Source organism: Malaclemys terrapin, chromosome 8, assembly GCF_027887155.1.
Source record: "Malaclemys terrapin pileata isolate rMalTer1 chromosome 8, rMalTer1.hap1, whole genome shotgun sequence".
Taxonomy (NCBI): domain Eukaryota; kingdom Metazoa; phylum Chordata; order Testudines; family Emydidae; genus Malaclemys; species Malaclemys terrapin.
This window is the reverse complement of record NC_071512.1, coordinates 77,565,162-77,835,081: the sequence shown is the minus strand read 5'-3', so window position 1 is coordinate 77,835,081 and position 269,920 is coordinate 77,565,162. Positions and strand designations below refer to the sequence as shown.

The 269,920-nt window shown below is 41.7% G+C and overlaps 2 protein-coding genes across 5 annotated transcripts; both read right to left on the bottom strand.

Moving 5' to 3' along the window:
* Positions 1-19,375: 19,375 nt before the first annotated feature.
* LOC128841450 (GRB10-interacting GYF protein 2-like) lies at positions 19,376-21,499 on the bottom strand. Its single transcript, XM_054036470.1, has 2 exons — positions 21,141-21,499; positions 19,376-19,960 (listed from the first exon to the last, which is right to left on the bottom strand). Exons 1-2 carry the CDS (start codon positions 21,154-21,156, stop codon positions 19,533-19,535), a joined length of 444 nt encoding a protein of 147 aa, XP_053892445.1. The 5' UTR covers positions 21,157-21,499; the 3' UTR covers positions 19,376-19,532.
* A 40,652-nt stretch (positions 21,500-62,151) lies between these two features.
* TGFBR3 (transforming growth factor beta receptor 3) lies at positions 62,152-236,484 on the bottom strand. Of its 4 annotated transcripts, XM_054036520.1 has the most exons (18): positions 236,215-236,484; positions 211,052-211,231; positions 153,125-153,309; positions 127,287-127,424; positions 110,001-110,184; positions 103,584-103,752; positions 100,844-100,991; positions 95,307-95,496; positions 91,909-92,231; positions 90,209-90,361; positions 87,652-87,792; positions 87,358-87,531; positions 81,956-82,255; positions 80,397-80,517; positions 74,056-74,097; positions 71,623-71,730; positions 65,580-65,616; positions 62,152-64,351 (listed from the first exon to the last, which is right to left on the bottom strand). In XM_054036520.1, the coding sequence occupies exons 2-18, from the start codon at positions 211,110-211,112 to the stop codon at positions 64,231-64,233; spliced, it is 2,595 nt and encodes an 864-aa protein (XP_053892495.1). In that variant the 5' UTR covers positions 211,113-211,231; positions 236,215-236,484; the 3' UTR covers positions 62,152-64,230. The 4 variants fall into 4 exon arrangements, with proteins under 4 accessions (XP_053892495.1, XP_053892494.1, XP_053892492.1 ...); XM_054036519.1 differs by lacking the exon at positions 65,580-65,616 and having other exon boundaries at positions 62,152-64,349; positions 71,623-71,727; XM_054036517.1 differs by lacking the exon at positions 65,580-65,616 and having other exon boundaries at positions 62,152-64,349; positions 236,215-236,483.
* Between the last annotated feature and the right edge of the window lie 33,436 nt (positions 236,485-269,920).

Below are 269,920 nucleotides of genomic sequence, written 5' to 3'. Positions count from 1 at the left end.
CTGAACATCACCTGGTTATCTTTAAAAAAAAGTGCTTTGGCATTGAACACAGCTTTTTCCCAATTACGTGTATAATAAGCTTATTACTTAGACTCCCTCAAGTCAGAGATTAAAGTCCTGCCAAGTTGAACACAGCCTTTCAACCTTCCAAGATAGAAAGAGAGAGTGCCATGCATTTTATGTAATTTCCATGTAATTTGGGGTAAAACCTAAGGGGACAATGGAGTGGACCAGCTACTGGCATGTTGAAAAGGAAACATTCTTCCATAAGGAGATATCTCCAGAAAGAAAACAGCAACCATCTTTCCCCACAACCCCAAAAGAGGGTCTAGTGACTTAAACCTATGGAGTCATGAGTCAATGAGCCACGTTTAGTCTGCAGAAGAGAAGAATGAGGGGGGATTTGATAGCTGCTTTCAACTACCTGAAAGGGGGTTCCAAAGAGGATGGATCTAGACTGTTCTCAGTGGTACCTGATGACAGAACAAGGAGTAATGGTCTCAAGTTGCAGTTGGGGAGGTTTAGGTTGGATATTAGGAAAAACTTTTTCATTAGGAGGGTGGTGAAGCACTGGAATAGGTTACCTAGGGAGGTGGTGGAATCTCCTTCCTTAGAGATTTTTAAGGTCAGGCTTGACAAAGCCTTGGCTGGGATAATTTAGTTGGGAATTGGTCCTGCTCTGAGCAGGGAGTTGGACTAGATGACCTCCTGAGGTCCCTGCCAACCCTGATATTCTATTATTCTATGTAAGGAGAGGAGTTTAGGAGAAATTCTCACCTTTTTGGTAGCTAGCGAGCTGAGCCTTAATTAGTGGAAACAGTGAATAGAATAACAAATTTCTGTAGTGTACACAAGGTCATAAAAGCAGCTATATTTCTAAAAGTACAGCAAAAGCCATAAGCAACGAGGTGTCAGGAATGTACTGTATCTACAGTACCTGCAAATAAATATATGCTTTACAAATACTTGAGTTTCTTGCCTGTTGTTTGAAACATTGTGTCCTTTTTCTGGACTGCAATTTATTTGTTCTTTCAAAGGGGTTGAATTCACTTTAGAAGCTAATTCCATTTAAAAAAAAAAAAAGTTATTCTCTCTTTGCCCAGTACTTGGCAAAAAGAGGCCTGCAGTTAGGCACGTTCCCTACCCCATGGAAACTGAACTAAACAAAAAACAAACCCACAAAATAACTCAATGAACTGCACCCAGTCCCACCCCGACACCCTGTAGGCCAAGTTCCAGGATATGGTGGCTTGCAATTAGGGTAACCAGATGAGGGGAAGAAAATATCGGGACACATGGGGGGGGGAGGAGGTGCCCGCTGGCAGAGCAAAAAAAAAAAAAAAGGTGAGTCCTGTTGGTTGAGAGAAAAACAAACAAACGGGTCCTGCCGGCTGAGAGAGAACAAACAAACAAACAAACAGGTCCTGCCGGCTGAACGCAAAAAAAAAACAAAAACAAAAACAAAAAACAGTGCTGCCAGCGGATATCGGGACAAATTGCATCCTGACCAAGGATCGATCGGGACACAGAACGGATTTTATCGGGACATCTGGTTACCCTACTTGCAATGCAACTGCAGAGATAAGTTTCCAACACACTGGTGTTCATTATAGAAAATCATCTCAACAGCATACTTAATATAGGATTCTGTGCATTTATATTTGAGTAGGGTGTGTGTAGTGCATGTTTTGCCAAAGTCTGCACATAAACAGGTTGTGCTCCTATATTCTCTGTAGAAAACAGTACACCAATTACAATTGGCAAAATATACAAACAGGATGTGGTGAAATGGATTGGCATAGCCACTGTACTAACAAACATAAAACTCTGCCTCAGGTAACCCTGGAGTTAGCAGGCACAAAGGGTCTTTCACCAGCCCTCTGCACCAAGTTATTCAGGTACAGTGTAATAATGTATTTGCTAATAAAAAGTATGTAGGGATTGGGAATTCAATATATTTTCAACTTGTTTTTATGGACATAAGGGACTGATCTCTGTGACTGTACCATACAAAAAAACCTGCTTGGGTCTAACAGCATCTTCAGAAAGTGTTCTTGATTTCCCTTTGTGTCTGATGAGCACTTACAGCAACCAGGATAACGATCCATTTAAGTAGTGCCCATTTATCTGTGCCTTTCCCTTAAGGTGAAATGAATCTACTGCTTACATGTGCATATAAGGAATTGTAGCAAAATGTGCACTAAGTTTTCTGAAATAGATAAACACTGAGCATAATTACCCAATCCTCCATCTGCGCAGGGCATAATCATCATGCATCAATACAAGAGATTAGAACAGGCCTCTACATCTATTTAAAAACAAAACAACCCCACATATTCACTCTGGTCTCTTCCCTTGTCTCCTCTTCCTGTCCATCGAAGCATGAAATTTAATGTTTACGCTAGTTATTTTTTTCCTTTAAGCAACCTCATAGAGAAAGGATGTATTGTGTAACAACTACATAAAATGCTTATTATATTGGAGAATTTTTGTTGAAAAGATTTTCCTAAAATTATATTCAGAGATAAATACATTTCCAGCCAGTCAGTGGCCTTCATAGCATATTGCAGCTTTTATACTTGTACTTTTAGTGCTCAGACTGAGAGAAGGAAAAGACTGAGTGTGATGTAGGAGAGTTAGGGCTATCAGGGCCAGCTCCAGGCACCAGCTTAACAAGCAGGTGCTTGGGGCGGCCAAGGGAGAGGGGCAGCACCTGTGGCAATTCGGGGGCGGCAGGTCTCTCACTCCCTCTAGGAGCGAAGGACCTGCCACCGAACTGCCGACACCGATCGCGGCTTTTTTTTTTTCTTTTTTGCTTAGGGCAGCAGAAATGCTGGAGCCGGCCCTGAGAGCTATGCCTCGTTATCATTTAGATGTAAATATGCAACATGGTGCATTTTTAATCATACTGGAAAATATTTTGTTTTCAGCTACTATACTTATAGTCTTAAGGTAGACTTTAAAAATTTGGTTGTTTGTGTTTTCATTCACAAGAAAGCCTTAAGAGAGGAAGTAATCAGAATTACTTCTATTAACCATATCCTATGCATTTTTAAAAACATCAGATTATAAGTTTTTACAAGACAAAGTAACGTATTGCTCCGATTACTGTGCCAACTCTGCTGTGTCTGTTAAATCTAAGAAGTGTGGAAGACCCAAGCCATGTTTGGCATTTCATAAAACCTCTACAACTTTTCAAAAAGTTGTAGATAACTCTCACACCTTTTCTGTTGTTACTTAGCTGGTGATAGTTTTCTGCAAGCCTAGTTTGGTATCAGAAATCCATATTCAGTTTTGTAGGGAAGACTCCAGTATATTTGCAATAGACCATATTAGAAAATTCATTTTTAGCTCAGAAGAGGCACATTTAGGACAATGGAATTCTTCAGTGACTGGTTAACTGCCCCTTCACAGTACCAGTGAATTCACCTCTGACAGGATACAATCAGTTGCCACTGACACTGTACATATCTTTTACATAATTTAGAAGCTCTAACAAATTTGTTGATGAAACATAGTTCACAGTGATTCCAACAAGAACTTAGGGAGGCCAATAAACTATAAACTCCAATCCACTAATTCTTCTTCTAGTGCTTGCTCATGTCCATTCTATATTAGGTATGTGTGCTCGCCACATGCACCGGTGCTGGAAGTTTTTCCCTCAGCAGTATCCATAGGGGACCGGCTCTGGCGTGGTATAAGAGGTGCCGCCGACTCCCCCCATCCTCAGTTCCTTCTTGCCACCAGTGATACTGCTGGAACGTCTGCTGCTTCGGCTAGAATTGATTCCTTCTCTGATCATGAGAACTTTGAAATCCTGTAAAATAGGTATACATAGTTACTAGTTTTCTTAGTTACCCTTAGTAGTAGTTCTCAAACTCTTTGTTAGTCCTGGACCAGCTGGGAGTTGGGGCATGCCCTGGTCCCCAGGCTTTAAGCCCTGCAATCACTGCAAATGGCCTATGCCCATCAGCAATCCACATACCAGCTGCCTAAGGTGCTTAGGCGAAGGGCACATAAGTGACAAGTGTCACATCTGCATGTCCTTTAAACCTAGGATGAAGGAGGAGCACGATATCCATTTGAAAGCGCTTCTGATGGAGTCAGCACTCATTCCGGCACCAGAGCAGCGGTCTGACTCCGCACCAAGCACCGTGGCCGCCGTGCGCAGTGCTCCCCCAGCGCCATCCAGAAGCTGGCACCGGTCTCCCTCCATGGCTCAAGAAGCCAAAAACGACTGTGAGGGGACGATCTCCTACCTCTTGCGAGGGAAAGGAAAGGGCAGGGGGAGAGCCCAAACCCTGTTGGGCAGCTCAACGTTCCCCTCGGGAAGTCAGGCCCCAGCTCAAGTAAAGTGGTGCAGCCCATCCCATGTGTTGTCTGCGACTCCAGATAGTGGTGCTGGCCCCAGCCAGCTACAGGTGCAACTGACACCCGAAGCCCTTCAAGCAGCTCAGGTAATCCTGACACTCCCAGTGCCGCCCTCTACGGCTCCCGCAGTTCCTCGGTCTCGGGGAAAACCCACGTTGGGACCTATGTGCATGTTCCCACATTAGCGGTACCGTTCCCCAGCCAGCGTTCGCCCGCCTGCAGCCGCCATGCCTGAGGATGGGAAAGGAAGGCTCAGCAGAGCCCTCCTTCAGTCCCCGCACCGGGGGCACCAATCGAGGGACTTGAGGCATACTTCGCCAGTAGATTGGCACAGATCCTCTGAGGCACGTGCCACTCGGCAGGAACTCCAGGACCAGCCCTGACAGTCTTCAAGGGCCCGGTACCGATCGGAAACCAGAGACCGATGATCTCCAAGAGCCTGACCAAGACAGTCTCGCTTGGACAGGTCAGCTTCGGGAGGCAGCAACCAGCACCAGTCAGACAAGAGCCACCACCCAGCTCGATCCTGGTCACCAACTACCAACTACTCCGCTGGTAGCTCCGGCTCGGAGTGAGGTTCTCTGACTGCGGGACAAGCTCCAGTATCGGCGGTGCCGACTACATTATCAGCACCAAAACCTGTCCCATGGCCCCAAGCGCAGTGGCTGGTGCCATGGAACCCTTGAGAGTTCACTCAACCTCCCCAGGCTGCCTGATCGGTGTTGGGAGCCCCAGAGAGGCCACTGGCCTCAGTATCTCGTTCCCTCAGGCTTCCAAGAAGGAGTTCCGAGCGATCCTTGATGGGGCATGACTGTGGCCAGCGTGGCCCTCCAGGTGGCGTCAGATGCTGCTGTCCACACCATGGCTTCCGCTATCTCCATGCGGTGAGCCTCTTGGCTGCTCCTCTCTGGATTGTCCACCGAGGCCCAACAATCTATGCAGGACCTGCCCTTCAATGGCCGGGCCCTATTTGCAGAGCAAACAGACAGCAAATTGCATGGCCTCAAGGACTCCCGCACCACCCTGAAGACCATGGGTCTCTACGTCCCAGCCCCGGCGCATAAGCAGTTCAAACTGCAGCAGCCGCAGGGCCAGGGGAGTCAGCCTCAGCAGGACCAGCCCCATAACGAGGCAAGGGCTACAAGTGCCATCTGAGCCCCTTGCCTCCACATCCTCTGCCCACTCAGACTCAACCCAGAATAAGCAGGGGGCCAAACAGTCATTTTAAGGGTGTGCTCGAGAGCGACCTACCACACTATTCCCTGGATCCATCTTTCCCAGTGTTCTCCAAACACCTTTCCCTCTTCCTTCCTGCCTGGACAGCTATAACCTCAGACCAATGGGTCCTCAGCACAGCGGAATAAGGTTAAACCCTCCAGTTCCTTTCTACCCCTCCTTCCCATCCGCCTTCCTTGTCCCTCTTCAGGAACCCCTCTCACGAGAGTCTCCTCACGCAGGAGGTAAAGGGATTCTACAGCTGGGTTCAGTGGAAGAAGTTCCTCTTGAATACAGGAACAAGGGGGTCTATTCCTGGTACTTTTTAATCTCAAAGGCCAAGGGCGGTCTACGGCCAATCCTGGACCTGCAAGACCTCAACAAATACCTAAAGAAGCTCAAGTTCCGCATGGTTTCCCTGGCTTCTATTATCCCCTCCCTGGATCCGGGAGACTGGTATGCCGCCCTCAACTTGAAGAACGCATACTTCCACATAGTGATCTTTCAAGGACACAGACACTTCCTCCGGTTATGGTGGGGCCCCACCACTACCAGTTTGCAGTCCTCCCATTTGGCCTGGCAACAGCACCGAGAGTGTTTACCAAGTGCACGTCGGTGGTAGCCAGGATATCCAGATCTACCCGTACCTCGACAACTGGCTTGTCAAGGGCAGCTCCAGGTCTCAAGTCCAAAGGGATGTCGCGATGCTTCAAGCTACATGCCGCTCTCTAGGTCTACTCGTAAACAACAGAAAGTTGAAGTTAGTGCCAGTGCAGAGGATAGAGTTTATCAGAGTGGTCCTTGACTCAACCTGCGCCAGTGCGTTCCTGCTGCTGGAAAGGTTCCATACATTGACAAACCTCATTGGGGAAGTCTCCGAGTTCCCTCTGACTAGAGTCAGGGTCTCTCTGCACCTGCTGCGCCACATGGAAGCATCCACTTACGTGGTCCGCCATGCCAGGCTCCGGATGCGGCCTCTGCAACAATGGCTTGGGATGGTCTATTCCCAGTCCCAAGACTCCCTGCAAAAGATCGTTACCTTTTCCCAGGCGATACTTACCTCACTATGGTAGTGGACTGACTGCAGAACAGTCCTGGAGGGGGTTCCATTTGACAACCCTCCACACTCCATCGAGTTGGTGTTGGATGCCTCGGACCTCAGCTGTGGGGGTGCATATTGGCGTCCTCCAGACTCAGGGGATGTGGTCCCCGGACGAAGCATGGTTGCACATAAACATCAAAGAGCTCCGAGCAGTCCGGGTGGCCTCCAGAGTCTTCCTGCCCCACCTGTCGGGAAAGGTGGTACGAATCCTGTCGGAAACACAGCTTCCATGTTCTACATCAACAGGCAAGGGGGAGCGCGCTCGTCAGCTCTCTGTCAGGAGGTGCTCCGTCTATGGGACTTCTGCATCAGCCATGAAATCCACCTGGAAGCTTGTCACCATCCCAGCGTCAAGAATACGCTGGCGAACCAGCTCAGCAGGGACTTCTCTTCTCACCATGAGTGGTCGCTCCATCCAGAGATAGCCTGCATGAGCTTCCAAAGGTGGGAAACTCCCCAAGTGGACCTGTTCTCTACCAGACAGAACAGGAAATGCCACCAGTTTTGCTCTCAGCAAGGTCTGAGCAAGGGCTCCCTCTCCAATGCCTTCCTTCTGTCATGGTCAGGGAGCCTGATGTATGTGTTCCCTCCGATTCCGCTTATCAGCAGGCAAAGATCAAGAGAGACAAAGCACAGGTTGTCATGATCGCCCCGACATGGCCTTACCAGCACTGGTTCAGCACGCTCATGAGCCTGTCAGCGGCCCCTCCCTGGCCCCTGCTGAACCGACCGGACCTGCTGTCACAGAACCACAATTGACTCCTACACCCCAACCTCGGGTCCCTCCACCTCTCGGCGTGGATGCTGCGTGGCTGAACCTGGAGAAGCAAACCTGTTCGGAAGGAGTCCAACAGGTCCTCCTGGAAAGTAGGAAGTCCTCAACTAGACTGACTTACCTGGCTAAGTGGACTAGATTTTCCCACTGGGCATCTGAACGTGGCATCTCTCCCCCCCGTTCCTCCATACAGGCTGTCCTGGACTACCTGCTCCATTTGAGGAACCAGGGCCTAGCACACTCTTCCATTAGAGTGCAGCTCGCAGCCATCTCCGCTTTTCACCCACCAATCCAAGGACTGATGGTGTTTTCCCATAACATGATGGTCAGATTCCTGAGGGGGCTTGAGAGACTCTTCCCGCAGGTATGGGCCCCTGTCCCACAGATGGATCTTAACTTGGTCCTCTCTAGGCTCACCGGCCCGTCCTTTGAGACATTGGGTTCCTGCTCCCTTTCCCACCTGTCATGGAAGGTCACGTTCCTAGTGGCGGTGACATCGGCGAGACGAAATTAAAACCTTGACCTCAGAACCTCCGTCCATGGTCTTCTACAAAGATAAGGTTCAGTTGCGGTCCACCTGGCCTTCCTGCCAAAGGTGGTCTCCATCTTCCATATGAACTAAGACATCTTCCGCCCAGTGTTCTGTCCCAAACAGCACAAGACCAGTGAAGAGAGGCGTCTTCACGCCCTGGATGTCCGGAGGGCCTTGGCCTTCTACTTAGAACGTACCAAGCATTTCTGTAGATCAACTCAACTCATCATTGCTACAGCGGATAGGATGAAGGGTCACCTGGTGTCCTTGCAGAGGATTTCCAATTGGATTACCTCGTGCATAAAGACCTGGTGGGGGTTCTGCTGCTGCTGATTGTCAGAGCCCACTAGACAAGAGCACAGGTGTCTTCGGCGGCCTTCCTTGTGCACGTCCCTATCCAGGACATCTGTAGAGCCTCAATGTGGTCCTCTGTTCACACTTTACCTCTCATTATGCCATCGCTCAGCAGGCCAGGGACGACGCTGGGTTTGGCAGAGCTGTGTTGCAATCGACACATCCGTGAACTCCTACCTACTTCCAAGGGTACTGCTTGGGAGTCTCCTAATATGGAATGGACATGAGCAAGTACTTGAAGAAGAAAAGACAGTTACCTTTTCCGTAACTGGTGTTCTTCGAGATGTGTTGCTCATGTCCATTCCATATTAGGAGACTCCTGGCAAGAAGGAACTATGGGCGGGGGGAGTTGGCGGCGTCCCTTATACTGCGCCATCTGGGCGCCACTCCAGAGGGCGCCAGAGCTGGTCACCTACAGATACTGCTGAGGGAAAAACTTCTGGCACCGGTGCATGTGGTGAGCACACACACCTAATATGGAATGGACATGAGCAATACATCTCGAAGTTATGGAAAAGGTAACTGTCTTTTCCTGTGCAACAAATTCTACATGACCAAAATTCTGCTTCATTACTAGCATACACAGCCTTCATGATACAATCTCTCTGTTTAAAAGTTTTTTGGTCCGCAGTTGCCACTATTATAGAACTGTAATAAAAAAACACACCACTAAAAAACCCTTTAGTAAGATTCTTGCTTAAGATGCTGATGATCAAGGTACGTCATTTTAAAAACAACAAAACAAAGTTTTGTTCATCTTTCAAGAATGTATTTTTCTGATGACAAATACAACCTCTGAGTAACTTGTGAAATAACCAGCTCCCACAGCAGCATTAAATGCATTCCTTTTCTGTGAAGTATACAGGAACTGTTTATTTCTTCATGTCCTCAGAGGCAATCTGGATTTTCATTTAGCTAGTGCTGTGGCAAAGTGAAATGAGAGCTACAGCATCCTGGTAGATTAATTAGGGGGAGTTATATTGTTTTATACTTGATCCCAATTTTGCAATGGCACATGAGATAAAAAAATCCATAGTGATATTTTTCTGAACAATCTATTTTTTATTTAACATTGAGAAGCATAACTTATCCATCAACAATTCAGCTGTTTAGGGTGGCAAAAACTGCAGTTTCTACATATGGTGCTACTAGGATTAGTGTTTTGAATTCACTATACCATCAAATCTTTCCTTTTTGAATTGCAACAACATTTTGAGCAATATATTTGTGTTAGGGCACAGATTTATTATTTTAATGTTGTTTTAGTAGTGTTACTTTTTAAATTATCAGATAAAATATGGCCATTGTATTACTGCTAAACTCTAATCTTGGCCTTAGTTAGGGTCAGACTGCTTACTCTGTAAAGTGCCCTGCATTGGGAGCAGGCTGTAGAATCAGAGACTCGGATGGGGCTCCAGGAGAGATTGTGCTTTATGTGACATAATCCATTTTAAAGCTATCCAGCTTGCAGGGAAATGTGCTTGCTGTACCATGTTATAGTATGGTACAGCCTGCTTCCCACCATGCACCCAGCCAGCCCTACTATCTGGATACGGAGGGGGTGAGAGCATAGTCCTTGTCTGCCATTCGGGGTGTCCTGTCCCCTGGGGATATTAAGAGGGAGCAGTCCTTGTGCTCCCCAGAGTGCTGACATTGTGAGTGTCACCAACACTTATACAGGGGGTAGGAAGGGCAAGCGAAGCATCCTCCTTGAACTTACTCTTTCATTGTGTGCCCTGTAGAAGGGGCCAAGGATGAAATAGACCTTAAGATTCATAAAGGGCCTGATCCTGCTCAGATTTAAATCAATTTCCAATGGCTTTCATATGAGCTAGATCAGGCCAAAAATAGTTTGACAGTCAAAAGTGCTACACTTAGACATTAAATATGATTTATGCCATAAAACTAATTTAAGATGCTATCCTGCAGTCTGTAACAGGGAATACTCTTACTGAACTCAAATAAGCAGTGCAGGATCCTGCCCCTAATTGTCACCATCTCCCTTCAGCTTGTATTTATACAACTAAACTAGCCATCATCTTCTTGGTCACTCTTCAAGAAGAAATGCAGCTGTCTTGATACTTTTCTTTCTCTCTCAGAAAAGAACAGTTATTAGCCCAGCTGTTAAGGTAATTTAAACCCATGCTGTCAAATAAATTGACCATGCAGTTTCTGAGGTTTGCTTCATTTAAACTTTTAAAGACTAGCCTTAGGGACTTCTGAGTTACTGTTTAAACTAAAATTTCACTGTTTTGACTTATTTTAAACATCATATTGACTTCTTTCATTTTGTTTGGACATTGTACACAAGGTAGTTACTACCATATCACAGCAGTTCATTTTTGTTTTCTCTATATAACAAATCTCAAAGCCTAGTGCATTTCTGCTATGCAACTTTCTGCTACACACAATATAGCACAATAATTTTCTATGCTGAATAACGGACTGATGTTTTGCTTGCAGACTTGGCAAGTCCGTATTTTACTTCCTGTAAAACTGGAAGCTAGAGTAGCTAACTGAACTTTGGCTCTGGGTGTGCGATGAATGGTAATTAGTCTGTGAAACAGTTGGTCTGGGAAAAGAGAATAAGGAGGGCATCAAAGCAAACATGCTGCCTGTTTAGTGGAGCAGGACTCAGCTGGAATCAAGTATGGCAATGTAGGTCAGGCTTGAGTACATCGTTTTGTAAGTATGAATTACAAGTCATTGTGGTCAAATTACTTGTGGGACAATTGGGCTAATGTTTATATATTAGTGCAGAATGCACAATAGGAGGATTCCAACCAATTGTATCCTACAAGAATCAAATATCATTTTACAAAGACACTGAAGTACAGATTAAGTACACGCCCAATCACATCACTTTTTACATACAGGCTGCTCAGTCAAATAAATATTCACTTTTTAGAACAATTGTTTTTGATCAATGGAAAATTGCAAAAGGCAGCAGCAACACTGAACTTGCCATCATGGTGGTAGACCACACTTAGAATAATGACAAAACCCATTTATTCCCTCATTGTCCTCTATTCTTTACATTATTCCTTAAATTTGACTTGTGTCATGTGCCTGGAATGATTTATCAATATCTTTATGAAGCCCAGGATTAGGAACATCTCTAGATTCTCAGCCCTGTCAATATCTTCCTGTTTGCAATGTTGATCCCCTGTTAGTCCCAGGATATTATAGAAACAATGTGGGTAAGGTAATATTTTTTATTGGACCAAATTCCGTTGGTGAAAGAGACAAGCTTTTGAATTTACACAAAGCTTTTCTTCAGGTCTAGGGAAAAGACCACCCCCCTGAGCGACGAAAGTTACATCGACTTAAAGCAGTGTCCACACCACGCTATGTCAGTGGGAGATGCTGTCCCGTCGACATAGCTTCTGTCTCTTGTTGAGGTGGAGTAATTACATCAATGGTAGAGTGCTCTCCCGTCAACACTGCATGTCTTCACCAGACGCACAACCAGCGTGGTAGTGCAGACAAGCCTTTTGTGTATGAGATCATTCAAGATCAATTGGCCAGTTAACACCTCTGCAGTCATAGGACAAAAAAGGGGGGTTAGTGAGTTACAGATTGTTGTAATAAGCCATAAATCCAATGACGTAAATTTGTAATTTTTATCATCTGCCAAAGTTATGAATTTAAGCTCCCAGGCTCTTTCCTCATAGATTTCCACCACAACTTCAACCACCACATCTTACTCATCAAACTTTTTTTTAGAACACTCCCACACCAGCATTAACGTCTTGGACACCACAATCAGCTTCAACAATGGAACCCTACAGATAGCTATATAAAAGAAACCCATGGATCATCACACTTACCTTCATAGATCCAGTAACCACCCCAAACACACTGTTATCTACAGCAGGCACTCAGATACCACAGAATATACTCATGGAGAAAGTCTGGGATATACACTGTACCACTCTTAAAAGCACCTTCATCAAATAAGGATGGGACAGGCCACCCAAATATTCCACGAGAACTTGCTTCAATATTGGGGGAAAACCACACCTTGTTGACCACACATCCTTAGTTGTCACCTACCACCCCGCACTGGAACACATACGGGGTATCATTAAAGCTAAGATTTAGTCATGGGAATTTTTAGTAAAAGTCATGGACAGGTCATGGGCAATAAACAAAAATTCACTGCCCCATGACCTGTCCATGACTTGTACTATATACCCGACTAAATCTTTGGTGTTCAGGGGGGCTCTGGGCATGCAGATGCTGCTCCGGAGGAGGGGCTATGGGGTGCTCGGGGTGGAGACTCCGGGGCACCTGCTGATGCTTGGGGTGGGGGCTGCTGTGCACCCACTGGTGCTGGGGGGGGGCTGCAGGGCGCCCGCTGGTGCTCAGGGGGCAGCACGGGACCGTCGGCCTGGGACCTCCACCGACGCTGCTGGCGGCGGGGTGGGTCAGGACATCAGCAGTTACTGCTGGCAGGGGGGATCCCAGGACCGTTGCCACTGTTGCTGGTGGGGGATGGACCTACTAGCCTGGGACCGCCGCAGCCGCTGCTGGCAGGGGGAAACCCCGCCAGTCCGGGATTGCCGCACTGCTGCTGGCAGGGGGCGACCCAGGATTGCCACTGTTGTGGGGGGAGGCTGTGTGGCTGGCCCCGGGGCCGCCCGAGCTGCTCAGGCAGCCATGGGCTCAGTCACACCTACTGGCTGCAGAAGTCACAGAGGTCCCGGAAAATCACGAAATCCGTGACTTCCGTGACCTCCATGACAGCCTCACAGCCTTAGGTATCATTAAACAGTTACAGCCCTTACTCGATCGGGACCATATCCAAAAGGAAATCTTTCCCGAATCCCCTCTTCTGGCTTTCAAAACAATCCTCCAACCTCACCAAGCTCATCAGAAGCAAGCGACCCACAGTCCAGGTCTCATGAAGTCAAAGCAGCACCAGACCCTGCCAGAACAACAGATGTAAAACCTGTAGACACAGTTCCACTGCTACAATGATCAATACCACCTGCAACACACCTTTCAAGATCCATGGGTCCTACACATGCCTATCACAACATGTGATGTACCTCAACCAGTGCACTAAATGCTCCAGTAACAACTATGTGGGTGAAATGGGACGATTGCTATGCTCTTGAATGAATGTACAGAGAACAATGATAAAAGACAAAAACACCACGTCACCCTGGGTGAACATTTTTCACAAAGTAATCACTCCATATCTGACATCTCAGTCTTTGTCCTCAAAGGAAACCTGCACAACAACTTCAAAGACGAGCCTGGGAGCTGAAATTAATGACTTTGCTAGACACTAAAAATCATGGATTTAATATAGACTTTGGATTTATGGCTTATTACAACTATCTATAACCTCTAACCCCTCTTTTTTTGCCCTATGACTGAGGAGTTGTTAACTGGCCACTTCACCTTGACTGGTCTCTTACAATCAGTGGTGAGCTGGAGCCGGTTCATGGGAACCGGTTGTTACATTTAGAAGCCAGTTTAGAACTGTTTGTAAAGGGGTGGGCAAACTATGTGGCCCACGGAACCGTCCTGTCCGGCCCGCCTGAGCTCCCGGCTGGAGAGGCTCCCCCAGCCCCTCCCCCGCCTTCCCCCGTCTTGCAGAGCCTCAGCGTGCCTCCTGCCACTTTGAGTGGCATGGTAAGGGGGTGGGGCTGCGAGCTCCAGCGGGCTGCGTGGCATCGATACATCCTGCCCTGAGCAGCATGGTAAGGGGGCTGGGCCGGGACTGGGAGGAGGGGTTGAATAAGGGGCAGGGAGCAGTTGGAGGGGGCAGAGGTTCAGGGGGGGCGGTCAGGAAACGGGGGGGGGTTCGGTAGGCATGGGAGTTCCAGGGGTCTGTCGGGGTGGTGATGGATGGGGTCGGGGCAGTCAGGGGACAGGGAGCAAGGCGAGTTGAGTAGGGGGTGGGGCAGTCGGAGGCAGGACGTGGGGGGGAGAGGCACATGGGACTTGTACTCACCGGGCGGTTCTCTACCGGGTCTTTGGTGGCAGTTGGAATGGGGGCGGGGGGAGAGAAGCACGTGGGGCTTGTACTCACCGGGTGGTTCCCTACCGGGTCTTTGGTGGCAGTTCGGATGGGGAGGGGGGCAGCAATCTCACATTTATACCTTCTTTGCATTTTGTCAAATCTGCAGTGAAAGTGTTCGTAAAATAAACATGTGCTGGGTCATCATCCGATTCTGCTATAACATGAAATATATGGCAGAATGTGGGTAAAACAGAAAAGGAGTTCAGTCACAAATTTAATTAACGCATTATTTTTGTAACGAGCATCATCAGCATGGAAGCATGTCCTCCGGAATGGTGGCTGAAGCATGAAGGGGCATATGAATGTTTATCATATCTGGCACGTAAATACCCTGCAATGCCGACTACAAAAGTACCATGTGAACGCCTGGTCTCATTTTCAGGTGACATGGTAAATAAGAAGCAGGCAGCAGTATCTCCCGTAAATATAAACAAACTTGTTTGTCTTAGCGATTGGCTGAAGAAGAAGTAGGACTAAGTGGACATGTAGGCTCTAAAGTTTTACATTGTTTTGTTTTTGAGTGCAGTTATGTAACAAACAAACAAAATCTACATTTGTAAGTTACACTTTCATGCTAGAGACTGCACTACAGTAATTGTATGAGATGAACTGAAAAATACTATTTCTTTTATCATTTTTACAGTGCAAATATTTGTAATAACAATAAATATAAAGTGAGCATTGTACACTTTGTATTCTGCATTGTAATAGAAATCAATATATTTGAAAATGTAGAAAAACATCTGAAAATATTTAATAAATTTCAATTGATATTCTATTGTTTAACAGTACGATTAATCACGATTAGTTTTTTTAATTCCAGTTAATTTTTTTGAGTTAATTGTGTGAGTTAACTGCGATTAATCGACAGCCCTAATTATAATCTTTTGCTTTCAGGCTGCGTGGTGTCTGGTTGGTAAGGGGAAGGGTAGATGGTCTTTTGATTTCCATTTGAAGCTCCTCGGGGTCATGGAGAATCCAAATCTACAGTTCAAAACTGATGGATAGAGCTACTCCACAGGACCAGGACCAGGACCTTCCTTCTTACTGGTGTTAGTACTAACAGATCATTTAAAATTCAAGAATTATTTAAAGAGTGTAGTTTATTTCTCATGCTCTTTTTATAACTCAGCCTAGTTTTTATCAAAGAAGCACTTACAGGGACCAGTTAACTAGAGAAGAAGCTCCCAAGGTTAGCCATGGTTTTAAAACCTTGGTTTTAATCAGATACCTTATTATCTACTACTATAAACAGGCTCCAAACATACCTTGGTGTATCTGTTTTCTCATCAGCCCCCATGGAAACAAGGGTTCTTCCCTCCCAGTCCCAGTGACTATGTTTCTTTGGGCCATACCCAGTATATGGAGTGTTATCTGTATGGTGTACAACAAAATCCAGGACTACTAACCTCTTTGCAGAGATCACATACAACCAAGAGGGCTTCTCAAGATGTGGGGAACTATGGACCCATTGCACAAGCCTAAGATCATCTATCTCAGTCCCTGCATTCAGATGATTCCGGCTACAAGAAGTCCGGGACATGCTGAGAGAAATGCAATGCACCACGTCGGGTTGCCCTTCTTGGCTGACAAAGGAGAATCATAATCAGCTAAGCTGACTGAGATGATAAATGCCTCATTCAAAGGAAAAATTCTACTTCCCACCTTAAAGGATGGAATAGTCTGGCTGCCTTGAAGGAAGCTTCCCCGGACACAGCAGATCTTGCCAGCTACTACTGTGTTTCTAATTTTGCAGAGCCTAAGAGCCCAGAATCTTTGTTCCCAAACTCAGTGCAAAAAACAGAGGGGCTGGGTGCAAAAGTGTCTTTAATTTCCCATATTTTAGTCACAAGCTGGGCCTCGCTGCCCCATCTCTGCTCTAAATTGTGCCAGTTTATAACAGCTTCCTTTGGACATTATGCTGGTTTACAATAGTGAGTGCCATGTACTCTGGTGATAGCCTTTACCAACCCTGGCACCCCCTGTATTGGGGGCTGCACATGGAAGTTGGCATAGATCAAATGTGGTAGTGCTACACCACTCAAGGAAATACCCTTTTATGCTGTGGGTATTCCAGCAAACAGTTCTGACTCTTTATGCCCATTTTACGCTGCTGGAGAAGCATAAATGAGCTAGGATGAACTGCAGAACCTGGCCCACTGTCTTTAATTAAAGGCAATTATGATGCAGCTTCCTTTCAACAAGGTTTCTTCCTTTGCTGTAAGTCTCTGTGGTGCGTTATTGGCTGATGTATCCATCCTGCTGTTGCTGTTATTAATATGTTGATATGTCTGTGCAGTTTCATATTTTATAGTCCTGCTCCTGGTGATATTCTACACTGCATGAGAGACACTGCTCTGTCTATAACAAGTTTACATTCACAGTGTATCTTTGTGTTGAGTTATAAAGTCTCGTCAGCCACATGCTGCTGGTGAAGGTACAGTTTCAAATCCTTTTATTTATTAACTTGAGTGACAATCATTATATCCCTGAAAGAATTTCATTTAACCCTGTGACTAGATTGCATTCAAGGGCTTATGATCCATTCCCTCAGTCACTTTTAGGGTCTGTTTTTAAAATAATTAGGTGAGCAATAGTTGTATGATTAATCAATAGCTATATGACAATAGTGCCCAAAAGCCCCAATCAAGGGTACACAAATATTTCCTGTCTCAAGAAGCTTACAATCCAAGACAAGTGACATACAAAAGCTGTGAAAGAGTCAATAAAAATTGTGCACACAATAACTATGTATATATCCAATGCACAGTCCAATAGCTCCAGCTCTGTTCAGTATCTTTCAGGTATACCTTGTTGGAGTCAGTTCTTTTCTATTGTTGTAATTCTGGGATTGCTACATCATCCTGTGAGAACGCTGGTGAGAGTCTGATTAGCAGTTCTGCGTTACAGTCATTTAACAATGCTGCTTGCTTAGTGGTTTTCAAAGCAGCCCGTTTTTTTATCATGTTTTGTACATTCCCACCATTGAAAGGATTGCAAAATTGTTTAAGCTAAAAGGCCTCTAATGAATTTGCTGGGGAAATATGTTTTACCATTACACATTGGGCATCTTTTGAATTCTGGGGTTTGGGCATTTCTTTCACTGGTCTCATTTTTTGTCTCATTGTCTTAGGGTATGTCTACACTACGGGATTAATCCGAATTTATATAATTCGGATTTGAAAAACAGGTTGTATAAAGTCGAAATGTATGCGGCCACACTAAGCACATTAATTCGGTGGTGTGCGTCCAAGTACCGGGGCTAGCGTCGATTTCTGCACCGTTGCACTGTGGGTAGCTATCCCATAGCTATCCCATAGTTCCCGCAGTCTCCCGCGCCCATTGGGATTGTGGGTTAAGATCCCAGTGCCTGATGGGACAAAAAACATTGTCGCAGGTGGTTCTGGGTACAGCCTCACCTCCTCCCTCCCTCCTCCCTCCCTGCATGAAAGCAACGGACGGCAGACAACCATTTTCACGCCTTTTTTCCTGGGTGAGTGAACACTGCAGACTCCATACCACGGCAAGCATGGAGCCCGCTGAGCTCAAGACAGCAGTCATGAACATTGTAAACACCTCGCGCGTTCTCGTGGAGTTTATGCTCAGCCAGGACCAGAAAAACGAGGCGAGGAGGCAGCGGCGGCGGCAACGCAGCGACAAGCATGATGAGGACATGGACATAGACACGGACACGGATACAGAATTCTGTGAAACCACGGGCCCCGGTGCTTTGGAGATCATGTTGTTAATGGGGCAGATTCTATCCATGGAACGCCGATTCTGGGCAAGGGAAACAAGCACAGACTGGTGGGACCGCATAGTGTTGCAGGTCTGGGACGATTCCCAGTGGCTGCGGAACTTTCGCATGCGTAAGGGCACTTTCATGGAACTTTGTGACTTGCTGTCCCCTGCCCTGAAACGCCAGGGTACCAAGATGAGAGCAGCCCTCACAGTTGAGAAGCGCATGGCGATAGCCCTGTGGAAGCTTGCAACGCCAGACAGCTACCGGTCAGTCGGGAATCAATTTGGAGTGGGCAAATCTACGGTGGGGGCTGCTGTGATGCAAGTAGCCAAAGCAATCACTCAGGTGCTGCTACGAAAGTTAGTGACTCTGGGAAATGTGCAGGCTATAGTGGATGGTTTTGCTGCAATGGGATTCCCTAACTGTGGTGGGGCGATAGACGGAACCCACATCCCTATCTTGGCACCGGAGCACCAAGCCACCGAGTACATAAACCGCAAGGGGTACTTTTCAATGGTGCTGCAAGCACTTGTGGATCACAAGGGACGTTTCACTAACATCAACGCGGGCTGGGCGGGAAGGGTTCATGACGCTCGCGTTTTCAGGAACACTACTCTGTTTAAAGGGCTGCAGCAAGGGACTTACTTTCCGGACCAGAAAATAACCGTTGGGGATGTTGAAATGCCAATAGTTATTCTTGGGGACCCAGCCTACCTCTTAATGCCATGGCTTATGAAGCCGTACACAGGCAGCCTGGACAGGAGTCAGGAGCTGTTTAACTACAGGCTAAGCAAGTGCAGAATGGTGGTAGAATGTGCATTTGGCCGTCTAAAAGGTCGCTGGCGATCATTATTCGCTCTGACCTCAGCCAAAGAAATCTCCCCATTGTTATTTCTGCTTGCTGTGTGCTCCACAATCTCTGTGAAAGTAAGGGGGAGACCTTTATGGCGGGGTGGGAGGCTGAGGCAAATCGCCTGGCTGCTGATTACGTGCAGCCAGATACCAGGGCGATTAGAAGATCACACCAGGAAGCGCTGTGCATCAGAGAAGCTTTAAAAACCAGTTTCATGACTGGCCAGGCTACAGTGTGAAATATCTGTTTGTTTCTCCTTCATGAAAACCCGCCCCCTTTATTGACACATTTTCTGTAAGGAACCCACCCTCCCCCTTCCCCCAGCTTTCTTTCAAACCAAATAAAGTCACTATCATTTAAAAATCATTTATTCTTTATTAATAGATTAGAAAAAGAGGGAGGGAACCTGGGTGGTATTTGGGAGGAGGATTGCTGGGAAGGAAAAAGCCACAAAGAAAAGGTTAAAAAAATGACAGCCTTTTGCTTGGGCTGTCTACTGGGGTGGAATGGGAAGGTGTACGGAGCCTCCTCCCCCCCCCCCCCCCGTGTTCTTACACGTCTGGGTGAGGAGGATACGGAACATGGGGAGGGTGGAACAGGGGCTGAAGCGGCAGTCTGTTTTCCAGCAGCCGTTCCTGAAGCTCCACCAGACGCCGGAGCATGTCTGTTTGCTCACGCAGCAGCCCCAGAGTTGCATCCTGCCTCCTCTGGTCTTCCTGCCGCCACCTCTCATCTCGAGCGTCCCTCCTCTCCTCACGTTGGTCCCTCCTCTCCTCACGTTGGTCCCTCCTCTCCTCACGTTCACTGGCTTCTTTCCTATACTTTGAAACTGTTTCCTTCCACTCATTCAGATGAGCTCTGTCACTGCGGCTGGATTCCATAATTTCAGAAAACATCTCGTCTCGCGTTCTCTTCTTACGACGCCTTATCTGTGATAACCTTCGGGATGGAGGAGGGAGGCTTGAGGAATTTGCAGCTGCTGTAGGGAGGGGAAAAAAGAGAGAATTGTTTAAAAAGCTACATTTTGCAGAACAATGCTTATACTCTTTCACGGTGACCAACACTATTCACATTACATAGCACATGTGATTTCTGTGCAAGGTCGCATTTTGCCTCTTAATGCTGAGTGCCTGTGGCTTTGCTGCTAGAGATCACAGGTCTGGGCAACAGAATTCGGCTTGCATGAGGCCATGGTAAGCCATTGTCTTACAGCTTCTGCGCCCTCCTTTCCCACATACCAAGCATAGCCTGTAGAGTGCTGCGGTTTTTCTGTTAACATTCAGCAGCAGCAGCAGAAAACAAACTAACCACCCCCCCTCTCGCCATGAATTCTCTGGGATGATCGCTGTACCCCTCCCCCCCACCGCGTGGCTGGTATCAGGGAAGATCCCTGCAGGCACCAAACTAACCCCCCCCCCCGCCGCCGCCCCCCTCCCGCCATGAATTCTCTGGGATGATCGCTGTACCCCTCCCCCCCACCGCGTGGCTGGTATCAGGGAAGATCCCTGCAGGCACCAAACTAACCCCGCCCCCGCCCCCCTCCCGCCATGAATTCTCTGGGATGATCACGGTACCCCCCCCCCCCCCACCGCGTGGCTGGTAACAGGGAAGATCCCTGCTAGCCAAACGCGAAAAACTCAGGGCCAATTTCCCATCTGCGCTTGGCTAACTGCAGGGAAGGATTTATTTTCCGCCACAGGCAAACAGCCCAGTAGGAACGGCCACCTCTGTCCCCTTAATTAAGTTCCCGTATTTCAACCAGGTTACCAGGAGTGATATCACTCTCCTGAGGATTACACAACAAGACAAAGAACGGATGTTGCTTGAATGCCAGCAAACACCGGGACCATACGCTGCCAGGCTTTGTCAGGCAATGATACCAGATTACTTGCTGCAAGCATGGCGTGGTCAAGTGTCCTACCATGGAGGAGGGAATAAGGATGCACTGCCCAGAAACCTTCTGGCAAGGCTTTCGGAGTACCTCCAGGAGAGCTTCATGGAGATGTCCCTGGAGGATTTCCGCTCCATCCCCAGACACGTTAACAGACTTTTCCAGTAGCTGAACTGACCGCGAATGCATCCCAAGTCCTCAGGGCAAAGTAATCATTAAAAACTGTTTGCTTTTACAACAAGTTTTATATTTTAAAAGGTAAACTCACCTGAGGTCCCTTCCATGGGGTCAGAGTCTTGGGAGGCTTGGGAGGGTACTTCAGTCAGGGTGAGAAAAAGATCCTGGCTGTTGGGGAGAACGGAGTGCTGTGTGCTCTCTGCAAGCTCATCCTCATCCTCCTCCTCCTCCTCTCCCCCATCGGCAGAATCCTCAGGCGTCGCTGATGAGACTATCCCCGACCCAGAATCCACGATCACAGGTGGGGTAGTGATGGCAGCCCCCCCTAGAATTGCATGCAGCTCAGCGTAGAAGCGGCATGTCCGCGGCTCTGACCCGGAGCGACCGTTTGCCTCCTTTGTTTTTTGATAGGCTTGTCTGAGCTCCTTGACTTTCACGCGGCACTGCTCAGAGTCCCTATTGTGGCCTCTCTCCATCATGCCCTTGGAGATTTTTTCAAAAGTTTTTGCATTTCGTCTTTTAGAACGAAGTTCTGCAAGCACTGAATCCTCTCCCCATACAGCGATCAGATCCAGTACCTCCCTCACGGTCCATGCTGGTGCTCTTTTTCGATTATCAGCCTGCATGGTTACCTGTGCTGATGAGCTATCTGTGGTCACCTGTGCTCTCCACGCTGGGCAAACAGGAAATGAAATTCAAATGTTCGCGGGGCTTTTCCTGTCTACCTGGCCAGTGCATCCGAGTTTAGATTGCTGTCCAGAGCGGTCACAATGATGCACTGTGGGATAGCTCCCGGAGGCCAATACCATCGAATTGCGGCCACACTATCCCTAATTCGAAATGTTAAAATCGATTTTGGCGCTACTCCGCTCGTCGGGGTGGAGTACAGAAATCGATTTAAAGGGCCCTTTACATCGAAATAAACAGCGTCGTTGTGTGGACGGTTACAGGGTAAATTCGAATTAAAGCTGATAAATCCGAATTAAAGTCGTGGTGTAGACCAGGCCTACGATATTGTCATTCATTTAGTACTCAAATTATGTTTTGTAAGCACATTAGTTTGAGATCCAATGTGCAATTTGCATGTAATAAAGGTATTTTTGTATCGAGTACAAATTACTTTATTCAACTTTTAAAATGCTGTTTGTGGTTTCTTTCATTAAACAATCCCAGTGAAAATTTCTATTTTGAGTCTGTGGTGCATTTCATTTTCAGCAATATCTGTTCCCATTCTGCTAGCCCATATTTGCAAAGTAGTCTCGTATATTGCCTTATACTATTATGTATTTTCTCATAAGCAGGACATTGTCTCTGGAAATACAGTTTTTCTACAACTTTGGAACCACCTTCGTGCTTCATTATTCCATCCTTAACATTTGTTCAACTTTTCTTTCTTTTAGCTAATCTTGGTTTTTATTTTAGCCAGCAATGTTGATTGCTGCTATACTTTTGTCTCTTTCTTATGTGTTCCCACTTGAATTTGTTTCATTTTAGTGGCTTGACAAATTTGTATTGCTTTGTCTAGGATTAATCTTTTGTCCGTTAACAGCCTTTCACTTACTTAGTTACTATTAATAATCTCGTAATAATCTGATCATGAATCAAGGGAACTCCCAGATTTCCAAAATAACAACTGGATGTTAAGCCTAAAATCAGTTGCCAGTCAAATTCTTCACTGCTCTCATTTGTCCTATTGCATACTTGGCTTGAAAAAGTAGTATTCATAGTTTTAAGTCTTTGAAGAAATGCAAAATACTTAACATTTTTTCATTAGGGCAACAAAATCACGTTGTTTTCCATCTTGAACTGAAAGGAATTGTGTACCCAAGTTCTTGCTTACAATCAGACTTTCTTTTTCAATCAGTGGTGTATCAGACAGGCAGACTTGTAGGAAAGACATCTTAAGAAGTTTGCTGAGTGACCAGTGTTATGTGCTGGCGCCAGGGACCCCCGGGGGGGGGGGGGGAAGGCAAGTGGGGCAATTTGCCCCAGGCCCCGCAGGGGCCCCCACGAGAATGTAGTATTCTATAGTATTGCAACTTTTTTTATGGAAGGGGCCCCCAAAATTGCTTTGCCCCAGGCCCCCTGAATCCTCTGGGCAGCCCTGGCTGGCGCACTAACATCTGATAGTTGGCAGCCTGGACTCAGTGAGCCCCTCTGGAAAACACAAAACTAGGTCTCTCCTGAAACCTGACCATCTTTCTCCAGTTCCAATCATCATACTACATAGTTCAGAAGGATTTGTAATTATGGAGTGCCTTATCTCATCACCAAGAGAGAAATGAATGGACACAAGTCCATGATAGTCTCTCAATACAATATGCACATACTTCCTATAACTGCTTTGAGCAAAGATGAACAAACACAGGGAAAGCCTAAATGGACAAGCTCATACAATGGTGAGAGCTTGCTCACATTAACAGTCCCACTACAGCCAATGGGACTACTCATGTAAGTACTTACCAACATAAGTAAATGTTACTTTGTTTGTCCTTGGCTAGTTGTTCTTCAAATTCTCATTTAGCCCTCCTAAATTCCATCATACACTATACCAGCCATACTTTATTATCCTTTCTGCTGGGCTGGATTTCCAATACCTACGTCGTTCAAATAACCCCCGCAAATTTGCCATTTATCCACACTTTTTTGAAGCCTACAGTATACTGCATTAAAAAAGGAAGTTATGTTTTTGAAGCAGGTCAGTCTATTGTTAATATATGAGCTTTCCTATTCAAGTCCTTCAAACAATTACTATTCTTTCTATATACTTGCATACAGCATGACACCATTCTTCAGACTGGATGGTTAAGAAAGCACCTTTCAAACTTCATAAACACTGCTTCAGCCACAAGACTCACTGCACCTACCAAGACTGGATGTGCCATACATACAAGACCTCTGGCCTCTGCTAGGCGAGAGAATAAACTGAAAATATATTTATTTGTTTTGTTTTGTAACTGTGCAGTCAGTTATTATTCTGTCATGTATATATTTTCATGTATTCCATGTTTCTCGTCACAACACAATGTCCCTAGCATGCACAGAAAACTGATTTTGACAGGAGACTTTCAAGAGATAAAGCTTGTCGTTTTTCTCTCCTATATGTATTTACTTATTTTTCAAGGATACAAAACTTGTTGGTTATAATTTGTACAACTTTGGAGATGAAGTGGCATTGACCACTGTCAGAAGACAGGATACTGGGCTAGATGGACCTTTGGTCTGACCCAGTATGGCTGTTCTTATGTTCTTAAGACAAGTTGGCTGAGGCTTCTTCCAGATAAACGGTGAGATGAAGGAAACAAACTTAAAGAAGTGTTAGAGGTGCCATTAGCTCCCTCCGTTGGAGGAGATAGCTTGCCTTTTGTTACTCAGTTTTGCAACCTGGGGTATCCTGTTGTATCTCCAACTGCTTCTGCATGCCCAGCTAGAAGCAGTAGCTGAGAGTGCTCTTTACCAACACATGGGTCTAAACTGTTGTTGCTGTACATAAATAATCTTTTAAAAATTTACCCATCCAGCGTATAAAGTATATCAAGTAACTCTCATAAAATAGAAGAACGGAGTAAAAGAATCAACATTAGAAACAAATAGGTGGGCCAAATGTGAATAAAAAGCTCCAGCAAAGACTGAAAAGGCAACATTTGTGTGTTTATTGTGTTGTCAAGATTTACCAAACCTTTTCACTGTAATAGAGAACGGCAGCAAATATGATTTTAAAGAGACTGACTTGTGGGAAGGCATCTTCGGTACCGGGGCAGAGAGTCAGGAAAGATCAACAACATCTGAGAAGAAGGCAGGTTTCTTGAGGGAGAGTGGATTTCAGAGCTATCGAGAGACGTGTCTGTGGCTCCGGCTCCAAATGTATCCACCCCCCCCCCCAGCCTCCTCCTATGTCCTAATCTACAACCCCCAGAACCTTCCCTGAAAAAATAGTCTAAGAGATTTAGGAGACAGATGTCTGTAAATAGGACTAATGACACCCTCCTATAAGGATTGTTATGAGTGCTGGAGGTAGGAGTTCTATGTAATGGGATACAAGCAGTATGCCTCTGAAATAATTTCACAAATGCACTGAAACAAACAATGGTAGACTAAAATAGTACAACTCCTGAAGCACTAAGTTTTTAAAGGAAATCAGCAGAGCCAAATCAGTCTTTGTTTTTTCTGTGGGCACAAAATGAAAATACACTCTACTTCTCATTGTAGAAATTTGTGCTGAGGGCAAGATCAATATCAGAAAATTGATTCTTCAAATTCCTCTTAACCAAAGATCAGTCTGAAGAAAGCATGCTGAGAGAAGCCTGAAGTGCAAAGGTTGCTTCCCCCTTTAAAAAGACGTACTACAGCAATATGTAAAAACACTGCAGTAGTGCGGTTGTAAACTGGTAATGTTTTGGACCATTGCGAGAGTATTTTCCCCTAGGAGGATTACTTCCAAGAACATGGAATGAGTAGGTCATGTTGTTGCAGCAGTGCTTCATTTGGCTACCAATACATTAAATAGTTTAAAGTTTTATTAGGTTTACTGGACTACCTCATGGTCTCAGACTATTTGGAGATGAAATACCCATGCATCAGGGTTAATCAGAAACAGCTAATGCTAAATCTATGCAAATAGCAGAGCCTGTAACTCTTTTTAACATTAACAGGAGTTATGCCTCTGCATTGAGAGGAGATTATATTACCCAGGGAGGTTACTTTAACCCCAGAACTCTGCGGAAGGGAAGCCTATTAAGCAGTTGTAATCCATTTCTTAATGTTCCTGTTCTTTTGAAATACAACAGTCCGTAGGCACTAAGTAAATTTCCTGAAAAACAGAAAATTCTCTGCTTTCTTTTCTGATTGTCAGATATTTCTTTTGGAATCAGTCTAAGGACAAAATCCTGTAGTCTTTACTCAAGGCAGTGGTATCATTGCTTGAGTAGAGAACTGCAAAATTTGACCCTAAGGGCCCAATCCTGAGAGATGTTAAGCTCCTTACACAGAGAGCTACACTAGAAGTGCCCTGCAAATGGCAACAGGTTTATAAGTCCACTACAACCCAGGAACTCTTCTACATGTTGTTTAGCATTGGCACCTCAACTTTTTACATATGTATCGCATTCAGTGTCTGATCCAACATCCCTTGAAGTCAATGGAAAAAGGGGCTTTGAATCAGGCTTTTAAGAGCACTCCTGTAACAAAAGGAATTGTGATTGTCCATTCCCATTGGCTCCAGGGAGTTTAAATTATGAACCTGTTGACATTCAGGAGATTTCAGTGGTTTCCCGGGGAGCTGAGGATACTCAGCACTCAAAAGATCTCTGTCTACAGAGCCTGATGTTGATATTTTGAAATCAAATTTGTTTCCCTTTAGGGAACACTTTCTCCCATAACATAATTTTCTATTCTTAATTCACCGAGTGCAGCACCCTTGTTGCATACTGCTGTAATTTACAAAAAGTAGATATGGCAAAAGTTTCCCTTTGGGAAGAGATTTTTAGAAACAGCCTTAAACTGAACAGAGGAAAGTGAAAATTATTACTGATATTATTTGTTCGGGGTAGTACCAACGGGCCCCAGTCAGGGACCAGGACCCATTGGACTAGGCAGAATAGAAAAACGATAAGCCCTGCTCCAAAGAGTTTACAATCCAAACAAAAATACTTGATTTTAAAGCTTGTTTATTATCAATCTTGACAGTACACTGCTTCTGCTTTTGTCTGTGAGGTTAAAACACATTAATTCTAGATCAGAAATGAGGTTTTAATTAAAATTCTGGTCCTCTTTTTCTAAGCATAGATTTAAAGAGAAGCATAGAACAAAGATACAGTAAAATATGCCTAGTATGATCATACCAAAATAAGAATGAAATAACAATATGCTATAATAAGTGCCTTTCAGACACCTAAGCAACTTCCATTCGGACTGGAGGGCCCATCAGATCGAGCCTTAATATTGTGCTGATAATTCTCTCTATTCCTGGCACATGGGGTTAATTTGCTATCATGAAATACAATATAAAACGTGCTTCAAATCCACACAACTATTTACACTTAATAAATACTACTCTGTAATTATGCACCGCTCCTCACTGTCAATTGCACTCTGGAGCCTTAAGGAGCATCAAGTTGGCTCATAAAGAAGCATTCCCAGCAACTGTTAACAAAATGCCTTTACATAGGAAGAAAACCCACTGTTGTGAAAGCTAAAGAAAAGGAATTTTAGGGGTGGAAGGTGACTAGATAGCTCATCTATTTCCAGCTCCCACTTTGAATTAGAACATTTTTTCTTAAGAGAATCCTTCACTGTCTTAAGGTTTCTACTGTCAAGTGTATGCCCGTAGTTTTCCTATGAAATGCCACTGTTTTAATTTAGAAATTATTTCTTCAAATTTTTATAATTTGGGCATGTGCATCTCAAACAGTTATAAATCACGGTATGCATATATCCACCTCAAACCCCTAGCCTCTCCCACAGCCTCAGAAGAGAAGGGGAAAGATTGACTTTGCATCATGCCTGGAATCTTAACAACCTCAAACTCTGGCAGACCATTGGGGGTAAAAAGTTCCCAAGCATAGGACCTCTCACACAGAACATCTTGCCCACCTCTCCCTCTCATTCATACGGAGGGAGCTCCAGTTTGAGCTCCTCTACTGATCTCAGCTGTGGCAGTATACTGGGCAAAGAGAAAAAAATCTTTAAGATATCCAGGTCCCAAACCATTTGGGGCTTTACAGGATAAAACCTACACCATGAATTGAAGCCAGTGCAAATCATGGCACACTAGTGTAATGTGCTCTCCCAATGTACAGCTTTATTTAATAAGCACTCTGCACTAGCTTCAGCTTCCAAATGGTCCAAAGCTGTAGTCCCATCCAGAGGGCATTACAGTAATCGAATCTTAAGATGACAAAACCATGCTTAATTGTGGCAAAAAAAGGTTGCACGCTTTTTACCAAGCATATATTACTCCTGGGAGGATTTTCTGTACCAAAAAAATTAAAAATCCGTACTAAAAATTTTAAAAAAGTGTGCAAAATTCTGCAAATTTTATTTGTCAAAATAAAACTACAGAATCACGCCAGTTTCAATTATTTTGGTAATTTATTTAAAAATACCTGACAGCAAGCATGTCTGTAACAATACAAACACAGAGAAATATTCCCCCACAAGTAGAGAGTTAAAGAAACCTCTACGACAACCGAGTTCCTGTTTCTCTGCCCCTTTCCCCCTCCCTGCCAAAGGCTAGCCAGGCAGCCATACACCCACAAACCCTCCCCCCCAAGCGTAGCTGCAGGGGCTCCCGGCCCAGATACCTACACCCCCTCCCCTCCCCAGAGCTCAGCCACGGGGCCCCTCCTTGCCCAGACACGCCCTCCTCCCCCCCTAGAGCCCAGGGATTCAGAGGGAGAAACAGCCTGATGCTTGGTCCCAGGCTTGCACAGTTTCCTGTGCGCCGCCTTCTCCTTCCCTCAGGACATGCTGGGAACTGCAGCTGTGAGGAAACCACTAGCTCCCTCCCCTTTCCCCCCAGCAGTGGCTTCTATATGCAAGGTAGGCTCCACTGAGTCCAGCGGCCCCTAGTGGTGGCTAGCAGCACTGCAGCCCATCTCTGTAGGGGGAAAGGAAATTCTGCAAGCACAACATTAATTTCTGCAAAATTCTGCATTGCGCGGTGGTGCAGAATTCGCCCAGGAGTAATATATAGAAAAAAACACTCTTGGCCATATCTTCTATCTGAGCATCCAAGAACAGCCTAGGATCTAACATCATGCCCACCTGCTTTACAAATGGCAATCACATTCTGTATGTGAGGGGCCCCTAATATAAATTCTGTCAACCCTTTGGCTGCTGACCCTGGCCCAACATCATTCCATAGCACCTTTCATCTGAGGATCTCAAGTGCCTTACAAATATTGATTATCCCTCACTGTGAGGAGTAAGGGACCACTTCACCTGTCACTGAAATGCCACTAATGCTAGGGTGGAACACAACAATTAACAATTTGCAGTAATACTACACAAAACATGTATGACTATCCTGACTTGAAGGAGTTTGATCAGAGAACAGTGTTTGAAAGAGTACCACGGCTTCCCTGACTCTGCCATCAAACTGACCCCTGTAAAAACAAAATAAAACAGCATTTAACATTTTAACCTCATCATTTAACTTATTAACCTCATTTTGACCCATATGTTAACACCTTGCTTCTACCCATCGATTTGCTCAAGCTCTTTTGATTTCAGAAAGAGACTATTTGCTTATTGGAGGATACCCAGTGTATAGCTCACAATAGCAGGCACCTCTACTCCTTCCTGAAGTGTTGCTTAATTTTTCTTTTTCTTTTTTCCTGAATTACTCTGTTGAGCTCAAATAACAAAGATCCTCTTATAGGAGAATTTTTGTTTGGGGTTTCTCTTAATGTGGTAAGATCTTGCTCTTTGTTGCCCACACCCCCCCTCCCAAGTCCAGAAGGATACACTAATTATGACAAACACTAATTTCCTCCTTTTATTTATTTGTGCCCTAGTTGGGTGAATGCTGCATGTGCAAACTTAACAGTTCTGAGTTTGCACTAATGTATTCCTCTTCACAGTGCAAACTCAGGACCTTTAAGTTCATGCTTGCAGCTTGCACACAGGGGAGTTACTGTCCAGTACTTCAGTGTGCACTGCTATTCAGATCTCCTTAGTCCAAACTGCAAGGTACTGCAGACATGCCTTAGGCCACAAGCTAATTATCCCGGGGCAACTAATAACATTTCTCTGTTCCTGACTGAAGCCAGATTTCACAGAGTAGTTATTGTGCTTTGGTCAGCTGTTTACTTTTTCTGCAAATTGTTCTTGACCACTTTAGTTTGCTGTAAGTTATTTATCAGAGGGGTAGCCGTGTTAGTCTGTATCCACAAAAACAACGAGGAGCTGGACTGCTTGTTGTTTTTGTAAGTTATTTAAATATTCAACTACACCTTACATCCTAGCTAGCTCAGCAATCCAGTTTTCTACATCTGTTTCTCTTGTAGTACATGCTCTCTGGAGTAATGACAGCAAACTTTCCTTTCAGTAAGCTAGTCCTAAAAGAGACAGTGCTTCCTTCAAGGCTAGCTATCTGGATCAATCAACAGAGACTGTGAAAGCAAGTTCACACCAGACTATCAACATCATGGAGTAACCAACACCTCTTGCACTTGTACTGCTCCCCAGCACTGCGTATGGTTGAAAATATCTGGTAATATTAAAGGCTATAGGTAACAGCAACCAGACAATCAATTAGTATGTAAAACATTATTCACCCAACCAGGGAACAAATAAGTAAGAGGAAATTAGTGGCTGTCATAATTGGGGTCACATATTAAATTGTGCATTATGGTAGCGATAGGCCTTTGGCAATATACAGTATCACGGAGACTGCTTCTTCATCCCAAAATTACTTTTAAAAGGGAGCAGAGAAAGAATTCCTCTTCAGAAATCTTGATAATTTACAGAGCAATGTGCCCTCAGGAAAGCAGCTGAGCAGGAATCACACCCTACTTTGCTTTTTGTCAATGTAAAAGAGGGAAAAATTGACTGTGATTGAGAGAGTCAGTGTTGGCAACGACTGTATCATGAGTCTTGAATTTTGTCCTGGAGACATAGTTCATGAAAATCTTAGTTTGCATGTTAAAAAAAAAAAAAGTGTCTAGTCCTTGTGGTTGCAGAGAAAATCTTGAAAGTGTGAAGCCTAAAAGCATGAAACTCAGGCTAAATCTACACTACAGGGGGGAGTCGATTTAAGATACGCAAATTCAGCTACGTGAATAGCGTAGCTGAATTCGACGTATCGCAGCCGACTTACCCTGCTGTGAGGACGGTGGCAAAATCGACCTCTGCGGCTTCCTGTCGACAGCACTTACTCCCACCTCCACTGGTGGAGTAAGAGCGTCGATTCGGGGATAGATTGTTGCGTCCCAACGGGACGCGATAAATCGATCCCCGAGAGGTCGATTTCTACCCGCCGATTCAGGCGGGTAGTGTAGACCTAGCCTCAGAGGCTGTGATTTTAATATAGATCCTTTTCCCCAGTTCAGCATCAAACCGAGTCCAGACTGGTGTTGGCTATGTGCCATACCTTGTCCTTCTCAGACCAAGGAATGGGTGCCATGATGCAGGGCGTTGACGGGGGAGGGGCGACTGAGGTAGGTCAGCAGAAACCCTCCACCTCAAGAGCAAAAATGGGAAATGTCAATCAAAAAATGGCAGGCAAGGCTGAAGGAAAGACTGAAATGAGTGGGAGGGAACAAATGCATTTTACAAGAGTGGGATGGGAGAGAGAAATGCACAAAATACAAAGGAGAATGCAAGAGAAGAAAATTACCTGAACTGATTCATTTCACTGGGGACTCAGCCAGATAACATGTGAAGCTGTTTGTGTTTTGGTTACTGCACCCATTCAGTTAATAGTGACAGATTATTGGAGTGGTAGATGAGACTCAGAAATAAAAATCTATTCTCCAAGATATTAGAATTTCCTCCTTCCCCACAGATTCAAATGCTCCCCCCACCAGGAAAGAGAGAGTGTGCATATATACATACATACACACCCACAGCCTCTTCCACCCCTGCCCTTCCCCTCCACAACTCAGCTCTTACTAAATGCCCGTCAAAAAAACATGAGCTTTGAAGAATGCTATTTGGGCTATTTCAGGCCAAGTGAGAGTGAATGCCATAAAGAAAGGGCCCTCCCAAAGCCTCTTCAGTTTGAACACTGAGTACTGTATAAGGATAAATGCACCTCCACTATAGATATAATTGTTAAAACAAAATATTTAAATCCCAGCAGTCCTGCTATGTATCAGACCTACATTTCTAGCTGTGACAGATCAAGGAGTGAATGTCGGAGGGCAGGTCAACACTTAAAATGCTGCATCGGCACCGATGTAGTTGTGCTGCTGTAGCGCTTTAATGAAGATGCTCTATGCCGACAGAGTTCTTCAGTCGGCGTAGTTAATCCATCTCCCTGAAACGTGGTAGCTACGTCCCCCCAGATGGGAAGTTTTTTAAAAGGTCAAACTATAATATTACTTTGTAAAAAGCACAGGTCTAAGACTGCAGTGCTGAACAAAATGTACTTCTTTTAACATTTGATTCCAGTAGTTATCAGCTCAAGGATATTGAAGCGAGAGATTGTTGTTAATGACCTTCTGTATCTTATTTGATCTGAGCTGCCTTGTCCAAGGCCAGATAACAAAGTATACTAGTCCTTGATTTATTAGTGTGACTTGTATTAAATACACTCTTACTCACAATAGCACAGTAAGGATTTGAAAGTTCAATGTCTTATACTTTGTTCTTTCTAAGTAAAAAAATCATAAATCAGCACTGCAAACTCCCATTAAACCATAAATTACAAGTCTTTTAACATATAATGTAAAGCATGCTTCTGAGAACATACCCAGTGGCTTTAGAGTCAATATTCAGTGACACGCTAATTGTTAAAACAAAATCTTTAAATCCCAGCATTCCTGCTATGTTTCAGACCTACATTTCTAGCTGTGACAGATCAAGGGGTGAATGTCTGAGGGCAAGTCAACACTTAAAATGCTGCATCGGCACCGATGTAGTTGTGCTGCTGTAGCGCTTTAATGAAGATGCTCTATGCCGACAGAGTTCTTCAGTCGGCGTAGTTAATCCATCTCCCTGAAATGTGGTAGCTACGTCGACGGGAAAAACTGTCCCACTGACATAGCCCTGTCTATGCAGGGGGTTAGGTTGGTATAACTACATCTCTCAGGGGTGTGACTTTTTCACACCCCTGAGGGACATAGTTTTACTGATATAGGTCTGTAGTGTAGACCAGATCCAAGTCTCCCTTTAGCAGAGGTAATATGGAGAGCTCTCCCCTAGCTTTGTATAACTGCTTTGGTGTCCACATAATTGAGAGACCTTGTCAAAGAAGTACCATGTTCCCTAACGATCATCACTATAATATATTTTAAATATATTGTATTGCTTTCATTGATTGATTCATTATCTCAGTTGTAATCAAAAAGTATTACTTTTTTGTGAGATCAGTCACTGTTGCCATACACATTGATCATTGCTTAAGAACTAGGGAATCCTTTATAGTATTACCATTAGATACCTTTCATTGGTTTTTCACTTACTTACTAGTTTTTGTCAAACCAGTACCAGTGCAAGTTCATTGTGGGGCAGTCCACTGAAGTCACGGGAGATACCCCAGATATGAATTTGCCTGTACTTCCCCGCATTTTACTACCAGACCAATAGACAAGAAATTAGAACATTCATGTCATTTGAATACAAAGCTAAACCCACTGGAATTTGCCAGTATCACTTACATTGCATAGAACTATTGTTGCAAAAAGAACTTGTTGCCTCTTTATAATCTCTTGTATTAGTATTTTACAACCACAGCAAAGCTTTCTCACACTTCTTGAGTAAGGTCCATTTGGTAATATCCAACATGTCTGATCAGCTGAAACAAAGAACATGGATTTGCTTGCTCTGCTTGTCAATTAAAAGGAGACCAACAAAGAAAATTAAAAATGCCTCAGCCATTACAGCCAAGGCACATTTGTGGGGCTGGGGCTTGGGAGGATGTAGGCCACACACCCTGGGACATGCATGCTTGGTGGGCAGGCCCCTCTTTACACGGAAACCCCCATTGGGTGGTTCATGTCACCTGTAAGGGAAACAGAGATTGTCTGTCTATGGGCTGGAGCAGCCTGCAATAGGCCCTGCAGCCAGGAAGCTGCTCCGTGTCATCTTGCAAATTAGGCATAAACCTCTGCGAAGGCTGGAATTAAATAACCCCCCCAAGAACACAAACACAACATGTTTTATAGAAGACCTGTGACATGCCTCCTTTAGAGGCTCGACTATTGATTGGTATTTATGAGAGGCACTCAGATCCTGTGGTGATGGGACTATATGAGTATTTAGATAGATAAGAACCAGAGATAGATGGAAGTTCCACGTGTACCTTAGAACAGCGCCTCTCTCTAGATCCAGGCCAATTAAATTAAGGTTAAGTTACATACACCAGAAAGTCTTAATCATATAACTGAGAGTATAGACATTTTTACTGAGGCTAAAATATCATTGTTGTATAATTGAAATTTATTACACTGTTTTTTATCTCCCATTTTAGATCTTTGTCCTCTGTTTCTGGGACCCCATAGTGAATAAATAACCCATTAATGCTATACATTGCTCATGAAGATTCTAAAATAGAAAAAGCTAGCCCAACAGAAAACAGATAGGAATGATGTTTCTGTATGACATCAGAGTAATAATAGTAAGTTTCATTGTGGGCACTAACAACAAGAAGTCTGCACTGGCATTACAGACACACATAAACCTGAAAAAGTTTTCACCAGCTGGGACAATTATTTTTAAATAAACAAAGGCAAACCTTTTAACACCAAAACCAGAGATGGAGGCTGATTGGCACTAACATCAGATTTAAAATCAGGAAGAAACAGTCAAGAGTCCTTGGGTGCATTTTGTAACAATGAGTCAAGAGTGCATTTTGTATCAAACAATACCTGCCTGTGATACACACACAGAGGGAGTAGGAGGATAGAACAAAGGAACTGAGAATAAAAATCCTGCCAGTCAATCTCACCGCTTTTGGGAAACAGTACAACACTACATACCAAAATCCCTCAATTGTTTTTCTTCTCTTATTTCATTTCCATATGGTTTCATAATTTTCCTCCTTTGTCCATGGACTGGTTTCATATTATTAATTTACATTTATGGAGAATCTTTCAAAAGGTTTCCCCAAAGTACTTCATAAACTGATATAAAACCTATCTAATAATATGTATTCAATATACAATAATAATAAAATTCATGTAGCACTTAACTGTTTCTTCAGTCTCCCATCCAACAACTACTCCACCTTGCTTAGCTGGTGAAATATTATGGGATCACAGCACAAGGTGAAATGGCTATACCAATCTCTTCCAACCCTTTTGGTTTCAAAGATCAGAGAAAAAGTAAATAAACTACTACCTGCATAGGGCATTCAATAATCATTAAGCAAACATTGTATACAGCTTACTTTCTATCTTACAAACAAAAGTTTTACTGAAGTCAATATATTACACAACAGCATCTGTATAAAGAAAGAAAAGTTAGTTTTTCCAGACTTGGAACTGTACCAGAGACATTGCAGACACACAGCTGTTTTTTTCTGGCCCCAATCTTGAGGTGACTGAACATTGAGCAGGTGGTGATCTGATGCTCATTTGTAAGTAGAACTCAGTTAAAGGAGAGAGGAGATCAAGTTGTTACAATTACACCTCTACCCTGATATAACGCAACCCGATATAACATGAATTTGGATATAACGCCGTAAAGCAGTGCTCCGGGGGGGGGTGGGGGTGGAGCTGTGCACTCCAGTGGATCAAAGCAAGTTCGATATAACGCGGTTTCACCTATAACGCGGTAAGATTTTTTGGCTCCCGAGGACAGGGTTATATCGAGGTAGAGATGTATATGAAAGGTACCTCAATTTAATAGACTTAGTTACAGGCCTAATATAAAAGCATAGGTTTATTCATCTTAAAGGACTTTAAGGGCTGGTCTACACTGGGGGAGGGGGGTATCGATCCAAGATACACAACTTCAGCTATGCGAATAGCGTAGCTGAAGTCGAAGTATCTTGGATCGAATTACCTGGGGTCCAGACGCCGCAGGATCGACGGCTGCGGCTCCCCCGTCGACTACGCTACCGCCGCTCGCTCTGGTGGAGTTCCAGACTTGACGGTGAGCGTGTTCGGGGATCGATATATCGCGTCTTAAAGAGACGCGATATATCGATCCCTGATAAATCGATTGCTACCCGCCGTATCGGAGGGTAGTGAAGACATACCCTTAGCAATAAGTATAAAAATGGTACTCCAATGTCATTGGCTCCGTTTGACCTATTGATATCTATTGATATAAACATCAGAAAAAGTAAGAGCTAACAATGAGATTTTCTATACAGTGAGTTCAGGTAGGTCTTTCTGCCAATATTCTTCACCTATTCACCTGTGTTTCACTAAAAATGTAACTCATACTGTAAATTCACTTAATCTATGGTTTATTTGACTCACTCTTGGTCACTGTCCTCTTTATTGAGCCTGTATGTGCCAAATCCAACAAATCCTAGATGTTTCCTGAGCATTTCAGTACAGATCAGCATTGCTAATAGTAATTTAAATTTTAAAATTTATTTTGTTTTAGGTGTTATTAATGCAGTTTAGAAAACTAGTGCATTTTAATAAAATAACATGCAAAATTTAAAATGTAGCGTTATGGAAAAATCCCTTCGTAGTTGCCTTTACTAATAATCTTTCCTGTGTTTTCCTTTTCCCTTACAAACCAGACTCAGTAACTAGAGCTCATTAGATAAACAACCAGCAATATCCAAAAGAAACAACAATAAGATTCAGAGAAAATCCTTAGGTCAATAACATTTAAAATGTGACTGTTTCAAATCACCAATATTTCAAACAGTCTATGATTTCTTAGATCTTAGCATTAGCATCACTTACAGAATTTGTTTAAAGCTGCAAACTCACTTGGGAAAGAGTGTACTAGATTTTGTTGTCTATACATAAAGATCAGCTGCCTCTGTAAAAAGATTCAATTATTATTTATACTTCAAAAAGGAGCACTTTTAAAATAAAAAAGCCTCACAGGTCTGATCCTCCATCATTTGAAGTCAATGAGAGATTACTTATGTAGGACCCAATTCTACACCCCTGAAATCCATAGCAAAACTCCCATTGACTTGGTGAAGGATTAGATCACTAACTTTATTACTTTGATTATTGAAAAAGAACTGTGAACATTAGATGTATTGTTCCCCATTCATGCTGTTAGATTAATTTTGAATTTAATTCAGCCTGAACAATGACTCCAGACTAGCCAGTTCTCCCTTCTGGTTCTCAGGCACTAAGCATAATCCTGTTATGTTGGAGGCTGCAACATTTCTAGGAAATATTAGAATTAAAAAAAGGTATTTTCTTGAAATTTTTATATAATTTTCACTGAAAGTTAAAATACTCTAAAATACATGAAAGGCCAATTCCTCATGCCAGCCTCCAGCATGAGCAGCTGGGCTCAGCTCTGGGCAGATGCGTGCTCGGCTGAAGAGGGAAGAATCTAATTGGCTGAAGTTATTCTGTTTCTTCATTCCCCTGCCATGGTGGGGAAGGGAGGGTAGGGATGGGGGGAAATCAGAGGACATTGCTCAATGTTGTATCTTTGGCCCATTCCTACTTAGTCTGTCCCTATTGCCTCCACCCCCATGCATTAGCACACAGGGAGCCCCCAGGGGTCAGGACTCTGTGCAGTGTAATGGCCACCCTGTGCAGCCCCATCCATTCATCAACGGGACCCTTCCAGTTTTATTGCCAAGGGATCCTCTACAGCCAGGAGAGAGGATCAGCATTTGCTCCATAATATTCCCTGTCCCTCCCCAACTCCCTCACCAGACACAGAGAATGTGTGTCCTGAAAAACTCATTGAAATAAGCAGTTTGAGGGTTTATGAATCCATTTTGATGCTTTAACTGCAAACAAAACCAGACATGAGAAATGGATAGAAAAGCTCAGCCATAACCACACAGTCCGCTGGCCCCCATTCCTCCTCCCAGGAAAGTCAATGGGAGTTTTTCTGTTGACTCCAGTGAGAGCAGGACTGAGATCCTCATTTTACTTATCCCTCAAGTGCCTATGAACAATATTTTATGAAGAATTTTATATCAACAAATATTACAAGTAGTTTAATATGCACATTTATTCCCCAAAATAAGTCCCTCTCCACTCCATTGCTCCATAGTGAGGAAAAAAACAGAAAGCATATCTTTCCCCAACTCCTGAGTGACGCTTGAGCCATAAAATTCAAAATGAAGTAACATAAAATAACGTGCTACTGATCTGACATTCTAGTTAGTCTTATGCATCACCACTGTGCATGGTCCATAGCATTCTCCATATACTATTCCCTCCTAGCAGATGCAGCATCTCTCATACAAAGTCTTTGGGATCAGTCTTGCTATCCATTCAATCTTTGTCAGAGTTTATGCATGGTCTTTCTAGTGTCCGTCTTTGCTGCCATTAGAGTACAGCTGTACTCTAATAAAAGTGCATGGAAATAAGCATTGTGGGTTCTATATTCAGTGTGTCTTGGTGATTCTAGACCAGGGGTCGACAATGTTTGGCACGCGGCTCGCCAGGGTAAGCACCCTAGTGGGCTGGGCCAGTTTATTTACCTGCTGATGCGGCAGGTTCGGGCGATCGGTTCACCGTCCCGGGCCAATGGGGGCGGCGGGAAGCCGCGGCCAGAACATCCCTTGGCCGCGCCGCTTCCCGCCACCCCCATTGGCCCGGGACGGTGAACCGCGGCCAGCGGGGGCCGTGATCGGCCGAACCTGCCGCGTCAGCAGGTAAATAAACTGGCCCGGCCCGCTAGGGTGCTTACCCTGGTGAGCCGCGTGCCAAATGTTGCCGACCCCTGTTCTAGACCAAAGGAGATCAGTTAGTAAGCAAAAAGAAGGTTTCTTAAACTATCCTGTCTTGATTTTTCAAGTTCACAGTGGGCTCAGACAGTCAAAGCTGGGTTTTTCCCATCATCAGCTGTAAAGGATCTGCAGGCCAACTTAGTAACACCTTTGCAATCCCATTGCCTTCAGTGCACAAGTGTGACAGATAGACCCTGTAACTTGAATTTAGTAAATTGTTCCGTTGCTGTATAAGAATAGCTCAAGCCCTCTTAGGAACTACGTATCAGAGGGGTAGCCGTGTTAGTCTGGATCTGTAAAAAGCAACAGAGGGTCCTGTGGCACCTTTAAGACTAACAGATGTATTGGAGCATAAGCTTTCGTGGGTGAATGCCCACTTTGTCAGACGCAGGAACTACAGAATTCACAGGAGCAAAACGTAAAAAAATAAATACACAATCACTAAGAATAATTTTGGTAATAAAAATAACCCTGAATATACCTAGAAGACAGATCTAATGAGTAAGCAGAGTTATTATAACAATTTTAGAGAGTCTCTTTTCAGAGTATAATCACACCTTAAATCAACACACGATAAACTGATAATTATCTGAGTTTCTTCCTTGGAGATAGTTCCCTTCCTCACTACAGAAAACGGAATGGTTGACATAGGTGATTGGTCCTCATTAACAATAGTGAAAATATTCCTATTACTTTGCCAAAAAAAAAATTATTTTAGATGCACATCTCTTTACATAGAACATTACTAGTCAAAATACTAACCTTAACGTACACACAGTAAGAAAATGTAACTCAGAAAAGTAAAGAACCAGATGTTGTTGCGCTTATTGACTATTAAGAGATTTCAGTTACAATCATAGCTGGATGATTACATAATAAGAGATATTTCATACATCCCCCAACCACCCATAAATTTCACTGAATTATGCGTGTGGCTTTTGATTAAATCCTTATTTTGCTCTCCACTTCTCCCTGCCTCAGTATTTACTTTGCTCATCTCCCTCTTGACCTCCACTGCAGGCTGCATGGATAGTTGAGAAAGTGTCTTCCTCTGAAAGCTATGTCACGCTTAGTCTCAGAACAAGAGGGGAGTAGTTCAACTGAAATGGGAAAGCATAAGTTCCACAGGGAGTTTATTGAAAAACTCTGCAGTGATATAGCCAGCCTCTTCTGTTTCTCTCTGATCCCTATGCACCCCAGCAACAATGAATGAGTCATCTCCATGATACAGCCACTAGTTAGTGCACACAAATCCATCCCAACAAAATAATGTGGAAAGGGAATCTGTGCTAATGTAGATTAACATTGGGGGCGGGGGGATGACCTATTTCCCAGAAAAGTCCCAGGAGAAAGTCCTTCTTCCATTTTCTATTCCCTAATTTCACAGTGGCCAGGTTGGACAAAGTGCACTCACACCATAGAAGCATTTGCCTTACCGCTCCCATTTTTATCTGTTCTTTGTTTGTTTAGAACTTACCTGTTTCTGACTGTTCTCAACCCTAGAATCTGTGGGAGGAAGAAACCAACATGGAGGAGGACAGGCAATTGATAGAAGGAAGTATTTCTCTGGGCTGAACTATGCTAATTGGGAGGTGGGGCTATGGTTCTCTATATAGAGAGTTCTGTACAGAACTGTTTACAGCAGATAATTAAAGTAGTGCTAAAGAAGGGAGGACTGGTGAACTCTCAGCCCCTCGAAACCAGGATCCAAGCATAGATTCATAGCTGTTCACCCCAAAAGGGACCACCATTATGTTAATCTAATCTGATCTCCTGCATAACACATTTCACCAAGTAATTTCTTCATCAAGCCTATGACTTCTGGTTGAGTTAAAGCAATATATTATGTATATATTTATTATTTTTTCTTTCTGATTTGTACTGTTTTTATAACAAATACCCACAAGCACTGTGTGCTCAGCCTAGAAGTTTAGAAATATGTTATTATGAATCATTCTGCATTACATAATCTATGTGGTGTTAACATACAGGACAGTCCTACAAAGGAGGCCCTGAATCAAAGGCGAGGCTTCAAGAGCTCACCACCTCCATCAGCCACAAGCCATGCTGTGTGTATTCCATTCTGTACACAGGAATGGGGAGTAATGGAGACCAGAAAAGAGAGTCTCCCCTGGGGCGCACAGAAAATATATGAAGTAGTGCTCTGTAGTGTTCAGAATCACACACTGCTACCTGGGGTCCCCAAATCCATCTTTGTCCTTTCTAAGAAGAGCAGGGAGCACCACAGAGAAATGGCCACATTATTTAGGTTTTCTCACACACCGGCCTAGATATCCCTGCTAACACTAACTAAATTCTGCAGATGCATGTAGCTGAGCATTAGTTACTGAGGGGGAAAGACACAACAGAAGTCTAAGGCAGGGGTTCTCAACCTTTTTCTTTTTGAGGCCCCGCCAAACATGCTATAAAAACTCCACAGCCCACCTGTGCCACAACAACTGGTTTTCTGCTTATAAAAGCCAGGGCCGGCATTAAAGAGTAGCAAGCAGTGCAATTGCCTGGGGCAGCGTCAGCTCCAAGGTTTTGGCCTCCACAAGCAGCCAAAAAAAAAAAAAAGGCCATGATAGCGATCTGTGGCGGAAATTCGCGGAAGGTCCTTCGCTCCAAGCGGGAGTGAGGGACCGTCCGCCGAATTGCCACCAAATAGCTGGACCTGCCGCCCCTCTCCGGAGTGGCCGCCCCAAGCACCTGCTTGCCAAGCTGGTGTCTGGAGCCGGCCCTGGCCTGGGGCCCCCACAAAGCTAAGTTGCTCAGGCTTTGGCTTCAGCCCCCCGATGGCAGTGGGGCTTCAGCTTTCTGCCCTGGGCCCCAGTGAGTCTAAGACTGGCCTTGCTTGGCGGACCCCCCTGAAACCTTTTCAGGGCCCCCCAGGGGGCCTCAGACCCCAGTTGAGAACCACTGGTCTAACATTATATTAGTGAAGGCAAGGGGAATCCTCCATAACCAACTCCCTTTTGCTCATAGATGGCTGGGAAGGGAGGATCAGAGGAGAACCCAAATGTTCATGCCTGAAGGCTCTATCTATTTGGACCCAAATCCAGTCAGCCCTAAAGTTCAGGATAGTTCTAGTTTTGGCTCATTTCTAATTTAGAAGAAGAAGTGAGCAGATTGGCGCTGGCTAGGCATCTGGCATTAGAGTGTTCCTGCAGCAGTTGCAGGATAGGATCACAGAATCCTAAGATTGGAAGGGAGCTCGAGTGGTCATCTAATCCAGTCCCCTTCACTCATGGCAGGACTAAGTATTATCTAGGCCATCTCTGACACGTGTTTGTCTAACCTGCTCTTTAAACTATCCAATGATGGAGTTTCCACAACCTTTCTACGCAATTCCAGTGCTTAACCACCCTGACAGAAGATTTTTCTAACGTCCAACCTAAGCCTCCCATGCTGCAATTTAAACCCATTGCTTCTTATCCTATCCTCAGAGGTTAAGGAGAAAAATTTTCCTCCTTCCTCTTTGTAACAACCTTTTATGTCCTTGAAAACATATCATGTCCCCTTTCAGTCTTCTCTTCTCCAAACTAAACAAACCAATTTTTTCCCAATCTTCCCTCATAGGTCATGTTTTCTAGACTTTTAATCGTTTTTGTTGCTCTCCTCTGGACTTTCTTCAATTTGTCCACATCTTTCCTGAAATATGGTGCCCAGAAATGGACACAACACTCCAGTTGAGGTCTAATCAGTCCTGAATAGAGCAGCATTACTCCTCGTGTCTTGCTTACAACACACCTGCTAATATATCCCAGAATGATGTTTGCTTTTTTTGCAACAGTGTTACACTGTTGACTCATATTTAGCTTGTGATCCACTATGACCCCCAGATCCCTTTCCACAGTACTCCTTCCTCCGCAGTCATTTCCCATTCTGTATGTGTGCAACTGATTGTTCCTTCTTAAGTGGAGTACTTTGCATTTGTCCTTACTGAATTTCATCCTATTTACTTCAGACTATTTCTCCAGTTTGTCCAGATTAGGGATGTAAATATTGGATAAAAAAAGTTAACCAGTTAAATGATTAAAATTATATAGTTTAACTGAGGTCGCTCTGGCCGGCCAGCGCAGGGAGGCCAGCACTGGAGTCCTCCTGACTGGCGTGGCATGGGCTGGAGCCATGCTGGCCCGGCTAGCGCGGGGAGACCGGGACTGGGGTCGCTCCAGCTGGCCGGCACAGCACGGCTGGGTTCCCGCCACCCGGCTGGTGCTGGAGTCCTGCTGGCATGCTGGCTGGGCACGGCCGGGGCTGGGTTCCCTCTAGCTGGCCGGCCCAATGCAGCCGGGGTTGAGGTCCTTTTGACTAGTGCGGGGCCGCTGGGGTTAACGGTTAAGGTCAGTTAACGGTAAGCCTAATGGTTAATCAGTAATGCTTACTGATTAACCGGTTAACCATTTAACCTTTTACATCCCTAGTTCAGATCATTTTGAATTTTAATCCTATCCTCCAAAGCACTTGCAACCCATGCCAGCTTGGTATTGTCTGCAAACTTTATAAATGTACTCTCTATTCCATTTTGTAAATCATTGATAAAGATATTGAACAGAACCAGACCCAGATCTGATCCCCACGGGATGCCACTTGATATACCCTTCCAGCTTGACTGTGAACTACTCTCTAGAAACAGTTTTCCAGCCAGTAATGCACCCACTTTATAGTAGCTCCATGTAGGTTGTATTTCCCTAGTTTGTTTATGAGAAGACTGTGGGGTCCCATGCGGAGTGGATAAAGCACACGACCAATGTGGTTGCAAGCTGAATCAAATCCTGTTTATTACAAGCTTTCTTTTATAGTTTTTTCTCAACATTACATAACACAATTAGGCTATAATAACACATCTACGGATTGGACAAGAAGGAGAATCATGTGTTTATCACATGTATAGCCCCACACCGATTGGTTCAACTGTTCCTTACATAAGGCCATGATCATCTTATATAATCCTAGACCACCAGGGGGCCTTACATAAGGCCATGATTTGTTTACCTGGCAAGTGTCCCATCGTGACCCTTACCTCCTCATGGAACTTTTCATTAGGTTGGTGTATTGATGATACATCCTCACAGAAGATCATGTCAGATAGTATCAAAAGCCTTACTACAGTCAAGATATATCAAATCTACCACTTTTTCTCTATCACAAGACTTGTTACTCTGTCAAAGAAAGCTATTAGGTTGGTTTGACATGATTTGTTCTTGACAAATGCATGCTGACTGTTACATATCACCTTATTATCTCCCAAGTGTTTGCAAATTGATTGTTTAATTATTTGCTCCATTAAGTTTACAGGTACTGAAGTTAAACTGACTGGTCTGTAATTCCCCAAGTTGTCTTAATTTCCTTTTTTATAGATGGGCAATATATTTGCCCTTTTCCAGTCCTCTAGAATCTCTCCCCTCTTCCATGACTTTTTGAAGATAATCACTAATGGCTCAAAAATCTCTTCAGTCAGCTCCTTGAGCAGTCTAGAATGTATTTCATTAGGCTCGGGTGACCTGAAGACATCTAATTTGTCTAAATAATTTTTAACTTGTTCTCTCCCTATTTTATTTTAGGATGGCTCAGGCCAGGCCAGGGGATGTGCTGGTTGGTATGCTTTGCTATTTCTTTTTAGACCAGCAGCATGTGCTCCTGGCTAGCATGTGCTGGCCACAGCACATACACAAACTAACTAGGGCATTGGATATCTCCTCCGCTAACATCACCAATGTATTACATCAAAGTGTTAAGAGACACTTTAACTTTATTCCTTGGCCCCAATCACCTGAAGTGGATCCTAGATACAAAGTCTAATACCCCCATCGCATGGCAAAAGTCAATATTCACTGTAGTGGTTACAGATGCATTTGAGATATCCGACATGGCTTGAGTAGCTGTTCCCAATTCCCAATGTTATCTGAAGTGCCCTGGAGGGATCCTGCCCTGCTAACTGTGTATAAGGAGTGGTGTCTATACCTTCTCTGCACCACAAACCACCCATGTGGCACAGGCCAGGATTTTGTCCCTAATCTCCTTGAAATGCTATAGTTTAAAATTTGGAATACTGTGAAAAGTCTTGTGTAGGATTCAAGCTGCAGGAGTACTGCATGGTGCAGAAGCAAGGGGGCTGAAGAACACCTATTACTTATTTGTATTACAGTAGTACCTAGAGCTCCCAATCGAGGCAAGGGCCTTTTTGTGTGAATCACTGTACAAACACATAGGGAGAGGCAGTTCCTAAAACAAAAATATTTATTGTAAGTAAACAAAGGGTGAGAACAAAAACAGAGAGGAAAAGGCCCAGATCCTCAAAAGGTATTTAGGCACCTAACTCCTATTGGGCCAAAGTACTTGTCCAAGGTCACAGAGCAGGTTAGTGACAGAGCGAGGATTAGAACTCAGTCCTCAGTTCCCAATGCAGTGGCCTTATCTGCTAGATAACTACTGAGGTCTACAAATGAAGATACCATATACTAAATGCCTCAGTGTTCATGATGTGCACAGCCCTATTTTTACATCTAAGAGTACAGCATGAGCAATTTTAAGGTACACTAGCTTTGGTGGAAGTGATAGATCCAATTTATTTAAAAAACTTTTAAGCATTCATGATGATGAATTTTAAACCAATTCTTCTTATACTGACCTACAAATCAAGTGTATTAAGCGAAAATATTTCCTGTCCATCATCAACAGAACATTCTGCTTAAAAAAGTGAAAAGTTGCATTAAGTAAACAAGAGAGAGCCCTGCATTCATCTCTCAGAGCTGAAGTAGTCTCAGAACATGCAATTAGTTTTGAAAAATACAGTCAACAAAACACAGTTGTTTTAAGTTTACCTTGGATAAAGATATTTCCTCACCATGAGAAACCCTTTCTGGGGCCTCTTGTTCCTTGGAGTGTTTCGTTTACAGCATAACATTTAATACTTGTGCAGACTTACTCTTCCACAAGTTACATCTGTTGTGACATACACATGGTTCTGTATCCACACCAGATGCTAACCAAAAAAAAGACTAGATAACACTGAAGTTTCTCTCTCATACTCAAGGTATTGTCCTTTTATGTAGCTAAAGAATTTACGAGTACACAGAATTTCAAAACAGAAAGGCAGTTATATCAATCAGGAGATCACTTTCCCTTAAAATAGCAGCTCCTTGGTTCTAGTTCTTCATGCAACTACACTTAGATAACAATAAAACTGCCTCAGTTAATTCTAATTCATGGTGTTATTTACAGAGGAAAATACAATTAAATATTTCACTGAGCTTTACCTTTGCAGACAGTTTGGGCGAAAACAGATTCATGATTGAAATGAGAAAAGGCTCCAGAATTTAGTTTAAAATGTAATTAAAGCTTTCTTCACTTAACGCCTGAAAAAAATTCTAAGAACTCTGAAAAAAGGTGGAAAATTAAAATTTTAGTATGTGCAGCTGGCATAAAACATGAAATTGTTTAGTAAGGGAACCACTTATTGAAAACAGGTTTTTTAATAATCTTTTACATTTTGTTTTTGAAGCTAATTCACTTTAAATACTTTATGTAGAATTCCTTGAGAAATCAAAATATAATATCAAGAAGAAAAGAGTCCCAATACTTTAAACTTAGATAGTGTCTTGCATCTAGGGTTTCACACCCTTCTTTGTAAAGTGCTATTTCCACTTTACAGACAGGGAAACTGAGGCACAGAAAAATTAAGCAATTTGGCATTGTTATTGGCAGAGTGAGGAATGCAATCTAGTTCATGTGACTCAACAGGTTTGATTCTCCACTGGCTTGCACCTTGTGTAATTGTTTATACTTGCACAGAGTGGGTAAAAATGGTACTCTATCAGAATGGTATTTTGACCACATTCACTAGGGGAAACCCCTGCTTGTAGGGGCACGGGCTTTTTAATGACCATACAGGGTAGACAAGAGATGCTCCAAAAGTGCTGCAAAGAGTAAACTGCATGAATCTCAATTTATTTTCCATAAAGTACGAAGGACTGATTTTCTGGGATTTTATCTGTTTCTCCTGAGTCTGGGTGCCTGATTCTGATCTCCCTCTGCTGAGAATCAGGAGTAATGCCACTGAAGTCATTGGAGTTATCTTAGTGTGAAATTTGAATCAGACTCTCTTGGTGCTTTCAACCTAATAGGCAAGGTAATCTGACTTGGTGTCTTCCATATCTAATTTACCATCTATGAACCTTTTACTCCGAAGGTCAGTGCACAAGTATTGCGAAGCCTGGGGCACATGAAGGCAACAGGAGCCAACAAAAGGTAGGCTACTAAGAATTATCTGTCACTGTCAGGAATTGAAGGAGAGAAGTATGCAAGAGTAGCTTTTATTGAAAATGATCTCAAACTGTCAGAGGAGAGGATACATAAATAGAGATCAACAGTAAAGGGGCCTATTGTTCAACTGATCTGCAGGAGATTGAGATTTACATGGGAAATTCCCACAGGAGCTCAAAAGATTCATACACAAAGCCCCTGTACATTGATGGGAAAACAGATCCTTAATATTAGATTGCATTTATATACTAGAAGTCAGTGCAATTTTCAATTCCTTGGGATTTGGCTGTTCATATTGACCTCATGGAATATCAAAAGAACAACCTACTGCTATGAAAAGGCGCTACTAGAGGAACTGTTGTTCTTTATATTCACTGCTAAAAGCTTGTCAAGCTTTCTCCAATATGTATGCAGCACTAGGTTTACATTTTAGCTTTGACTAATCAGCTCTCTGCTCTGCTCTCCCCCCACATAGCAGACATCATTTTGTGACAAGGAGTGATTTCTTCACAATAGTATTTAAGAAGTCTCTCCAGTATTGTATTTTTACTGTTACAGTGACAACCCACATAAAGAAAATAAACAACCCAATATCTTCAAGAAATAACAAAGCAAATGTGCAACTAGTCGATTTCCTCAGCTGGCTGCATCTGTAATATCTATGCTGAACTCAGAGACAAAGGAATGTAATTGGATGATGTAACTTCATTAAGCAACTTAAAATAGGCTTAGGTTTTAACACTAGAAAGCATCAGATAAAACAAACAGTCCTAGAGAAAATAACCTTTTCCTGTGGAAGAGTTTGACAACTGTGTTTGAATCACACATTACATAAATGCTATCAGTCAAATATCACTTAACAGGAGTATCTAAGACAGATAAACCTAAACAAACCATGGAAAGATGAGAAATGCAGCAAGCATCACTACTATAACTTAGCTCTGTAAGAAGATGAATCACACTGGGTAGGTTGAAACCACATCTCATGTTGCATGAAGAGAGATTTATTTTCATTCATCTATGTTACAAAACAGCCACAGGATATCTTTATATCATTGCATGACAGTTACATGTATCTGTGGAAGATTTATAATTTGAGAATTGAAATTATGATTATATTTTATTTATAGAACAGGGCAAAAATTCACAATATCCAGTGTATTTGGTGAATGTAGTTCTTTTTCCTGTTTGCTCATAGTTTGAGAACAGAAAATGACTTACTATTTTGGTTGCTATTTGAATGTATTTGATGCATCTTGCGTGTGAACACATTTCAGATTATAGATTGGTCGCAGACTCTTCAAATTCAAAATAATTACGATATTTGACTGGTTACCTGAGTCACATGCTATTGTTTCTATTCTCTGACTGGATGATCTAACTTAAAAACTACTGTGCCCAGAAGGTGAATAGACTGTACATAGGTCAAAAGTGGAGAGAAGTTTTCCTCTGTCAAAATAGTATTATAGGATGGACTTTAGGTATAATTCTTAACCCTGGAGGGGCAAACCACTGAAGGGAACAAGAGCAAGAAAAGATCCTGTCTGTACTGGTCAAGGAACCATTGTTAGAATCCCACTAGCAACAATTGTGCTTAGTCACAGATAGTGTTAACTAGCATGGTCTCAGCTATAGCATGGACAAGGCTTTAAAATGGTTGCCAGTTACACACATCTGGAACCATGCTATCTGAAGAGAGAGCATAAATGGGTGGGATGGCTACAACTGACTCATGTGTGACTAATCCTAGCACGTTCCCTAGAGGCCTGACCACATGGATACAAATGTGGTGATGGGCCAGTGGGTGATGTCATGATTATCGGAAGTGATTCTGAGGTGGGTGAGTGTTCTACACATTGGGAAGTGATAACAGCTAAGGCAAGCAGATTCCATCTGAGGCATCTTTAGAAACGTTTCCTCCATCTGACAAGGGGACAATGGAAGTTTGCCTCAGAAAGCCACTGTGTCAAATAGCTTTCTCCCAAACTATATCTGTCTCACTTCAATTTAAGAGATAATTTTAAGCCAAAAAATGAAGGGAAAAGACATCAGGTGGATGTCCTTGGATAAAGTTGTTGTTGAAAATCTGATAAAGTAACTACCAAGGTCTTTCCAAGAACAGAAAGAACCTGTAAGCTTTGTTGTGAAATTGATATCTAAATGACTAATTAACATTATCCAGAACACCCACTAATATCTTCTTAGGGAGATTTGTACTAAGATCTGCATTGTTCATTGAGGTCAGAAGAGCCCTTTATGCAGGCACTTAGCATACCCTACTTTGGATTTTGTTTGTTTGCTTGTTTGAATCAAACCATTAAACTCTATTTGCTAATCCCAAAATGAAATCCCTCTGATATAAATACAAACACTGATGCCAACAATGTGTAAGTGAAACCCTTTTTTGAAAATGTGAGACTCTGAGTTGGTCTGGGAAGGATTAAGATTTTAGGAAAGAACTTTGGTGCTACAGATTTAAAATCAGGTGTACAGGGGGAATGCTGGAGTAAAATTAGAAGATGTATGATTTGAGAGACGGGAATAATTCCAGTTTTGAAGAAACTTAAGTAAAGGGGGAGGGAAAGAACTAGAATCTAGGGAATAATATTTGGATCTGAGTAAATATATTGGCCTGTATTCAAACTGTTTGTCAGATTTATATTTCTGGTATTCAGTGCAAAAGAACAGCTTGTACACTTAGGTCAGATGCTTAATTGGTGTAAACTGACATAACTCATTGACGTCAATAGAGTTAATTTACACCAACTGAGGATCTGCTCCAAACTTGAATTAATCATCCTGAATAATTCCTGAATGCTAATCAATCATTCTTCCTGGCACATAGCATTGTGGGGAGACACACACACACACACACACACAATTATGAATAAAGCTTGTTTATAAAACCTCCCAAGTAGTGAGCCAACAATAATCACTAAATCTTGAATTAACCTATCTGAGGAAGCAGGAAACTGCATACCCTTAGTCCAGTAACCTTCATTTTCCTTTCCCCCATTCCCACCCAGCTGTTTGTTATCCCCATTGATTAAGTCAGAACTACACTGATGTTGCAAGCTCTTTGTGGCAGGTACCATACCAGCCCATTTCTATGGTATAGCACTCAGCGCACACAAATGCTAAGAAAATAATAATTAATTCCAGTTACACCACAAGATATTTATGAACTTTTTGGATTAATGTTGCTGCCCCACACATAGAAATATTCCAATATTTCAGGTCAGAAAAGGCTTAGCTACTGTGGCAATAAGCACTACAGAAAATCCCAAGATAAATATTTCCAGCATTAATAGCAAAAGGTAATTAGAATAAATATTCCTCTGCATACTATGGATCTAATTGTCAGCATTTGCACATACACAATATGCATCCAATGTGAATACACGTCCCTGTTTTGAGCTCATCCGTGACTAAATATGACTGTGTCTCCATATGTTCATATGCAAAATCAACTGTCGGGGCAAAAATCCAGCTGCATGGTATGTATCTCTACATGCACAAATACATGCCTACTTAAGCATCGTATTATCTCACTTGTTTTAACACAACAGGAACAAGAAAAAAACACAAAGGCACAGAATAACATGGGTCCTGAATAACCATGTTTATTTCTCATACAGAAACAAACAAACATTCTACTGTTCAGACTGTTTTCTGGACACTTCTAAAACAGAGAACAAGGTTAGCACCACTAGCGGGCTCACAACTAGAGATACATAGTCTTTTGTCTGGCAAAAAAAATTTCCCTGGAACCTAACCCCTGCATTTACATTAATTCTTATGGGGAAATTGGATTCGCTTAACATTGTTTTGCTTAAAGTAGCATTTTTCAGGAACATAACTACAACGTTAAGCGAGGAGTTACTGTACTACCCTATTCCAAGACATTACACCAAACATAGGATATGTCTACACTGCAATTAAAAACCCGTGGCTGGACCATGTCAGCTGACTTTATTTAAGGTTTATTTTGTCTTGAAGAAAATCACTGGTCCCATTACTAGAAGAGTTTGCAAAGAGAAGCAGCAGTCTGATTTTTTTTAATTATCTCAGCATAACCCTAGGGCTACTTTCAAACTTCATTTTAAGCTACACAACTGAAGAATAAAAATAATTCTACATGGTATCATTCCAAAGCATATTTTCTCAAGTTCAAATTGTAAGTGTACAATCCTCAGCAAGGACATTTTACTGCCCGTTATCACCAGAATAATAAACCAGACTTGGAGAAATACAGCCTTCTATGCACACCTGATTATTATGGAAGTTCTTTAGAACAAGAATGACAGGCAAGTGTCCAGGCATCCAATACAGCAACAGTCTTTGTTTATTATAGATGCTGGATAGTAAGAGTGTAGTAAAGCTTGACCCAACTCAGAAAATGTATTAAGATTACAGTTTTTAGGAAATCAGAAAACAATTCAATGAAAGGCACCAGCAGAAACATGGAGTATTTACTCTGGCTTGGTAACGGCACAGGGAGGGTCAACAGTACAATATGACCTCCCTTCAGTCCACCTCAGTCCAAACAAGTGTGCTGATCTTGTTGTTCTCCCAGTCACAACATTAATCAGACTTTCCATATCAAATAACTTGAAGATGATCTGTGTGCTCAGATAACTACCCCTTCCCACCACAACTGAGGGCACCCCCTACCCCACCCTCAAACCTCAGGGTATTACTGGCTTCCTATTTCCTTCTACTTACAATCCACGCTCCATGTCCTTACCTTCAAAGTTCTTCACATTCCCATCTCCTCCCACATATCTGCTCTTATTTTATCTTACACTCACTCTCCTCCGTATCATCTTCCATATCCTCTGTTTCCTTCATTTCCCATTCACACCTTTGGCTTTGTGCCTCTTGTCATGTTACCCTTTACATTAGAGCTGGCTAGAGGATGACAATTTGGTTTTGTGGCATTTTTAAGGATTTGGAATTTGCTTTTGCTCCCCCTTGGAATCAAAACAAAACTTTGAGCATTTTTGCTAAAATGGAATTGTGTGAAAATGTTCATTTTCTGATCAAAACCTAAACATGTGCGCTCACCTTGATGGTTAGGGAACTAGCCTGGGGCATGGGAGACTCAGGGTCAAGGCCTCGCTCTGCCTAATCAGAGCTGAGTTTTTCATATCAGATCACTGTGAATCAAGTAGAGCAGGACCTTGACCCTCAGTCTCCAACATCCCAGTGATAGTGCTATAGAGCAGGAGTAACCAAACTGGCTCGCAAGCCATATGCGGCTCTTTTACCATTAAAGTGTGGCTCGCAAGCCCCCTCCACCCTCCCTCCCCATTCTCTGCCTACCAGACTGGGGGGAGGGGGGGAAAGAGCTCAGGGCCTCTGCCTTGCAATGAGGTGGTGGGGTAGCAGCTTCTGTCCAATGGGGAGGAGGGTCTTGGGACTTCAGCCCTGCGGGGCGCACCTGCCGGGGCTCAGGGCTTCAGCAAGAGTGGGGCTGAAGCCCTGAGCCCCAGCTCCTGGCAGGTGTGCTCCAGCTCTCGAACTACTGAAGACTGTCGTACGTGACTTGGAGGGCCAGTGAGTTTGGCCACCGCTGCTATAGAGCTTGAGCTCTCTCTCCCTCCCCATCTCCTTCTCCCCTTCATCAAAATTAATACATCTTTACAAAATATTTCATCTTTGATGCAATTTCATTGTCAAAAATGTTCCAACCAGCTCTTCTATACACGTTACATGCTCCCATTTCTTATATATCTAGCATCATCTCTGTCCTTTTTCAAATCTCTCCTTAAAACCCACTTCTTCTGAGAAGCCATTAACACTAGAATGATCTATACCTCACCAAGAGTACCACCCCGCACCATCACCCCATGCTGGAATTCTTGTCCTGTGTGTCATTTTGTCTGGGTCAGACTCTTTGGGACAGGAACCTGATTCTTGTTTATACAGAGGTTGTTTTACACCACTCCGCCTGTGTAAAGGGGCATTAAGGTGGGTGTAAATGTACTTTATGCTCACTTCAAGATCCTTTTACAATGCCAGAGAATTTTAAATCGGAATCTAGATCATGGTTTATATTAATTGCACTGCAGAAATAATGAGCAGTGACTAGTGCATGATGATAGTTAAATAAACAGTGCAACACATAACAAAAAGGAATTGGGAGGAACAAGCATATAGTTTTGAGCTGAGGGTCTAAATTCAGACCTTGTGTAAACATAAACATAACAGAATTGCATCTGCTTACACCAGCTCTGAATTTGACCATCTAAGATTAAAACTTTACTACTGTAAAAGTCAATAGTAGAGAATAAAACAATTAAGAAAAAACCCCAAAGCTTCTCTAACATGTTTAACACATCTCCAGTGCTATATATTTTTAAATAAAATAAGTTGTTTCTCATTCATGCTAGAACATGATGGTGCCAAATGTAGTGTATTTGAGACATAACCAGGTGAAAGTAAGATGATCTCATGATAAATAAGTAGCAAAAACTTTTCACTTCATTAACAGTTCTTTTCTCGGTCTTCTGTGAAGCACTTAGCTCACTACTGGATACTGCAATAATTAATACATTATACTGACTTGTATTGCACTAGCCAGCTGTATTTGAACATATTTTGTCAAACCTGAAATTGAGAACAGCCAAATTGATTCTTAACTAACAGGGGAAAGACAAGTGTGAAATCGTGCTCACTAACTGGTGTTCAATTCCATAAAGATTTCAGAATCCAGGCATTCAGCATATCAAAGGAAAACTTTGAAAGGCGTCTGAGAGCAGGTGCTATCACCATTCAGAATATTATAGATTCTGATTTATAAAACAAAATGTCCCCCGTTTCAGATCTCATAATGTCAAATATTCCCCTCCAAATGTAGCAGTGGCTTGTCTCACCTTGCATCCTGTTGGGGAAAAAAGTAAGAGTTACCTCAGCTTTCCTCTTTGGTGGGTGAGTTAGCTCTCTGACTAAGCCAAAAAATCTCCACCTTTCCAGTGTGAAGAAAGTCCACAAATAGAAGCCAAATGAAAGGCCAAATCATCATAGTTTCTCTGTCACAGCTCTCCCCAAATGACTTGTCCTTCTGCCCCCTTTCTGCAGTACAACAGCAATGCCCCTCTGTTAAAGGGAGCTCCAGCAGAGGGGCCCTAAACAGAGAGGCAGATGGCAGCTCTAAACCTGGCTTCTCTTTCCCTCAGAATTCCTTCCTGTCAGGAAGCAGGACCCACAGCAGAGCCAGGCTAGCAGCAAGGCCTGCAGCACAGCCAGTATCCAGGCCATGTAATGAGTGCAGCTGGCTTGCAGCAGGCTGCCTGATTAACCACTTCTCCTGGTGGTTGGAAAAGTCAGCAGATGGCTCTTAAGCCTAGCAACAGCAGTTCACTGGCTGCTCAAAGTGTTTGCCCATGGTTGTGATAGCCCCTGGGTGCCTGCTCCTTCCCGGCCCTTCTCCAGCCTCGGACCCAGTCTTGCCTCACTCCAGGTAACCAGGCTCGGATTGTGGGTGTCTGGCTTGAACAACTAGGCATCACTGCCCACATCCTGGTCATATGATACTTCCTCTGTTCTGCCCCACACAACACTTCTTCCAGGGCAATCTAAGGCTTTTCTAGGGTTACCATATCTCATAAATAAAAAAAGAGGACCCTCCACGGGCCATGGCCCCGCCCATTTCCCCACCCCTAGCCCCGCCCCAACTCCGCCCCTTCCCCCACCCTAACTCCGCCCCCTCCTCCCTCCCACTCCCAGCCAGGGGGAAAGGGCTGCCCCAGTGCTACCAGCATCACGGTTTCCCGGGCAGCCCCCAGACCCTGCGCCCCCAGCCGGCGCTTCCCCAGCGCAGCTGGTGCCCGGGAGGGGAAGCGCCCAGCTGGGGGCGCAGGGTCTGGAGGCTGCCCAGCAAACCGTGAAGCCGGTAGCGCTCGGGCTTTGGGCAGCCCCCATGCCTCCGGACCCTGTGCCCCCAGCCGGGCACTTCCCCTCCGGGGCTCCGGCGGCTCTGCGTAACTTACACTGTATAAGTTACACAGAGCCGAAGAGGAGCAGAGCCCCCGCAGCTGGAGGCTCTGCTCCTCTTAGGCTCTGTTTAAGAGCCGGGCTGCCCCAGCGCTACCGGCTTTGGGCAGCCCCCATGCCTCCGGACCCTGCGCCGCCGGAGCCCGGGAGGGGAAGTGCCCGGCTGGGGGCGCAGGGTCCGGAGGCAAGGGGGCTGCCCGAAGCCGGTAGCGCTCGGGCAGCCCTGCTCTTAAACAGAGCCTCCAGCGGCTGGGGCTCTGTGTAACTGACACTGTGTCAGTTACACACAGCCCCCGGGGCTGGAGGCTTTTCTCCTCTTTGGCTCTGTGTAACTGACACTGGGTCAGTTACACAGAGCCCCGGGGGCTGGAGGCTCCAGCCGCCCCCGCTCTGTTTAAGAGCTGGGCTGCCCAAGCGCTACCGGCTTCGGGCAACCCCGTGCCTCCAGACCCTGCGCCCCCAGCCGGGCACTTCCCCTCCCGGGCTCCGGCGGCGCAGGGTCTCCAGGCACCGGGCTGCCCGAAGCCGGTAGCGCTCGGGCAGCCCGGCTCTTAAATAGAGACGCGGGGACTGGAACCTCCAGCCGCCGGGGCTGTGTGTAACTGACACAGTGTCAGTTACACAGAGCCGGGCTGCCCGAGAGCTACCGGCTTCGGGCAGCCCCGTGCCTGGAGACCCTGCGCCGCCGGAGCCCGGGAGGGGAAGTGCCCGGCTGGGGGCGCAGGGTCTCCAGGCACGGGGCTGCCCGAAGCCGGTAGCGCTCGGGCAGCCCTGCTCTTAAACAGAGCCTCCAGCGGCTGGGGCTCTGTGTAACTGACACTGTGTCAGTTACACACAGCCCCGGCGGCTGGAGGCTCCAGTCCCCGCGGCTCTATTTAAGAGCCGGGCTGCCGGAGCGCTACCGGCTTCGGGCAGCCCCGTGCCTCCAGACCCTGCGCCCCCAGCCGGGCACTTCCCCTCCCGGGCTCCAGCGGCGCAGGGTCTCCAGGCACGGGGCTGCCCGAAGCCAGTAGCATTCAGGCAGCCGGGCTCTTAAACAGAGCCGCCATTTTCCCGGACATGTTCCGCTTTTTGGCAATTCCCCCCGGACGGGGGTTTGACTGCCGAAAAGCCGGACATGTCCGGGAAAAAGAGGACGTATGGTAACCCTAGCTTTTCCCTTTCAAGGTCCATCTCTGTTTGGAGGGAAAGGGTATCTTCAAGAACGCCTTCCCAGCATCCCTTACTGAGCGAGCCTCTAATGCCCGTAAGCCATGAGAACTAGAACTACAAAATTACCTTGTTCCTGATTGAATGGACCAGCATCATGCTGGGCCTGTAGCCTCTCTTAAAGGCCAGCACACTGTTACATCACTAACACAGCGGGGAACAAATGGATGTTAATCAAGTGAAAATGACCCAAAAGTTTAGAAAGAGGGGACATAAGGTCAACACATCAAGCCCCCTTCTATCCCACCCCAGAAAACCTTCCCTGCAGTTGCAGAGGAGACTACTCTAGGCCAGTGGTTCCCAAACTTGAACAACCTGTGAACCCCTTTCCCTAAAATGTCAAGTTTTGCAAACTCCCTCCTAAAAATGAATATTTCCAGGGATTTTCTCCTTTACCTGAGCATAAATTATAAAAGCAGCGATCTTGGAAATATAAAATGTGTTTTTATGACATGGTTATTACACACTATTTATTATTAATTATTTATCATTACAGTATTATTACATTATGAAAACGGCAACACTCTTCCAAGATCTCACTTTCATACTTGTATTACTTTGAATAAGCCTGTTATAAGACAAGGCTCCTATGTTTTATCAAAGAGTATCAGATGTGAAACAGCATGAAGGTATTTAAGAAGCCAACTCAAAGAGTTCCTCCTACACTGCATTCAGGTCTTGAGCAGTCCAGGCAAACAACTCACGTTACAACAAAGCTTAAACTCATTCTTCATAATAATTTTGAAAACAATACTAGCTGCCTATTTAATTTAAAAAACAGCAAAAAATACTTCTCTGTTTCTTATAAGGAGTCTTGAAGTTTAAATCTACTCAATGAGATAGATAGGCTTGCTTTGATCTGCTTAGCTCTTGGAAGTCCCAGGGGCTTTGGGCTGCTGGCCCCGTGCTGCCCAGGGTCCCTAGGGACAGCTCTGTCCGCCATTAGGAAATATTTTCACGAGAACCCCCTGTAACATTTCGCAAAGCCCCAGGGGTTCACAAACCCCAGTTTGGGAACTACTGCCCTAGGCAAAGGTGCTGCTGGAACTAGGGGTACAGGGGGTGCTGCAGGACCCTTGGCTTGAAGTGGTTTCCATTATATACAAGGTTTAGTTTGGTTCAATGGCTCTCAGCCCCCCCACTATACAAATTGTTCCAACAACCCTGGCCCTAGGAGCTGGCTCTAAAGGAGTTTCTCTACCCTGGAGAATCTCCAGCTGGGGAGATCTGTCTGCTTTCTCACCCATTTGCACAGTCACAGCTGCAGAAAGGTCCTGAACAGCAACCTGGCTCCTATTGCTTGGAGAGGACAGGGAAGAAGCTTATTTTCATACATTGGGAGGTCTCTTATCTTGAGTTTCTGAATGTGTTTATAATATTTGTGAAGTACCTACTGAACTCTGGATCAGTGGTTTAGAAGTGCTTTAATAAATAACATGAACGCATCCCATCTGAATATCATAAGTAATCGCACCTTAACTTGCCCTTTAATTCAGAGGTTTGTTATGGGTCCCTTTTAAATTTCACAGTGCTTTTTCAACTACTGTAAAAGCTGCAGAGTTGCTGTTACATGGAAGTTTATTTGCATAAGAACATAATTCTGCTACTATACTAATTGTGAGTCTCAGGCACCACATTCTGGAAAGTCAGTTTCACAGGCCTTGCCCCTGGGAAAAGGAACGATGTTGCTTAGGTGTAATTCTCTAATATTACTCATGATTTGTGAAAGTGAATTTCTAGAGGTATGCAACCTTGCCTTGTGGTATGGGGTCCTAACCTTAGATGCTGTTGGCATTGGTGTGGGGCAGGCTCTTACTATAAGGCACTTTTTTTATGTTGTGAAAGCTAGCCAAGACACTTAAGGTTCATGGCACATTTCACTTAAGTTTCATTTCCAGGTCCTTTATAACTGCTTCCTTGACATTTTATAGTTTCCTTGCAATGATTTATATTTTCTACCATGTTTCTGGCACTCATGAATTTTTTAAGAGGGTAAATATTATTAGTGTAAATGCTCTGTGTATATGGCAATTTTAATCCTGTTTGGTTTCTTCTTTTCATTTACCAGTTCAGTAATTACTGTGTTATTAACCACTTACTGTGAAATCATGCACTGCAGAGAAAGGCTTGTTAAGTGGAGTCTTTTCCCTGATCAAGTTCCTTATGACTCTAGAGAATACTTTTACTGAAACTAATGGGTAGTTTAAGAAGTTTTTGTTCTCTTACCAGTCCTTACAAGGAAAATCTGGAAGTTATATGCTCAGCATACCAGCAGCAAACTGCTCACCAGAGCAGCTGCCATTGACTTTAACCGGGACGCCTTCAAGAATTAGCGTAGCTTGCAAACTAGACTGAGCCACAGAAGGCATCTTTAAATTCAGCCACTCTTTGCTTCACCCTCAAATTAGTGACTTAACGAAACATCTAAATTATTTCAATATTATTTTAAAGTCCTTTGCTGGAACTGAGTCATGGGCAGTTTACAGGCTGGAATAAGTAAGAGCAGAGTGAAAGACTCCACCCAAACTGATTTTTTTTTAAACTGTCTTTCAGATATAGATGCCAAAATAACCATTAAAAAAAAAAAACGTTTTTCAGTTAAGTGTAACATCTTTTGCTCTCTTTGTTCGCATGACCCTCTGTTAATCTGTTTTGTTTTTCTAAGCATATAGCAAAACTATTGGACAAAATTGAATACTAGCTAAGGTAGACATACAGCCACATCCATTGCTGTGGAGAGGAGCAGACCAAAAGCCACTTCAGTGTCCAAAGCTTTCCCTACAGGTTGCAGAGAATCCCTTATAGTTTCTAGTAAATGAAGAAGTCCATAAAAATGTGATTTAAGCTGTGACCTTTTTTGGGTAGGTGAAGTGATGTCATTTAATCTTTTGTGTGTGTGTGGAATCCAGTCCACGTAAGTGAACACAAGTTCAGAATGTCTGAAGAACTGGGAATAAAGTATAAAAATGAAGGCAGCAAACTGACGTCAATCCTCATAAATATGTTTTACAACTACAAAATGACAACTATGAAAATCTATCAAAATATTGGACCCTTCTTCTTGTATATATTCTTGGAGGGAATGCTGCTACACATTTAATTCTGTTTAGAGTAGAAAAGGTCTGGACTATGTTTTTCTTGAAATAGGCCCATAGTAATATTTCTTCTCTCTCCAAAATGCTTATATCATTCACAAGTGCCTGGCAGAAACCAACACTTTATAAATGTGGATGATCACTTAATAATATTCAAGGATTTTATTTAACAAATTTTAAAAATAGTTATGTAATCAACACAAAACTTGATGGCTGTGATTTTTTTAATGAAAACTAAGTAAGACACAGATCATCTTTGTTCCATACATCGCTCAAAATATAAACCTTTTTAAGATAGTGGTGAAGCACAGACCCAACTTTTTTTTTTTTTTTTTTTAAACACTGAAAATTAGACCTGGACAGCTCTGTGCCAAAAGAAAAATTGCAGAAACTGAAATATGGTCACTATGAAGCTCTGTATCTATTGCACCTAGGGTGACCAGACAGCAAGTGTGAAAAATTGGGACGGTGGTGGGGGTAATAGGTGCTTATATAAGACAAAGCCCCAAATATCGGGACATCTGGTCACCCTAATTGCACCTCTGTGAATTATAACTCATGCATGCAATCTGCAAACTTATGACTGCATCTTATTAGTGAGGAATTTTGCAGTTTATGGGAGTCTTGGCATTTAAAAAAAAATCACTGAACATTTTGTATCCCTTTAATAGGAACTTAAGTTTGCAAATTAACTCGGACATTTGAGCAACTTTGAAGCTACGCTTGACTTGATCTTGCACAGTGCCGATGTGGAGAGTTGTGCACATAAGCAAGGTACAAAGGAAAGAGCAGGACAGTGATCACCAAAAATCCTGGCCTGCATAAGAGCTGATACATGGCTGCCAAGCTACTGGTGCCTAGTAGTTGAAATAAGACCTATGGGGAAAAATACATACAGTAGCTAAGCTACTCATTAACACAATGAAAATCATGCTTAGACCATGTCTCCTCAGACGTTCTCCTACTGTACCGTGGACACTAGCAATTAAGGGAGTGGGTGCAACAAGACTTGGGATTTCTATTGATCAGTGTGAAGGACTACTGGGTGGCTCCTTAATCTTACTTGTGCCTGGCATTTGTGCTGTAGTAAAACACCCTTATATATCTTGCTGTGTACTATGTAAGGACTTGCAGGATCAGGATTGGGATGAACAGAGGTGGAGGAATTCAATATTTCTGTGTCTGTTTACTGACTTTGGCTGCAAGCCATGGTAATGAGGAGCCCGCAAAAGGCCTGGGATGAAATGTGAAAGGGGACGGAAGGTGAGGAAGGACAAAGTAAATAAGAATGAGACAGGAACACAGACTGCTCTTGGACATGCAGCTCAGATTGAAGCTCATGGGAGGTGAATATGAGCTCTTAAGGCACAATATGGCCTAAACGTTTTGTCAGTGTTCAATAATGCCTGAAGTACTTCAGAAAATGAAGCAACACATTTATTAATAATTGATATATAACTTTATTATGCACAGACTAAGATGACATGACACTGTGGTTATCAAAACTGTACAATTAAGCATTTCCCCAAGTCTTCTGAAATACTGAACACAGAACTAAATACCAATGGGGTGTTCGGACTGGCCAGAGGGATTAATGGATTCATTTCTCCCATTGATTTTTTAAAAATACATCTGTGATGAAATTTTGCTAATTAAGAACTGATTAAAAAAAATCAAAGTACTGTGTTTGGCACCAGCTGAAAACATGATAGCTAATACCAATTAATTTCATGAACACCCCATGTCTGACTGACAAAAACAGAGCACAACAGTTACCTCACAGAAAGTGCTGTCAGCATAACCAGCAGTACAAGTCTTCTTGTGAAGGATGAGGTAGATACACATTACAGAAAAGACTGGTATATACATTACAGAAAACAATTAGAAGAGGAACAAAAAGAATTTACAATCATCTCTAGAGACATTATGCAAAACCCTCTTCCATCTGGTAAATGCAATGGAAAAGCCCAGTTCAGAATGTTTTGACTTCTTAAAACGAAAATGTAACAGCTACCCAACACCAAATATTTTTAAAGGTTAAAGCTAGTGATTAGACAATATATGAACACAATAAGCAGTCTGCCTTGGAGTTTAAGTATTTCACTAATGGCTTTTATCGTCAGAAGCTGTCTTTTTAAAAGCCCAATTCTGCCATCCTTCCACCAGATACCCCACTGGACTCAATAAGATGACTTGTGAAATTCACCTTGGCAGAGAAGGCCAGCACCAATTAAGTCTCATGAGCCCCATTTTGAGTAACTAGATGGGATGTAAATGGCACATAGGCCTTGTGCTGCTCCTCTGAACAAGATAAATATCTCATTTGAGTAATGATGGCAGGATCAGGCCTCTTGATAGATTCAAGGAACTGTGGCTTTGCAGTGAAACATTCAATGATATACAACACAATATAACTTTAAAGAAACTTGCAGTAAATATAAATGGCTGTTTTATAAAAGAAGAGTTTACATTTGTAGCAGTATTCTGAATTGCATAGTCAATGACTGCTGCAAGGTATGGTACATTCTTCTAATAAAGCTATTAATTGGGAAATGCCCTTGTTTTACTTCTCTTGCCTACAGAAGAGACTGTTCAATCCTATAAGAAACTACACTTGCATTTGATGACATCCATTATCCAATTAACATATTGGTAATTTTCCATTAACTCCGTTTGAAATACTCTTAACTCTAAACAGCTAAGTACATCAAGATGAGCCTATTAATTTAAATTGTATCCTGGATATAAGGCTAAAAAGTCAATTTTGTTTTTATGCACTGTATTTTTTGGTTTGTCAGTTTGGAAATATAAATCTGTAAGTTTTAAAATCAGAGTAAATTATTGATAAAAATCATTGATAATGCAGCATGTTTCTCTCAACAATATACAATTAGCTATCTTACACAAAGGGTTTTTAACCTGTCCATCACAACAACAGAATTTTCTAAGACTTCCTATGAGACTCTACTTTTTTTAATCTGAGAAGGAAAGGGTTAAAATGGTAATAAGAATTTACAAAAAATGTAAAATTCACAGTAACTGAAATTAAACATATATAGAGTAATTTAAATTTATCTAAAACACTTAAATATATCTTCATACACAAATTTAATGTAGTAAAATATAGCTATGATTGACTTAAAGACTTTAGTCTTCTTTGAAGACATCTTTAAAGATTTTATACATAGAATATGCTTACACAATACATTCTGCTGAAGGTTAGGCAAAGCGCATTATTTTCAAAGACACAGGTAGCATATTTGTTCTCCCCACATGAAGGACTCAATCCTGCAAACACTTATGTATGTGAGTCATTCTGTTGAACTCAATGGAATTATTCATTGGTCTGATCTTGCAAAGGATTTCACGTGCTTAACTTTACTCACTGTGAGCAGTTCCCATTGACACAGACTGATCACAGGGCATAAAGTTAAGTACATGGATAAGCCTTTGCAACATCAGGGTTGGTCTGTAAGTTTACCCATGTGCATAAACATTTGCAGGATCAGAGACAAATGTGTTTAAAAAATTAAGGGAAAAATTCTGCTATCTGATCCTGAGTACGTATCTCTATTGCACATTTTGATCTCATGATACAGGCTGAATATCCATTGACAATATGAGTTGTATACATGGCATAAGTGTAGAGTTAGCAATAGAAAAATTGAGTTCAGACTTAGGAGAATATCACCCTAATATAAAGAATCCTATTCTCCTGCTGTAGAATACAAGCAGCCTCTACTAAAGTCATTCATATCCTGTGACAAGAGAATAGCGTTCACTTAAAAAAACAACCCCAAACAAACCAAAAACAGAGGAATCAGAGCATATTACAGTTGCAAAGTGACACCATAATATTCAAAGTAATTCACATCTAATTTTTCCCTCCATTTGGGATTTATTGTAAGGTCAGGTTATGGCAAAAGCACTAAAATAATACTATGAAAATTAGTGCCTTATTGCCCATCTCACATTCTAACATTATTTTGGGAATATCCAACTGCAAAGTTCATATGACTAACTAGTAGTTTGACACAAACCGCTGTGGACTGTTATCTTAAAAGAACAGTTTAATTTTTATATGCAGTGTTTTATACAGATAGGCTCGGTTGTATATTCGTTGTGCACTCAAAATCACAGTGATGTCAACTGGAATTCGGGGCAGACAAAGAATGTACGACTGAGCCAAGTATATTTCAATATACTTTTTTCTATATTAATTTCAAAATATGCATATAAACTAAAGAGCCAATTATAAATATCTAACAACATCCTCGTGGGTGGGATATTAATATCATTTTCCCTGTCTAAAAAATAGACATGCTAGATTAAGTAAAATGGTGTATACTGTGGTATATACATTTGCATAAAGATATTTCATTAAGTATACACACATTAACATTAGTGCATATTATCTTTCTTTAATCTTTGTGTGTATAGTGGGTAAAAACCCCTAACTGAAGATAGTTTTGGCCCAGTGAACAAGAAAGGGAATGTTGCTTTAGTGAGCATTATAATTACCAAAGGCAAACATATTTTAAACACCTGAAACTGTATACAAAACAAGAAAGCAGGTAAGATGCTATAGCAGTCAAGCTCAAGAAAACAAGGCGCTATTTTGAAGTGGTTAAATATAGCTGAAGTAATAAAATGGTTTTTAACCAAGTAGATCTGAGCTTGAGACTTTCTTCTTCTGATGTGTAGGAATCCTTTGACCTAAGATCTCCTTTATTCTACTTATCTTGTTGAAATCCCTTTACGAACACCTTATCCGTGAAAAGGTTTAGGAACCAAAAATTTTTGTATAGACAAAGCAGCATTTTTCAAACTGGCATGTATTTCGCACTGAGAGCCCACACACCCTTTTAACAGGTTGCAGTACTGTAGAATTAATAGCTTTGTCTCATGTAGCAAAACATGCTGTAGAAAGGTCCAAAGACTGTATTTATCCAGAAGATCCGGTGATTTTTTTTTCTACAGTGAAATCCCTCCTTTCTCAAAAGAAACCAAATTAATCCTTCCAACTTTAGACAGCTAATGTCAACAAACTGTCTCTTTGAACCTCTGCCCTCCTATGATGCTCCTTGGACTTATTTCCCCTTGGGTTAGGCTGTACTGCTGCTAGAACAGGGGGTGCTTTGTGTGCTGCCGATACTGTGTGCGGCACTGCTGTTTTCAGAGGCTGGTGGGTATGTGGGGACCTGCTGTCTTCCTGCTGTTTCCCCTGGGGGAAGAAAAAAAAAAAAAAAAGGGAAACTGAAAATGTTATATGCTACAGCAAAAATATTTCTACCACCTTCCAATGTTCTTGTCATTTTTATTTCCATAAAAACTGTGCACTGGATATACATTTCAAATGGAAACATTTGTTAAAAATGTTACTTGATTTTGACACCTCTGGGTAGTATTTACATGGAAAAAATCTTTTCCAGCTGCTTTCTTAATTGTATAAAAGCAGCTGACAGTGAGCTCAGCTATGGATGCTGTGTGTATCCTACGGTCAGCTATTTATCAACTGAGGTTCAGTCACCATACTCCTGGGGGAATTCTGTGCAATGGGGGAGAAGGGTGCGGGAATCTGGGCCAGGGGGTCCCTGTGGCTGGGCTCTGGGGGAAGGGGTTCAGGTGTATTGGCTGGGGGGCCCCCGTGGCTGGGCTATGGGAGAGGGGTTGTGGGTAACTGGCCTCCCATCTGGGGGGGCGGGGGAGAAGGGGGCAGAGAAACAGGAACTGGTTTGTCATAGAGGTTTCTTTAACTCTCTACTCCTGGGGGAATTTTTGTGTGTGTCTGTATTGTTACAGACATACTTGTTGACAGGTCTTTTCAAATAAATTACCAAAATAATTGAAGGTGGCGTGATTATGTGGCGCTGTTTTGACAAATAAAATTTGCAGAATTTTAGAATATCATGCACAGAATTTTTAATTTTTTTGGCGCAGAATGCCCCCAGGAGTATCCCATAACTCAGATCAGGATCAGACCCTAGATTTTTTTGTGGGCTTTTCTGTTTGATGGAAAACAGCTAGAAAAGTGTAGAACATTTTGTCTTAATGCCAACACATGGAGCAGTGCATTTACTAAAACTAATGAGTTGGATCTGAAAGCACTCTCCTCCCCCTCCTCAGTCACAGGAGGATGGCACGTATCGTGAGACAGACCACCATTTGTTTTCAGAGTAGGAAAATGGCCTATCCTGTAATGCTGAGTTGATTTGCATATCCCACTCTAAATGTAATGTAGCAGGGTTACAGCAAGCTTCCACATAGCTACTACAGTATAAGCAGTAGTTACAGCACAGTATAAGGTACAATATTCTTGCAATTTCATGCTCAGAGTGTAAGTACACACACGCACTACTGTTAAAAGAATGTTATTTGGATTACAAAGTCAAGCACTAAAAAGTTAGAAAATGCCTGATTTTATTGATGCCTGTGCAATATTAATACTTCCCTTTTCTTGTCCATTTTGTGCACTGAATGAGGCAGAGGTCCTGTGGGGGGAAAAATAGTATGATTGTGTAATTAAAGATAGTATCACAATGCATATGGGGGAGAGGGGGATTAAGGTTGCACAGGCAACCATAAATCTGGCATTGCCTAACTTTGAAGTGCTTAACTTTGTAACCTTAATGTTCTTTTAATGTAGTCCTGTGATTTCCTAATGTTTTTTTTAAAGAAAAAGGTTACAAATTCTATTATTTGGATCTGTAGCCCTTTTCCCAATCATCAGCGGTGTTAGAACCCAGAGTCTTCAGCATTACAGCACAGCCCCTCCCTCCAGCCACCCGCCTGCCCCCCCTCCCCCGGGCTGGCCCCAGCCGGCTCCCCGCTAGAGGCTGTCGCTGGTTGCTCAAACCATGACCCCCCCACATCCACATTGTTCCTTCACACCGCACCACTTTTTTGACAAGTGGGCATTTGTCCCGTTTGCTCTTGCCAACTGATCCAACTTTTGCCAAGAAAGTCGGGATGGACAAGACAGAGCTTAAAATGGGACTGACTGTCCTGGCCAAAATGGGGCGCATGGTCACCTTAGGCCTAGCAGCAAGAGGGGAGACAGGATTGCTGATTCTGGAGAGTGTTCAGGGGAAGCCCAGGCCAGCCACAGCTGGGATAGCTACTGTCCCATGAGTTGCCCCCAGATGGGTGACTGACCCCTGGTACCATGTGCAGGGTCCATAGGGGCAGTTGAGGGGATGCCGACCTTTCTCTCCCTCCCTCCCCCACTCCTTCCCTGCCCAGGAGTTGTGAGAGCTCCTACCACACGTGGTGCCCCCAGTGGTAAATGGGCTACGGGGGGGGGAAGGGGTGGGGCATGTGCTGGATCTTAGGATTTCCAGGGGTGGAGCAGACTGGCTCACACTCCTCCTTGTCCCCTAAAAGCTGCTCTGGCAGCTCCCTGTTGTTCCCACTGCAGTGTGCGCTGCTGCGGCAGCAACATGAGCCCAGTCTTGGAACGGTTCAGAAATTTTGGCAGGTTGCCAAAATTTTCCGGAGGAACCCCAGTGACAGAAAGGAAATGGTGATTTTTAACACTTTGTAACTCACCCCATTTTTTTTAGTTAAAAACTTTATATTTTATGTAAAAACAATACAAATAAACATTTAACAAAACACACATAAGCAACATTAAATGTCACTATTTGTAAAACCTGGAAAAAACAAAATAAAAAAAAACTCTGACCCCATAGAGGTCAGGCAGGGCATCAAAGCTCACCCATATCTGAATGGAATATCATGGGCGAATGAAGAGGCACTTCTGCAGCACAAGGAGATTCCCACCTACTAAATATCAAAGCCCTGCTGCAAACAATGGAGGTACGAGAGCTTGTCAAGAGAAGAGGTCACAAGAGTCCTTCACAATGAAAAGTGCTAGGCAGCCTAAATATAGGGGTTGCTACCAGCTCATCCTACAATCACTGCCGTATGCCTAACTAGTAATACCTACTATCTAAAGAGTGCACAGCTTTTGTCTTGCACCCCACTATTTTCAAAAATAGGAAGAAAACTCCCCACAAACACTCTTCCTCAATTAAGTCAATGGCGCTGCATTGCTTTAACAGAGGTCAGAATTTTGCCCATGGATTCAACACTAAATAAGACATTTAATTTTGTGAGGCAGTTTCTGATCTGTACAAATCCAAAGTAATTCCACAAATTATAGACTTCTTTTATGTATAACTGAATCTAGCACAGCATTTCTTAAATAAAATGTTTCATTCCTATCTTTTCATTAGAAACAGCTTTGTATATAAACAAAGTAAACTATAGCAAGTAGTTTCTTGTTGTGTTATCTTATTATAAGCTTTTCATAAACCTCGTTTGGGCATTTTCTCCTTCATTATAAAATGTTCCTCTATCCATTAGTTGTTTTGGGTATAAGCCTCCCTTCCTGTCATGTTAAAGGACATATCTATAAGTCAGTGATAAGCAAACTCCCTTTCATAAAAAAAAAAAAAAAAAAATAGAAAAAGCTGTTACCACTGGAACACAGGAACTGCAGTTACTTCCATTCCCTTAATAGGGCCCCTCAAAATCTCTGCCAAGAAAGCAGTTCTGCAAAATGCAGAACTGGCCCATATTCCCTGCTGTTAGGTCTTATTACAGCTTCGCTGTCACCCATTTTACAAACCGCATGATTACACATAGTTTTGCATCAGCCACAGCATATCAAAACGATCTGTATAAACTCAACCATAACTTAGTTTATATGCTGAATACCTCTTCTTTTTTAGGAAAAATGACAAGCACAGCTGTCACAATCTCTTTAGAAGCCAAATAGCACTACACACTCCATTCCTCCGCTCTTCTGGAAAACTTCCTAGGACGCATCTTCCTTTAAAAGTTTGGGGGATGAGCACTTTGCCTCAGTGGCAAAGACACTGCTGTCATTTGATTTCCTCTTCACTGCTCCAAGTCTAGAAAATTATTGGCCGTTCTGACATATAACAATCTGTTTGTGTAACAGAGATACCAGCACAATTTGCACTGTCCTTTAATTGAAGTATCAAAATCTTAGTGAGACTATGAACAGAATCTACCAATATATTTAGACTGACTTTTGCTTAGTCTTATAGTTATTTTTCATCACCTTGATAAACTGTCAAATTATTTTGATTTTTTTATTGAGAGGATTTAAGTGAAGAGAAAAAATTTATTTAATATACCACCACCTACTGCAGCTTCTTGTGTCTAATGTTAGTGCTTGATCACTCCTCAAAATGGCCATGTCCTATCTATTGACAGTAAACAAGCTTTTACCCATCTGAATGTGACAACATGTACTTTATTATTCACACTTAGGAAAACTGCCAGTAGTACTCCCTGTCCAGGAAGTCTGAATGTTTGCTTTTCTATCTCCATTTGCCAAATATAATTGGTTGCTATGTCAGTTTATTTTAAATCAGATCCCATTTTAAAAACAAGAGAAGGGGAGACCTTTAACTTCCAGAGTTCTGGAAAATTTTATCTTGTTAACTTGAAGCATTGTCCGAATAAGAGAAAATCATACTTTCTAAGAGGATTAGGTGACTGATATGTGTGCCATACATAATGCAGGGTTTAAAATTGTTGGGTTTATGTTTAGCAAAGTCTAATAAGTTATCAAGCTGTTCCATGTCCCTTATTTATCCCTTAAGCATGACAGTTTATTCACTTAGAGCAGGATTCTCCAGTCATAGATAATTTCACAATTAACTCCTGAAGGGTTACTGCACACAAACAGGACTGCAGCAAGACTTTTACTTCTTCTAAAGAGGCTCAGGTAAAGGGTATTCAATACTAGCCAAGCTCCTCTGCCTTCCTTTGTTCTAGGATCCTCTCCAGACAGATATTCTATTATTGTGGAAAGGTTGGTAGCCACCTTTCAAGTTCTTTAACCAGTTGGAAAAAATAGACTAAAAGAGAGCGCTCTGGACTGAGAAGGAAGACAGAGCACCTCTCAATTGCCCTGCTCTCTTCTTTGCCTCTCCATCCTTTAGTACTCTCTGAACTCAAAGCCCTGTGTGCTCAATGGCAAACTGGACCCAAATTTTTCAGTAAAGCTCCAAGATTTTTGCTGACATTCTGGTGGAAACTTTGCAGCAGTTTCAGATAATTTTTTTAAATGTTATTTGAATGAAATAATAAAAATAAGTAATACAATCAATAACTAAGCTACTGAGTTGTTTGTTTCAATATTCAATTGCATTTATTTTATGTTGTTTCTACATTTTCAGTTATCTTTTGGTTTCAGCGTTAACAATCCATTAAGATGAATGGGGGAGTTCATCCATTTAGGGCCTGGTCTATATTAGAAAGTGTTTGCTGGTATATACTAGCAAGCCTTCCTAATGTTGACACAGCTAATACCAGCAAAGTAATTCTTTTCCTGATGTAGTTTATACCAATTCCCCAAACAAAATAAGATAAACTGGCAAAAATATTTCTTTTGTTGGTATAACTGCATCTACAGTCTGGCTTTTGCCAGTATCAACAGTAATTTAAAACCCCTCCCACCCTCCCCTCCCCCACCAAGCATCACTACTATGCCAGTAAAAGTTTTTAGTGTAGACCAGGCCTAAGAGAGATTGTTTCACGCTGCCTGCAAACCTAGAATGAAACCATGGCACCACTTTTGAAATATAATGTTATGTAAAATGAAAGTTGGATTATGCTCCGGAATCCCAATTACAAGGGGTGAATTATATAGCTGTAGTACACACAGGACCCCATCTAAGATATGGAGCTTAGCTATATATTTATTTATGTTTTAATCAAAAATGTCTTCAGCAGACCCCAAAGCCTTTCAGACGAGGCTGAATTATCTTGCCCCTGCAATTCTCCACCGAGGGGTTATGGTGGCCAGGGGAAGTCCCTGGTAGCAAATCTCTACTACAAATCCCAATTTGTAGATGCAAGTGACTGTGTGGGGGGGAAAATATGTGCACAGGAACAGCAGTCCATTTTGAGGCTCCTTTGAAAATCTGGCCCCCTATATCTAATTTCTAAAATTCTCTAATCCCAGGAATTAGAGAGCCTGCTTCCTGTCTTCCCTTTTATTCTTTCTTCTTACACTTTTTCCCACTTATTTTTGTCTCTCAGGCAATAAGGAAAGTCAGAACAGCTGCTCCACTTGCTATTTTACTTGGTAATTATGACTGATGTAGTTAGTCACTAATTATTTTAATAGGGTTGGTCCAAATTTCATTATGTTGAAGGATTTATTATGTCAACTTCCCATTTTTTTTGACAACGGGATTTTGTCAATTTTAATTACTCTCTCTTGTGTAATGCTGCTATTTATTAATACTGTAAAGTTTAACACACAACTTCTGACATACAACACATGTCCCTCTAGATATCTCTATAATTGAACAGAGATTCAATATCTATTGATAAAGGCTTAACAAAACATCAATTCATTCCAAAATTCTTTAAACTTGTTTTTGTTAAAGTGATCTAATTGGAGATTCTTTCCTTAACTTGTATGTTTTACCCACAGGAACTGTATCTCCCGTTCTTCCCCCATGTTCCAGCAATGGAACATTTATATTTATCACACCCTTTAAGGTACCCAAATTTGCTTTTGGCTTCCAAATCAGCTTCATACACAGCTAATGTATTCAGAAATATTAATTTTCTTATCAAAAGCTGTTGTATAATCAATTGGAAACAGATTTCTGCCAGTTAAATTCTGAGCTTATATTGTTTACAGAAGCTTTGACTATATAAGGCCAGATTCTGGCCCCAATACCCTGCTCCAGTGGCATGAAGCAGTTGCAACAAGTTAGGAGAGAAGTCCCTTGACCCAAGAGCAGCATAGGGTTGACACTTCACCGTTCTTCGCCCCGCGCCCCAACCCTGGATGGCCAGGAGTAGAAGTGGCCCAGAGCACAGACTACTCTGGGGATTCTGGGCTGGAGAGCAGCACATAGAAAGCGTAACTTTTTAAAAACTGAGAATTTTAATTAAACCAATGCAAGGTTTTGGGTAAACAAAGCCTATGAAACATTTTAAATTGCAGTTGTAGTCAGAAAAGGGCCTATGTAAATATGGCATCTTTTTAGTCATTTGATCTGCTCCTGGTATGTAGTCAAAGTCACATCTGCTTACTTTAGTAGCTAAAAAGATTTAATGGATTCTCTTCTGGCTCACACATCAGTAGAATTAACTAAATTCCAATTACAGAATCTTTATTGGTGATGGCACATGAGCTATAAAATCTCAGTTGGACTTTCAGATCCCAGGGTAAGTTTTCACAGTTAGCAGTCGAAAAATCTCCCAGTTTCTAAACAAAATATCAAAAGACATAATATCCCCCCATTACCTAGAGGGGCAGATACAGCTACCTGGTTAACACCTTCAGTCTGCTGTGAGGAGTTGCTGGAAAGCACCTTAGGGAGAACATGGAAAGCAGCAAAGAAGACCTAGTCTCCTGACTCATAAGTATTAGATCTCACTGCCTCCATTGCAATGTGCTATGCCAAATGGAATCTGGCGAAAACAACTGTACTAACCTGTGTGAGAATAGATAAACCACAGTGCTCCTGTCAGCAGTGCTCCAATCACAAATGCTGCAAAGGCGATGCCCACAACGGTCAGAGTGTCCAGTCCATAGAAAACTGCTATAAATAAAAATCAGTTTTTTCATTTTGAATGCTGAATAGTACTTTTAAAAATCCCTCCTCCCTTTTTCAGTTTTGTGACATTTTCATATTTAATTAACCATCATTTTAAACGCAAGAAAAGAAAGCCCCATGATACTTAGCAGATTACTGTGATTTGTGTCTAAGGAGGACAAGCAATGCACATGCTTGCAGAGGTGAGCATGAAGAATGTCTTTAGTTTAACAAACTGTTCTGAGTCACAAAGCAAAAACCCAGCTCAAAACATCCCAAATCTAGCAAAACCAGAATGAATTCAAAGTGTTCTCAGTTTCTTGTTAATTATTCTTTGTTTTCAGTTAAATGTCAGGTTTAACTGAAATATATATTTAAAAAGGCTGTGAAGTCTTGCTAAAAGAATACTTTTTATTCACATCCTACCATTCAAGCCAACTTTACTCTATATCCTCTGCAACTTCAGCCCTATATCTAGGTGGAGAACGGAAGCGCTGTTAAGTAAGAAGTGGTGCCAGCTCAAAAGTCAGCAAAAACATAAATAGGAGCAATTGTTTTTCATATTTGGCAATGTTCTTAATAACAAATTAATTCCAGATCACAAAAATAGAACAAAAAAGTCAGTTTCTAGGGGAGGGGACCTTTATGCAGTATAGTTTGTACGGTACTGCATCTGGTTCCTGAATGTATGTCTCCAAATGTTACTTACACAATTACAGCAACTTCCAGCCATTGTCTTGTATATTTCTTCTCTTTGATCAAAGACACCTTAATATGGTTTTCATACTGAATCAATTATTTTTGTAGTTTTTCTTACGACTAATTTCAGATGTAGTATTTCTAATGTCTCCCATAAACATATGAAATTATTTAAGCTAGTGAATAACTTGTTAGTAATTGAGTAAATAATGGAAAAGAACTGAACACACAGACTCCAATTCACCCCAGCCTCTGTGTTGGTGGGTGAGGGGGACACGGAGGAGGCTGGCCAGGGAATGCTTAGTAGATCTCCTCCAATTCAACTTCTTTCTATCTAGTTTCCTGCATCCAGAAGAATTCCCTCGAAAAGGCAGGCAGCAGCACCTCTACTTGCTTTCCCTCTGTCATTGATAGGTGCACTTGCATGGGTACTATACCTTTAAGGCCCCTACTTCCATTAAGGGAGCTCTTCAGAATCCCTTTCTGAGTATGTGCAGCCAGATTTGGGACAGAAAGAACAGCCTAGGTAGTGGCTCATTGGAGTTTTCTCCTATTTTTGACATTTCTGAGTCACTTGCTCATGTTTGGTTATTTGAAATCCAAACTATAATTGTGTTTGTTAAACAGAGATGCCTCATCTACAACTGCATCATCTCATCATCTTCTTGCCTTAAGATGCAGTTCACTGACAACTAGATCCCACTCATAGCAGGACACAGGTAGCCCAGCTGATGGAGGGAGGTAAGTTTTATCATTCCCTGTGTCACATTGTGTGAATCTAGTTCCAAGACCCAAAGCTCTTTCCCTTCATTTCTTTCACTCCTCACTTTCTAAATTCTCACCCTTCAGCTATCATTTTTCCTTCCCTCCCATCTGCAATGTATTTCTGGTGCTACCCACTCTCCTCAAGAGCTGACTGGGCCCTATAGCATGGTTGAGATTTTCAGCGTCAGGGGAGTTGTGGAAGCTAATGTTGAACTCAGAGTGAAAGTCAGAGCCACATTTTATCACATCTGTGGTAGTCTTGGATGTAGGAGTACTGCAGTCACCTATACAAATTACTGCTCTCCCCTCATGCATTCCTCTCTCAAAGTTAGTGGGAATGGCCCAGATCCTGGGAGTCATGTGCCTAACTATATTTGAGGATCTGGGATACTGTCCCCAGGGGCACTAAAACCAAAGACTTAATTCTGTTCTAAGTTTAAAAAGCTTTACGATAAATTCTCTTTGACTTAACCTTTTGTCTGGAAGTCATTAGATCAGTGGTTCTCAAACTGTGGATCAGGACTCCAAAGTGGGTCGCAACCCTGTTTTAATGGGGTTGCCAGAGCTGGCATTAGCCTTGCTGGGGTCTGAGGCTGAAGCTGAAGCCCAAGCCCCACTGCCCAGGACCAAAGCCCGACGGCTTCAGGTTATAGACCTCCTGCCTGGAGCTGAAGCTCTTGGGATTTCGCCTTTTCCGCCCCTCCCCCCCTTCCCTGCCCAAGGCGGCGGGACTGGGGCAGGCTTAGGCTTCAGTCCCCCTTCCTGGGGTTGTATAGCAATTTTTGTTGTCAGAAGGGGGTCACGGTACAATGAAGTTTGAGAACTTCTGTGTTAGGTCAACAAAGCAGACAGATATGCATAACTTACGTGGCTGCATCCCACTGCCTTTTGGCTTGTGAGTAGGTGGACCTGTTTTAAAAAAACAAACAAACAAACAAACAAAACCAAAAAACCCATTAATTGTATGATGCTCCATACAAATACTACACACTATATAAGCAATCTTCAGCATCTCACTGGGAGGAAAGTCTACATGCACATGTTTTGATTTGTACATTTCCACTGTGCTCTGTGATGTGCATAAATTACTTGGTATTCTATCTTATTTATACCGGAAGACAAAAATCATAGCTATGATGTTAAAGCTACTATTTTGAAATAATAATCAATCATCATCAACATGGAATGAAAAGAAATACAAAACTGTCTTTAAAAATGCATCATTAGCCCTACTCTCTCTCTTATTTGGTATCCCTTCTTCATATACATGCCTGGTATCTCCACAGAAGAACTATTAGATGTCAGGAGTCCCCTTCCTCTCAGGATACCCAGGCCAACTTGAGGAGCCAAAAACCCAGATTTGGATTCTAATTCAAACATTGTGTTTGGTAACCCATGTTGCAATCTCTAGATCACCAAGCTGCCCAAAGAATTTAAATTCTGACATGTTTGAGTGTACCAGATGCTTCCACTATGAGAAGATTTGGCAAGGTACTGTAATGATATATATTTTTATATCTTTTAACAATTGGAAAAAATTGCTTTGATCAAGGGGCAAGAGCAGTTCTAGAAGTTTCAAAATATATTGAAAGTTATTAGTTTTCTCTGAATTGTTTATCCAGCATGTATTTATATGCCAGGATTCATGTTTCAAACCTCTTCAGTAGCAACTGCATTAACTAACTTGAACTACACTGGGTACCATGTGGCCAAAATTCTATATCTGGTTCATTACATTTTCCTCTCAGAAACACATAGCTGTAATATCCAAACCATTTTTATTTACTCTGAGAACAAACTAAAGCAGTGTAGTTTACCAAGTGGCTATCTTTTTTTTTTTTATTAAATATATCATCCATGCAAGTGGACTAGACAAGCAAGTTAAAACAAGAATGGGGAAATTGGGACAATGTTAACGTTTTTTGAGTGACCTTAAGAATTTGTTTCCTGATATAAGTGTTTTTTTTAATTTATACATTTTGGAATATGTTATTGTTTTTAATATCTCAACCTTAGCTTTCTCAAAATGTAAGTTTTTTTGTTTGTGAATATACTAACAAGCTATCAAATGGAAGTCAAAGCAGAAGTATAAATGAATGTAATGTTTATGAAAGGCAATGGATTGAAACACTAGAAAGTGAAATAGTACAACATGGGTAGCAGCACTATAAGTTTGTCCATATATCCAGCTAGCATATCCCAACCTTGGACTAAACAGAGTGTCTCCAGTGGTGACAGGAATTAATTTTCCATGCTAATTCTGTCATTGGCTTCTCCACAGAATAGGAAGGTTGCCAAACAACAAACAACAACTACAACAACATTGCCAATTCACTGCATTAGTTATCCAGTTCCTTGGCATTAATGCGTGTTGCTTGCTGCAGCTTTGCGCCACACAAGAGGGGTGAGTGCGCCCAGGAAAAGTGTATAATTTTAAAATAATAGATGCCAGCTTTAAGTAACACACATGGTTTTCTATATCTTGGTTTAGGAAAAGTGCTTGTCAGTTGCTCATGACCTCTTTTCTGTGATCTTGCTCCCTTCACTGAAAAAAAACCCCAATATTTTCCACATCTTGCATAAATTGAACAAATAGTGAAATGGACATATATTCTTCTGTTGAAAAGTTCAATTTCATAGACTTTAAATAAATTTCTTTCTACACCTTTCATTTAAATTGTGCCAAAGAACAGATGTGACAAAGATGCCAGGATATGGATAATTTTTTTTTTAATTTTATTTGTTTGGCCATTTTTAGGAGGTTTCATGGGAATCTGATACAATAAGGTGAAGAAGCAAGCTTGTAAAAACCTATAAAGCAAAATGCAAACTAGAGGAGGGTGTTTTCCTCTAAATATACAGCCATGGTTTCCATTACAGTCGATGGAAGTCACGTGCATGATGTATGGAGAAGAAAACAGACACCTTTGCATTGAACAATTTGTGCTGGCTCCCAAAATGTCAAACGTACAAGCATCTTCATTTGGCTTACAGAGCAGATGTAACATAATAGTTCCAATAACATGGTTTATAACAATACCCATGAAAGCTGGCCTGTTCCACATCAAAGCAAATGATAATTGACATCTCTAAGATGCAAATACTCTTATTTTAGTAGTGCAATATAATTTGTTCTCAATCTTACAGATTCACTGTGCAGTCAATCACAGCAGTTACCCTTTAGAAAAGGGCCATTTGATTCATTGTGGAACAACTGCGTATCAAAGATGTTAAGGTGCTAATAGTTGTGCGTTATGCTCAAAATCTGCAATATGCTGGGAAGAGTTCCACCAAACATTTAGACAAGATCACCCATAATGCAACAATAGAGTCTATCAAGCAACTGTCTCCTAGTAAATCTGGTTTGACTTTTACACACTAAGGCCTGGTCTACACTGGGGAGGGGAGGATCGATCTAAGTTACGCAACTTAAGCTACGTGAATAATGTAGCTGAAGTCAACGTACTTAGATCGACTTACTGTGGTGTCTTCACCATGGTGAGTCGACTGCTGCCGCGCCCCCGTTGACTCTGCCTGCACCTCTTGCCGAGCTGGAGTACAGGAGTCGACAGGAGAGTGCTCGGGGGTCAATTTATCGCATCTAGACTAGATACGATAAATCGACCCCCACTGGATCAACCGATTGCTGCCCGCCGATCTGGCACATAGTGAAGACATACCCTTAGACCTTGTACTCTTTATACAGACATAACTCCAGTTGAAGTTATCCATGGAAGTTGCGGACACAGCCCCGCACATCCAAAAGGAGAATAGAGCTCTCGGTGTAAATCTGTTTGCTGAAGGATAAACATCAGTTACCCAGTTTAATGTGTTCTGTCAGGAATGGGTAATCACTGAGATCAGTGGGAGTTTTTAATGAGGAAAGAGTACAGAATCAGGCCCAAAAGCATCGTTTTAATTGTACTGCATTTACCAATCAAATACTTGCCTTTAATTCTTAGTGGATTTAATTTGCATTAAAAAGAATCGTGTAAAAACATGGGCTTCCTTGCAGAGTTAAAAAAACAGTTGTTGCTTATGTCCCCCAGCAATGTTCCATGTAATCCATATGCTATTTAAACACTAAAAAGCATGCACTGCAGCACTGAGGTTAAAGGATTTCTGATCCCCCATCCTTTGACTCTCTCTGGAAAGCATTCCAAAATTTCAAACAGACATTGTATGCAAATGGAAGATTTTGAGCTGCAAGTGAAGCTACTGAAACCCTCTAAACTGCAATGCTAGAGCTAAAAGAGAATTGCATTGTTCAATGTTTTATTAATGTTCAAAGGAGCAGAAACAGGGAACTAGGCACTGACTCAAACTGAATTGGTCTACGGGGTCTAACAGGGACACATGAGGTGCTGGCAGAAACTCAGGAATACTTGGCTTTCTGGAAATTAGCTGGTGATTGCCAAGTCAGTCTGCAGTAGAGATGATCTTTCCCTGCAATATATACTGCTTGAAATGAGTAGAGACAGGATTGTGTCCTTCAGAAGCACCTGAAACAGAAGCAACTGATACTGCCCTGATGTTTACATAGGCTATCATTACTTGGTTACCATAGTTACCATTTGCTGGTCCTGAATCACACACTCATAGGCTTGGAGAACTAGGGGATTGCCTAGAGCTCCAGGAGAGTAATACTTCTGCTTCACAAGCAACCACTCTCTCAGCCTGGGATGTGAGGTGCACACTCTGAAAGCCTGCCACCAGCAAGGGTGGCAAGGAGAAAGGGGGAGAAGTAAATAAAAGGCATACACATCATGCCAGAAAAGTCTGAATGATTGGGGGAGAAGGCAAATTCTCTTGCAATTGAATCAGTGTCTTTTTCCCAGCTGTCACCATAGAATGCAGCCCCACAAATGTAAGATGTTCTCCTGATGGAGAGGGTGAAAGAGGATGGTGGGGAAATGGCCACTCATAGGGGAAGGAAGGTTAGAAAAGTGGAAACAAGTTTCCTGTTTGTCATCATGGCCAACCACACTCAGAATATTCCAAGCTTTGAAAGAGAAAGCAGAGGAGGGACTATGCACTGAGAAAGGGAAGCTGCTTCTAGGAAACCAGCTTAAAAGGGTGAGAAGTGTCTAGCGTGCTGGGTAAAAAGGGTTCCTACATAACTTGGAATGTTTGTGTCAGTAAGCTTCTGGGGATTCTTCCTTAAAAGTGAGATTTTTTTCCCCCAAGTAAACTCATGTCTACATGGGGAGTTACTCGCAATTAGCTCCGTGTGTGGATGCTCTTATTCCAGAATAAACTAATTCGAAGAGAGTGGATGTTGAGATGGAGAAGAGGGTGTTAGTGCCCACCAAGGACATGGGAAATACCCAAGCTTGTCAGAGGCTTGTCAGAGGACAGGGAGCCTCTGTAGGGCAGGGATGATGTTGAGGTTAGAAGGGTGGAGAGAAAAGGCAACTTGAACCTCTGAAGAGGGTCCTGTTTAAAACTCTTATTCCTGGGCAGAGCTTTGGGGCTCTCCACACCAAAGATTGCCAGAGTACAAAGGTTCAGAATCACAAGCAGTTGAGCAGGATGTCAGGTAAGGGAGTCTAGAATGGTGTCAGGGTTCCAGAACTAAGTGAGTGCTGGACCTGAGTCATCTTCCTGGCTATTGCCCTGGAGCATTTCCTGCACCAGACAGGGACTGAGGAATCTGAGATGTCAGTAGAGGCAGGATTCTGGGTAGGGCACAGAGTGCAGGATGGCTCTGATGTTAGCTTTAAGTGAGCCTGAGAGAAGCCAGTTTGGGCAGGTGGATCCTCATATGAAGGGAATGATCATGGTACAGGGGATTGCTAGGAAGGAGGCTAGGCCCAGCTGTTTGAATGAGCCATGGAGGAAAAGCTAGACCATGGAATCAAAGTGGAAACACCAGAGAAGAGTTCCTGTGAAGTGCGAGTGGCACAGGCAGCAAAGGCATGTGCTGTAACCCAACAACAGGAGGGGGACGGATAGGAGTATCAAAGGTGCAATGCCTGAGCTGCTCATAGCCCCAAAGCAGCAGAAAAGTTGACCTATAGCTACAGAGTTGTGGGTGCTGGCAGGCATGTGAGGAGGGAGCAGAGTCCTTATCTCCCAAGAGCAAGCTGTAGTGGGGAGACAGCATCAGACAGGCTATTGGAGGCTGAAGGAGCTCCCTGGACAAAAGACAGTTGATTACAAGTGAATCAGTTCAGAAATCTGAAGGATGGATTTAAGTGAGGGTTTTGCTGACTCTGAACTGTTTTTTGGTTAGACTTTTTCCAGTCACCCTCACTCAGAGCATCTAGTACAAAACCAGAGTTTTCTATCTGCTACCAAGGTTCTTCTCCTTTCTTCCTGAACCTCCTCTCTTTAGTGTTTAGGCTTTTCTTTTCCTTTCTTAAAGGAAGAGAACTAAGTCAAATGCTTCATGTTTACAAGAACAAGGAGACAAAAGAATTGAAGAAATGTGGATGGGCTGTCATTTCCATACAGACCTTGTCAGCCCCTTTGCCTCCAGACTTCTTGGCAGGTAGAGCCATAATGCTGTCTGCTCTAACTGCCTCTGCTGGGAAGAAGGCAGAAATGGTCTATTTGACAAAGAATCATGTGCATTAGAAGCAGCCCAGCACCCAGGAATCGACAAATTTTCATGACTCTGTACTTGGAGTTTTTTGTAAAAATGCTAAATGAGTTAAACAAACCCCAAGAAAATCAATGAAATACTACAGTTTCATCTCTTCATCTTACTGATCTAATCTTCTAGTGAAGCTGGTTTCCCTGTGGCTACCCCTTTACTTTACAAACCCCTCAAGCTTTAATATTTCCAATACATTGAAATTTCAATGCAATTACCATGCTTAAATATTTTCAGCCACAAAGAAGAAATTATACAGAAGATAGTAAAGAATTGCTTTCAATTTCCAAACAAGAGTGAATTGCTAGAAGCAATTCTGCTATATTAATACTTATGAAACCTATATTGTTGTAAAGCATAGGAAGAGTATTCCTTTCTCAACAGTAGCTAAATTACATTTCCATAAAAAAGTAACTGCGGACATTCAGATAAGATGGTGGACTGTGCCACACAAATGTCTATAAATGAACACATTTTATAAAGAACAAGAGTACCTTTTAAAATATAAAATTGTATATGCCTAAAGCTATCTTTTTTTTGCAATACAAATGGTTATATGTTGTATAATGCAACAAAGTTTTGTTAAGAAGTTCAAAATGTACGTTGGTACCTTTTGGCTTTTCTTCATGGGTAATTACAGCAAGGGGCTTGGTGAAAGTTTTCTTATTGTGCATCATGGCCAAGATCATATCAACATTGAGCGAGGTGCAGGCTTCATCAGGAGGAATGCACTGTGGATGGAAACATCTGAGGTCAGGGATTCACTCAAAATAAAATACAGTATCAGCCAGAGCAGCTGCACAGCTGCCTCATTATCAGTGTTTGCTCAGTATTGTTTACTAAAGAGAAACAGGAGATCTGAACGTTATCAACCCTCCAAAAAAACAATCTATGTAATATACTGGCAAAGAAAACTTATTCTCAGCTAGAATGTTCAGATGTTCCAATATTAGGGGCTTTGCCTTATATAGAACCCTATTATTCTCCCTATTCCCACCCCCACATCCCAATTTTTCACACTTGCTCTCTGATCACCCTATTCTCAGCTGCATCTTAAGATGTAAACGTGCCTTAGTGCTACATTACTTAAAACTCTATGAAAGTTTTACTATTGAATTGTTGCTGTAATAGTTGCATATTAGGATATCAAAGGCTGATGTTAATTACATAGAGGGTCAATATCTTCAAAGAGCTCTCACCCCAGTTTCCAAAAGTACCTTCACTTGTCACAGTTAGCTTTTATACTCATTGAGTAGTTGATTTTTCATGTATAAATGCTGTGTGTATATTCAAATCCAGGCTTCTATACAAAAATTTGGACACAGATTTACAAGCACAAAAATAGAGTCCACTTTTGAAAATCCGGGGGCCAGTTCTGTAGCTCACTAGTGCATATATAGTGCATATATAGATCAATAATGTTTGAGTCTTTTCTTATGTTAAAGAATTACTACAAATAACTCAAATTTTAGAAGTTATGCAGGTAAGTCCCAAACGTCTGAATAAAGTCAGAATACCTAACAGTTCATTTTTTGACAAAAAGATGTATTTTTAGTTATATACTATTTTTAAAGTAATAGTTAGGCAGCAGTCTCACAATAATCAAACAGGAAATGTTAATTCTACTTAAATATATTGGAGTGAACATTCAATACAGAGAATTTACTATAAATCCAAAAAAGTAACCACACTGAACTCTGGAAAACAAATGATAATATTTACTTATTTCCCATCAAAGTCCTCCTGAGATAGGCCAACCTTACAATTCACATATGGATGTTCAAAAACAATTACAATATTATCTCAGCAGGCTCTGGAAAATTAATGTTAATTTTGTTTATCCTATTGCTATTTTATCTGAATAGAACAGATAAATCTGGACCACTCCCTTAATGAAAAGCAATCTCTGTTTACCACATGTAACCACTTACTTACATTTTCCACTTTAAAATGTCGACCATGTGATCAAGATTCAGCATAGCTCTGAGTAAAAAGAGCCTATAAAAATTATCAGGTCCACTGATAAAATGTTAATTACACTAATCTAAGTCTATAAAATCTTCAAATAGAAAAGTTAATCCCAGGAACTACTATGATCTGGAACTTATCTTGTAAAAATTCTCATTTTTTAATCTAAATCTGAAAGCTTAAGGAAGTTAAACTACTGACCTTCGGCAGTCCTTGAGTGTCTTTTTCTTTATTTGTACACAAAGTCAGCTCACAATGAAGAAAGAGCAATGAGATGTTGAATATAGGTTTAAACACAAAGCTAAACCTCTTTTTGTCCATCTGTGCATGTGGTATAGGAAAGTTCACCTTCTGGACATTGTAGAATTTAACAGATTCATCTTTAGGACAAATGTTTTCTATGATGGTGTAATCAGATATCATATCAGGGTTTGAATATGGTGAAACAAAACATGTTTGGATCGCAAAACCCAGGGCTCTGTCAGCTTTCGTCACAGAAACCTGCATATGAAAAACAATTTATTAAAAACTTAGCAGTGGCATTTTTGTTAGCAGCATTCACATTTTGGATGATTATGTGGTTTTCATATGCCAGTTCCAATCAAATATTTCAAGCCTAAATTATGAGGAGATACGGTCTAGGAGATACTTCAAGGATGGATGACAAGTTTTGTGGGTTCAAATCCAACTTAGTCATTGTCCTAGCATGTGATTTTTTTTGGAGGGTCAAGCCTCCCTGTACTTCAGCCAACTCACCTGAAATATCCAGTGAAAAGTAGGCCCACTCAATAGAATGAATGCTATATCTGAACTGAGTTTTTGGGAAAGGGGAGAACACTAAAACCACTCCCCCAGTAAGTTTACAAACCACAGTAGAAGGCTATGGGAGCTGATTACAAGTTCCTCACTGCTGTATCTGCATAAATCTTCACTTAAATATAAATACATGCACACACAGAGTGGAATGCAGAGGCAGAGTGGAGAGGTCATGGTTTGAAGCAAGGGTGGGGCTTTTGAGTTCTGTGGAGGAGCAGGCTAGCAAGAAGCTATGCAGCTGTAATATTTTCTGTGTGATCGCTACAAAGACAGTGACTCTATTCTTTTATGGGGGGCAGGGAGGGAACCCATTCCCAACCCACAGTGCACTGATATTATTCAGCCCAACTGGAATACGAATGCCACAAAGCAATTTGGAGGGGAAAACTATACAGGTACATTTACATTTCCATGCACATTAAGCATGTTATTTCTATAAAAAACTGGAGTGTTGCCCCTAATTATCAGAACAGCATGATGAAGAGTCTCACTAGCCTTAATATCCTACTCACAAAAATGTGCCATATGCATGCATGCGTTTTGCATACATCCAATGGAGAACCGGCCAAACTTTTCTACAGTCTAGAAAGAAATCTCAGACTGAAGCCAGTGGATTGCACAGAAAATTCTCCTTTTCCCTCTAAGTATGCAGAGCAAAATCACTAATTTAATTAGAGAAAGTGGTTGAAGCATCTAAACAATAGAAACAATCTGTTATTAAGAACAGGAAATAGAGGGTGCGGATCAGAAAGGCGAAATGGTTTGAATGAAAAGGACTTGCAGTAGGAAGGACAGATGTGGTTTATGCGTAGACAAGCCCCAAGGTCACTTCGCGTCTGAATGAGAGCATCCATGAGAGGTGGGGTGGAGGGTGTTCACACTCTTGGTTGATTTCCCTTAGTAACTTTCCTAGGTGAACCTGGGCAGACACTTCCTCAGGGAGATCCAAACAAGCTAGATGAATGCGTAACACTGCAGCAAATGAAATTTGGTGTTGATAAATCTACACCCTTCTGCAGCAGATAAGAGGCTCAGAGTGAACTGGCTCATTCATCTCATGGGATATTCTTACATTAAAAAGTATATTTAAAGGTGATAAATGAAGTCAGTAACAATACCTCTTAGATGTGATAACTGTTCTGTTCATAACAATGGATGTTCTCACTCCCTCCCGAATTCCTAGATGCCTGTATCATTTACTGAGCATGCCCATTTTTAATCCCTTCCCCCACAACCCAGTGGTATATACCCGCTGAAAGGACTGAGCATGCCTGTTCCCAGAGCCTGGTACAGATTCAGCGATGAAGTGAGAGCAGTAATTAGAAATAAAAAGCAATACGGTATATAACAGATAGGGAAAACAGTGCAAGCAACACGAATTAGAAGTTATGAAGTGCAGAAAATTGATAATGGAAGCTAAAGATACAAGGGGAAAATCCATGGCTGGCAGGGCTTAGCACATAACATTTTTTAAATATTATGAACTAAAGAAATGCCAGCAGTGGTACAGCCCCATTACCAGATGTAGTTGATAACACTTACTGATAAAGAAAGACAGAAGTGTGTAATAAATATTTCTGTATTTGGAAAGACGCAGGATGATGCACTTGTATCAGATGAGGATGATGAACAATTTTCTAACTAAAGAGGATGTTAAACATCATCTTATGGGACCAAACCTTTTTAAATCTGCAGACCCAGATAACTTGCACCCAAGAGTCCACAAAGATTTGGCTGAGAAGATTTCTGGGTCTCTGATGTTAATTTTTAATACATCTTGGAACATTGGGGAAAATACTAGAGGACTGGAGGAGTGCTAATGCTATGCCAATATTCAAAAAGGGCAAGTGGGGTGACCTGGGTAACTATAGGTCAGTAAGCCTGATGTCAATCCTGGGCAAAATAATGGAAAAGCTGATACGGGATTGCATCAATAAAGAATTAAAGGATGGGAATATAATTAATGCCAGTCAACATGGTTTTATGGAAAACAGATCTTGTCAAATAATTGTGATTTCATTTTTTGATAAGATATTATGTTTGGTTGATAAAGGTAACTGCATAGATGTAATAGACTTAGACTGTAGTAAGGTGTTTGACTTGCTACCACATGACAGTCTGATTAAAATTAGCACTATACAATAGCAATAAAGCACACATTAAATGGATTAAGAACTGGATGACAGATCTCAAAGTAGATGTCAGTGAGGGAATCCTCATATGTTTCTAGTGGGGATCCACAGGAATTGGTTCTGGGTTTGATACTGTTCAACATCTTTATCAATGATCTGAAAGTAAACATCAAATTTGTGGGTGACAAAAAGATTGGCGGAGCGGTAAATGATGGTGATGACAGAACACTCATACAGAGCAATCTGGATCCCTTGGTAAGCTGGGCCCATTCTAGCAAAATGCATTTTAATATCTCCAAATGCAAAGTTATACATCTAGGAAGAAGGAATGCAGGCCATACCTACAGAAGGGGGGACTGTATCCTGGAAAGCAGTGACTTGGAAGGGATTTGGGGATCATACTAGACAAACAACTCAACAGCTCCCAGTGTGATGCTGTAGCAAGAAGGGCTGGTGCAATCCTTGGAAGTATAAACAGGGGAATTACGCATTGGTAAAATTACCTCCCTATTCCTATCTGGATGGCACTGGTGAGACCACTGCTGAAGGGCAGCATCCAATTCTGGTGTTCACATTTTAAAAAGGATGTTGAGAAACTGGAGAGAGTGTAGAGAAGAGCTACAAAAATGATTGGGGGGGCTGGAGAAAATCCCTTTACGTGAGGAACAGAGCTCAATCTGTTTAGTCTATCAAAAAGAATGAGAGGTGACTTGATTAGTGTATAAATACCTTAACAGGGGGAAAATACCAGATAGTAGAGGGGTTTTTCCTCTAGTGGAGAAGGGCATAAAAAGAACCAATGGCTGGAAGCTGAAGGCAGACAATTTCAAATTAAAAGTGAGGCGTGGGTTTTTTGTTTATTTACAGTGAAGGTGATTAACCAGTGGAACAAACTTTCAAGGGAGGTGGTGGATTCTCCATCTCTTGATGTCTTCAGATCAAAACTGGATGCTTTTTTGGAAGATTGCTTTAGGCAAACTCAAGTTGTTGGGCCCAATACAGGGGTAACTGGGTGAAGTTTAATGGCCTGTAATATACAGGAGATCAGACTAGATGATCTAATGGTCCCTTCTGGCCTTAAACTCTATGAATTATAACATTCTGAATTTCATCCAGTAACACAAGTGGTTTTAGAAGAAAAGTAGGTGAGCAAGGATGAGCAAAAAGCCACCACATAAGAAAAGAGATAAACAAGATCTACAGAGACAGGATGTGAGATGATTATAGAATTAACATATTGATAAGAAAAAACAAAGCAGAGATAAAGGAAAAATGCACAAGTGATTACAATAAAGAAAATAATTCTTATAGAAACAGAATCTATGCAGGAGAGACAAATACCAGGTCCTTAGAGATTATGCATGAGTAATTTATTGACGAAAGAGACAGACATTTTTCAAACAAACAAAATACAATGTTTTTTCTATCAGTGGAGGATGGAGGAACAAATGCCTGAAACAGATATTAATTTTCCACTGTGCAGAAAGGAGAAACAGAGGGGAAAAAAATCAAGCTCATCCCAGGACAGGTGATAAAGAAATTAAAGTATGTATTTGAAGAAATAACTCCAAGACCAGACAAATCCAGAGCCAGAGGGATTCATCCCAGAATGCCGAAGGAAGTTGACAATCTTTGTCCAAGTGAAAAACTAATACCTTTTACTTAAAAACAAACAAAAAAACCCACCTTAATTAATTTTGATGCATTTTAACCTTGCTTCAATTTCTTTTAGCGTATTTTTCACTATAGAATTTTGAAGTATTTGAAAGAAAGTAATTTTTATAGGTAGAGGACTAACAGGCAACTAAACATTTACAGAGCACATAAAATGAACTGTTACACTAACTGAAAGTACCAAAAATCATATCTGAATATTGTTCCCAAATGTGTTTGTTAAATATCACTGGTAATTACTGCTAGAAAGATGTACTTCTGTTTAAAGAAGGTTTGCTTATATAGTGGACCTTATTTCTAAGGTCTTCTAGTTCCTGTGATATTCTCTTGTCATTCTACTTGGTTGGTATCTTACTAACAAAGATGCATATCCAATGGAAAGATTTTCACAGCATATATGTTAACCACCACTGAATGAAAACAATAATTTGTACAAGAGAGGAAGTTTGACACCTGTTTGGTATACCAAAATGTGATTGGAAGTGGCTTAAAGGTGAGATGGAATTGTGACGACAATGTTAAGACCCTTTCCTCCACCATGTAACCTGTTGGGGGGAAGGGGAAGCCGTAACTGTTTTGTACATAACTTCACCTGGAAAATGTAGCTAAAGCTATATTTCTGTATAAAATGAACTCATTCCTCACTGAAAATTCTTTGTACTGATGCTTGTAATTATCCAATAAAGGTCTGGAAGAGCTAAGAGACCAGATTCAAGTACTGTTCCATACTGCAGATCTGACCAGACTGACAGACTTCTTTTAGTTGGATTTACCCACTTTGAGAGGACTCTCTGGTCTTCACCACAAAGAATTGTCTTATTAACCTATGATGTCCCTTTTCTGAAATCACAGAAGTACACATCTCTCTGAGACAGGCAATCACACAATACCAGTTTACTGCAGGCAAGCACAAACTTGGCTCAGCTTACATGGCCTTGCCGAACATTTCGGTTAATCTGAAAGCCTTTCAAAGTTTGTTACCTCAACGTAAATCTGTCCATTCTCAGCAACAGAGAAGAGTCCTTGTAAGGGAGCGAAAAAGAGGTCTGTTTTATAAAGCTCCATGTTGAAGGTCACATTGCTGATGCGGGGTTCAGGAGGCGCAGGATTAGGTAAGCGTTTGCCACCCTCTGCCTGGTGGAGTGTGCAGTTAAACTAAAACAAACGAAATACAAATAAATCGCAGAACTTTTGCCCCATGGGACGGAAATGAGAGCAGAATTAGGCCCATAGCTAAAAACTTTAATTTCAAAATAAATATAAGGTATTACATACCACAACTATTTCAGGCCTGCTTGGAAAGGTAGCATCTGCTTCATCAGTGTCTCCTGGAAATCCATTATCACCCGATTCGACATCTTCATCATCAATTCCCCAACCACTACTTTCCACTGGTGAGGACAGCTGAATAACAATCTACATAAAGGAAGTGGGAAGTGAAAACTAAAAGCTTTTATACAAAGGTGATTGTGATTCTCTTTTCATGTTAATTGTTTCTTCCTTTCTTCAGAACAACATGAAGACCAAGAAGTTGTAGCAGCCAACTAGCTGGGGAAAGCACGCCATCCCTGCAGCCCAGCACTGAGCATTTTATGTATGTATACTATATATGCGGAATAACCATCAGTTTGTTCCCAGATGTCAAAACCAGTAGAGCCGTAAAACTGCTCTCTATGTTGGAAAAGCAGCCTGGGGATTGGTATGTAAATGAGCATACCAGCAGTCCCACTCTGCTTCTGGTATTTCTGTATCCAACACTGCTAAAAGAAATGGTTCTCTGAAATGGATTAACATACCTTCCAACATACAGTGACTGACTCCCGGAAGAATCACAAAAAGTTCTAGCAGGTAGCAGGATTTTCTCCTGTAAAATCTCTGTATCCTTCTCCCTCCCCCCACCCCACCGCTTTTTTTTTTAAACGACATAAGCCAGAAAACTTGCTATCCCTTTTCACATGTCTCTCTTCTCTGGACCCCTACCTGACCCCTCTTTTTCCCCTCCCCCACTGTTTTTTCTCTTTCCTCTGAGATACCTTCTCTTTGGTGCTCCACCCATCCTCTCTCTGCTTTTCTCTCTCTAACCTTCACCACTGAGCTGCTGTGTTTCCCCATCTGCTCCTCCACTGCTCTTTTGCTTCTCTCACAACTTCAGCTTTGTTGTCTCAGCTATAGTACAGCTTCTAACAAGTGACATTTTCTTCTGAACTGTTTGGACACCTCACCCTTTCTGCAGACTGCTGAATCACCTTTCAGTGGGAATTCTCCCAAACGCTGGGAAGCTCAGGACCTTGTACAGTGACCTGGAGCTCCAAATCATTTTTTTCACTGAGAGGTGCTTGGATCAGTTTTGGTTTGACCCTCTATACAGACTGGGTCCAGACACAAAGTTTAGATTGAGATGCATTTTCTCCACAATTTTGGGGTGTTTAGATTCAGGTTTTTGGTTTGCGCCCATCTCTAAGTCAAAAGCTACAAGGTCTTGCCAATACAGAATAGTTTTAGCCAGGCTAGGTCTGATCAAGTGGCTGTAGCTATCCTTGGGTTTCCTTTGTTTGCCAGGGATACTATAATGTGCTTAAAACCCGCAAAAGAGTAAAACAGGTTAGTGCATGTTGGCCTGGCGAATATCTATTCAAGTTCACAGTGCAAGTACTGTGCAAGTTCTTGTAGTAGAAAGCCTAGAAGCAAAGTGGGATTCTTTACGTGGTCACTTACATACCCATATCCAGATTACATTCCAAGTATGCAGCTGTATGAGAATTCTGAAACCAATTTTCAAACTGGGGGGCCCACATTGGGTGTTCAGATCAGCACTTAGCTATCTGGGTACCCACAGTGCCCATTCAAGTAGCTGTTGGGGAACTGAATTCTGTACTTGGATTCAAACTTGAAGTCGAGGCCTGTCTTGCACACAAATAGATGAGCACTGAATATTTATTTTAAAACATGTACTTGTAATGAGATTAATGCTCATGTGAAAAGTAACAAGTGACACAACAGCATACAATACTGCCTTCCTGTATTCAGAGAATAAACACACTTGAAAGCACATTTGAGGAGCTTATTGGTAGAGTCCACCAGCCTTTCATTGTGGAAGACTTGGGTTCAGGTATTATGTTAGTGGACACAGGTGAAAATGTGTGTTTTAGTGGGCACTTGTTGCATTGTAAAATAGCACCACACAATTTGCCATGACCAGCAATCTGTGCTCAGGAGAAGCTCAGGCCTTCACTGAATGACAAAAGAGCAAGATAGAAGCCTGCACAGATTGGACCACTCCCTCAATTTCAGGGGCATTTTTCATTCAAAGTTATAGAAGAGAAGTGTTCCCTACAGGATTTTTAATTTATATTTTCTTTTGTGATCATAAATCTTTGTTGCCATACCAGGTCAGGGCTAAGTTGTGCCAGTAGTGTGGGGGTACTGCAGAGTTGCTCTGGGGGAGCTCAGGGAAGACTTGTGCCTCCCTCTCCAAGCAGCATGGTGCATGAAGCAAGGCTGCATCATATTTTGGAACAGTGCAGCTAGTTCCCCACAGTGCACCTGGCTTGTTCCAATGCCTGGTACGGAAAAGGGGAACACACTCCCATCTCCTCCCACTCTCTTTTGGATGTCATGTACCCCCAGCAACACACTGAGGGAGCAGCCTCGCGCTTTCCTGAGTTCAGGGACTGTAACTGTGACTGGCCCTAGCCTGGGCATGAAAAGATTGAGAAGGGGGCACACCTCCTTAATACTCATACTAGGTCCAGTCACGATCTGGTCCTTATAGCCTTATTGTACCATAACAATACACAGCAAAGAAAAACATCTCTCCTTGTAAAATACTCACAGAGTTAAAATAAACTATGTTATCCAAGGCATAGTCTATCTGTTGAGTCCCACAGCTGTGCAATGAAGATTCCAAAATGAAATGGGTACCATTCATCTTCGCTTTACAGGCAGGATCTAGTAGTGAGAGTTCTGTTCCTGTGTAACCATTAGCCTAAACAATGACATTGCATAAGTGGCTGAAACCTCAGAGAAAATACAATTGCACGAGATACATACTTACAAGTTATACTCTTATGCAAAAATATACTATGCTCTACTTAAAATGACTATTAAGAAGACTGCCATTGAACTGCATGTCCTGTGACATTTACTACAAAATACTGTCACACAACGACATTAGTTGTTGGAACAACAGAGGAGACAACCATCACATGGAGTAAAAAAAAAGAAAATAGCTATACAGTAACTCCTCACTTAAAGTCGTCCCGGTTAACATTGTTTCGTTGTTGATCAATTAGGGAACATGCTCGTTTAAAGTTGTGTAATGCTCCCTTCTAACGTTGTTTGGCAGCCACCTGATTTGTCTACTGCTTGCAGGAAGAGCAGCCCCTTGCAGCTAGCTGGTGGGGGCTTGGAACCAGGGTGGACCGGCAGCCCCCCTATCAGCTGCCCTAAGTTCCCTGTGCAGCAGCTGCCCAGCAGACTAGCAATTGCAGCTGTCCCTCCCCCCACTGCCATGTGCTGCTCCTGCCCTCTGCCTTGGAGCTGCTCCCTGAGTCTCCTGCTTGCTGTGCGGTGGGGAGGGAAGGAAGGGGGGGGGGCGCTAATGTCAGAGTGTCCCCCTCCCCCCTGCACCTGCACCCCGCTTACCCCATATTCCATAGAGCAAGGGGGACACACCAGGGCTCAGGACGGAGGGAGCTTGCAGCAGCTGCAGTCTCAGCAAGCTCATCTAATTAACAAGGCAGTGTACTTAAAGGGGAAATGCGCATATCTCCCTTGTAGAGTGAGAGAGTTAACCCTTGAGGGCTCAGCCAATTGCTAGTTCATCATTTAGCAGTAAGGGAAATATCCCACCCTCTGACTCCTCCACCTCAACCAAGCTTCACAATCATCATCACTGTGTACCAGTATTAAAGTGTTTAAAACAGAGAGAGAGAGAGAGAGAGAGAGACACTTTTGTCTTGTGAAAAAAATTTCCCTGGAACCTAACCCCCTCATTTACATTAATTCTTATGGTGAAATTGGATTCGCTTAACATCGTTTCGCTTAAAGTCGCATTTTTCAGGAACATAACTACAACGTAAGTGAGGAGTTACTGTATTTTTCATTCTAGTATGAACTTCACTGTTTGGCCAAAACTGAACTTAAAAAAAGCCTTATTCTGTACAAGATTTCCATCCACAATGCAAATTATTCCTCCCTAAGGCACAAGCAACCTCTGTGTAGATGGTGGGTGGTAGGAGAGCTGTAAATGCCATTTTTTATGGATCATAGTGGATGTCCATCACAGTCCCAATCTCTAGTCTCTGGCATCCAACAATTGCCTCTTCACATTTCCGGTCATGAAGAGCCTGTAGAACCACCTGTCTACAAATTCTGGGACAGGTCAGAACCTAGAATTGGGGGAAAGAATTTTTGCCATATGTTTCCCCTTCAATCTGTGGGTTATCTGGAATGTTGCTATGGGTAACGGTTGGTCAGGATTGGGCCTTCTGTAAAGTGTTTCACAGTCTGGGATTAAGAGAGCAGACTAACCTGCAGGGAGTCTTTTTCTACTGCAACAGTCATCATTTTGTCATCACATTTTACTGAGAGGGCTACATCAATGCTTCCCTGCACCTCTTCAGGTTCTTCAGATTCTTGAAGCAGTTGCTCATAGAAACGACTCATTATTGTGTCTTCTGTATCCCTTGGTAAGGAAATTCCTTCTCCCACCTTATCGTGCCTTCCTCTGTTAATGTGAAAAGGAAAACCCAGGCCGTCGCTTAATGTGGGCTCCTTCAAAGCAGGCAGAGGGTTATCTGGCAGTTTGGTCAGCTCCGGGGGAAGAAAAGGGTGGTCTTCGTCATTCATCTCTTCTAGAAACAGGAAAAAAAAGAGTAAAATCAAATCATCATCATAGAATCATAGAAGATTAGGGTTGGAAGAGACTTCAGGAGGTAATCTAGTCCAACCCCCTGCTCAAAGTAGGGCCAACCCCAACTAAATCATCCAAGCCAGGGTTATGTCAAGCTTTAAAAACCTCTAAGGATGGAGATTACACCACTTCCTCAGATAACCCATTCCAGTGCTTCACCACCCTCCTAGTGAAATAGTGTTTCCTAATATCCAACCTAAACCTCCCCCACTTCAACTTGAGACCATTGTGCCTTGTTCTGTCATCTGCCACCACTGAGAACAGCCAAACTCCATCCTCTTCGGAACCCCCATTCAGGTTGTTGAAGGCTGCTATCAAATCCATCCCCACTCCTCTCTTCTGCAGACTAAATAAGCCCAGTTCCTTCAGCCTTTCCTCGTAAGTCATGTGCCCCAGCCCCCTGATCATTTTAGTTGCCCTCTGCCAGACTCTCTCCAATTTGTCCATCCTTTCTGTAGTTGGGAGCCCAAAACTGGATGCAATAGTCCAGATGTGGCCTCACCAGTGCCGAATAGAGGGGAATAATCACTTCCCTCAATCTGCTGGCAATGCTCCTACTAATACAGCCCAATATGCCATTAGCCTTCTTGGCAACAAGGGCACACTGTCTCATATCCAGCTTCTTGTCCACTGTAAACCCCAGGTCCTTTTCTGCAGAACTGCTGCTTAGCCAGTCAGTCCCCAGCCTGTAGCAATGCATGGGATTCTTCCTTCCTAAGTGCAGGACTCTGCACTTGTCCTTGTTGAACCTCAAATTTCTTTTAGCCCATTTCTCCAATTTGTCTAGGTCACTCTGGACCCTATCCCTACCCTCCAGCTTGTTTACCTCTCCCCCGCAGCTTAGTGTCATCCGCAAACTGTATTGTATTCTATCCCATCAAGTTCTTTATAATTGGAATTCACTTGTGTATGAATACCAAAGAAATGATAAAAGGTCATAGTGTGTGCAAACTAATTCACTTGCTAGTATAGATCCAAAGGAAATACTAATGTTATTGTATCCACTTGTCTATTTCCTGTGCTTGCTATCCTTGTACTTAGTTAACCCTAAAACAATAACGTGTGTTAATTTTTAGATGTGAATTTAGTTGATGTGTAAAACTACATGAAGGATTGTTTCTGGTTATCACATTGTCGTTACATTATGTTTCCCATTGGAGATTGGAGCCTTGGAAATGTAAATTAAAGGTTTTTTAACTTCAAAGCAAGGGCCATTAAGCAAAAATGGAAAATACAGGAACTTTGTCTGTTTAGTCAACAGCGGGAGAGCCCATGCTGTGTTAAAAGCACTTTCCAGACTGTTTTCAACTACAAGGAGGAACTCTGGGATCAATTCTGCATCTCTGATCTATTTGGATGCTGTCAGGGGGCGTTCCAGATACAAGACAGAGGTCCCCAAAACTATTTTGGGAAACCATGAGAGACTTGTGGGAACTAGCAGACATTACATCTCTGCTATCAACTGGACTTACAAACTCTGACACACCGGTTCTATATTTTGCCTTCTTTAACCTCTCAATAACTGATTTATTTTTCTTCAGTTTGCTAAAGACATTGGCTCTCAGCATGGGGTTTGGTATGAGATCCAGAGCATCCATTGACCTGGGGTGAGTTGCTGACATTTTGGGGTTGGAAGAACCTAATGTGAGATGAATTTTAGTTTTAATAACCTTTCATCACAAAGTCCAATTTGTCTGAGAGGCTCTCCATCGCATCTTGCCAAAGGGGCTTTTCTGTGGCTCCATGGTAAGGCTAATATAGTAATCCAGGAGTACACATTTGGTACTGGTTTGGTAAAATCTAATTATAGAATATACCACCAGTTTGGGGTATCTGTCCTGTTTTCTGACAGGCTGACCTGACTTAGGCACTCTTGGTTTTGAGCCACATCCTAGACACCATGACAAACATTATCCAGAATAACTGTCCTTGCGGGACTGCAAAAGCAACTACAACAATTTTTCCTTTAGAGAGTGCAGTAGTGGATGACGGGCCCAATCCTGTAAGTCTTTAATCAGGCATATCTACTGCTGGAATTTTGTTTCAGTAAGGACCGAAAAAGGACTTTGAGGAATGGGCCTATTATCTGCAAAGGGTAAAAAAATGAGAAGGAAACATCACAACCAATTAATACAGTATATTCACTTCAACAATGTTGCTGTCACACAAATTCCTGGAGTAAAATTTTACTGTTACCTGCCAATGTAAATCCAGAATTAACTCAACTGGAGTTCCAGATGTACACCAGGGTAACTTCAATATTCAATAAAGTTCTCTTGATTTACACTGGTGGGCAAACAAGAATAGTATTTCCCCGTGGCTCTCTGCATTGTTATTCAGGGCTGAAATCACAACATCTGATTTCAAGCAGTTAATTCTCTGGAGGCCATACAACTACTCTAGATACACAAATATAAGCTTTTTTTTATTATGCAAAACATTATTCTCAATGGGCCAAATTCAGATCTAGTATAAGTGACTATTCTTTAACTGGCTTCAATGGAGTTGGACCCACTTTTGTCATCAGTGACTTTGGCCCAATAACGCTATCTTTTAAAAGCCTTTTGATTTACTATCTTTGCTCAGGCTCTTCTGTTGAGACAATTTTGTGTGTAAACCATTTAAAATAACTCAGGGAAACATTATGTTCACATTTTTGAAAGACAAAACCAGACTAATTAACAACCTGTCCAGGCATTGGTGGTCCCTAATTCCAGAGACCACTAAGTACAGTTAATTGTATTAGCTTCAGGTTGTGGTAAATGCAGCTACTCAATTCTACCAATATTTCAGGTAATAGCACAGTCTCCAGGGGTTTCCTACTAGAACTCTTGTAATTTTTTTTTTTTGTAAGATTTTGCTGATTGGAAGATGTGAGCTCCCTTGGTACTTTGAGCCTGGAAGTACTGAGATCCCAGCGAATGAAACCTCAAACACATGAGGCCCTGTCAAAATGTCACTTAGCTAAGAGTATGGTATGTTTTTGTATATGATAAAAATCCACCCTCATACTTACCACTGTCTTCAATTCGTAGATGGAACCTATTAGCCACAGGGGCTATTGTGTAGGAAGTAACTGGGTGATAGCCATGGTCATAAGCCCACTTAATCAAATTGTCATGAGATGAGGGAATATCAGGTATTACTAATTTAGTCATAATCATAGATCGTTCTGTTTCTTTTCCAAAGCCAATACTGTTTGGTGCCTGCACATAAAACAGAAATAGATTGGTTCGTGAATTGGCACTTGAAGCTTTTTCCAGTCATAGAAAAATGAATTGAAAAATGCGAGAGAATAACATTTATTGCATTTGGTTTGTCAACGTATTTTACCCTTTCCTACTAAAAGTTCACAGGGACAAACATATGACCCTTAATATAACCATATAATTTTCAGACCATGAGTTGAGGTTAGCCATAAGTTGAGGTGAACCACAATAAGAGACCTGATTTTTTCAAATGTCCATCTTGCCTCACTAGTCACTACAGGGATGGTTGTCATTTTAATTATGTAAGCAAAATCTTCATTGTACCACTAGTCCGGTCTCCTGCACAGTATGGCAGCAATGAAAAAGGCACAGCCTACGACCCAATCCTTTATGGTGCAGCTGCACATCATCTATTCCACCTTAGAAGCCAATGGGACTTGAGGACACTGAGACACAGATCCTCAGATGTATTTATGCACTAACTCCCATTGAAATCAGCTGGGCCTCAGTGTCTCGCTAGAAGAGGCTCTTAGAAATTGATCCTCCGAAGTACCGAATACCTCCTGCAAAATGCTGAGCATCCTCAAACATCACTGTAAATTTTCTAGTCACTGGAAATCTAGAGAGGGTCCTGTGGCACCTTTGAGACTAACAGAAGTACTGGGAGCATAAGCTTTCGTGGGTAAGAACCTCACTTCTTCAGATGCAAGTAACTTTACTTGCATCTGAAGAAGTGAGGTTCTTACCCACGAAAGCTTATGCTCCCAGTACTTCTGTTAGTCTCAAAGGTGCCACAGGACCCTCTGTTGCTTTTTACAGATTCAGACTAACACGGCTACCCCTCTGATACTGGAAATCTAGAGTACTCAGCATCTTTCAGGACTATAGCTAGCTATAAGACATGTTTAAAAAAATATATAAGTACGATGTATATTCTCATAAATACAACTTGTGCATAACTTGATAAGCTACAATATGAAAAGTATGTACACAAATAAATTCATAGTGATATTACACAACAACTCTCAGATGATTACAGATGTCAGTCATCTTTCATTTTATTATAAATAATTATGCTAAATTTCAAATCTCTCATTTAAATCTGCAAGTCAAGGGGATAAAACAAGCATCTCTAGCTGTCACAGGGTCCATCATAAAGTATTTGCTGTTATTCCACTTTAAATTTATTTTAAATATTTGGTATCTTGGGTTTAAACATATATTTGCACAAAGTTCAGTTCTGTAACAATCACATTAACTACAGACCAAGCTGAATGTAATAATAACGTCCAGTAAAGAGGAAAATGGACCACTTTTTAACAACTGCTGCTATGTGCCTGCAGATCACACTATTTTCATGCTGCTCAAGAAACACTTTCATTTCCATGCCTGATTATTTTCTCTATCATATATGCTGCATTTTTGCTAAAATCCCCATTTGTTTCCCATTTTGTTCGCTGTCAACATGACCAAATCTTAATCCTTTCCCACTGCAGGGCTTTAAAAGATTTACAATGCTGATCTGTCTTTGCCAGTTTGCTGCAGGACAGTTGTCATATCTGCCTGCTGCTTCAGATCAAGGTTCAAAGAAATAAATTTCCTCTTAATGTGTCACCAACCAAGTTTTTGGACAAGGAGATATGAGTAGGTAGGTCTGTTGATAACACTAAAGGTCCAATCTGACATTCTTTATACACAACTTCCAGAAAAGTTAATGGGAATTCATTATCAGGCTCTTTAGACATAAAAATTTGATATCTACAGTTAAAAGATCATACTATAAGCGCAAAGTATAATGAGAAGCGAGCCGGGTGATCTGTAGCCACAAAGTTTTCTGCAGCATCATCAATATAGGAAAATCCCTCAAGGAGGAGGAAAAAAACAAAACAAAAAGGAAACAAGGGAATCCCAATTTTAGTGTCTCCTCTTAATACCTTGGTTCAAGTAATCTTTTACTTTTCAGCAGATACTAATCTGGATACAACTTCATATACATTTCAAGTAAACATAGTTCTGACTGGCTGGAATGACTATACTGTCCCAAATTTGCCGTATTTTCCTTTCTGTCCTCACTTTTTTAATTTTGTTGTTAGGACAACACAGCCAAACAAATATTATTGTCTTAACTGGCACTGGCCAATTTTAGGATTTGTTTGCACCTCTCCATTACACACTGAACCTGCACACCTTCACTCCTGTGCACAAACCCACCAAGACTAAGTGTAGTAACAAAGGTTGGCAGAATTGGGCAACTCATTTGTATGCCCTGTCAACATCCTGGTTCACACCTTGAGGACCCATATTCATAAACCATTATGTGTTAGACCTAGAAAGCTATTTACATATTTTCCAGATGTTGTTGTGAAGATGTAACAGCAGTTTCCTCTGGTAGGTTCCAGAATTTTTTCTCCTTTATACTTGGCAGGCACCCCAAAACAAATACACAAACACAGCTACCCCAAATGCAGTCTGAAATGGAGACCATTTCAGAACTTGGCATCATTTATTGTACTTGGTTATTTTTTCTTATCCAAAGCACAGTCCTAACATTTCTCCAAGCATTTAAATCATTTGGTTTTTACCCTACAAGAATTTCACCCATTCCCACTTGCACTTATATATGCTAAAATGAATGGGAGATAATAGAACTTGGCAACACATTGCATTTTCTCTTCCTGACCCACAGCACAACCTATAGTTTTGCAAAACTTGGTATGCTTGAATGGAGTGGCTAGAATGCCAGGCATTCCAAGTGGTGTTCTAAATGCGAGACAAAAAATAATTTGCATTAATCTACCCAGGTACAATACCAATTCAAATACGTAATGCTGTACAAAATGGGCCAAATTCAGCCACGATGTGAGTGGAACTGTGCCCACTTACCTCAGGCTGAATTTGGACCATTGTACACTATAATTTTGTAATTCCTTTTTTCATATGAAATACATTACTGGTTTGTCGTATTTAATCAAAAATCTCATGAGCATAGCAAGACGTGGGATGGACTAGATGACCTAATTGGTCTTTCCATCTCTAATGACTATGAGTCTATGAATCTGGACCTTAAACTCCTTCCCTGGTTTAGAGGCAGCTTAGTATTCACCTTTCACTGTTTGCCAATACTTTCTCCCAGGACAATTGTGATTTGTGCTGAGGGCAAGAAGTTAGGAAAATTCAAAAAAGTGTGGAACTGATTCAGCTAGTAAAAAAAGAACATAATGAAACATTACCTAATTGTTTTGTAATGTTTTTATGCAATATCCAAAATTGGGCTTGGAAAGAACTTCATCTGAATAGAGGAATAAACACAGCCCAATTCTTGGATGAGCATTGTAATGTACAGTCTTCTTGAATGATATGGGGACATTCAGTTTTTTCCCCCCATAATTACTGTAGGCCAAGGATGTATATTCAGAAAGGGATGCATTTTGAATGACACAATGGAGGAAATATTTGCCCAAGAACTTTAGCACGGAAATAAAAAAGTGATCTGATATCCAAATCTTTCAAAATGTAATATTGTTTCCTGTTTTTGTTATGCTAAATGAGAAACATTACATTGTGTCATCCACTTAGCCAGGACAGACATGGATGTTGTCCCTAGCTCTGTTTGCCAGAAGCTGGGAATGAGCAACATGGGATGAATCACTTGATGATTGCCTGTGCTGTTCATTCCCTCTGGGGCACCTGGCATTGGCCAATGTCGGAAGACAGGATACTGGGCTAGATGGACCTTTGGTCTGACCCAGTATGGCCGTTCTTATGTAATAATACATTCTATCTTTTCTATTGAATATGTAATTGAACTATAAAAAGGGGCCATTTTAATAAAAAATAATCTTGCTTTGTGCTCTTAACACTTAATAAACATTTGAGACATTTTACCATCCTTTAGGATTTCATATCACAGCAAATACATAAGCCACAAATGGCAATTTTTTCAGGTAGCTACATGCACATGCAATTTAGGTTCTAGCTGCCTATGAGCATGCAGTGGATTTGCTCTCAATTCTACAGCATGCGAAAATACTCCTTCAAAAAGGCATCGTCCCAGTTTATGCCTAAAACATTCAGTAGCAAATTCTATGCAGTAATCCTGAATGAGAATTTAAACTTTTTTGGGAGGGGGGAGGGGTATCCCTGTGTTTACAGATGTGCTAAGCTCAGTAAACTAAGCTTGGGCTTTCCCTTACTGCACAGGACTACCCAGGGCACACTTTACCCTTCCACACACTGGCAAGGGAGGGGGATTTTGAGATGTCACAAAAGATAACTTTTCCTTCCATAGCCTGAGCATCCCTCCTGTTTTCCCTTTACTCCCCTTACCCTCAAGACCCTGCACGCTGCCTACAATCCTCCCAGGAGATCTAGATTCAGCTCTCTCCAGGGCCTGTAGTACTGCTCCCAAATCAGCAAGAGAGGAGAGCTGCCAAGCAAAGTGATGTTCTTATAAATGCACTAGAGCTCACAGAGTGTCCTGCAGTTAGTGTGCAGCACTTAACCATTAGGACATAGGTCTGGCTCCCAACAAAGATATCTTTTATTTAGCTTATTAAGCTAAACAGAGAGCATGCAACATAACTAATCAAACATGACAGATATGGGCCACACTGTTTATATGGTCAAGATCAATCTATTTTTCCCTAGGGAAAGCTCATTATTATGTTCTCAGCAGATATGGTGTTGAGCCATAGAATATGCATCAGGTGTCTTTCTGAAATGGAACTTCCAGCTATGCCTAAATATGTATTTATGAGTCTAACTTCAGGTTTGAAAATGTTTGAAACCTTGTATTTGCAGCCGGAGCAAAGGTGAGGGCAGTCTGACCAAACACTATATGTGGGTAGAAATGAAGTCCCACTATAAGCAGAACTAACCAGTTCCCACTTCTGTAGGAGATGTGGGTGTGTTACTTGTAGTTAATGATTATGCATTCTGCCCTTGCAGGCATCTTGCCAACTTCCGAGATGAACTTATGAATTCATTCACTGAGGTACTGGCACATGAGAAGTGAATATTTTTTTCCAATGTGTAAGGAATCTGCCTACATCTCATGGGTGTCAGATAAATGGGAGGGATTTACATTCTATTCAGCAGCACCATCCACTCCTGGCCCAAATGTCACCAGCTGCCAGAAGAGTTCTTCTGTGTATGTGTCCCTCTGTATATATGTAGAGACTTTTGAATGCTACGTTGTGAAAAGTGCTAATAACCCAGAGATGTTAGCTAAGAGGGAGAAGACATTCAGAGTGCAGTCTGTTATTGTACTCTAACTCATTCACATAACATATTAGCTATTAACAGCATTTTGCTTCTTGAAAAATTAAAAAATGCATTAACTTACAATCACTTCCAGTTTTCCCTGAACATCATGTGACTTGATAACCCAATTGACAGACTTTTTACACTTGAGGATAAGTATGAGGTCCCTGACAAGCATGACGTCTGGTTGAGATGGTCTAATGTCAATGATTATATCCACCTGGAAAGCACTGTATATGGAAAATAAAGGCAAAGTAAGACCAGAATGCCAGAAATTTTCAGCTATCAAACTTCTTCCAGTCCATCATGATTCCAGTGTCTGGCCAGCTGATTAAAATCCTGGAGATCATCCCAGGCAACACAACATGTGCAAAACAGATTGTTACTTCACACACACTAAAATGATTTTACATAACAGAATCAAGTGCTTTTTCAGACTAATAATTATTGTTCAATATTTTATCTCTTATTTACAAAAAGTTTTTGTTATTTGTTCCAGCTGTTATTTAAGCTAGATTAAACTGAACCACTAGTAGTTTGCTTTATACAATATTTTTTTCCTCATTTCAACAAAACAACTCTTAAATATACAGTTATTTCAGTTTCCATGGGTACAGATATATTAAAGATCAAAAGATCACCCCATCATACCACAAACCAAAATAAACTAGGCAGGTTCAGCAACACAAAAAAGTACAAATAATGTGTTTTAGTAATATATCTGCTCTTAAAATTTTGCATGTGTCGTAGAATTATTATACTACCATGTTTAGTTTCCAATACTTCTGGATATATAGTTATTTAAAAAAAAAAATAAAACACAACACACAGACATCCAACCTACTGATTGCTGGAAAATTGAGGAATACAATCCAGATTTTTAACAGCACAGTAAAATAAGTAGAGCAAGTGGATTTTACCCAGCAATAACATTTCCTCATGCAGAATATAAATTCAACAGAAAATCTTCATTTCCATCATGATTTTACCAAGTCTTAGACCATAAAAGTATGCTTGTTGCCAATTAATGGGCCTCAACTAAACTTTGCATTTTGATTTAATATCTCAGGGCCTTTGTCTTATCTCCTGTAGTTATGCACATATCTCTCTTAGTTCCTGTTGGTTTCAACATGGGCAGCATCTGGGCATATAACAGGATTGAGGCAGGTACTGAATTAGTACACTTCTTTTTTAATCCTAAATTTTACTAGTACATTTAAACTAAGAAACATTTGCAGTTTAAATATTTGAAAAGTAAACTCCCATTATGCACTTTCAGCCAAAACCAAGACCCAGAGCTCCACCCAAGCAGAAGGCTGTAAGTGGGTATCTCCACAGGAGACCAGTGGTGGCAGTGATGAAAAGAAACTGCTCCATAGAAGCTATGCTTCACCACAATGGCTGATGTAGCCCTTTACTGTCCCAGCTCATGCCATGCAGCAGCAAATCCATGGGCCCTACCCTGCCCTGCTTCTGTCATGACCCCGCCCACCCTCAAACTCCCAGGCACTGCTATTTAAGGAACTCCTGCAGAGCTGGGTTCAGCAACATGCTGGGTGTGTGCATCCCCTGTGTAGTTCTCTCCCAACCGAACTCCTTTGTATAATTGAGGTGTACCAATTCCTTTGCCAAGGAGCTGGATTTGCTCTTAATGAAATTATGTCAAAATTCGGTAACTCTAAGGCTAGGTCTACACTACCCGCCTGAATCGGCGGGTAGAAATCGACCTCTCGGGGATCGATTTATCGCGTCCCGTTGGGACGCAACAATCTATCCCCGAATCGACGCTCTTACTCCACCAGTGGAGGTGGGAGTAAGTGCTGTCGACAGGAAGCCGCAGAGGTCGATTTTGCCACCGTCCTCACAGCAGGGTAAGTCGGCTGCGATACGTCGAATTCAGCTACGCTATTCACGTAGCTGAATTTGCGTATCTTAAATCGACTCCCCCCTGTAGTGTAGATGTAGCCTTAGAGATCTGCCTGGTCTCTTTGGTAAGCAGACATTAGTCTCTTTCCATTATCTTTGAGGAATACACATTTCCACTGGTGCCTGTGGAAAAGCTGCACTGCTATGCTGACAGTGAAATACAGATTTTATGTACAATAACAATACTTAGCACCTATATAGGACTCTACAGGTGGGATTTTCAAAAATGCTCCACATTGGCTTAACTCTGCTTCCATTGAAATCAAGCAGAGATTTACCATTGACTCCACTGAGACCAGTTAGGCTACAAGTTAGTACTCTTTCCAAAAAAACCCCACAACCTGCACCCCAAAACTTTCCCTACAACTTCATGGCATTTTAGCTAAGCTTAATACCCTTGACAGCAATACTGTGAGGAAAACTGAGTCACAGAGGTTAAATGATTTGGCAAGTCATTGATATGCCGAGATTACAATTTGGGAGTGCTTGCTACCAGATGATGGTCACTTCTTTGTGCCAGCTGGCTCCTCTTGAACACTTCAGGCCAGACTCTGCCACCCTTACTCTGTGAGTAGTCCCACAACTTGAATAGAGTTCTGCCTGCAGAACAATGGCAGTATATGGCCCACGGGAACTACACTTTACTTTTACAGTCCAAACAGGAAATGTATGTATCATTTTGAGGCATCAATCCAGGGTCCTGCTCCAATATCCTTCTTGTACTAAATATCTCAGATTTCTACCTAATTTAAAGCAGAACAGGTCTGATTCTTCAACTCTTTCTTATAATGACCAAGAAGTCCTACTGATTTCATTTTTGACTGATACTAGGATTTTTACTTTAGTTATCTAATCCTCACAAGTTTACTTTATAACTTAATTTGTGGACACTTTACCTGTAGGGATTGGAGTTTGGAGTGATTAGTTCAATTATATGAACCTCTCTTTCTTGGTCTGTGGCAGACATAAGGCACCCCTCCGCTGTCTTTGGTTGTAGATATCCCGCAAGATAATTCAGAGAGAGGAAATTCTTTTCTATGTTGCATGTGGGAGGAAAAACTTGATCTGGGGAAAAAAAGTATACACATATGCACTGATATATATGTATATACCCGACCCAACACAAACACTCCACTTAAATGCAACACTTCCTTGTAATCCTGATTTAAGTATACTTACTTGCGTAAGTATGGATGATACACCAACAATCTTGAAAAAAAATGGTGTTACTGTTCTAACAATATAGGACATCTCTGAGGCAAAAGCTATAAATAATTTATAATTGATAGTTTCTATTTACAACACACAGACATCTGAAAACAGGTGTAGTAAATTACAGGTGTAGTAAAGGTGATAGCTGAAAAATGATGGGTATAGTAAACTTTCTTCAGAATGAATAAAAGTACAGTTAATCTGGTGCACTGTGTTTAAAAAAATATTTCTTCTGAATGTAATTCACAAAAAAATATTTAAAAGGGATACCTTCAACTAGGGTGACCAGATGTCCCGATTTTATAGGGACAGTCCTGATATTCAGGGCTTTTTCTTATATAGGCGCCTATTCTCCCCCCCCCCCCCCCCCGATTTTTCACATATGCTATCTGGTCACTCTACTTTCAACATAAAAGCTAGACTTCCTTCCTTCTGAATTTTTTTTAAGTCATTAGTCATAACATCCAAGGTTAATATAAGTGAAAGAGATCAGATATTTTCTCTCTCTATTTTCAGTTTTCTTACTTTGTGTGTTTGACCATACTTTGTATATAGTCAGTTTAATTGTTTTCTTTATATACGCATTTCCCTTGTTTGTATACCTTTATAATCAGTTTTCCCTCTTGCTATATGAAAGTCACAACAGATAGGTTCAACGGCAAATGTGGTACCTGAAACTACTATACTTTATTTTATTTTTCTTTAATACTGCTGAGATTTCATATTGATGGTGGCCCTTTGAGTCTGTGATGCAAAACAATAGAAGCAATAGTTTTTGGGGCCAGATTTTTAAATAGGGCCTGTAAAATTGCATTCAAAATACCAGTATTTCCATAATAATACTTTGCATTTCTGTAGGGCCTTCCATCCAAGGAATTGAAAGTGCTTTAACATAAGAATTAATCTTCACAGTATGCTGTGAAGCAGTTATCCTCATTTTACCGATGGAGACACTGTGGCACAGAGGTTTTAAGTGACATGTCCAAGGTCATACAAGAAGTCAGTGGCAAGGACAGAAATAAACCCCCAAACTCCTATCTATCCCTTTGCTCTAACCACAAGATTATCCTTCCAAAAATCAGTAGCATGATGAACAGCTACTTAGTTTTCATGAGCAAACTTAGGATATGGTACAGTCAAAATTGCACAACAGACTTAGAAACTGAGCTAAGACCACTTGTAACATTTGGTTCTCTACGTTATGGCTGACACATCATCCTTCAAGTGACTTCTAGTTTGGTACATAACTTCATATAGAGACTCCTGCAATCCCTAGGCATAGTGCAACCAGCTAAGATGGCTCCTTTTCCCAACCCTGCACAAAACGGTCTTTGAATACTCACTTTGCTTCTTCCTCTAGATAATCTTTCTATCAAAACTATATGAGACTACAATTATGCAAGCTGCCCAACAGAGCACTCCCCTAACATCTGTTATGTGCCCGGCCAGATGATGAGCTCTGAATGCAGCTGCAATTCTGCCAACTCCTCCCACGTAGCAGCGGATGGAAAATGATCTGTACTGAACTCAAATAAATGATATTTAACCCTCAGCAGCAGCACTGTAATACATTTCATGCCATAAAATAATTGCCTCTCAGTAGGTCATGGATGATCACCACATGCTTTATATCATTAGCCACCGCAAAGAGCTTGATTCCTGTTCCTGGCATCTTCATTAAGTGTTTCTAGAATTTTCAATCAATCAGTCTGTTTCTCCGCCTGCCACTGGTACTGAGACTCCTCACGCTGGGCCTCTTCTTGATAGTACACTCTCCCTCTGCTCTTCATTTTAACTCTCTCTCACTGGCTATTTGAAGTATACGTGTAGTTTTTCTTTTTCCTCCTCCTCATAAAAAACGGTTTACTCTTGCCACTGCTAATTTCCAAGACACTGATTGTAACAGAAGATAAAAGGAACCCCATTCTGTCTGCCCTTGGTCATTACTTTCTAGTTTATGAATTTTCTAGTTGTTTGAGAGGGGGAGTTTAAGGTTTTAATAATCTATTTAATTGGTGTTTAAAAAATGATTTATGGAGTGGTTGGTTTACGGCCTCTCCACCTTCCTGTAATCTCCAGACAATAATACTATGGAATTTGCTGTAAAATATGCATGGAAGAATACATAATAGGGTATCTGGTCAGAATATACAGATGCCTTGAAACACAATTTGCCAAAGTGTACCCACTGGAGTTCTGCAATGTAGCTGGCAGATGCTTCATCTTCAGATCCTGCCATATTGCTTGGATTAAGGTGGAATACTGTACATCGGGACTTGTAGTTTCTGTGGGCAGCACTTCCATTTTAAAGATAAGGGAGGCTGCATTCTGCTACATTCTGTATGAACCTTGGGTTCTTGGCCAATGTGACCTTAAATTGGACACAGTTTAGTGCTCCTCACTTAAGAGCATTAGGAGCCCATTACTTGTATCACCTTTCCATGATAAACCACTGTTTAGAATTCAGCTGTAAAAATTCCGTCCAACTGGAACTCACCTTGCAAAGTCTAAGTCTGGTATAAGGGAGAGGTTTGGGATTTCAGCCCAGGAGTAAGCAGAGGAATCTCTCTGTCACTCATGTTGGTGGTCTAACTCATTTCTTTGCACACTGCTATTCCAGAATGTTGAAGAGAGCACAGAAGTCTCAGCTTTAAAATGGTACCAAGGAGAATTTAAAACTACTGTGGAGATTTTGTTCCCCAGCAGGGATGAGTTTGGAGGGCTCCTCAAAAGGTGGGGTGAGAAAGGGGCAGGCCAGGGAGAAGAGAGGTGAACGTGATTTCAAGTAGTAACCCCAAAACTATAAAATGATTCAGTACAAAATTCTGTAGATTAATTAGCAAAAGCTTGAATATTAACTCAATGAAATATATAAAGCAGTAATCCTGCAAACCATGTGGTATAGCACCACTTTATACCCACCACACCTATCACTGACAAAGAAATTAACTACAGGGCAGGTACCCAAATATTTATGGAGTTTATACTCACAGGATTTCTGAACTAAACAAAGCCATCAACTGTAGTAAATGATTGGAGGAACAATTAGTATCTGCAGTAATAGCATGCAACAGGCTATTTGTTAACTGATGTTAACCAAACTTGGGTCCTGTCCTACATAGAAGTTTCAGCACCTGCACCAGCAATGTCTGATTACATTTTATCCCATAAGCATTTTGTACAGTCTGTGTCCTAAAACATACATGTTTTGTCATCATAGGTTATTCTAACTTTTGCAGGACAAAGAATTGCTGTCATCACATCTGTATCAATAACATCCTTTTAAATATCATTAAAGGGATTTCTCCTTGTTTGTGCCTGGCTGAGGTCTTGTATTGAGAATAGTTCCACTGACAGGTCCCTCAAACAGAATCCAGTCTCACTCTCTGAACTCTGATAACAGTGATCAGACTGTTCTCTACTTCAGTTCTTTTCTGAGTCCCTCTTCATTTTACATAGTAACACAATTTCACATATATTTCCTTCGCCCAGGATTTCAGTGCAGTCTGCCTAATGTTCTGATTATGCCCATCCATCTGATCTCTAATCAGCCAGTTCCATTATATCCTTGAGGTATGGCATCCCCAGGATTTGTATGCTCCTAGCCCTGACCTGGTTTGCTAGATTTCCACTTCCCTTCAGCTGCCATTCCTTGCTTCACCAGTGTTTTCTTAGAACAGCAAAGTTAGAAGTGATTTTGTCCTTGGAAAGAGCTTTCTTCTTCAGGTGCCAGTCTCTCCCCCCACCTCCCCCCCATGAACTGAATTTTCTGTTCAAGTTTATTCACAGTTAGGGCCTGAGCCTCGAAAGAGCTGAGCTCTTCCTGGACCAGATTCTGCCTCCTTTACTCATGTTGAGTAGTACCATGCTATGTGAAGTCCTTTTGAAATCAGGTACTACCCAACACAGGTATAGGTGACACAATCAGGTGCCCTAATTCATGCCAAGCACAACTGACTCTCACTGGAGCCAGTGGAAGTGGAGGGTGCTTAGCACTTTACAGGAGCCAATCATCAGCTTGCAGGCTGGGCTCTGGCTCTGGGCCTAACCTTTGTTTCAAAAGCCTGAAACCTCATTCAGCGTATGTTGCATTTTGGCCAATTCAGTATTTTGTGTCTCAGTAATTCCCTTATTAAACTTGCAGGGGGGGATACTGCAAAAGAGATACTGTGTGCAATCTTCTTGCCATTTGCCTGCTGTGGTACATACTCTGAAGAAATCTGATTTTTCACTCTTCTGCCCATTTGAGGACTCAAGTCTCAACTTGCCAGGAGTTAAAAGATGTTTGAATCTAAAACCCAAATAGGGGTTACAGTTCAACTTGTTTGTAGAAACTCCTTGAAAAAGTGTCCATCTTGGTTGCTTGCCAAGCCCCATCTCGTGTGGTTATTCCTAGTTGAATTGTGGTGTTCAACATTTTTTTAGCTGTAGCAAGCTTCTTATATATTTAACTGCTTATCTGATTGGAGACTTCAAGATCAGCCTACAAAATTCAGTCCGATTTTTGAAGTATCTAATTAATCGTTCATCTCTACAGCATACAGACAACTACCACTAACGTACATATGTTCCAAGAACAGCAATGAAGGCAGTTTAGTTTAATAAACTAATAAATATATTTCTGAATGACCCTCTGGCATTAAAGTCTTAGACTGGTGCCAAGTAGAAAAGAAATCAAACGGGGGAATCCCTGCAGAAATTTGGCAGGTTTTGATAAAACCAACAGGCATGTTCTGATTTGCGGGGGCAAGACTCATGCTTCAGGAAATAAAGTGATCACATGCAGGCGCTTGGGAAAGCATGTTTTCTCCACATAGTCTTGGGTAACTGGCTAGGCAAATTACACAGCAGTTTCGTCTTCTCCAGCATTACTGCAGGAGCACTGCTGAATTAGGTAGCCCACTGGTTCTGGTAAATGCTATATTTCTAATACTTGCTGGAGTTCGCTAAAATTTCCCACTGATTTCTACTGTTCCCAGTCATAGTACCGTAAGGAGCCTCATATTGCTGGATAATATTCTGTGCCAGTTTTACAATACCTGGGCACTAACAGTTGTGCTGAAGCCTTCACTTTGAATCTCTGTGCTCAGTCTGTATCTCAGTATTATTTACACTGTGTTTTGGTACCAACATTGTTTTGATCTACAACTCTGATTATGCCTTCAGAGCACTAAATAAGAGAGAGTTGCAGCAAGTTAGTGAATGACTCTTGACTTTTTCTGATGCCAAATATGCATGCAGAATAAACTGGCACCCTCCACCTATCATCCAGGCCTGCATGAAAATTGTCCCTCCCTGGAAAGCTGCACTCAGTAACTCTCCACCCTCTTTGTGAAGATGTAGGGCATTATGGCCAGACAGCACAAAAAGGCTTCCAACTGCCTTTGTAAGTGGTGAGAATTTCCTGATGGGCTAACTGAATGGGTACATGCAGTAAGTATGCTGCAGGTCAGCACCATATAGCAAATCTCCTGAACTGACTAACTCTCAGAGTACATTCAGAAAAAAGGCAGCTGGAGAAAAGAGTTCACATTCTTTTAGTTCAGGCTGAATCCTTGAGGCTACAAAGTACACGTGTCCAAGTTGGGGGCTACTTATCTTTCAAAATGGTAGAAGGGAACAATTCTTTGTGCAAAGCACTCTATTCCCTGTCTATTTCTTGGATTAAAGCAATAAACAGAGAAAAAGCTCAGTGACTTTCTGGCTAGCAAAAATAAATCCCACTCAGCCTCAGTTTCTGAGGATCAATCCTTTCAATGAAGAGTACAAGCTACCTGATTAGTCAGCACGATTCATTTACCCTTTTAGCAAATGCGACGACTTAAATATTTGACTCCTCTAATGGAGTCTGGGCAAAATTTCCAAACTTGGCTGCCTAAAATAAGGCATCAGAATCCCTACATAGGAACCTAACTCCATGGCCTGATATTCAGACTTGTTGTTCCCCTCCCCCCACAGGTCCCTTAACCATGTCTCCATTCTAAAATATTGAGCATTATATTTCATTAAGACACACAACGTAAAATACAAACTATAACGCGCCTCATTCTCACCATCCTGCTATAATGCCCTCGCTGTTCTGTTTAAAAAAATATCCTTACCTTCTCCCACTTTGATGTAAATGTTTCTCGATATTTTGAGTTCAGTGAAAGACGTGACTGCTCGATATTCCTTTTGGGCCCACTGTAACAGATGTTCATTTCCCTGAGGGAAAGGCTTTTCTTCGGTTTCTGTTGCCAAGGAGAAATTTCCCTTCTCAAATTGAACAATGGAACCTGGAGATACCTGATGGGAACAAAAATGTATTTTTAATATGGACACATTTACCTAGTATAGAATTTTTTTTAAAAAGCCATTTAATCTGTCACACAGAAATCTGTTCATTGCAAGTGATGAAGTGACATTTGCCACCACTGCTCTTATCTTAAACTTCGCATGTTTTAAAATCTGCTTAACAGACAACTTTTAAAAACTGTTTAGACAACATGTAATCATTTTAAATATCACATGATCAGAAAGAACACAAGGTCATGCTTGTCCTGGTTAGCCGAAGATAATGACTGAAAGCCTCACCCAGATGAGAATACCTTATTTTATTAAAGAAAAACTCATTTTGTTGCTTTCTTGACAGGAGCATGTGTCTGGAGGCTTGAAATATCTGGTCCAAAATGTAAGAGGAATTATACATCTTTAGAAAAGAGCTTACAAATACACTACACTATCTGAGGCTCTGATGGGCAACCTAACATCTCACTCATATCCACTTTAAAAATAATGAAAACTGAGGAATAGTGCATGTCACTATAATGAGGATATGTGCAAAAGACTTGAGATATTCAAATATGTCAGCTGCAGAAACAGAACAGAGTGAAATGAAGAATGAGAGCCAAATAATTCTTAGACACGTCATGGTAAGGCCAAGCAACCCAACGGACTTTGGTGGAGTAGCAATGGAGTCAATCTGGAGCAGGTGAGATCAGAGGGCCAGATTCTCCCCTACGCTGGACTGCTTTCTGCCATACTGGTGGTGAAAAGTAGCCCTAAATCCAGCATTACAGCCCAAGGAAGATCATCCCAGTCTGGTGGCACAGAAGGCTGTCATATTGATCCTTTGGGGCTGGCCACTGGCAGCTAGTGTAATTTAGAGCATCTGTAGGTGGTTCTAATGTACATGTTTGGACTGGATCAGCGCATAGCTGGCTCAGGATTCGAGGAGCTCAAAGCAGTTAAACGTCATCAATCCTAGACTGTATTTTGTGCTCGTTCAATGTGATTGATGACACTGGTCTACAGTTTTTGAGAAGTCGTCTGCTTCGGAGATAAAATGTGCTATTTATTATGTATTTTGATGTGCTGAATTCAAATATGACAATTAAAACAACTCATTGGCTACTGTTTCTAAGATATTTAAGTGTTTACATTTTATGTCTATATATATTGTGTAGATAGTAGAGTTTTAATCAAATTGTAAACCTAGGTCTTTTCATGCGTTTATGGTTGCTTTACATGATAATATTGCACCTGTCCTGTTTATGTAACACTTTAAAAATCAGCAAAAGGGTTATATAAATAAAATGTATTATGAAACAAAAGGCAAAAAACTATTATGTACATAGTTTAGTCCTATTCAGTGTCTACTCGGCGCTTCGTGGCTTGTCTCTTGTATTCATTAAATGGAGCATCTCTTGTCACTGTCCAGCAATAGTCTGCAAGCATTGATGGGCTCCATTTGCCCTGATAGCGTTTCTCCATTGTTGCAACGTCCTGGTGAAATCGCTCGCCGTGCTCGTCGCTCACTGCTCCGCAGTTCGGTGGAAAAAAATCTAGATGAGAGTGCAAAAAAATGCATCTTTAGTGACATGTTGCAACCAAGGCTTCTGTATGCCTTGAGGTGGTTTTCCACCAACAACCTGTAGTTGTCTGCCTTATTGTTTCTGAGAAAATTTATTGCCACTAACTGGAAAGCTTTCCATGCCGTCTTTTCCTTGCCACGCAGTGCATGGTCAAATGCATCATCTCGAAGAAGTTCACGAATCTGAGGACCAACAAAGACACCTTCCTTTATCTTAGCTTCACTTAACCTTGGAAATTTTCCACGGAGGTACTTGAAAGCTGCTTGTGTTTTGTCAATGGCCTTGACAAAGTTCTTCATCAGACCCAGCTTGATGTGTAAGGGTGGTAACAAAATCTTCCTTGATTCAACAAGTGGTGGATGCTGAACACTTTTCCTCCCAGGCTCCAATGACTGTCGGAGTGGCCAATCTTTCTTGATGTAGTGGGAATCTCTTGCATGACTACCCCATTCGCAGAGAAAACAGCAGTACTTTGTGTATCCAGTCTGCAGACCAAGCAAGAGAGCAACAACCTTCAAATCGCCACAAAGCTGCCACTGATGTTGGTCATAGTTTATGCACCTCAAAAGTTGTTTCATGTTGTCATAGGTTTCCTTCATATGGACTGCATGACCAACTGGAATTGATGGCAAAACATTGCCATTAAGCAGTAAAACAGCTTTAAGACTCGTCTTCGATGAATCAATGAACAGTCTCCACTCATCTGGATCGTGAACGATGTTGAGGGCTGCCATCACACCATTGATGTTGTTGCAGGCTACAAGATCACCTTCCATGAAGAAGAATGGGACAAGATCCTTTTGACGGTCACAGAACATGGAAACCCTAGCATCACCTGCCAGGAGATTCCACTGCTGTAGTCTGGAGCCCAATAGCTCTGCCTTACTCTTGGGTAGTTCCAAATCCCTGATAAGGTCATTCAGTTCACCTTGTGTTATGAGGTGTGGTTCAGAGAAGGAGGATGGGAGAAAATGTGGGTCCTGTGACATTGATGGTTCAGGACCAGAAGTTTCATCCTCTTCCTTGTCTGACTCAAGTGAGAATAATTCTGGTGCATCAGGAACTGGCAGTCCTTCTCCGTGGGGTACTGGGCGTATAGCTGACGGAATGTTTGGATAATGCACAGTCCACTTTTTCTTCTTTGACAGACCTTTTCCAACTGGAGGCACCATGCAGAAGTAACAATTGCTGGTATGATCTGTTGGCTCTCTCCAAATCATTTGGCACTGCAAAAGGCATAGATTTCCTTTTCCTGTTCAACCACTGGCGAAGATTTGTTGCACAAGCACTGCAGCATATGCGTGGGGCCCACCTCTTGTCCTGATCTCCAATTTTGCAGCCAAAATAAAGGGGATAGGCTCTCTTAACCATAGTGGTTATACTGCACTTTTGTGATGCAAAAGTCACTTCACCACAAACATAGCAGAAGTTATCTGCACTGTTCACACAAGTACGAGGCATCTCTGCTCACTTTGGCTAAACAGAAATGTGTCCCTTTGCAAAATCAAACACTGACAAATAAGAGAGCACGACACTGTATGATTTCTAGAGCTGATATAGGGCAATTTGTTTAGCAGAGTGATGTAAGCTTCGTTATGATTGCATCATCCATGACTTCTAGGAATAACATGATGCAATTCATATCATGTATGATGCAATACCAGCTTCAGATTGCATCATTCATTGTTTTGCCTAAAAAGCAAGTACTGTCCAAACCCAGTCATAGATTTATTCATAGATCCAGTCAAAGATGTATTTTAGTCATTTCTGGTTTAAATTGAGATCCCTTCCCTTTATAACTCACTTATCCTCCGCCATTCCCAAGTCAAGGGTCATATATACTGACCCAATAGCATATCTTGAAAACTAGAGCCAATCAACAATTTTAAGCATCATTTTCGTTCTCAGTGACCCAGAATTAGTAAAGTTTGACTACATTTATTTCAGAAGCATTTTGGCTGTAGAGCAGTGTGATTGGGGCCTGATATCTGCTTCACGTGGTCTAGCAATGTTGGTTCTTCAAGTCCTAGTTTCAGCAGAGTCTATCCAGTCAAGTCTAATGAGAACAAGAAATGGGGGTGGGGGGGAAATACAGGAAGATTGATAACTTTTCTTTCATGTTGTGATATCTCAGTTCAAAAAGGATTACAGCCTAGGAAATTTCCTTCTGTGGGAAAGCAGGAAACTCTCTGATGCTGGAGCAGACCAAAGCAATGATAAGGGGAAAGAGAGAGATTTAAAATTTCTTCAGACTGTATATTTTCCACAGCAGTATGAAAAATGTTTGCAAGGATATACTACTCAAGTCCTGTTATACCCTAGATAATTAAATCAACAGGCCATTGGTCCAAATAATCTGTTCTGAATGAGTTAGAAAACACTTTGCTGAATTAATCCCAGAAGACCCAGACATGTCTTACAACAACCCTGGATGTATGGCTATGCATAAAGCTGAACTGCAATTACATTTAAACAAAGATTTAGATGGTGGCAGTATGATCAAGCCCCAGCCTGGGAGGGAGATGGTGACTCCAGAAGTCTCCTCACTGCTTTGAAGGAGTAAATTGCAACAGGTCTACCACAGTCTATCACATACTCTGATGCTGCAGAGAGTGTTGGTGGAGATAGGAGGTGTAGAGTCTTGACTCCGTCCCCTGCCCATCCACCATGCAAGATTGGGGGAGGGGGAATGTAGCTGCTGTGCAAAGCTGGATGTGGCAATATGATGTACCAGTGCAAGGGAGAAAGGGGGTGTATCATGCACTTTTCTGGCTTACACAAGCAAACAAAACAGGCCACACTCTTGCACCAAGAGAACAGATATTTGATCATTCATATTGCTGCAACATGAACATCTTTTTACTGCATTTCATCCTGCACTCTTCTTTTGATGGAACCTACACACAGTCTGGTTTTGAACTGCAAGTCTAATGAGACTTCAAGCATTATAATCAGAGCAATGAATAAACATCAATCTCTAACCTATCCTGCGCATTATTTATGCGCATGCTTCTCCAGAATAATAGCCATTTACATCTGTCTAGCTCTATAAACAGCAAAATACATCAACAATGAGTTCATCCAAGGGAATAAACTAAAGTCAGTTATTTTTACAACATTAAGCATCCATCATTGCAAACCAACAACAACTCGTTATTAACTTTCCTGGAGCTATTGTTAAAAGTACTAGTTTGGGACATTGTAAACCAACCTGCTTAGAAAATACAAATGCTCATCAAAGCTGAGAAACAGCTTGTATGTTCTAGCATGTTAAACTCTTCTAAAGTTCTTTCCTACATCCACTGATATTTGTTAGTATCATCAATCATTTTTGCGAGGACACACTGCACAGATCATATAAACTTCTCCTTTTTGAAGAGAGAAGACCCTAGTACTTCAAAGTTCATTTTGACCAGACCTGTCACAGAAAACAGTTTAGGAATCCTTTATCCCTTTGCCAGAATAGTTTTAAAGTTTAGACTAACATCTGTTTCAACTCTGGATGATCTTTATTTGTTGCTGTTCATATGATTATCATAAAATATTTTCATAAAAAGATTATATTCAGCACAACATAAGATACACGAATTTAGCACATTTCTGAAGCAAGAAAGTAAACTCTGCATACCATAGGAAAAAAAACAGTGAGGGACCAAAACACTCTGTCTAAAATGCATTTGACATTTATGGCTTGATTTTCAGAGATGTTGAGCACCCATATGTCCCCATTAAAGTCTGTCTACAGTGTGATAACCCCCATTCTATGTTTTTGGGAAAAGGCAGCAACAAGTAGACATATCCTAAATAGAAAAGTACAATTTGTTTAAAGAATCAATCATTTTATAATGCAGATTTTGAAATCCACCTTAAATTGGGGCCAAACCCATTTCTGGAGAAATTCCAGTGACTGTGATACAACTACACTATAGATTAATTTGACCCAACGCATCTCTAATGTATGTTCACATTGCATATTAAAGTGTAATACAAGGTGCCTTACAAGTTTTAATCTAGTTAGCACCGGTAACAATAGTAGTGATGACACGGTGGCACAGGTTTAGTGTGGACTAACAATCCAAATACATGCCTGCTGGGCCACTATGTGTTCACTGCAGCATAGACATACGATAAAATGTAATTAATTAGGCCCTACAAATGTTTATGCATGTTCCTACCTTTACATATGTGAGTTACTCCCATGGAACAATTCTTGTGCATATAGTTAAGCACATATATGTTTGCAGGATCAGGGCCTTGATCAGCTATGACTGTACACTAGAAGTCAATGGACACCAATATACCACTGCACTTACCACTATCAGCAATAAGATAAACCCTGAATTACCACAGTTATGCTACACAGTACCGAAGAAATGTGGGTCCTGATTGTCATTTAAACCATTTGAAAATGCCATGTGAAGGTGCCTTACTGTAAATGAATATCAGGCCTACGAGTTTTAATGACCAGAGTGTCATTAAACATTATTCATCAGACAATAGAAAAACGTTGGGATCTTTGGATGGCAATGGTTATCTAAATGCCAGTAATTATATCTATTAATGACCGTAAGTTATTACATCATTTCAAATAAAATTTTAATGCAGGGATGTTGTTCTGATATTTACTTATCAGATTCATTTTAAAGACACACCGACTGAGAACTTTCTATGCAGAGGAAGAAAGGATACTTTTGAACACTGAGCTGAAAAATATATTAATATATGGTAGTTTACAGTAATGCATTTTTCATTCTATTTTCCACTTATGTTTCAACTGATCCCATGTCCAGGGGTGGCAGGTTTGTAGAAATTTTGGTGGTGCCCAGAACCCGCCCCCCCAAACTCTGCCCCCCACCTGCCTAAGGCTCTGTGAGGGAGTTTGGGTGGGAGAAGGGGTCTGGGGTGCAGGCTCTGGGATGGAGTTTGGGTGCTGGGTGCAGACTCTGGGCTGGGGCAGCAGGTGGGGGCGCAGGAGGAGGTGAGGGGTGCAGGCTCTGGGCTGGGGCAAGGGGTGGAAGTGCAGGAGGGGGTGAGAGGTGCAGGCTCTGGGAGGGAGTTTGGGGGCAGGAGAGGGTGTGTGAGATGGGGGTGGAGGTGCAGGCTCTGGGACAGATTTTGGGTGCAGGCTCCGGGCTCTGTGTGTGTGTGTAGGAGGGGATGAGGAGTGCAGGCTCTGGAGTGGAGTTTGGGGATGGGAGGGGTGCAGAGGGAGGGGATGCAGGCTCTGGGAGGGAGTTTGGGAGTGAGAGGGGGTGCAGGGGTGAGGGCTGTGGGGTGTGGCTGGGGATGAGGGGTTTGGGGTGTTGGAGAGGCTCAGGGTTAGGGCAGAGATTTGGGGTGCGGGGCAGTGAGGGCTCTGGGGTGGGGCAGGGCTGGGGATGAGTTTGGGGTGCAGGCAGGCTGCCCCGGGGCTGGGGCCAGAGAGGATGACTCCCCTCAGCCCTCTCCCCACTGGCAACAGTGAGCTCTGGGGGAGGAGCCCCCCATTACCCCGGCAGCACACTCATCCCACACCACTGTCACTGCGTGCGCTCCTAGGGCCCCTCTCAGGTTCAGGAAACCCCCTCGCCTCCCCTCTGGTGGGTGCCAGGGGTGGGGGCTGCCATTACATGTGGCCTCCCCTGCTGCTGCCCCTCACTGTAGCCTTACTGGGGGTGGGAGATGGGGCTGCCCCTTGCCCAGCGTGCAGCAGGAGCGGTGATTAGGGGGTGGGGGGTACTGTGCTGGTGGAGGATCCCGCTGGAAAAAGGAAGGTACCTCTGGGGCGGAAGGGCAGGGGCAGGACAGTCTGCCCTGGCATTAGATGGGGGGCACTAGGACCCTGCAGCAGCAGTTGATGCCGTGAGCCAGAAGAGTGGAGTCAGCATGGAGCTGCAGGGAAGAGGCAGGGACGCTAGGGGGCCCGAGGAGGTGCGTGAGGCTGCAAGTAGGGGCTGGGGGACACTCAGGGGAGGTACGGGGGGGCAGCAGGCGGGGCCCAGGGAGAGGCCTGGCCCCAAACATTGCTGGAGCCAGGCCCCCAGGCCCTGAATATTGCTGGAGCCTGGGCACCATGGGCCCATATAACTCGCTGCCCCTGCCATGTCTAACTGCATAGGTTTCCTCCTCAGAATGCATTTGATTTTCTATTTGTTTGCTAATTGAAATTTGAAAACGCTCTGAACATTCTTTGGCATGACAAATGTCTTCCTGTGGGAATGAAACTCACAATAAGATCTAAAGATCCTGCCTCTTAGTAGGAACAAACTGAAGGACAGAAGGCAAAACAACTAACTAATGTAAGGGGATATTATAGAGTGGAGATGTTAGATAGTTAATCAAACATCTTTAAATACACATTAAGCTCTTCATTCGCTTTTTTAAAAATCATGCAGAAAAGTTTGCATATGAAATTTTGGTCCCACTACCAGATTTGAAAAAGAAAAGCAGAACTCTGCTGTGTCTGCCAGTGCTGGGATTTTTACTACAAGGACTTAAGGCTAGGTTAAGTGAGCCAACCACATTATTTTTTTTGGACTGGGTTCAACAAACTCTTCCAAAAGAAAGAAAGAAGAAAAAAAAAAAAGCAACCATCATTTTGTTTCAACACCTGCCTTTGTACATTAACTTCTTACCCTATAGAACCAATCTCTCTGAAAGCAGCCTTACTCCTTAAAGCACCCAGGACACGCAGGTGCACTGAAATTAAAAGTACCTCATTTAATTAAAGATATTTATAGCATTTATCTGAGCGCTACACAGTTCAATTGGTTGGCTAGCAACACACCGTGTCAGGCATGCTATTGGCTTCTCACGCCATCTCCTTATTTACTTGGTGGCTTCATAGTCATAGGGTGGAAAAAGTATTCCCGCACACTCTCTCTTGCTGTTGCTTTTGATATGGTGATTTCTAATGCCCTCAGTACTGCTGCCACCTTTTCTTCTCCTGTTGAATGCACTGAACATTCTCAGGTGATGGAGTGAAGGGGAATTTCTCAAACTTGACACACTAAGTCTGGAAAAACAGTGTGCAGGCCCAAAAGATACTGATGAGGAAGGTTACTAATCACAGAAAAGAAAGTGTTTCTAAGGGCTATTCTGCATTTCAAGTAAAGGAGAAGGGCAGCTACATCCTTTTCTCCATGCAATATTCTCATTCTCTCCCCCCCCGCCCAAATATCCATTCTTGGGGTTTGGAGAGAATTTCTACAGAAAACAAAAACTATTTAGGAAAAGATATTGTCTTACTGCACACTCCTATCCAGCAGCAGCATATTGGTCACAGAGAGGAACTCACACTGCAACAGGGATTTCCTTTCATTGTCCAGAGACAACAAAAAAAACATGTCCTTGATCCTAAAGAAGATCCTGTATATGTCTCTTAAGAGAGCTATGCAGCCTTATAGAAAACGTGTCCTTGTAATGCTGCCAAGGTCCTTTTGTGCTTGACTTATCTTATGAGTGAGTGCTTATTATGCAAGTAATAGTGCCTCAGGGGCAACATTAACTTGAATACCACATTTTAAACAATTTCATAAATATTCCATTGGTGAATGGGAACAGTTTACACATCCAAGATGGTTCCTTCTGCCCCCACAGGTTAGTTATCTTAGTGGGAGATTATCTATATTAATCATATGTAGCTAGCCATCCATGTCACATTAATTTATCTGAATGGGTAACAATATTCTAAACTGACGTCATGTTTAAATTACACAACTGAACGCACATAAAGATCAACAAACTAAATAAGCCAGTTGAAGGCTTCTGACAGAATCTACTTGAATTTTTCTAGGAATCTGTTTCTATTTAGTAGGAAGAAAAGAAGGAGAGAATTAAGATACAGACATGAAAGTCATTACAGCTGCCTGGTTTCCACTGGAATCGATGACTAACACACCCTGTAGTGATTTATTATTTCTAAATTAATCACTAGGCTCAGTTAGTGGCAAGCAGGAGCCTTCTCCCCACTCTGCAAACTTCCACCAGCTACAGCATCAGTTTCCTGTGGCATAGTAAACCTAGCCACTGAAGCAAGAGAAGAGGGGGAGAAGCCATGATGATATAAGGGAGGAGGATAACCCTGGATGCCAGCTCCACCCCTTCTAATTTCTCACTGGAAGAAGGTGGTGGGTGAAACTGCCATCTGGGAACACATTTCACTCTCCAATACCAATATGGCTGCTCCTCTTTACCTTCACATCTTGGCTTAGTGTCAGGCCAAAGGTGCATATATGGAGTGGCGGTCCTAAGAGTCAGGCTTCCTGTCACCTGGCATTAGCTGAGGGGTGGGACTTCCTATAAGAGTGAGCCTGCTTGACCAGTCATAGGAAGTGCAGAGACTTGAGGGGATATAGGCGAAGTAGGGATATGGGCAGGGGCTCTTCACACCAGATGAAAAGGCCTGGCTATAGTATAAGGTAGGAACTACAGCTTAAGAGGCCTGAAGAAATACCAGGCAGCAGGACCTAGGTTTTGGAAAGAACTGTTGAGTCCAGCAAGAGGCTGAAGTAACTGGAGTGGGAGAAAGCCATGTTTTGATTTAAGTTGACATTTGACAATATTGTTTTAATAAACTGATCCCAATGAGTGTAACCTGACTCAAAAGCAGCTGGATGCAGAGTCCTGGAAGAAAACTGAGGCAGGATGCTAGATTGGGTAAAACCTTGTTACATTCACGCTGAAGAATTATGTGGCAGCATAGAGAGGCTTTTCCAAAGATTCCTGCCTGGCTCAAATCCAGACAAAGTGATACACAATATAGCTGAAAGGTGTTTGCATATTATAAAGTTCAGAAAAATATCTTGGGATGTCACTGGCACTGTAATATATAGATATGTTTGTCATGTGCTACATAATTGTGCAGCAGTTTGTGTAGCTTAGTCGAATTGCTGCCTCTCCTTTCTCTGATTCCTTTGTGAAACAATTTTAAAATGAAAAATCCAGTTATTTAAAGAAATACTAGTGGAGTTTTAGGCTTAGATCTGATTTATTGTACTGTAAAATGTGATCTGATTTGGATAGTCCATCAGATTCTAAATATATATTTAACCTATCATTTTCCATCACTCCTACCCCCATAAATCCTTCATCTATTGCAAAAAACTTTAAAAAAAGCAAAAGCATGAGTAGCCTGAGCTCCCACCTGATGTGCATGAAAGTAGAAGATCCCACCTTTGTAGCCCTATAAAAACAATACTTTGTAGTATTCTGAAACTGTCTATGTGACAAAAAGTTCACAGAGCTATCATGCCAGAAAATTAAGCCCTAGAGAAGTTACTGTATACTGAACACTGTTTTTAATTAACCTAGTGTATTATGCTGAAGTTATTTCAAAATATTTGTGTGGGAGACATTTGCCAAGTAGAAAAGGGCAAAAAAACTGGAAGGATAGGGAATTATTTTCAGGCTTCTCAGTGGAAAAACAATGAATATTAATTGTAAATGTCCTTTTAAATTATTCTAAGCACAATTTCCCGACACTAAAAATCAGCTACATTTTCTTGCAATCATGGAAGGTCACTATTTATACATTTATCACTAGTCATGGCATTTCCTATCTTATCTCACTCTTCTTCTGAGTGCTTTGCTTACATCTGCAGCTGTTTAACAAGTGATTGGAAATTTAGCCTCCTGATTTCCCGTTAAATACTAGGCACAGGAAAACAAATAGCACTTGTTTTTCAGTGAGTTTTGTCAGTCATCCAAAATGTAGTGCAAACCATACAACTGCCTGTGGTTTGGTGGCAGAGACCCAAAATATTTGAGCCATATTTTTTTGTCAAGTCAAGAGAGTAAACCAATTTTTGGCAGAAATAATGAGTACACAGCTTCCCTCCTCCCCCTTCAGAAATGCATAAGTGACTTAATTACTAATCTTTATACTGGAATTAATTTATTTTTTTCACTGCAGTAAGTTTTTTTTCTTTTAAAATCTCAAGCCAAAAGACATAATACAGTTTTTCATGGTTTTTTTTTTTTTTTTTTTTTACACTAACTTTACTGATATGAGTAATTCCTTTAAAGTCACTGGGGCTGCTCATGTGAGTAAAGTTACTCATTTGTATAAGTGCTTTCAGGGCCCATATCCCTTACTCACTAGCATGTCTTAAGTGCATACCCTTCAAAGTAAGAGTTGTAGGATCAGGTTCTTCATAAACAGTTATAAATAATTACACATGATGATTTCTGCCAGAAAGTCACAAAGAACGGAGTATAAATTTTCGATGTCAATTTAATTCTAATTTTTGCACTAAGATGTTTCATTTTCCTAGCAAAGGTGTTCCTAGGCTTTAAAAGCCAGAGGGAGGGCTGCCACTTCTAGTGAAAGCATTCACCAGCTAAACTGTACCTGTAAAGCCCACCTCTCTGACAGTCCCATAAAAAAAACATGGTTTTTGGCCAGGACATTTTTGCAACAAATCATTCTAAGCAACAACCACCACCAAAAAAAGTGGGTTTCTGTTGTTGTTGTAGTAAAAGTAAACTCTTCTCCATACTGTTTTTGTTGGTTTGGTTTTTTTGCAAGCCTCCCCCCTCCACCCCTGAGCTGTAGCACAGGCAAGATGTTTTCTACAGGCTTTTGGAACGGCTTTTATAAATTTTCAAGCATGAGAATCTGACCAGCAACTGAATCTCAGTGATGTCCAAGACAACGCAGAGTGGGTCCAAAATTTGCATCTAAATTACCATAATCCGTTACGGATACAATATTAATTATTATATTAATAATATACTGATAGCATAATAATATTTAGCTCTTAAATGCAAGTTTTTATCCAAGATCCCAACACATTTTGTCAAGGTGGGTAAGTAATATAATCCTCAGTTTACAAATGGGGGAAATGAGGCAGAAAGAGATGAAGTGACTTGAGGAAGATTACACAATAAATCACTGGACGAGTGGGAAACTTCTTACTCTCAGTCTGGTGCCCTGTTCACAGTACAACACTATTTTCCTATTTATAACACTACAATTCTATGAAGCATTATCTCACTTCAACTCACATTGTATAAAAGATTATATTAAAGCAAACTGAAGTTAACTATGTAAGAGGCATGGCTGAAGTGCATAGCACTCTAAAGAGGGTGCAGTATACATTACTTCAAGTGTAAATCATAGTAGATCTTTTGCCATTTAGTAGTTTTCTATAGGATTTTAGTAATATTTTGGTCCACTGTTTGGCTTAACATGTAAAAAGGAATGTCTTGTAAAGAAATGGCTAAACTGTGAGCCACTCACATTACATTTTGAATAGACACTTTACCCGTCACTTTTCCCTGAATTAAACTATGTGTATAACAAGGCAAAAAAAAGTATTTTAATTTTTTTCCATGTGCACCAAACCATTCAGAAATGCTTTTTATATTTTTCTACCTTAAAGTATCTAGCAGGAAGATTTCTAGATAGATACTTAAGCTTCTTAATTACATTTAAATTATACTAGGAAACAATGAATACTTTTCACAGTTCAAATTTCCTCCCAAAACAGAGTCAGGCATGATACAAAATCCCAACTCTAAGCATATTGTTGGAAAGTTCAGATTCTGATACTGGCCCCTGTCTGTATAATGGGCTACAATGGATTGAATTCCCCTGAACTCTGGGGAAGTCCTGCACTGATCTTTGTAGCCTGAACCCATCTCCATTCCAAAGTGGTTCCATCTTTAAACAGCAACTCTGTGCTGTCTTCTGTTGGGTTCCTTGAACAAATTAATTCCAATGAAAAATTGAATACAATGTTCCACAGACAGGACCTGGCAGCACTATACAATGGCCAGAGCACCACAGTGGTAACAAAGAGACAGAGGTCTGGTCCTGGCTGTGCCACTGACTCACAACATAACCTTGGATGAGTCATTTACCCTCACTGTGCCTTACTTTCCCCATCTGTAAATTAGGGCTAATAGTGCTGATAACCTTTGTACAGTGTGTGCAAAGGACTGTGTTATGTGCTATTACTGTTATCATTCTCTGTAGTACTGGGGCCATTTAACTGAAGTGTTTGGCTCGGGTGCTAGGTTTGCTGTTCTTTTAGTCACTTAAAATGCCATAAACTAGCCAGCTGAACATCTTTTCATGTCTTCATTTTCCTTACTGGATGGTGATTAATCTCTAAAGAAACTACAGAGTGTATTAAAACACAGAAAGGCAATAAACTTATAATTGAGGTAAAAACAGTACATCTATTTGTTTTGTGAAATGCTCGAAAGAAAAGCTAGAAAGTCAGCAATTACCCCAGGGAAATGCTTCCATAGAGACAGACACAATAGTTATGACACTGCAGCAGTATGTGTTTCTTACATTTCTGCTTTGAACATATAATTTGTGGAAATAAAATACAAGGAATTTATTTAAATTTAAAACCTGCTAGGAAAGAACACATTAGTAATTAAGTTTCAAAATAATCTGTTTTCCACCTTAACCACAAGCTCAAGAGAAGTGAACAACAGAGATAAAGCTGAAGTGGATAAGCCAAAATATTTTAAAATAAAGAGGACCAGGTAATGTATCCTTCATTCTACCCCTAACAGAACCTTGAGCTAGAACTGTGTCAGACTTTGCTGGATGTTGTGGCAAGAAGGAAGGGTGCCTTTCACTCCATGGGTTAGAAACATTGTGTATGTCTGTTCCATGGTTCACTTTGAAATAAGAATCACCCAAAGTACTTCCAAACGCTGCAGGCCAGAGAGGAAAGAGTGGAAGCCTCTAGGGTATGCCTTTCACTGCCGATTTAGCCTGGATGATGAGCACCAGGGTTAGCCTAGCCCAGCTGTGAGCAGCCACACAACGAAGCCATACCCAATCACTGTGTCCTCACTGGTGCTGCACTCCCCTATATGAGGCGCTAGAACTTCTGAGGGGCATAGCCTGTAGTTCTGTGTGCTGCTGTAAGCTGAGCTGCTTTGATTCTTTCCCAATGAATTGTGGGCAAACTTGATTGTCCTCAGCACACAGAGAGAATTGTGGGAAGGTATTGGAGGACTGACAGAATTCCAGTGATTTAGTCTACATCCTCACTGCAAAGTGAAAGCAGAACCCAGGCTCTAACTCACACCCCGAGTCAGGGTAGCTAGACCAGGTTTAAAGCATCACTAAACTGAGATGAGAGGTTTTTGTATGTGGACAGGCAGGGAGTTAGGTATAATATCTGGGTAAGACCCCAGGCTAACTGCAGTGAAGACATGCCTGAACAGTGAAGGGAGAGGAAGAGAATGAAATGCTGGGTTGGGAGGTACTGCAGGTCTCAAACTGCAGCAGGTTATGCTGAGTCAGTGATATGGCACTCTTTGGATGCAGCCATCTTCTTCTCCAGGTTCTCAACTTTTATTATAAAACAAAACAAAACAACCCCAAACCTCTATTCCTTGCGGTTATGGAGAACACCATGCATGTGGGAAGCAGGCATAAACTGATGCAGTGATTCCTAACTGCATCTACAGAGCACCTGCTATTCATCCCAGTGACTAAATTAGCTCAGATGCTTAGTGATGATCCTTTAAATGTCAACACTGGTAACTAATTCGCTGCTGTCCCACATGTGACTATGGAAAGGGAGGGTCACGCTCTGCACAGCCTACTGTTAGTAATGTCTTTTTTTGGTGCCATGAAGTGGACAGACTTTGAGGACATTGGCCAGGATGGGCTGGGTCGAAATGGAGACTCTGGGCTGCTACTTTTACACGCTATTTTGAGTGTACATGAAATTAGCCATAAAAATGCACAGGATAGAGCTCAGTCCTGCTCCTATTGAAGCCAGTCTGAATTTTGACAAACTTAACTGTAAGCAGGATTAGTAGGGTTACCATATTTCAGCAAGCAAAAAAGAGGACGGGAGGAGCCCCGCCCTAGCCCCGCCCCTGTCCTGCCCTAGCCCTGCCCCACCCACTTCCCACCCCCCTCAGAACCCCCAACCCTCCCCCCCCGCTCCTTGACCCCTGCTCCTAACTGCCCTCCAGAACCCCACCCCCTACCTAAGCCTCCCTGCCTCTTGTCCCCTGACTGCCCCCTCCCTAACTGCCCCCCAGGACCCTACCCCCTACCCATACCCTGACTGCCCAAAACCTTATCCACACACCTCCCAGAAAGCCCCCCCCGAACTCCCGACCCCCCCCGTCTCTTGACTGCCCCCTCCAGAACCTCCCTGCCCCTTCTCCGACCCCCTGGCTCCCTTGTCGTTGGCCTTCGGTTCGCCTAAGGTCTCTCTGTGAGCTTGCTCAGGAACTGTCTGAGCCGTTCTCCCGGCATGCTGGGCAGCAGTGGGGGAGGAGCTCCAGACTGCCGGAGGTGAATGCAGGGAGGGAGGGAGTGAGTGAGCTCTGCTGCAGGGGGGAGGAGGGACTCTCTCTCGCTGTCAGAGCCCCATGCAAGTGGCACCATCCGGCTGCCCTGTTAGCCGCGCGTGCTCTGCATGGGGGTGGGGGGGAGGGAGTCCGGACATTAACAAATTCCCCCCGGACACTATTTTTAGTTCAAAAATCCGGACATGTCCGGGGGGAATCTGGACGAATGGTAACCCTAAGGATTAGGTCCTTCAAAGCTTAACACATTAGGGGCTCAAACCCCCCTCTTCTCTTGCACCTTCAATGGGGCTTGAGGAAAATAGCAGCTCTTGCATTCCACTGAACACCAGGGTTACTGGAGTTTAGCATCACAGTTAGCCAGCTGCAGGGGGAGTACACAGTGCATCCTCCTCACCTTGCACTCCTGGTGGCATTTTACCTGAGGCACAATGACTCTCTCTGGACAGTGCACCACTGTACTGTCCACCACTGCCAGCTGTGCCTTAAAAGCAAAATTAAGCCCCAGATGGATATCCTGCAGCTATAAATAATAATGTTTACTTCTGAGATTATGATTCAAAATAGTAAAGCTGCAATTCTAATAGAGAAGACTCATCCTTAGACATTATGTCATATGCGAAAAATCTAATCCAAACAACCAGTCTGTTTCACTACAAATAGCAAACTTGAATGTCCTGGCAAACTGAAAGAACATGATTTACAAACAGTAGGTAGCATTTGGAGCTTGCCATATAAGCAGTGCTCCAACCTTTTGAGAAACACTAATGGCTTCGTTTGGTCCTTCTCAGCAGTGCAACAAAACTTCACGTCAGCAATAAACTTTGCATTGTACACACGAGAAGCTCAGCTTATACATATTTGTATTTTGGTGACAGACCACACACTTAGCAGCTACTTGTAAGATGTCCTATTGCTCTGATGTTTTTAGCATTATAGTACATTCAAAACTTCTAATCAGGACTGGTGTTATGTCCTAGGCTACACAACTTCTCAAACTAGAAGTACTGCTAGAGTTAATAATCACACAATAGGTAGATTCCACAAAACCAGTTTTTTTTTTTTTAAATTCACATAAGTAACTGGGCACTTTCCCAAACTGCTTTCCCATGCCACCTAATAGCTCCCCAGAGTCCCACACTGAAACTTGATCTTCTGTTAAGTTTTTTAAAGATACGCTTAAAATCTTTCAAAATGAATATCATTCACTCCACATGTTGTGTTACAGAGCGGCAGAGGACTCGGTATACTTACGAAGAAAAATCTTTGGACTCCAGATGCCAATCTTTCTGTTTTCAGCTTCCAGGTCAGGGGCTGAGGAGAGTTCAGTAGGAACACCACAGGCTTATGGTGAACGTGCACTGAGGAAATGGGATTCAAATGTAACGTGACCTGCAGAGCAACAGAAAAAGTTGTGACTATTTCCCTCTAACTGTTTAAAACAAAATTAAATATAAAACTCTGATTGAATAACAGGTCATCTTTACATACATTAAGGTTTCTAGAATTCAGACCTTATGACCCAAGACTGATGGATTAGCCTTCTCCAAAACTGTCAGTCTGTGTTATCATTTGTGTTCTGAAGCTGCAAAGTGCTGCAAAAGTGTTTAAGAAAACCTTGGCAAATGTTGATCAAAAATAGTGTGGGCAGAAGGTCAAACCACTAAACTGAGGGTTAGAGAACACAGAGATAAACCAAAAGAACTGCAACTTGCAAGGGAAGCTCAGATATCTGATCTCTAAATGAAAGGCTGCAGAGGTTGTCTAGCAAGAGGCCTGAACATGCTGATATTGATGGGACTGAAATCACACCTGGGAAATACAAAAAAACAACCAGCACCAAACAAAAACAAAATTACACACAAGAGGAACCAGTCCAGTAACACAAGATGATACCATTACACCAGCCCTGACCTTCCTAGAGAAGGGATTCCAACAGAAATCTAGGCCTACAAAGGAATACATAAGAAGAAAATTAATAGAATTTCCAAAAGGACCATGTGGAAACAGGTATGGTAAACGAGACTTTACATTACAAAATAATGGGCTTTATAACCAAGCCCCTGTATGTCCCTAGACCTGCAGGGAACAAAGGAACAGAAAAAAATCATCTATGATCAACAGGCTAGGAACACAGCCAGTGCTCTATTCTTTCTAGGGAGAATATCAATAGCAGTAGTAGATTGCTGCCTCCTTAAAGGTGGTCCCACAAGACAATGAAAGGAAAGTTAGATGACCCACATGGCCATCAACGGGAGGGGAGGTGTTCCACATAAAGATTAATAGGAGTGGAGTGCCCAAGAGACTATTTGTGTGATTCACACTATGAAGAAGTTTGAGACTAGCTGGTATTCGGAATATCAAAGAGCAATCAAATCAACTACACTGTTGCAATAAAGGTTCATTTTTTAGAATGGCTCTTAGTACAGTATATCTTACTAAGATTATAGGTAGGGTTCTCCAGCCAATAGACCTTGCTCTACTACTATATCCCACAAGCCTTTGCCACACAGATTACCAGCTTCCTCCTCTTCTCCCCAAGCCAGCAATGCCCACAGGTCACTGATCAATCTGTAGTGCCTTCTGCTGTCTCTAGAGCAACAGGATGTGCTGCAGAGACAGAGAAAGGTAGCTGGCTGGGGGAGCACAATATATTCATCTTGCTTGGAGAATGAAGATCTCCACCCAATGACTGAGGAGATGAAATCCTCCCTAGACCTTTGATCACACTCAAATTCAAAGGGCAAGATGAGAGATACAAGCGTGGCCAGCAACTCTGTCTGTAGGAAACAAAGAAAAGGATGAACCTTGCTATAGACATTGAGTGGAGAGGATGAGAGCAGCCAAAAGGGAACACCCAGGGAAGAGACCTGGGGAGGATGTGTTATTTAGGGTTAAACCAAACATAACATAAGAACGTAAGAATGGCCATACTGGGTCAGACCAAAGGTCCATCTAGCCCAGTATCCTGTCTTCCAAAAGTGGCCAATGCCAGGTGCCCCAGAGGGAATGAACAGAACAGAACAGGTAATCACCAAGTGATCCATTCCCTGCCAAGGGGTTTGGAGTGCGGGAGGGGGCATGGGCTCTGGCTGGGGGTGTGGGCTCTGGGGTAGGGCTGGGGATGAGAGGTGCAGGAGGGGGCTCTGGCCTGGGACCGAGGGGCTTGGGGTCAGGAGGGAGCTAGGGCAGGAGATTGTAGTGTGAGATGCGGGCTCCGGGCTCCAGGAGGGAGTTTGAGTGCGGGAGGGGGCTCAGGACTGGGACAGGGGGTTGGAGTATGGGAGGAGGTGTGGACTCCGGGACAGAGTTTGGGTATAGAAGGGGGCTCAGGGTTGGGGCAGCAGATTGGGGTACAGGCAGAGGTTCGGGGTGCAGGCTCCAGGCGACACTTACCTGAGGCGGCTCCTGGAAGTGGCTGGCAGGTCCCTCTGGCTCCGAGGCAGAGGAGCCAGGGGGCTCTGTGTGCTGCCTGATCCCACAAGCGCCGCCGCCACGGTTCCCGGCCAATGAGAGATGCAGAGTCAGCGCTTGGAGCGGGGGCAGCATGCGGTGACCCCGTGGCCGCCCCTGAGCCTCGGAACCAAACATGCTGTCCACTTTCGGGAGCCACACAGAGCCAGGACAAGCCGGGAGCCTGCCTTAGCCTCACTGCACCACCAACCGGACTTTTAGTGGCCCAGTCAGCGGTGCTGACCAGAGCTGCCAGGGTCCCTTTTTGACTGGGCGTTCTGGTCGAAACCCGGATGCCTTGCAACCCTATTCTTGGTGCCATCAACAACAGCTGATTCTTTCTGGACCCTGTGACTCTAATATACCTCTTTCCTACCCAGTAGGGTAGTAAATCTTAATTATAAGTCCTCTGTGACTTTTTAAAAAATTAAGAGAACACCTCAAAAAAACCTCTATATAGAAAAATTAAGAATCAGATACTTGATGCACAAGATTAGAAAATATTATTAATTTATTAGCCTTGTATTTTTTTTAAAGACTTACTCCAGTTGATTTTAATAGGGAGTTCTGATTAGAAATTCATAACACAGTATATACCCTGTTACTAACAGACCCAGCAAATTCCATCTCTGCAGCACCTGGTAAGGATCCACTGGAAAATAAGGCAATGAAGCTACATCATTATCTATATTTAAACTGACCTCAAACAACTGTGTTCAAAACTAACAACTAGAGTCCACATAATGAAGTACAAAGTTTGACTCCATCTTAGACTTTCTGAAGATTTTTGCTTGTCAGCAAAGTTGTGAGAGACAAAAAAAAAAAAAAAAAAAAAAAACGACCACACTGCTGAGGCCAGACAGTCAGAGGAATTACCCTGACTGGATGTGCCATAAGAATTCTTGGTTATTATTCCAGTAAGTTTTGGTTGTTATTTCACTCTTTGGTTTTTTAAATCATCATTGCTGCATCTGGCTTTTCCCCCACAGGCTTCAGCACATGGCACCTGCTGTACAGACACAACACTGCCCTCTTTGCAACTATTGTGTGGTTCCTGGCTGGGATGACAGGACAGGGAGGAGCTACACTATATGTCACAGTCTTCCCACATTCCAGAAAGAAAAGTGCATGCTGGTCCTTTGGAAAAGTCACAGAAAGTTAAAATTGAAAAGGAATTTTTCACAAGTAAAATCTAACTTTTTCTGAAAATTCTCTCTCACACACAAAACCAACACAATTTTGCATTGTTATCCTCTCCAAACAAAAAACAAATACACAAAAAACTTATCTGAAACTCAGTCTGGAAGCCTCTTAGACCCAGACTCCAAGGAAATAAAGTGCAAAAAAATGTACACTTTTCTAGCAGACTCTGTGATGATGTTCCACCAGAGTGGATGGAATTCTCAAGCCTTCGGGACCCACACTCTCAGTGTCATTACTCCTCAGGTCCCACCTAAGTCAGTGAGTCTCCATTAGGCCCTTATCCCCCACCTCCATTCCTGTCATTTGCTATTTTTTTGCTAATGGGTCTGTCAGGTTTTAAAACCCGAATAAATAATCTAGGTACCAGCACAATGAGATTTCTACAATATATTTAATTTAGCTCTTGATCCACAGTCAGGTGTAGTTTCCTCCTATTTTTCTTTTGGGGCACACTGAGCAAATAACTTTTCCACTTGCCTCTCTTCTGTAACACTGTTGACATCATCACCATCTTCCCCATCCCTCTGCCCTGCAGTGTGGCAGCCATTTTTGATCATGTCACTCCCCTCTTTAAATCCTTCCACTGGCTCACAAAGTGCTATTGCATCAAGTGTAAGCTATGTCAGCACATTCAAATCTCTGTGTAAAACTCTGCCTCTCTCTGCTTATCTGGCCTTGTCAAGCTTCTTGCCACTTTGGTTCTGCCAACTGTTCCCAACTTCTTCTGCTTGTCCATCAGCTTCTTGCACGACTGCCTCCTTGACAACGTTCCTTATGTACGGTACCACCTCCCTGAGCTCATTTGCTTACATCTAAGTCCCTCTTCATAAACCACTTCTGCCATGCTGCTAACAATGAATCTAGCAGACATGTATAAAAAGAACCCTATTTGTTGTTCCTCTTCCCCGAAACTCTGAGTGCCTATCTGTTCTTCGACTGTGAGCTCAAGGCAGGGACTTCCCCCTCTTCAAAGTCTGGTCAGTGTCTAGCATACTGCAAGTACTACATAAACAAATTAATAAAAGGGTATTTGACTATTTCAAACCATTAAGCCAGAATGTATTTAAGGAAAATGTTTGTAGAAGAGACAAGTTACATAGAAAGTTTTTCCTTCTTGTTCTCTTTTTGTATTTTGTCAGACTGAATGCTTATTATTATTATTAAATATTTGTATTATGTAGTGCCAAGAGACCCCAATAAGAATCGCAGCCCCACCATGTTAGGCTCTGTACAAACAGCTATGAAGACAGTGTCAAAACCTGGCTCCACTGAAGTTCACAGTGAAAGACTCATGGGGCCAGAATTTCACCCATGATTTACCTGAAAGCATTAGGGAAGTTACTCTATTTTATATGATGCCTTATGAAGTGATACTCCCCCATCCATCCTTCTAAATTTAATTTAAACTATTTATATGTGTTACATTTTTGTTGCATTTAACATCATGATATCTTAGCCAACAGCTATTAAACAGGCATCCTCCATTTTAGATGGCACTTGTAATTCTGCCTGAGCACTTGAGTGAGACAATATCAACATAAAATAAAAAGTGAATAATTAAATGAGGCAAAGAGTTATTAGGTCATCTAGTTCATCTACCAGTCAGCTACAACATAGTTTCTATTGCTTTCTCCAGCCTCCTTTTAAAATGTCCTAAATGATGGAGCTTTCACCAATTCCCCTGGAATATTAATAGTAAATAAGCACATATGTCCCAGTATCCTCCCTTGATGAAGGTTTCACTTGTTTATTGATGTATCACAGTCAACATTTTCATAAACATTAATCTAACATTTCTGGGCATGCTTTTAAACAGTCCTTTCAGTTAAGCTTAAGTCCCAGAAGCTTTGTATGTCAAAATAGTACTGTTCTTCCAGAATGTGTCTGCCTATCTCTTAGCCTCCTTTGGGTCACACTCACTCACTCCCCCAAGTTATAAATTTCTAGGCACTAAAAGAATATTTTAGCTCATTCATGGACAAAATTTAACTTTAGGGCTATGCCAAAACACACACACTCAAAAATGATGGCAAATTCATTTAAAAAAAATCATTCTTGCTTTGGCAATTGTTCCAACAACAAAATATATAGTTGCAGATGGGAAATGATACATACAAATGTCTAGTTGTCAGGTCAGTTAGAATAATCATTTAATATATGCTGTAAAAAGCTTTAAAACTATTAAATATGAGTTCAAAAAGATAGCTGTGTCCCCTATAAAACATGTTATCAAACTAAAGCAAGTATTACCTAGCAAACAATATTTGTGTGGGTGCTTATGTATGTAACGACTGTCTATACAGTTTGTAAAAAGCTCTTTTAAGGCCTCTATTAAACATACACAATATCTACAAGGTTAAGACAGCTGCAGAGGTTTCTGTTTCCCTGGAGATGATAGTTTCATGGAAGGCTGAATATCACCACAGCAACCAAACTACAAAAACAGTCCATGGGCTCCTGCCCCATTACTCTGGTAAAGCAATTTGTACTACGTGAAAGATTAGGGCACAAACGTTGAAAAATGATCAAAGTAAACACCGCTGTTAAAGTACCATTTTGTTTTGCTCACTTCAATGCATCAAGTCACAGATTCAGTTTTGTTATGAAAGATGAAAGTCAAGTGCCAGGGATTTGTAAAGTTGAATTAACTACTCCAGTGTGAAGGTCTTGCAATAAATTCATAGCACATTTTCCAAAACAACCATTACAAATCTGTGCTAATAGACTAGGGCAAAAATATGCTATTATATCAAGTTACACTGCCCATACTAAGACAGCTGTTCAGTAAAGCAGAAGAGAAAAAAAAGAAATTAAACCCCAAGAGTGTACACCACACCACTTCAAGTCACAAAAACTGAACAAGGTGCACTCAAGAGGACTTAGGTGAACGTAATTACTCAGCTGAGAGTATAAAATTAATTCTTTTCCCTCTGACCGAATACAGATAGGATCTAAACTACATTTAGAATAGATATAAGGAAGGATACGGCTTTTCTTCAGTTCTGTCTATAAATACTTTGAATCCTGTTCAGTCAATATTCATAATTAATCATTATCCATAGGATACAAATTATTTTGATAATGCATACTAGTGAACAGAATTAATGTGATGAGAAGATCAGCCTCTCTTAACATTCCACTAAGTCCTACTATCCAATATAAGAGATTCAGAAATTCTACAGGAATTCATTTGATGAAACATAATGCCAGTGCACTGGCTACAATGGAGTTCCACCCAGGATGAATTACATCTATTGAGTAAATCATGATTTTAAAAACAAGGGATGTAGGATTATGTCATTTCTAGGGAAGTATTTGCTTTTTCAGTTGTTTGGGTTTTTTGTCCGCAGGAGACAAAGTCATCTTAATTTCCCTCCAAAAATAAAGAGAAAATATTCTTCAGGCAGGGACTGTAAATTCAAAATGGCAGCCACATATTTTATCCAGATTTTCATCTTATTTTTGTAAGATTTACTTTACTCTCTTTAAAACATTTTGGGTGTTACAGATATGAAATTAATAGGTTGTGTAGCAAGGTGCTGGTGCAAAAGCACCTAATTAGCCCCTGCCCAGTCAGCTCCAATCATGGGAAGCAGATTGGGGCTGATGGAAAAGGCCTGATGCCAGCCTGAGGATTGGGAACACCTGCTGGCCTGACAAGCCAAGGGCTATAAAGGCTGGGCGGGAGCCAGAAGGCAGGGGGCAGCCAGGGAGAAGTCAGTGTGGGAGGGAACTGGAGGCCTCCTAGCTGAAGGCTGACTCTGCCTGTAAAAGAGGTGGATAATCCTGTACAGCTGGTATATAGACAGACATTGGTGGTGGAACAACTTTAAGTAAATAAAGACACGGATGTTGCACAACCCTGAAGCCTCTCTGAGCCTTATTGGGGGGCAGCAAGCGGGCCCCCAGGAAGAGGGGCAGGTCGTGGACCCTGTTACAGTTGCAATTTACAGTTTTAGGGAACCCTTAGGTTCTGAGAAACAGAGTGTGCCAAACTTTCAATGAGAGGAAAAGTTCTGCACATGGTAATTACACTCATAGTACTGTATGCGTCTACACACATAAAACAAGCAATTGCATGTGCAAGTATCCATCTGTATATGAAATCCCATTCCACAGTTTCTGGTTTTCAAGTGTACTTACTTGATCTTACAAATGCAACTTAAGCACTAATTTTTCAAAATTTGACCCAGAAAATGAGACAGAGCGTGTCTGTGTACATGCAAGTCTGCAACAGAGATGACTCAATAAGACGTATATACCTGCACCCTAAGAGAAATTCTGCCTAGAAACTTCACAAAACTCTTCAAAATTTGTGATCAACTTTGAGAAAGAGAATACCGATTAACAAAAGCTTTTGTTAAAACTTCCATAATGAAGCAAAAGGAATATTTGTCAAGATCTTCCTGCTTTCTCTCTTGAAACAGTCATCTAAAATACATTCTTCAGCTAGTGTGGCGAAGCATCCAGTGGTTTTTATTTTCATTTTACCACTGGTTTCTGATGCAGTTAAAAATGTTAAGTAGGAAATCAATATGCATATATTGTTAGACTCATTCTTCTGAAACTCAGCTGTGTCCTTTAGCTACTACTTGGAATTGGGGGTGGTACTAGACACCGCAAAGCATCGCGCAGCTGACAGCAATGCTGTTAGAATGAAATCTTAAGTTAACAAAACTAGCAGTGGAGGGTGCAAAATGTATTCTAGGGGGTGCAAGCAGCTTTAGGGAAGAAAACTTACTGTGTACATTTTACCCACAGCAATGAATAACTAGCAAAACTGATTCCTCCAGACAAGTCAGGTCCTCAGATGGCGCTGTGCATTTTGACGGATTTCTGTTAAGCTTGCATAGCATTATACAAAGTCGTTACCCTCTATATGTTAATCCGTTTGTTACGACATGGTGTACACATTTAATAGTAAGCATGAACCACAATCACAGTTTCACTTTTGCTCTTATTACAATGGATAGGAAAAATAGGTAACATGCAACGGAAAAACCCCAACTCCAAATGAAAAACAAAGAAGCCGAAACTGATTCAAGTGAAGCACCCACCGTGGCATATCTGTATATGTACCTGTGTGGCGGCGGTGGGGGGCAGGGAAGGGAAGGAGGTAAATTACTACAGACACAAAGAAGGTGCAATCAAGTAAGTTTGAGAACCACTGCTCTAGAACTAAACACATTAAAGGTCAAATTCAGATCTGGTGTAAGAGGATGCAATTCCAATAAACTTGTATCCTCTTACACTGGGTCTCAATTTAGACACACCAGCCAGCGGAGCAAAAAAGGTGAACTGCTAGCAGCAGTTCAGTACTGGATCATGGAAAAATAGGTTTGGATATAGTAAGGAACATACACTATTATAGATGTAGTAACAACATGTACTATATTAAAACTATTCTTCAATACCTGGCAACAGTACTATGTACAACTAATTTTTAACAGATGTTTTAGTGTAGCAGAAAGACTTTCTCCTAAATAGTTTTAACGTTACACAAAAATATTGATAGGCTCTTACTGGAGATAAAGTAGTTCAAATGCAACTTCAAAGGGCACCAAAGTTAGCGGAAGTGTGTGGAACTTTCTGACACACAAACTGGAATTAGGAAGCATTCTCCATTTTACTTTATTACAAATATGATAATTTCTGGACAGGACTTGTTCATATACATTTAGACAAAAACTGCTAAATCATTTCTTCTACTCCAAAGCATTTTTTTAACTACAGCTGCCAACTTGTTCAGATTACATTAAATGTAAATTATTTACACAAATATATAGAGAAATATAATATACACATTAAAAGAAAAGTCTTTCAAAGTGCTTCTTATACTCCTGACATATGTTACCTGTTGTGCCACTGGTAGGACAATTAGTAAGCGCTTCTCTACACTAGAAAGTTGTACCACTTTAATTGTGCCAGTATAGCTAGCGATACCACCCTTCCATACCCCAGTATGGACACACAATTATACCAGTATTAATGGGCTCCATACAGTATATACAGAAGGAGGAACAACTATAGTGATATAAGGGCTTGTCTACAGTGGCACAACTGCAGCTGCAACACTGCAGTGTCTACACTGAAGCGTTACATATGCTGAGAGGTGGTAGCGAGGTCAATGGAAAAATTCTTCCATTGGCTTAGCACTATCTACACCAGGAGTTAGGTTGACTTCATGTCATCACTCAGGGTGCTGCGCATTTTTCACATCCCTGAGCAATGTAGCTGAGTTGACCTAACTGTTTAGTGTAGATCAGGCCTAAGTCACCTTTATACCAGTCTAACTTCATTCACACTAGGTCTTTAACCATTATAATTATTTTGGTAAAAAGATCAATCCCCTAATCAAAACAGATATGCTGGTAAAACTTTTAAGGGTAGACCAGGCTTTAGTGTTTGTGCTGCTCAGCTGCCCATGTTAACTTCCCCAACCTATTTGCTACCAAGTCCAACTTATCCTGGACATATGGAATTGTAGTTTCAATGTGTTCTTAATAATCAAAAATGTTAGTAAGGCTCAAGATGTCTCAGGGAAGCAGAGGCAACTAGGATCATTAGAGCTCAGTTATGGGCAAGTGGAATGGGCAGATATTGAACGAGCAAGAAGACTTCAGAGAGACAGTGATGAAGCAGCACCCCAAGAGACTACTATCTATGGGCAGTGATCTTCCTTTAAGTTTTTGTGGGTTTGGGGTTTTTAATTTAAAAAGAGTAATTTTCACAAATTCCAAAAAAAGGTGATACAGTTTTATGTAGAATTCAACATTCTTTTTGCCCAGCTCTAGAAAATCTAAACTTTAGCCAACATTCTCTCCTCCTTTTATTTATCCTTTATATCTAGAACAGGCTGCATATTTTAAAGTGAACAGCCTATCACAATGCATCTGTGCTCCAAACAGCTGTACTCTTCTTGGCCTCTAAGTTAACAGTGAACAAAATACAGCAGTGCTTTGCTTTCTGTTTTCTTTTTTGCTCTGTTTTATTTAGTGTAAATACTTTTTGAAAAAGAGAGTTTCAAAGAACTGGCTACAGCACATAGTGTAGGCAGACTACGTGCAAACTTCCCCATGTAGCTCTGCCAACACAGTTTATTCCTCAACTGCTATCCTAGTTCTGGGCACCTGCTAAGCAGAAGCTGCCACAGTGTTGAGTCCTGACAAATTATATGGTGGTTTTGTAATATGGACAAATGCCCATGAGGCTGAGACCACCAAACTTATTTCATCTCCAACCTAAACCAGATATAAATGCAGGCTCCCGAAGATGAAATGAAACCACCTGTGCCATCTGCCCCTTCATGACACAGTTAGGCTTTCACTCAAAAGGATCTAAAACACGGTATTGTCTTAACTCTGCATAGTGGAGTAGAGGTCAATACCATTCCCATACTGTACAATGCATCCAAAGGGGAAAGTCCTTCTTTTACACATTTCATGGGGAAGTTTCTTGTTTATTTTAAATCTATTTAAGGGCTTCAAGCCCAATCCTGCAGCCCTTATTCAAGGCAGCATCATGCTGATGTCAATGGGACTACTCATAAAAGGAATGGTGTGTTGGGCTCATATGTTTTACTTTCCCTAGCAATTTACTACTAGAGACTGTCTAATTAAAAAGTGTAATGTTTAGAACAGGGGTAGGCAACCTATGGCACGTGTGCCGAAGGCAGCACGCGAGCTGATTTTCAGTGGCACTCACACTGCCCAGGTCCTGGCCAGCGGTCCGGGGGGCTCTGCATTTTAATTTAATTTTAAATGAAGCTTCTTAAACATTTTTAAAACTTTATTTACTTTACACACAACAATAGTTTAGTTCTATATTATAGACTTATTGAAAGAGACCTTCTAAAAAACGTTAAACTGTATTACTGGCACACAAAACCTTAAATTAGAGTGAATAAATGAAGACACGGCACACCACTTCTGAAAGGTTGCCGACCCCGTTTAGAATTACACTTATTACTCTATTATGGGATAGTATTCTACTCTGTACGTAGGGCCCCATTATGCTAGGTGCCATACAAACACAAAGAAAGAGACAGCTCCTGCCTCCAAGACATCACATCTGACAAAGACACACAAGAAACTTAACAAAATAAGACAAACGTGGGTAACACAAGACACATGATGGTAGGTTGTGGTATAAAGATTTTATTGCCACATTTGAGAACTCCTGAGTATAATGCACTCATAACTCTGCCCCTCAAGAATTAGTAGCCATTCCACTGGTAGAAAGAATTTGCATAATCATATATTTATAAAAAGAAGAACAGGAGTACTTGTGGCACCTTAGAGACTAACAAATTTATTAGAGCATAAGCTTTCGTGGACTACAGCCCACTTCTTCGGATGCATATAGAATGGAACATATATTGAGGAGATATATATACACACATACAGAGAGCATAAACAGGTGGGAGTTGTCTTACCAACTCTGAGAGGCCAATTAATTAAGAGAAAAAAAACTTTTGAAGTGATAATCAAGCTAGCCCAGTACAGACAGTTTGATAAGAAGTGTGAGAATACTTACAAGGGGAGATAGATTCAATGTTTGTAATGGCTCAGCCATTCCCAGTCTTTATTCAAACCGAAGTTGATTGTGTCTAGTTTGCATATCAATTCTAGCTCAGCAGTCTCTCGTTGGAGTCTGTTTTTGAAGTTTTTCTGTTGTAATATAGTCTCTTTTGCGTAGGACTGTCCGGTTTGGCCAATGTACATGGCAGAGGGGCATTGCTGGCACATGATGGCATATATCACATTGGTAGATGTGCAGGTGAACGAGCCCCTGATGGTATGGCTGATGTGATTAGGTCCTATGATGATGTCACTTGAATAGATATGTGGACAGAGTTGGCATCGGGGTTTGTTACAAGGATAGGTTCCTGGACAGTCTCTACGCAAAAGAATTAATGGACACAAATCTGACATCAGGAATCAAAATACTCAAAAACCAGTGGGAGAACACTTTAACCTGTCTGGTCATTCAGTGACAGACCTGCGGGTGGCTATATTACAACAGAAAAACTTCAAAAACAGACTCCAACGAGAGACTGCTGAGCTAGAATTGATATGCAAACTAGACACAATCAACTCCGGTTTGAATAAGGACTGGGAATGGCTGAGCCATTACAAACATTGAATCTATCTCCCCTTGTAAGTATTCTCACACTTCTTATCAAACTGTCTGTACTGGGCTAGCTTGATTATCACTTCAAAAGTTTTTTTTCTCTTAATTAATTGGCCTCTCAGAGTTGGTAAGACAACTCCCACCTGTTTATGCTCTCTGTATGTGTGTATATATATCTCCTCAATATATGTTCCATTCTATATGCATCCGAAGAAGTGGGCTGTAGTCCACGAAAGCTTATACTCTAATAAATTTGTTAGTCTCTAAGGTGCCACAAGTACTCCTGTTCTTCTTTTTGCGGATACAGACTAATACGGCAGCTACTCTGAAACCTGTCATATATTTATATTACACACACAAAAACTATGTTAAAAGCACATTACTAAAGTTGCAAAGTCAAGCACTCAAAAGTTAGGAAATGCAAGAAACAAGGTTGCGGGACCGGGTGAGAGATATGGGCTCTGGGCAGCACCTATCTCAGGTAACTCCCGGGAAGCAGCCTGCATGGCCCTCTGGCTCCTAGGCCCAGGGGCCATGAGGACTCTGTGCACTGCCCTGACCCGGAGGCGCCACCCCCACAGCTCCAATTGGCCATGGTTCCTGACCAATGGGAGCTATGGAGCCGGCACTCGGGCAGTGCATGGAGCCCCCATGGCGGCCTCTATGCCTAAGAACAGGAGGGACATACCGGGGGCTGCACGGATCTCGGTAGGGAGCCTGCCAGCCCCACACCAACTGGACTTTTAATGGTCCGGTCAGCAGATCTGAGCTGAGCTGGCAGGGTCCCTTTTCGACAGGGCATTCTGGTCGAAAACCAGACACCTGGCAACCCTATTCCCCTCCCCTCTCCCCGGGTCTGGTTCTTGTCCCCTTTGCATTGAAGTCAGGCTGCCACCTCCTCCACAATGACAGGGTACCAGCAGGGGGAGCACTGAGAGCACAGGACAGTGTGTCTCTCTGCTCTCAGTTCCTGTGCCTTGCACAATACCAACCTGCAGCAGCTGGAAGCAGCAATTACAGGCAAAGTCCTGCTCAGCCCCTGCAGTCCTGGGCTGGAGCATTCTCAGTGCAGACAGAATCTGCAAGAATTTAGCGACCAAACTCTAATCCATCTCAACTGAGAATGCATGAAGTGAGATTTTTTGAAGGTCTATAACTTGGCCAAATTTGTTTAATAGGAACAGTAAAAGATACAGCTCTGACCCAAAGGCAACCCCCCCGCCTAATTTCTCATCCCTGCTCCGAAGCAAGGAAGCACTAGAGTATCTCAAACAGTTATACCAATTGGTTTTAACATGGGTGAAACAACATCTTTTCCTCCAATCTCATTCTCAGAAACAGCTGAACCATTTATGCTGAAAGTTTCCAAAACAATTCAGCCTGAGGCAGACACTCTGCATGCATAATTTCAGACTGAATGGTTAAAATTTGATAGTTATAAGAAACTGAAAGTTTCCAGCAAGCTTAAACAGACATTGCTACCAGTTTTACCTATAATTCCCACCTTAGGTGCCATAACCTCCCCCCCACCCCCACCCCAAAAAAGCACTACCTAGCTGATTCTAACTCAATCCCTTACTATACAATTATTTCTATTGGGAATTTATGGGATTTGAGGAAATCTATAAAACAAACATCAACTTGATCCCAAAATCCCAGGATTGCAAAATGACTCTAGAATTCGATTCTCTGCAGCCACAATTAGGATTTTGTTTCCTAAAGTGTGACAATATCATTGCTATGGCTGCATCTTTTCTTTAAAAGATGTCATAAATCAACATAATGTGGCAGATTAATAGATTTGGGTTTGGATGTCTCCACCACACTACTCATTTAAATACCAGAAGTTGTGGGAGTGATAATAATTAACTTGGGAAAATCCACAGAATTAAAGGCAGTGATGCCATTACAATAATAATAGTGAAGAAGGATGGTTGCGTGACTAAGGCATTAGACTGGGGTCAGAGGTCTTGCTTCTACTAGACTACAAGTAGCGACTGCTGTGGAAACAGTGCCATTAATGTGTATGCAATTTAGTGACTTCAACTTGCAAAGTAAGATCAGTGCATGCCATGGTTTGTGAAATAAAGGTTGAGTGTCTTATTTTATCTCCTGGAATTTCTGAATTAGAAGACATCAAAGTGTTGCTTATTTGATTCCTATGTTTGTGACAAAGAATGTTGACACAATTAGGGTTTCCTGCACATGACTGAATTCCTAGTTCTTCAGATCACAAAGCTCTACAGTCTACACCTATCAAAGAAACAGGTATTTTTCAGAAAACTTCAGAGAAAACAGCAGCACACAATGGTGCCTATTTAGAAGTGAATGAGATATTACAAGCACTAGAGCAGGGGTCAGCAACCTTTGGCACACAGCTTGCCAGGGTAAGCACCCTGGCGGGCTGGGCTGCTTTGTTTACCTGCCGCGTCCGCAGGTTCGGCTGATCGCGGCTTCCACTGGCCGCGGTTCACCGTCCCAGGCCAATAGGGGCGGCAGGAAGCTGTGGCCAGCACATCCCTCAGCCCATGCCGCTTCCTGCAGCCCCCATTGGCCTGGAGTGGCAAACTGTGGCCAGTGGGAGCCGCAATCAGCCGAACCTGCGGACACGGCAGGTAAACAAACTGGCCCGGCCCTCCAGGGTGCTTACCCTGGCGAGCCGCGTGCCAAAGGTTGCTGACCCCTGCACTAGAGGAACAATCATGGTCTCACATGGTGTTTCATAGTCTGCTCTTTAGAGGGAAAGAACTCTTATTTTTAAATAAAAGACTAGAATTTTTACATTTTAGATATGTAAAAAACACAGTAGAATTATTTAGGCCTTTCCATTTAAAAAAAATAAAATAAAAACATTACATTTACTGAAAAATCCAATCTTAGTTACCAAGTCTTAATTTAATTCAAATATAGGTCTTCCCCAATTTACAAATGTGATCATCCTTCCCCAATCCCACAATCAAATCCATGTGGCTGGAGCCTCTCTCGTGTGGAGTTTCATTGACTACAGTGGGGCTCTGTATTAGCATGAGTCCAGTCACACAGATCTCCTATTGCAGGACTGGGGCCTAAGTGAGCAATTTCAGTAAATAAGATGAAGAGACTATCTGGTAGTTTAGGGCTCCTTTTTATAAGTTTGTATTAAAAATGGGGGGAGGGGGAAGGATTAACCAAACCCAATGTTTTATAAGTAAAAATAAACCAATGAAAGAATGAAAGCAGTTGTTAAATAAAAAATGCTGAAAACCCAAGCACAACACAGAACGATAAATGCCAGAGAATGTTTCTGACCAGTCTTGTTTTGTTGTCCAAAGAACATGAAGTACACAAAGGAAGCAAATAACAGGGGGAAAGTTTTAGGTCTTGTCTACATGGTACATTAGGCTACACCAGAGCAGTGTAAACTCTAGTGCACACTAGTGTTTTCTGCACTAACTGACCTAACTAACTGACATTGCTGGTGTGCATGAAAAGTTCCTAGTGCTCCTTAATGTAGTACCTTTTGAAAGGGGACTACATCAACATTTAAAATTTGTTTGATACACAATTAAGGACTTTAACTTGTGTACCTATTCAAATACATTTATATGTATGACTTAAGAGATGTGGAGCTCTGTTTTGTGAAGAATCTTTTATGAATAGGGCTCAAAGTGTTTCTAATATGTATTTTTGCTTTAAAGCACAATTCCACTTAAGAAAAAGCTTTGTTACAGAAAACGTAAGGCTCAGTTTAATCCACAGACCCTACATACGACTCCAGATGAGTGGGAGAGAGGTACATCACTTTACAGGTGTGTCTCAGAGAGGCTCAGCATAAAATTTGGAATTCACATTTGTGCTAGAAAATTGTGCTCAGTTTCACATTTCAGAGCCAGGATAATGAACTAGTCTGAATACACTGTGTGTCCATGAGTCAAAAAAAAAAAAAAAAACACACAACCCTGAAAATGTATATAGGATCCTTAAGAGCAGTTGCTATAAACCTTTTAAGACAACTGTACCCCTTTCAGGAGTCTGATTTGTCTTGCATAGCCCCAAGTTTCACCTCACTTAAAAACTACTTGTTTACAAAATCAGAAATAAAAATGCAAAGGTGTCACAGCACACTATTACTGAAAAATTGCTTACTTTCTCATTTTTACCATATAATTATAAAATAAATTAAATTGGAATACAAATATTGTACTTATATTTCAGTGTATAGTATACAGAGCAGTATAAACAAGTCTGGTCTCTATGAAATTTTAGTTTGCACTGACTTCGATAGTGCTTTTTATGTAGCCTGTTGTAAAACTAGGCGAATATTCAGATGAGTTGATGTACCTCTGGGGGTACACTGAGGTCTTCCAGGGGGTACATGTACCCCTGGTTGAGAACCACTGCTTTAGAATACTACAAGCTTTAGGAAGGGGATGCGTGAGACTGTATTTACATCATCGTGGACATATACTGTATCAGCATGAGGAAAGAGGGGCATGTATGTGTCTGTAACTTACTTTCACGTGGAGTTCAAATTGGATGTAGAGGAAACATCTTCATTAATGGAATTCCACATAAACTTATTCAACATAATTCTACTATCAGCACTGGGAAGATCCTCAGCTATCCAGATTATTTTTGTTTCAAATATTCAGTATTTTTTTATTTTCATGATCAAAGTTTTCTTCCATGTACAAATAAAAATGGAATTGTTTAAAAGAAAAACAATAAATATAGGAATTATTTTAGTACTGTCAGGACATTAATTGCATTTGAATAAAACCAAGGAACCAGAGTAACTCAGCTCAGTGGGACTACTTCTGTGGATACTCACAAGCATAAATGCTTCCAGGATCAGGATGTACAAAACAGAAAAAGAATATTTCCAGGAACTATGAGAAACTCATAAGTGTCTTAAGTATTTTCACAATAGTGATGCCATACTCTTTTGACCTGCATTGTCCGGCTTCTACTTGTTTACAAATTGATTTATAGCATCAAATACCGGCTTAACTTTGAACTACTATTTAATATCCCTGTGTTACTTCCTATTTACATTATTTGTGTGCATAACCTCAGGTATATTCGGTGTGGCCAACTGTTCCTCCTGTAACTTCCTTCCTGTAACTATCACTCTGAAATACAAATAAATTGTTGTAGGGAGGGGAAAGTCAGATATCTATTCAAAAAGGAGTACTTTCAAAAAAAGCAAGTCTCCTGTTCCCCTAAGTTTCTTCATCTAATAATAGGTAACAAGGGACTGCTACATATAGCCAAGAAAAAATAAATGCTAAGACATCCAGAAAAGGTTGTTCTAACAAAAAGCAGTTGAGGCCCCATTTGGTAATACACCCCTTTTCAAGACAGCAAATTTCCACTGAAGTCAAAAGTATTAAGCACATGCTTAAGTGCTTTCCTGAATCAGGGTCATCAGCTCTGACCCTGAAATGCAGTATGTCCACAATGGGTCAAATTCTCAAGTGGACCTCTAAATTGCATTTACATATTTTGTATGTGCACAACATACATCTGTGCTTGCACAACAGATAATGTTCAACTCCTTGACTTGAACATGCATTACTGAATTTTGCACATGTAAGCAGGTGCTTACATGAAATCTGTCAATTAAATTGTATAGGCCCCTTTGATCATTTGACACAGTATATTTCTGTTGCAATAAAAAAAAGCAAAATTTTCATCAGGATAACAAAGGCCACATGTTAAAGATCTCTAATGGTTATGCAGTCCAGCCTTTAGTAGGAACATAATTATAAAGACCACTGAAAGAAAAGTATGTGGAAGACATATCTACATGAAAAAGAAGTCAGGAAGAATATAAGTCCAATCTGTAAAGCCACAGAATCAAGGTTATTTCCAGCAAGATAACATGTTTGATTATTAGAGTTCTTTCCCATCACTAGGGTTCTGGACCACCACCAAATCCAGTTCTCAGTCTAGACACTCATCACATATATGATAGATGGACCATGGCCATCAGAAAACATTTCTGTATTTTAAACTATAATGGCATGTAAACAGGAAACATGATTACTGTATTCTGGCAGTCTTCTAGGTAGGTGTTAAAAGGGACAGTGTCAATTTAAAATCTAGGCAGCTTCCAAAAACAAGTTAAAAGTATTTTCAGGTACTACACCTGACCCCGAGTCCCTGATTAATACCAATCTTGGTGGCTCAAAGAGTCTCTATAGGCAATAACTCTAAACACATGATCTCTTATGACCCTGATAAGTGCTGTATCAAGCACAAAAACAAGAGCTCAAAGAAATAATGAAACCTACCCAACTTGTCTATGATATAAAGGTGCACCTAAAGCTGCCATCACTGTCTTAATTACTTTTCCAAAGACAAGGGAATTGAAGGCAGGGGTGGTAGTCGACATACTCCAGAGTACATCATGAAGAGACCTTGTGAGGATGGGTCAGGGAGAACAAGAACTGGAACCATAGTTGAATTTCAGAGAACCCAAACCAAATGTATCTGTCTGAAATTGTGTGCCCACATGCATGAGTGGAAACGAAGGAAAAGACGCATCTTTCTACAATACATGCCTTTAAAAAAATTAATAAAAATTCTAAAAAGAAATACCTTTGAGGGTCTCTGCCTCAGTGCCAGCAGCCCAGTTCTCATAGAACCCTACAATAACAAATCAGTATCTGTGTGCACACAGTGCAAGAGAATAAATGTCAGTAAAACAGATTCTCATTTCAAGCTCCCAACAGGTCATTTTAAATAATGGGGGGGAAGGGGGAGAGGGGGGAAGTTATGAAAGTGACTCTGACATTTTCCTTTTAGCCCTTTTTCTTGTTTGCCTTGCCATTATTTCACCACCAGTTCCAGGCATCTTTGTGAAACTGTATTTTCATGGTCACTTTCAACTGGTGTACAGCAAACCATCTCATTTCTAAGAACAGAAAATACTTGGGGGTTTACATGGAACTTTCACCTCACGAAAATTCATTCCTGTTTCTTTAAGCATATAGTCATCAACTGATGCTTCTGACGGACATCATGCTCTAAATAAACAGACTCTTCTGGCTGTCACACAACTTCCTCCTGAAGTTCTGGTGGGTAAAAGTTGAAAAAATTGCCAAATACAGAGACCAGCAACTTCTGAGCTGACTTAGATAACAATCTACAAAGACTTCAGTCCAGAGCAAACAAGATGAAAAGCCACATTCAACATGGCTAGATTTCTGTACTAGCATGAATACCTTAAAGTGCTCACAGGAGGTGGAGTGTGTGTGCGTCTATCCAGGTTTTTTGGGATATGGAAGACACCATGCATCAACCAAAGTAATTAAACTAATTGCACCTGCCACATTATTAGTTGGGTAGGAGTCCCTGCTGTCAGAATGAGAACCTTTAATTCTAACATGTACAGCATCACATTTGAAAGTGATACCGAGTGACTTACCACAAGGTTTAATAATAGGCCCAGAACTGTGAAAGTGCTCTCTTCCGCAGCCCTGACTCACCAGAGTAGTCTCATGTAAGTCAAATAAACTACTCCAGCAAATATGGACTATAGAACCAGACCATTAAACAGGACAACTTGAGTATTTTTAATATTTCTAGTGGGACTCCTACCAGCCAGCAGCAGACTCGAAGGTCCGTGTTCTGGGTTCTTTCAAAACTTTAAGACTTCTGGCCTGGCTATCCTCAATTTCAGAGGAAGCCAGTCAGTTTGGCAAAGGCTCATCAGACCTAGGAGGGCTGTAAAAATGGCTGGCCTTATCTTCACTGAGCCTGTGCTTGAGAAGTTCCAGAGCAGAGTGAGAAGTTTAGAACAACCAAAGGAATATTACTGAGCGTCTATTAAAAGGAGGTTGGTAAATCAGGGCTGTGGTGTATTTTAACAAACGTTTAGAGGATGAAGTAAATGTATAAATCAACTCTACACATAATACCAGTTTAGGAGGGATCATGAACAGAGAAAAGGACAGAGATAAATTGCAAAAGGATCTTGAAAGCATGGAGAAATGGATAATTATTAACAAGTTGAGATTTAATTCTGATAAATGCAAAGCAATATGCTTAGGGGAAAAATAATAATGAGAAGTACCAGAGAAGAGACCAATGGTTAGAATGTAGTAATGTAGAGCAGAATATATGGGGTGAACTGTAATACTGAACTGGACAAATTCAGTGTGATAATGTTACAAAAAAAGAGCTCATGCAAGACAGCAGATGCCCAGATAACTCAACCCCTTGTAACTAAACCTCTTGATCTCTTGATTAACAAATCTGAATTCTTTCTCCCGCTCCCAACTTCTCATCAAGAGCTGTACAGACATAGTAACCCTGGATGAGAACATTCTTAGCCCTAAATCACAGCCCCTATACAACAGGTCAGCCTTTTTTCAGTGCACTACGTGTGTGAACTCTTCATCCAAAGCTCCCTTTATCTGAAGGTTGTGGTTGGACCCAAAGACCTTTGGATACTCAGATTCAACGGGATGCCCGAACAGGGAATGAATTATTACACTGAATATAGCATTAGTAAGGCCACACTAGTGTCCTTTGTACAGTATGAAGCATCATGTTTTTTAAAAAAATGATACACAAAAATAAAAAAACACTGATAAATTGGAGGGGAAACCCAAAGGGGTTCAGGAATCATAAGGGAATTACAAAATATGATTCATGCAGAGAGTAAAGAAATTTAACATGTACAGCCTAGAGGAATGATGAAAAGCGGATATAACTATCCAAACACTTAAGAGTTCTGAGATTTAGAGGGAGAACAGTTGTTACACTTAAAGAAGTGTCATGAAAATAAAACCAGAAAATTTAAAATAGAAAGCATTTTTAACTAAAGTTTAAGTCCTTGATTCTGCAGAGACTTACACACTCTAAGTAGTAGCACTGAAGTCACTCAGTGCTATACATACAGTGTATAAGCCTTATGCACATGTGTACATTTTTGCAAGAACAGGATGTAACAGAAAAACAAATTATTCTGTAGTATAATCTATAAAGGGATGGTGTTAGATCCGTAACATTAAGAGGTTCATTTTCAAAAGGACCTTTACCAGCCCTCCACTTGTATCAGCATAAAACATACAACCATACAAATGCCCACCTTTAGCACACCTGCAGGCACTTGAAACAGTCTAAAACTTGGGTGCATACAGATGTTAGACAATTGGTTAAGTGTACACACTGGTATTTGCACCTCTTCAGGGTGTGAAAACTTTGCACATAAACATATTCAACCTGAAGTCTGAAAATGTATCCCTAAAGGTGTATCCAAGTTTTCTTTTGAAAACAGCTGAGATTAGTAGAGTGGAAAATCCACTATTCATGCAAAAGAATGGATTAGATGACCCAGGATTCCATTCCAATCCTCATCATCCAAAACTCTACAGTACTAAAAACAAATTACTTTGATGGAGAATGACGAATAATCTGTCATCATGAAGTTCTACAAGAATAACTGTGAAAAATGTTGGTTCAAGATACGTTGCCAAGGTCTTATGGTAGGAATAGTTTATCAGATGGTCTAGATCTGGACAAACTGAAACAGACGAATTAGTGTCTCTTCTGTTCCCAATTTTACTACTTCAAAAGAGTCAAAGCTGGATCTTTTTGGAGTATCTCTTATAAATTTGGGCTATGATAATTTCCCAATCCATGAAGCAGCCATTACACAATGGGAGAATTTATCATAGCCCAAATTTACTAGAGATACTTCAAAAAGATCCAGCTTTGAATTTTTAGAAGTAGTAAAGCTGGGAACAAAAGAAACACTATTTTAGCGAGGTCTGGACAAACCTGCCACTTTACTGCAGGTACTGCATCTTCAGATTATTGAGGAAGAGGATGTACGTGAAAACAATGGTGAATGTATTTCCAGGAATTCTGATTTAAATTCTAAGTATTCACATGAGATTAATTTTGTATTTCTTTCCCCTTAGCTATTTTGATCATTAGCTGTGTGACTGAAGAAACTCAGGGCAGTTTAAACCAACATTTAGTAGTAAGAGAATCTGCCGCTAAGATTGTGTTACACCTCTATGTAAACAGCGTTCTTCTTCTTTGAAGAATTTTATTTATAATTTTATCTCTATGTATATTTCTCTGGTGCTAATCTCTGCACAGTGCCTTTACAAACATCAATTAAGTCTCCCAACAGCTCACAATAAGCAAAGATTATCCTCTTTTTTACAGATGGAGAAGCTGAGGCTGAGAGGGTGCCAAAAGCTAAAGAGAAAGTTAGTGCTAGAGGTAAAATTAGAGCGCATTAGAACCTGGTTCCCATATTAGTTCTCAGACCAATCCACTCACTCTCTGGTGACTATTTGATCAAATAAACCAAAAAAGGCTCACATTTTCCATGCCAAAGCCAACATTCAGACTCACGTCTATTACGCATCCTGTATTAACTTCCTATGGTAAAGAATGGCAAAACTGAAATGTTAGGGCACAGAACACAAAATACTAATGGCTGAAAAAGACTGAAGTTCAGTATCAGAATGGTCATTTGAAGAAAATGCCTCAATATTTTCAGAAAATGAGATGCCACCCAAATAGTTATAAAATTAATGAAGTGAAATGGAAATACAGGAAAGCAAATAAACCCCTTGAAAACAGCAGCCATGATGCAGCATGTCATCACATGACCTTTTCATTTAGCAGGTTTTAACCTTAACCTGAGTGATTATCAATTTAGTATTGTGTTGGCTCCTGCAAACACTGCAAGTTTCTAAGCCAGCTTTTGTTTTCAGTGTAACGTGCATAAATAATTCCCATTAACCTTACTGGGAACTTTGTGCATGTGGCCGGGGAAGTAAAGATGCCCCAAGTGTTTAAGTTCAAGAGAGCTTGTTTCCTGCATGTTCTAAAGAAGTGTCAACGTAAATTACTTGTGTGTACTTGTGTGTGTATGTGTGTGTGCATGCCTTGTACATTTATGAGTATCATGATAACTAAACAAACATGTTTAATGCATCAGTCCTACAGAAGATTTGCTGCAGGGAGGGTTTACGCTCCTCTCAGTAAGTAAGGAATGTCTAACTTAGCAGCACCAGTAATAGGACAAGTTAAAAAAACAAAACAAAAGTAAAACAAAAGAAAACCCACACCACACTTAACTCCAAGACTTACATAATTTAAAGCATTTTAAGTCCTATATTCCTTGCTATCAGAACCTTGATAGATCACAGAGTGCACGTGCAATCTGTTTTAAATATAGTTTAAATGTTGCATCTGAAAAGAAGGTATTCGCAAACAAAAAGACTATTTTTATTTCTATAGACATATTGTACTGTAAACAAATAAATCTCTGCCTTTGCTATCAGCATTTGCAGGCATCAGGAAACATCCTAAATGGTGAAGTGACCTGACCTAACCTAACATGAGGTGATGGATGCATTTTACTTTTTAAGTCAAAAGGGCACTTAGAGTTGATTTTTACAATGATGAAAAAGATAACATTTGCTCTGCTTTGTTTTTAGATTCTTATCCTAAAAGTAAAATCTGATCTTTCCGAGTTGTTTACACACTTCTGCTCTCTGCTGTCGCCAGAAAGGTTTTCTCTAGCTTCCTGTTCATTTTCAGAGGAGTCATCTCTAAAGGCTATGATTGTGGTAAGGTTGGGAGACAGTGGAAGGAGGTAAAGGGCTGCAGATGTAAAATATATTGTATGCCACCACAGCATCACTGTGTCACCTAATACACCAAAGAACACCGGAAAGATAGATATGGACAAACTGTTTTGCTAAAATAAGCATGTTAGATGTGACATAAGCAGCCTCTTTCTGCTAGACAGAAAGCATTTTGATCTAAAAGTTAAATATTTATCTGCTATAATTGAGTATGAGATGTTACATGCCAAGTCCTGCAGCCTTTATATTCACATGACTTCTACTGAAGAGGTGTGCCTATGCAACAACTGCAGAATCAGGATAACCAAAAAACAAGCTTTTAAATTACAATATGGGCTACATGCCCATATAGTAAAACGTACAGCACCTGTATCTTTTTAGACATTTATACTGCACTCAGAGTAGTTTGTAAATACTTTATGAATTCTAAAAATGCTACACCAAAGCAGCTCTACTTTTCTTGCCCATCCCTAGCAGGACTGGTATTATATCTGTACTTGTTGCAGGATGGTTAGTCTGAAGCAGATCTCACATGTCTGGCTGAGGGAAGCCAGTGACGATGTCTACTGAAAAGATAATGAATCACCTTTCCATCATAATCTGGAATTTTCAGACTGTGTAAACAACAGTTGAAATTTCAGTTGGAACATACAATATACATTCCACTGACACCACAGCCTGGGCTCAGCAGTCACACTCCCATTGAAGTCAATGGCAAGATTTCTACTCCCTTCAGAGGTGACAGTCTACGACCCTATATATTAGAAGTCAGTACACTTTATTTAACATTCTTTTAAGCACAGACTTAAGATCTTAGGCCTCTAAGCAATCAGCTTTCTCCCACTGGATCTGTTTCTTTTTCTAATGCTTCCAATTCAGCTAATTGTATATATACACACATGGTGCTTTCACAGGCAGCAGTAGTGGTTTGGGGTTTCTTTTGCTTTGTTTTTCGTCGTTGTTGTTGGGTTTTTTTGGGGTGTACTGTTGTAAATATAAGAGTTAGGGAGCTGAGCTGTCCTGACATGAAATGTTTTCTTTCCACTTCAGCAGTCTGTTTTGATGTGTTTTCAGAGTAAACAACAGTATTGCACAAGTTAACATCAAGAGTTTTCTGCTGCTGCTGCTTTCATAGCAGCTAGAACAAAAGTGCTCTCCAATTCATCCGAGTGAAGCCTACATAAATAAGTAATTGCACTGTGCTTAAGAACTACTATAGTCAGCAATACTTGCTATCTGAACTACATTCCGTAGCAGTTAAGAATAAATCTGTATTACAAGGGTAAAAGAATCTGAATTTAAGTATTGTTTACAGAGACCATGGCAAGGATCTGAAAGCATTTGTGATAATTTACAACACATTTTGGTAAATGATCTAGTGCTGAAGATGGGCAATTCAATACAGGCCTCCTCTAGATGAAAATCTGTTTCTTATTCCTCATTCTATTTTTTGTTAGTGAACTTCTTGCTTGTGAAAACTGTGGATGGACTGACAGCTTGGAACACCACAGGGATTTGTTCCTATACCAAGCAAAGCATGGACGGGCAGCAACAGTGCAAATACCCTACATTTCCCTGTAGTGCTTCTGTTTATGTTTAGAAATCTTTCTTCAGCACGTTAATGTTAAAAGAAAGCCTTTTACAGCTATTTTTGTACTTTTTGTACTTTCTTGTTTGGAAAGTGCACAATCTCCCCTTTACCTCTTTTTCATGATGGCCAAGACCTTCCTCTGGATTTCTGAGGTTGAGGATGTGCACCTCCTGCGGCAGGCCCATTGTGCCTCTGCTTGCACAACCAGATAAGACGGTAAAGCTCTCCAGCAAGGCATGAACTGGGTGGGAACTGTTGACAGCCGATAACACACATTCACTCCTAGGCACAGGACCTGTAGAGGAAATCACAGATACACACCATTCAGAGGCACGAGCCAGAGTAAATGACATCTTTTAAACGAGAATTGTCTTTTTGACTACAAAACCAGTTGGAACACAGACAGAGGCTTCAATTAGTTATCTGCAATATATAACAGAAAAACTTTTTTAGTTATAAATAATTTGTTTCAATTACTTTGCTTATTTACTTATTTTGTCATTCCTTTTTGGTGCTAGATCTTTAATTAATTTCTCTGACAATCCTCATTTGAATCATGTATTCCTCTCTTTCTCAAAATTGTAGGAAGTTCACCGTAGACCAAGAAAATAAGGAAGGAAATAAGGACTGAGAAAGAAAAGAATGAAAAATAAAAAATGGGGGGAGGGATTGGTTTGCCTGAGATGCAGATTATTTGTCTATGTGAAACATCTTTATGACAAAAACAGAAAACATAACTACGCAATCATATATATTCCTTTTGAAGCAGAGCGGCTATATAATGCAAACATAGTTCAGGTGCCTTGCCACATTACTGCAGACATTTATCACATGGCAAACTGAAATTTTGTTTGCCAAGTCTATTTTGAATCTGACAATGATGATCTAAACTGATAACTGCTATCTAGTCCAAAACATAATCAATGTCCTTTCAAATAATCACTGCCATGCTCTTATGTTGTATTTGAGACAGTGTGATATGATATAGCAGGATAGCACGACAGTGAGTGTGTATGGAGTAGTTTACATATAAACTATATCTGCAGGAAACTAAAGCAAGACAAATATTTATGAAAAGCAGCCCTACTTTTCCAAAATGGTTCAAACACACCATTATAACAACAGATACAGTATGTTTTTGATTCTGAAAGTCACTGAATTAGGCCCAGATGCATGCCAGGTCAACTCAAAGATTATAGATAGAAAAGACTGGGCACAGGCTTGAAGAATTGTGATATCTCAGCCTGCTATACATTTGCTAGAGGGAAAAAAAATGGTTTCCACTGAAGAAACTTTGAAATAAAAATAAAAAAATTTCCAACAGAAACGTTTTGCAGATTTTTGTATATGGTTCATAAGCAGTTACATATCGCTAAAGATCATTAGACCCAAACTGTATAATCAGCAAGTATATATATTTTTTTAATTCTTGTTTTAGCATTGACCCATACTTTGCTTCTTAAATAAAAATTACAGTCCACAACTGATCATTTGAGAGTTGAATAGTTTCTTTTAAAACAGACTTTTTCTAAAGAAAGCAAAGGTGTTGAGAACAATGAGATTTTTGCAATGCCTTAGATCATACAGGTCCTGTCCTGTGAAAGGGGCTGTTTTTATTCTAAAACCCACTGGTGCATACTACAAGTCCTGCCAGTTCCCAGAGGACAGGCATACTTTTTAAAGACATTGCTTGAGGCATGATTTACACCTGCCCAGACATGGAGTGCAAAGGATGAGCAAACAGCACACTCTCAACATGAGAAGCTTGGCAACAGCACTGAATGAACACTGAAAGGGTGGGAGACCTTGAATATTTTTTTAAGCAAGATTAAATGATACAGCCACATAAAATAAAAATACAGTCCTCAAGCAGTGATACTTTCTTAAAGTATAGAAAGCCTAATAAGAATGTTGTTTCTTTTATTGCTTTAAAAAAGTTGTTATTATCAGTAACAATAATACAAATTAGTATATTATTATTACTGTACAGGTATAATGATAGTGCCTTGGAGCCCCATTCATGGACCAGGACCAGATTGTACAAGGTGCTGTACAAACAGTGCAATGAGACAGTACCCATCCCAATCAGCCCAACCAGCAGTGTATCAATCTTGCAGCTAAGTGAGTTATTATATGAGCTGCACAATAAATATTCCCAAATGCCATGCCAGATACTTGGGTAAGGGAATGAAAGAAGGACTAAGGAATGGTCATTCACTTGAGCTCCTTTTTGCTGGCCAATTTACTGAATGGATTTGGGGTCTGTCACCCAGCCTCTCTTCCAACTGCAGAAGCAATGCAACAGTAGAACAATTCATTCATAAGAAGAGGCTCAAGAAAAATACAGGCCAAGTCAGCAACCTCTATCTAAAGCACCATCAGGTGCTCATCTGAGCCAGCATTGCCATCAAGGGCAGGACAGGCTAAGTGAAGGGTGCACACCAAAAGGTCCATGGAGGTGGGGTGGGGCGGGAAGAAGTGGCATTGACGAAGCAATGTTGACAAAAATGTGCACTTTTCTTAGTAACATTCTGGAGGAAGATCAACTATCTGCTTTCCAACAGGATATTTCTGAGCCTCCTAATTAATTTGTAAAAATATCTTCCCTCCATCATACATCCTGGTCTTTACTTCTGTAACAACAACGTGCATTTGTTTTGGGTGCTACACCAAGCTTTCTAGTGCTTTTGGATTCTCAGGAACAGCAATTCCTTCTGATCTTGAAACACTGGAAATCACATGAACAGAGAACTGTGCAATGACTGGCGTGAGTCTGCATGTCTACAACCAATGTCCCATGGAAATCATTAAGGTTTTCGTGTAGTTCCATATATTTTCACCAGGTCTGAATACAACCTGAAGCAATTCTTTCTAGTATTGAATATACATGGTGCCAATCCTCTTCTCATAAAAAAAAGTCCTGTTATCCCTGCAATCCTATCTATATAGGTTCTTATACTGCGTTCATCACCGTATCCAACATGTAGAATTTATAATGCTGGAAAACCAAACAGATTCAATACAAAAATAAAAAACTCTCTCTGTGATACTACTAATCATCTTATTTATCTTCCCCAGCACAGCCTGCTCACTACAAGCCCTATATAAAACCACTGCCTCATCCTGCCTCAGCTTTACTTTCCTGTTGTTTAGCCATGCACAAGCTCTAGATCCACTTCTGCCAGCCTTCTCACTACATGCCCACATCCTGGCCTTCCCTTTTCTACTTCACTGTCATCAACTATGCTAAGACGCCACCCACACTTGACATTATCACTGTTTAACAGAATACAGACTTACCCCTACTGAGACTATGTATTTTAAGTTGAGTTTGTACTCACCCATCTTGCTATTGTACTACATGTTCCATTTCTTAACAGTTTTCTTATTTAAAAAAATCCCAGCTTGTATTGCAACTAAAGATTATTTAGTTAAGGTTTGTAAAGCCCTCTGAAGATGAAAACCAGGTAAAGTAATCTCATTATAACGGATATATACTCCTATGTAGCACAATATATTTCAGGGTAACAACTGTTAAAGAATTGTATTAAATGTTTTTTCCGCTTTCAAAAAATAGCAATTTTTTAAAAAGACCCTTGATATAGATCCAATTCTGTTTGATACTAACATCTGGAACTTATTCAACATAATTTAAGCACTCTGTTTCCCATATCACCCAAGGTCCTAATGAGTAACGTGTGTTCTGTTGTAATAAAAATGGTAGAGATGGGGTCGGGGCAATATTATAACCCCAAACCAACTCATAACTATGATGGATTTGATTCAAATAATAATATAGGCTAATATAGTTTCTGTTATATTTCCATAGGGACTTCTGCAGCTCTGTTAGCTGAAAAGTGTGACCCACTCCCGCAAACTGTGTGAATCTGAATGGCAGGCTCCAAAGCATGTTAACATTCTTCCATAGGAATCCCAAAAGGCCCTGCAGGAGCCTGCAAACTGCAACAGAATCCAACACTTCTTAGAAGAAAGAACAGATTTAGTCTAATTGATTTTCATATGAGGGAATGTTCCATATCTGGGCATTTTGCATAAAGGCAAAAGTTTAAACACATCTGGAAACAGCAAAGTCCAGAAACACCAGGGATCTCTGAGCTGTTAATTTTGAAGTAATGTAAATTACTATAGACCAGCTCTGTAGGCCTTTGGGAATCTAGCTAGACGTCACCACTTTTAATATCTAGACTCCATATACTTTTGCTGGTAAACCTATCCCAAAGGGGGCTAAATGTCCAAACAGGAACCAAATATGCCCAGGTGACAAACTTGTACAAAGGAGTGGCTTTGGTGTGTGTGGTAATTTAGTGAGAAACTACAGCCTTTGGATTGCTTTGCTTATGCCACATCAGAATTACATGCAACACATTTTAAAGAAATGTCACTAAACTGATAACCAAGTGAGAAAAAGCAAGTAGTAAAGTGTGGGAGCAAAGGGAAAACAGGGACATCTAGGTGAGGTAAGGGGATAAAAAAACCATCCAATATCCCCTAGAACCCAGAATTTCTCTTGGGAACCCAATATCTAAGATCACTCAACCTCAACAAGGAAAGAAAAGCATTAAAGAATTAGTAACAATAAGAAAGAAAAAAAAGAGAGAAAAAAAGAACCTTCACTCAAATAAAAAAATTATACTGAATTTAAGAGAACTATTCCCATATGGCACTTCTTAGAAGGAACCCAGTACTGTAATACAAATATGACTTACTATCAGGATAAATGAGATTTCTTTGACGATTTATGGGTTTTCTGCTGAAGGTAATGGCACAGTTTCCATTGCCTCATATGGTAATCTGTTGGCATGGACTGTGCTCTCAAGTGCCTGGATAGTAAAAACCCAAGAAACTGTCACAGTAAGAATTACACCACAAGTTATTGTTTTTAGAGTATCTGTTTGAGTGAAGGAACAGGAGTAACAGCAAGAGGAAGGTATCAGAGGGGTAGCCGTGTTAGTCTGGATCTGTAAAAAGCAACAGAGGGTCCTGTGGCACCTTTAAGACTAACAGAAGTATTGGGAGCATAAGCTTTCGTGGGTAAGAACCTCACTTCTTCAGATGCAAGTCTTCTGTTAGCAAGAGGAAGACAGCTAGGTAGTCTCTGGATTAGAGAAAGTCAAATAACAGTGTCAAGTTAGTGTATGCACTCAAGCATATTAGATTACAGGCCACATGAAATGGTAATTCTAGATATCTCTGTTACTGCATATTGCTAATTATATTAAGAAAGAAATCTTTATCTATGTTAGTGATAATAAGCAATACCTACAGTTATAGCCTTCTCATTTCAAGAGACAGGAAGGCGTGTTAAAATTGTATTTACAAGTGAGTAGGAGATATCCATTTACTGTTACATATTCTTCCATGACAAAGAATTGCACCATCAGCCATCTTTTTGAAAAGGAGCAAGCAAATGAGAGGGAAAATCTACAGTCACTGTAACACATGGCCATACAGTCTCTCATCCTTAACTTAGAACCCACCTGAACACCAGAGTTTTTAGATTTAAACCAGAACCTTTGAGGTTCCAGTACCATTTGGTTCAGGTCAAGAAGTAGAACAAGGATTACTTTCAAATACAATCTTAATTGTTTACATAGCTTCTACAGCTAAATGGATGTTTGTGCTATGTTATTATATTAAACTGACAATTTATTGAAAACAAATTACATTTCTTTTTGCAATAAATTAAAAATATTTCACACAACCCAACATTTTTGGAGGGAAGAGAGGGAAAAGGGAATGATTTTATGGTATCAAATAACAGTTGTTTCTTTTGTTCTAAATTGTGATGTTTTCTCCTTTTTGCCATTCTGATGTGCATGTCGAGCAAAAAATAAACTAACAAACCAGAGAGACTTTCTGGCCTAACTGCACTCCAATTGACATCAATGGCAATACTGTCATAGATGTCACTAGGTGCACAGTTAAACCAACAATGAATACTTTTGAAAAACCCGCCCTGAAAGTGTTAGGGGATTATTGTGAGGATGCTATCTCAAATATCACAATACTTTTCCACTGCCACTATCATGGACTAAATCCTGAACACAAATCTCACATGTAGGCCCAGTGAAGGAGTAGGAATAGGCCCAGAGTAAGCTTCAACAGGTGAAGGAGAAAACTTGATTTCTACAAGACTACTTATGGATGCAAATTAAGCAGGATTTTGTCCCAGGAGTTGCTCTACAACAGTGGTTCTCAACCAGGGGAGCGGAGATGGGGGCAGGGGACACAGAGGTCTTCTGGGGGTTGTGACATTATGCCCCATATTCTTCATAGTAATATTATGATGATATGAGTATGGCATAATTATGATGTATTTTGTGCAAGATAAGGCATTGGAAAGGTAATGATTTACTGAATATGATTATCTTATTTGTATGCATGTATCATTTTGGTATCTGAAGTTAGGAATGCCCACTAGTCAGAATACAATCAGTCTAGATGGCTTGTTGGGAATGGCCATTAGGGAGAACAATATGTCTTAGAAGATACTAATCTCCCACTGGGAAGCCTTCCTGAGAAGCCTTCCTAGGGACGCTGCAAATCTATCTTTTTAAGTTAATAAACTTGTTTTGTTTAAGACCAGTGCGTGGAAAACATTACTGAGGGGCAAAAGCTGTTGCATATCTCCCTCCACATTGAGGAAAGGGGCGAATTTCATGAGCTTATGCTGTTCAGATCTCTGTGCAGTGCAAGACAGTATAATTTTGGGTTTACCCCTCTACAGTGAGTTGTGCACTTGAGTACCGGGCAATTCCTTAGCTGAGCCTTCCCATGGAGAGCTGATTTCAGCATCTATGTGTTTCTGCAGCTGGGTGTGTATGTGTGTTGGTAAAGTGCAGTCTTAAGCCTGAGGGAGGGCTTGGCAGGCTGCACAGCAGTACAATGTAAAGGGAACCCAGGCTGATGGGTCAGGCAGTCTCAGTGGTACCCCAGTTCCAAGTGGCACCCTGAGGGGGGGTGTCACGGGGGTACGTCAACTTATCTAGAGATCTGCCTAGTTTTACAACAGGCTACATAAATAGCACTAGCAAAGTCTGTACAAACTAAAATTTCATACGACTTGTTTATACTGCTCTATATACACTATACACTGAAACGTAAGTACAATATTTATATTCCAGTTGATTTATTTTATAATTCTATAGTAAAAATGAGAAAGTAAAGCAATTTTTCAGTAATAGCATGCTGTGACACCTTTGCATATTTAGATCTGATTTTGTAAGCTTAAATGAGGTGAAACTTGGGTCTATGCAGGACTCCTGAAAGGCGTACAGTAGTCTGGAAAGGTTGAGAGCCACTGCTCTACAAAACTAAAGCTTTTCACTTTCGTTTGTTCTCTGATTTGAGTATTAGACATTCAATTCACCTCACACATTAAATTAGTGTCAGTGAATTTGGGCCAGATCCTATTTTAATTGAAGTCAAAACACACATGAAGCAGGACTGAGGTTGAGCAACATTTCTGGAAGCACATGTAGCATGTCTTTCAGAGAGGGAAGATGAGTAGGACACTAATAACTGCTGATGTAAAGCAAGGAGGTAAACTCTGAGACGCATGTACCACAGGCGATGTAAAGGAACTGCAGCCAACATTGGGCAGTATATGACCTGTAGTGTAAAACCCCACAAAGGGCAGGTGGGTAGAGATAAGCAACTATTAGGGACAGCTGTATTTGTTTAGTGTAAATACTGAAACCGTCTGAAGGAAGTAGATTCAGAAGTTTGACTGTTTCTCAAATGTTACTGGTTTTATACTTTGCATAGAATAGATTGGGAGGAAAAGAATGAGGGGGTAAAACAATGCAATGAGAAAATTATGTGCAAAGAAAACCAAATACAGAAAGAAAGAGCGTGAAAAAGGAGGAGAAAAAACGTTCTATTGAAATAATAAATGACATAGATATCATATGCAAGTCTACATATACTGCTCTTAGGGGACCTTAACTTTCTGGGGTTTCTTTTATTACCAACATTTAGCATAAGATTACCTTCAGCTAGAAAGGTGTGTTTTCGATCATGGTTCTTTTGAATTGAATCACCCCTGAGACAAGGGAGAAGTGTAAATTAAAGGGGAAAAGTTCACAGACTCAGACTAGTTTTGTCAACTCAAAACCCACTATGCAACACCACCTAATCTCTGCAAGAAAGTAAATTTGGCCTTTACATTACCTTCCCATTGGTGTATTTATGCAATAGCATATTAAGATACATGCCAATCTCTGATTTGTTTTCAGGTTGTTCAGCAATCCTGCATGCAACCAGAGTACCAATGAATGCACTCCTCATGCCAGTATTATCACCCTTACTAATTCCTATTCTATACTATGATCAATTCTATCCCAGAGTATTTGCATGCAACACCCAATCCACTCTGTTGCTTTAACGTTGCATTGCAAGTCAAATGTAAGTTTAACCAAGATACTATTTTCCTCCTTTATTTTCCTGTAGTGTTTTTAGAGGATTTTTACCATGTACAGCATAAGTATCTTACGTCTCACACCTGCCCATTTCAGAACCATCCTAGCCTCCTGCAGAAGTTGTGTGCTGTTCTCCTGTTGGATTGTAACTATGTACAGCACAATCCCACTTATCTGATTTTCTCCTTGTGCAGAGGGATTTTTGATGCCTCTTTTGAAATATTTATTCCCTCCTTTCCTGGCTACTGATAAAACCATATGGCCCACTGCCTCTGCTTCAGCAGAAGTGATCTAACCTTCTGTACTACCTCCATACTTCTGGCATTTTCCCTTAGGCAGGAAATGCAAATTGCCTTTGGAACTAGAAATTTTTCCTTCCACTTCTTTAAAATTTCTGCCTGTGTGTGTGTGCTTCTGTGTGTGCTTAATTTGAAAAAGATAACTATCAGCTAAAACTCAGATTTTGTTGCAAGGTACAGTTACTAATGAAGGAGTAAATTACAAATAAAGCAGTAATTTTATGAATGAATAAGATGACCAAATCAAATTAGTTCTTGATTATACATTAAAGTCCAGTTCAATATCTGCTGAAGCAGAGGAAAGTTAGCCAATGTAAACAATATACTGTAAACCAAGTTTAGCAAGAGACTACAGTTGTTTAGGTATATAGTAATTTGATTAAACAAAAAACAGGGAATGAATGAGAAACCTGTTCAGCTCAACATCTGCCGAGCACAACTTCATGACAGTATTACAAATACAGCATTACCCTAGAAAACAAACATCTGTATCTGGAAAAAAGTCCTTCCAAACAGATGTACTGTGTGTTTTATTAAAGTGCCGTACTAAATTTTATGCAATCTTTTTCTGTACTTATTTTATGACCAAAAACTGTCAAGTTTCACATTTCTGCTTTTCTGGATTTTGCAGAAACATGCTGTTTACAGGGAACTTTTCCCCTAGTACTTTTCCATCTCCAAATAATACTCTCCCTCTCTTCCTCCCAAGTGAGCTTTCAGGAAACACTCAGGAATTCATCTTTTCTCCGAATAATCAGTATAGTCCAAATGGATTGTTTTTCATTTAAATAATCCTAACATACAGAGCTTTTGTTTTGAATACCAGTGAACTAAAGACACAATAGTTTGTGTTACAGACTTCATCACTAAAAATATTCATACTACACTGATCCACAACACAAAAGCTAAGTTTCCAATGACCAAATTTTATTGTAGCTTATTCTACTGGGCATACCCAAGCTCCCCCCTACAGTACTAAGTGCATCTAATATTCTCTTTCTGACAAAAACTGTTATTTAATGTTGCTGTGTCCTATTAACCATGGTCCACACTAGATGTGGATGTATTTCAGTGATGGCTGACTTCCAGCATGTATAAAGACTGTAAAACACTATGGAATTCTGTCACATGGAAGTCTATGTAAAAATAGGATACGGCTGTTATCTGAACAGGGATTAATGGGGGAATTGGGGTGTATGGGGTGGCCAGGGAGGGGTAGTACCTCTGATGGGGGGACCTCCGGGGGTAGTCCGTCCACTTTGGTCCCCACCTGTCACTCAGCTCTCACCTGGTGGCTCCAAGTAGCTGCAGCATGCGCAGCAGCCACACCCTGGGCAACGGCTTCGACAGGCCGGCCAAACCAGGTGAGTGTAACTGATGGGCTCCAAACCCTCAGTGAATTAGGGATATGCCTACCCCACGTGACGTCAGCTCCAGCGGAGTGGGCGAAAGAGATCACTAAGATCCAACGGCCAAGAAGGCGGTTTTGCAACACTTTGTGGAAAGCGAAGGGCTTGATGAGGCACGAAAGACATCAAGGCCATCCACTGCAACCAAAGAAATTACCAGTCGTGACGATTTTTCGTACCATTAGTATCTGGCTTCTAAGATCGAGAGAGTGGGATTGCTCCCGTGCAACGGCTCTACCACTTAACAAGCTTTCACGCACAGGTTCTGTGCAAATCATCAAACATTATCATCATACCACTCAAGTCCTGCGGCGATGGGGGAGGGACAAACCGACAGGTGGAGGTTACCACTGGGAGTCTTAGTCCCAATCTTGCACGCAGGTGGTCTGTGGATAGGTGGTCGTCCAGCTCTGTACTTGGGGCAGCAGAGTTGCCCGGCAGCATCCCAGGAGTCTGAGCAGCCCTCTTCAGGACAGCACTGCTCACCCTAGTAAGGGAGGGGCCTAGAAAAGGTGGCCTAAAAATTGCCTAACCTACAACAACTGGCCAGCAAGCCGCGGCTGGCAGTTTAACCCAATCTGTGGCCGAAACCAAAAGAAAAATTTGAGAAAACTTATCATTGGTGTATGGAATGTTCGTACCCTCATGGATTGAGAAGCTGTTGCAAGACCTGAGAGAAGAACGGCCCTCATTGCTCGAGAACTAGTCCGTTATAACATCGATATAGCGGCATTAAGTGAAACAAGATTGCCTGGGGAAGGTTTCTTGAGTGAACCAGGAGGTGGTTACACCTTCTTCTGGAAGGGTAAGACTGAGACAGAGGATAGAATACATGGAGTTGGTATGGCAATAAAAACCTTATTGATGCATCAACTCCCAGATCTTCCAGTGGGTATCAATGAAAGATTGCTGAAGCTACGCTTCCCCCTAAATGCCAAACATCATGTCACCATCATCAGTGCATATGCACCCACTTTAACATGCTCTGACAACTCAAAGGAACAATTCTATGACGATCTCGACAGACTGATCAAGGCCACACTGTAACAGACAAACTACTCCTACTTGGAGATTTCAATGCCCGAGTCGGGGCTGACAGCGAGAACTGGAAAGGAGTAATCGGGCCACATGGTGTAGGCAAAATGAACAGCAATGGACTACTCCGTTTGAGTCTTTGTTCTGAAGATGACCTGACCATTACTAACACACTGTTCTGACAAGCGGACAAATACAAAACGACGTGGATGCACCCTAGGTCCAAACAGTGGCATCTGATAGATTATGCCATTGTTAGAAGGCGAGACATCTGAGATGTACCGATTACTAGAATAACGCGAGGCGCAGAGTGCTGGACAGATCACAGATTATTCAGGACGTCTCTTCAACTCTACATCGCTCCTTCTCGGCACAAACGCCCTAAGCATGTGCGACCTGCTTTCAATATAGCCAAACTGAAGGATGCTCAATGTTTCAACAAATTCCAGAAGAGCCTTGATGACAAACTGACATCTCATGGACAACTGATTGGTACTGTAACCGAAAAGTAGGATCAGTTCAAGCAGATAGTGACTGACACAGCAATAACATCTCTTGGACCAAAGAAAAGAACACATCAGGATTGGTTTGATGAGAACCAAGAAGAAATATGCTCAGCACTGGAAGTAAAGAGAAAAGCCTTTATCGAATGGCAGAATGACCCCTCCTCAGTCTCTAAGCGGGACCATTTCAAGTACCTTCAGATCAAAACACAGAAAGACCTCCATCAGATACAAGGTAACTGGTGGGAAAGCAAAGCCAAAGAAATTGAGCACTATGCTGAGACCCACAACTTAAAGATGTTCTTCAGTGCTATTAAGACTGTCTATGGACCTTCTAAACCAAGGACCACCCCATTGCTCTTATTAGACAACACAATGCTGATTAAAGATAAAGAAGGCATCAACGAAAGATGGTGAGAACACTTTAGCAACCTTCTCAACAGACCATCAACTGTGAATAATATTGTCCTCAATGAAATTCCACAACAACCTGCTCTGACAGATCTTGACTTTCCGCCCACTATAGATGAGATTAAGAAAGCTGTTAGCCAGATGAGTTCAGGGAAAGCTCCTGGAAAAGATGGGATACCAGCAGAGATATACATGATCATCAACATCTGGGAGGATGACCAGCGTGATCATCAACATCTGGGAGGATGAAAACATACCACAGGACCTCTGTGATGCTACTATCGTCTCTCTTTTCAAGAGAACAAAAGGCAGCAAAGCAGAATGTGGAAACTAGAGGCATATCTCTCCTCTTCGTTGGAGGGAAGATCATCGCCCGCATCATCTTGAACCACCTACTAGCCAGTATTTCCAAGGCAAATCTACCTGAAAGTCAATGTGGTTTTCAACCTGGCCGGAGCACAGTTGACATGGTGTTTGCTGTCAGACAAATACAAGAGAAGTGCATTGAACAGAACATGCACCTGTATGCTGTCTTCATAGATCTGACAAAGATGTTTGATACAGTCAACAGGGAAGCTCTTTGGACCATTCTAACACGACCTGGCTGCCCAAGAAAATTTGCCCAGATTATACGCCTTTTTCATGACAGCATGACAGGCGAAGTATTGTCTGATGGAGCCACATCAGCCCCCTTTAACATCACCAACGGCGTGAAACAAGGATGTGTTCTCGCTCCTGTCCTATTTAACCTGTTCTTTGCATGTGTCTTTAACCATGCAATGAAAGATATGGACCGAGGTATATACTTGAAATACCAGCACGATGGTTCACTTTTTGACCTCCTTCGCCTGAATGCAAAGATTAAGACAGTGCAGAAACTCCTTCTTGAGGCACTCTTTGCTGACGACTGTGCCCTCATGGCTCACACTGAAAATGATCTTCAGCACATTGTCAACAAGTTTGCTGAGGCCTTGCAACTTTTCAGACTATCAGCCTCGGAAAGACAGAAGTTCTCCATCAATCTGCACCTGGATCAAATGCTTCTGTCCCGAGTAACTCCATTGATGGCACTCAGCTGAAAGTAGTGGAGAACTTTAAATACCTGGGTAGTGTCATATCCAGTGATGGTTCACTGGATAATGAGATCAACGCACGAATATCCAAAGCAAACCAGGCACTTGGCTGTCTGCGTGTCAAAGTTTTAAATCACCACAACATCCAGATGTCAACAAAACTGCTTGTGTACAGAGCTGTTGTTCTTTCACCTCTTTTGTACGGGTGTGAAACATGGACATTATATAGGCGTCACATCAAGCAGCTCGAAGCATTTCACATGCGCTGCCTCCGCAACATCATGAAGATCCGCTGGCAAGACAAAGCCCAATCTCGAGGTCCTCGAGAGAGCCCAGATGACAAGCATTGAAATGATGATCATGAAGTCACAGCTACGTTGGACCCGTCATGTTAGCCGCATGGATGCCAACAGAATCCCCCGTCAGCTTCTGTATGGTGAGCTCTCCCAGGGCATCCGGCATATAGGTCGTCCACGGAAACGTTACACGGACACCATCAAAGCCAATCTGCAGTACAGCAGTATCAAACCTAGGGACCTTGAGGATGCCACCAGCAACAGAACACAGTGGCATGCAACAGTCAGAAATACCTGCATCGCCTTTGAGGAAGACCACTGCCGGCATCTACAAGAGGCACACAAACGACGTCACAGAGCATCAGCAGCACGCAATCCATTGACCGCGAACTTCCCATGCACCATCTGCAGCAAAATGTGCACCTCTAGAATTGGCTTGTACAGTCATCAGAAAGCACATCATGAAACCAACAATAGATGATCTGCACAGATTTGTCATCGTCAGATCGATGGACTACCAAGAATGGGGGAAACAAAATGTAATATTCTCTCTTGACATTTTTGTTAGTATTCAATCAAGATGCGTTTAAATCCATCGCTGAAAGAAGAAATGAACAAATCTAGAGCTACTGCATTATTTCATTATTCATTATTTCATTTCATTATTTCAAGCTGTGGCTAACTTTAAAAATGCTTTTTGTTGTGAAATGTTCCTTTCCCCAGAGATAGCTCATAATTGTCTTGGATTTTAACCTTCTTTACTGTAGAAAGGATAGGAAGTTGCATGGAAACAATGAATGGAAGTGCATTTTTTTATCAAACAAGGGCAGGAAGCATTCAGCTGGCTTTACATTAGAATTCCATATTGGGGCCAAAGAAAAAAATAAACCATGTTTTTTTTTGTTTTTTTTTAAAAAGCCTATTTAGATTCAAAACCATTGTATTTTTAATAGATTGCTATTGAAACTTCACAAACCAACCTAACCACATTACTGCTGTTATTGTGTTGCTGAAAATGAGTCATCATAAACTTTTCGTAAATTAAAGACAATAAGTAATGAAATTCCAGGCCAATTTAAAGCCAATTTGATGAGGTGAAGAAGACAGACCTATATTTATTTTTATATCCAAATAGACAGGAATTCATAAGGCAGTAAACCACACACACACGAGACTTCAACATCTACGTTAGAAGTTTCACAGAAACCAATGTCCGCTGACTTTTCCTTTCCTTTAAAGGAAAAGGTTATTTATTTAAACTGAGAATAAACAGCTCTCAATTCTTTCAATGCTCTGATCTCAAATCTGACCCTTCTAAGAGCAGCACATGCTATCTATCTATAGTACTTATACAGCTCCTATCACTGTAGTATCCGAGTGCTTCACAATCTTCAAGGTATATATCCTCCTAACAGCCCTATAGAATAGGGAAGTCCTTGGATTCCCATTATACAGATGGGGACTGAGGCAAAAAGACACTAATGGTAAAATTTTCAAAAGCACCCGCGTGCCTTAAGATATATCCCATTTCCAAAAAAAGTGCTATTGATTTTCAAGGTCACACAGGAAGTCTGCAGTAGTGCAACGAATCAAACTCCAAGTCTCCCAAACCCCAGGTGGGCACCCTAAACACTACACCATCCTTTCTGGGAATATTCCATGGAGAGGAACTGCCCTACTGGAGCAGGCTAGTGTTCTATCTAGTTTGGTATCCTGTCTCTGGCCATGTCAGTACATGTAGATAAACGTACCAAAACATGCAGCAACTTTGTGCCAACGATAATGGAGTTAGTTAGTATAATATCAAGATTATACATGCCACACTTATTAATTCCTTGGAGTCTTTTTAAAAGTCAAAATGATTGAAAAATGATGACAGGAGAGATTTTTCAAAGGCACAAATGGCATTTAAGACACCTAACTTCCCGTTGAAAGTCAAACACCTAACTGCCATTTGTGCATTTGAAATTTCCCCTAACATGTCCACAATTACAAGGTCATTTATTGGTCCCACTAAAAGGGCAGACACAGTGCAGTACAACAGTCTACAGCTGATGTTTTTATACATGTCTGATGTGGATGACCTCAAGGACGCCACCCAAGATTGTGGCTGGCTCCTCAAGTTAACCTCTTGTAGCACAGCATACCACACTCTCATTAGCAACGCTTCCCCTCTGGCAATATTTTACAGCTATTGCTCTTGAAGCAAGGCAGTTCTACTATAAAGACAGAATAACCAACACATAGCTATGAACCCATTACTGTGTTCGATTATAGCAGCAGTTCTCAAACTATGGGGTGGTCTCCCAGGGGAGTGCAGGAATGTGTCAAAGGAGGCACGAGCTCGGCGGGGGGGGGGGTTGTTTTTGTTTTTTTAAAAGAGCTCTGGGTGTCAGCCCTGGGTGGCTGGGACTCAGGCAGAAGAGCCATGCAGATGTGGGAGGCAGGGGGAGGGGACAGCCAGAGCCTTGCTGCCCCGGGCTGACAGCTGAAGCCCCGCTGCCCGGGCTCAGGTTCTCCTCTCCTACCCCTCCATCCTTCACTAGGAAGCAACCTGGGCTTGAGCTTTCCTTCCTCCCTCTCCCCAAATCCCTCACCTGGAGGAGGCAGCAGCCAACCCCAGGTGTGGGGGGGCTCCGCTAACAGCTCAGGCTGCCAGCCCCAGGGCGATAGCAGCAGCACAGAAGTCAGGTAATGGAGTGCTAAGTCTACTGTGAAAAGTGATCTTGACAAATATCACTTTTCACATTGCCTCCCTTATTTCTGAGCTGCTGCTGGTGTGGCGCTGCCTTCAGAGCTGGGCACCCAGCCAGCAGCCACTGCTCTCTGCTCTGCCTTCAGAGCTGGGCGGAGTACATGTACTTCTGTGGTTGGAGGGGCATAAACAACTACAGACACAAAGAAGGGGGGAGTGATACAAATAAATTTGAGAACCACTGGATTATCATATATACCAGTGATACTCAGATCTCAGTGGTTCAGGAGCCAAATTAGCAATTAACGTTACCCAAAGAGCCACAGTAGTGTGAATTCATTGTTTCATTTACTCTCTATATATAATTCTCACAGCAAAATGACTGATCATTTTTATTTTATTTATTTTTATTTTTTTGTATTTATTTTATTCATATTCATATTTATTTTTATCAACTACAATCGGTTAATAACATAGTAAAAGCATCCTGATTGGTTAACAATTAAATCACAGTGTTTTAATATCATGTGCTGCAAAGAGCCTCTTACAGCTCACAAGCCTCAATCTGAGTATCACTGATCTATACGAACCACTCAAACCGTCTCCCTGTGGTTTATGGCATCACCAGATCCTCACCCAAATTCAGAGGTGGAATTATAACTATACAGTTCAACGTTTGTCTGTTTTTAAGTTTTTTATATGGGACAAAACAGCTCGTCTTTCTCACACAGGTAGAGGCACTGAGCTCAATGGGATTATATGCATAACTAAGGCAATTGGGATTCAGCCCTATATTTATCTATTCCCTCTTTTCCCTCTATTCTTTCCCTTCCACACTGCTCCCAATCCTCCTCTTCATTTGTTTCTTCCCACCAACTCTTCCCCCTTCATCAAATGGCTGCTGTGTAGCCCAGTTCGGCTTCAGCTGGGATGGCACCACATTACGCATTGTCTCAAAACACACGTTCATGTCTTTGTATGAACTGGATTGTTTTTACTTCTGCATGCTGCATTAGTGGCAGCCACAGCAGGGCCGGCTCCAGGGTTTCTGCCGCCCCAAGCAGGAAAAAAAAAAAAAAAAAAAGCCGCAATCGCTATCTACTCTACCACCACCGCTTCAATTTTTGGTGGCAATTCAGCAGCTGGTCCTTTGCTCCAAGAGGGACTGAGGGACCCGCTGCCAAATTGCCACCAAAGAGCCGGACGTGCCGTCCCAAGCACCTGCTTGCTGGGTTGGTGCCTGGAGCCGGTCCTGAGCCACAGGGGGTATATCTATACTGCAGCTGGGAGTGAGCCTCCCAGGCTGGGGAGACAGACCCACGCTAGAGGGACTCAAACCAGCATGCTAAAAACAGCAGTGTGGATGTTGTGGCTCAGGCAGAGACTCAGGCTAGCCACCTGAGCTGAGATCCAGGAGGCTGGTAGCAGTGACCCCTGCCCAGATTGGGCTACCTTTGAAGTACCTGGGCCATGCCCCAGAAGATTCACATATCCAGGCACTCAAGGAGAGGGGAGGAGCAGGAGACACAGGGCTTTCCTTTTCCTTCTTCTTGGCCTTGTCTGCCACAATTCTCTTTGCATGGTTCACAGAAGCTCCAGCCACTGCAGAGCTTCAAGCAAGGACATTAAGTAGGAGACTTTAAATGCACTCTGCTCTCTGAGCCCAGCGGAGCCATGGAGCACAGCTAACAATTAGAAAGTGCCAATTTATTCTGCTAAAAATAATTGGGACGTTTTACTTTGAGCTGTATGTCAGGAAGGTCTGATGAAATTGTCTCCAGCTGTGGAGGCAGAATGAAACTGAGAGGCTCTGAAAGGAGGGTGCTTCTCCCCACTCCTGCATTAATAATCATGGACAGCTCTGATTCTGCCTCACCCCTCCCCAAAACGTAAGCAGGCTGAAGACCCACTTTAATGGATGTGGACCTTAGTACGATGAAAAAAAAATATGGTTCACACTCAGGTTTATAGGTCTGGTTAGCACCTTCAGTGTGTCTCAGTAAGTTGCAAGAATGTTATTCCAAAGACAGAATTTGGCCTACTGCTGGTAAAGGTCGCATTTGCTCTGTGCCACCAAATGCAGACACATAAGTCCCAGAAAAAAACAAGAAGCCAAGTGGGAGGAAACAGGCTTAGGGGGAAGAGGAGTCCATAACTTACAACGTGCCAGTCCTTTTCTAATTAAAGAAAACAAGATTACAAGTTCAAATGAAGGTTGAATTCCTATAACTGACCCTTTAAGGGTAAGTTCACTATCATTAAATGTCTCATTGCACAAACCTTGAAAACTGATCTTGTTTCCACAGCTTAAGCAAAACAAACCTCCCTCTTCATAATACTTTAAGCTTCAGCCTGGTCTTTTGTTCTGCCAAAGGTAACAAAAGTGATGGCAAATATTTATTTTCTTCTTTCTCCCCTCTTTCGCTCAGTCACTGTTACTTAGTAGCTCTGCAATGTGAAGGGACTGCAAAGCTAACCCAGCTGAGTAAGTGCAGCAATGACATTCGCTATGCAAGCTTAAAGTTTTTCTTGTTTGTTTGGGGTATTTTTTGTTTCCTAGTTATTTTTTTTAAAATTTAAGGAAGGAAGGTGTAGGGCTGAAGTCTGTGCCCAGAACTGTGAGGGTACACAGTGGAGGAAAAGGGAAGAGTACATGAAGTCCTCCCCAGATCAAGGACTATATACGGCATCCTTGCACTATTCTGAGCTCGAGAACTCTGAGTCTAGCACCCTCAGAAGGGATGCGGAGAGAATGCCTATATCCTCCTATTCACTGGTCAGTGTGGGCAAGCCATTTGTCTGGTTTGAAGCCAGGCAGTCCTATTTTTAAATGGTTTGTCCTCTGCTCATTACTGAGACAAAACCCCAGATGAGGTTCTGTCTGGTATCACGCCTGGGGGACACCATTGTGAAGAGCCCACTGCTCTGCCTGGCTGGTGCAACCGTACCTGCAAGGTCATGCTGGATGGGGGCAGGGCACTCTTCAAAATGGCATCCTCCATATGGCCTGACCTCGGATGCATGGTCATGCTAGTGGGGGCAGAGTCACTCAGGCAGTGGTGGGCCATGCCTTTCCCAGAATGTCTGGTATTCTGGGTGTGCACAAGTGGTCGCCCCAGGCCAATGGCAAAACAGCGACACACTGTGTTCCCCAAGATCCATGAGACATTACATCTGACACTCAGTGCTTCCTAAATCTATTGCTGGGTGGGTGTGGCTCCACATGATCCCCTGCTGTGAATAGCCATTTAAACCCAACAGAGCCCATGGTAGAAGCAACAAATTCAATAAAGTTTAGTATAGTACTCACTCAGTATCAAAAAAATTCCTTCTGTGTCATACTGAATTGCATTTAATTGGTCTCCATGACTAGTGAACAAAAAACTAAAATCCTCTTTGTGTTCTGGAAATTTGTTTTGAATCAAACAGTAGCTATTAAAACTTCCAGTGGAGAATGGAGAGCCCAAACACAGCCCTGTAGCAGTGAGCCTGGTGCTGCAGACACATCACACTTTTTATAATTTCAGAAAAATATAATGTGATAAAAGATTTAAATACAAGCTACATTTTTCTTCTCTCCCTGCCTCACTCCCACCCTGAAACCACCACAGAAAGTTGCTTTTCTTTTGAATACCCTGGGCCAAATTTTGCTCTCCACGTCACATGTATACATCCATAGGAGCAAAGTTACATTGGAGCATAGAGAAAGAAAATTAGAGTAGAATTAAATATATGGGCCAAATTCTACAGTAGGGTGAGCAGCTGGCTTAATTTAGGCTTATGGAAACATATTTATCTTCAGCTATTCCATATGTTCTGGTTATTCCTCAAAAATCTCTCATGATGAAGTTTTTGAGTGTATGTGTGTTGTTGCTGTTTTTAATTCCTCTATGCCCATAGCTTTCAATCTATTCAATAACATACACATTGTACTGTAAATCATTTGCAGGCTTGGGCGAATTGCAGCTAGCATTAAAACAATATGTTAATACAGAGCTCCATGAATCTATGTTTTTGCAAATAGAGTATCAGAGAACATCTCGTAAAACAGAGTAAGGAAGGGCATTTTCTAAAGTCCAGGTGCTGGAATCTTTAAAACATGATTTAAGATACTTATTATCATAAAGATTCAATTCCCTGCTTTATGACAAGGTCAGCTACAAAGGGACGTTATGACCTGGGTTTAAACACTCAAGGCTCAGACAAATAATTCCAAAACTAAAAAAGCGAGACCTATTTAAATCTTCAGTATATTTTTTGTTTACACTAGAAAAACGATTAAAGAATGGGTAACAAACTGTCTTCAAGTTACCATAGTGATATTCCTTCCCCATGCAGTTTACCATTGTGAGCTAGTCCCTGTGGACATCATTTTTAAAACTGCCTGAGCACAACAAATGTTGGCCCATGTACTCCAGCAGAGCCATGAATATTCTGAAGGTCAGAGACTAGCATGGATTATTTTCAATTAGAAAGCCAATTTTGTTGGAAGATATCCAGAAACAAAGTTTGGCCTTGGCTCAGTGTGTTCAAAAGCATACAAACCAGCAAGCATTAAAAAAATCCTCCATTTTGAACTGGTCTGACACCAAGCATACTATTTTAACAGTGAGAAAAAAGAGATTTGATTAGCATGTACATTCCATGGGTCTCTATCAACTGAGTTACTCTGCAGTTACAAAAATAATGAGGAGTCCTTGTGGCACCTTAGATACTAACAAATTTATTTGGGCATAAGCTTTTGTGGACTAAAACCCACTTCATCAGATGCATGGAGTGCTAACGAGGCTAATTCAATTAAGGTGGAAGTGGCCTATTCTCAACAGTTGACAAGAAGGGGCGTAGGTAATTACTCTGACATCAGACCCGCTGTGAAAACTGGAGATAGGACTAAATCTCCATTTTAAAAGAAATGCAAATTAAAACAAAAGGCACCTTTAATTAGGCAAAAGAGTGGTAGGTCACACAAAGGATCCCACAAAACAAAGTAAACGTTGTTGACAACTGTTGAGAATAGGCCACTTCCACCTTCATTGAATTGGCCTCGTTAGCACTGACCCCCCACTTGGTAAGGCAACTCCCATCTTTTCATGTGCTGTAATATTTATACTGCTTTCTGTGTTTTTCACTCCATGCATCTGATGAAGTGGGTTTTAGCCCATGAAATTTGTTAGTCTTTAAGGTGCCACAAGGACTCCTTGTTATTTTTGCTGAGACAGACTAACACAGCTACCACTCTGAAATGTGCATTTACACTTATGTAAATGAGGGTAGAATTTGGCCCACTGAACTGGATATGACTTATTGGAGGAAGACCAATCTGAAGAGACCCATTAGAATAAATTACCCCTATATGTACTATTAATTCTGTATAAGGATTATAGAAAAACAGGAAACAAATGTAAAGAGACCTTCCTATACAGGTACAATTCTTTTTTTCCCCTCCTAATCCATGTTCAGCACAGTTGTAGCACAAAATACTAGCTCAACAGCTCCATTTGCATTCTTACTCTAATACTTTCAGCAGTCCACCTAACATACAGCATGCTTACAGAATCCCAAGTAAATGTATTCTCGTGATGTTCTCTGTTTAGTGCATCTGCTATTTATTCATTACCTTTACACATATATCATACATCTCTCGGGATGTTGTCAGGAATATGTTTTGTAGAGAAGATGAAGTGTTTGAGGCTGTAATTACATGTAAATACTCATCTGGGCCAATCTATTTTTTTTAAATGGATGTGGAACAAGGACCCTTAGTCCTAACCCTGGCTACATTCCTGCTCTCTAGATTAATATACAGAAGATGTACACATACAGTTATTGAAAACACCATATGGTGTTAACCAAGATAATTTCATGATCCTTTTATTCCCTTGCAGATGCTTTTTGTTCATTTTTGACAAATCTCATGTCATAATGGAGAGTACAATAATCAAACTAGCATTGCCTTGGCATGCTTAATAAATGTATTAAATTGTTATTCATATTTTAGGGCCGTCAATTAATTGCAGTTAACACAAGCGATTAATGCAAAACAAATTAACTAGATTAAAAAAATAGTCGGGATTAACCAGAGTTTTAATTGCACTATTAAACAATAATAGAATACCAATTGAAATGTATTAAATATTTTGAATGTTCTTCTACATTTTCAAAAATATTGATTTCAATTACAACACAGAATACAGTGTACACTGCTCACTTTTATAATTTATTACAAATATTTGCACTTTAAAAAGAACAAAAGAAATAGTATTTTTCAATTCACCTCATAAGTACTGTATTGCAATCTCTATCATGCAAGTGCAATTTGCAAACCTAGAATTTTTTTTTTTTTACATAGCACTCAAAAACAAAACAAAGTAAAACTTTAGAGCCTCCAAGTTCACTCACTCGTACTTCTTGTTCAGCCTATCGCTAATACAAACAAGTTTGTTTACATTTATGGGAGATCATCTGCCTGCTTCTTATTCACCACATCACCTGAAAGTGAGAACTAGCATTCACATGGCACTGTTGTAGATGGCGCTGCAAGGTACATCTGTCACATAAGGTATATCTGGCAGGTAAAAAACTTGTTTGTCTTCGTGACTGGCTGAACAAGAAGTAGGACTGAGTGGACTTGTGGGCTCTAAAGTTTTGTTTTTGAGTGTAAGTATGTAAAAAAAATTCTACATTTGTAAGTTACTCTTTCACAATAAAGAGATTGCAATACCGTACTTGTATGAGGTGAACTGAAAGAAACTATTTCTTGTTTAGCTTTTTTACAATGCAAATATTTGTAATTATAAAAATGAGTACCATACACTTTGTATTCTATGTTGTAACTGAAATCAATATTTTTGAAAATGTAGGAAAACATTCAAAATATTTATAATAAATTTAAATTGGTGTTCTATTATTAACAGTGTGATTAAAACTGCGATGAATCACGACTATATTTTATCTCATGATTAACTGCCATAATTTTTTAATTGACAGCCCTATACATTTTACTTAATAAAAATATGCCTCGTGCAATAGATCAATCTAAATTTCATGTTAATATATCTATTTGAAACTACTATTTGACCTATATTTACTGGAAATTTAGTGGAAACAAGCACAATCAATTACAGTTAAATCATATAAAGGGATTTGTTCCACTCTTGGGAGCACACAGGAGATTGTTGTTTCTAAACATAAAGCTTTTCCTGGCATGACTTCATTTACTTTTCTCAGCATTACTAAATTCACCCTTTACAATGGCAGGACATTGTTGCCATGACATAAGGTCTCTCAGTAGTGCCTCTCTCCCCAGTCTTCCTGCAAACACACTATTCATACCTCAGAAAGGGATGGCCAGGCTGGGGCTAACTATTTCTTAAAAGACAGCTAAATAGCACCAGGTCAAATGCTGAAAATTTAAAACAATTTTTTCTCTCCTTTCCCTTTATTTTTCCATTTGCAGCTCCTCAGTACCAAAAAGAGCAATAATTTAGGGGAACACTACAAAAAGTTCTCTCACATGCATCATCTGTCCTCCAGTGGTAGAGATTTGAGGTCTGGAGCAGTTTTAATTATTTTTTTAAACAGGACACACTGTAGCCTTGATTAATTTACACATAAATACTATTGTGATAACAGCCCTTCAGATACCATTGAGTTACTCATTCTTTTTAAAAGAATCAGTCTCTTTACTTAATGGTCTAACCATTTTTCAAACGGCTTTAGAGGGCTTAGTAGTGCTTTCAATTAACTAGCTCTTACTGTACGTCTACATTGCAAAAAAGGTTCTCTTTGCTAACTAAGGTTAAAATGGCAGTGAAGACACAGCAACTCCGCTTTTAACTCTGGATAGCAGCTAAAATTAAAGCCTATATGGGAGCATGGGGTTGAACCTGAGCTGCTAACCAGAGTTGAAAGTCGAGTTGGTTTGTCTTCACCACTTTTTAACCAGAGGTGGGCAAACTACGGCCCGCAGGCGACATCCGGCCTGCGGGATTGTCCTGCCCGGCAGGGGAGGCTAGCCCCAAGCCCCTCCCCTGTTGTTCCCCCTCCCCCACAACCTCACCTCACCGCGCCGCCAGCGCTCTGGTCTGCTGCTCCTACCGGGCAGCCAGGGGCAGCGTGTCTGGCTGTGGCAGGGCTGCAAGCTTCTGCTGCTCTGAGCAGCATGGTAAGGGGGCGGGGGGTTGGATAAGGGGCAGGGGGTCCCTGGAGCAATCAGGGAACAGGGGGCGGTTGGATGGAATGGAGGTTCGGGGGGGGCAGTCAGGGGACAGGGAGCAGGGGGGGTTGAATGGGGGGTGGGAGTCCTGGGGGGGGGCAGTTGGGGCGGGGGTGCAGGGAGGGGTTGGTCAGGGGACAAGGAGAGGGGGTTGGATGGGTCGGGGGTTCTGAGGAGGGGCGGGAAGTGGGAGGGGGCAGATAAGGGGCAGGAGCCAGGCTGTTTGGGGAGGCACAGCCTTCCCTACCTGGCGCTCCATATAGTTTCGCAACACCGGTGTGGCCCTCAGGCCAAAAAGTTTGCCTACCCTTGTTTTAAACCCTAGTTAGCTACCACAAGTTAGCTAACAGTTAAGACCACAGAGGTTTTTTGGTTTACTTGTTTTTGCAGTGTAGACAGAATCTCCACAACCAACTCTCTCCCAGCTTCAAAGAAAAAAAGACTGCTTAAAAATCTAAGAATGGATGTCAGAGGTAAGAATTCTGTTCTGAATTAATTGCCTGGATTACAGATTTGTGAAAACACAATGAATTATGTTACTATTTATATGACCCAAACCACTATTTTAGAGCTTTTACAAGTGTGATTACAACTATAAATGTACTCTAGAGTTGAAAACAACTGCACATCTCCAGCTACAATTATCTTATATATCTTCTTTTCTATAATACTGGCCAAGCTGGAAGCCGAACCTAACCACCATGCCCACTTGCAGCTTTCACCAAATAATAGTTTTCTAGCAAAACAGGACTATTTCCAAAAGGAACACAAGTATGCTAGAGTAAGAATTTACTGTACTGCTCTTCAATCAACATGCAGAAATCTAGGGGAACAGTCTAAAATCACTTCATGTAAAAGTAATGGTATTGCAGCAATGAGATAGGGAAGAAAAAATATCAAATAGAAAGCATGAAGTATTAGGAGTGTAACACCATCAAACATAGGCGCCGACTCCATGGGTGCTCCGGGGCTGGAGCACCCACAGGGAAAAATTGGTTTGTGCTCAGCATCCACCAGCAGCTCCCCGCCCCCCCGTCCAACTCACCTCCGCTCCACCTCCTCCCCTGAGCACACTGCATGCCCGCTTTTCCCCCTAGCTCACAGCGCTTGCACCACAAAACAGCTGTTTCATGTGGCTGGGAGGGAGGGGAAAGGAGGGAGAACCCGGCACCCTGGGGAAAGAGGTGGGGCTGGGGCGGAGATTTGGGGAAGGGGTTCAATAGGAGCGGGGGGGGTGGAATTTAGGGGGGCTTTGGGGAAAGGATTAGAATGAAGGCGGGGAAAGGGTGGAGTCAGGGCGGAGCCGGGAGGCGGGAACACCCACCAGTGCTGGGGAAATTTGGCGTCTATGCCATCGAACCACATATATTTTAACTTCACTCTTCAGTAGAAGGAGAATCAGTCATTTCGGTCATCACTGAAGTAGGAAAGTTCACAGGTTAGAAAGCACTTATGAATAAATGGTGACTTTTTTAAAATACTTTTAAATCTCACTGGTGCAAAAGGGTTACATTTGCATTCCAGTTTTTTTTTTTTTTTTTTTTTTGCTCCTTTGAGGAGCTAGTAACTACATTCACACTGGACTCCAGTTCTAATTTCCAGTAGCTGCGGATTAAGAACTCCCCATTAGTAGGTCCTAGGTCAGGGGTGGGCAAACTTTTTGGGCCAGCAGCACATCTAGGAATAGAAATTGTATGGTGGACCATGAATGCTCACAAAATTGGGTTTGGGGTGCAGAAGGGAGTGAGGGCTCTAGTTGGGGGTGCGGGCTCTGGGGTGGGACCAGAAATGAGTTGTTCAGGGTGCGGGGGGGAGGGGGAGGGGATGCAGGCTCTGGGGTGGGGCTGGGGATAAGGAGTTTGGGGTGTAGGAGGGTGCCCTGGGCTGGAATCAAGGGGTTTGGAGGGTGGGAGAGGGATCAGAGCTGGGGGAGGTTGGGGCATGGAGAGAGACTCAAATGTGCAGGCTCCAAGCGGTGCTTACCTCAAGCTGCTTCCGGAAGCATCGGCATGTCTCTTCTACAGCTCCTACACAGAGGCGCGGCGAAGTGGCTCTGCACGCTGCCCCATCCACAGGCACCATCCCTGCAGCTCCCAGTGGAGCGCTGGAGGGTCCATTGGAGCAGGGCCAGTGGAGTGCGTAGGAGCCAGAGGGGGTCCATGCCGCTGCTTCTGGGAGCTGTGCAGTGCAGCCCCCGACCCTGCTCCCTGGCTGGAGCACCAGAGTGGGGCAAGCCCCAGACCCCATTCCCCAGTAGGAGCTCGAGGGCCAGTTTAAAACGGCTCGCGGGCCAAATTCGGCCCGTGAGCCGTAGTTTGCCCACCCCGTCCTAGGTGATAGTTACTGACACCTCTATTTTGCCTGGAAAGATCCTTCCTTAAGAAAACTGATGTAGTCTAAATTCTACTGGGATTTGTAGCGGCACAGAGTGTGTAGGCACCTGATGAAAAATAAGGCATAGCAGCATACAGAGTGTAAAATGCATATTACATCTCACTGCTGGGAGGGTCAAGGAGGAGCTGGATCACATTTTCATATTTACTCTGCGGTAGAAATGGTCCATAATACAGGGTGCCTGGGATTAAGTATATCCTCATGAAGCAAAAAACCATTACTTATCTGCATTGTAGCCGTTGTACTTCAAGATATCATGCAGATGTGTATTTCACACAGGTGCGTATGGGCTCGGCACATCAAAGCTGGAGAATTTTGCCTAGCAGTACTGTAGGGGCAGCACTCACACCTTGTGGCTGTAGGCCCTCCCTTGGCTATATGAGGTGGCACTGCCCCAACCCCTTTCAGTTCCTACTCACCGAACTTCAAGAGCATAGATTCCTATGCAGAGGGGACTGAGAGTGTGTTGTGGAACATGCATCTGCATCACATCTCAAAGAACAAAAATTATAGTTCAGTTAAGTAACTGTTTTTTATTCTTCAAGTAGATGCAGCTGGTATTCCACATAGGTGACTCATAAGCAGCTGTCGCAGGAGGTGGAGCTGGGAGCTTAGTTAAACAAGGATTGCAGAACTGCCTTCCCAAAGTTCGCATCTGTTCTAGATGCTGCAATAATGGCATAATGGTTCGTACAATTGACCAAATGCCAGCCCTGCAGATTGCTGTTTTACATCAATGTCCAATATTGACATTTCAATATTTGAGAGGGGGTGTGATCAGAGTGAAGATGCTGCTCTGCTGGGGTTGAATGTGGCTTAGGACAGAACACAGATAATACACCACCTGGTTTAAATGAAACTGAGAAACCGCATTAGATAAAAACTGAGGGTGTTGTCACAAGGTCACTTGTCTTTGAAGACCTTCATGTAAGGAGACTCTGCCATCAAAGCCTGCAACTCAGACACTCTCCTCGCAGATGTTATTGCCACCAGGACCACATTGATTTGACACAAAAGGAAGAAGATACTAGAGAGACTCAAACGGAGGTCCCATCAGAGCCAGTAAGACTGTAATATGGTCCCACAAAGAACTGGTTCTCTCAATGGCAGGTGGAGACAAAAGACTCCTTTCAAGAACATTGTTACCATGGTATTCAAAAATATCCACCTCCTATGGATGGGCAGATGAAACACTGAAATCACCACCAGATGCACCATCAACAAGCTAAGTACAAGACCTGATGATTGGAGATGTAAAAAGGATTCCAAGATGTCCTGGATATCAGCCAGCTTTGACTTAACTCCGTGGGCCAACAACCATATCGAAAAATGCTTCCATTTGGCCAAATAAGCCATTCTAGTAGAGAGCTTCCTACTATTGAGTAGAAGCTGTAATACAGCTTTTGAATATCACTCTTCCTCTTCCTGTAACCAGGCACACAGTGTCATGGAGAAAGCTGAGCTTAGGATGCAAAATCTGACCATGATGCTGGGTCACGGGGTTGGGATGAAAAGGAAGGGATTTGGAAGGCTGAATCGTTAATGCGAGACGGTCCGAGAACCAACATGGCCTCGGCCATGCCAGAGCAATGACGATGAGTCTGGCACAGTCCAATTGCAATAGGAGAATGACCTGCGGAATGATTTGGAATCAGAGAAAAAGCATACAGGAGTGCTGATTCCCAACTCAGGTGAAAAGTGTTAGCCAGGGAGCCTGGACTAAGACCCCCTTAAGGGCAAAACTGACAGCATTACTAGTTGTCTCTCATGGCAAACAGGTTGATCATCTAGATACCCCAAGCTGCAAAGGCGGATGGCAAGACACAGAGCTTCAATGACCACTCGTGACACAGGGAAAAATTCCTCCTGATGTGATCCGCAAGTTGATTCTGAACCCCAGGTAAGTGATCAGCCACCGGAATAATGCTTTACCCGATACAAAACTGCCAGAGCCTGATCATCTCCTGACACAGAACACTTGAGTGTAGTCCCCTTTGTCTGTTCACATAATACTCACTGACAATACCGCTGCAATGTATGTGAAACACTGAGCCTTTAATGTGCACTTGGAAAGTGTGACAGACATTGTAGGTGGCCCAAAGCTCCTGGACTCTGACATCAGGCAGTGAAGTTTCCTATTCTGACCACAGGCCCAGAACTTTCAGTGACCCCAGATGAGCTCCCCAGACCATCAAGGAGATGTTGTTGACAAGAGTCCTAGTCAACAAGGGCTGAAAGAAACAAACACCCTGGCATACGTTGACGTGAACTGTTCATCACCGTAAGGAGTCCAGGATCAGCAGAGGAAGTGGATCAATCCATCCAAGAGATGATGGGTTGGATAATAGACAGACAAGCCACATTTGGAGAGGGTGAAGATGCAATCTGACAAAATGGACCACTTGTGTGCATGCAGCCATGTGAGTCAGCACCCTCAGACAAACTTGAGCTGTGGGAGAGGATTGAGACTGCAGCTCCAGACAAATCTGGAAACGGTCGGCCAGCAATAATGCTCTCAAACTCAGAATCTATTAGGGCCCCAACGAACTCGCTTTTTTGAGTGGGGACAAACACTGACTTCCCATTGTTTAGGATAAGGCCCAGGCAATTGAGTCAGTGTAGTGTGACATGTACATGAGAGAGGATTTCTTCCCTGGACTTGCCTTTCAGTCACCAATCATCCAATACAGCAAGATATGAATTCCTTTCAGCCTGTGGTAAGCCATCACTGCAACTACAATTTGTTAAAGTGCTGGGTAGCAGAGAATAGACAAAAGGGAGTACGGTGTACTGATAGCGCCAGTTCACCATGACAAACCAGAAGACTTTCCTGTGGCTCGGGAGAACCACTATGTAGAAATAAGTATCTTGAAGGCCCAGGGTAGCAAGCCAGTCATTGTGATTTAACATGGGGAGGACCAGTTGCTAGGGTGACCATCTGGAATCCCACAAACCTAATGTATTTGTTGAGGTGCGGAGGTCAAGAATAGGTCTCACCTCTCCCTTGGATTTGAGAACCAGAAAGTACCAAGAATAAAACCCCCAATCCCGCTGCTGCAGACGAACCTCCTCCACAGCTCCCAAAGCTAGCAGAGACTGAATCTGCTTGAGGAGCAGTGTCTAGGAAGAGGAGTCCCTGAAGAAGGATGGGGAAGGAAGGTAGGGAGGAAGGATGGAAAAAAAACTTGATGGCATAACCTGATCTGACAGTGCTCAGGACCTAGTTGTCCGTGGTAACTGAGTCCCAAACACTGTAAAACTGAGCCAGCCTATCCCTGAAAGGGGGGACGGGTATGTAGAAATCATGACTGGATCACTGCCCCAGACACAGCCAAAAACAGTCACTCAGTAGACAGTGGGGAGGACATGAGTTGATTGGCTGAAACTAGAACCAGAAGGCCTTTGCCTCTGAGATCTAAGACTCTTTCTGGGGTATTCCCACTACTTTGCAGGAAAGGAGGACTGCCCTATGAAGTGCCAAGAGCAGTACTGCAGTTGCTGACTGCCATAATGGTGCTTTTGTACCACCTCAGGATACACCCCTAAAGAATGCAGCATGGCTCACAAATCTTTAAAAGAGTGCAAGTTCTCATCTATCTTATCTGAGAATAGCACCTGAACGTAGAAGGAAAGGCCCTCAATAGCCTGTTGCACCTGAGAACCAATGCCTGAATTCTGCAGCCATGGCACCTTCCTCATGGTCACAGCTGAGGCCATAATTCTGGCCAATGTATTCGTCATATCCAATGCTGACTACTGAGATTTGACCACCAAACAGCCTTCAACCAGAAAAGCATTCTGGAGGCATCCAGCAACTTGTCTGCAAATATAGATAGGACAGTCCAATTAACAGAAGTTATATTTGTATAGCAACACTTGTTGGTTCATGATACACATTTTCAGGAAGAAGAGGTATAAATTTTTCTCCCGAGTAAGTCCATCTTCTTGGACTCCTTTTCCTTGAGAGTAGATTGATACCTACCCTGTCAAGCCCTATCGTTCGCTGCACTCATAACAAGAGAATTAGAGACTGAGTGAGAATAGAAACTCACAAAACCCTGCATAGGGATGAAAAAGCACTTCTCCAAATGCCTGGCAGCACAGAAACCCTTGCAATTGCAGGTTCCAGGACAGTGTCATTAATAGGGAGCACTGTACTCTCCAGCACAGACAATTGGAGAATGTTGAGAACTTGTGCATATTCTCCTGTAAAAATTCTGCCTGGATGCCCAAGGAAGCAGCCATAAGCTGCAAAAGGTCCTGGTATGCCTTGACATTCTCAGGTACTGAGGGAGAAGAGGAATGTGGTACCATTGAATTGTCAGGAGACGACAAAGAAACAGTCAAATGTACCAAATGCTGTATTTAAAGAAAACCTTCCAACTTTCCGGGGAAAAGAAGGCAGAATGGACTTTCCTGAGACTTCAAGCAGTAGTTCCAAAGTAGAGATCTGAACGTCCTTCACAAAATTTGTAAACCTAATATTCAAGTGTCTGATTTTTCCATTTTAGGATATGAATAATTCCTGTGAATCTTAATAGGATTATTCCTGTGCAAATACTCTACAGTGGGAAACTTAGACCCTTGTTCTTTGGGGAGACTCAGAGTAGAGCAAACAGCTGCCTTGGACCCCACTGGACTTTGTCTCCATCTATAGTAAAGACATGTGACTGTTTGCTTCAGCTGTAATGCAATACAGAACTAAAAAAATATGCTCTGATTGGTCCAACATTTGCCTGAAATAACAAAAAAGGTTTTCATTCCAATTGGCATTTTGAGCCTCCTGCTGGAAGGAGCCATCCTGATTAAAAGAGAAGTCAAGCTGTGTTACTAGTGAGATGGGAGCCCAAAGTAGGAATACAAGCTGGTTTCCAAACTGCTGTAATAGTGTTTTAACAACCCAACTCAAATAACTCTATATGGATTTATGACATTTATACTACACTTTTGAATCACTTTATCTTAAAGTTTACATACATTTTGCTTGCTGGACTCTTTGTTAACTGAGTTGGTGAAATCCATGTTTCATCATTTACTGTTGTTCTGGAAAAGGCCAAATGGTAATTTGCTAACAAAATACCCATATCAAACATGATAATGAGAGTGAAACAACATCACATTTACCATATACAGAATAGTGAAAACAAGTAGCATGAGTCATCTGATTCAAATCAATTTAACATACTGGTCTGATTGTGGCAGGTGTGGTGATGTGTAGTCTGTTGCCTCAAATGTGAAAGGAGAGAGCTTTTGAGAGGGGAAAAAAAGGATGTGTTCTCTATAAAGAAAAGAAGTACCTCTGATTACACAGAGATTTTGGAAGTACGTTACACTGAACTGCAGATAGCTTTAATCCATAAAAAAGTACTTTTCCTACCCTACCATAGGTAATATCTCAGATTCACAAATCATAGAGCCAGAAGGTACCACTGTGATCATCTAGTCCAGTGGTTCTCAACCTTTCTAGACTACTGTAACCCTTTCAGGAGTCTGATTTGTCTTGTGTACCCCCAAGTTTCACCTCACTTAAAAAGTACTTGCTTAGAAAGTCAGACATAAAAATACAAAAGTGTATCAGCACACTATTACTGAAAAATTGTTTACTTTCTCATTTTTACCATATAATTATAAAATAAATCAACTGGAATTTAAATATTGTACTTACATTTCAGTGTAGAATAATAGTATATAGAGCAGTATAAACAAGTCATTGTCTGTATGAAATTAAGATTGTACTTACTTCGCTAATGCTTTTTATGTACCCTGGTGTAAAACTAGGCAAATATCTAGAGGTGTTGATGTACCCCTTGGAAGACCTCTGCATATCCCCAGGGGTACACGTACCCCTGGTTGAGAACCACTTTCCAACCAACTGTAAAACACAGACTGTAGGACTTCACACTCCTGTTTGAACTAGATGCTTTTAGAAAAGCATCCAATCTTAATTTAAAAATTGCCTACGATGGGCAATCCACCAAAGACCCTTGGTAAATTGTTCCTGTGGTTAATCACTCACACTGTCAAAAACATATGCCTTATTTCCAGCCTGCATTTGTCTAGCTCCAACTTCCATCCACTGAATCTGTTATACCTTTGAAGAGTCTTCAATCTACCAGACAATCTATCAGTTTTTCCCCATGTAGGTACTTATAGACTGATCAAGTGAGCCCTTTAGTTTCCTTAAAAGAAGGTATAGAGATTGTGCTCCTTGCGTCTTTCACTACAAGGCATGTTTTCCAATTCTTTAGTCATGCTCATGGCTCTTCTCTAAACCGTCCCAAATTTATCCACTTCCTTCTTGAACTGTGGAGACCAGAACTGGGGACAATATTCCAGTAGTGGTTGCACCAGTGCCAAATACAGAGGTAATATAACATCTCGCCTTTTCTACTCAAGATTCCTGTTTATACATCTCAGGACTGCATTAGCCTTTTTGCTGCAGCATTTCACTGAGAGCTCATATTTAGCTGATTATCCTCCATGATCCCCAATCCTTTTCTGAGTCACTGTTTCCCAGGACAGAGTCTACCATCTTGTATCTCACTATTCTTTAATTTACACTAGAGGCCCATTTAGCAGAGTTTTCCATACTATCTGTCTAGATAAGTGTGTTTTGCTTATCTTATCTTCTTTCTATTTCTGTAACATCAATACATTTACTTTTATTTAAGCCAAATGTCATACAATTGTAGATATAAGGTGGCAACAATCTCTGGCAGGTGTCTTGGAAAGATACTGAACTTTGATCTTGGATAAAACTGACTCAGTAATGAGTGGCAATCTCAATACAAGGCCAGGGGCCAAGTGGCTTGTGATATCCCCACCAAGAACACTGCCACAAAGGGACTGACAAGGAAAAATATGGGTACCAGAAAATTTAAGCAATGTGAACATTAGTAGGTTCAGTGCATGGGCTTTGCAATCTGTTTAAATTAACACCACACATTAACATTTTCCTTCTGTTACGCTAATAACGAAGAGATCAAGAAACTCTCTCACTGGCCCTAGGTTAAGAAATGCCAGCTCTAATTATAAACCGAAACAAATACGTTTCATAATATTTCCAAAAGGTCAAGGGCTTCATACCTTGAACTTCTAAAGTGTTTTGCCTCAGCAAAATGGGTGCAGGTTTCTAAAGCCATCACTCATTTAAAGGTAATTTTGAGATAAATGCTTTGCACAAACATGACTGACTATATTCTCCTTTTTTACAACCTCTTATTGTTACAACCACTAATTTACAAGGCAAAAGAAATATAGGCGTTTAAAGAGTTTGCCCCTTAGGCAAATAATTCAATGGTTTTAAATTTAAAGACTTCCAATTAATTTCTATTTACCTAAAGCAGCATGTTTCTTTTGAGGGCTAGATATTAAAAACACCCTTCATAATTAATTACCTCTTCATAAAAAAACCCAAGCATGAGCAACATATTGTTAAACATACTAGATGGCAAAGAAACAAAGGGTGAAAAAAGGGTGACTTACAGTAGTGAATCCAAGCACTAACCTAACCTTGGAATACGTACAGCATATAGAATGTGTACAGTTTATAACTTTAGCACACACTTGTTGTCCTTCCATTTTTTTTTAAATTAATGGCCCCTGCCATGGAATGTGATGCTATTCATGAATGGGAAGTGATACGGAGCAAGCTTAATTAGTATACTATTTCACAATGATTTGATTAGGCTGCACTAAAAGAATGCTTGGCTTAGCAGCACTTTCATAACCATGGGTCTGTCAGAAGGGACCATCATGATAACCTGGTTTGACCTCTTGCACCTTGCAGGCCACAGAACCTCACCCACCCATTCCTGTAATAGACCCATAACTTCTGGTTGAGTTACTGAAGTCTTGAAGTCTTTTTAAATCCAGATTTGAAGTTACAGAAAATCCACCATTTACCTAGGTCAAACCCAGGGGCGGCTCCAGGCACCAGCACACAAAGCTGACCAAAGCCTGACTGTCATGCTTGGGGCGGCAAAATACATAGTGCCGCCCCTGGTCAAACCAGCAAGTGACCTGTGCCCCATGCTGCAGAGGAAGGCAAAAAAAAAAAAAAAATCCAAAATCCTAGGGTCTCTGCAAATCTGGCCTGGAGGAAAATTTCTTCCTGATCCCAGATATCACAATCAGTTAGTCCCTGAGCAGGTGGGTGAGACCCACCAGCCAGACACTTGGGAAAAATTCTCTGTAGTAACTCAGAGCCCTCCCCATCTAGTGTCCTGTCTCCAATGGCTGGAGATATTTGTTAATAGCAGTCATGGATGGGCCACATGCCATTGTAGGCAGTCTCATTAAACCATCCTTTTTCACAGCTGCATCACATTGATGGCTCATAATCACCCTGTGGTTGACCAATACACCCAGATCTTTCTTCTCCTCTGTCCCTTCAACTGACATATCCCCAGCTTATAGCAAAAGTTTTTGTTGTCAGTCCCTAAGTGCAGGACCTTGCACTTTGCATTACTAAATTTCATCCCATTTTTATTACTCCAGTTTTCAAGGTCATCTAAATCAGGGGTTCTCAACCAGGGGTACATGTACCCTGGGCGTACAAAGAGGTCTGCCAGGAGGTACCTCAATTCAGGAAGGTATTTGCCTAGTTTTACAACAGGCTACATAAAAAGCACCAGTGAAGTCAGTACAACTAAAATTTCATACAGACAATGACTTGTTTATACTGCTGTATATACACTATACACTGAAATGTAAGTACAATATTTATAATCCAGTTGATTTATTTTATAATTCTATGGTAAAAATAAGATCAGCAATTTTTCAGTAATAAGGTGCTATCACACTACCGTATTTTTGTGTCTGATTTTGTACGCAAGTTATTTTTAAGTGAAGTGAAACTTGCTATGCAAGGCAAATCAGACTCCTGCAAGGCATACAGTAGTCTGGAAAGGTTGAGAACCACTGATCTAAATCTTTGATGATATTCTGGTCCTCCTCCAAATTGGCAACACCTCAACTTTGTGTCATCTGCAACTTTATTAGCACACTCCCACTTTTTGTGCTAAGGTCATTAATGAAAATGTTAAATAAAATTGGCCCCAAGACCAATCTCTGAGAAACTCAATCAGTAACCTCCCTCCAGTCAGACAGTTCACCTTTCACTATGACCCACAGTAGCCTCCCCTTTAATCAGGTCCTTACCCACGCTTCAATTCTGGTATTAATCCCCATCTTCCACCTTTCAATTCTCGTATTAATCCCTATCATCTTCAATTTAACTAATAATTTCCCATGTGGGAAATGCCTTACTGATGTCCAGGTAGATTAGATCTGCTACATTTCCTTTGTCTAGAAGATCAATTATCTTCTCAAAGAAAGATCATGTTGATCTAACACAATATACCATTTGTAAAACCAAGTTGTATTTTATCCCAATAACAGTTTACCTCTATGTCCTTAATTACTTTCTCCTTCAAAATTTGTCATAGCAGACCCAGTTACAATTATTATTTTCAAAGGTTTTGAACATAGTTTGGTGCACATCCAATAGCTTCTGTATATTAAACAGAACCAGAAATTGGGGAAAACTAATTGAATTAACTGAAGAATTTCATACATACTAAAGGGGCTGCTAACAACACCCATTACTGTTCATAACTTCCCCTCCCACCCCCCATCACAAAAAGGCCCCACTGAAATTAAAATCTCAATTATATTAGAAATGTGGGTTTCGGAAGTACTCTTCTGCAGCAATAGCCAGGAGCACCAGGGCAGGAATTGGCCCAGCCAGATCCCCATGGAAATTAGCAGGACAAGCTCTCCACCTCCAGTCATGAGGCCCTAGTAGTCCCCCTTCTCCAGCCATATGAGCTGGGAGATGAAAGTAGGACCTCCCGGGGGAGGAGGGGAAGCCATCCCTCCCCCATATACTCATGATGTCAGCAAACTGCTCTATATGTTGTGAAGTCTGAATGCTATTTTCTGTCTGCTGACTGGCTATGTGCCTTGATCTCCTTCCCACTTTCCTTTCCCTCGAAGTCCCTCACTTTCCTGACTTCTCTCCCTTTTCTTTCCATTTCCTCTACTCTCCCCTCCCTTTCCTCTCCACTCATCTCCTCCCCCAGACCTCATTTACTCACCCCAGCCTCTATAATAAAAGACAAATGAATAGGATGACGAAATAGAACCAAGTCAGGAACCCATCACCACCCTGATCCCTCTGCTTATACATTGCACCCCTTATCACCACCACACTTTATGTCATTTTTTATGGTAAGCACTCTGTGGCAGGGATCACATCTTATGTGTTTCTACTGCGCCTAAAGCTGGACCCCATGTACTAGACTGAGATCTTTGTGCACTATCAAAATAAACAAATCATTATTTTAATAAACATATACATGAAGCATCTCATCTCAGAAATTCTTTGCACCTCTGCACAGTTATTTGGTTTAGTTTTATTATTATTATCTTTGAAACTTGTTTTGGAATAATAGTATAAATTCTAACAAATTGGTCTTTAAATTATACTCTGCTTTGAGGGCCTTTTTACAATTCTTCGTTCTAGGAAGTCTGTTTTATTAAAATTCCAAAAGCAGAGCAAAGCATAAACTATTGTTATCCATACATGCAGCTAAAGTTACTATCCAGCTTTGCTTCTGTGTCTTGATAACTACCTATGAATTGATTATTTTTGATAAATGTTTGCAGATACCTGTATGTTTAAGGAAATGTAAGATGAATCGTCATCGAAGGCTTTGTCTGGGTCCCAGCCAATAAAGTTATGGCATTTTTTAGATCTTGCATTCCATGGGCCAAATACCACATGGAAACAACTAGCCCAGACTCTTGTGTCCATGAAGATCCTACTGCACAAATGGGGTCTATATGAATAAGGTGCTCAGCATAGATACATCTGATATAAAGTATTGACTTCAGGATTTGGCTGCGATACAGTTCACATGTTTGCTGGACCCTAGATTGGTTGAACTGCAAGTATATTACCATGATTTGAATTATCTGTGGGAAATGAAATTGCTTGGTCTGTGTGTGGACACTGTGGCTCATTGAAAATTAATTTTCATTTTCTGAACACAGGTATCAAGACCATCACAAAAGGTGGAGGAGGGACTTGAACTAGGAGTCTCTCACAGCCAAGGTGAGTACACTAACCACTAAGCTAGAAGTTAGGAGGAAAGGAATCTTTATCCTCCTTCCCCACCCCACTGTGTTGTGTAAGCTCACCTATTGGGGCCTGATCCAGTAGGTGAAGTCAGAGCATGCATACCAGATTGGGCCCCGCAGAGTAGTTAGGTGTAGGAACACCAGTCTTGCCCCAGTTCATGAATCACTCAGGGACTTAGGTGTCTAGATGAAAAGCAGGGGGCTGTGATGTGCATGCCCAGAGGCAGAAAAATAGGCATTTACTGCAAAAAGTTTAGGCACCTACAGGGCTAGGCGGCAGCTGAGCTGGGGTTTTGTGAATCCCAGCAGGGCCTAGTTCTGGGATTTAGGCACGTAAAGTGGCAGTTGGATGCTCAAGTCTTTTTGTGAATCTAGCTTAGTCCTTAATCAGGAAAGACTCTTGCTGAAGTTCATAGAGATTTTCCAGAGAAAGGACTAAATGAAAATTGAGAAAGGATGGTCCTAATGAATTTGGGAGTGGATCTTTTATGCAAATTTATAAGGAATAACTCATACCTCATGCAGATGGCAACCCCATGCAAGAGGATTTGGCCATAAACATCCAAATCTTGCTTGCTTTTTGCCCTTTTTTATTTTTTGTGCTCAGTAGAGAAACGGTCACAGCTAACATTACTTTGAAGACCTATTTATTATAAAATACGGCAGAATAAGGTCACTTCTCTAAGATTCAAGTATGAGAGGGGTAACCGTGTTAGTCTGAATCTGTAAAAAGCAACAGAGGGTCCCGTGGCACTTTTAAGACTAACAGAAGTATTGGAGCATAAGCTTTCGTGGGTGAATGCCCACTTCATCAGACGCAGGCTCTCTCTAAGATTGAAGTTATTCATATTTTGAAGGTAACCACGACAAATGTAAACCATGCAGTTTACACAAAATGTGCAAATGAAACTTCAGTTTGGGGCTGTGCCCTAAGGTTACCAAAGGGGAAAAAAAAGAAGAGAGAAACCGATCCTGAAAGCAAACCATCTAGGGAAGAAGAAACTGATTGATGTGCTCTCTTTCCATCTGCCCTGATCTATGTTTTGTTTAGGAATTTCTCTGTTAAACATTAAGCATGTATTTTTCTTCATTCTCTGACAAACATGTGCCCTGTTACCAGCAACTCCCATCTCCCCTGCCCCCAAAAAAGTGGACAAATTATTTTTTTGTTCCTGTTTTCTTTCTTTCCTTCTTTCCAAGTGCCCCCTCCCTTTTAACTATATGCTGTTTTCCATATTACTGGATTTGTCTTGTATTGTTCTGAGATAGTGATATTTAAAGAAGCCAGAAATGTAGCTCGGCAAGAGTTAACTGACTATTTTGTTAATGCATTGACCAGCTGTTTCTTGTTAGCTGTAACAGAAGAGAGCGTGCACATTGGTGGCGAACTGTTAAACTCATTTTCCACAATACTAAGAAGTTAAAAACAATTCAAGTCCAGGATAGCAGTGTGCTGTACTCCCAAATCAGTATTAGCCACAAAAGGAGAACTGATGTGGTCTTCCTATGAAAGCACAATGGTCCTTCTCCTTGAAAAATCTGTCATGCCATTTTCTTCATTAAGGGGAAGCAGGGAAGGGAGTTAATTTATTATCTAAATCATATGCATCTAATAGAGATACATGTATTATAAAGAATGTATCCCAATGATCACTGCAACTTGGATAAACACCTAACGGAAACATAAAACTGATTAAAGTTTAATTGAAAACACAAATGTCCACAAACAGTATATTAGAAGTTCATCTTTTGCTAAGACCTGGTTAAAACGGGAGGTCTATTCCTGCACTGATTAGAGAATAACTCTTTCTCGTTATGCTGTTTTAGCGAGCAAAGTGTATTTATTCTCACTTGTCTTTGATTAGAATTATTTAGAACTAAAAAGGTCTCCAAAATGTATGTTTTGGTAGGGTTACCATACGTCCGGATTTTCCTGGACATGTCCGGCTTTTTGGGCCTCAAATCCCCATCCGGGGGGAAATCCCAAAAAGCCGGACATGTCCGGGAAAATAGGGAGGGAGGGCCTGGCGGTGCTCGGCCGGGCCGGGGGCTGGTGCGGTGCTCAGCCGGAGCCAGGGGCACGGGCACTTGGCCGGGGGCCAGCGCGGTGCTCGGCCGGGGGCTGGTGGCGCAGTACTGGGCCGGGGGCCAGCGGCGCGGTGCTCGGTCGGGGGCGTGGGCACGTGGCCGGGGGCCGGTGCCCCAGGGCCCGAGCCAGGCGGGAGACGCCGGGGCCAGAGCCTCTTGGCCTGGGCCGGCCAGCCGCCAGAGGAAGCCGCTCGGACAGGGGAGCTGGACTGGGCCACGCCGCACCCCACCCCCGCTTACCTGCTGCCTCCCTTTTTCAGGCTTCCTGCGAACATTTGATTCACAGGAAGCAGGGGAGGGGGAGGAGCAGGGGGTGGAGCGTTCAGGGGAGGGGGCAGAGTTGGGGTGGGGCTGGTGGCGGGGCCCATGGAGTGTCCTCCTTTTTAAAAATTAAAATATGGTAACCCTAGTTTTGGTGACATCTTCTTTTTTAATGCTTGGTGCCCAAAGTCCTGTGGTGCCTTAAAACAAAACAAATTATATTTAAAGAAATCCAAACAATCGTTTAGTGGTTCCAGTGTTTATGGTTAGAGTCTCACATTTACAGTTATTTGAGTATTGCATCTGAGCATCTGTACTGAAATACACACTCCCTGGGTTGACTGTAGAGCAGGCAAGAAGGTCGTGGAAGCCTATTTTTAATACCCCGGATTTTATGTTTGCTTCCATCAAATCATTATGATTGGAGGTTTTGACGCTGTCACAGATTGAAAAAAAGAGAATGTGGTTTGGTATGAAGTAGCTGGTGATGATCCTGTTACCTGGACACACATTTACAGTTAGAGCCTTAGTTGGGGCATGGCAGTGCACACGTATAAAAGAGTGAATTAGAAGAAAGATTACAGTGGTCCTCAAGCCACGATCTTTCACTACGCAGCAGTGCGAATCAAGTCACACCCTGCCCTTGATTAAACCCAAGCAACCCTGTTGACTTCCTAGCATAATGGCATCCTGGTCCCGGACTAGGACTGCAAGGTGCTACCGTAATACACATCATGCAAATTAATAATGAGTTTGCACATGTGTAATGCATGAAGAATGTGCTCGTGTGATTTCAATTTTACACTTTGTACTAAACTAACTTCTGAAAGATTGTATCCAGTAATCACAGGTACAGCGGTTTACCTTAGTATTTGTTGGTACAGTAACAGTAAGATTAAAATTTTTCACATTACCAGTGACTGAAATTATTCTCATGTGCATTTTCTGAACATGTACAAAGTGTTAGCAAAGATGCTGAGAGTTGTCAGGCTGTGCCAAATTATGTTTTGCATTTCTCGCTTACAAAGAAATCTACACACAGCTGCAGTCTCTCTCATACATGTGCAAATGTGGGTTTAACTCTGGGTTTAGATAAGGTACTGCAGTTGTGTGCGGTGGCTTATTAACAAAACAAAATTTTCTTCCATACAGCAAGATTAGTGCATGGGTTTTCCCTACTCTTGTAGTACTGTAAACAATTGAGGCCTAAAAGGTTGTCCATGTACTTTGAAGCTGTCACTTTCCCCCACAAAGGGCATAAAAAGCACACACAGAGCATTAAGCAATATGAGTAACATGACCTCCTGCTAAACATTAGAGATACATGTACAAGCTATTATTACTGAGTCAGCACTCAGCTGGGGCAGTTCCCATCATAAAACCAGTTTTGCAGGAATTTAACACTGCTGATATTTCATCAGGATGATTGTTGCCTTACAAGTTGTACACCAGATTCAGGGGACTCAGCAAGCTGGTCTCCACTTCCTGGTGTCTCCCACCTAAGACCTAGTGGGAAGAGGGCTGTACTCCTCTAAGGCTGGGTCCTTCTGAACTGGGCTTCTCCCATTCAAGGCTCCTTCTCCAAGATTGGTATGCCTCATGGATGCAGCCTGCTGAATCCTCAGCTGCTTTTTAGCCCATTCTCACCTGGTACGTGGTTTGCATACCCCATCACAAGGAGATTCTAACTCTAAAAACCCTTGTATTAGTGTGGTGCCAGACACAAGCCTGTTCCTGATCCCAACAGAATCAATGGTGAAACCACCACTTACTTCAATGAAATCAGGACTCCACTGCATTGTAACAAAAATGCCACTGTATTTTATTTGCATGTCACAAGATGCATGATAAATTAAAGATTATATACTGCAGAAGTAATCTTCTGATTGCCTCCGTTTCTCATTTCCTTTGCCAGCATGGCCTGGGAGCTCTAGGAAAGAAACATCCTTGTTTCCAGTTTGAGAGGGAGAGTGTGGCATTGCCTAACAACCACCTTTTACTCAGTAATTAAGAAATGGCACAGATACAGTCTAAAAAGGGACATTTTCATCTGGAAGGATGGTGGGAGCAACATGCAACTTCAAGGGAGGAAAAAAAAATGGGGAGGGAGGATTCCTTAATGATCAAACTGAGAACAGGAAATTTGGTTTAGCTGGAAAAAAAATAAATCCTTGCTTTAAGTACAACCATACTTGTTGGGTTAGGAAAGGGCAGGCTACCAAATTATCTGCCATGTTTGTTTGTAGGGATTATTATTAATTATTATTATTATTATTATTTTGTAGCTGTGTTGCTCCCAGGTAGGTGAGGCAATACCTTTTATTGGGCCAACTTGGTGAGATAATTCCTCACCTACTTTGTGTCTCATGTCCTGGGACCAACACAGCTACAAGAATGGTTGTGTTTAAAGCAAGGATGTACTTTTTCCCAGCTAAAGCAAATTCCCTGTTCTCAGTCTAGCAAAGTTCCAATTATGATAAATGTATTAGAAGTTAGTTTCAAGTGTATCTCTAACCACTGTCTTTATAACTGCCCATGACAGTCACTAAAAATGCAGCCACATGATTAATAAAGCCAGCTGCAATTTTCACTCACTGTAAATTCAAACAGACACCAAAAATAAAACACTGGGTAATCCCATTTCCATTGCATGCATTTATTTTGTTTATATTAAGAGACTACAATTTAACTACATTGTTGAGATTAAATGTTCCTGAGATTATCTGGGAGATTAGGAGGCTGGTTGTTTTAAAGTCCGAGCCATCTGATGTCCATTTAAATGCACATGTGTATCTTAGAAATATTACAAGCATCAAATACACATTAGGAATACATCACTCAGACGATATATTAACACATTCCTGTGATATCAGAGACACAAAGTGGGTGAGGTAATATCTTTTAATGAACCGACTTCTCTTGGTGAAACATCCTGGGCTATCAACATTTACATTATTTACAACAAAATATTAGAACTAGGAGAAACACCACGCCCCAACATCCCCCATAAGATAGCAAAAAGTAGGAGTGTCACAGATGTGATCCACTTTATCTCTGGGAAAGATGGATTATGTTTATTGGGTCACTTTGAAGAATTTGACCCTCTGATAGCAACCTCTCACTTAACTGACTACTTCACTGGCTAAATTTGCACTAGCTATGGCTCGTGTGACAAAAGTTAAGGATGGAACAACTAATGAAAAGCGGGACTGGGTGCGTGGGGGGAGGGAACACATATGGAAAAGAAATTACCAAATCAAGACAATCAGGTAGTCAACAACTCAGCAAAAAATCCCAAAATCTAATTCCTTTGGGGAATCCCAGGAATGAGCTATACTAATCTGAAATCCCCCCCAAAAAATTTCCACCACTAAGTCTTTAAAGATATAGCAACATGTGATCACACGCTGACTCTGGGGGAAATCAGAGATCAAATCTTGAACTCATTCCTATTTGCAAGTACTGGCTGCACTACAGAAGAAGCAGACTGAATCCTCAGGGAAGAGTGCTTCATGTTATTCAAGAAAAAAGCCTCTCATGTAGTTCATGTGTGCCAATGCATGGGCCAGCACTGAAAAAGTTCCCAAAGGAGTCACAGTCAGCCCTTTCCAGCTGGAGAGAGTACTGCTGGAATCAAAACCACTGAAAGGAGTTGGGGAAATGAAAAGAAAGGGATACCCAGAAGATCCCCCAGAATATAAAGTAATAAATGATCATCTAGTCTCACAGATTGTCCATTTAGAAAAACAAGTCCAGCTCTAAGAAATTCTGACTTCTTTGCTCAAGAAAAAGTTAAGAATCTCTTAAGATCACAACAGGTACTTGATTCAGAGTAGCAGCCATGTTAGTCTGTATCCGCAAAAAGAAGAACAGGAGTACTTGTGGCACCTTAGAGACTAACAAATTTATTAGAGCATAAGCTTTCGTGGACTACAGCCCATGCACCCGAAGAAGTGGGCTGTAGTCCACGAAAGCTTATGCTCTAATAAATTTGTTAGTCTCTAAGGTGCCACAAGTACTCCTGTTCTTCTTTTAACAGGTACTTGAACACTTGTCTTCTAAAATCATTACTAAGTACAATACGATTCCTTTAGGGAGTAGACAGGCAAGGGAATCAGTGTGGTGCAGTGGAGTTGGGACTGGGACTTGGAAGACCTGGGTTCTATTCCTGGCTCTACCTGTTAGATGAAGTAACTTGCCCAAGGTCACCCATCTGTGGTCTAGTGAGCAGGTGTGGCTCACTAGACCACAGTGGCAAAGGAAAACTGTTTTCAAATCAAGAACGCCAGAGCTAGCCAGCTGGTTTGTAAAAGTTGTGCCAATCACACCAGCTCTATGGGTCAACATGGCTAACCCTAGCTAACAGGACACAATGGATATGTTTATGCAGGGATAAGGGTCCTGCAACTGGCCTAGATGAACTGACTTGGGCTCATTGGGCTAAAAATCACTGTGTAGACATTTGGGCTTGGGTTGAAGCCCAAGACTGGGATCCTCCACCCTGGCAGGGTCTCAGAGCTCAGGTTCCAGACTGGACCTGAACATCTATACAGTGATTTTTCAGTCCCAGAGTCCAAGCCCCATGAGCCCAAGTCAGCTGACCAGACCCAACCACAGGTTTATCATCTGTGTGTAGATATACCCAGTGAAGCAAGCGAGCATGCACAACGGGACTCCTCAGGGAGGAAATATTTCCTCTGCAAACAAATACCACACACAGTTTTTATGTATAACATTTGTTTAAGGCATTTCAAGTGAAGAAAAACAGAAGAAATAGCTGGTTCTGTTATGCCTTCTCTACGTACAGAAAGATTTAACAAAGCTAATAAATGGTTCAACACTGAGAAAAGTTTATTGATGTGATTCAGAAGAAAAGAATTCTAATTAAAGTCAAGGATTGGTCTGGTATTCGTAAGTGTTGACTTACACAGATGCTGCTCGCTGCAGATGTACAGCTGAGAGATCCTGTAAATATAACATAGGGCTAGAAAATTATACACAGTGGTATCTTAGGCTCGAAACTGGTTTAAGAGATCTAGTTTTGCTTATTTTATATAAAGGGCAGAAGAGAAAGTTTATCAAATTACACAAACAGAACAGGATTTTTTGGTGTCATTAATAGCAAAAAAATATTTCCAATAACACTAAACTTTTTGCATTAATAATGTGAATCTACTGCTATTGCAGAGGCTACAGCTAAAGTTAACCAGCTGGCCTCCTAACAAGAAACACTTAGGAAGTATTTAATTAATGCAGTTTAGGAGATTTTGCTTCTCTTTTTTAAAAAAGAAAACACGTTAAAGAAATTCCCTCTGACAATGCATATTTTAGCCCTCCTACTTCCAGCTGTGAAGATATCTGGTATCAGAGAGATCAAACATTAGTGCCTGTAGAAATGAAGGGAAATGCAGGGAACAATATGGCCATGAGCACTATTTCAGCAAGAAAAACAACTATTACTGGCCAAGATCCAAAAAGCAATTGAGACGGGTAATGTCCAACCTAATCTCTGAACAGTTTTCTTGCCAATTTTCTCAAACAGGCATCAGTTTTTCAGATTGAGCTTCAATGGTAAAATATACCCTAAAACGATTAATAAATTACTGCTTTGAATTCATTAATACTATACAATGAAACTCTGCCAGACTGTTTCAGTACAACATTTCAGAGCCTAATTAAATGTACTTTTAAACTGAGGAAAACTGGCACCCAGGATAAGCTTTTTAGAAAGTGTGAAGTTAATGAATCTTTGAACTGCCTCATTCTCTCTAAAGGTCAAGTTTGCCCCAGTGCAGACAGCCCAGACAACTAAAGCCTCACTTAAAAGTCCTTACCATGTAACTCAAGCAGTGCATGAGATCTTGTGCAGGCCACATGCACAGGTGCAGGGTCATCCTAAGTGATCTGTTAGGAATGAGTCACAACGTATCAAGCCTGTCGTTTCACCTGAAATTTTTTTTTGCCTGTAGTGAATCAGAAGCTCTATCCCATACCACTTTTGCTGTTAGTTTTAGTATGGCTCTTCCTAAAATTGATATGTTTAAATTATGGATGGGACTTTAAACAAAAACTTTTCAGGGCATCATAAATAATTCACAATTTCCCCATTTCCAAAACCTCAGCCTGCTGCTCTTTCCCTACCTGAAAGCACAGAGAATTCCTACACTCCTGCATACATATGCATAAACAAACAATTAACTTTGACTAAAAAATTAGAGGACAGCAACAAGAAGTCTGGTAGCATTTTCATTATACCCTTTGCCATTTTCATACCTTAAAAAAAATGGGGAAGTCTGAAGAATTAGGAGATTATTAATAAAACAGCAGCAGCACTTAACACCTAATTTGATCCAAGTGTAACCCACACACCTTCTGAGTGTGGTGTTCTGTCCCATCTAGTGGCACCGAGACCACTTAGAGAGAGATAAAATGAGCTAAAAGCCAGACTCATGCTGTAGAGGCTCATACACTAAGCTCCAGAGATCCCAGGTTCGATCCCGCCTGCTGACGACCGGGTCTGTCGGCGTTACACAAGCACTTCACGGACATTAAATTAGTCCTCCCATATCCCTGTAAAGGAGGTAGGCAGGCTAATATGCCCCTTTTACAGCTCAACCCCCTCAACAAAAATATTGTGCCCTCTATTGTGGAAAGTTCTCACTTTTCAGGGAATTCTCCAGAGTAAACCAAATATGGAAAGAAGAAAATGTAAGCACTTCAGCCTTTTTTGCCTCTTTTTTCTTCTTCGCTGACCTCTGCATTTCCACTTTGACACAAGTTTTGAAAAAAGGGCACTGCTGCATGATGCAAGCTGCTACCTATACCCATCTCGGATGATTTCATATGCCCTAGTGCAGTGGTTCTCAACTAGGGGTACACAGAGGTCCGCCGGGGGTATATCACTCAAAGGTATTTGCCTAGTTTTATAACAGGCTACGTAAAAAGTGCTAGCGAAGTCATTACAAACTAAAATTTCATATAGACAGTGATTTGTTTATACTGCTCTATATACTATACACTGAAGTGTAAGTACAATATTTATATTCCGATTCATTTTATAATTATATAGTAAAAAATGAGAAAGCAAGCAATTTTTCAGTACTAGTGTGCTGTGACACCTTTATATTGCTAGGTCTGATTTTGTAAGCAAGTTGTTTTTCAGTGAGTCATAACTTGGGAAGAGAAATCAGTCTCCTGAAAAGGGTCCAGTAGTCTGGAATGGTTGAGAGCCGCTGTCCTAGTAAAATGGGTACACCACTTTGTGAATGAGCAAAATTCTAACATAACACACAGGCACAAGTCTATGTAGCTTGAAAAGGATTTCAAGGTTGAAACATGTTTTCATAAATCAGGCTGAGGTGGAAGGATCAATAAATGCAGACTAAAGCTGGATTTGCTCCCCAATAAATAATAATAAAAGGCTTTTACAGCTGCATAAGTACCAGGCAAATGTTTAGGATGTAGTGGATCACAATGAATATTCTGCCTGGAGGAAGGCGAAAAGTGGAGAAAAGAACCACAATAAAATTTTCACTCTTTTGGTTCTCAACAGCACATTTTTTTCAAAAAAGGAAAGTAAGGTTTCTTGAAGAGGAAAAAGGGCAAACTCTACAAAACTTTCTGCTGCATAAGCTTGAATTTCTTCATTTGTGACTCCTGTGTACTACTTTCTCATAATTAAAAGAGATGGAAATATATTCTCAGTTTACCATTTACCCTGCCAGGTAAAATCCCCTTTTTAACAACTGCCTCTTAAGTCCCACAATGCAGCAGCTGCCAGATAATGAAACAATAGCTCCATGTTCCATAAATTGTAACAGGTACAAGACTCTTAAATCAACTATCTTTCATGCAATTATATGCAACCTTGGCGATTGTCAATTTGGATCAAATTCATCCCATCCCCAATTAAATTCCATTGACTTCAAATGAACCTACACCAAGGAAGAATTTGGCCTAATGCCTTCCAACCGCAGAAAACTGAAGGATACAATTTTTGTACTAAAATACATTTTCCCTCAAAATTCATCTGTGCTAGGATATATGGACTGAGGAATTTAAAATTCCATTTATTCTGTCATTAACAAAAGAAGATTCTAGACAGCAAAAAGTCAGTATAAGACATATATCTGGCACAATGTTGGCACATGCAAATATTATTCCAGTGGAAAAGACAAGAACTGTGGGATCCCAATAATTTTAATGAGAACATCATGGTAGTGATTGTTTTTCCAACAGCAGATGCTCCATTTCTCATTGAGACATTTATGACCATATTCCAATTTCTTTTTGGTATTACTGTATGTGTTGCTTAATTTCTCCTCCAGACATTCTATACTGTTTGACAAGCATGTGTATTCTCTACACAGTATTCAGAGCTCTACAGGCTGTCAGTTATTTGGGCATATCATGTCATGGGGACTATCTTTAAGTGGTCACATTAAGAGAAACAAACAGGACTATCCAGAAGATCCATAGAGATAGACCTACTGAACAGACTCAAGAAGTTCTACTGGAAGAATTTATACTAGATTTCACAATACAGAAAATAACCCAAGAGAACAGGGAATGTCATTCTCCCCGGTATTCATTCTTTTCTGCATACTGCCATGAACGTGGAATAAAATTATGGTTCTCTAATTATGATGAGGTATTCAGGTTCAAGATGTTCCTAGGATGGAGCAAGTAAGGCAACTGAGGAAACCATCAGAAGGTATGAAGAGAGATTAATTTAAAAGTTATGTCCCAAAACACATATGGGCTCCCTTTGCACACTTCTGGATTAAGGCAACTGCTTAGGGCCTCTGTTTGAGCCGAGGCAAGAGAAGAATGCTGATATTTATTTAAGTATGGTCTTTGATATTCTTCATCTTAATTTCTCTTTTCACCACTTATTTCTTAAACTTGAAGGAGAGATGAAGAAAAGGACAGATGAGGAAGGGAAAGGAAAAAGAACTTTCACTAAATCAGGGCCTACACAGGGAGAAGAAAAAAAATGGAGCTACAAGAAAGGACAACATCTCACTGCCATCTTGCAAATAGTATACAGATGATTTTTCACATACTATTTATGAAATGGTTACATAGTATTTTGGGCTTGTTAAAAAATGTATTACAGAATTTAAGATAATCTATTTCCTGACAAAGATAAGGCCAAATGTCACTTTACTGTAATATACAATTAAAGACCCCAATTTTTAGAAATGTAGAAAATTTTATAATCCTGAGCTTTTCGCTCTAGAAGTAGTGGGAGATACTGTTAGGTGGGACTGTACAATTAAAGTATTGCAGGCTCTGTTCCCTTCCCTAGGGATTGCACCTTGAGGCAGTGGAAAGGCATGTGTGTTCCAGTAACCCTGAAGGTAGGTCTATACTGGGAAAAAAAAAATAATAAGTTCTTAGCTTGGATTACCTAACCCATGTTAGCTAATTTGGGTTAAAATAGCAGTGAAGACATGGCAATTTAGCTTTTAAGTTGGATTAGCAGCTCAAGTTCACACTCAGACTCCCCAGTGGTTAAAACTCAAACTTCTAGCCTGAGCTAAAAGCTAAATTGTTGTGTTCTCACCACTATTTTAAACCAAGCTAGCTAAAGGGATTAGGTAACCATGAGTTAAATACACAGTGTAGACATACTCTGAGAGCTATGCTAGCAGGAGCTTTAACTCCTAGTAGGGACACCCAACCTGGACAGGTCAAAGAACAGGGAACAAATGAAAAGTAATCTACTGGTCCTCCTTGTTGGGGGCTGAGCAATAAGGCAACAACCTAGCCATATATTTAAAAAAAAAAAAAAAAAAGTTAAGTTATAGAAACAAAAGGCAGTCATTCCACTTAGGTATGAAAGAGCCTTGTTTGCATGGAAGTATTCAGATGATCTGCTTGGTGTAGGTGAGAAGAACTCCACTATAGTCAGCTTTAATTAAAGTGCCAGATTTTCACATTTATTCAAAGTCTCCAGTTCAGCAAAGCACTTAAAACACGTGTCAGTGTTTCATTGAATCTGCACTTACGGCCCCGATCTTACACACAGTTCCATCATTGCAAGAGACTGCCTGAAGGGAGCAGTTTGCAATATCGTAGCCTTGCTGATGAAGGGAAAATGGATCTGCTGTCTGAACAATTTTAGCTCCTTTTGCTAAATTTTCTTTCCTCTAAAATGGGTAACCATGTTCCCTTCCCCTATCATTCAAGTGATGAAATCTTCGCACCATTTGTGGAAAGCTGAATACTGCTTCTGAGTGACTTCAGTGACGTAGGACTTGACTCTGTCAAGTAAGTTGTGCAAAGAAAAGAGTTGGGCAGTGCCAAAATAGTGAGTCTAGAAGACCAGAGTAGAAAACTAAAATATACAGAAACAGGTGAGCAAAACCTTCAGTGCTGAAATTCGTGAAACCATTAGTTCAGAACAGAATTGTCAGACACATAGATGAACATAATTTGTTGAAGAAGAGTCCACATATTTTTGTAAAGGGAAATCATGCCTCACCAATCTACTAGAATTCTTTGAGGGAGTCAACAAGCATGTGGACAAGGGGGATCCAGTGAATATAGCATACTTAGATTTTCAGAAAGCCTTTGACAAGGTTCCTCACCAAAGACTTTTAAGCAAAGTAAGCTGTCATGGGATAAGAGGGAAGGTCATCTCATGGATCAATAATGGTTAAAAGATGGGAAACAAAGGTTAGAAATAAATGGCCAATTTTCAGAATGGAGAGAGGTAAATAGTGGTGTCTCCCAGGGGTCTGTACTGGGACCAGTCCTATTCAACATATTCATAAATGATCTGGAAAAAGGGCAGAGGCGCCATTTGGGGGGAGGGCAGGGGAAGGCTCTAGTCTCCCCGCCCCAAGTTCCATAGGGGAGGCCTACTCACCCTTGCCCCAGACGGAGCTCTTAACTGCATGGCTTGAGGGTGATATGTGATGAGTTCAGAAGCTGGGAGAAGCACAGCCTTTGTGCCAGGGAGTTTGTTTATAAACAGAGGCAGGGTGATTAAGATAACAAAAGGCTTATCATTAAAGTAAATTAAGCATCCTTAGATGATCCTGAAAGCATTGCCAGGCACTTAAGTTAAAAGACAGGAAACAAAAGGGTTGGAATAAAAGGTGAGAATGGAGAGAGGTAAATAGTGGTGTCCCTCAGGGGTCTATACTGGGACCAGTCCTACTCAACATATGGTCTAGAAAAAGGGGTACACAGTGAGGTGGTAAAATTTGCAGATGATACAAAATTACTCAAATACTCATTCATAAGCCGAATATGTTAGTAAAAAAGGGAAGCACCAGAGAAGGGGATCGGCTTATGAACGGGTATAGAGAGGGAGAGGTGGGACACAGCCCCTCCCCCCAACAGAGGGAGCAAGGAGAGGCAGCACAGCCAGCAGAGCCAAAAGGGATGAGGCAGGGCCAGAGTCTCTCCGCTTCTGGCCACACTGCTCTTCCCCCAGTCTCTGAAGCAGCTGCAGCTCTGGGGCTGGCAGGCTGCAGCCGTGCCACTCAGCTCCACTCCCCAGAGCAGGCTGTGGCCGCGCCGCCTGGGCGCCAGAGCACGCTGCAGCCGCGCTGCCTGGTCTGGCCTTCAGGAGCAGGCTGCGGCCGCGCTGCCCAGCCTACCGGAGCAGCTCCAGCCAGACCAGAGACATCCTCCCCTGGCCCTCCCCAGATAAGATGGGAAGGGGAGAGTGTGGGGGTCCCAGGCTAGGGGTGAGGTCATGTGGGGGGGTGGTCACAGGGGTTACTCCCCTGACTCCCAGCTTCTCCCCCCAAAAAATTTCCCCACCAGTTGTGGTCCCAGCCCGTCAGGTAAGCAGCTGGCACGCTGGGACACTTTATTTACTTAGGTTTACCTCCGTGCCTGCGGACGCTCGAGGTAAACAAACCATCTCGGCCCGCCAGCAGCTTATCCTGATGGCCCGGGAGCCAAAATTTGCTGACCCCTGAATTATAGGGTCGGCTTATGAACGGGTCATAAAAACTAAAAAAAAGGTTTTCTGTCTCCTCACATAAATAACCCCCTTAGTGGACGATTTGGCCCTCAGGCTTTGCAGCATCTATTCTTTTCTGTTCACCTCTGTTAAGTCATTTCATCACCATGTACACAATGTGCTCAACTAACAAATATTTGCCAGATAGTAAAAGAAATGTGGTTTAAATCAAAGACTGAAACCAATCACACTGATAACTCAGTGTGAATAGCTGTACTTCTAAAGGCTATAGAGCCAAACTTGCTTATGAGGTTATCCAAGATTGTGTTGTTTGCATTTCTAATTATTTATGTGGAGTTCCTACAATCCATTCCAGGCTGCTAGATCTTTGTTTATCCTCACTTCAAAGGCAAAATTATTTTAGACAGCCAGGTAGTTTGGCAGCAACTCACTACTCTGCCTTCAACAAAGGACCCCAGGATTTTCCATGGTGATTTTTTTTTTTTTTAAATAGAAATCCAGATTCTCCTCCCAGGACTTTTACCTAAAAGTCAAAGACCATAAACAAAAGATTAAAAGAAATTTGTTTGCAAATGAAGTAAGGTGCAATTTTGGCAAGCATCCACAGACAAATCTGGGTAGTAAAAAGGGATCCAGAAATGGATATATTCCCTCTTGGCTATTACATGGATCAATTCCAATGCAGTATTTGCAAAATTTATATAACTATCTATAAGCTAGAAAATCAACACGTGGAACATATGCAGTTTTGTAGCTTAGATCTGAATTAATTTTCCTGCACATCATGACAGCCTTCTCATTTTTCTTTTTTTGTTATTAACATGCATGGCATATGAGGCACAATTAACACTGGTACCCTTCAGGGCAAGAATAGAAAAAATCTGTAGTCATTTAAGCAGAAAGAGCAGAGTCAGTCAGTCTAGAAGTGCCCCATTTTACCTATATCCAAAATGCAACATTACTGAAAATAAGAGAACAGGTCAGCATCAGCAGGTGTGTCAGCAGCACAGAAGTCAATGTAGGCCTCCTGGGCTTCATAAAGAGGTGTCCTCTTCTATGCAACTTTACCATTTAAAAACATTAAAGGGGCAGAGAAACTCTAGCTGGGGAAAAAATTCAGTGTGTACCAGATATCTCCTTAGGGAGGTGGTGCCTCACTTATCCTTCACCACAGGGACAAAGGGAAATATTTTTACCAACATTTCTTATTTATATTTCTGCTATCAGGAAAAATTGAACATAAAGGACCCAAGCCTGAAAACTCTCTCAGTATAGAACTCCTACTGATTTCAAGAGCCAGCCTATGCCACTGATACTCTCATAGCGGAGATAAATTATGCTTCTCTGCCATGTTGTTCCTTTGGGCACATACCTATGGAAAACCTCTCTCAGTCTTGCCTACAGATTTTTTCCAACTAGCACCATAATACTATATCTTGGTTTAAAAAAAAAAAAAAAAAAAAAACACACCACAATTATTATTTGGTATAATAGCTCTAAAAGCTCAGTGCTGCTCCATGGAAAACCTCTTAGAAAGCTCTATTTTAAAATATAGTCTACTTCTATAGGTCTTTTCCCTTAATTTTAATTATTCTAAGGGATATTTGACTGAAAACATTATCTTTGTTTCATAAGAGCATCTGTTCGTGGGTCTCATTTCTAACCTGGAATCAACTCCTCTGTAAGGGACATGAAAATTAGTTGGTTTGGAAGTTATCTTGGCATAGACAGATGAATGACTAAGGCAAAAAAAGCCACAGGAGGGTGTCAGCATATGCCATGGTCACCATGCCTCAACTGAAAACTGACAAATACATAATTGGAACAGTCTGTCTCACCTGTGTGTTAATATTGTTAAAATAGGTATTACCGTTCTAAGAATGTGTTTAGACTTTATGGAATGCTTGCGAGTTGCTGCATACCTAATCTCACTTATAACCTCTGTATCCCATACTGCAACATAATATATGACCATTTGCATCGTAAGCCTCTGCAGTTATGGAAATCAGCAGATAGGAGAGAGACATTAATTAGTGTGAAATGCTGGCATACCCTGCAGAGAAGGCCCACCAAGACCTGATGTTCCATAATAGTTCATTTAAAAGGACAAAAAGACTGTTGATTACTCTCCTCCAGTCCCATAGATAGATGTGTAAATGTATTTCTCCCACCAGCTGAGCTGGTAGTTCAGAGAAGGGGGAAAGGGAATAAAAATCCCTGACAAGGAGAAACTATCTCTATGCTGTTTGGACTCTGGAGGGTAAGGTTTTCTAGGCGTAAGTAAGACCTCCCCAGTGTTCAGCCTGGGTTAGCCCGAAGGGACATATGGAGCTTGCTTATTATAGAAGTTTCTATTAGTCTTATGTTTCAAAAGGTAACTCATTTGAGTGTGTTTACCTGCTTTAACCTCGTAAATAACTCTTATTTCCTTTTCCTAGTGAATAAATCTTTAGATAGTTTATTAAAGGACTGGGTACAAGCATTGTTTTTGGCGTGAGATCTAAGGTGCAACAGACCTGGGGAAAGTGACTATCCTTTGAGACTGGGAGTAACCTGAATATGGTGGTGATTTTTGGTGTAAGGGACTATCTACAACAAAGGCAAGCTTGCCTTGCTGAAAGGTAGATCAGAGTACCTGCAACTCCATGGCTAGGCTGTTAGTGCCTGAGGAGTTTACACTTGATAACTGGTTGGTGAAATTTAAGTATAGACCTTACAGCCAATTTGGTGTTTGTGCCCTGCTTCTCAGTCTGCCCTGAGGTTGGTATTCATGCTCTTGAGCCACTGCAGGACAACTTGATAGAGGGAAACAGATCCCACAAAACCATTTCTAGCCCACCTACCCTCCCACTCCAGATTCACCCACTTTTGCTCCCTTCTGGCAGTGCAAGTGAAGGGAAGCATCAAGCTCTGAGCGACCAGCAACAGCAATGTTGTTTTCATGAAAATATCTTCCGCAAAGAGAAACAAGAGAAAAAATAAATCGACAAAGAAGTTTCAAGTTGGACAGATACTCCAAGGCTCCCATGAGGCGTGAATGACTTTTTAATAATGATACTGAGTGTGATATCACTATATTTGATGTAGTGCTCTTCGTTAATATCAGTGTTAAGGTGTAGCTTATGCTTGGATTAGTAAATTGCCTCTTCACCAGAAGACATAAAAAGGAACTGCCAATACGATTAATAAGAAATAAAAATCAAGTCAGATTTACATACTGACACTTTTTTTTAAAAGTAGGTTTCTTTCTTTTTAGAGCAGTTATGATTTCCTCTACAAAGCAGTTATCCTTTTCCCATCCCACACCGGCACTCATATCCTCATCTCCACATGCAGACATGCTCACAGACACATCCCATATTGGGTAAGATTACTTACAACACAATAAGCTCATTGCAGAACCTTAACAGCAAGTACTATTAAATAATCAGAGTTACTAGTACTGACTGGATGCTTACAGTGTAGGTCAGCCCTGGATGAAGTCCCTCAAGGTCTGAGGGCATTCTTGAAACAGCATTATTTTCTGGGTAATTGATGAAAGGAAGCCAAATGGCAATGTACTTGATTGCTTAGACATGTCTCTTCCAAAGTAGGTAATCTTTTCCACAATGAGGACATCCCAAATTTAAACAAGTCATCTGTCCAGTCTCCCCACTACCTCATTTTGACTGGCTGCATCTCTGTTTGCCACTCCCCAGTGAACAGTTTTGGACAATATTCTTGCACACTAGGAGAACACAAAGCGAAGGGCGCCTCACTAAGGGGAGACAACTTTAACAAACATACCTAAATTTAGTGGACTTTTCAGAGTATCACAGAAAGTGTGTGTGTGTGTGTGTGTGTGTGTGTGTGTTTATATAGAGACTTGAACCTTCAGATCTTTTTATTGCTTCATTTAGGAGATGTTATAACAAACTAGTTTAAAAGTATTTACATGTGACAAAAGATGGAGCAGATCCAATTCCTATAAATGGGAATGTATCTCCCTTGTCTATATAACTCATGCTAACTTTAATACGATAGTCACCATTAAAAGTTTTTACAACCATCCTTTAAGATAAACAGTACAGGCCCTAATCCTGCAAACATTAAGTCCATATGTAACCCCAGCAACCCTATAGAAAGGACTTGAAAAATTTACCCAGGACCTAATAGCCCAAGGATTAAACCTTACTCCCCAGACAGAAAATATACTAGTGCCTGAGCTTTGCCCCTCCTACTCAGTCTTGAGCTGGTCAGATACTCACTCCCACAGGATCTTCAGGCCCAAGAACTCCCAAATGACTGAACTCTTCACCCCCAATTAATATTAGATGCACACACACACACCTCATGTTGTAATTCACTTGTATTATGAGAGCCTACACATCTCAACCAGAACCGCGGCCCCATTTACTAGGCATTGTAAAAACATACAAAGACACAGTCTCAAAGATCCTTACTGGTCCTAGCCCTAACCCCAGCTTGGGGATACTTACTGGCTCCAACCCAAAATTCTAGCCTAGGGAGCCTGCCAACTCCAAACCTAACCAAAGCCCTGACTGGCTTATCGGCCCCAACCTTCCCCATCCCACCAACAGATTAATTCATTCTCAGTTTTTACACCAAATCTTCTTTTCAAGTGGCAAGAACACCCTTCCTCCAGAGCACTCTGCTCGGGTGACAAGGTCGTTTTGGCAGAATCCTGCCATACATGTACTAGGTGACTGACCGTCTGCCCTCTCATGCTGGGATACCTGCAAAGATGGACACGCTGAGAGCACAGCTGCCATACCCACACTTCTCATAAAGGTATGTCTTCACTGGGTTTTAATCCAACCTCTCCCAACCATCCCCACAGAAAAACCTCTAACCAGATTAGGAGGTGCTTTAAGCCAGGGCTAGTTTAAACGGATGAGGGGGGTCAATTAGAGCCTGTTTCAACTCAGTCTGGAACCAGCAAATTTTGCAGTCGGGACACAGGCAAAAAACCAAAGACAGACAAGTGTTGATAGTTCATAATTCCCCCAATGACCAGTTCTCCTACAATTGACACAACTGACTGGAAAAGAAACCTAGATCATCACAGTACAGGACCATGGGATGTGCCCCCAAACACACACGGGCAAGTGCAGAAACAGTGAGGACAGAGTAATATAGGTAGAGCTTTGCTGGGGGGATGCTTGCAACTGCACTAGGCTAACCTGGTTGCTCAGACCCAGGTGCCAATCAACCAGGTTACCTACCAATGAAGACACACACACTAACAGTGGCAGCAGCACTGGAGCTGTCTCTCTGCAGACTTAGGAAGACATCGATGCACCATTTACAATTATTCCACATTTGGAAGGATTTCTTCAAAACCCAGAAGACCAGAAACTTAATTATTTTTTAAATGAAAGCTTAGATTCTGCAGGAGTTGATGGCACTCACCCACACAGATTCCTACTAGACTGGTCCTGGACAAGACAATGTTTTCAAGTCTTGGTCATAGGGATTACCATAAATATTGCCACTGACATAATAAATCAGTAAGGCATCTTATAAATTTTATCTATTTAGGATTTCTAACAGAATGAATGCCAGTGAATATTAATTATTTAAAAATAATTTAAAGATTCTAACAGCAACCATAAGTAAGAGGGCTCCGCTATAGAAGCAGAGTTATTTCTCATCAAACACTCATACCAGAAAGTACTATCACAATCATACATTATTGCTTCATATCTGCAATTAGATTCTACACAAGTCTTACCTGACCTAAATTCTTCTAGCACGAACATCTATTTTTGATCAATAATTCCAAATGCACACAATGAACACATAATTTACATAATGCCACCTACCTGCAGCTGCTAAACACAAAATCATCAAAGCAAACACTGGAATCACACAACTTGAAGTCATTTTTGCAACACTGGGACTTCTCAAATCAACTCCTTTTGTAGTTCTTCATGTAGATGTACTTCCTTTGAAATCAGTGGTATATGCTTTGAAATCAAGTCTTCCAGACTTTTAATTATCTACTGAGAGAAAAAAAATATTTTAATAGAAATATCTTATAGAAATGTCATCTATTTTAAATTATATCTATCTTTTTGTATCATATCTAGCAAAACAGAGGTATTTCTTAAAGAAGAATTACACAAGTATATTTTACATTGCTGAATAACCTAAGTAGCAAAAGGGACACTTAGCACATAGAAAAATGAAAGGGGAAAAGATTAGTTATCTTGTCCATCCTCCCAAAATAATCACACCAGCTGTGTCCTGTTCCAATACAGCAAACAGAGCTGTATTGAAAGCTGTATTCTAATCACTGCAGGACTGTTGAGAGGCAAACAATGCAACACATGGCCCAACCACCTCATACTTAAGTTCCCACCCTTTTCCCTCACTAGATGACACTGAAGAGACCCCTCTGCAGGGTCCCACAGAATGGAGGAGAAAGACATTGCAACAGAAGTTCCACTGGCTGTAAACAAATTCAAATGGGAAATAAGGTATACATTAATGAGAGTCATTTATCATTTGAACAATTTACATGGGCTCATGGTAGATTCTCCATCACTGACAATTTTTAAATATAGATTGGTATTTTTCTAAAATATATGCACTAGAAATTATTTTGGGTAAATTCTATGGCCTATGCTATACTGGAGGTCAGTCTAGACTGTCACAATAGTCCCTTCTGGCCTTAGAATCTATGGGTATGTCTACACTACGAAATTAGGTCAAATTTAAAGAAGTCGATTTTATACAGTCAATTGTGTATGTCCCCACTTAAGACCATTAAGTCGGCGGAGTGCGTCCATAGTACCGAGGCTAGCGTCGACTTTTGGAGCATTGCACTGTGGGTAGCTAACCCACAGTTCCCGTAGACTCTGCCGCCTATTGGAATTCTGGGTTGAGCTCCCAATGCCTGATGGGGCAAAAACATTGTCGCGGGTGGTTCTGGGTAAATGTTGTCAGCCCCCCCGTGAAAGCAATGGCAAAAAATCGTATCTCGCCTTTTTTCCTGGGTTACCACGGCAAGCATGGAGCCTGCTCAGCTCACCGTACATCTCCTGAGTGCTGCCAGACGTGGTACTGCATTGCTACATAGCAGCAGCTCATTGCCTTTTGGCAGCAGATGGTGCATTACGACTGGTAGCCGTCATCATTGTCTCCTGGGTGCTCTTTTAACCGACCTCGGTGAGGTCGGTCGGGGGCGCCTGGACATAAATGGGAGACGACGATGGCTAGCAGTCGTACTGCACCGTCTGCTGCCAGCCTAAGATGTATAAGGGTACGTCTATACTTACCCGCTGGTTCGGCGGCAAGCTATCAATCTTCTGGGATTGATTTATCGCGTCTTATCTAGACGCAATAAATCGATCCTGGAGGTGCTCGCCGTTGACACCGGTAATCCTGCTCCGCAAGAGGAGTAGGCGGAGTCGAGGGGGGAGCCTGCCTGCCACGTGTGGACCTGCGGTAAGTACCTTTAAGTTCGAACTAAGATACTTCAACTTCAGCTACGTTATTCACGTAGCTGAAGTTGCGTATCTTAGTTCAAACTGGGGGCTTAATGTGGATCAGCCACTCCATCTAAGAGAGATGGAGTGGATCAAAACAATAGAGAGACCAGATTTGTTTTGTATTCATTTGTTCCCTCCCTCCGTGAATAGTGGGGGGAGGGATAGCTCAGTGGTTTGAGTATTGGCCTGCTAAACCCAGGGTTTTGAGTTCAATCCTTGAGGGGGCCATTCTGTGTGACAACCCTGTAAGCCATGTTGTCAGTTGCCCCTCCCTCCGTCAGAGTAATAGCAGACAATCGTTTCGCGCCTTTTTTTCAGCGCAGACGCCATAGCACGGCAAGCATGGAGCCCGCTCAGATCACCGCCACAATTATGAGCACTGTAAACACCACGTGCATTATTCTGCAGTATATGCGGAACCAGAACCTGCAAAAGCAAGACCAGGTGAGGAGGCGATGGCAGCACGGTGACGAGAGCGATGAAGACATGGACACAGACTTCTCTCAAAGTACGGGCCCCAGCAATGTGGACATCATGGTGTAAATGGGGCAGGTTCATGCTGTGGAACGCTGATTCTGGGCCCGGGAAACAAGCAGACTGGTGGGACAGCATAGTGTTGCATGTCTGGGACGATTCCCAGTGGCTGCAAAGCTTTCGTATGCATAAGGGCACTTTCATGGAACTTTGTGACTTGCTTTCCCCTGCCTTGAAGCACAAGAATACCAAGATGAGAGAAGCCCTCATAGTTCACAAGCGAGTGGCAATAGCCCTGTGGAAGTTTGCAACGCCAGACAGCTACCGGCCACTCGGGCATCAATTTGGAGTGGGCAAATCTACTGTGGGGGCTGCTGTGACCCAAGTAGCCAACACAATCAAAGAGCTGCTGATATCAAGGGTAGTGACTTTGGGAAATGTGCAGGTCATAGTGGATGGCTTTGCTGCAATGGGATTCCCTAACTGTGGCGGGGCGATAGACGGAACCATATCCCTATCTTGGCACCATAGCACCAAGCCAGCGAGTACATAAACCAGAACGGGTACTTTTCAATGGCGCTGCAAGCACTGGTGGATCACAAGGGACGTTTCACCAACATCAGTGTTGGATGTCCGGGAAAGGTACATGACACTCGCATCTTCAGGAACTCTGGTCTGTTTCAAAAGCTGCAGCAAGGGACTTTCTTCCCAGACCAGAAAATAACCGTTGAGAACGTTGAAATGCCTATAGTTATCCTTGGGGACCCAGCCTACCCCTTAATGCCATGGCTCATGAAGCCGTACACAGGCACACTGGACAGTAGTCAGGAGCTATTCAACTATAGGCCGCGCAAGTGCAGAATGGTGGTAGAATGTGCATTTGGACATTTAAAAGTGCACTGGTGCAGTTTACTGACTCGGATAGACCTCAGCGAAACCAATATTCCCATTGTTATTACCGCTTGCTGTGCGCTCCACAATATCGGTGAGAGTAAGGGGGGAGAGGTTTATGGCGGGGTAGGAGATTGAGGCAAATCGCCTGGCAGCCGATTACGCGCAGCCAGACACCAGGGCAGTTAGAGTATAGGAGGGCACAGTGCGTATCAGAGAAGCTTTGAAAACCAGTTTCATGACTGGCCAGGCTACGGTGTGAAAGTTCTGTTTGTTTCTCCTTGATGAAACCCCTCCCCCCAAACCTTGGTTCACTCTACTTCCCTGTAAGCTAACCACCCTCCCCTCCCCCCTTCGATCACCACTTGCAGAGGCAATAAAGTCATTGCTGCTTCACATTCATGCATTCTTTATTAATTCATCACACAAATAGGGGGATAACTGCCAAAGTAGCATGGAAGGGGTGGGGGAGGAGGGAAGGACAAGGCCACACTGCACTTTAAAACGTATTGAATGCCAGCTTTCTGTTGCTTGGGCAGTCCTGTGGGGTGGAGTGGCTGGGTGCCCAGAGACCCCCCCACCGCGTTCTTGGGCATCTGGGTGAGGAGGTTATGGAACTTGGGGAGGAGGGCAGTTGGTTACACAGGGGCTGTAGTGGCAGTCTGTGCTAAATCTGCCTTTCCTGAACCTCAACCATATGCCGGAGCATATTCGTTTGTTCCTCCAGTAGCCTCAGCATTGCCTCTTGCCTTCTGTCACCAAGCTGACGCCACCTATCATCTTCAGCCCGCCACCTGTCCTCACGTTCATATTTTGCTTTCCTGGACTCTGACATTGTCTGCCTCCACGCATTCTGCTGGGCTCTTTCAGTATGGGAGGACTGCATAAGCTCAGAGAACATTTCATTGTGAGTGCGTTTTTTTTCGCCTTCTAATCTTCGCTAGCCTCTGGGAAGGAGAAGATAGCGTGAGCGTTGAAACATTTGCAGTTGGTGGAGGGAAAAAAGGGAGAGTGGTAGTTAAAAAGACATTTCAAACAACAACAAACAGTTGTTCACAGTTAACCTTGCTCTTAACATTACATAGCACAGGTGCTTTCGGTACAAGGTCGCATTTTGCCTCTTATCGAGGGTATGCCGGTTTGGTGTGAGAGATCTTTCACACAGGGCCAGGCAACAGAATTTGGCTTGCAAGCAGCCATGATAAGACACAGTCTTTTGTCTTCCTTAACCTTCATAACATGTGGGAATGGTTTCAAACAGCAGCACCCTCATTTCCCATACCAAGCAGCTGTTGGGTTGGCTATTTAAAAGGGGGAGGGGCTGCGGTTTTCAGGTTAACGTGCAGCCCAAACACAACTAACCCTTTCCCCCACACACACATACACCCCCAATTCTCTGGGATGATCGCTTCACCCCTCCCCCCACCGCGTGGCTAACAGCGGGGAACATTTCTGTTCAGCCACAGGCATACAGCCCAGCAGGAACGGGCACCTCTGAACGTCCCCTTCATAAAATCACCCTATTTCAACCTGGTGACCAGGAATGATATCACTCTCCTGAGGATAACACAGAGCGATAAAGAACGTATGTTGTTTGAACGCCAGCAAACACCGGGACCATACGCTGCCATGCTTTGTTATGCAAGGATTCCAGACTACGTGCTACTGGCCTGGCGTGGTAAACTGTCCTACCATGGAGGACGAAATAAGGCTGCCCTCCCCAGAAACGTTTTGCAAAGGCTTTGGGAGTACATCCAGGAGAGCTTTATGGAGATGCCCCTGGAGGATTTCCGCTCCATCCCCAGACACATTAGCAGACTTTTCCAGTAGCTGTACTGGCCATGAATGCCAGGGCAAATTAATCATTAAACACACTTGCTTTTAAACCATGTATAATATTTACAAAGGTACACTCACTAGAGGTCTCTTCTCCACCTGGCAGGTCCAGGAGGCAGCCTTGGATGAGTTCGGGGGGGGGGGGGGGGGGGGGGGAGTACTGACTCCAGGTCCAGGGTGAGAAACAATTCCTGGCTGTCGGGGGAAACGGTTTCTCCACTTCCTTGCTGTGAGCTATCTTCCTCATCCCCCAAACCAGCATCCCTGTTGCATGCTACTCCATTGACGGAGTCAAAGCACAGGGGTGGGGTAGTGGTGGCTGCACCACTTAGAATGGCATGCACCTCAACATAGAAGTGGCATGTCTGGGGCTCTGACCCAGAGCAGCCATTTGCCTCTCTGGTTTTTTGGTAAGCTTGCCTCAGCTCCTTAAGTTTCACACGGCACTGCTGCGAGCCCCTGTTATAGCCTCTGTTCTTCATGCCCGTTGAGATTTTTTCAAATGTTTGGGCATTTTGTCTTTTTGAACGGAGTTCTGATAGGACGGATTTGTCTCCCCATATAGCAATCAGATCCCGTACCTCCCGTTCAGTCCATGCTGGGGCTCTTTTGCAATTCTGGGACTCCATCATGGTCACCTCTGCTGATGAGATCTGCACTCACCTGCAGATCGCCACGCTGGCCAAACAGGAAATGAGATTCAAAAGTTCGCAGGGCTTTTCCTGTCTACCTGGCCAGTGCATCCGAGTAGAGAGCGCTGTCCAGAGTGGACACAATAGAGCACTCTGGGATAGCTCCCAAAGACCAATACCGTCAAATTGCGTCCACACTACCTCAAATTCAACCCAGCAAGGTTGATTTCAGTGCTAATCCCGTTGTCGGGGGAGGAGTACAGAAATTGATTTTAACAGCCCTTTAAGTCGAAAATAACGGCTTCGTCGTGTGGACAGGTGCAGGGTTAAGTCGATCTAACGTTGCTAAATTCAACCTAAACTTGTAGTGTAGACCAGGGTTATGACTATTTGCCCCACCCCCTTCTGCACAAAACAAAGTACATCTGCTCACAGAAGGCTCCTTTCCCATAGGGCCCTGAGACAATCTAGAGCCTGATTTGGCCACTATAAAACCAGCTCTAAATCAGTGCCCTTCCTTAGTGCTGCATCCCCCTCTGCATCAGTGCTGATCTCAGGGCAACGAGCTGGCATGGTTTATAGGAAACCATCATATTTAAGGAGGTAAGATTTCTGGCATGGGTATATTATTCCTGCCATTGTTAATTACAGAAGCTTTTTTTTTTTTGTCCTAACTGTGGGATAAGAGGTCCCTTCATGCATCATGTATGTTGCATGTCTGAAGTAACAGCATGCTACATGTATTTGTATCCTCAGAAATATTGTGTAAACAAGTTGGTTGTAATATCCCAACCTACCAGTGATCCTCCTTAAAAACTACAACCCAGAGCAACTTAATTCCTTCTCAAAAATTAAAAAAAAAAAAAAAAAAATAGAGGATTGCCAATTCAGGAGAATAATTCTGGAGAAGGATGAATACAGTAGTGGAGACAATGAATAGCTTAAAGAAAGGAAACCTCCAGAAGATGACTGCTTCTCTAGATAATTTTATAAGGCTTATAAAAGCTACTGGTCCTGAAACTGAATTCCAGTTTCATCCCCCACATACAATGTAAGAAGCAGTCATAACATTAATCCTCAAACCCAAGAGAGATTCCATGGTAAGTTAAGGCCAACCTTTTGATTTTATTAATCAAAGACAATAAATTGTCGACAAGCATGTTGAACAATCACCACAGCCATTCTGACCACAAAAGGACCCATATCAAGTGGGCTTAATGCCAAAAGGCAAGCCATGAAGAATTTATGTCGGATCTTGAACATCATCTTGGAAATCAGAGAGAAGCTGAAACCATTTGCTGCTATTTCTCTGGATGCAGAGAAAGCTAAATCAGTTCAATAAAAGTATTTGGTTTCTAACTCAGCTTTTTAGTGTAGTTGCAAAGACAAATGATCATATACAGTAAATTCAAAGTTTTTAGGCAAAGCTAGTTATAAGAGAACATCAAAATGTGCTGCAAGATGTCATATATGCAAATAGTCTATAAATAAACACTCTGAAACTTGAATTTGCTATACATAGCCATTTCATGAACAATGAACAAAAGGAAAACCAGAAAAGAGAGAAACTAGAAACAGAAGAGCTAAACAGAGCATATTCAATAATACATTGAATAAGAAATTCCTAAGCATTGATTAGATCATTCTTTCATTAACATAAGTGTATAATCCAACAATGACATTTTTAAAATATACAGACTCATGCAGAACTAGTGTGCACAGAGAGAGATAGGAGATAAAGCTACATTGGTCCTTATTATTTAAGGCCCTATCCTTCCTTTAATCACAGAGACTACCAATGTAGGTTTGTGCAAACGAGTTTTAATTCAGTTTCCATGGCATTCTTGGGGGGAGGGGAAGGCACACAGTTTTCCCCAATGAAAAGACAAAAAGTTGTACCTCTGCCCCAACCTGCAGATCAACAAAGATTTCTGGGTACCCACTGGAGCTGAGGGGTATCCAACAGAAAGCCCTAGATCTCTACTCTGCTGCTTGATCTCATCAGCTCACAGAGCATGAATTCTGGGGATTAAGGCTAAATCAGACTGAGTTGCACTAAGAAAGGGCTCTCAGAGTTGAAGATTTGTTAGAAAATAATGTGCGTCTTTCTCAGATTTACAGAAATAAAGGAGGGTTATGTACAACACATTTTGGGCAACCAAGAGCTAATATGAAACGACTCATAGGCCCTGCCTTAAACGGATAACCTGACTGCAAATTTCAGGAATCCAATTTAAACTATACCTAATTTCCCACCTACACAGATTACTGATTTAAAGCAATCCGAGTGTAACAGCACAATTAAGGGCAGTATTGAAATGAAAAATACCAATACCTAAGCAAACACTAGGCTACACTCTGGTGAAGTGAAATATACATCTTCAAAAATTACAACAATCTAAAACATTGAAGAAGTTATATAGGACAATGTTGCAAACGCATTATCTTTACCTCAGAGATTTAGGTACATGTTAGTGATAAATAGCTTTCAGAGTATGTTACATAGATTAAGGCCATTCACAACTCTTTATGAAAATAATAGGAGGAAGGGAAGAAAAGAAGCTATACAAAGACATCAAATTGACAATACCAGAAGACTTTTCTACTTTACACCGTCACATGGATTTCCAAGTGTTTCTAGTTTAACCTGGTTAAAAACAGCTCTGATGCCTACCAAAGAGGTAATTTGGGAGATATTTATGAAAAAATGAAACACTATTTTCTGGAACTGAAAGGATAACATTAATATCTAGCACACATATTTTATGAAAGGGTATCATAAAATGGAGAAATACTTGAAAGGAGTTATACCAGGGATGCATTTGGCTCAGTATGTTTAACGAGATTTGGATACACAAATCCTTTTGGAAGCCTGTGACAGATTGCTGTTATTTGTCAATAATCCATATTTGCTATAGAACAGAATGAATATTGAGAAAATTATCATTTTAAAAATGAGTCCTTTCTGTTTAAACTCTAACGCAATACATAAAGGACTCCAGCTGCAGGTTGAAATCTACTGTCAGCAAAATTAACATGTGAAAGTCTGGTGGTTAGCACAGCACAAAGAACAGACAGCCCACTAAGTGGGAGGGATGACTGCTTTGAATTAAGATGTGAAAAATGTACAGAAAAACAGGAACTTAAACTGTACAACTCATCCCCACAAAGGTACACCTGGATAACTACTTTTGTGAACAAGGTCACAGGAGGGCAAATCAAAACTGTGATAACTGAAGGATCCTAGTGAGGAAGAGAGAGAGAATGACATGAAATATCCAAAAGCAGAATTTGCATCTCCAACACTGGCTGCCAAAAAGGGTCTCTGAGACCAACTGGACCACACAAAAAAACACTGTAGAAAAGCAAAATATTGCTATTTTCCTAAAATGATGCACAGGGAATACACCTAGATTAGTTAAGCAGAGTATAAAACTAGATACATCATGCATGCTGTTTACTTGTTTGAATTCAATTGTCTCTGCTTATTCTTAATAAATCTTGTGTTACTTATCAGGATTTCATGCACACCATCCCAGAGATGTGAGACAACCTTCAAGCTATAAGAGAGCGCCAAGGAAGAGATCTAGAGCCCAATCCACTGAGGATTTTTCAGTCAAGGCGGCACAGACAAGAGGATCACCTTAATTTAGGTCTCTTGCAGTAAGGCCTGTGGTCCTAATGATGAAGAAGAAACGCCTAATGACCACAGATGGGAATCAGATTTAAGGGGACAAAACAATAATCAAGGTGCAATCACCACCTATTCGAGTCAAGAAAAACATTTATTCTACATGTTAATGGAGCTGGAAAGAGGCTCAGGGAAAAACCTATACAATGATGAAGACTATTATGGGGCAGAGAGACTGAATTAATTGCTGAGTTTTAATTTGCGTCTTAGAAACATTCAGTAAACTTGTGTATTTTGATATACAAAAAATTGAGTCTATGTAACAATACAAGCAGCAAACACAATGTAAAAAAAAACAAAAACAAAAACCATAACCATGAAGTTCCTAGATGGTTGTCATTATGCTGAACACTATGGCTGTTCTGAATCACATGGTAACAGCAGGGACAGATCTCAGATCCTCCTCCCGCCAAAAGTACAACTCTCACTACCTCTTGAAGAATCGGTTATCTGCTAGCACAGTCTATGGCAGACAGCTGAGAGAATCTGATGCCACCCTGCTAGAACAAAGTGGTAAAAACACATACAATATCTCATCAATTTCTCTACCTTTACATTTGCTTCATATTTCTTTCTTTATGAGTATCTAAAAATCAAATTTCCCCAGAACTTCCAGTCTTCTCACAGGAGAGTCTTTAAAACTATATTCTGTGTCAGCATAAAGACTGTGTGAGAAAGTCAGTTTTAATACTAAAACTTGCTCAGGGTTTTCAGAAGTTAAAGCATCCTGCTTCAGATAATGTCCTTACTTAAACAGGTCTTTCTCACAGGAGGCTTCCTGTTCTCGCCGACAGACTGCCAAGCTCTGCATACTGAATACCCAAGCACACTTTTACTTGGTCTACTTCTGTATTTTTAGCTAAATGACTATTGTATTCCCATTAGCAACTTTTCTCCCTACATCTTTACTCCTATCTCCTTTTCTTCTTCTTCAAGCTACTTCTCCCTACTACTCCATTTTCTCTAAGGCCCAGCACAGTGATAAATATATCTACATAAGGCCACAGAAAAATTCTGGGGTGCTTCTGTTTCCTATTTTGGACTTGCATTGCATGAGAGCTGGACATACTCATTGTTCAACCAGGTCCTTAATGCTCTACTTTTACCTTTGATTTCTGTTCCTCCAAGCCTTTTCCCCAAATGTCACAATCTGTTTCTTTAATTATATCCTCCCCTTCATATGTATGTCCTGGCTTTGCTTTAAATCCATCCCCTCTATCATCTTCCCCATGTAGCCTTTTCCTTCACTGGCTGAAGAATAGCTTCCACTTCCTCTTTTCCTTACCACAACAGGTTTTCTTTCATGCTGTCTCCCTTCCATGCTCACGGGCAGAGGTTGTTAATCTCAAAAGGTAAAATACCACAGCACAAGACTCTCCCATCATGTTGCAACAGCTGAGCTCATAAACATTTTGGTTACCAATGTGAGCCAAATCCTATTCACCTTAATCATTGACTTCAATGGGAACTACTCAGGAGAGGCAAGCAGGATTTGTCCGTGATGTTTTGCCATAACAATGCAAACCCAAGTTTCTAGAACATCCAAGAAAGCCCTTCAAGGCCAAAGCTTTTACATTTTTTGTTTGTTTTAAACATGGCATCCATTTTACTTATTTAACCATGTTCCCATTGGTTCTCTGTACAATAAAAATGTGCGTTCCACTGCGCAAATAAAAAGCCAATTGTTTGTAATCAGATATGCCCAAGCCCAGTTTAGATGCTAGATACAGTTATACAAGCATTCAACACACAAAGTGAAACATGGTTTTTGAAAGAAAAATATTAAAACCCCAATCCTATTAATCGTCCATTTTTCAAGATACATCTTTTTTTAAAACTTGATGACACGGATTCTCTTAATACTGTATGATTTGCATATGGACAGGCTGGAAGGCAGACTAACCGTATTAGCAAATATTATTGTGGGATTCAAAATGCACATCAATCGTTTTCATGTCTACATCCAAGGTATGCATGCAAGTCCCACTGTGCAAAACTTAAACAGTAACTTATTCATAAACTATTAAGGAGACTGATTCTGCTTTATAAACACCAAAGCAGTTTCATTTCCAGGGAATAAGGAGAGTAATAAAACTAAATATCCTGACATATCAAAAGCCCAGGGAAAAAGTTATTCTGATGCCTAGCAGTTCATATGCTGCTGTGCTTGTAATGGGACATTTCAACAAGTCACAGTTAAAGGCTATGGGAACTGGAACAGGGCCAAGGGAAGAGGCTTTATGCCACTTAGAAACTGTGCCCCCTCTATTCTAGATTGCTTTTGTTTTAACATTTTGTTTATTTGTACACTAATGTTTTACAATGTGTTCTGTCAAATTACAGGAAGCTACAAAACATGCACAATTGGTCCCTGAAAGAATTAGACAATTTCACCCTTTTTGCTTGCAAGGCCCGGATAGCAGCAAATCACGTGCACCCACAGCACGAATATTGCACACATTTGGCACAAAGGTCTGGCTAGGATCGGAGACAGCCATTCTCAATCTCAATCTACACTCAAGTTTCCCTTCAGTCTACACAGGATTTGCTGTCAACTCACTTTAATTGTTGTGAGTTTACATCAGAAAAGCAAAATCATTAAACCAGACACTGTGGGAGTTTTGACTGAACCACCACTGCAGGATAGGGCCTGAATGCAAAAAATTAAACTAGAATAAAAGAGAAGAGAAACCATCTTCTTGTAGGTTAGAGATTTTTCCTACAGAGCGAGCGGGGGGTGGGGGGGCAGCTCTTTCTAGGGTAAGGGCAGGGTTTCTTTGTTACGGGAACTAAGGGACAATGGAACAAACACTTGAGACATCTCTATACAAGAATCAGGGGGACATGGAGGTAACTCCTTATATTCAGGCATAGGGGGCTCTCTTCAGGTGGAAGTACACATGAAAATGTCTTCTCAGCAGGAGTACAAGAGTGTCTCCTCAAAGGGGAGCAGGACAGAACATGCAAAATTCTCTTTACAATAAGGCAGCAATTCTTGGACATCATGGAAGTGCATCAGGAGTCTCTACGGAAGGGAGAGCGTATGGCACGGACTATAGAATTTGACAAAAAGACAAATTAAAAAAAAAGGGAGCGGTGGCAGACACCTCATACATAACCTGTAGTTGCAAGTACTAAATCAGAGCTTTTCTCCTTTGACATGGAGCCTTCAGTGACACCATGGATCACAGCAGCTCTAAAGGAGACCAAGACAGATCTTGTGATGATCTGCACCTAATGTACTAGACTGTGACTCAACTGATCTAATCACAGCTCTGCCACAGATTGTGTGTGGAAAACTGGGTTACTCAATTCTCCCATCTGCAAATGGGGATAATTATAGGTATTCTGACATTACAGTGATAAGGCCATATAAGTATCTAGACCAGTGGTTCGCAAACTTGTTCCGCTGCTTGTGCGGGGAAAGCCCCTGGCGAGCCAGGCTGGTTTGTTTACCTGCCGCGTCCGCAAGTTCAGCCCATCGCGGCGCCCAGTGGCCGTGGTTCGCTGCTCCAGGCCAATGGGAGCTGCTGGAAGCGGCAGCCAGTATGTCCCTTGGCCCTCACCGCTTCCAGTGGCCCCCACTGGCCTGGAGCAGCGAACCACGGCCACTGGGAGCCGCGATGGGCTGAACTTGCGGACGCGGCAGGTAAACAAACCGGTCCGGCTCGCCAGGGGCTTTCCCCGCACAAGCGGCGGAACAAGTTTGCGAACCACTGATCTAGACATATCATATTAACTTATCTCACAGGGTTCTGATGAGAGTAGTTCTTTTCAAGTCTGTGAGATGCTCAGATGTTATGGTGATAAATGCAACAGAAAAGCCTATGAACAATCATTAACAAAAAATATCTCTGCCCTTATGGTGTAGTAGCATTAGCAAAGTTGTATAGCTGTTTTCTTGTTGACAGTTCAGGTAATTGGAGTGGGTGGAAGGAGAATCAAAAACATCTGATGACATATATTAGAGTGAGGGTAACATTTTCAAAAGTATCAAAGTGACTTAAGGGCCTAAGTCCCATTTTCAAAAATAACTTAAGTCTCATTAAAAGTCAGTGAGAGCCTAGGAGGCCAAATTCCATTGCAAGTCAATAGGAGCCTAAGTCATTTTTGAAAATGAGACTTAGGCTCCAAATTTAGGATACATTTTTCAAAAATGCTTAAGAAAAACAAAAAACAAAACAGTAACTACAGCACAGAGATCTGCAGGACAGACCTAGAAACCATCAAAAAGATTAGCAGGCGCTAAGGAATAGGTCTATGCAACCTTTCCCCTTCGAAAGTTACGTTTCTTTGGCCTAATCACCTTATTTTCTAATTGGAAACAGAATAAGTTTCCTGGCATTAGAGTATTTTACTCTCTACAAATACAATGCTTGCCAACTACCTCACACAAATACCATTAATCTTGGTTTTATTTGGCTTAGTCCTTAACTGCACACCTAAGCCAAAATAATAATCGCTCAAACATACGTATCGAGAACCTTTGCTGTAACTCTGGATAAGACATCATCTTCTTATGGCCGGTCATAGCAACAGAGTCACAGCAGGATGGAACCTTACCTCCACCCAGGTCCTGTCTAGGTAAGAGATCTCAGTGAAGGCACTCTCTTACAAATCCTTGATGCAATTATTTTTTTCATACGTAGCAAAAGATTATCTAAAACAAGTCCTAATGGGAGAACTTCCTATCAGAAAACAAACTGCATTCATCTTCGGTGGATTTAAGTCTGGGGTAGGAGCCATGTTCCCTTAAGGAAGTAAAATAATGATTGTTTGCAGGTTTGCACACAAATCACAGAATATCAGGGTTGGAAGGGACCTCAGGAGGTCATCTAGTCCAACCCCCTGCTCAAAGCAGGACCAAGTCCCACACAGATTTTTGCCCCAGATCCCTAAGTGGCGCCCTCAAGGATTGAACTCACAACCCTGGGTTTAGCAGGCCAATGCTCAAACTACTGAGCTACCCCTCCCCCACCCAGGCAGGGAAAAAGTGGGCAAAGTTTTTACAAACAAACTTCCCCATGGTCATTTGCAACAGGAAGTTAAAAGTGATGATAAATGGGTTACAGTATTAGGAAACAGTTATGTAAAAAATGGCAAAAAGATGCATTAAAATGTTTATAAGATCAATAAGAGACAAAAGTTTCACTCAGGAGCAACGTTTACTGAATTTTGCTCACTAAAATATATACTTTAGAAAGAACGCATAACAGTTTATTTCCTAAAGCTGCTAAGCAAAAATCCAATTAAGATAATCATCAGTCAGTAATCGGTCTCTAAATCTTCAGAAGCACATTTATGAGTTAGGAAACTTCTCCCACATATGTGGGGAAGACCTTATAGTGCAACATTGGTAAAACAATGAGTCAAAAGGTGCTTCCCTTTGAGTAGGCGTCATCTATCCTCCCACAAATTGTCTGCCAGATAATCACTGTAATCTATTTATTATGCAGAAAAGCACAGTTAAGTTGAAGTGAGATATTTGTTCTTAAAAAATGAACATAGGAAAATAAAGGCATGTTTCAAACCAGTGTGCAAGAGGATTTGGCAAATTTCTGTGCATTAACTGCACATGCCACTCTGAATTTGTAATCCATATATTTCAATTCGACTGACAACTTATGAAAACACTTTTTCCTATAAAAAAAAAAAAAAAAAAAAAAAAAAAAAAAAAAAAAAAAAAAAAAACACACAACAGATTTTCAAGGAACATTTTTAAAAACTCATTTATCCATATGGGCTGCAAAAAGCCCCAAACAGCATGTAATTAGTTATGAGTGCAAGGATCGGAGGGAATGGGGTGGGAAGACTGCAAGAAGTCTATGAGCCTACACAAATTGTATGCAAACCTTATAACCCATGGAGCCTGGCTCAGCAGGGGATCTTTGCATCATAGTGAACTTTTGGCTGGGTGAACCAAGGCCACTGGATCTATGACTATTGGGATATGCTGGGTATATCTCCCTATTCAAGAAGGTGGTAGGGGAAAAGAACAAGTTATTGCAACTGTGGCTCCACCACTGCTCAAGGCCCTTAAGAGGGACTGATCCCTATTGACCTCTGGAGACTTCCTAAGCACATAGTACAAGCTGCATATGGGGGAGATGATTTGGCCTTTTCATGTGAACAAACTGTAGCAGTCATACCAAAGAGAAGCCTTCTCAAGAACTCAGAAGAGCAATTTTGTAAATCATAACAAAATTTGACTAACCTGTCATAACTAAAATAAAGTATTTTAAGACTATTGTTAATACGATACTACCATCATTCTCAAGTACACTGGACCAAATGTATCCCTAGTATATCCCCAATGCTTCTGTAAATTTAAGGAAGATTAAAACATTCAGAGCATGTCTACATTTGAAAGTTATGTGGGTTTTGTTGTTCTGAATCACTTAATGCAGATAAGCTGTTTTGTGAGCAGTGCATCCACAATGCATGTTATCCCCAGTTAAACTATCTTCCTTTGGGATCAGTACTTCTACATGGCCCTGAATTGTTTCAAAATAAGTGCTCAGCATTCTAGGCAGACAGCACATAGTGCAATGATCTGCCAGTAGGCTCTGTGCATTCTGGGATTTTTCTCAATCCATAGTGCAGACCACTGCTTATGGGCTCAGCCAACAAGCATAGACTGGTGAGACAGGATAGTGATACAGCCTGGCATGACCAGCAATGGTGGCTGAACTTCAGGATGACAAAGGCCACCTTCTTAGAAACCCTATGCAGAGCTCATCCTGGAGCTGCAACTGTGAAACTACAACATGAGAGTTCCCCTCAGTGTAGAGAAGCACATGACCATTGTTATCTGGAAGCTCCCCACCTCCTAATTTCTACCAGTAAGCATGTAACCAGTTTGGTGCTGGTAGATCAACCATTAGGGCAGTTGTAATGGAGTTGTGGCCTGCTAACAAGGAAGTGCTGTTCCCCCGGATAATAAGGCAATGCTTACAAAGCTACTAATGGACTTCCACAACTGGAGTTCCCAAATTGTACTAGGACCATTAAAAGGACTCACGTGCCCATTCTTTACCCCACGGACCCAAGCAGGCCTCAGACTTCATCAACAGAAAGAGCTGTTTCTCCACAGTGCTCCTGGTCTGGTTGATCACTGTGGAAGGTTCACCAATAATATGTGGGCTGGGCTGAAAAGGTCCATGATACCATGATCTTTAGAAATTCTGGTCTGTTTTCTGCAATGAGAAATGGAGCTGCTGTTCCTATTGTCTCTGTGGACACTGATGATGTTGACATTCACTCTGGGAGACTGAATTTACCCTCTGCTTCCCTTGGTTATGAAGCTGGACACTTGAATAGCTGAAAGGACTCGTTTAACTATATCCTGGGCATCTGCAGAATTGCAGTGGAGTGTACATTTGGAAGATGGTAAGGTAGATGAAGGTGCCTGATGTTGAGGCTGGTGGCTGATGAGCAACATCTGCCTCATGTGATAGCTGCTGCCTGTGTTTGCAGAACATATGTCGGAGGATTGAGAGAGTCTTTCCAGAAGATGAGAGGACAAGGTGGGAAGACTTGCTGAACATTTTGAACAACCAGAGAGGCAGCCTCTATGAAATGCCACAACTGATCAGGACAGTGTCAGGGATGCATTATACTCTTGAGGCTTAGGCAAACTTGTAAACATATGTACTTTTGTGTATGGCTTTTATCGTGATTTTTATCATACACAGGTTTTAAGCTTTGTGGAGTGGTACAAGGATTTTAACAAGCTTCATGTGAGGAGATTATCTTTCAGGGGTGTCTATTATAGCACAGGTGGGTATTTTACTTATTGTGCAAGGCTCATGAAATTTTCAAACAATGCCATGCCATTTTCAATAATTAAATAACCAGACCAAGTTGAACATTATTTAATAAAAAATGTTATTGGACATACATAAGAGTACAAAGTTAAACCCAGTGCAAAAGATTAAAAAAATAAAAAGTTCAGCATGCATTCAAATTAGTGCTTTTGTGGTCACAGATCTGTGTAGGTTTTGGAGTGTGGGTCAGAAATGTTCTCTGCATCTTGGGGTGTGGAACAGCAGTAGAAAGGCCTGAGTCCTGTGAAGAAGAGTGAAGGGGTTCTCCCAGTATGCACTGTTCTCCTTGTCATCTGGTGGCACGGAATTTGGAGAAGAGGGACTGTTCCTTGAAGTTGAAGTGAAGGGTGTATCCTGGCATACAGAGTTCTGAGGGAGAGGACTGCAGAACACAGGTAGGTTGGGGTGGTGTCCTTCAGTATAATGTCACTATGTTCTCCATTAAGGTTGTTTGCCTCTCCATGATCCTCAGCAACTGTGCCTGCGAAGTACTAGCCAGTGCCCTGTCCTTTTTCTCCTCTATCATGCTTAAGGAAACCTTCCCTCCACGCCTCTGTCCACACACCAAGGTTGGTAAACCATGTCAACCCTTGACCTCTCTCTTCATATGTAGATTGGTCAGATATTCACTCACTGATAGTACGCTGTCCATGGTCATGCCAATGCGTTAGGTGCTATGGAGGGAAAGAGGGGGAAAATGAGTTATTGTCCAAATTGTACTCTCTATGCCAACAGTGATAAAATGTTGCTTTTTCCTGATTTTGGCATCCCTTTCCCAAAGACTCTCCCCAGTTTTCAGTGAGCTTGGAGATGGTAAGATGTTTTCAGACATTCTTCCCGGTTTGTGTAGGACTGTTGGGCCTGTGGTGATGGTCGGAGGATGGGTTGGGTTGGGTCACCTCACCTAGAGGGAAGTTTACTAATTGCATGTGCACCTATTCAGACTGCCAGTGGCACGGCAGAGAGGAAGATGGGCCAGCAGGGAGAGGCCATTAGTTGCACATGTACCTCTGCAGGCTGCTGGCAAGCTGGGGATTGAGTTTGGGGAGGGTGAAGGAGAGCAGCAGATGCAGGTTAGTAACTGCATGCATATCTTGGTAGCCTGTTTTTATCCTGAAGGATGTTACCCTGTGGCATGTTCCCAAAAGGCAGAAAAGGATTTTGTTCAAAAAAAGCGATGTGCAAACCAGGACAACATGCCATACTATTACTTGCCAGGATGGTGCTCTGAGAGCTTGTGCAGAAGTGGAAAGGAACTGCAAGGTATACGAGCAATGCTGAGAAAGCTGCACTGCTGTGCAGTCAGCATGCCAAAATACAGTACTATCGTGCTCTCTCTCGAACGCCCGAGGATCAGCATAAAATGAAGCACAAAATAAAAACAATTCCATAGTAACCCAAAGAGGGCCATGCTTGAATGCCTTAAAATCCCTTTCCTTTTTGAAGTGTCTGTGTAACATGAGTTGAGTTCTTTTGAGGTAAATCATCCGTTTGCTCAAAGCTGAAGGAAGGCAGGCATTAATAAAACAGAGTCAGAAAAGCATTTGTAGCTCTTTTTCTTTCCTGTATCTGCTGCTACAAGAAGTGTGCCTTCCTTTCAATCTCTCATTTTTACCCACATGATGGTGCCCTCTTGAACAGAAGAAAGGGGAGGGCTGTTGACAGAAGAGAGAGATGGAGCAATAAGCACCATGGTAAGTGCTGTGGGGGCGGGACCTGTTAAGACTGGGTGGTGGCTATGTTTGCATATTTTAGAGAAATAAACAGTACACCGTTTTTAAACTCTCTGGCACAGTCCCGATTTGGAACATCGGGAATGTTGGAGATTAAAAGCTGGGGAGGTGAAGGGAGGATAGCCCAACATGGTGGCATCCTGATGGTATCTAACTTATATACTCGTTCATTAGCCCGTTCGTTTATAAGCCGACCCCCCAAAATGGATAGATAAAAATAGCAAAAACTGTATGACCCTTTCATAAGCCAACCCTATATTTCAGGGGTTGGAAAACTTTGGCTCCTGGCCCGTCAGGGTAAGCCGCTGGTGGGTTGGGACGTTTTGTTTACTTGGAGTGTTGCAGGTAGCCATTCCCAGCCAACGGGAGCTGAGGGAAGTGGCGCGTCACTTCCTGCAGCTCCTGTTGGCTGGGAACGGTGAACTGCGGCCACAGGGAGCTGAGGGACTCCATGCCTGCAGATGCTCCAGGTAAACGAAACAGCAATGTATTAGATATTCAATTCAATGATTCCACAGCATTTAAAGTCATCAAATTTTGGTGTAGACCCATTTATAAGCCGACCTCCGCTCTTTGATGCATCACTTTTTTACCAAAAATATTCGGCTTATGAACGAGTATACAAGGTAAGTCATTTAAATCTCCCAGTACAGTTGTATTGTAATATAACACATCACACTTACTGGAAGAGGTCTCCTCCCCAAATTGGGTTTCCATCTAAGGTTCAGGTTGGTCCTCTGCTTCTGTTTTTTTGAGAGGAGGTCTTCTATGTCTCTGGCATTGTTTGAGTTGGGATTCAGTGGGTTGATGAGATTCTGGATTTTAGGATAAATCCCTTTGGATCCGCATCTGCCAGGGTATCCTCAATGGAGTCCATAATATGCTGTGGTTCAGTGGTGGCATCTCTGTCAAAAATATGGTCCAGATAATCATAGTAGCTGCAGACCACAGAAGCTCTTCCAGAGACCTTATTACGTCCCTAATATTCTTACAACAGGACCATGAGAAGCACAGGGCATGGCCGCTGGATAATCAGTTTTTTACTTGATATGTATGAATTTGCCATAAGTTGTAGTCACATAGTGCCTCTTCTGGCTGTGGCCAACATTTTAACAGAGAAATAATATCTGGTCAAGATGACCCAGGAGCAATAGAGAGCACACAGGTAAAATAGATAGGCCAATCCAGGTAGCCAGCAAAGCAGTGTAGGATACCAGGGAGAGGATTTCCAGATGCACAACAGTTGTTTCAGGATGGGGATGCAGCCAGACCTCTTTGTTGCTGGTAAACTCATCTCAGAGTTTATTAACCCTCAAATAGTAAACCTGCTTCCAAAGTGGGTTTCTTATCAGTTTGGCTATGAACAGAGCTAATTGCTGCTGTCACAATGCTGCTCTCCTGGATGATCGCCACTTGATGCTTTCCACGGTTATGGAATAAAAGCAATTTCAACTTTACTACTTCTTAGTGGATTAAGTTATGCTTAGCTATAAATATACTACTAAAGTTGTTAAATGCTAGTGTACATTTATTAATCCCCATACATATTAGAGCTATGGAAGAAATAATCCCATATTTATTGTATACATACATCTTTTAGAATTAAAGGTCAATATCAAAATGCACTGAAAAGCTATTTCTAATCTGCAGCCCACAAAAAAAAAATTATACTCTGGATAAGTTGTATGCACCTAGATAATTCATTTAAGATAAATATTTATTTGGCAACCAAATCATCAAATAAAACATTATAAAGTACTAGAAAAATATTTTTAAAAGCTCTAGTTATTTCAGTTTTCTCCACATCTTTGCCAGTTGGCTGCACCAAGTTTCACTCACCCTACTGAGAAACAGTAAGGGCTGAGTGTAGCATACATACGACCATCAAAAATAATGCCTTTTTTTTTTTATTTTTTTTTTTTTAAGTAAGTACCTCACAGCATAGAAGAAACCAGCAAGCAGATCAGTACAGACCAAAATGGAAAATCATTTGTTTGACCTTTGATAAAATAAGCAAACAATGGGTCAAGGACATTAACAATTCCCTTAAATATGAAAGGGTGAACTTCCGTATCTAAAAATATTCCCTTCTGTAGCAAAAATCTTATGGCAATTTTAAACAGTAGGAATGGTTTTGAGGGAGCTACAGTTCCCTGGTGACATACAGTGGAAATCCTGACAATTTTAGCTCTCACATTGTAGAAGTATGTTATACCATTGCCCAGATTAAATGTATTTAACAATTGATCATAAAATCTCCCTCAATTTTAAATGCCTGAATACTAACTTTCAAACATTTTTAAAGAGCAATTTCACTTTTGCGTCTTAGGTAAACCTTAAAAAGTGGACTAAATTCAACTCTGGCACAATTTACGCAGGCATAACTCTCATTCAAATCAGTGGTCAACATGCCAGCAATGCCAAGGCTGAATTTAATCCACAGTGATAGAAAAGCACAACAAGTTAAAGTGCCTTAGCATCAAAACCCTGCAATTTTACCTTGTGGACTACAGTTCACCTTTGAAGAAACACTATTAAAAGTACAACCCCCAAATTTAACTAATTGCAATTAGTTAGAAGAGGCTACATGAATAGTGTTTGGTGTTCCCCCTGCTGGTTTTGCACTTAACTTACAAACACTATTCCTCTGGGTATGACTTGATAATACTGGTGTTTACAGGATGTTTTGGCATGACAAGGAAATGGAAAAGGGAAAAATAAGATTAGGCCTGTTCAGCTTAGAAAATAGATGACTAAGGGAGGTCGGGGGTGCAGGGAATATGATAGAAGTCTATAAAATCATGAGTGGTGTGGAAAAAGTGAATAGGGAAGTGTTATTTACCCTTTCACACAATACCAAAGCTAGGGGGCACCTGATGAAAGTAATAAGCAGCAGGTTCAATACAAACAAGAGCTAGTGTGGGAAAAGTACAATGCAGAACTGCCTTGTGGCACTTACAACCATGGGAATGTTATGATGGCCAAAAGTATAACTGGATTCAAAAAAAGAACAGGGTAAGTTAATAAAGGATAGGTCCATCAATGGCTATTAGCCAAGATGATCAGGGTCACAACCCTATGCTCAGGATGACCCTCCACTTCTGACTACCAGAAATGGATTACTCCAAATTTCCCTGTTCTGTACACTCCCCTGAAGCTCTGGTACAGGCCACTGTCAGAGACAGGATACTAGGAAAGATGGACCATTGTCTAACCCACCATGGAAGTCCTTATGTTCTTATGATGCTGAAGTTGTGTTTGTTAAAAGAAAGAGGCATGATCATTTAAAATAAATTTTTATTCACATAATATGACTATCTGAAGTTCTGGATAGCTGTCCAAAAGCTAAATAATCAAATATGTGTATTAGCACAAGTGCCCAACATGAACCCCCCTCCCAACTAGGACTCTCCCATCACCCATTAAACCCCACTTTTAAAGCCTGAGACAAAAGAAACTCTGAAGTGTGACCTCAAGGTTAGCAAATTTGGGTTTGAGCAAACAACTGAGGGAAGCAAGTTCCAGAACTGAAATCATGAAAGTGTAGTGCTGGAAGTGACCTCAAGAGGTCATCAAGTCCAGATCCCTGCACCGAGGACCCTTCATTGAAACAATGAAGTATACCTCCAACCCCCTCCTGATTAAACCCAGGAGTTTTTAGTTCATACACCTCAGCTGATTTCAAAAGCTGCAGTATCTTCCAGAAAGAGGGTCAATCTCTCCCGTAGCCAGGATCCAAACCATCTACCACTTTATAGGTTAAATGAAAGTTGTTCTAAAGAATCAATTTTTCCATGAAAACTTTCATGAAAGTTCTTGCTGAGAATATTTTTATACAGCTCTAGTTAAAACCAATCAGTACCAGGAATTCAGTAGATAAGGTACTTTTTGCAATAAGTGCTACTAAAGAAACGAGTATATATACTTTGCACTAGTTGTAGTTACTGGCTAGTTCAACTTCTAAGATGTGCGTATTTCATAAAAGCAATCCTGAGCATTGCTGCTATCCGAGCCTTCCATCTCATCTTTAGACTAATCAGACCCTGAGGCTTTGGACATTAGTAACAAAAAGTGGGCACACTTCCTCCATGAAGGGAGCCAATTGTCATCTCCAGCCTTTCTTCTGCTATTTACACAGTCAATTAGCATTTTTGAGATCTTATCTAGTTTGAGTTTCAGCCAGCTTGCCCTCACAGCCCCAGCCACAAAGGTAAATAATATGTTCAAACAGAGGTGACAGGACTATTTATTTCTGAGTAGAGGGGGGGGGGGGAAATCAAACTATTTTCATTTTATCAAACAGATTACAATGATTATCTGCATGCAAGAATCAGGAGTCATATAAAAATATGTCCTAGTAAAGCTAAATTATATTGATTGACACCTATTGGAGAACAAAATGATGCACAGAAAAGTTAAAATGAATTAATAATGATTTATAGAACTAATGTCATTCAGAAATTATGTCATTTTGATCGATATAATGGAGTTTACCATGGAATGTAAACGCAAGGACAGAAAGGGGGGAAAAGGCAATGCGCACACATATATGCCTTAACTTATGCTTGAAACACTCCTATTTAACAACAGTCAGGATTTTTGCTATTTTGAGAAAAACCACAACCTCCCCCAATACCACTCAATCTCAAGTGACATAACTTTGCAACTATATGTGAAGCTGAAATTGTGAATGGTCCAATAGTTTTTTTACTTACAGTTAACTCTCCTTTAACCGCACACATTGCAGTACTTTGATGACTGTTATTTAGAGAAGTAGTAAATACTTACAAATCTGGAGTTACTGAATTGCAGTACTTCCACTGTAAAATATGCAGCAGTAAATCCCATGTGTCAACAACCAAAAAGCTATCTTTTTCTGTACTATATCAATGAAATTCTACTAAAATGAAATACCACTGGTATGTGTTCTCTCTTCCAATACACTAAACATTGTTAAATTATACACTGCAATACTACACTAGAAAGTTCATAAGCCAAATTCACTGCTGGCATGATGAAGTTCCAGTTTATACCAATAGTGAATTTGACTTGATGTCGTTATATATAGTCACTAATGGACTACAAACTTCTGTAGCTTTCTTTAACATATGGGTCTGAAAAAAAAAAAAAGACTTTGCATTAAAACACCTGTAGCATTTAATAGGAAAACTGCCTGCCTCATAGTTCCAGTATTTTTTCAAATACAATGCTTTGCACTTCTAACATTTCCCCCCCATCTACAGGATCTTTGATTCTTTACAAACATTAATGAATTGATCCATATCCCACCCAGGCAGTGGACATTATCCTCTTTTTACGTATGGGAAAAGAAATACACAAAAAAGTTAAATGCTTTCTCAAAGTCACTAAGTTACTCACAGAACTGTAAACAAATCCCAGAAAATACTAAAAATAATAAAAATCTTTGCTACAAAACTACAAGACCCAAGTGTGTGCTAAGCACAAGTGTCTAGGCCCCTAATTTGCTCTGTTATAGTGGTGCCATCCAATTAAAAATCTATATGATGCGCCAGTGTAAGTGATAATTCAGTCCCTACTGTTTAATAGAATGTTTTTGTCTATTAAAATCTAAACCTACCAAGAATCAAACAGTGATGGTCAACAAACCGTGCCAATAATAATAGCAATGTTTGCACAACAGCAAAGAATGTAACAGAAGACAATATGCTCCAACGACAGTCAGTCTTTTCCTGAGTTCACAGCCTACATAGAAAATGTCAGAGGGCCAACTTAAATGTCAGAGCGCAAAATTATGCCGTTAATTACTCCCAGGCACTCCAACGAAGTCAAGTTCTGCTTCGGGAAAAGCGAGCGTGAGAGGGGTGTAACGGGTGGGGGGACTGTGGCCCTGTGACTCAGCTCTCACTGATGTTCTGACACACCGCAGCTGAAGTGCAGAGACACCCAAATCCCAAGGAGACGGACACATGGGAGAGAGGGTGAACGCACTTGCGGTGAGCCCCATCAGGACTACACACACCGCGTTACTTCCTCTTCCCTTAGGAAGATGCCGAGCAGGGCATCCCGAGGGCGAGCAGCTCCAAGCGCCGGGCTCAGCGCGGACAAGCCCCCCACCAGGGAACCCCGCTCACCCACTCCCAAGGGCTGCCGCAAGTAAACACACCCCGCTCAAAGCGGGGGCGCCCCCGAAGCCCTGCTCGTGGGCGGGATGTCAGCTGCTCACAGGCAGCGGCAGAGTCAGGAAAAGCGCCGAGCAGCCCCAACGCTGCGAACATACGCAGCAGGGAGGCTGCCAAACAAGCATCCCCAAAAGCCCGCAAACTGCACGCACACACCCCCCCCCGCGCGCGAAGGGACCCCCTGCGCTGCCCCCCGGGCTGCAGCTGGGGCAGCCCGGCCACCGGGGCAGCGGCTTTCCCAGACCTACCTCTCAGCGGGTCTGTCAACCCGGGACACCCCCAGGAGCAACTTCAGAGGAAACGGCAACAACTTTCCCTGCGCTCCAGGGGTGCAGCCCGGCTACGCCATCCGGAGCCAGCTGCCCCGGGCGGAACGGGCCGCGGCAGGGGCCGCTCCGAGATGCCTGCGAACGCCCTGGTCGCCCCGAGCGGGAGGAGGAGAGAAGCGCCCACCCGCTCCGCCAGAAACCTGCGCTTCACCCCATCGGGCTGCGACTCCGAGCAAGTTGGAGCAACACGCACCGGGGCGGGGCCTGCTTCTCGGCCGCGTCAATCAGCGCCCAGCGGCCCTGCTATTGGGCGAGGGGCGGGGGCTGCGCTGCGCTGGGCGCGTGGAGCCGCGGCCCTCGGAGACTCCTCCTCCCTTCGGCCCGCTCGCTCTGCGCCCCTCCCCCTTCCCCCCAGTTGATAGATGAGCTCCGAGCGCTTCTTCGGCCTTTTCCCCTGCCCCGGGGCGGCTCGTTTCCTCGCAGCAGCGGAGTGCGGGGCTGGGAGAGGCGAGGACATGCACAGCGTGTTGCTTGGAGGACTAGTCCCTCCCTTCAGCGAGACACACTGGCCGCAGTTTGTCATGTACGTTTTACTTTGGTTTAAACCCCAGACACGTTATGCAACATTCCAGCTCCGTTTTTCCAGGAAAAGTTGGGGATAATATTTTAACGTTGTCTTTTCAAGATCTGGGTAAAAGATTGCCAGATCTAGCCAATGAGGCCCAACCTTGCTAATTCTTCCTGTTAATAATGGACAAGTGTGGATGTAGGCACTCCTTCGACATTAAAAACAAGAAAATCTAGTCATATTGCTGCAGCTGGTCCAGATTCTGTCGGTGGATCTTCCTGGTAGACAGTTTTTGGTTGCAGTCTCTCAACTTCTACTGCCTAAATAGAGAATATTGCCACTCTTGCTGCATCTTATAAATCTGGACCCTACTGCACCCCAGTGCAACAGTGTTACCAAAAAATACTTCAGATTCAGCATCTGTATCCTGATGGATTCTGCCAAATAATACCATCATAAGACAGAGCAAGTGTTGCTTCTACTATTACACACACACACATGCAAGTGTTACTTCTGCTATTACACACACACACAAATTGGCTCCCATACATACTAGTACTGCAAAAACTAATTTTTGCCGCTGTATCCTGTTGCAGCTGGCTAATTTTGGGCAGCATAACCCTGAATTTTACTGACAAAACCTTCTCTGACATATGCACCTTATCCTAATCCACTATAATAACCCAGATCCCAAAGTAGCATGGTGCAATTTAGGATGATATAGGAATTATAAAGTCACAAAGTGATTGGCTGGCATGTCCTAAGGACACTTTTAGATCCATGTTAGGTCACTGATTTCTCTATGAAGTGTATTGACTGATCTGCTAGAAGATTAATTATTGTTGTAGTAAACAGGCTGAATATTTGTTTTCTATGCTAATACTGTAGGTAAACATTTAACAGGACATTTAAATTTCATGTACATTATAACCCTGGAGGGAAAACATAACAGTGGTAATAGCTAGAAGAAGGAAAATAATTTGAAAAGAAGAAGATGGTTGGTTGCTATTGTGTTCTATAAGTTAGATGTGCGAGTCTGTGCCAAGTTCCTTGTTTTATAGGTGGAAGTCTCCCTCCTGCTTATAACAACCTTCAAACCGACTCATATTAATAGAATGAATCAGGTATTTTCATTATGCAGAACAGTAGAAGAGAATGATAATCAGAAGTGGAGTGGGCTAACTGAAACTGCATTGGACTGGAAGGCACAACTCTTGACTCTGTCAAGAACTCACTGCATGACCTTCAGTAAGTGACGTAACCTGTCTGGGCCTAATTCATCCCTGTTGTAACTCAGCAGAAGTTAAGGGCAGAGTTGGTTGGGAACAAGTATTTCCATTCTGTGGAGAATTTTGACACTTCGGTTAAGAATTGTTCCCAACTGGAATGAAAAGTCAAAATTTTGAAACTTCCTGAAAAACAAAACAAAACAAAAAATATAAGAAATTTGATTTGCAACCATCTAAATGTTTTGTTTAGATAATATCAAATAGCTTTATTTTTAAAAAGTCAATGTTTCATTTTGTTAAGGTAAAAACATATTTCAATACAATTGAAATGTTTTGTCTTCACTATGGTTTTAATTAATTTCACTTAGACTTTTATTACATTAAAATATGGTTATGCATATTAACAGTGTGTACATATATTATAATTAATATTTTAATATATAAAAATCTAAACTATGAAAACAGTAGTTGAAACAAAACATTGAAAACCTTATTGAAACTAAATATTTTGATGTTATCAGAACAAAGACAGTTAAATTATTTGTTTTGCTATTTTCCTGTCATTTTTTTTAATTAATATGTTCCTGCAAAACATTTTGATTGTTGACAACTGCATTTCTTTTATGAAAAACTGTTCTGTCAAAAAAATTTCAGCCAGCTCTAGGTAAGGGTTCATAATAGATGAATCCTTTAAGCCTCATTTTACCAATCTGTAAAATGAATTTGATAATACTAACCTCCCTGACAATTAATTATTATGAGAATTAATTATTGAAGCATATTTTGGGGTCTGTAAAGGCTGCTTTATGTTGCTCTAGTGTCTATTCCCCAACTTCCCCTTTAAAAATAATCACCATACTTAGCACATATAGCACTCTACAAATTTTAACAAATTAAGGGCCTGCTCCTCCTCCCCCTGAAGTCATTGACAAAACTCCCATTAACTTCAGGGAGAGCCAAACTGAGCCTGATTCCTGAAAACACCCAAGTAAGTAAATATCATCATTTTCAATGTACCTATGGCGAAACTAAGCTATAGAGAGGTGAGTGGCATTTTAGGATGCTTTTAGAAAGGTTTATCCATTTAATCTATTTTACTATTGTAATAGTTGTAACTGTTTGTGCAGCACGCTAAGCATCTTGATTTCAACAGAGATCAATAGTCTGATCCTGTATTGCAAATCCTATGTTCCTATGACTCCTTCAGGGAATTGTAATGATTGGTTGGATACAATTTATCAGCTATACATTTCAATTCATAATTAAAATACTTTGCTACTACCACTAGCTCTACTGTTTTGTCTTTTATCCCTTCCTTGCCCTCCCCCCACCCCGATTTTACTATGCCTCTTAAAAATACTAATTCACTGCTTCCTGCAGCACAAACCATACGTCACGCCTGCCTGTGAGGTGCCAAGCACTCATTTTCAATGGCACTGCTGAGCACCTCCTGGAATTAGGCCCAAAATCTTTATTCTCTGAAATTACTCTGTATTTCAGTGGTATCACTGTGAATCAAGTGAATCTACAGCTGCAGTCATGAATACTCACTTTAGATTAAACAATTTAGTAAGTAATCTTATAAAACCGCAGAAACAGGCAAAGCAAAAGTTGGGGCCGTTCCTTGGCAGCCTCAACCCACCTAGACACTTTTTGTGATTAATTTTGTAAGTGTTTGGAAAGTTTTGCATGTTAGAACATGACATGCCCCTATCTTATCAGTTTCAGGCTACATCCAGGTTGCAGACTCTTTGTGTGTAACAGAGAGGTATGGGTGGGGAAAGTCCCTGAACAAAGAGGAAAAGTAATATACTGCAACTCTGAAATGCAAACTTTGCTATTTTATATCTACTTTATATCCACATATTCAAATTGAATTGAAGCTAAAGAAAAAGGAATGTGTTTTGTTTTATTTTAAATCTTAATGTAGGCCCCAATTCTGCAAAGATTTATACATGTGTTTAAAACTACCGATGTGAGGGTTCCATTGAAATCAATGGACTAGTGAGGTATGTGAAACGTGTATAAGTCATTGCAGGATCAGGGTCAGAATATACCTTTGTTCCCTTTGAAGTTAATGATAATATTCCCATTGTTTTCAATTGAGACAGAATTAGACCCTTCGGGCCCAATTCTATAAAATATAGAGCAGCTCTTAGACGGTGCTTGTCACTGGGGCTGGCCAAATGGCACCCCAGGCAAAGAGCATCTTCTGCACCCCCCCTTCATTGGTTAAACTATTGAATACCTTATTTTTATTGCATTTATAGCCCATTTCATGACTTGGATGCACAATTTAGCCCTGTCATATACGGCGATAAATTTGCTGCAAGATCTGTAAATCTGTATTTATTCATGCCATATATAAGCAAATAAGAAAATTGTTTCCTCTAAGCTTATAAAAACTTTTTAATTTTAAAAATAACTGAAATATAGTAACATCAAGACATTGAACTGTGCAGCAACATTGGGTGGACCAGTATTAAAGAGTGTTACAGTAGGTGACAGTCTTAGAATATTAACCCTAATCCTTTAGTTCAAAAGGTTGCTTTTCTCGCCTTTGCCCTCATGAACTGAAACAGAGCAACATCAGAGAGATCCAAAGACTGGCCAAGGCATTTTCAAGCGATAAAACAGCAAAAGTCTATGTTCCGCAGTCTTAGAAAGTCATCAAACGTTACACGTTAAACATGGCAAAATAAGTAAGAGTATTTAATGTATACTGTTGCATAGATGGGGTAGATAGATATCTCTGGTGTCTCATTAAATAGGTCCTTTATTAGTCGCTATTTATACTCTTCAAGTCTTAAAACACAAGTACACTTTCACAATTACACAATAAAACAAGGTTCACAATATCGCAGCTGGGCTCTCACTTCACTTCATTCTTGTATCTCACTGACTGACTGGCAACGCCCCACCCCTTATATACCCAGGAGGGCAAGGCTGACAACATTCTAAGAGGTTCAAGGAAAATGTAGTTCTCAGAAAGTCTGAAAGGTTCCATGAGATTCTACAAAGGTCCAGAACATTCTAGGAGGTTAGTGAAAAATGAATCCACATATGGAATACCTGAAACATTTTACTTCAAACATTCTGTTTTCTCTTTTGTCACTAACAAAAAAAGAGCACCTTGAGCCCAGCGCCCCCACAAGCCTGGCACCCCAGGTGGTACCTGGGTTGCCTGCCCCTAAATCCAGCCCTGGCAGGCTGGCCCTGTAAGGGGAGTCACAGACCAGATTACTTGTGACAGGCCCCTATAAAGGGAGAACTAGCCAACTCGGACCCACTTGGAAATAGTCAAATACTGAGGTGGCTGGTTAGTAGCTAATTAGCTAAGGACTCGGAGCCTGCTAAAGGGTTACCAGGCCTCAGATGAGGTGATTTCTAAAGCTTCCAGGAGACCTGAGCAGGAGCGCTCACCAGAGCAAGGGACCTGGAAGATGTGCTGAGGGACAAGGAATTCCCAAACTGTGACAGGAAATCCGGCCTGTCAGGAACTACTTGCTGCCCCAGAGTCCAATGAATGAAGATTCTGAAAAATGTTATAGTGAAATGCAGCTAAAGTGAACAGTTGTCTGATGGCTAATTTTATTTTTTTAGTTTCATGACAGAGTAAATAGGAAATACCTAATTTCCTACTAAAACTAAAGAAAATTCCTGTAATCTTAGATTTCAGGTTAAATCTTGGCAGATGTTGAGCACATATAAACATATGTAATTTACATTTTGTTTATTTTTAAACTTAGCTACTCCAGTGGTTATGTACTTTTTGTTCAGGACATGACTGAGTTATTTCACTTTATAGCCACTGGGCCCAATCCTACAAGATGCCACATGCCCTCAACTTTCATTGAAGAGTATGAAAGTTGTGGCAGTTCACCTTTGCAAGCACCACTCAGCACATTGCAGAATTAGGTCCTAAATAAATGTCAGTCCTTATCTTAAATTACTCTACGCTACCTGCTTGATAGTTTCAATTCCATGTTCTTTTTCTGGGAGAAGAAACTAGCCCTGATATAAATTTCTAAATTCTTCAGGCCCAATCCTGTAACTTGCACAAATAGTCCCATTAAAATCAGTGGGAGTAACTCACAGAAATAAGGGCCACTCATGAAAGTAAGAGTTTGTAGGACTGGGCCCTTATCATTTACCAGCTTCAGATCATGGCCACAGTCCTCTAATCAGCATTGGCTTTTTCAAGGCCTGCTATGATATGATCCTTTGAAATACTTTTATGCTATAATCAAATTGAAAAATCACCTATCACTGTTCTATTTTCAGTGCTGAACATATTCAGATCTTGAAGTCTTTCCCTGTATTATGGACCTTCCAATCTCCAGAGAAACCTTCCAGCCTTTCTCTTCACTCTTTTATGAATGTGAACATTAGTTTTAAAATTTGATACCTAGTACTATGGGCACAATACTCCAAGTGTGATCTTCCATAGGTTTTGTAAATACCACCTGCTATTTTAAAAGGATTTAGGATGTGAACGGTTTGGGGCAGAGAACTTGCACCTGATTCTGATCTCACACTGGTTTTGCACCAGTTTAATACCATCAATTTAAACGGAGTTACTCCAGATTTACACCATTGTGGAAGCAGATATCAAGTCCTTTGATTTCAGGCTTGTTGGTAAAATGCTGCTCATGCTGTTGACCCTGTATAAGATCTCTGCCCCACAAGGTGCTGAGTGTGCTAGCACCAGTCCAGCAAAGCACTTAAGCACATGAGCAATGCCTCCAAGGTCAACGGGAAGTCAGTAAAGTCACATTTAAAATTGAGCATATGCTTCAGTGATTTACTGGATCAGGGCCAGAGTGCTCAGCTACTTGAAGGATCAAGCTCTATATAACCCAGATCAGGTGGATGAAAATTGATGTTTTGGGGGTTTTTAAATAAAAAATATCTGATTTTTTTTTATTTAAATTAAATACGGGAATTTTTTAAATAAAACCTATCCAAATTAAATTGGAATTGACTAGCTATGTTAAGGTCTAACCTTATTATTATACAAAAATAATTTAAATTAAATACAAAAATAGTATTAAGCAGTACATATTAAGCAAGTTTGCAGATGACACTAAACTGGGAGGAGTGGTAGATACGCTGGAGGGTAGGGATAGCATACGGAGGGACCTAGACAAATTAGAGGATTGGGCCAAAAGAAATCTGATGAAGTTCAACAAGGACAAGTGCAGAGTCCTGCACTTAGGAAAGAAGAATCCCATGCACTGCTACAGACTAGTGACTGAATGGCTAGGCAGCAGTTCTGCAGAAAAGGACCTAGGGGTTACAGTGGACGAGAAGCTGGATAGGAGTTGACAGTGTGCCCTTGTTCCCAAGAAGGCTAATGGCATTTTGGGCTGTAGAAGTAAGGGCATTGCCAGCAGATCAAGGGATGTGATCATTCCCCTCTATTCGACATTGGTGAGGCATCATCTGGAGTACTGTGTCCAGTTTTGGGTCCCACACTACAAGAAGGATGTGGAAAAATTGGAAAGAGTCCAGCGGAGGGCAACAAAAATTATTAGGGGTCTGGAGCACATGACTTATGAAGAGAGGCTGAGGGAACTGGGATTGTTTAGTCTGCAGAAGAGGAGAATGAGGGGGGATTTGATAGATGCTTTCAACTACCTGAAAGGGGGTTCCAAAGAGGATGGATCTAGACCGTTCTCAGTGGTACTAGATGACAGAACAAGGAGTAATGGTCTCAAGTTGCAGTGGGGGAGGTTTAGGTTGGATATTAGGGAAAACTTTTTCACTGGGAGGGTGGTGAAGCACTGGAATGGGTTACCTAGGGAGGTGGTGGAATCTCCTTCCTTAGAGGTTTTTAAGGTCAGGCTTGACAAAGCCCTGGCTGGGATGATTTAGTTGGGGATTGGTCCTGCTTTGAGCAGGAGGTTGGAGTAGATGACCTCCTGAGGTCCCTTCCAACCCTGATATTCTATATTTTCTGCCAAATTTTAAAGAAAGTCAGAATACTGAATTGGTAGAGTCACTGGCTAAGCACGTGTAACCAGAATTTACTGAAGCACCAAGCCAGCTTTTGACAGTAGTAGCCTCTTCTGCAGGTGCACAGAAAGTATTTTCTTTGTTTCAGTTTATTCAACTAGTTCACTTTAATGACAAGTTCATTCAAAGTAAAGAAACCAATTGAGAGTTGGAAAAACAGGAAAGCTCGTTTTCCTAATCCATTCTATGAATAAATACTAGGTGTGAGAGAATGAGATCAACTAGTTCGAAAATCTTGAAGGACATAGTAACCAAAAATCAGTTAAATTCAGTAACTGCAGACAACACTTCCTTTATTTAATAAGTGTTAGTTTTAAATGCAATACATGTTTGGCTATTAACTTTTTTCTTCTCTATCCAGCACATAAGATAGTGTCATTTAATTAAAAAAAAATTTAGTTTTGTGCATTTTTAATTGAATTTGGATTTCCATCCTAATAGAACTTGACTCAAGTAAAAAAAATTAATCATTTAGTAAATGCATCATTCACCATTTTCCAACATAAAAAAAAATGAAAAAAATTAAGAAACTGAATAAATGTAAGTTAACTTACATACCTGTTTAAATAAATGTGTATAAATGCAGGATATCTTCCAGTTAGCAAAAAGCAGCACCACATTTAGTCTCAAGGCTATATTTAGTTGAAAATCAACATGTTTTAATGGTTACCAACCAATAAGAATGAACCTTTCTTTAGGAAAATAGCTATAAAGTACAAAGCTAATCACAATTAAAATCACTGATTTAAATCACGGTTTCCCGCTTTCGGATTTAAATCATGATTAAAATTGGTGATTTAAAACAATTAATATAATATATTGAGTTTGACATACAATTTGTGTAGGAATTAAGTAGTCCTCAGAAACTTTACCCTATAAAAATAATTATTGGTTAGCTAGATTCTTCAGCTTCCCTGAATGCAGACCTCTCACTGACTTCAGAGTTCTATTAGAATTACAGAATCCTAAAAATGTAGGGCTGGAAGGGACCTCGACAAATCATCAAGTCCAGCCCACTGTGATGAGGCAGGACCAAGTAAATGTAGACCATTCCTGAAGGGTGTTTGTCCAACCAGTTCTTAAAAACCTCCAGTGATGGTGATTCCACAGTCTCCTTCGGAAGCCTATTCCAGAGCTTCACAGAATGGTTTTAGCATAGGACCCTAGGGAATAGAAGGACCTCTCATATACTGTAGCTTGTGGTGCCATCAAATTCACCTTTTGCTAATGAACCTATGCTCATGCTAATCTACTGTCAAAAGTAAAAGTAAAAAGACATACTTTAAACGAAAGAATTCCTATAGAAAACATATGAGCAGACAGTTTAAAGATCTCTTGCATTTATATGTCATCCTTCATATAAATGTCAAAAAGTAATTCACGCATCAGAACAAATCAAAGAAAAAATAGCTGAACAAAAATGTATTAAATCTGGATTTATGTTCGCACAGTGACTTGGACAGCCTAATCCTGAAAGGCATAGAATTCCATAAATGAGCAGAATAGTATGAAAAAGACTATTCCCCATACATAGAATGGCTAGCAAGCTCTCAGATCTAGAATAAAAAGACTGACCCAGAGGTATGGGGTGAGAAAGTCATGAAAGTCAGAGGGGCCAAGACTATGCAGCAACTTGTACTGTATGTGAATTTAAAAGCACTGTTTTACATTAAATCAGTGGAAGATATAAGTGGTCAGTGACCCTGGAACTGGATGTAGCAACAATGTCCCAGACCCTCTGTAGTAGTTCCGGGGTGGGGCTCGTCCCTTCCTGGGGCGCCTGGGAGCCAGGGCGCCTGGGAGCCAGGCCGCCCCGCTACAAAGCTAACAACAGTTAGGGCCCAGACCTTTGGGCAGGGATTGAGCACACAATTGGCCGTTCAAAGCTCAGGCCCTTAGACAGGGGCTGAGCACACCATTGGCCGTTCAGAGCTCAGGCCCTTAGGCAGGGGCTGAGCACACAATTAACAGCCCCGGCCCTGGATCAGGGCGGGGCAGCAAACCAATAGTCAATCAGCGGCGCAGGTCTTGTAGCAGGGGCTGGGTCAGTTTGGGTTAGCCCAGGCCCTAGGGCAGGGTGGGGCAGCAAACAAATAGTCTGTCAGAGGCCCAGGCCCCTTGGACAAGGAGGAGGAGAGACTGCCACCCGGCGCAGGGTGGCAGGGGGGAACACAGGCCCACCCACTCCACTGTGTTCCAGCCTGGGGCCCTATCCGCAGCAGTCCGTCTGCTGCGCAGTCAGTGGGGATCCTGACCGCAACACACTGACATGGGTTTGGGGTCTGCTATCCCCGGGCCACTTCCCATCTCCTCCTCCAGGGGTGCCTGTTCCTCCTGAGTTTCGTCTGCTGGGTTACAGATCATGGGCTCCTCCGGCCCCCGAGCACCAGGTAGGTTTGTCGCTCCCTCTGGGCCCTCGGCGGGGGGAAGCTCAGACCGCTCCTCTGGATACCGGGCTCTCGGCAGGCTCGGCCAGTCCTCCTTAGGATACCGGGCTCTCGGCAGGCTCAGGCCCGCGGGAGCTCGGACACCAGCGTCTGTCCTCTCCCGCTGCCGGCCAGCTACTGAGCGCTGTGGCCTGGCCTTTATACTTCCTGTCCCGCCCCTTGACTTCCAGGGGGCGGGGACAGGCCGCGGTGGCTCTGCCCACTCTGGCGGCTGTTCTGGCTCATCGCTTCCAGGGGCGCCTGGGAGCCAGGCCGCCCCGCTACACCCTCTAAAAAAGTTTTAGAGTAACTAGAGAAAGTCCAACAAAGAGGGAAATAACCCAGTCATGAAATTCCAAAACAATGAATACAAGATGTAGGGAAAATAGATGCTAATGGGAAAATAATTAATTTATTTCACATATTCTGCTTAAGACTCCTACTGGAACGGGAATCAAAGGTTTGGCATCTTTATATGATTTTTAACTAATAAAACTTAAGCCATACCAAAAAAGATGTCTACCCAATAACTCATTAAAACAAAACAGTAAGAAAAAGCTGCATTCTTTCCTAAGGTCATGATCCTGCAATCCTTGGCACACCTCAAATTTCCAATGAAGCAATGGAATGTAAGATCTGAAACCTTAGTGGTATAGGGCCCAATCCTGTGCTGAGTCCTCAACTCGCCATGAAGTTTTGGACACAATAGTATATGCTATTTAAATTATCTGCTGTTGAAGACGTCAGATAGAGAAAAACAAAACAAATAACTCTGTGACTAAGCATCCCTTTTGTGTCATCCCAATTTAATCCCTGTACCTTCTGCATCATAAGACTTCCTAAATCTGCCAGAACCCTTCCTCTCCTTAAAATATACTTCTTATAAGATGTTTATGAACTGCCATTCTAACAAGTTCACACAAAATAGACCAGAAGAGGTAGGAAAGAAAGAGAGGTTATGTGCAGGAGGAAAAATAACACCCACAAAAAAAAAAAAAAAAAAAAAAACAAGAAGAAGAAAAGATCAAGAGAGAGAAAAATGTCACTGCTCAATCACTTTTATTTGGTTGATTCCATTCCCATCCTGTAAATTGTCTGTTTAAAGTCTAACCCAAAGCCTATTGAAGTCAATACATAATAATTTCTTCAGAACAGGGGCCTTGTCTTCATACTTGCCTATAAAGTGCTACATAAATAAATAAATAAATAAATATAAATATCCAAAATATATACATGACCTTTCCAATTCAAGCCTATATAGTAAATAATTTAGGATTCAATCCTGCAAAAACATACACAAATACATGAGTTCAATGGGACTACTCATATGAGTAAAGTTATGCATATTAATGTTTGCAGAATTGGGACCTAAATTACTAAATATTGTCTTAAAACTGAAAGATGTGTGCGTCCTTGCAAATTGAAGCCCATATTATGAATTGAATTCTTTGCATGAGTTGTAAATATCTCAGGCTAAAATCTTTTCATGTATATAATTGTCTTTTAATATTATTATGGCATTACTTCTTACTTATTTTCATATTGTGCCTAAGGTGTGACAGCTTCTTTGCTGACAAGTATGAAGCCAAGTTCCCTAGAGAGAGTTTACAATATAATAGACAAAAGAAGAGGAAGGGGATGCAACAAAAGTGAAAGTGACTAAGCAGTACAGTTGAGCATTTTCGGTTAGTTCCATGGTTTGGGGGTTTTCTTTTTTGCTTTTGATTTCCTACCCTCCTTCCCTCATCCCTGAAATTTCTCTTTTCTCCTTATTCTGGTCTGTTTTGTTTGTTAGGACATGAGTTTTAGGGATTTTATCAGGAATAAGATTAAGGAGGGACAAGAGCATGTCAGTCTGGGTCAGGGACGCAGGTGTATAGGGCCTCATAAAAAAAGGCACAGAGATGAAAGTTGAGTCATATAGTTAAATTTTTTAAGTGATTATTTTCCCTAATCATCTCGTGTGTACCAAAAGTTAGACTCCTATATCCCTGTTTAAGCCCCAAAGTAAGTATGGCCTGATATTCAGAATACACCAACAAATCTCACTTAAATCAGTGGGAGCTGCAAGTGGTCAACATCTTTGAAATTAAAGCCACTTTTTTTAAGTGTCTAAATATGGATTTAGAAGCAGCCAGGTTTGAAAGTTTTGGCCTATGTTTTTAGGAGTAGGTAAGACCCATATAATAGATATCTATTTAATATATATTGTTTCCAAAACTGCTTCTTCCTGAGAACTATCACTTCATATAATTTTTTAACTTCCGCCTAGGTCACCTAATGGGTTGCGCCGGCCCTGTGAATCCCATGAGTGACTCTCAAGTTTAACTTTGTTGGAATTCTGAGTGTCATTTAAGAGCTCTCCGTCACATATATGCTTTACATTCTTTGCTATTTAAGGTTTTGTATGGGATGGGAATTTCTTTTGAACTTATTGGTACTCATTTTTTCCCCAAATGATTTATAATACAATTTGTTTCTTAAGTTATATGTATTTAAAGTTCTGCTGCTTATTAATGCCTTATGTGGATACTGGTTTGTTTTTCCTGTGACTCTGTCTTAGACTACCAGCCTTGGAGTTATAATTTACTCCTCACCCTGGGTGGAGGTAAACAGACAGGAGGATGCCAGAGAATGCAGCATATCAGCCCTTACTGTCCTTGGCTAAGGGTCAGTAGGAATGGCAGGCAACTATGTATAATGTATCAAGAGTTCATACTGTATGTGGCACATGATCTGGAGAAACTGGAGAAATGGTCTGAAGTAAATAGGATGAAATTCTATAAGGACAAATGCAAAGTACTCCACTTAGGAAGGAACAATCAGTTGCACACATACAAAATAGGAAATGACTGCTGAAGAAGGATTACTACAGAAAGGAATGTGGGGTTATAGTGGATCACAAGCTAAATATGATTAAAGGTCTAGAAAACATGACCTGTGAAGGAAGATTGAAAAGATTGAGTTTGTTTAGTCTGGAGAAGAGAAGACAGAGAGGACTGGGACACCCTGACACCCCAATATTCACCACTGTTGTGTAACTAGGATATATTTTGTACAAAGTATATCTTGTGAGGCATCATTCTAAAAGTCTTGATCTGCTAGACATTAATATCTTGTTGGATTGTGTGTGTTATCTTTGTATATGAAGTTATAAAGTTTGGGTATGTATGCATTACTGAAACATGTTGTGAGGTTGAGCCTCACAAACAGCCTTTCAGATACAACAGTAAAAAGGCTAAACAATGTTAATGGCTTATTGAGGAAATGCACACAAGCACAAGGATTACCCCAGGAACTGTGTGCAATAGAAACCTCTCAGAGATAGCACTACACAATGGGAACTGTTTGACCCAGGTAACAGCAAAAGAGCTTTCCAGCAAGTGGGAAGAAAATATAAAAGAGGACAACAACATCCAACAACAAACCTGGAAACACCTGAGGGGCAAGGACTGAACTGTGGGAAGTGATGGTCCCAGGCTAGAAGGATCTTTAGCCTGTGTATCGAAACCTGGGAAAGCCAAGGCAACGTGTGCCTTAAGAGTCTGCCAGCCTGTTTATCACTCAGGGTAAAAATTTGCTAATTTATATCCTAGCTATCTAGCGTGTTAAGCTCAGTTTGCGTTTTTTGTTTAGTTACTAAGGTAATCTGTTTGATCTGTGGGCTATCCCTTATAATCACTTAAAATCTACTTCTTGTACTTAATACACTTGGTTTTTTTTAACCCAATTTGTGTAATTCGTAACTGGGAGCGGAGGGGAGGGAAGCTGTGCATATTTCTCTCCACATTGAGGGAGAGGGCGAATTTCAATTAGCTTACGCTGTACAGTTCTCTGTGCAGCACAAGACAATATAATTTTTGGTTTACTCTCCAGAGTGGGAGTGCACTTGAGTGCTGGGCAATTACTTAGCTAAAAGCCTTCCCATGCAGTGCTGGTTTCCGTGTCCGTGTCTTTTTGCAGCTGGGTGTGTCCCTACCTGTGTGTGTGCTAGAGGAGGCTTGAGGGCCTGGCTTAGCAGGACAGGGTGAGGGAGCCCAGGCTGGTGGAACAGGCAGGTTCAGTGGTACCCCAGTACATCAGGTGGCACCCTGGAAGGGCGGGGCAACCCATCACAGGGACATAATAATAGTTTTCAATACATAAAAGGTGTTACAAGGAGGAGGGAGAAAAATTGTTCTCCTTAACCTCTGAGGAAAGGACAAGAAGCAATGGGCTTAAATTACAGCAAGAGTGGTTTAGGTTGGACATTAGGAAAAACTTCCTAACTGTCAGGGTAGTTAAGCACTGGAATAAATTGCCAAGGGAGATTGTGGAATCTCCATTATTGGAGATGTTTAAGAGCAGGTTAGACAAACACCTGTCAGGGATGGTCTAGATAATACTTATTCCTGCCATGAGTGCTGGGGACTGGAGTAGATGACCTCTCGAGATCCCTTCCAGTCTTATGATTCTGTAATTTGATACTTCAATGTTTGATGTCAAAGATATTTTCTTGTATGTTAGTTAATTAAGCTCCATTTATTTATTTTATGTAGATGTATATAAACTATCAGTACCCTTCCTGTGCTCTGGGTTCCCCTCTCATTAGAATTTACAACAAGACACAGAGTAATAAATGTGCCTCTCTCTTTATCACATAAATATACACCAGTAAGTCTAAGTAAAAAAAATCAACCCAACCTGCTCCAATCCTCAAGGCATCCCCTCACCAAAAGCTTGAGGAAAAAAATTTCTGGGCACACCAGAAAGACCATCTAACAAATCCAGGCTGGTCAAACAGGGGAATGAGTTCCATACTAATGGACTCTGTACAGAGACTATCTTGTCAGCAACTTCATCCTATTTATAGCAAAGGAGCTCCCTTGAGTACTTCCACTGATTATAGTTGTGGCAGCATGGCTGAAGGACAGAGATATTCACTCAGGATGGTCAACACTATTAAGAGCTGTTGACAGATCTAAAAGAATCAGCATGGTTGGGTATTTTATCTTTGTCCATTTCTAAGAGGAGACCATCAACTAACAGTACCAGTACAGTTCCTACGTTTGACCTCTTAATTACGTTGTTACCTAGGGGATTACGTTTATAGACATTTCTTGCAATACTGATTTTGGGAACGTCTCTCTGCACAGAAGTACTCTACTTATTTTTATAGATTGGCATGGGGAGAGTGTGCCATGGAGCGCCGCAATGGGTTTCAAACTTCTTAATCAAAGTTTGTTTAGCTTTGTGATAGTGGAAATGAACGTGATGTACAGTTCCTGGGTGTGATTATAATAATGGACAAATACACACGAGAGCAATGTTTGAAAATAAAGGCAAAGTACAAGAATTAATAATCACCCATGGAAGTGGAACAAAATACAATAGTAGTTGATACGCAAGGGGCCATTCTTATACAGCAGAAGCTAATATTTAACACACATCGTAGGAAATCTATACTTGTGATTTTTCTTAACTAGTGGTATGCTGATGATCCAAGCAGAACAGAACATTATTGTGATTGGCAGGAAACCTCTCTTTAAACATGACATTTGGTGTTGTCTTTAGGGTAATGGAGAACAATTTTGCATGACATTTCGATACCCAAGGGTTTAGGTGACTTAGAAATAGAATAGTTAACTAGACAGAAAGCAGTTCATAATGAGTGGGCCATTAAACCATTGGTGTGAGGGTGAGAAAGGCCCCACACTGGAGAATATTGTCTGGCCTCCATCTATCTCATCCTGTTTATCACATGCAATAGGAAACCAAACCTAACTTTGTTAATGAGAAATAAAAGTTCTAGAAGGAATTGGGGAATAGAAGAAAATAATCCTTAATATATATAAAGCACAAGATACTCACTCTGCTTATTGATGTAAATCAAGGTTACTGCTTCTCAGGCTAGTTATTATTTGGGGGCCCCCACATTTACAGTGAATTTTTAAATCTATTCATTAAGGACCAAAACCTGATCCCACAAGTAAAACCTAAGTAAAAGAGCTTTGCCTGAAAACAGTAAGTGGGATTTGAAGAGATAAGTAAGGATCAGAGAAGCTCTGCAGAGGAGCTATAGCTGGATATAGGAGAGGACTAGCAGCCCACTGTGGTCCCCTATTCCTCCAAGTAGCTCAATGAATGCATGTTGTGCATGGAGACACTGAATACTGTTCCAACATGTCCACATCCTGCTCTGAATTCAAGTACAGAAAACTTCCATGAAGCTTTGCTTCTGTGTGGTGAAATTCACCTCTGTACAGAGAGTCAGCACAGGGCTTATACACTGCCGTGTCTCATTTTCGCTCTGTTTGAGGATTTAAAGGGTGAATAGGCCTTTCACCAGTAGTGCACAAAGAGATAGGGGAAGCCCCTTGGTAGGTAGCTCCAGTCTCTGAACATTACACACTACAAACATGGTACTTCCACTGGAATTGGGACCTTGTATTTACATGGGGGACATCAGGATTTACCCCTAAAACAGTTTTGAAAAATACACTTTTTAAAAAAGGCATATTTAACTGCATGTGATGGAATAGTCATACAGTGCTCTTTAGATTGATTAAGAAAAAGATCTTTTTCTTTGGATCTAAAGGTTCACTGTAATGCACATAAAATGTTATAAATTCTCTTTGATGCACAGAGGATTATGTATGTAATTTTAATTGGTGTATATAAATGTATATAAATTCCACACATATTGATAGGAGAAAATCAGATTCTTTTTTGTACTAATATGGAGGTGTTTCTCAGGGCAGAGGTGGCTATATCTCAAATTTTTCTTTCATCTTTTATAAAAAAAATTGTGAAAGTAATATGAGGGATGAAAGATATAGGTGGAGAAGAAAGGTGAGGGTAGGGTCATGGATATAAAGGGTAACTAAGATGTTAGTGATTGAACTGTTCTCTCTTGTGACTACAACAAATGCATTTAACATTTAAGAGTAGATTTTGTACTACAAGTAAAAACTTAAGCCCAAATAGGCTTTGTGTATTTGGTTTACTTCTGGGGTTTAAAAAACACATATTCTGCACTTTTAATAGAATTTCTATGTTCCACTTCCAGTTTTTAAAATGTGGGCGTTGTACTGCCCAAAACTAAGCCCATGGTATCTATTAGTATTTTATTAACTATTCCTATGTATGCATTTTTACTGTAACTATATACATTTCTCATGGGGGCATAAGCTGGGGAGCATGCTTAGCTCATATTTGTTTTCCATATGCAGCTACACATATGGTGAACATCTGTGTAAATTGTAAGATTATCTTTATATATTGCACATACTATAGAGTATAATATGCACACAAATGTGTGTGAAACAAGATCTGAAGCAATTTAAAAAAAAAAACATACAGGTACATATCAGGTTTTTGGTAAATAAAACCGGATATGTCCCCATAAAACCTAATATTTTGTTTATAAAGAAGCAAATTATTCAGAATTACAGGTTTATCCGATCACAGTATGAGCAAGCAACTTAACCAGCCTTTATCAAACTTCAGAATCATCCTCTGTCAAAAGAAAAATCTCTTATGGAACTTTAACTATGGTGTCATGACCAACTCCACCATAGTAAAACACAGAAATGGAAAAGTAGACTTAGAAATACATTTTCTCCAATCTTTTTGTTCCATAAATACAAATTAATGCCAGTGGAAACCAAGTCATCATTCAAGATAAAAATAAGTACTTTGTCTTTAAATTATGATTTGAGGACTTCAGTAACTCAACCAGAGGTTGTGGGTATCATAGGAGTGGGAGGCCAGGTTCTGTGGCCTGCAATGTGCAGGAGGTCAGACTAGATGATCATGATGGTCCCTATTGGCCTTAAAGTCTATGATCATAGGAATCTGCTGTGCTGGAAGGGAATATTTGGGGCTTGGAGGAGTCCCTGCTTTGATAATACAAAATAATAATAATTTTGTCACCAAACTGAAAGGAAGGTGGGGATGATTTTCCCATCTCTGATGGGAGTTTACTCCTTCTCTAGATACTGCTATGTCATTCCTGCCAGAAATAGCTTATATCCAAGGCTCATGAAACATATCTGAAGAGTAACTTGTTGGCATTTGGAAAGGCCCACACTGCGCAATATAGGTTCTTTTTTTTAAAAAAAAAGACTTCCCTTGGTGGATATTCCCAAACCCATCCCCACACAAAAGACCAAAAGATTTAATTCCATAGATGGTACTAGTAAATTAATCTTAAAATCCAACAGATGTGAATCAGGCCAACATAAGGCAAAAAATTAATTAATTTCCAGGGTATCATGGACACCAATTCTGCCAGCCTTGCTCACTGGGACCACTCAAATATTATTCAAGATGAGTAAAAGTGGCAGAATCAGCTTTTTGAGAGCAAAGAATCCACATTTTAAAATTTATACATGTGTTCACCAATTTATTTTTATGAATTAATTAGTTGTCATTTATTTAACCATTGGTGATTGACTGGCAAGGCCTATTTTTTCCTCTTAGCTATCAATAGATATCAGAATCAATTTCTGTAAATACATAGGGGTTAGATTTTCTTCCTGCAGTCCTGACGGACAAATTGGGCTGGAGGGATGAATATACTAAGAATGTAACATACAATAATGACTTACAGATGTCAGAGCAAAATTACCTAACCGGCCCTCCATACAATTTCAGAAACCCGATGCGGCCCTCAGGCCAAAAAGTTTGCCGCCCCTGGAATAGGGGATGCTTTGCCCATGGTAGGAGTGGACTCTGTATTTGTAGTTGCCATTTTCAGGGTTTGGGGTTTTTAAAAAGCAGATCATTGTACTCTACAACTATAGAGGAGGAGGATTGGTTTCACCTGGTATGACTAGTGGCAGTAATACAGTCATTGGAAGCAAAAATGGAGAAGTGCTTCAGCAGCCTAGGTCACTCATTTTAGGGCAAGCCTGACAGTACTGACAACTGGTTAGAAGTTATGAATATCAGAATAGTGGCATTTAATGACACTTTTAACAGGAAGGGATAACAGTGTGAGAACTATAAACTGTTTTAATGTAATGGAAAGGGACACTATTTAAAATTGAAAAACGCAGGCTCTTTTTAAAGATATAAGCCACAACTTTCAATTTAGGCTTCCCAAGAGTCTGGGAACAGAAAATACTGAGTGGAACTTTTTCTATATCTATGTTTCATGAAGGTTTGGAATTACCTACAGAAAATAAACAATTTCCTAAATTAACTTGCTGGCAAACAGTGGTTAATTAAGCACTAAAGATGAAATTTGCATTCCTTGTGTAACAATCACAAACAGATTTTGCATAGGAAATCAAACTGGGGTTTAGAGAGAGAGAGGATTTTCTCTCCAACCAGAAGGTAATGAATGTGACACTTGCCACTTTATTGCTGCTGTTTTAGTGTCCATGCAGGACTCTGGACCAGCAGGTTCTTGATGTATGATGATCCACTGATTACAGCAGTGCCGCTCTCCTAGGTGAATCATAACCCCCATCTCCAGTCTCATGAAGCTGAGTGCCATGGAGTACAGCTCTGTGGCTCAAAGAGAGAGACTCATGTGTGTTCTCTCAGGAGTGCAGCCCAATTCAATTCACCATATCCAGTTTCAACACTTTGAGCTTCTCAAAATGTAACATAAAAATATCAGATACAAAGTGCTGGCCAAACTTATTAGTTAGACATCCCTATAAAACCCCAATTCAATCCACCAACCCACCACCTATTCAAAGGGTCACAAGGAAATTTGCCTCAAAGGTTAACAAATCCAAGAACACCAATATTCAGGCTAACAATATGCTATAATACTATGACACAGAAGGGTAGAATTTAAGGTTACATCTCAAGAGAAAGTTTTATGTTACTCAGCGTGAAAAGTAAATGTAAGTTAAAATCCAAAATCCTTAACTAAGCATTTCCAGACTTTTAAACGTTTATGTTCTTCTACAGAATATTTTCAAAATGGGGGATAATTTAGCAACCTTGAATTAAAATTTACAAAGATTTCTGTCTGAGAATATAAACAAAGAAATGTTACATAAATGCTATATGTATGGATTTATACATTTACAATATATTTCCTAATTCTAAACAATGCAACCTTGATTATGTCAGGGATATGCAAAACAGCAAGGATGAATGTTTGCTGTCAGTATTTTAGGGCACCTCTACCTTGCCCTGCAGTTCAGACTAAGCGGGCATGAATAGCAGTGCGCATCAAAGTCTGAGCTGTAACTCTCCCGATTGAACACTGTGGATGTGAACTTAAAGGTATCAAATTCGCACTAGTGTATTCCTCTTCAAAGAGACAGCATTCAGAGAGGATTACATTAGTGAGAACTCAGGATCGTTTAAGTTTGCACCTGCAGTGTCCATGCAGGGGCGTTACAGCGCAGCACTTTGATGCACACTGCTATTCATGCCCCCTTAGTCTGAACTGCAGAGCAGTGTAGACATGCCCAGAGACAGAACTACAGTTCCTGTTCTGAAATAAGAATTGCAGCAAGAAGAGGGCAAAAATGTTTTTTTTTCTGAAAATACACACAACTATTCATTCTAGCTCCTGCCCAACAACATCTAGAACGTCTGCTACAACTGGTACATTCAGTTATAGTTAGAAAATAGGCTCGCAGTGGCATACTAAATCACTTCTGTTTATACTGCTAACCTGAGATCTCAGCTGGATAATAATCAATTAATTTGATACCTTATATTTCAATTAGTTTGTTTTCATTTTAGCTGAAATTGTAGAATAAGAAATGTTAATGAAGTGACATCTACTTTTCTGTTTCAGCAGTTTTCTTACTGCGAGAAACAGCAAAGCAAGATCTACAAATAACGTTTGGTATTTGGCTAATTAAAAAGGGTTTACTGAAACAAGTTTTATCATGTTGGACCTACCCAGAAGTTATTTTCTCTCCTAATAATGAGTAGAATTGTATAGTCTACATTTGTCCATTTTACTTCTCACTCAATAGTACTTTTGCCTGAGTAAGGACTATAAGAAATCATAGGTCTGATCCTACATCTATTTTTCCCTTTCTCTCAGACACTGCCTGTGCTGCTCTAGAGACAGAGAACCCTTTAAGTTCTGTTTTATTTTAGCATCTTTCACAAACAGTACATTAATTTTAAAATAAGAAAAGCAAAAAAGAACCTATCTGTGCCTAATAGGAGAATGAATTGTGAATAAATAAGAGACTGATCCTGAGAAACACTGAACGGCTACAATTGTCCTTGTGTTCAAGAAGTTGCAGATATTCAGCACTTCTTAGGATCAAACCCTAATTCATGTAAGATTCATTTAAAATATGTCTATTTTGTCTCTGTCACTGGCATTTGATGAGAAATTAAATAGCAATAGCTACCAAAATAATTGAAAATATATGAAATACTGAGTCAAATTGTTTTTTTTCCCCCCCTCTGCTACACAGATACCGGAGGCCAGTGGGACTGCACTAATGTAATGGAGCCAAATTTGTCCTCTTGCATCCAGTGATTCTTTACTTGTTCATTGTGCTAAAGGTCACAGAATCTGTTCCCATCTGCATTTAGATCATTCTAATGTTGGATAGATATCACAATGGATTTATGTTTGGATGAATCACCTGCAAAAGGTATAAGAAGAAAATGAAAATGAGTTGCAGTTTTTGTTCCTCATAGAGAGAGAAAAGCTGTCTAGAGCAATTTGCTCTTAATGGCTGTTTTAGCTCAAAAGAAGCCCTGAAGTGAAGAACAAACAAACTGTCACACGAATGGAGAGAAAGTCTCTTAAGATCAGGGTTAAGGTTCATTGGTACAACAGCTTTGAGGCAAAACATTACTCTATCTTGGATTAATCCTGGCATGTAGATAAATGTAAAGGTACAGCAGTAGTGCACACATACTGCCTTTCGTGTAACCACTGCACATACATTTATATCTACATGCTTAAAAGAAGAAACTGTAAACATGAAAGATGAGTTCTCAATGTATTGAAACGGAGGTTTATAAGATCTGACAAATATAGAAAAATAAACAACAAGAAGATGAATATTCTCTACTGGCTCAACCTTTCACAAAGAGTGTAACTCTTATTTGCGCTAATGCAAGTTTGGCTTATGCAAAGACTCCAAACTAACTAATACCCCAGCTCACAAAAAAATAGCCATTAATTAAATTAAGTTTTTTTTCCCCTCCAATATTTTATTTTTGTTTTAATCAGGACTATTTGCCATATTTAGATTCTTTCCACAAATAAACTGTTCCACAGTGCATATCAAATGCTTTGGAGAACCAGCTTAAGGATTCAGAGAACATGTATATGTTGTCTTTCTTATATTTGTGCACAGACTTCACGCATGAGGGTATCCTTTAATATTTAATTAGACCTTATTTTAGCACAGGTTTCACAGCAAACATTCAATTCAGCATCAGATAAAATAAAAGCCATTGCAATGCCTGGCTGCTCTTTCTGTTGCTTTTAAATATCATTTAATGCACAAGAGGTCCTCTTCTGTCCTCTTCTGTTGTAGGTATGAAATCCAAATGAAAGCACCAGCTGTACAGCTTGATCTTTGAATCCACTGAGCTGCAGCAAGTGAGAGATACTCCTGGACGGCATCAAAGTCAGTGTAGGAGACTCAGAGCTATTGCAAAAAGGTCTGATGCAATGAGGGCTGATAATCCTCAACTCCCTTTGGACCTGCTCCTGCTTGTATTGGAAAGTCCATTACTGTTAAATATTATTATTCTTTTATTGTATTTACAGTTCTAATACCCTCAGCAATACAAAGTTATTTGAAAAGGAACAGAGAAATTCAGAGGTACAGGCAATTCAGAGAAGAAAATAAATATCCATCTGCAATTTGAAAACATGGTGAGGTGATGAATTGGAAAGATGCATGAAGACTATTCTAGATCAATGGTTTTCAAACTTTTTTTCTGGAGACCCAGCTGAAGAAAATTGTTGATGCCCGCAACCCAACGGAGCTGGAGATGAGGAGTTTGGGGTGTGGGAGGGACTCAGGGCTGGGGAAGATGGTTGGGGTGCAGGGGTGAGGGCTGTGGGGTGGGGCCAGGAATGATGGGTTCAGGGTGTGGGAAGGGGCTCTGGGCTGGGGTAGAGGGTTGGGGTGTAGGAGGGGGTCAGGGCTCTGGGCTAGGGGTGCAGGCTCTGGGGTGGGGCTGGGGTGCAGGAAGGGGTTTTGGGTTTGGTGGGGTCACGGCTCTAGGCTGGGGGTGCAGGCTCTGGGCTGGGGCCCAGGTTGAGGGGTTTGGGTGCAGGAAGGGTTCTGGATTGGGGGGGGCTCAGGGCTGGGGCAAGGGATTCGGGCATGGAGTTGGGGAGCAGACTTACCTCGGGCGGCTCCTGGTCAGCGGCGCAGCTGGGCTGCAAAGGCAGGCTTCCCACCTGTTCTGGCACTGTGGATCGCACTGCGCACCGGAAGCTGCCAGCAGCAGGTCCGGCTCCTAGGTGAAGGCACGCAAGTGGCTTTGCGTGATTTTCGCCTGCAGGCACCACCTCCTACAGCTCCCATTGGCCGGAGTGCGGAGCTGGTGCTCAGGATGGGGGCAGCACGTGAAGCCCCGTGGCCCCCCTGCCTAGAAGCTGGACCCGCCGCTTTTCCAGGGCGTGAAAAGCTAGGCTCTAGCCTGCCTTAGCTGGGCAGCACCATTGACGGGACTTTTAACGTCCCAGTCAGTGGTGCTGACCAGAGCAAGGTGATCCAGTGCCTTACTACATGCCACGACCCAGTACTGGATTGCAACCCACAGTTTGAAAAACACCATTCTAGATGGCAGCTTTGAAGGCTTTCATACCAGGAGTAGGAAGTTGGAGAGAAAGGACAAAAAAGGAGACTGGTGCTTGAAAAGCATGGGAATGGGGTGGGAGGGGGGAGGTAGAGCAAAGGAGAAAGATTCTCTCTCTCTCCTGATCCACTTCTTTTGTGCTGTTCAGGCGATGCAAAGGAAGCTGATACCTCCTGAGTCCCCTGTTCAGGATACCCATGGGAGTCCCCAGAAAGCATGCCAGCAAAGCTGGCTCCTACACCTCCCTCTTCCTTCAACCTCCAGCATAAAGGAGGGAACAAGAAAGAGGAGTAACCACAATGCAATGTGCTCTACCTATCCCCTAGGGGACCAAAGCTACTTCTAGCTCTTCTAACTTGGGCTAGGATTGGGGTTGGGACAGACTCAGGGAGCTGTAACCAGCGCCCTGATGGCCTCACCCCCACTACTCAGCTGTGCCCAGACACAGCAAAGAATCGGCCTCATGGTCTAAAAAGTAGACATGGCAAGTCTACAAGAGTCAGTGGAGTTGTCTGAAGATGGAGTGTAGTGTTCATGTTTCTTTGTATATCAGAGGGTGGCGGATCTTGAGGGGGGAAAGTTGTGTGTATTCTCAGCACTAGTCCAAAGCCATCTGGTCACCATTCTTCTGTTAACACTCACTGGAATATTTCTATAAAAGCAATCCAGCTTGAGGCTTCATTCTGAGACTGTTCCATGTGTCAAGGACAACAGGAGTCCCGCATGCAAAGCTGCTACAGAATAAGCCCCTCTATGGCGATAGAAGCCTATTAACCAATCTGCTTCTCCTGTTTGTCAAACTAGTAACCATTATAATTCTTATTCTTGTAATTTACATTTTTTTACTCATCCACAGTGTCCATTCAAATGTATACATTTGTTTAAAAATGTCACTTTTACATATCCAGAAATATTTGAGATTGCAAAATATTTAAGACTGTATGCTTTGGAGATACAAAGAGACAAGGCAGGTAGAGAGGACAAAGAACCATGGCCCCATTCCCCTTTTACCCACAGTGACCAACAAAAAAATAAAACTGGTGCCCATGGAAATATGCTGCTTCGCACAAAGGTTTGTAATATTGAAAGCAGCTCCACACCATCCCCAGTAGAGGACTATGCCCTAAAGATACTTATATGGTGCTCGGACAGTAAATAGAGTCTGTACAGGGGATAGAAACCCCAGAGGGAGAATTCCTCCAGTGCAGGAGCGGCATACAGACAACATATGCAGCCCTACGTTGCCCCGTCACAGACTTCGATGTAGATGGCCGGGAGTATTGTGGGTCGGAAGCGGAGAAGCTGTAGTACTTAGTGCTACAGCCATTCTGGGGTGCAGAGCAACATACATGTGGCAATAGGGAGGCTCCCCTAAATTAGCACCTCACTCTGGGCACAGCACTTACTGTCATGAATAGTTCCATTGCCTTGAAACACTAGTCTAAGCACCAAGCCCTGTAGTCTGAGTATACAGGATTGGGCCTAGAGTCCAATTTTTCAAAAATTGCCCTTAAAGTTACACTTACATAATTAAAAATAAAACAGAAGAAATTAGTTCAAATTGAAGTGAGGTTTGACTGAAAAATAAACTATCCCTCTTTTTGGAAGAAATTGCTAAACTGGTTATAATGTTATGTTTATACCAACACCATGTTCACTGATGCTCTAAACAAAAAGATACAATGTGAGTCCTGCTTCATTTATTTTAATTACTTTCCAAATGAGTGAAATTGAATTAAAACAGTTATGAGCTGACATCTGCTGGTAGATCATTGTAAGTTTATGGACATAATTAGGAAACTTTTGTCAACCTATTTTACTGAGGTTCTCTGAGTGGAAATCTGGCTAATTGAATTAGATGGGCATGGAACAATGTAAGGCCTAAATTTTCACAAGAGTCATTAGTTTTGATGCCTCAAGTCCAACTTGAGACACCTAAAACATGATTTGCAGAGATGCTGAACACCATGAAAATCAGGTTCTATCATTAGCTAGGCACAGTGGCATCTAATACTGAGGAACAAACAGGGCTAAGCCTCAACAATTAAATCTTCATTCCTTTATTCATTTAAACAAACAAAAAGCTTTGGCTTCATCCACACACAGAGTTGCACTGGTTTAAGGTGTGATTGTAAACCGATGTAGTTAAACTGGTGCAAAAGGCTATGTGTGGATGCTCTTATTTTCACATAAGGCAGGTTTATTTTGGTTTAGTTTAAATAATTTAGGAATAAGAATATAATAATGATGATACTGGGTCAGACCAAAGGCCCCTCTAGCCCAGTATCCTGGTGCCAGGTGCTTCAGAGGAAATTAACAGAATGGGGCAATTATCAACTGATCAGTCCATCTATCATCCAGTGCCAGATTCTAGTAGTAAGAGGTTTAGGGACATCCACAGCATAGGGTTTTGTCCCTGACCATTTTGGTCAATAGCCATTGATGGTCCTATCCACCATGAACTTACCTAATTCTTTTTTTTAGTAAGTTTGAGCTAAACTGCAATAAATCATTCTTAGAGCAAAAGGAGATAGACCAGTGCAAACTTCTTTGTGGACAAAGTGCACCCTTTTAACCAAGCCAGTCAAGTTAATGTGCAGACAGAGTCTTTGAGGCAGATGCCCTTTCCACCTTCTCTCCAGCAGCATAACAGAGAGCCGTGGTTGTAAGTTGGTGTCTGACAGCAACTAGTGCCTTTAATAGAGTACCATAGCTCCTGTTCCCAGTAGGATAAAAGTTGTATTTTTAAAATGTTAGCTAACACATTTGAATTAATACTACTTAGAACCCTGCGTAGACAGGGCAAGTTGGATTTTAACATGCATTGGCAGCTCAAGGCAAACCCTAGGGGAGCACCTAGCAAAGGATCTCCCATGTAGCCAGCTAGGGCAGCCGGAGGGGGGGGGGGAATAAAGAAGAGACGCTGAGAACCAACAGCCAATTAGGGCTCTTCAGTTCTCTGCCCCTGCTACAAGTTAGCATAGCCTTAGGACTGCTGCAATTTGCACAAGCTGGTGACGATCCCAAAGTGAATACACACTAGCTAGGGATAGCCAGAGTACAGTGCACATCAGCTACTCACTCTGCACTAGAGGCTCCAGGGAGGAAAGCCAAGAAGCCAACTGAGTTAGCTCTGTGTCTGCTGGAGACTCTCCCATGCCAGGGGAATCCCTATCAGGACACTTGTGGCTGGTTTCTATTCACTTTGCATTGCCTACCCAGCATAAAGGCAATGGTACAGGACAGGGAATCAGCCTTTATGTTTTAATGGTGAGCTTTGTAGGGCTAAAGGGGGAACGGGGGAACCCATCCTGTAGTCTGGGAGTGGGGAGAGTTAGGAAGCAGATAGGCTGGAGCCACAGGATTTATTTCAGGTGTGAGGGAGAGGAGGCAGGGAGCAGAGCATAGGGAGGGAGGGTACCTGATAATTTTCCAGATAACAGACTGGTGTGGGCTACAGCAGAGGACTCAGAGCTATTGGGGAAGGGGACAAATTGTTTAGTTGGTTGATTATCAGCAGTGATTGCACATGTGGCATTGTCAGGGAGGGAGCTAATTGCCAGTCCCAGATGCTTATTATGACCCTCTACTGCCACTAGGCACTCAAAACTTGGCACACTCCAAACCAATAGACAATTTTGAAAGAGTTGTTTGAGCAGGCATTGATAGAGGGATGAGGAAATGAGGGTGAGATAATATAGTGGGAGGGGCTTAACCTGTGTGGGTCACATGACTGGTAATTAAATGATATGTGGTAAGATATGCTGCTGCTTTGTATGGTTTTATTTTTTTTCCCCACATCCACTTGGCTGTGCTTTTAAATCACTCAGAGCTCTTATGTGCACTCTGGTGTGGAGTCTCAGGTTAGACTAAAATCAATATGCATAAATACATTTTTACAAATAACTGGAACAATGATTTAATATGTTTTTTTATCATGCATGCTCATGTAAATCCAGAGCAACAAATACTGAAGTCATTGGAGTTATTTACACTAGTGTACCTGAGAGTCAAATTTGGCCTGTAATTTACACCACCAGTTACCAGATCCAATTTCTATATCCAGCTGTGAGGTTTGAGTGGTATAATAAAGCTGTGTCTTATTTCGGAAGTTAGAATCCCTATTAACTTCATTGTTCCATAATTCCCTTAGTATTTGTGCCATAGTCCTAAAAGGCATTCTACCACATTGCTTTCACACTGTGAAAGCTGTTCTTTAAATATTCATTGGGATACCGAAATTAGTTTGTTCTAAGTGAATGCTTTCAGGAAATATCCTTCAATGGTAATAAATTAAAATAGATCAAAATCCACAGTCACACAAAGATTTCAATTTTGTTTGCACTTCATGAGTTGTGTGGCTGACTCAGCACAGGTTGAGAGCAACAGTCAAAAACCACAAAGTTAGCATACACAAATAAAAATTGGAGTGTTTGTGTATAACAAAATCAATTAACAAGAATAAATTCCAATGATCACCGTAGATTACTGGATACCAAAAATGACAGATTTGAAAATAGGTAGGTGTTAGAAATAAAACTGAATTATGGTTCTGATTTATAAATGATGCTATTCTTTTTTCACCATCTCACTCTAAAGTCTTGTTTGTAAAACACAGCATGTATTATTCTCTAAAGTGTTTGCCTTTATTTAATGCAAATTTCCAAAACAGCAAAGGTGGTCACATTACTGAAATCCACTTGAGGCAAGATGTAGGAATAGTACACCTGTGTCTAGACTAGCAATGGTGGGAATGCTAGTGTAGACTGGCCACCAACACTTAAATCTCTGTCTAATATATCCATGTTCAGAACAGATCTAGATAGTTCTGCAATTGGTTACTGATATTTTAACTATCGATGCTACAAGTGATAATACAGTAGAGGGAAATTTTTAGAAAAATTTTAGGACAAAGTATGAGAGAGACAGCACATTTCAGCCCTGATGTAACTCCATTTTAATCAAGTGTTTCATCTTAGCTTCATGCTTTTGGAAAGGACAGGATGAATTTTAAGATGGCATAAATTTTAGAGGGCTCTTTCTGCCCTCAGTTACACCACTGTGTTACCATAGAATGACTCCATGGAACTCAAAGGAGCTACTCTAGACTTATACTACTGGGGTCAGGGTTCCAATCCCCATGAAAAAATGCCCAAATTCGGCCTTTGTAAAATCTTAGTTCACACATGCACAGTAGAGGCTTCTTAGGCCTGGTCTACACTACGGGGGGAGATTGATCTAAGTTACACAACTTCAGCTACAAGTCAACATACTTAGATCTACTTACCGCAGGGGCCACACTACACGATGTCGACTGGAGACACTCTCCCATTGACTCCCCTTGCGCTTCTCGTTCAGGTGGAGTACAGGAGTTGACTGGAGAGTGACCGGCGGTTGATTTAGCAGGTCTTCACGAGACCTGCTAAATTGACTGGCGATGCATTGATCGCTACACGTCAAACCCCTGGTAAGTGTAGACAAGCCCTTAGTTTGCTAGCTAAATTCTCCAAAGATTCCATCTATACTGAGCATGCTCCCACCTGTCACTAGGCTGCTCATGTGCCATCCCCACACAGTAACTGAGCATGCTCCATCCCCTCACAGCTCCTAGATTTGAATGCACTGCTCATGCACATCCCCACATAGTGATTGAGTATGCTCCAAATGGGTTCCCTAAAATATTCCATACTGTAGGACGGATCCTCAGCCAGCAGTGCAAAACAACCCTAATTGGGCCTCTGATGATTGCTTTTCCATTGGGGAATCCTTAGTGTGTGGAACAATCAGCACAGCTTCTACTCCAACCCTCTCCTGATCTCCAGAGCACGGGACATATCCAGGGAAAGGGGGCCTGTCTGAGGATACTTATGACACACTGATCCCAAACATGACGAACATTTACATTAAAGAAAGTCATTAGCTCTAGGACAAATGGGAGCCCTTCCTGGGTATGGTATATATACACACCTACTACAGTATTACATTTACTAGTATTCTTACTATAATTTCCTCCGAGTCACCAGATGCTGCTCACCCTATGAAAACCCATGTATTCTGCAAAGTTTATTAGCAAGGAGGCCCACATCCAACCCTACTCATTCTAAAAAAATACTCATTACATCTCAATTTCCTTGCCAATACATTTTGTAGATTAGGTGGGTTTTCATGAGCAGAAAGTGTTCCCATTGCTCATAGAGTAAAAAGCCTCTGGAATGTAAACATTTAACATGCGGGGTGATTCTAAAAGATATGTTGTAGTTCAGTCACAACTCATGCAAGAAAGATACCTATTCTGGTTTTAAGGCCTGCAAGAGATGGAGAACAGGAGTACTTGTGGCACCTTAGAGACTAACAAATTAGTCTCTAGAGATGGAGAGTTTATCATATCCTTATGGAATCAGTTCTAATGATTAGTTACCCTCTATTAGAAATCTGCATCTTAATTCTTGTTGGAACTTTCTAGCCATCGGAGCTTGAAATGCTTGTGTCTGTTAGCAGAAAGAGCCCTCTCTTATCGGATCCCTTCTCCCTGCGAGGGAATTAAAGATCATAGTCAAGTTACCTCCGAACCATCTCTTCAATAAGCTAAATAATTTAGGCACCTTAGGAATAATGTCCAATACTGAATCCCCAATGGACTCCCTTCTTGGTATCTGGTATCATTATGAAGTCCCAGGCCACTACCTCAGATAATGAGAGGTCCCAGGTTGCAGCATCTAAGACATAGGGGGCCAAAGAATTTTGAGGTACAGAATATCTTCACGGAGATGCAATCCAACCCCCTCCATGAAGAGAAGAATGTGGACAAGAAATCTACAGGTGAGATGGTCAGCCCTTTTTATTTTTAAAAATTCATTGCTTGGGGTCCATAGGGAACATTGTTTCAGGTGTCATGGGGTCTCCCACTACACTGACACTTCCTGATAGCCATTTCAGAAGTTAGGTCTGGTCAGCAGGTGTGCCATCTGGTGGCAGTAGCTCTCCCATCCTGATCTCTGCCTGCAGACCCACTGCAGTTCTGATCTCTCTGCCTCGTGGCACAGCCCTCCAGCTGTGTCACAATCCAGGTTTCCCCCTTCCTGGGGACTCCTTCCGCAACAGTCTATCTGCTTCTCACAGCAGCTTGGCAGTCCATAGCCTGGTCACTTCTTCGGCAGCAAGTGTGGGAAGGATGGGATCCTGTAAACAACAGCTTCCTGCTACCCCTCCTTTCTTTCTCCACCAATCTGTCTCAATTCCCTGGGCTACTTCCCCACAGCCCAAGCACCTTCAGCTCCTGCATCTGGCTCCTTCACTCTCTTCCCTGGGCCTCAGGCCTGCAAGTCCTAACAGCCCTGTCACAGTGCTAGTCTCTACAGCCCTCTAGGAAACCAATCTCCTCCCTTAAACTTCCTGCAATAGCTTAGCTTAGCTTGTCCTGCCCTGCAGCTTCCTTTTATATGGGCCATCTGGGCCCTGATTGGCTTTTTTTTCCTTGCAGCCCTCCAGGCTGGGTTTTAACCCTATCAGAGTCAGTGCGGGGCAGATGCCCCATCACACAGGCTTTAATGTAGGGTGCCACCACTGTTTTTGAAATAGCAGAAGTAGCTTTGTATGAGGATGGAAGTGCTTTTTCCTTTCCCTCTCCTTCTCTTCACCAAGTGGTTGCATGGGATGCCATTGTCACCCAGAAGTTCCCAATCCACAATTATCAATGGCTGTCTGGAGGCATATCACGCAGCCACAGTCAAAATGGCAGACAAGCATGATGGGGAGGGGATGAATATTAATAATAAAATATAAATCCAGCACAATGAACAAAGGTATAACCAAGATGTGCTGTATTGCTGTAAAACAAGCAGCAGCATTCTGTCTGCAGAGTATGTGAGACGTGCAAGAATCATTTTAAGCACTGTTCTCATCACGTTTAACTGAAACCAAGTATTATTGTAATATCATCCTATTTAATCCTTTTTAACATCAACAGTACATCAAAGGAATTATAATTTCAAAGTACAGTTTTCCAAGTGATTGTAAATAAAACTATATGATTTTTCAAGCACAGTGTTTCCATAGTCACAGAATGGCCTGGCAAACTTGGCTGACTAAAGACAAAGACAAACAAGCAATTGCAAAATGGAAAACTTGAGGGAGAAAGCTTAGTGAGAAAGTAAGAAGGGATCCTGTTCATTGAGGGCAACTTGTCTCTGGTGTAACCATTGAGAAAGTTTCTCCTTCCTACTCCAATGACAAAAGATTCCCATCCATGTCTCTGTCAATGAGGGAACCTTCCTTTCCACTATCAGGAAGCATTTCTCTCTTATTCTAATGACAAAAATCTCTCAGACCCACAGTTCCACTGCACATTGCCATTTATAAGGGTTTATAATAATACCTATCCCTTATATAGCACTTTTCATCAGTAGATTTCAAAGGACTTCAAATCTGTGATGGATGTATCCTCACAACACCACTATGAGGTAGGGAAGTGTAATTATCCCCATTAGAGCTGAAGAACAGAAGCTAAGTGACTTGCCCAAGATCACACAGGAAGTCTGTGGTGGAGCAGGAAATTGAATCTGGGTCTCCCAAGTCATAGTCTGGTGCCCTAGCCACTGGGAGGATTGCCACCCTTCTCACTGAGACAGCCTTCCTCCTCCTCCTCTTCTTCAGAAGTGGGAATCTCTGACACTCCAATGAAGGACTCTCCTTGTGCCATCCCCTCCTGCTGCCTCTAAAGGATTCTCCCCTCTTCCTTTAGCCCCATTCCACTAAGATCATCGCAGGGGTAGCAGCTCTTAGCCCTTTCTTCTTGCGTGTCCACCTACCTGCTTTGAAAAGAGTGAGCTGGTTAGGATCAGAGTAAAAGCTGGATCTATCTGGATATTGCTGGACCCTGTACCTTTTTAAATTCAAGCCCCATAGTTGTACCATCAAAAGGGAGAAAAAGTCCAGCTGCCCTTACAGCCTAAGTAACACCCAGACGCTGACACAGCCCAGTGCAGCAGTGCTGTAAGAACACAGATCCAATACTTTTTTCTGCTGGATCTAGGCACTTTTTGACCGCAAACCTCAGTTGAATACAGATGGATACAGAAGACAAATTTGAGTTTTTGTAGCTTTCTTGTACCACAGTGTGTTGGGGCCAGATTTTTTTAGGTCCAGCATTAGAAGCAACAGTTGTTCTTTAGTTTGATGTTACAATTTCTGGATCTGTGGCCAAATTTTGGCAGGATCCAGATACTATATCTGAGTTTTTATAGTATTGTTGTCCTGGGGTGCATTAGGGTCCAGATTTTTAAGGTACAGCAAGGGTAGTTAAACTTGTTTTTTATTCAGGCAGTAGATTTTGAAGGATTGGGGCCAAAAACTGACTGGATCAGCAGGATCCAGGTGCTGGATCCAGGTTGTACCAGGATGCATCATGGTTCAGGTTTAATCGATGGAAAAGGAGCATCTACACTTGCTCTTTACTTAGACATTAGAGTTTGGAGTAGTGGGGAACAAAAATTGTCTGGCTCCAGATTTTACTTTTTCCAGCTGGTTTGCTGACCAGCCAATAAATGGGTGGGCCTAAGTATAAATAACCAGGTGGTCACTATTGACTCCTGCCAGCTGCTTCCATTTTATAATGATAAATCCCTGATCAAGAACACTGTTGGAACAGAGATGAAGACTCTACTCTAGCTTAGGCTGGGGACCTATTCCTATAC

What these genes read in the sequence shown, in the direction of transcription:
- TGFBR3 (XM_054036520.1), bottom strand. Translation starts at nt 211,112, where the DNA reads ATGACTTCAAGTTGTGTGATTCCAGTGTTTGCTTTGATGATTTTGTGT. An exon ending in TTACATCAAAGTGGGAGAAG is followed by an intron (nt 103,753 to 110,000) that starts GTAAGGATATTT and finishes TTTTTTCCCCAG; the next exon opens with ATCAAGTTTTTCCTCCCACA. An exon ending in CCATGAAGAAAAGCCAAAAG is followed by an intron (nt 74,098 to 80,396) that starts GTACCAACGTAC and finishes TTTTTAAAACAG; the next exon opens with GTCCACCTACTCACAAGCCA.